Source organism: Oreochromis aureus, linkage group 22 (assembly GCF_013358895.1).
Source record: "Oreochromis aureus strain Israel breed Guangdong linkage group 22, ZZ_aureus, whole genome shotgun sequence".
Taxonomy (NCBI): Eukaryota; Metazoa; Chordata; class Actinopteri; order Cichliformes; family Cichlidae; genus Oreochromis; species Oreochromis aureus.
In genome coordinates, this window is record NC_052962.1 from 28,264,469 (window position 1) to 28,515,396 (window position 250,928).

The 250,928-nt window shown below is 40.6% G+C and overlaps 9 protein-coding genes across 21 annotated transcripts in view; 2 read left to right on the forward strand and 7 right to left on the reverse strand.

Moving 5' to 3' along the window:
* Window positions 1-9,135: 9,135 nt before the first annotated feature.
* On the forward strand, window positions 9,136-56,749 carry nfatc1 (nuclear factor of activated T cells 1). The gene is made up of 10 exons (XM_031733615.2): window positions 9,136-9,565; window positions 10,983-12,030; window positions 12,343-12,502; window positions 17,578-17,780; window positions 19,825-19,997; window positions 22,152-22,292; window positions 32,858-32,913; window positions 36,159-36,291; window positions 40,312-40,920; window positions 53,843-56,749. Exons 1-10 carry the CDS (start codon window positions 9,547-9,549, stop codon window positions 53,896-53,898), a joined length of 2,598 nt encoding a protein of 865 aa, XP_031589475.1. The 5' UTR covers window positions 9,136-9,546; the 3' UTR covers window positions 53,899-56,749.
* A 7,367-nt stretch (window positions 56,750-64,116) lies between these two features.
* si:ch73-196l6.5 (riboflavin transporter 2) lies at window positions 64,117-69,038 on the reverse strand. The gene is made up of 4 exons (XM_031733255.2): window positions 68,959-69,038; window positions 65,692-66,717; window positions 65,242-65,365; window positions 64,117-65,107 (listed from the first exon to the last, which is right to left on the reverse strand). Exons 2-4 carry the CDS (start codon window positions 66,699-66,701, stop codon window positions 64,898-64,900), a joined length of 1,344 nt encoding a protein of 447 aa, XP_031589115.1. The 5' UTR covers window positions 66,702-66,717; window positions 68,959-69,038; the 3' UTR covers window positions 64,117-64,897.
* Window positions 69,039-70,642: 1,604 nt separating this feature from the next.
* On the reverse strand, window positions 70,643-77,898 carry slc52a2 (solute carrier family 52 member 2). Of its 2 annotated transcripts, XM_031733603.2 has the most exons (5): window positions 77,656-77,898; window positions 74,102-74,966; window positions 73,895-74,018; window positions 71,776-72,012; window positions 70,643-71,681 (listed from the first exon to the last, which is right to left on the reverse strand). In XM_031733603.2, the coding sequence occupies exons 1-4, from the start codon at window positions 77,783-77,785 to the stop codon at window positions 71,803-71,805; spliced, it is 1,329 nt and encodes a 442-aa protein (XP_031589463.1). In that variant the 5' UTR covers window positions 77,786-77,898; the 3' UTR covers window positions 70,643-71,681; window positions 71,776-71,802. The 2 variants fall into 2 exon arrangements, with proteins under 2 accessions (XP_031589463.1, XP_031589458.1); XM_031733598.2 differs by having other exon boundaries at window positions 70,643-72,012; window positions 77,656-77,897.
* Window positions 77,899-78,923: 1,025 nt separating this feature from the next.
* Window positions 78,924-85,082, reverse strand: LOC116315314. Of its 3 annotated transcripts, none has more exons than XM_031733586.2 (3): window positions 84,976-85,082; window positions 81,903-81,969; window positions 78,924-81,747 (listed from the first exon to the last, which is right to left on the reverse strand). In XM_031733586.2, the coding sequence occupies exons 1-3, from the start codon at window positions 85,027-85,029 to the stop codon at window positions 79,187-79,189; spliced, it is 2,682 nt and encodes an 893-aa protein (XP_031589446.2). In that variant the 5' UTR covers window positions 85,030-85,082; the 3' UTR covers window positions 78,924-79,186. The 3 variants fall into 3 exon arrangements, with proteins under 3 accessions (XP_031589446.2, XP_039461980.1, XP_039461981.1); XM_039606046.1 differs by having other exon boundaries at window positions 81,903-82,027; window positions 84,976-85,079; XM_039606047.1 differs by having other exon boundaries at window positions 84,883-84,992.
* A 384-nt stretch (window positions 85,083-85,466) lies between these two features.
* Window positions 85,467-94,140, forward strand: fbxl6 (F-box and leucine-rich repeat protein 6). 3 transcript variants are annotated; one of them, XM_039606048.1, is made up of 11 exons: window positions 85,467-85,570; window positions 85,649-85,787; window positions 87,102-87,701; window positions 88,324-88,482; window positions 88,571-88,634; window positions 89,320-89,451; window positions 89,939-90,046; window positions 90,151-90,264; window positions 91,894-92,125; window positions 92,342-92,582; window positions 92,711-94,140. In XM_039606048.1, exons 3-11 carry the CDS (start codon window positions 87,184-87,186, stop codon window positions 92,838-92,840), a joined length of 1,698 nt encoding a protein of 565 aa, XP_039461982.1. In that variant the 5' UTR covers window positions 85,467-85,570; window positions 85,649-85,787; window positions 87,102-87,183; the 3' UTR covers window positions 92,841-94,140. The 3 variants fall into 3 exon arrangements, with proteins under 3 accessions (XP_039461982.1, XP_031589424.1, XP_039461983.1); XM_031733564.2 differs by lacking the exon at window positions 85,649-85,787; XM_039606049.1 differs by lacking the exons at window positions 85,467-85,570; window positions 85,649-85,787 and having other exon boundaries at window positions 87,080-87,701.
* Window positions 93,491-110,888, reverse strand: eppk1 (epiplakin 1). The gene is made up of 3 exons (XM_039606045.1): window positions 110,784-110,888; window positions 107,535-107,654; window positions 93,491-107,083 (listed from the first exon to the last, which is right to left on the reverse strand). The coding sequence occupies exon 3, from the start codon at window positions 107,067-107,069 to the stop codon at window positions 94,242-94,244; it is 12,828 nt and encodes a 4,275-aa protein (XP_039461979.1). The 5' UTR covers window positions 107,070-107,083; window positions 107,535-107,654; window positions 110,784-110,888; the 3' UTR covers window positions 93,491-94,241.
* Window positions 110,889-133,002: 22,114 nt separating this feature from the next.
* On the reverse strand, window positions 133,003-136,159 carry LOC116315304 (doublesex and mab-3 related transcription factor 1-like). The gene is made up of 3 exons (XM_031733575.2): window positions 135,079-136,159; window positions 133,515-133,702; window positions 133,003-133,381 (listed from the first exon to the last, which is right to left on the reverse strand). The coding sequence occupies exons 1-3, from the start codon at window positions 135,512-135,514 to the stop codon at window positions 133,235-133,237; spliced, it is 771 nt and encodes a 256-aa protein (XP_031589435.2). The 5' UTR covers window positions 135,515-136,159; the 3' UTR covers window positions 133,003-133,234.
* Window positions 136,160-138,021: 1,862 nt separating this feature from the next.
* On the reverse strand, window positions 138,022-243,308 carry pleca (plectin a). 8 transcript variants are annotated; one of them, XM_039606038.1, is made up of 35 exons: window positions 243,250-243,308; window positions 238,179-238,383; window positions 175,762-175,823; window positions 172,188-172,277; window positions 169,668-169,745; window positions 169,496-169,588; window positions 164,553-164,719; window positions 161,719-161,834; window positions 161,270-161,376; window positions 160,817-160,936; window positions 160,613-160,708; window positions 159,956-160,083; window positions 159,276-159,369; window positions 159,027-159,181; window positions 158,503-158,869; window positions 157,919-157,996; window positions 157,582-157,743; window positions 157,378-157,482; window positions 157,180-157,275; window positions 156,898-157,023; window positions 156,563-156,715; window positions 156,207-156,361; window positions 155,996-156,122; window positions 155,232-155,415; window positions 155,033-155,053; window positions 154,316-154,473; window positions 154,048-154,226; window positions 153,822-153,960; window positions 153,378-153,734; window positions 153,082-153,165; window positions 152,887-152,991; window positions 152,185-152,283; window positions 146,789-150,136; window positions 138,908-145,848; window positions 138,022-138,814 (listed from the first exon to the last, which is right to left on the reverse strand). In XM_039606038.1, the coding sequence occupies exons 2-34, from the start codon at window positions 238,378-238,380 to the stop codon at window positions 139,651-139,653; spliced, it is 13,749 nt and encodes a 4,582-aa protein (XP_039461972.1). In that variant the 5' UTR covers window positions 238,381-238,383; window positions 243,250-243,308; the 3' UTR covers window positions 138,022-138,814; window positions 138,908-139,650. The 8 variants fall into 8 exon arrangements, with proteins under 8 accessions (XP_039461972.1, XP_039461976.1, XP_039461977.1 ...); XM_039606042.1 differs by lacking the exons at window positions 238,179-238,383; window positions 243,250-243,308 and adding an exon at window positions 227,436-227,711; XM_039606043.1 differs by lacking the exons at window positions 238,179-238,383; window positions 243,250-243,308 and adding an exon at window positions 209,909-210,040.
* Window positions 243,309-248,390: 5,082 nt separating this feature from the next.
* Window positions 248,391-250,928, reverse strand: part of eif3eb (eukaryotic translation initiation factor 3, subunit E, b) — a 9,921-nt gene continuing 7,383 nt past the window's right edge. Inside the window, exons 10-13 of the mRNA XM_031733539.2 lie at window positions 250,185-250,294; window positions 249,756-249,858; window positions 249,443-249,577; window positions 248,391-248,733 (exon numbers count right to left, since the gene is read on the reverse strand). Coding sequence (XP_031589399.1) covers window positions 248,695-248,733; window positions 249,443-249,577; window positions 249,756-249,858; window positions 250,185-250,294 — 387 coding nt within the window. The 3' untranslated portion in view covers window positions 248,391-248,694. The remainder of the gene's footprint in view (window positions 248,734-249,442; window positions 249,578-249,755; window positions 249,859-250,184; window positions 250,295-250,928) is intronic.

The following is a 250,928-nucleotide window of genomic DNA, read 5'->3' on the forward strand; positions in this document are numbered from 1 at the left end:
GTGAGAAGGAAGAACTCCCTTTATAACAGGAAGAACCAGGCTCAAGGAGAGGCAGCCAATCACCAATACGGGTTGGTTGAGAGGCAGGAAAAAAAGAGTGGAAGGAGTCATACAGAGAAAATCTCATCATTAACACTTTAAAGATGATCTGTTATCTCCATATCAGCGCTGCTTTTGTATCTTTGGGCTCTTGGGCTAGATTAGTACACTGGGCCTTAGTGTAGGCTCTCAGACAACTTTCCTTTGATTGGCTGCCCCGTACAAAGAGAAGGTTTAAACAGCATGGCTGCTCATTTACAAAGTCACTGCTCGTTGACATCACTCAGACTCAAGAGTAGAAAAAAAACTGTGCAAAACTGACTTTTTAGATCTGTCTGAGCTTAAAGATTTGACTCACATACGCTCACCTTGTTATGCAAAACTTTGGCCATTGTTTGACATGAGTGTCCAACATTTTAAATTTATGTATGACAGACAATAAGGGAAAGCTCACACATCAGGTGGTATCACACCTCCATACACACACTGTTTTGCTGTTAAATGATGCACTGACATCAGGTGGCATTTCATCTGCGTTCAACCTTCAAACACCAGCTCAAATATTCAGCTGGAATTTCAGCGAAACTCTGAGTTTTCAGATGTCAAGATGTGAGATACACCAGCTGGTGTTTTAACTGTTGTTCACTCCTTAAATACCAACAGTGGTCACGCTGAGTTTGTGCTATTCAAACAGTTTAACTTTCATGCAAACTGATGTGTTAAATGATTTTTTTCAGAGCTCACTCACTAACACTAGAATAAAATGGCTGCTTTGACTCCGGCTCTTTTATAAACCATCTCTGTTGTAAATATTTCACAATATTTTAAACCCTTCAACTATTTCTGGCACTTCAGCTCCACCTTAAATTTGAGTTTCTGTCATTATTTGCTGATCAGCTTAAATTTCACGTGATTTATTTCCATCTCTGGCTTCAGCCAACATTTCATCTTTCCTCTTCCTCTTCTGTGAATGCCAATTCAGTTTTATTTACATAGTGCCAGTTCATGACAACAGTTCCCATAAGGTCATTTAAAATATAAGGTAAAGATCATACAATAGCTCCATGCATTCTTCAACTATTTTCATTACTTATATACAAACTGTGAGTGCCAGAACCTGCAGTGTTTAAACTTTACATTGTAATTAATTATATTATTTAAAACCGCTACTAGAGATACTCAAACCCATTTAGAGTTTCATCATCAGCTAGCATTTAAAATGCTTTAACTCTATTTGTGACCTTAAAGAAACAATATTGACTTTATATGCTAGTTTTTGGTGGGAGCAAGTGCAGCATTTCTTCATGTATTTATTGGAGATTCTACGAACAAATTATTACCACCTATATGCACAACTCATTTAATCAAAGGTGCACAACATTTCAGTCAAGCTGAGGTCTGAACTTTGACTGGATCATTGCAACATATTGATTCTTTTCTTTTTCTGCCATTCTGTTGATTTGCTGTTGTGCTTGAGATTATTGACCTGCTGCATGACCAGTTTCAGCTGAGCTTCAGTTCTTGGATAGGTGGTCTCACATTTGAGTTTAAAATACTTTGATGCAAACATTTTCCAAACGTAAGCAGGGTTGCCAGGTTTGTTTTGTTTTTTTAGAGCAAGCCTTTCAAATAAGCCATGCTTGTTCAGTCTTTTTCCAATTGTGTTGTCATGAACTTTAACATTTAACATGCTAACTGCCCCCCTTAGTGTCTGAGATGTAGCTCTCTGGGGTTTTTTTTTTTGCAATTTCTCTGAGTGACTTTGGACTGAATTTGCCGGGACATCCGGGAAGATTGGCAGATGTTTTCCACGTGTAAATAATCTTCCTCACTGCAGAATGATGGATGTCAGACTGTTTGGAAATGGCCTTATAATCCTTCCCAGATTGATGGGCAGCAACAAGTACTTCTGTATGATCATTGCTAATGTTATTCCTCCTTGGCACCTGAATGCTCCAGCAAACTGCCAAAACGTCTGCTTTTATAGAGGCGCTCGCACTTGCTGATGATCAGTTAAGTGCATTTGATTAGCAGCACCTGGCTGCTACTTGCCCTCTTAATTCTTATGGAAGCAGTAAGGTCGTACTTAAGTTTTCACTTAGACTTTCTGTGATAATCATAATGAATACAGTATCTACTTTTAATACTTTTTGTACTGCTCCATTTTTTTTTTCATGTACCGTAAAAATAAAAACTTGTTTCTTGTGATGAGAGCACAGAAATGCTTTGAGGTTGTTGCACTAACTGAAGATTTTGCAGACCACAATCATCCGAGTGCAAACTTCCTCTTGAGCCAATAAGCTTCTTCTCCTTCCCTCCTCGGTTTGTACCACAGTAACAAACTAGTCTGTTGGTAACCACACTCCCCTGCAGTTACACTATCGCCATTCTTCACTTATGTAAATGACCTTCAGACACGGTGTCCCTGCGACCATGACCAACAGTTAAGAGACAGTAACCTGCTGTGTGCCTCAGGGAGCTGTTGCTCAATCCGTGTTGTGCCTGAGCCTCATGCCAGCTCTGGGACCGTTAGAGAGAGAGAGAGGGAGAACGAACCTCCCGGCCTTCTGCTGCAAACGCTCCCTCAGCTCTGAAAACTCCTCCCTCGCATGTAACTAAGCAACAAGCCTTCAAAACAGGAAACAGAGCAGGGGATTCCGTCACGGCGGTCGAGAAAAAAGGAGAACATTGACGGGAGACAGGAAGTCTGACTGTAAGAAAGAGCGGGCATGGTGGTGGGGTGTGGTGAGGGGTCACCACTCCTCTGACAGGGTGAATGTTTAACCTCCCCCGAGACAAAATAACAAAGTTTTTATGGTCCAAAAACTCCAAAAATGTTTCTTTTTTTACTCCCTTATAGCTCAAGCGGGTGATAATGAGTACAGGGTTCACTCAGTACCAATGATTCAACCAGGTGGGGAGACATCTGGCTTCCAATGCTTCATTCTTAAGCAGTTATAAAGCAGAATTGTTCATAGAGTGTTTTCGTGGTGATATAATACTTTTACACTCTCACATTTGTGTTTGATCTCAGCTCTGAATACCTTTCTTTTCATCGCTCTCGTGTCTTTTCAGGCCACTGTAAAGCTGCGCCAGTACCAGATTACTTCATGTCCCTTGAAACCAGTTTTCTGGTCACAGTCTGAACTCAACTCTTGGTCACAGGGACTATTTTTAATGTTTTATTATTCTACATCAAGAAACACTTTATAAAACAGCAGTTATGAGAGCACATATGGTGACAGGGGTGTGTGAGGAAGCTCAAAAACACAAAGACCTACAGTATTAATTTTTCACTTTCCTTCCAAATTATTTTTCCAAAACAAACAGGTGATTGAGCAGTGGGAAAGCTGGTATTTTGGGCCAGTTGTTTCTCGGTTTATGTATAACTTACAATGCCGCCCAATGTTCCATCATGTTTTTGTTCAGACCCAAATAAAGCCGGGCTCTGGATTTTGAGGGTTAGAACTGTGGAAAGAAAATCCAGTCGAGGTCTTTTCCACCTCGCTGTGTCCAAACCACGTCATACCAGGCAGAGCACTCGCAAAAATTTGGCAGCGGCCGCACACGGGATGGCAGATGACAAAAATCTGTGGGTTTGTGATAGGGAGACCACCCCCAACCCCCTGATCGGATTTACCCCTCCCTCTTAGACCCTTAAAATGATATACCACATGAAACTCTGGGAAAAGCAGCTCGGCAGCGCTCCCAGCAGGGAACACAGTGAGACGTGGGGTCAAACATGTATTTAAAAGTTTCCTGGACACAAACATGATTTACAGCCTGATTAAATTAGCAATGTGATTGTGTCACTCATTAGCCGAGAGATTGCACCATAAAGAAAATGTTCAGCGCGCTGCTTTGTGTTTGTGTTTGTGCTGTCCAAACGAAGTCACGCTGCTGGCTCACAGCGAAGGTCACACAACCGTGCAGTGCGAAGGCCTCCCTTTAACTGCACTTTAAATCCAGGGATTCAAACCTGCTGCAGTCATGTTGTGATTTCACATGTACGCCACCTTAAGACTTTTAACTGGCTGGATGCTCTTTGGCAAACAACTCAAGTGTGCCACAGGGACTGTTCCCTTGTTACAAGATGTTCATTTGGGATTAAAGAGGCAGTTTGAGCCAGCTGCTTGCTGCCAATCTTTATTGCCCAACAAGTGCCCTGTGTTTTACTGCTCTCAACCCTCAATATGCTACTGTATTGCAAAGTCAATCTTTACATTATATAGCAGCTTAACTGCAGCTGAATATCTGTTTTTAACCCACCTACTGTGTTTTCCTTTCTTATGTTGCTGCAGTCAGCGTCAGTGCATTGTGACACAGCTAATGAGTGTGGTTAATGAAACACCCGTACACCTTAGATAAATGATGGACACAGACACGGTCACATGACCCACTGGTTTTTGACCTCCTGGATTGTAAGATTTTGGCTGTTGGCATGATGTTTTTGTTAGTTTGTTTCTAGCCTGAAGTAACCATGTTTGGTTGTGTGGGTGGATGGTTGATGGGTGGATCCTGAGTTATGCATTCATCGACAGTTTGTTAGTGCAGCTGAGCACACATCAAGACATATCATTGATCAGATAATTACATTTAAAAAAGCTACTAAAGGTAAAGTCAGCAGGTCTAAATTGGTGATTTGAATTGTCTGAGTAGATAATAGGGCAATCCACAAATAGTGTTAATCGGTGTGGTTAGTTTTATGGGTGATTTACAAAAGTTGTGCTGTTTTCCAAACGCAGTTTAGAGCTCAAGTTCATTTCAACATCAAGCGTAAAAAATAAGACGTGCTTTTTTTTCCAGCGTTAAATATCGATGTAATTAACAGCAGATTGCGTGTTGGAAGCATTGGTGCATCAACTCCCAGAAATACATATGCAACAGGTTCAGTCGCTCTGAGTTTCCTCCTCTTACATATAATCTTATTGCTGCGCTCTCTTTGTAAACACCAAAAGTGCTCTTTTTACGGCAAAACCCAGTTTGGTCTGCGTTAGCAAATCTGGCCATATGTTGACACCACGGTTATTATAGTTAAAAACTAAATGTGAAAAGAAAAAGTAAAAATAAAAACTAGACTTTTGAAGAAAAATAAAAACTAATTGAAATTAGGAATTATCCTTAATTTTAGAGTTTGTTAGTTTGGTAAAAATATTTTCATCAAAAATTGCTTCATGAGACTTTGATAGATGCATTTATTTAAACCAGTAAGACCTGTACTGATTTTCACAACTGGAATCACAACAACAGTAATAATAACATTAATAATAACAATAATAATAATAATAATAATAATAATAATAATAATAATAATAATGTGGTTAGATTCCTAATAATTTCACAACAGGTTTTTAACATGGGAGTCTATTGGGACTGACCCTGCTGGAGCTAGCCTCAAGTGGCCATTTGAGGAACTGCACTCATAGGCCCCTCTATGTTGGTTCCATTAATTTTTTTAGCCTGGGGGTTGCTGCTTGGTTCTGCTTTACCAGTAAGGCCTTCACCATTACACTAAACTAACTCATAGTAAAGAAAAAATGTTGGATGAGTATGTCTGCATATCACAGCAATAATCTAAGCATTGCCAATGGCTGCAGAAATGCATGAATCCATACTTAAAAGTAATGTAAGACTTGAGATTTTGACAGTCACAAGGAGCACATGAGCAGACACCCACCTTAAATATAAAATTTTGTCCAAATGCCAGAAAGGAAGCTCCACCTTAAATCAGAGAACTTGAAAAGGGCTTCAGAGGAACAAATGCCTTGTCATAATAAAAAAAACCAAACTTGCCAGCAGAGATTTTATTTAGAATCAGTTCTGTGTTTTTTTTTTTACAAATGTTTCAAATCCCAAGATCTGATGTGGACTTTGATGGTGTCTTAACGTATTTGAAGCTTAATTCGGAGCCATCCCATAGAGCTAAAACAGCTCTATGGGTCCATCCGGTCAACATATGTTGTGTCACTTTGCATCAATAGTGACAAGTAACTTTGCTGCTACAAAGCAGTTCTTCTGTTTGCCATGCTCTGCCTACGTTATCAGGGCAGGATGTTACCGTTGTTTCTCATTATCTGCTGTATTCTTTTTTCAGTTGTGGCTTTGGACCCATCCGGCCTTTAGTGGCCTGTTACTAAGGCTGGTCCACAAACCAACAACAGGCATCGCTGGAAAAACTACGAGCCCCAGCACCTCACTGACGTAGAAGAGTCCACGAGTCAATCAGCAGCAGAGCTATTTATTAACTGCGGAGTGGTGGAAGTGTTTACTGCAGCACATGTTTCAGTTACACATAGTTGTGGAGTGGCAACCCGGCCCCCCTTTTTTGCCCCAGTTCGCCCCCCCACAGCCCCACGAGAGCTTTCCATGAGGTCAAAGAAACGAGTGGGGCTCTTTAAATGACTGGAGAGCCACCGAGCCACGTCCCCGTGATGAAACAGACGGCTAGGGTTTCACAAGTGCCGTCACTCCCGCAGATATTCTGGTGAGGAGAGAAAGCTTGGCCAAAATGAGATCCCAGTGGGTGAGGAGAGAATATTGCTTTGGATGTGGGGGCATGCATGCCATGATGTTGCATAATGGAGATAAATGTGGATTAAGAGTTGATTTCTAAAACTGTCTCTCTAACAGCCAGTCGCACAAAGTCCCACAAAGTGCAGGGAAGGAGTCGTGCTGTGAGGAAAATTGTGCATGATGTAGTTTGCACCTTGACACAGATAAAGTAATGGGTGCGGAACACGCACACAGAAGTAGTGGAGTTTGCACCTTCTGCATTTAATTTAGGAAATGAGCTGCTAAATATATTAATTGGCCTATTTTTATTCTAAATATTTCTCTCTGGTGAAATTGAGGCTTTTTACTCCCACTGGTGTTAGTCAGCTCAGTTAGTCCAGACCAACATATCTAAACAGTTGTCAAATGGATTTCTATCGAATGCTCATGTTTCTCACAGGATGAAACCTGTTGACTCTGTTGATCCTCTGACATTTCCCGCAGTACTGTCATGCGATTACCATATCAGAGTTTTTCCTGGCTTAGAGCAGGCCTTTAGACAGGCGGCTGTGTACGCATGTTAGTACAAACAGTCCATGTACAGTAAAGGCAGCAAGTTTGTGTTGCCTTGTCTGACAGGAAACCATGCTTTAGTTCTCAACATCGGATAAACAAACTCATTTTAGCAAAAACTAGGGGGGAGTCTTTTTTTTTTATTTCAGTGGTGGGATTTTCCTTTAGAACAGGCTAAAACCTTTGTGGTTTTGAGTGAAATGTCATGACTATTGTCATGAAATCTGAGTGGTAAATATTCAGACAATGCTTTGGTGAAATCTCTATTCTTTTTAAAAGAGATTTCCACTCTGAGGAGATTCTGCAGGATGGCAATATTTAAAATTTTCATCTTTGCAGTCAGAAAAAGCAAAAAGCAAATATCAAACGAAGTTATCTGATACCAGAGTTGCTACTGGGATCAGTTACCATATCTAACTGTGTATTTAAAATGCTTTGTCTCCCAAATTTTGAAACCAATTGCCTTATTTATGTTAATACAGTATATTTGTGAACAAACTTGCTGCAGTTTTGCTCTTGCACACAGGACTAAAGGGTAGAATCAGTCTGATAGAACAATGTCTTGAATGCAAAAAGCATTCTGCAAAAGTCCCCTTTTCTAGATACCAACGTATTAGATGTGTTACTCGTCGTCGTGGTGAGAAATCTTTCAGCAAAGCACACTCCAGGATTACCTGAGAGATGGGTAAAGTGTTCCTGGAAAGATAATACTTCATACACTCGAGTTAAAATGAAAAGATAAGAGTGACCTTTAAATAAAGGTGCACCATAACACGTCCAAACTGAGAGTGGCCTTAGCCTGACACCACCAGTATCACACCAAACAGGGCCTGCTGATATGATTCTGTAAAGTAGCTTCCCACCTCCAGGGATGGACAGACCGTTACAGAGCCTCATGTGACTGTTGTCATCACAGAAACCTCGGGCCTGCTGCCAGCTGCTGCAAGGTCCAGACCTTCCAAAGATAGCAACAACCCAGCCTGCAAGTGCTGAGGATAGGGAAGCCGAATAAGTCTACACCAACCACGGAGCGGCCTGTGGAAAACTCTATGAAGATTCTCAGTTCAGCGTGTCAAATGACTGGGTATAGCACTTGATTTTTATATAGTGCTCCTATGCAAGTCCTATGCAAACACATAATTATATGTGTTTGTGCCCCGCAGACCTGCATTCTGTCAGGGAGGGGGAAATGGAAAAACAATTATTTGCCTTTGCAATAACTTCAAAAACCCACGAGAGGCCTAAACAAGATCTCAAGGAATTCTCATGCTTTATATGTTGGTCATGAAACAGCACAAGGTGGTCACTATATGTTCTTGCATGTACCAGCTCACCTGTTCTGCTGCTTCTGCAGCTGCATCTGAAATTTCACAAGCAGGCAGCCTTTAACTTAACATCCTACGCTAACCAGATGATGAATGGCTCTTTCAGGGTGAAAATGGCAGCAGTTTAATGTAAAATGCTCGTGAGGATTAGACTGCACATAAATCTTGATTTAGGAGATTCCATGTGCGGTGTCTTACAGCAGCGCTGATCACTCCTTTGAAAGTGACGCCAAGGGGAACAGATTCAGCAGATAAAGTGGGTGGAAACTGCAGATTAACGCTGTTCATGCTCATTTAATCAGTAATAGATGATGAGGGCACAGTTTGAGTTGCACGTTTTCTTTTAAGATCTGTTACCTTAACAGTTCATAGCGTGTTGTGCTGTGCTGTGTCATTCCAACTCACGTTATTCCACTGTTTATATTCAACAGGATGTTCGCCCTGGCTCATATTGTGCAGGATTAGCTTTTGCATTGGATGTTTTATTCCAATCGCTCGGAGCTCGGCAGTTTGGCGTGGCTTGTTTTACTCTCTCGGATCTTTCGAGGTTCTCTGCCAGCTTCTCTAATTGGCCTCTTTTGCCTCTGGAAACCCCCAGTGAGAGAGAGGATCTCCGCTGGACCCGTGCGGTGGTCGGACGCTCAGATGCGTCAGAGCGAAGGAAGGGCGGCGCGTCGGTGCTGAGGTGATCCCCAGCTTTAAAAGCGCACAAGTTCTCTGTGCGCCGAAGCAGTGCGTCACGGAGACCCAGCAGAGGCAGGATCCCCCAACAAAGAGTCAGATATCTCAGCACAGCGACGAAGATAGCCTTTCTTAGCGCAAACGTCTGCATCCCAGTCATGACCTTATTCCACGTGTTTTAACATTTCGTCGCTTATTTTTCTTCCCCACACTTTGAATGCATTTCCCCCCCTCCTGTATCTGAAAGAATAGAGAACCATCGTTTTTCCCTTCCACCGAAATAATTTGTGATTTCTGATCGTGGTGAAACAGCGAGAGAGGATCCTGAGCAACAGCTGGGGGAATTTATCCGCTCCACTATATGGATAAGGAATCGTATCCGCCTGCAGCTGTACTCAGAGTTTGATCTCAGAAGTTGCTCTGCTCAAAGGGGAAAATGAAATCTGCTGAAGAGGGTGAGTTTGACTTTTTGTCTAGGCTTCCCTATCAGAGTGTTTAGTTTATTTTTTATTTATTTATTTTAATCACAGCGAGGTGCGGCTATTAACGTGGCATTTTTTTTTTTTTAGCTTCTTGTCAGTGCCTGACACTTTACACCCGCATGCGATACATTAAACTGGGATGTGTTGTTGAACAGTGGGTCTTATCTACACTATCTCGGTATATTGTAGTTAATTACAGTATTAAAGCAGCGGTGTAGCTATTTAGTGAGTGCCCCTCCCTGCTGATTTGGACGAGGTGGGCGTGGTTCTGTTGCTGTGAATCTCTCATGACTAAAAAGTGCGCCCAATAATGTTAGTCGTTGAGGACTGACAGGGCATTGTGGGTAACAGTGTGCGAGTGCTTCAGAGGACAGTATTGAGTAGAGTCGTTTGATGGTGCAGCTCACCCCCCCCCTCAAGGCAAACTGTCAGGATGTCAGCTAATTTTAGAAAACAGACACTTCAGTGCTACTGTATCACTTACCACAAGCAGGATTTTAAATGCAGGCATAATTTTCTTTTATTACAAGGAGTCATATGGTGCTGCATTGATGTCATAGTCTTTATGGCGGGGCCCCTAATTCTCTCTAATTTACAGCAGACAGGAGCTGTGGTGACTGCATATGTCTGTCTGCAGCCGCCGTCTCCATGTGTATCAATGTGCCCTGCTGTGGTCACACTCAGCCGGCTTCATGCACCATATAACCACAACTGCCTTTCCCATGTCAACCCCCCCAGTCCTCTGCACCTAATTGTGACCTCAGCCATCACCACAGATGGGCAGAGTTTCATGTGTCCCAGCGGGAGCACTGGCACAACACCACGAGCTTCCCCTGGCTGGGTACAGCGTGCACCTTTACGGCATGCAAATAAACGAGTCATGTCCCTCCTGTGTTTATTTTCGATGGCTGCTAGAACATGAAACGGGCCAACAAAAGCATCAGTGTGTTTTCATAATGTTACAGTTTATGGGCACCGTGTGCATTAAGTGGTATAAATCTGGCAAACGTGGAGTGGAAAAATATTACCTGGTTTTGCCTTTGGTTATTTTTAGACCGGAGTTATTTTTGGCTCCTTTATTCGGGTTTCCCACCCAATTTGCTTTGTACAATTTGGGCCATTCAGAAAGAGTTTGTATCACTGGCCTCACTGGCATGTTTTGAGATCCCTTTCAGATGAGGCGATACCTTTTCAACTTGCATACCTTCTGCCTCAGGAAATGGTCAAGGCCAGATCCAGTAGGCAAGCTGTTCTTTTGCCATTACAGCCAACGCCTCTGCAACAGCTCTCATAAGACTTAACTTTGGCATCGGTCTCCCTCACAGTGAGTGCAGCCAGTGAATGTGTGTTTGATTATCATGGTAACAAACTCAATCTGTTTGCTTTCCAGATGCATATGGCTACACGCCAAACGTCAGTCTCTCTCTCCCACTGGGCAACCCTTGTCTTTCCTCCCAGTACCACAGCCTGCAGTCCAGCCCTGCCATATCTGTCTCTGTCACCGAGCCTCACAGTTATGACTCCCAGGATGACATGAGAGCGGCCGGCTACTTTTCATCCACAAGTATCCGCCCAAACGGAGCCCCGACCTTGGAGAGCCCTCGTATCGAGATCACAGCGTACGGTCAGTTTCCTGAGGATGAGGTGGAGGAAAGCAACCTTCCTGTTGCTAAGCGAGTCAACTCCATAGTGACACTGACCATCCCTAGTGCAGATGGCTATCGTGACCCCAGCTGCCTGAGTCCGGCCAGCAGCGTCTCATCACGTAGCAACCTGTCCGATGCATCCTCCTATGAGTCAAGCTTCTCCTACAATTACGACAACTCACCCCAGAACTCCCCCTGGCAGTCTCCCTCTGTGTCCCCCAAGGGCTCCACCCTCACCCTCCCCAGCGACGGCTGCGCCTCCGGTGGCTCTCCTCGTCACTCCCCCTCCACGTCCCCTCGCACGAGCATAACGGACGACACCTGGATGGGACAGCGCGGCTCCAGGCCCAATTCCCCTTGTGGTGCAAAGAGGAAGTACAGCTTAAATGGCAGCGGAGTGCCACAAAAGCACTTCCCTTATTCACCCAACCACTCCCCAGGTCTGTCCCCACAGACATCTCCTCGCCTCAGTGTCACAGAGGAGACCTGGCTGCCAAACACCAACCAGTACACCAACTCAGCCATCCTGGCAGCCATCAATGCCTTGACCACAGATGGACTGACTGACCTCGGAGAGGGAATCCCCATGAAGGCCCGAAAAACCAGCCTGGAGCCCAGTCCCACCATCAGCCTGAAGGTGGAGCCTAGAGGTGAGGAGCTGAGCCCTGGGGAGCTGTGTCAGGATGAGCACCCAGCAAATCGCATGTCCCTGAAGAAGGAGGGCTACTGTGGTGGGTTTCTGGATGTACCACAACACCCATATTCCTGGTCAAAGCCAAAACAGTATGTCAGGTAAGGAAGGTGGTTTACTCAAGCATGAAAAAATGCAATTAAATGTAAAATTCTTTTAGTATTTCTGGCATTTGATCAGTTGTGTTGTTCAAAGACCGTTATTCTTTCACTATGCCTGGAACTGGAGTGAATTTTGAGTAAGGATTAGTGTGTTTAAGTATCTTTAAGCTACCGGCTTTGTCACATGCTCTGGCGTATCACAGTGTCCACATTCTGCACATTCTACCTTGATAAGCCCATCTAAAATAAGCCCTCCACTCCTCTTGTTAAGGTGACATGTTGAACATGTTTTTTTTTTTTTTTCCTCTGCAGCCCATCTTTGCCAGCTCTCGACTGGCAGCTGCCATCCAGCTCCGGGCCGTACAGCCTGCAGATCGAAGTGCAGCCCAAGTCCCACCACCGAGCCCATTATGAGACAGAGGGCAGCAGGGGAGCGGTGAAGGCTCTGGCGGGAGGACACCCAGTCATTCAGGTCTGCTAGAACCAGTGCTTCTTATTTGTATTTTGACTTGCAATGACTTTATATGAAGAATAATGTTTTTCCTTTGTGGGACTGTCTCATATGAGCATTTTAATAAGCAACACAATCTAGAATTTCACAAGAAAGGGGCTTAAAAAAACAAAGCGATTCTCATTTATCATCTCGTGACTGGGCCCGAAGCTTCGGTTTCCTGCGGTAATCGGAGCAACACATGGTTCGGCCATTAGGCTCATTTTCACTCCGGCTCCTTACCTCGTCACTTCTCACCTCAACACCTCCCTCCTCTTGTCTTTTACCTCATGTGTTAAAAAAGATTAGAGCGACATGTGTTTCATGACCTGCCTCTTATGTTATTTAAAGATGTCACATTTCTGAATGGAATACCATAGGTATGCTATTAGACAGACCAGTCCACTCAGTCAGTCAGTTCCTGTCCAGACGAGGGTGACTCAGATTTTTCCATTGCGTTTTCAAGTGCAACGCAGACAGTTACGAACTAATGTAGCATGGCCAGTAAGAGCTTAGTCATGAGCTTTAACCACAGTAGCTGTGGTGGTCGAGTCCAAGAAGAAAAAATGTGGACATCTGCAGATGTTTTGGTTATAAACCCATCTGGTCCCCCAACCATTACGCCACACCGCTGACCTCAGTGTTTGAATAAATAAAGGGTCTGCAGAGAGGCGTTAGACAAAGCGAGTGGTAAGGAGTTCTGTTGGTTTTATTAACACCTTCTGGCTTTTTATTAACACGTTACAAAAAGTCAACAAATTTACTAGACACTCTTGTGTTTTTCCTTCGCTTTTGCTAAAATATTTTTTTAAACTAAGCAGTTTTCCATGTTTCTTCGGGCATCGGGGAATTCTTGCATTGCTAAAGAGTGATTTTAATGTACCCAGTTTGTGAACTGCTGTTTTGAAGCCCTGACTTTGGTATTTGGGGCATTGTTTTCTTGTTTTTTGTTTGTTTTGTTGTGATGAAGACATGCCCATGTTTAGATTAGTTGTCAGGGAGTGCTAACTACTACCTTGGTTAGCAAGGTGCATCTGTATTTCACTGGGATAGAATTAGATGCAGACTTTGGCATGAAAGTTTACTTCCCTCACAAACTGACTCTGACGCCTTCGTCTGTTTTAATCCAACCAAATACTGAACAATATGATACCGTGCCCATTACTCAAAGCAGCCTTTACTAACACGTAACATTGATACAATTTAAACTGGTTATAAAAAATCCCCTGGCTCCAAACTTGGGCATTTAATCAAGTAGGTATTAACTCACCAGCCTCAAGTGGTCATTAGAAGAACTGCAGTTTTTGATATTTCAAATTTACTTGGATTTTTCTGCCCCTGTGGTTGCTGCTTGGTTTCATGTCCATGCCACATGTTCATTCTCCACACATTTGGACTTAAGTGTATTAAAGTGAGTGATAATAAAATAAGCTGGACTGGATATAACTATATGATCTAAAGTTTGATTTTGTATCATGAAAGGAAAAGAACCAGCAGCATGCTAGTCAAAGAGCCCTTAAATCTACTGAACAAAGAGCTTATACAACTGTGTATTTATCTGAGAGAGAATTTGGCATTTTTGTTGAGTGCACAAACTGCGCAATAGTGACAAAAAGTCTGTCAACACAAGTTAAAACTCTTGACCTTTGAGTGCGTCATGAATGAGGAGGAGCAGCTCATAGCTGTGGCTAGTGATGGTGAGGATGGAGGAGCACCAGGAAACAAAACACATATACTCAATTTTAGGATGTTTTTTTTTTTTTTCCTGTTCCTAATTTTGCAGTTTAAAAAGTTTGCCTGTGATTGATTTCGTGTAACTAATTGCAAACAGCATTCGTCACAGTTGGTATTAAAAATAGGATGTAGTGACGTCTTTTTTCCTGGAGTGATCTTACTAAAAGGTTAAAAGTAATAGTGTTTGAATGGAAGTCCTCTGTTTGTTGGACAGAAATATTATATTTGTTTGCAGCGTTGGAATAGAAAAATCTGGAAAGCAAAACACGTTGTATTAGCCTTAGTGTCGCAACTACAGCCGCACATCTGTGTGAGGCTCACCATGAGAAGGTGCTAATGATTTAATGACAGGGGTCTGGGTTCACCTCAACTGAAATAGAGAGTGTGTGTTCTCTTTAAACCTCCCCCCCAACTTTTTCTGCCAGCTACCACCCCAACCACACAGACTTCCCTTTGTTTAGGAAAGTTCCTCTCTGTACGGCTGACATCATCGCGCCCTGCGTCCTGCGGAGGCGGCAGCAAGCTAAACCACACACGTTTCTGGCAGGCTGTGATGGAGATATTGGAGGGAGCCTCAGACAAGGCAGCTCCATCTCTGCGACTTCCTGATTACATGGTGCGCGCAGCCTCTGCCGCGGACGCTGGCTGACGAAGCCTCTGCGGCTCGTCCCGTCGCTTTTCTGACTCAAACCCTGCCCAGACTTTACAGAGTTTATTCTGGAAGGTCCTGTTCAGTGTGGTACACGTTTTCTCCACCTCTAGCATCAGCACAGTTAAGCTGGCTGTTTTCTGTTCTTTTTCAATGCCATCACCGCTGCCTGCCTCAACCACACCCGCCCTTGCACCAGCAGCAGACTGAAGTATGCCCCTCTGAAGTGCTGCGTCCAGTCCTCACCGCAGCTTATGCTCAGGGTTTCAAGCTGTACTTTGGTGGAGAGGAAATGCTCTGTATTCATGTCTGTGAGGTCCTCTTTTTCACCCTGTCTGAAGTAAGCTTTTATGATCTGACCAAAAAGTACCCAACATGCTCTTTTGAAGTATGTTTTTGTAGATTTAGATGCTGTTATTTTGGCGTCATGTGCTTTTTCTTGGCCTGTGTAATTAGCAAATGCCGTGTGCGACATACTGGGTTATCTCCCTTTGAAAATAAAGATGGAGGATTCCCTTTTATCACCATTTTAGAGCTGCTGGGGCATCACAGGAATGGAAAGGAAGCGCTGGTCGCCCTCACCCGGCCGGAGTCTCGGCATTCCTCTTGTGGGTGATAATGTGAACTGGGGAGGCTTTGCTGCTTCACCAGCGTCAAACTGCCAGAGTGAAAGAGCAGTGGATTTACATGAAGCTGTATCTCAGTGATTTTAATTGCATCAACAAATCATAACTGTTGTCTGCTTGAATTGCTTTGTAAAAACATATGATTCAGATCACGGAGCAGAAAAACTAAAAGGGAAAGGTTTCTTAATTTCATGATTGCTGCTTGTGTCTTAAAATGATGGATGATGATGCTGACATAAATTACGAGCATTTCTAAATGGATGCTTTGTGAAGGTTTGGAAGCAAAGAAACCCAAAACAGCTGAAAGCAGTCAGATGATATTATCAAGTTTGATTATTTCTATTTGTCTAGACTTTGTTGCTGATAATAATTCAAAGCAGATAATCAGTAATCTGTAAGTAATTACAGTTTGAGAGTAACTAACCTCGCGAGCAGACTACCTCACTTCATCACACTCCTTCCTGCTGCCTGAATAAACAGCATTGCTAGGCAGCAACCCATTTCCTTACACAAATATACGGGGCTTTCGCAGGCTCTTAACCCTGACAGGGATCCTCCTCCAAATCACATGTTATGCCTCCCCAGTCTGAGGCTTTCACTCTCATTGTGGGCGCTGCTCGCCTCGAGTGCTCCCCTTATGTAAGTGAAAAGTGCGGTCTTCATTTCAACATTTCCACACTGATTGTTTCAGCCGACACTCTTTTCCAAAGTGCCTTATAATTAGTCGGGGTTGAGTGTCGGCCTCTATTACGCTTTGACGGGTCTGTGGATGACGATGTGCGCATAGTGCTCGTTTTATAACACTTTGCTCGCAGACTCAGACCAGTTTGACTCTTAGAAGCTCTTAATCAGTCAAGATAAAGTGCTGTTCTGCGTGATAGCATGCAATAAAGTCTACTTAGTTAAACTGTATTTTTGAATACATTTGAATGCTAATAGCCCATAGAGAGAGGGAAAAAAACGTCCCAATACTTGACCCTGAATGGCCAACACTAATTCAAACCTGATAACTGGAGGCATTTCAAGTGAAGCAGAATTGCTTAATGTAATTTAAAAGATGGAAAAACTTTAAGACTGTTTAGCCAAACAGGAGCAAGTTCAGCTGGGATGTTTTGGTTAAAGATGGAGGAAATTTAAGAGCCTAAAAAATTACGGATTGGAAAAAAAAGGGCACCTTTTTTTAAAAAGTTCATTTTTATATTAATAAACATGTTGATGTTTGCTGAAACATATTAATCATGGTTTAAAAATAAAAAAATGTTGCTTTTCTCTGTTTAGTTTCCTCAGTTTAATTGACAGTGGTGTAAAATGTCGTGGCCCACTCATATTTACTTAGATGTAAACATAAAACGAATGTTAAATATTCTGCTGTAATTCTTCTGCCGTCGCACTGTATGGATAACATACATAACTCTCTGACAGGGTGTCAATAGTAGCCGCTGTTCTCAAATTTCAGCCTGCGGGTTTGGGCCTCATGCCTGCACTCTGCAGTCTGGGAGGTTGAGGTCATCCTGGCAGGAGGCCTCTTGTCAGGCAACACCTATGAAGGTCTGGGATTACTTTAGATGCTCTGGGACGAGCCCACCAACTGTAGCAAGCAGCGCTGCCGCGCCGCCTCCGTTACGCCTGCAATCGTTTTGCTGATAAACATCAGAGCAGAGTCAATTCCGAGAGTTTAACTTGACCCTGATTGTCCCTGCTTGGCTCTAAACGGCTCGACCTTGACTTTTCCAAAACACTGCCTCAGTCTTGTCACAAGGCGAGCATGGTGCTCACAACTCACAAAGCTGCAGACTGTAGGTGTATTTCACCGCTCTTTGGCCCCATGAGATTGAGCCACTGTTGGATCAACGTCTTGGCAGACCTGACATGAACTCGCAGAGGAAGTGGACACAGGCTGTTGGTAGTAAATTAAAGATGAAAAGGGTGACGATTACACGGTCCTAAAAGGCTACTTTGTTGGAAAGCCTGACCTCTGAAAAACCTGCGTTTCGTTCTGACAGTTTGTAAGCTTGACCGCACATGTCTGTCGTTTCTTTGTCTCTTAGCTTCACGGCTACATGGAGAGCGAACCCCTGACTTTGCAGCTGTTCATCGGCACAGCTGATGACAGGCTGCTGAGGCCACACGCCTTCTACCAGGTCCACCGCATCACAGGCAAGACGGTGTCCACCCCGAGCCACGAGGCCATGCATAACAACACCAAGGTTCTGGAGATCCCACTGCTACCAGAGAACAACATGCGGGCCATGTGAGTATCGCCAGACTAAAAAAATGGCTCAAGACTTGACTTGGACATCCAGTCTCAAATTGTTTAAGAACTGGCGTGCACTGGAATGACTGTGATTTTCCCTGAAGCACTGGTTTTTAACTGGGATGAATCTGATTGGCAGTGAAACCTTTTAAAGAGTCATTTGAGACAATAGCAATGCCAGTCTCAAGTCATTAACCAAGAAAGCACATTTTGTACAAGTCCATGTCACGTTTGTTCACTGACAGGAAATCCAAGTGAAATCTTCTGTCCCTTGAGAAATGTCCATGTAAAGCTTTAAGTCCTTCAAGAAGAGTCGTGCCATGTTTTGAGTCAGCTGAAACAAGTCCAAGTCAAATCTTTTAATTGTCCACGAGCAAGCTGCAAGTTAAGAGTGGACCATTTCATCAATGTTCCTTCAAAGCTCTCGCAATCAAGTCCTTTGACTTGTTCGATTTTACTTTCAAGTTAAAATTCGACTTGAATATTTTAACGTTTAAATCTTAGATTTTACAGCAAATACACAATGAGTCCAAAAGACTTGAAATAATAATTCTTGCTATGATGGAGTTCAGTGCAGCCAGTAAACACCAGCTGCTGTGGTAGCTGTAAAAATGCATCTTCACTGTTATCATATTGAAGGGATACTAAAATCAAGGGAATTTATTTCAACAGAGGCATCAGTCTGGTCTGGTGAGAGGGGAATTTTACTCCTCTCGGGCTTCTAAAGCCTCATCAAAGCATGTTAGATTGCTGCTTTTGATTTATCTGTGCATGTCTTTGAGCTTGCATGTCTCCTTTAGGGCTTTAGTTTTGCTCTTGAAGTGTTACTCTCTGCACACAGACGGGTGGCTTTTCCCATTTTATGAGCTTCAGAGATCAGATTACTGGGAAGGCTTGGGGCTGCTAACAGGGGACCCGGGGTCTCTGTCTGTGCTGCAGGTAGTAACATCCTGCTACCATCAGCACTTTCCCTGCTTTTTAATGGATGTAACACATAAGCTCCACTTATACAACGACTTCACCTCGGGGTTTGGTTTCTTCACAGTACTGACAGAGTACGCGAAGGGTTTTGTGGTGGATTTGACATGTGCTCCAGTCCAGTGTGACGTGTATATGTTTCATAATGCGGTATAGGATACAGGCGTTATTATATCCCTGGAATAGTTAATCATGATGATTTAGGAGGAAAAGTTTCAAATTAAATTGTTAAGCAACACCAACGCAGATTTGTTTTTTGCTGCTAATGAAGCCACAAGAGTCGAGTTGGTATGAATTCAATTAACTCTTCATAAATTAGTGCCTTAAAAGAAAAAAAGTGTCTTTTTTTGTCCTCTTCTTCTAAAAAAAAATGAAAAAAACCCCCAAAACTCACTGATGAGATCCCTCAGTATGTGATTTTTTTTTTTTTTGCAGTCAGTCTGTTTGTGTAGGCAGAGAGCAGAACAGCTGGGGTCCTTAGCATCAACACCTGATTACTTCACCAGCGAAGCAGACCCTGGTGTCTGCCCAGAAGAATGTAAGGGAGTGTCCGAGTGTGTGTAAAAGTTGACATTAAGTAGGCTTTGAGGAATGCGGCATCAAGTAGCAGAGCGATGGAAAAGCCAGAAACCGTTTGGAAAGGCCTGAGGTACTGAAGTATGAAAAAGTTAGAGGAGTTCAGTGAAGAAGGGGGGGGGGGGCTTATTAAGTGTCCGATGAAGACTTTGACTCCTCAAAATACATCTTATAGCCAATTCCTGGTGGTGAGATTTGTGCAGGGGTAACAATATTTGGATTATAACAAACAGATTCATGAAAAATTGAATGCTTCCAGGCTTTTTTCTCCTGTAGAGCTTCAGTTTTACCCCAGAGCAGGTCCACTGAGGTGTAAAAGCTCTGCTGGGAGTGGTGATGTTAATCTTCTGTTGACAGCCTTCTTCAGGGCTACAGTGATGAAGTCCAGAGTGAAAGTCTTTGCTACATAAATCCTGATTAAGTGTGAGATTATATATGTCATAAACGGACCCAGCAGACTCTTTGTCTTGTGTCTTTGCAAACACAGAATCGACTGCGCGGGAATCTTGAAGCTGCGTAACTCGGACATAGAGCTGAGGAAAGGGGAGACCGACATCGGACGCAAGAACACGCGCGTGCGGATGGTGTTCAGGGTTCACATCAACCAAGCCACGGGGAGAACGGTGTCTTTGCAGGTGGCATCAAACCCCATCGAGTGCTGTAAGTACATCGACTCATATTTGTTCTGCTTTGAAAATGCCAAACTTGAACTCATCAGCCTCCTACAGTCGTTTAAAAGGCTCGATTAGCGTGGACACGGGTAAGAGTGTAAGATAGTGTCACTGATCCCAGCAGGGAAACTCATTCTGTGCATTTAATAGACTCTTAAGTATTACGAGCAATGAGCATCCACCATGATGCATCACTTCCATTTGTAATTTGCTGAAAAGTCATTTTGTTAATACTGGTTCATTTGAAGACTTTATCCCAACTGAGCACCGAATTCTAACAAAAAGAAGTAAATAAAGAAAATAGACTACAGTCTCCAGAGGTTTCCTTCTAACTGTGACTGGCTACTGGCTCACAGGTATGGTGTAAGAATCTCCTCACATACCTGCAGTGTAACAAGACATCTAAACAAGCTTGACCTTCAGAATAAAGGCACTATAAAATCAGTGATTTTTTTTAATTTCTTGAAAAATTATCTGGATTATGTGATAAATATAACGATAACAATTAGACCAGTTATTTGTTTAAGTTCCTTTGATAGGCAAATTCACCTAACAAGTTTGTGATGGCAGGAGAAATCATAGGGAACTCATACAGCCTAGCACCCTTTTACCGCAAGGCACAGTGCTAACCACTGAGCCTTGTGCTGCCTTAATGGCTGTCACACCCCTCTAAAGGGTCAGAAGTATCCACTATATTTAACTTAATCAGTGTGAGACAACTCTTCCATGTGAATGGGTGCTTTGTACCAGACGAATATCTCAACATTTATTGGATAGACAGACACTCACACAGCTGCTGACGGGGCCGCAGACAGGCTTGTTTTTGTGAAATACTGTATCGTGTTCCAGTTTTAGGCTTTTAATAATTTCTCAAATCAAATGGAGTGAGATTAGAAAGACAACAAAAGTCCATGTGACTGGTGGTTGTAAGTGGATGCCGCTCGATTTAAAAAGATCACAAGACCGAAGGACTGGGCTGTAGATTAATCAGAAACGATGAGAACTGATTAATCCTTAATTGATTAACCAAATTGACGTAAGCTTCTCAAATCTGAAAAGTTCAGTTTTTTCTTTCCAAATCAAATTTCGTTGTCTGTTTCTCGACCAGATCAAAGAATATTAATAAGCAACATCAAAATTATGAAAGAAGAGAACAGCTGTAGATTCGCTGATAAAGATAAAAGAAAAAGATGCAACCATGTAACGGGAGCCACTGGATGCGGTTCATGTGATAGTGAACTACACTTTAATGTAATAGTATTAACCCTGTAAAAGCTTTTTAAGCCTGGCTCGATAAACCCCATTGACTGTGCTGCACTGGAGTTGACCTTTCAATGGACCGGGCTAAATTCAGGCAGATCAGCCACTTCATGTGGTTCTGGCACCGAGGGCTGCCACACAGATTAAGTCTTATGAGGTAAATGAAAGACAGTAGTTAAACCATGAGCTCAACCCCTTGAAATAGACCATTGTTAGTTTTTGAACGACTGCCACAAAGCAATTGTTTTTGACCAAAATTCGCCTGGTGTGTGAGCGAGGCTGAAAATGACACACAGGCGAAGACAAGCAGAGAGATGTGGGAGAGATTGATCGTTTCCAAAGACAGAGAATTAGAGTTTTATCAAAATCAGAAAACAGCAGCATCAAATTACAAAAAGATGATTCTCATGTGAGGCAAATATTCAGCCTCTGTTTATGTATCCAGGTCAATCAGAATGAAATTACTGGGGCTAAACTTGGCTAAGACATCAGCTTTACATCTAGCTGAAGACAGAACAAGGTTTGCGAGTATTTTGTGGCGTGTGATAGATCGTTTTGGAGGGGGAAAAAATAAAGGCAAACAAGGAATGAGAAAGACAGGCCAAAAGGTAAGAGTGAGGCGTAAGAAGGATCAGGAGAGGAAATATTTGAGAGGAAACATCCTCTATAATTTAAGGGAAACACAAATAAACACAACATGAAGCCTCTCTATGCTTACTGCCAAACAGGGATCTTAATTTTAACATGGAGAAGTTGAGGTTTACAGCTCTGTGAAAGCTGTCTAGGTAGTGATTCAGTCTCGGTCTGGATGCTCAGGTCTGCATGGGGAGTGGGTGTGTATTAGCAGAGCGATGAGGCCCGGTTTGTTTTTTCCCTCCCACAGCTCAGAGATCAGCCCAAGAGCTGCCGCTGGTGGATAAGCAGAGCCTGGAGACGTGTCCCGCCCCCGGAGGGGAGAGGATGCTCCTCGATGGACACAACTTCCAGCATGACTCCAAGGTGGTGTTCGTGGAAAAGGCTCAAGGTAAAGCCGGAGGAGATTTGGGAGTTTGCGCTGTTTCATCTCAGTGCAGCAGTGTGTGTATGTGAGTGCGTGCGTGTGTGAGTGTGTGTCTCCCTTTCTCTGCTGTTGGAGAAACCCCAGGACTGCTCCTCCCCTCCCAGCTCCTCTTCTCCCCCCGCCGCCAAAATATCCTCCATTCTGCCAGAGTGCCACATGTGGTGCACATTAATGCGCTGTATTTTTAACCCAGCAGATTTACTTTTGCAGAAGTTTCCATTGCCTGTTCAGCAGAGGAATGGATCACAAATGCAGCATGTGTTGCGTATGTGTGTGCGTGCGCATGTAGGTGGGTGGCTGTGCACGTGGTGTGGACACTTTTGTGTATGTGTGTGTGTGTGTGTGTGTGTGCGCGCGCCTTGCGTCAGTATTTGTTTCTCTTTTTCTTACGTTAAGCCGTTTTGGTTTGGAGGGAGCGGGGACTGCTCCCAGATGTTGATACGACAAGGTTTACAAACAGCAATTTCCTTGATTAGCTTTAGCAAAGCAACGTGAGGTACAGTTTGGGCCAAGGCTGAGCAATGTAAACACGTGTGATCCTATCAGGACGGTGACTCATTCAAAAAAAAAAAGAAAGGAAGCCTTTTCATTGTTCCACCTGTGGAAGAAGGAATTCAAGGCTGCCCGGGCACACAGGCAGCCTGCCTCCAGCACTGTACGATGGAGTAGTGAGATTGTTTATTAACACTAGAAAGAAGAATCTTTTTCCTCTCTGCGCAAACTCTTTGTTTAACTCTAATCTCATGAGGTGAAAAGGGCAGATCAGAGGCAGAACTAATGTCATGTGATGAATTAGAGCTGACACCAGAACCATTTTTTGGAGCACGACATGAAGCTCTGGGCTGAACAGAAAAATATGCAATATCCACTTTGTAATAAACTAAAGTCAGCCTTGGAGTCTCATAGGAATTGTCCTGACACCTATACTTTTCATGTTATACACGCTTCCCCTGTATAATGTCATTAAAAATAACAGTGGATACGTTTTCATTGTTATGCAGATGATACCTAGCTATATTTATTAATGAGACCTGATAACACAAATAAGTTTGTGCATGTCTTGAAGACATAAAGGTTTGTAATAACCCCAAACAACCTCATAAACATGGTGTCCTACTGTTGTGAAGAACCTAGGACTTGTTTTTCACCACGATATATGTTTCTATGCGGACATTAAACTAATATTTAGGACAGCTTCATTTCATCTACTAAAATAGAAACATCCTCTGCCATGCTGTCATGTTGAAAAACCAATTCATGCAATTTTCTATTTCTAGACTAAACTGTTGTAATTCATTAATATCAGGCCAAAAAACCTTCAGTTGATTAAAAGCCTGCAGTTAGAATACTAAGAAGAACTAGAAAATAAAGTTCATAGTGCTCCCATATTAGCTTCTCTTCACTCGCTCATTGTTAAAACCAGAACTGAATTTATGTGCAGTTTGTCGCAGAGTGTGTTGCTAGCTAAAGGTCCAGCTCCTGTATTTCACAGGGAGAGAAGGGAAAGAGAGCTAACTTCACTCAGAGATGGAGAAAGATAAGAGCAGAGCTATCAGTTGACACGTCTTTGAACATCTTGTAGGCACATTTTCTTTAAGCTGCTTAATCCTGCTTCTAGTTGATTCTGCCTCTGCAAGCTGCTTCACAACCCACCTCTTTGTTTCAGTGCTATGCTTGACTGAGTGAGTGTCATCCTTGTTATCGCTGATGTCTGTTCTGTTGTGTACCGAGCTTTCACTCCCTGCCTCATGCTTTCCATATATTCACATGGAAAAGATGGATGTCCCCAAATACAATAATACCACAAAATATACATTACTGTAGATGGAAATCATCCTTTGTGTAAAGTGATACTGTCAAACTTTCTTCCTTTATCTCACATTTCAAATTTATAGCCGTCGTGTATTAAATTAATTTAAAAAATATAGCTTGTTGAGTAGTTAGGTAAACCACATTGCACGTAGATATGAAATGTGGTTGAAAGCTTCAGACACAAGTGTGAAAGTGCTGTCAAACTACTGTCTACTACCAAACTGCCTTTTTCATCGACACCAATTATCTCTATAAATGTAACCTTTTTAGCTCTGCCTCCTGGTGTTTCATCCAATCAGTGTGTCCTGCTTAGCAAACCACATATTTTTGACCCTAAATAGAGCAAAGCATTAGTTCGAACAAGCCGTGAAATCAGCCTCAGCTGTAAACTCGCCAGATGAGCTGCTCCACAGTAGCTCATCGTCCAGTTGATATTGAACTGGTATTTAAGATAAACTTCAGAGTGGACTATTTTATCTGCTTTAACCTGCCTTCAGTTGCTGGACATCTATAAGCAACTTGGCAACCCATCTCCAGCCCAGCTCTTCCTTCCCATGCTGTCTCTGACTCATTAAATGCATGTGTCATCTCTGATGCCTGCTCTGCTTTGAATGGCTGGTTTGCTGCTGTTTCTGCTGCCTCCTGTTTTCCATGTATGAAAGAGCAGGAAGATGCAGTGACCACGCCTTATGCTTTCCACGTATCCCCTCGAAAGGGCGGAGAGGTCCCAGAACAGTACCATGTTGCTGAATATAAATTAATAACAATTTGGCTGAAGCGGATCTGACTGAATTGTGTGTTTCTGTTTGACCCAAACTCTGAGCTCATTGTAAATACATTCATCTGGTTCATTTACAAAGGAAACAAAACAGAAACATCCAACATGTTTGGGTCTTTAGCTGCTCTGGTTCTCCTTGAGCTTTGAATCTGGCCGTCTTTAGGGCCTCGTGGACTGATGCTTATGGGTGTGCTCCCTTGTTTTTGATGAGGGTTTCCCTGCGTCTGGCACCAGCATCAGATTCCTGGGCAATCCTACCATGGAAACACCCTTGAGCCAGGCTTCCACAACACTGCCCCCCCCTCCACTTCCCTCCATCCTTCCACCTCCTTATCCAAGCTGCTTCTTTGCCACCAGCTCTCAGTTCATTAACTCTATGAGCTGCGGGCTCCCTGTGGATCAAACTGGCTCTTCTTTACAGCTGCTCTCTTTATAAACACACAGATAAATAGAAACAGTAGACTAGTAGAGACGTCATTACTCTCAGGGGTGAAATGGCATCACCGATATAATAAGATACTAACCAATAAGGCTAAGGACTAAAGGCTCAAATCTGCATATTTAAAAAAATATACAACTCATCTCTGTTTTCAAATCTTCATGTAGAACATGTACGCTCTGGAAAAGTTAGACTTTTATTGTTTTTTTACTCGTGCCAAAGCGGAGCTCTGAGAAACCATTTAACAATCAAACTCATAAATCTGGAGTGGTGGATTTTGTTGCCATAAAGGGCTTAAGCATTTATTTTTACCAATGGACAATTTTCCTGCAAATCTTCCAATAAAGCGCTCTCACAAAATAACTTTCACAAAGCTGCGGTAACAGAACATGCGGACGCTGACAGATGCAAATATTCCTGAGAGTTGTGTATTTGCATCCGTCCTGTACTTACAAGTGAATCCGTCTGTGTGTGTGTTTTAGTCAGAGTTTCCCCTGCAATTATAGCCAGGATGAGTGACCCTGCCTTGAGATGCCAACTTGCTAAAAAAAAAATCAATTTGTTTTGGTTTGTGTTTTAGTGTCCAATGGATTTTTTTCCCTCTTGCGGTAAATAATGAGGTTCTGGGGAAACTTCTGGAGTGTGAACGTGACAAGAGAGGGTGACCTTGAGACCTCGTGTTTTTCGTGCATGTGCAGTTTCATATTCATGTTTTTCAGTTTGTTTTTGTTGCTGCCCGTGACTCACGCTCATGAAGGAAATCCCTGTTTCCCATAGAGACCTGCACGCTCTGTCACCTGCTCTTTAACACACAGTCTGAAAACACAAACTGGCTTTGCTTTATCTTGCCTGCATGTCCCGCCTTTAGCAGAAATGGCCAAGATAACATCGGTTCAGCTGCCACTCGTGACTACAGCCAATCAGTCATAAGAGATTACTGTATGGCTTTGGTGCTGCAGACATCAGCCTGTAATCTAAACCTAACTCGATCTCACCTTGCTTTCATTTGCAAAATTACTGCCCAGGAGATGCTTTCTGTGATAAGTCGCAGCCACTCCATGTGGGAAATTAGGCCCTGCTGTCCTCTAGTCACCTCTTTGTGTTGATTAGTACTGGAAGACTTCATTTGTTGTCAGCAGGAGTATAAACTGTACCATGGTTATTTAAAAAAATAGATATGTACCGATAAAAGTAGACATATTATGTTCCGTATATGCTGTTGTAGTGGTGGATGCTTATGTTAAACGTGGGCAAACGCAGACATATTGGAGTCAGCGTATGTACAAATTTTCCCTGTGAAACAAGGCTTCGGGTTTCAGGCTACTCTAAAAGCTTTGGCTCGGACAGATTTTTCTACTCTTGGCTCTGGATGATGTCAAAGAGAGCCGATATCTCTAATGTGGTTTTGTCAGAAGCTCCACCCGCCTGTGCTCAAAACTTCTGTTTGTGAAGGGCTGCTAATCAGAACATTGGATACCCTTAAAGAAGAAAGCTATCTTTAAGGGCGATGATCTGAGGCTCTGCACCGAAGCCCAGCTAAAGATAAACAAGGATTATTCTGAGCTGTGACTCAAAGAAAATGGAGCTAGAAGTGAGCATCGCAGGTCCGATATAAGGTTACAAAATGTGACAAGTTTGTCGTTAAGTTATAAGATGTTTCATAACCTTACCGCATAATCTCATAACCAGCCAGGAACTTTCTCTCTCTCTCTTAAACCTTCATGTTTAATCTCAACCGGTCATTGGAGATACGCCCTTCTGCTGAACATTTCTTCCTCTTAACCCTTTATTGGACGGGGAACCATATATGTTACCTTATTGCATCAGAACAATAAAAAAGAAAATAGAAAAAGTCACTAAAGTTAAAGATAAGTTCTCCACTAGCATGCTAGGGTTGAGTATTTGAATTTGAATGAGAAATGCTGTTGCTGTCTCTTCTCTTTTAATGTTTGGGATCCTGCGATGTGGATACTTACCCCCCTTTATGACCAAGTTCTAAGTTTTGTTGTAGTCTTGTTTTTGTTGTTGCTGTTCTTGTTTTGGTTTAAGAAGCTGGTTTGATTTTATTCTCCCAACTGTTTTTTTAAAAATCTGTTTTAATCATGCTTGGACTATATGACTAACATGATAAACAAACCTCTCAGACCCACTTACTAGTTTCCAGCTGCATCACATGGTCTTCATTTAGTAAATGGTGTTGACTAATGGAGCTAAAAAAAGGATCTTCTTGGGGTTTTTTCTGTCTTCAATATTAGATTGTAGCGAGGCCTGCTGCGTCACCTGGATGCTGACATTTTCCACCCAAATTTGATGATAACTGTATAGTTCAGAAAGCGTCCATTTGGAACGATAACAACTGGGCTGTTTCACAACAGTGCAGTTATCTGAAATTAATGCACACCGCTGATTACTTTCACCGGGTCCCTCTTTTTATTTGCTGCAGTATTTTTAATCAAGTGTGGTTCTGCACAGTGTTTCCCTTCAATGATTGATAATAGCGAGAGATCCTGGAGGAAATCCTTTCAGAGGAAAAACCCCAAATGAAAAGAGCACTTTCACATCTGGCCTGGTATTCTGGAGAGCTGCCTGGTCGGCTGCAATCAGCATCGCTGCGAATAACAATTTCCCTGATCCATCAAACCTACAGCTATGTTTTCCTTGAACCATCTTCCTCACCCGTCCCTCTTTCTGTGAGCCGACCAGTTGGAGCTCCGAGCAGGTAGAAAAGCCGAGCTTTCCTTGTCTTACGGGAACACCCAAACAATTTTGTCTAATCGTTCTTGGTCAGAGCAGCAAGTAAGACGAGCTGAAAATTGAACTTGACCGTGCTGCGTTGCTGTGAGATGGTTTCTAAAATTACCGGTAGAAAACAGCAGACAGCCATCCTTCTTTAAACTAATGAGAGCTGTGAGCGAGATGACAGTAGCGTAATGACAGTAATGTGCCAGCGGGGCGAATGAGTTTGTTTTAACTTGCACACTGTGGCGGCTCTGTTAGCTGTGCTATCTTTTGAGCAGTGGTTTGGTTTGGAGGGAGGGTTCCTTTGCTTTGGTGGTACGCATGGTCGGCGCACTTCACTTTCATTACATTAACAGAACAATGGCTCTTCAGTGGTTTGGCTGCTTCGGACACTTTTGAGAACAATGGCTATTTTTCATAAACAAATCAATTACAGTCACATAAACAGATGAGATGATGTTTTCATAAATTATAGGGTATGATTTCTTAAAAAAGAATGAAAAGCCAGCCTTTTTGAGAAACTCCAGAGATTGATTTCTCTATGAAACGGGTGACGTTGTGTAGTGGCAGGCGCCGCTGTAGCTTTAAGTGGTGCTCTTGAGGGCTGGATGTCAGTATCTGCTGCCATTTATCAGATTTGAGCTCGCCTCAGTGTGCAAGCAGCTTCCAAAATCCAAATGTTTTCAGGGTGGTAAGGAAGAGGTCTCAGTCGTCAGTCAGAGGACAAGGGAACTCTTTCACTGTGCCACATGGACTTGGGTAGAGCATGTGTTTATATTTACTGTACGTTATGAGGGCTTGGGCACATGCCACCCCGCTGTTTCACTCTGGGCACCAAAGTTTTACTCCACCCAGCCTCAATTAAGACACACAAGGAGCTGTTTGAATCTCTTTCTAAACACAACATGACAAATAACTGTATTGTATATTGTTTGATCCCCCTCGGCTGCCATGACTCTGTGCAGCACACCACCGCTGTGTCATTGACTGCTCTGTGTTATGTCTGCTCTGAGAAAGTAATGATTTGTGTAGACCATTGCTAACAAAATGTGAATTGTACAACTTCTGAGAGGCTGGGACGGTGCCAAGGCCGGTGGAGCTTGGGCGTTGTGAGAGCTGGAAGAGGGGTGCTGGGTTTATATGGTCGAGGTGGTTTTAGGCTGAGTTGTTTAACTTAGATAATATTGGATATTATCCAGCACAGTGGGCCAGAGAGTTAGAAACCAAATTGTGCTCGCTGAAATTTGGTGGGAGGGGAGCTGGAGAGAAACTGCTGCTGAAGTTTTTCATTGGATCGGTGCAGGCTTTGCGCAGATGTTGCCCTATAACTCTGGAACATTCTGCGGTTATCAATTACATTCTGTGGTTATCAATTATCCGGTACAGTCTTTTCAAACAAAGGCATCCCACGCATTCAACTTTTCAAAGCTCTTTCTCTCTCTTTTTTTTTTTTAGCTCCTGAGAAGTTTCCTGGCAGTAGGTAGCTGGGCACCGAGAACAAATTGCTCAATTCAAATTTTCTATCTCTGTGATGATGTGAAAAATGATGTGTGTGAGTCAGAGAGAGAAGGGCAAAAGCAGACGGGGAGAAACAGACAGAGACGTTGAGGGAGATCTAAAAAACATGTTCATCTCCTGTGGATTGACACTGACTGGAAAGGCTTCCTTCTGGAGAGCTTCCTGAAGTGAGGAGACAGAGTGGAGTTGAGGAAAGACAGACAAACGCGCAGATTTTAGTGTTAGTCATGTTAACTATTTTTAAAGTTAGTCAGCGCTGCTTACGTAAAGATATTCTTTTCACTGAGAACTTCCTGCATGACAAGCTGTTTTTCTTCTCTTTTCTGTTTATAGGGAGGTTTCTTTGCCATATTGTTTATAAATCTTATGTTTGAATCATAATACCACGCACCAATCTGTGTGTGTGTGTGTGCACTTCACATAACTCTGCACCTTGCATCTGTACCAGATTATCTTGAAGCTTGCAGAATGCTGCTTACATTTATTATCTCTGAGATTTCATTTTGTTTTTTAGAATCAAAGTAGAACATTTATGCTTCCCTTCATTTCTCTCATACCTGTATCTTTACAGTGGCGAATGCTCACATTGAACATATCCAAAGTTGAATAATTAACTAACTCTATGTAGAAGTAATCCCCTTGAGGCAAAAGCTAAAGCTTCGTTTCAGACAGTCTTTCTTACTTTTGGATCTTTATGATGTCAGTAACACACAGCTCGGGCTGTGAGCACAGTGGCCCCGCCCACAACTCTTTTGAGGGGCAACCAATCAGAAGAAAGTTATTTTAAAGGGAGATGAGCTAACACATGTTGTTTCAGACAGAGGATGAGGGGAGGCCCAGTTAGAGATGATTGATGATTATTTTGAACTGTGAATCATGCAAAGCATCTCTAGTAGAGTCCAAGAAGAAAAATGTGGAGCCAGACATGAACATAATGAGCGTCCACTTTAAGACTGAAAAATTTAGGTAATGAAAAATTTATGTCATAAGCTGTCACTTTTTTCTCAGAAGTTTCATAGTGTTCCTGTCAGTAAGTCATAAATATTTCACGTAGGAGGTTGTCGTATACTCCCCTTCTGTCTTCCTCTCATACCTTCATGTTTCATCTAGACCGGTCACGAGGATGAAGATTTGAATGATGAAGTTTTTTTTTTTCGTTTTGTTTTTTTGTATAAGTGCTTACTTATACTAATTATTGTATTGTGGGCTTTCTTTCTATGATAATGTAATATTTACTAGTTTTTAAAGTACTAAAGAGACCTTGTAGGGAAAACTGACTTGAAATTGAATTAAAATATTTTTTTACCAGTGAAAAAAGACAAACATACAACAAGTAACAGCAAGGTTTTATGATATATGTTGAGTTGCATGCGCTGCTAGAAGAGACGTATTAAGTGTCATCTGGAAGACAAGTCGAACCTGTTGATGTATCTGCAGAGTTCACAGGCTGCATTGCATTGCTTCCTTTTTTTCTTTTCTGGTTTGCAGCTCGTCAGAAATGTTCTTTCCATCCCTTTGAAGTCATTTCAACCACTTACATTTACATGTGTATATTGACTGCAGCATAAACATTATGCATTATTAAGCACTGTGTGGCTAATGGCAGCAGAAACCATGTCAGATGTTTGATATTTAGCAGAAATAAAAAGGGCTCTTTTAAATGTCTAACAGAGCAGGCTTACAAAGAAAACTTTGCTCTAATAGCTCGGCCCGAGTTCCACAGTCTTACTTACAGCAGGTGCACTGAAAAATTGACTAAATTAGTACAAGCAGAGCCTGTATTGTAAAAACAGTATTTGAGACGGGCTTCTGATTGTTGAGGAGTTTGAAAATATGTCTCCAGAAGTGACAGCTCAGCTCTCAGTTGAGCCCCTCTCAGGTTTCCCTCAAGTTATTACTAAAGTGACAGCGCGCTCTATCTCAGCCTTTTTTGTTGGTTTTTCTTGGATGATAGTCTGTCTGTTTTATATGAAGGAGTTCTGTGGAAACATTAGGTAAAAAAAAGACTTTTATTTTGTGTTTAGAGTTAAAGTTGAAATAATGAGCGTAAACTTGACACTCGAAGATTCAAATCGTCTGAGAGGAATTTGTAGCCCTATTACTCATTCGAAACGAATGTTATCGCTTCTTCCTGGAGAGCAGCAACCCTGAAACTCTAATCCTAAGTGCCAGGCATGTGCAGAAGCTATAAGAAAAATGAAAGTGAGATCAAACAGAGCAGAGGTCTCCAGCTCTCCAGTCAGTGCCAAGCTGCACCTCCTCCATCTGTGCCACCTCACAACTCCCGTCTACTCAAACACCGAGCGTCCCGTCCGTCTCCACTGAGCTGTCTGCTCCATTCAAACGCTCCACTTGTCAAACTGCAGGCATCATGTTGAGCGATACTGAGTCAATTTTCTTCAACAAATTTGGCCATGGTTGACTTTTTCTTTCTTTTAAAGTGCAGTTTTCAATTTCACAGCCCTTTAATGTCAATTTAGAGCCTTGTTAATGAGTCAGGGGTCTAAAGAAATCACAGTGGTTTCCCTCTGTGTCTAATAAATTGGTTGAAAAATATAGTTTTACTCACACCTCATTGGGCAAAATGACAAATCAAACCCGAGCTTTTTTTAGCAGGCCTGTGTTTCCAGCAGTTCACATGATGCCTCGTTTTATTGCCTGATGGGAAAACCTTTTTTATTGTGGCAACTAAACAGAAGAAAAAGCACATTACCAGAAAAGAAGAGAAAAAAGTACCAGTACCGTTTAACAATCATTATATGGGGATAGCAGAAAGATTCCTATGAGAACAGAAGAAATGAGAGGTTTGAAAGTCGAGGCGAGTTGTCAGTTTCCAGTCGCCGCGCATTAACGAGCCAACCAGCTGCTCGAGCATGTTGGGATTCCACACAGCGATGAAGTCAAGCTTTCTCTCATCCACCAAAGATGTCGCTCATCTCTTTGGTATGACTGCTTTTCTTTTTTTTTCAGGATTGCATCAGATTTCTCTCTGTGCGATTTTGCTGTCTCGAAGTCTGTCCCCGGTTTGTTAGACCGAGGATATGAGCTCATGAGCCGTGGGTCAGACAGTGTGACGTTCGTGATATCCTCCGCTCTCCGGAGCTGTTTTATACATCACTGATGTAACCGATAATAATAACAACAGTCATTGCATTTCTTCATTTCTGCTGGGAGCCAAGTAGGTGGGTTATTTTCTGAACCGTCGTTGCTAAGTCTTTCTCTCTTTCCTGTCCTTTCTTTTAGACGGTCACCACATCTGGGAGACTGAGGCCAAGGTTGAGAGAGACGCCTCGAAGCCTGTAAGTGATACATGTGACACAGTGATCGTGACAAAGCTGATCTCATTTCAGGATTAAAGCGCTGTGTAAAGAGCAGCTGTTCCCAATCATTTATCTGAACTCGATGCCAAAATGTTTAGTCTTCGCATCTGAAAAACAAACTAACGTCTAAATTAAGAGAGCCGAGAGCGACTGGAGCCCCACTCAGTGTGATGAGGAACAACCTGCCTTAACAACAACAACGCATTTGTTTTTTTATTGAATCACATATCTGCTGTAAATTTATACATAATCAGATGGGAAGCTCAAGAAGACGTTAAAATTTGTAAACTATTCTAGTCATTCATCTACTAGCTTAGCATAAACCTGTAAGGAAAGGCAAAATAACCCAGCTCCTTAGCTAATACTGCAAAAATAATGTGTGTTCATTATTCAGCTGTTATGCTTTTTATATCTGATCTCTTATTTATTTACAAGCAATATTTTACAGTGCTGGAAGAAGTGCTGGAGTGCACTTACCAAACACTTCCTGATGGTTGTACTGGACACACTTTTGCCTTCACAACTGCCTTAATTCCTCAGTTTTTCATAGTATAGATTCAACAAGGGGCTGAAAACATTCCTCATGTATTCTTGGTCCATATTGGCACGACAGCATCACATTCATGGCATGACTCTGTTGTTCCATCTCGTCCCAAGGGTGCTCTGTTGGATTGAGATCTGCTGACTGTGGAGGCCATTTGAGTGCAGTAAACTCAATGTCATGTTCAAGACACCAGTTTGAGATTATTTGAGTTTTGTGACATGGTTTGTTATCCTGCTCAAAGCAGCCATCAGAAGTTGGATACACTGTGGTCGTAAAAAGATTGACATGGCCAGCAACAATGTTCAGGTGTTTATACAACACTCCCAAAGTGTGTCAAGAAAACTTCCCCCACATCATTACAGCAGCCTGATGATTGTTACCAGACAGGGTGGATCCGTGCTTTCTTGTTGCTGATGCCAGGTGTGATGAGTCCATGTGAAGTGCAGCCTTGGCTTCCTATTCTTAGCTGACAGGAGTGGCAGCCGGTGTGGTCTTCTTCTGCTGTAGCCCATCTGCTGCAAGGTTTCGATGTGTTTTGCATTCAGAGATGATCTTCTGCTTACTTTGGTTGTAACAAGTGGTTATTTTGCCTTCCTGATATCTCAAAGCAGTCTGGCAATTCTCCTCTGACTTCTGGCATCAACCAGAAGGCATTTTTTCACCCAGAGAACTGCTGCTCATTAGATATTGCCTGCTTTTCAAGCCATTCTCAGCACTAGATGCAGTAGATCAGCAGTTTCTCAAATGGCACCAACAATGATGCGATGTTCAGAGTCACCTAAATCACCTTTTTGATGCTCAGTTTGAACCTCAGCAGATCACCTTGACCATGTCTACACATCTATTTGAGCTGGTGGCATGTGATTGGCTGATTAAGGTGTACCTAATGAAGTATCAATTCCAGTGTTGCCTTTTGTTGTGAATCACTGAACAAAACAACCCTAATTGCGACTGTAATAACAGCGCTGATTTCCTCAGCCCAGGACAGAAGCTTCAGTGTTGTGTTTGAAATGTGTGGAAAAGGTGTTCAAAAGTTCAGCCCTCCACCTGTGGGAGTTTGAGCCTGGCAGCGTATCCTGTCTTGCGCTCAGACAGCTGAGGGAAAGAGAGAGCCAGAGACGTGGTGGGAGTCTGGGAGATAGACGAGGGGATTAGAGCGTGTATAAATGTGAAGCTCTGCACCTGCTCCCAGTGTCTTCCCTCTGCAAAACACAGACACACACTCACTAAGAGTGACTGCTGGGGCACATCTGTCTGCTTGAATAGACAAAGGGCCTCCCTCTCTCCGTCCCTCCCCTCTCAGCCCAGTCTGCTGGATTGGTCCCATTTCAAACACTGACGCTGCTTTGGCCAAGTTTAATCTCAGACCAAACAACAAATCCAGAATACGTCACCTGAACAGACTGACCTGCCCCAATGAGCACAGATCTGGGAAGACGAGGGATGATTACGTTTTCTTTTTAAGAATTACTTATAATTAGATACAGATTTCTCATATAAACCTAGATAGATGGTCTTGACGCACTCACTTAGAGAGTCCAAAAATGCTCCTCTATGCTCGATTTGTCACATTTTTTCTTCCCACTGTTTGCATGATAGGACCAGTTTTATTATATTAAACCTCCCAGACCTTTTTTGAGATTTTCTTTTGCTTTTTTTGTTTGTTTTAACTTAATTTGCAATTTTATGATGTAACACACAATATGCAGGCATAAAACTTTCAGAAATATCTGAATGACTTCAATTACATGTGACACCAGTGAAATCCTGCAAACACAGCTGCCTAACCGGGACACAGTTTACACAGTCCAAATGAGGAACCCTTTCCTGAAATTTAATTGCTATTTCTCTGAAGGGCCGATGGATTTCAGGGAGTAAGAAAAGTAGAAAAGCCTCATCTGGCTCCACTTAGCTTTACAGTTGTAGTGATTTAATATAACGTGTGTCAACTCTCACCTGTACATGTCAGGCCCGGCCGTCCTCCGAAGCTCAGTTTTGCAGACGGATGACTTCCTCCCTGACTACTGAGCAGCGCCTCCAACACACTCGGTCATATATATTCCCACACACATGCACAGAAACACACACGTGGGGCTCATGTGTCCACAGGCTGAACCCAGGAGTGTGGTCACTTCTGGCCTTCACTCTCAGCAGGAAGCTCTGCTGGGGAAATAAACTATCTGGACACTCCCAGGTTCAATTTATTCACTTTGACTGAGTTATTCATTGTGCAAACAACCAGAGCTCCCTCTAACCTTACTTCATGGCCTCTTTGTGGCTTTCGGATGACAACCAGATTTTTACATTGTATCTGCCGCCCCTTAAATTTAAGCTACGATATAGTGGAATGGACTGCAGCCTGGATTTTGTGTTCCCATTTCCCCCTTCTAATGGCCAACAGGGGGTGACACACATGTTGCCAAAATAATCAGATTGTGTAGAGGTCAGGGTTTACACGTGATTGACAAATTGGCACAGACGGGTATGTAGTGTCCTCAGTTTCTTTGTCACAACTACCTCTTCAAGATGACAAACAAGAGGAGTAAAGCCATAGTGACTACTTCCTCCTTTTATACGTACTAATTAAGAAGTTCAAGTGCAAATCCAAAGCTATAAGCTAATTAAATGGATATTTAAGTAGATGGTGTGTTTTAATGACAGAACTATATCTGTGTTGCAGAATTCGCTTCTTGTTGAAATCCCTCCCTACCGAAACCAAAGACTGTCCACTCCTGTCCACGTGAACTTCTACATCTGCAACGGCAAGAGGAAAAGAAGCCAGTACCAGCGCTTCACCTACGTCCCTGCCACTGGTAAACTTTTCTTCATAGTTTGCTATTTACAGGTTTAGTCACCACTGTCCTTAACAAGATGTTAAACTCCTTTCATATGTCTGCTGTTACAGTGAGTCCATAGTGTGGTGGCTTACACATTTGTTTAGCACACAAAAAGTTCTCTGGTTCAGTTATAGGGGGAGCCCCAAATCCCTGTGGGCCTTTAACAGCCAAATCAAGCCACCTACATATATGCTCTTACAGTGGGGATGCAAAATGGTCTGTCAGTCTATGTTCACTCTTAGCCAAAAGCTTTGTTTCAAGTTGTCTTTTTCTACTCCTGAATCTAGTTGTGAGCACACAAGCCCCACCCACCTGCTGTCAATGTTTAGATGGGCAGCCAATCAGAAGAAAGTCACTTAAAACATTGATCTCAAAGCTTTTCTGGACCCACACCACACTTTTTTTAGTCAATTACTAACCATCATAAGTGTGAGCACCACAACATTAGAAAAAATGTTAAGTGTTTTTTTGATTCATTAAACATGTTTTTTTGTAGTGGCTCTAGACCTCACAAATGAGATCCAAATTATAAGAACTACCATCTTAAAGGGAGGGGGAAGGGATCTAAAGCAACTTATTTTAGCCTGAACATGAACTCTGGATGAATTTATTTTGAATCAGCAAAATATTCTCTGTGAATGGACATTAGCGTAGTGGATCCACTTTATGTTGTAACTTCTTTTTCAGCAAATTTTGATGTGATAAAACTACAAAAAAGGGAAAATTTAGTGTGAATAAGGTAAAAACTGTCTTCAGATATATGTTAAGCTGGGGGTCAATAGTACCATTCACCATCATGTTTTAATAATCATTTTAAAAAAACAGCTGCTCTCATTATCGTTTAGTGTAGAGTTGAGTTTTTGCTAATTTAACAAAACAGTCCCGTCAGCTTGAAACCCAAATAGTCAAACCATTTTGGTCACAAAGTAAAATAAAATATATATAACCCTCTATTAATCTCCAGCCTTTTGGTTAATTTTTTGTTTTTGACTTTTTTGTCATCATGCCAGCCCCTCACTACTCTGTCTGCTCTTTTCCTTCCACATCCCAGACTAATTAGAAACATTTTCGCTGGGATTTTACTTCTGAAGACGAGAACAAACAGTTTGTATTCCCCCCTTGTCTGGTGGTTTGCTAGGGAGGAACAAAGCAACACTATTATTCCTCCATTGTAAAAAGAAATCCATAAAATCTGTTCTTTTCCATACCTGTTGCTGCATGAATGCTGAGGCAACTGGACACACGAGGGTGGGGAAAGGGGCATGGGAAAAACATGTTATTTGAATAGAGAGCCTTTTGCCAAGCTAAATATAAACATTGACCCACCAACTGAAATGTAAAAACCACTGCTAATTGCACTCCAGGCTTGGAGTGAAAATCCAGTGGGTGGTTCAAAGCTGCGATTCAGCTGAACTGGCCCGGCCCTGTACGTGGGCGACGGAGTGCCCCGCCGTGAAAGTGGAGCATTGTCCTCGGGCTGCAGAGTGTAAGGGAGTGGACAGACTGTGGGACAGCCAGTGTGGTCAGTGTCTCCTAGAAGGTGAAAGCTTTTAAGGCAACAAGCCAGCAGGCTGAACAATATAATCTGCCAGTCTTCTAGAAAGGGAGAAAATCATTGAGAAAGTTTAAACAAATGGACAGACTGAGTAAAAACACAGCTGGAAAAAATGATCAAGGCCTCAGTTCCTCAATGAGATGTCTGGACAGAATGCAGTCATTTCCCAATCTTTTCAGCCTGATGGTTAATTGAAAATAATACAAAGACAACCTTTCAGATGTTGAGGCTCAACTGTTTTATTGTTTGCTAAAAAAATACTCATTTTGAATTTGATTGCAGCAATTTGTTTAACAAAAGGAGGACCGAGGGAGGTCGTTGCTGGACTTTTGAAAGTAAACGTTCCCCATTTTTACTAAATATGGGATTTTCGCCTCAGGTGTTTTCTTTGTCATTCTTTTTTGTTTCATAAAGCTCCAAATGCCAAACCGGGACTGGATGACGACCAGTTTAGCACCCGCACTCTTTTGCTATGGAGTTGTGCCATTGTAACGTGAGCAGGCTGACAGTTAAATGATGTAGCATTAATGAAGCCTTCACAGATGTGCGAATAAGATGGACCCCCGATGTCATCACTGATCCTTGAAGGGTGTGGTGTCAGTGATTTCCAAAAACAACTTAAGATTTTGAAGTTTTCCCCTTCATCCAAGTCCATCTAAAAAGAGAAGGCAGCAGCATTTATGGATCTTTTTTATATCTGTTCTTCACATCTGACCTGAATATCACAACCATTCAGTATTTGGCTTTTGGCCTCGTCCAGATCATTTGATGTTAATATGAACGTGGATGATGAAAGGTTTAGATTGAGAAACTTATTCTCATGTAGTTTTTCACAGTATCTATTTTTTGAAAACTGTTTTTAGACATAACTAACCTGTTGTGGGCTGTGTAGAGCTTTTTTTAGCATTACAACGCTTTTCCAGTCTTTTGTCGTCCCCCAACATTTTTAAATGCATTGCTGACGTCACATTCAAACTTGCGCACCTATTTTGAATCACATTTCTAAATTTGATGCGTTTAAGCTAAATAATCAATTAAAGAAATCTGTAAATCATTTCGTTATGCTTTGATTTACGTTCTACGCGGCGCCTCAGGTTTTTTGCTTCTGTTTTGAAGAAATCACATCTGTACCTTTTTCTCTTTTTTTCATCAACAGCAGGTGTTTCAACAGCTCACACAAAAACAACAGATTTATTTTGGGACACGTAGTACACATGGTTGATCTTCTCACTCCGGAAACCCAAGGGCAGGCTCTCTTTTCTGGCAAAACAAACTATTTGCACTTCTTCTGCACCCTTCTTTGCACATGCATGCATCTACCCTCCACAAGCAGGCAGACGCACTTCCTCCAAACAGACCCAAAATAGGGGTGCGTTTGCTATTTTAGTCGTGCGGTTTGTGTAACTATCTCATTGCAGTTCCTCTTTTACAGTTGTTGACAGGCGAGGCTTCACCAGGCATGACACGTCCTAGTTTCACTCCTTTTAATCTAATTAGCCTTTTTATTTAGCTCGGGAACTCCCTCTATGATTAAAAATATCTTTTTAAAGAGACATCCCCGAGAAAGATGCAGAATAACATAAAATCAGCAGACAGTCGGCAAATCAAACAAGTGTGACAAGAATAAGGAGAATAAAGCATGGGTTATTAAGTATTTCAGCTTCTATTTCAAGCACATGCTTCATATTATGATCTAAAATATGCTCGGCAGAAAAAAAGTAGAAGAAATAGATCCAGTTTGGTGATGCAGTGATGCAGTTCAGGGTCAGAGCTGTGCTGTCGTGTGCTTGTAACCGCACTGAAACGCTTGTTATATAAGATTGATGTGGTGTCATTGGCTGCAGCTGATTGATGGCCCGCATTTTGAAACTTGGTGTCCAACATGTTTCGCTGCGAAATCTGGACGGATGGCCAAGATGACAGCGACTGAAAACAAGACGTGGCTCATTTGAACTCAACGTCCTCGCTCACGCTATCGGCGCAATCCTCCGACACCCCAAAGACCCAATTTCATCTGTTTGTGTTCAGTTAAACTCTTGCTTTGTCTCGCTGAGGAGGCAGTCATTTTCTTTGAAATTACTGAACCCTGCTGAGCACGAAGCTGCTGCTGCAGCAACATATTTCATATCGCACATGTACTGTAGTGGATATTAGCACCAGAACAGGATCCAAAGAAAACAGGGCTTTTATTATAGAAGCAGCCAGATTTTTCTCGTGTTGATGACTCATCCCTTTTTTACTGCTTTTTTCTACTTTTGTGAATGTTTTCTGTTGGGTGGGGGAGCTCAGGCCCTAACACAGAGACTCATTGATGAGAGTGTTTGTTTGGCAGTGTGTATCCTAGCCACAAACCCACTCACTAACTCACTCGCTCACTCACACTTGTAGGATGGTTGGAATATGTGTTTACTCATTTAGCTTTTCCTTCTGTTTTCCTTCAGTTCCAACAATAAAGACGGAGCCTCGCGATGACTATGATGCTCCTCTGATGTGCACCCAACATGGCCCTTTACTCCCAAAGCCATACTACCCCTCACAAGTCATGGCCCCGATGATGACCTCTGACCTCAGGCCATGTGTTGTTGGCGGGCCTTATTCAGCCAGCCAGCAGAAACTTGCAGCCAAGCCCTCCTCCTCCTCACCTCCGAGCACCAGCCCTAAACAGCACGATCTCCCATCCTCACCCTTCTCAAAATGCCTCCCTGCGGGCCCGGCCGTCCAACAGCCGGGCTCGCAGTCCCCGATCCCGCACGTCTCCATCATTCAGGAGACTCCCGGGCGCTACCAGCCACCCAACCTCTACCCTCCCAGCAGCTGCTCCTCCTCTCCAACCTCGCAGGCCTCCACCCCGACTGACGCCCCCTTTTCTCCAACCCACTGCATGACACCAGCGCAGCCGGTGAGCGGCAGCACAAGCCCAGCCGCTCAGCAGCACCCCAAAGTGCCAGAGAGGGGTCGCTCTTCCCTGCAGGAGGATGGCAGTCCCTCGGCACTTGCTGTCAGCATCAAACAAGAACCACAAGAGCTGGACCAGATGTACCTTGATGATGGTGAGACTTTTTTTACTTTTACAAGACAGAATTTAAATGCTTCTAATCCACTGCATGGAAAAAATTATAGAGCGAAATCCCCATCGAGCCCCCTAATTGATGAAACAATACGGTTTTTATTACCCTCCAGCACAAAATGACCGTAATATATCTCCAGGCGCTGATAGCATTTTTGATTATCATATGACTCACTTATCACTTTTGCCAGGAAATTTTGGGCCATCAAATCACAATTTAAAATTTTTTCCTCTTTTTTTGTGTGGAAATCCTCTGACTCATAGTCATTTAAAAGAACAGTTAGACATTTGTGGAAAATGTTTGTTTGCTTTGTTGCTGAGACTTAAGAGATAAGATTGATCTCATTTGTCTTTGTTAAATACAAAGTCATAGCAAGTGGAGGATTTAGGGTTTTATCATAGTAAGGAGAGGGGAAGAGTGGGAAACTACTAGCCTGGAAACCTGGAAGCACAAAATCCTCCAACCTTCATTATCTAAAGTGCACTGACTACACCTTCTTTGTCTTATAGTTTGTTGAAATAAAACGTTTGCGCTTCAGTAATAAAACTTGTAGTGTAGCGCTACACCCAAGATCCAGAATGTGTTTCAAAAAATGAATGGTAGTATCTATGTGTTAATTAGAGCTTTTCAGACTCAGATCTACATGCCTAAGATGTATGCAGTCAAAAATATGTGTAACAACCAGCAATATGTGTGTGTGTGTGCTCGTTTAGCTTTGCTTTTATTCTATTAGCTACAGTCACACTAGCAAAAACTGTGGTTGAAACCGCAACGCGATCAAAATTATAGTGACCATGTGCAATCAACTTGTAATGGCCCTGCTTGAAGTGGTCAGGGATGGGGAACTGGTCTGAGATGACTCCCAGTCAATTTCCCTCTTCAAAGCAGCATTGGTGCATCAGAACAGCGATAAAATGGGGATAAATTGGCAATAAGGCGGCGACAGTCTGCTTCAATCAGTTTTTTAATTAACAGGGTCAAGTTGGCACTTACGTGCAATCTGTTTGCGATTAACTGTGGTAAATTTCAAAGCTGTTGCAACACTGCCAAGGTGGCAGTTCCCTAATACTTTAAGTGTCGCTGGAGTCTTCACGTCTTCATGTCATCAGATCTTTGTCTTCTCCATGCACCTTGCCAGAAAAATTTGTTGCAGACTGAGGAGAATCCAAATATCAGGCATGACTCTCTCAGTAACAACCTGGGCCTGATCCAAATGAGGCACATTTATAAACTCGTAAACAAACAGATGCTGTAAGTTAATTTCATTAATGACCAGCACTCTACCAGCAGCTCACAAATGAGGGAGTGAATGTTGTACTCACTGTAAGCGCAGGTTTTACTCATGTTTTTCTCTTTGACAAGAGTGAGGCTGAAGAATGAATGTTTATGATATAAGGCTGAAATCTTCTGTTAGAAATAGTTGGAGGCCATGTGAGGTCCTGAGAACTGAGACTCAGGTGGAGATAAAGTGCTTTATTACAAAGCCTTAATATGTTACGCATACGTTCGCTGGTTATGCATCTGCTAGTGTAGCTGCTGTCACTGGCCGATGGAGAGGTGCAGCCCCACCCCTGAATGAAAAGCTCAACCGTAACCTCACCGCCGCATCACATTTAGAGCAACTTAAAACATGTTACAGAGCCGAGTGATTTTCACATATTTGTTAGGTCTAAAAGTCAGAAAGTCTGCTGCTGATTTCAGTAAATGGAACAAGATGCCTCCTTTCCTGTACAGGGTAAACAGAAACAAATCCCTCATCAAAGCAAACCGTTTTCTGAGGAATTTTCTCAGTGTAATATTTCGTAAACTGGCAGCATTTTGTGCTGTTGCATTTTGACATTATTTCATATTAAATATTTAGGTTAAGTGGCATAGTTCAGCAGTAGATGGGAGGTTTAATTCAGCTTTTAACTTTGAGTTTTTGAAGAGGAAACTGTGAGACTGGGAATATTGTGCATATTAATTTAACTAACTTAGCACACTGTAACATTCAGACAATAATTTAACACAGATCAATTAATAACAGTGTTTTTTCTTACATCTGTAATACCGCCTATCAAGTAAAGTAAGAGAAAGAAACATGAACGCTGCTGTGTGTGCGCACTGCTAAAAAAAGGCGTGCACGGATCTCAGTGTGGAAACCTCCTCTGTTCAGTATAAAAAGGAAAACCAGATGTATCCTTGTTCCTGCCTCCTTCCAATGCTCCGTTAAGTTCAGCTCAGTTCTGCTCTATTTCAGTAAAATCCCAGCATTAGTGCAGAGCAGGAATACGTGTGCCTCGGCTCTAAACACTCCGAGTCAGCACTGAGTAAAGAGTTTTGGAGCTGCGCTCACAACTTTGAACCATCCAGCCGTGTCAATTACGTCCTTGTTCTGATAACATCTCCCTCTTTTATTCCAAATAAATAACCACCGGTAACTCTCACACACATATCGGGGGCAAAATAAAGCCTGCTTTTCAGTGTTAAATTTAGCACAATTTACAGTAAATTTCCCGCCACTAACCTTAGTAACTTTCATTACCTTGTGTCCTCACTTGGAGAAATAAATGATGGAGCAGAGCAGTTTCTCACAGCCGCAGATTGACTCCGACTGAGTCAGTGAGTTGGCATTTTGTCTGCCATTTATAGAGTAGATGGCGATTAATTGCAGACCTTTGCCTGCATTTGATTGCAGTGGGAATGAGTCAGAGGGAGACAGGTTGCCTCCCTCCACACAACCTTGCATGCAATCGCCTTGTGACAAAACAATTGGTCAACCAGAGGACAAGGATGCTGCACGCTTAATCTCTGGGCGACCAGTTTGTCACTGCAGCCATTTCCAATCAGTCCCACATGATTGGAAGCATTTTATTTTATTTATTTTTATTTGTTTATTTTTATTATTTTTATTTTGCTGACCTGTTTTTCCTCTAGTGTGACTGGGGCCTTAGCTTAGCTGCAGAGAAGGTAGAAGTCATACCAGAAAAAGAATGTTTTTGCAGTGAAGTGAAACAGTGTTAAAAATAATGATAATGATCAAAAGCAGAACATTGTTAGTGCTTTTCTTAATCTTTGATGGATTTTTTATGCTTCTTCCTCTTCATGGTTAACTATATTGATCTCTATTTAAGCCAAATCTGCATTTGATGGTCTACACACGGCTGACTTACAAGAACGTCTCTGTTAGCCTCTGAGTTGCTTGAATTCCTATAATCCCTTATTTCTCAGCCAAAGAGCTTTGCAACAGACAAAATCAGGACAAAAATCTTGTATTATTAGTTCACATCACAGTAAAAATGCACTTAAGCCTTATTGGCACGTGACCTCTATAACCACGTTTCTGTTACACAAGCTTAATTTTGTAATGTGCTCTGAACTCCGTTGAACTGGAAGTCCCCACTTATCTGGGAGTATATTCAGAGTGACATTCTTACATTCATTTACTTAACCGATTAGCCAACTTTTGGTGGGAGGGGTTTGAGTTTATCACAGCTGACATAGGGTACAACCCAGGCAGGTTGTTAGTCCATCACAGGACACGTCTACCCTAGAGGAAATCCATACAGCCACACAGAAAGGCAATAGAGCTGTCCACTGCAGCAGCGTGGTACTGCATGCAAGCACTGACCTGCACTGACTTCTCACATGGCGTAAAACTGCACTTTGTCAATCCTCAGTACACCCCAAAAACATCCACCAATGGCCCCAAAGATACATTTAGCCAAACCCAGCTATTTTTCTTTGGATAATCAGTACAAAACTGAAGTTTTTATATCCACTACAAAACATCCTGCTTATATGTCTACAAAAAGAAAGGAAATCCAAATTTCAGATCCACGTATCAGTGTCGAAATTATGAGAGAAATATTTAAATTCTCGCTTTGGGCAGTATTTCCGCACTGTTACAGCTTGTGTCAGTTACAGCCTGCTGAAGGAGTGGATGGCAGTGGGAGTGACGAGACGGTGTGCCAAGATGTTTATCACTGCTGTTGCAATGCTTTAAAGTGTTTCTTTCTTCGCTGCCTAAGCTCTGGTGGTCTAGAATTTGATGTAATTGACTTTAAACACAGAATAAGATGATTGGGCTCAAACCTCACTGAAAAAATAAATGCCCTTTTTGCATCGCCCTTTATTTATGTCACAGAAGGCAGGATTTTAGTAGCACTAACTCTATGATCTCACTGCTCTGGCCCTCTGTGCTCACCACTGAGGTTTTGGGGGCTTTGTGCTCTGCATTGTGGTGATTGGAAATAAATTGGATAAGTGATCTTCCTCGGGGCAGAAAAAACCCCAGTCTGTGGCTGTGTGTAAGGTCCACGGCGGAAAGAGTTCAGTAGATGAAGAAACACTAACCAACAGCTATCAGCAGACGGAGCAGCGCAGCTTTGATCCATCACCAGAGCCCCCGCTGAATCGTCTGGCCGAGCTTTGTGATGATGGAGAGTGAGATGCTGTTGTTGGGCCTCAGACTCCGGCACTCAGACTGTTCTCATGCCACTTCCTCCGAACAGTCTGGATAAATACATTAACACTTCTTTACCCTGTCTGCGGTAATATTTGGCAGGCTGGAGCTCCAGATTTGATTTGTTAATGTGCTTTTTTCAGGTTCTAACGTTCCAACCAGGTGTAGTTAATGAAATCAAAGTATTTAACTACGCCATCACAACCATAATGGATATTCCTGAAGGGTTGGCATCCTCATTAGACTTGTTTTCGCTGGCAAATTGAGGGAAATTTTGCTAAACATTCCTTCGTTATTGTGGCTTCTCACTTCATTAAACCTTTGGCATGGTTTGATACAGCTTTACGGCCTCGCTCAGGTGTGATGTCGAGCGTGCTTGTTAAACCACAGACATCCATATCTGAGGCTTTTTTGCTCATACAGAGTCCTTTCTGAAATATGATTGCGGGTAGATTTTATTTTTTTTAGTATATAACGATCTGCACGTTATTCCTTGAAGCCAACGAGTAATCTTTGCCCAATTTGATTTAATTTCACAGAAATTTAAACACTTATCCTGTTAAACAGCCACAGTATGCTTCATTTTTAACTGAAAGTGGCACAGGTGGTTTTCGTCTCCCTCTTCCAGTGGTACAGTTTTTGTCTTATTATCCGTGTTTGCACAGCCTCTAATATTCATCAGGACCCCCCTCTGCTGCGCATTTTTTCACACCGTCCCCCGAGAGGCCACAAACATGTCTGTTCGTGGAAAGTCTGACTCGCGTAGTCTGGAGCCAGATGTACAGTGTAGGCTGCAGGGTGCTGCTGAGGCTGAGGGAGATGGAGGTCTGCCACGCTGCTATAAAACTTGCTGACTGGAGAGGTTTGCATGCTTCCCTTTAGCTCAGAATGAGTCTGGATGAGGTGGCGAAAGCCATACGTTATACTGCACAGTAGTGTGTCCAACACTTTTGTCAGTGGTGAGGTAACACGAGCAAAGCATTTGAGCCCGATGTGAGCCAGCGCATTATGAAATGCTTTTTTATGGCGTGTTGTGGCTTGTTAGATGTCAGAAATGTACAATTGATGACCAGAGATTTAGACTATCAGAGGAAAAGTATTTTGGAATAAATCTGTGAGTCATACCTGACTCTGTTAAATCACTCTGATTTTATACAGTAAAAGGCACTTTTACACATTTTATTATGTTTAGAAGGAATTGTTAGCTTTCTTTTTATTTGTTTGTGCTCTATTCACCAATATTCACATCTGCCATGTGTTACTCATTGCTCATTTACTGGTGCATCATTAAACTCAATAAAAAGCACACACAAAAATATGTTGTAATGCAGTGGAAAAGTCCTAGGTAAAGATTTATCTTAATAAAAATGTAAAGTTTGGTGCAGCGGTTAATACTGTCGCCTGCAAAACTGCACCTTTCGTCGTTGTGTGGAGTGGGTGCCCTGGTGTCCTTCTGCAGTCCAGAAACAGTTTATTAGATTACCAGGTGATTCTATGCACTGAAGACCTGCCTGAGGTGATGGAGACGAGTGAAAATAGATGGAAAATGTTCAAGTTTTGTAGAGACTACTTTACGAATTTGGTAGTTGTAGTTGAAGAGGCGGTGGTGGCCTTTATGGTCTAAAAAGTTGCTGGGAATCAGTGTGTGTGACAGAAGAAGCATTGAATCTACAGTGTGAAAGACACTGGATTTACATATGTGTCCTTTGGTAAGTGTGGCTTTTAGGTTAAAGCACAGTTTGAATGCAGTCTATTTGCTGCTGTAATTGCTTTTTCTCTCCTTGGCCTAAGTTATAGTGAAAGATGAATCCAACCTTTTTTCCGTCTCAAAGCGTGTGCAGAGACAAACTAACATTTATTGATCGGCACTAAATGCAAAGTGCAGCTGAGGTTTAGAGGAATGTTATTAGTTTTACAGCTACTTGGATTTAGATACCAGACAAACGAATCTTTGTGACTTTGCTGGATCACCATGTTATTAAAATTCATCCTGATAGCATCCATCTCCTCCTTCCTGAGACATTTTCACTAAAAAACCAAAATATCAACCTCACGGTGACACTAGATAAAAAGTCAGGCCGTCACCGGAGTCTGTTAGACTCATCCTCCGAGGGCCATAACTGCCTGCAAAAAATCTAAAGGCGATCTGTCCAAGAGCTCTTGAGATATTTCAGTCTGGACAGACCGACAGAGCGGCTCTGGCGTCCTCCGAGGCTGCTGCTGGCATGGCTAAAGACGATTCCACATTTGAACTAACAACATTTGGAGAAAATGTCGACAACCAAAATTTGACAAAGGTTATAAATACAGGATCACGGTTTCTTCTCCCTTTCTGTAATTCTATTTTATTTAGACATAAAAAGTTTCCAGTAATCTATTGTTCAGACATTTTTAAATAATACCTGAGTTTAAAAGAAAAACTTGGCTGAATCTGTGGTGAACTACAGAACCGCTCTGTGGGACTGACTTGCAGTAACCCAGTAGGAGCCTCATAATGTGGGCCAAGAACATCTTGTGGCTTGTGGCCTGGATTTGACGTGGCAGTAAACTGGGGGAGGGTTCGTGGTGTTTTCTGCCCCCCAGCTTTTTTCTCTCATTGTATCAGCGCAACTCTCCCAGCTGACGTATTCCCTTCGTTCAGCGAGGCTGCTGGATATCTCGCTGCCGGATCGGCTCGTCTGTAGCCTTGTATTATTACAGGCTGGTCGTGTTGGCAGCTTCCAACCTTTAATGAGGCAAACAGCGCTGTCCTGCTAATTGTTTGGGAGTTCCTTGGGGTTTCCTGGTTGGAGAGCCGGGCTATATCAGTCCGATCCAGCTGCAGTCAGCCACCATGGGAGAGGAAACCAGTTCCTGGATTACTTCATATCAAACCCCAGCATCCACGCTCTACAGCAGATGTAACGCTTGACAAAGATTGCCTCAGTACCTTCTGTTAAATCATATTCATATTGATGATTATCTTTCAGTTTGGGTTAGATGCATGAACACGCTGGTAAAAGTATGCATTATTTAAAATAAACTCCTGATCTTTATCAAAAGATTAAGTTGTTGTCATGTGAAAATTAGAAAAATGAAAACTTGAGCAATTCAGTGAACACTGAACCAAAGCAGCATCTGCTGATAATGAACATGTGATAAGACTGAAAGCCTCAGAGCAGCTACTGAACAGAGCTCGTGTTTATTTTAGAGCCCGCCCAAAACTCCAAGTTGTGGCCGATGCTAGTGCCTATATTGATTTTTGGAGCCTAAAAATGATCTGTCAATATGTCAGCTGCTATTCTTTTTAGACACTCGAGCTGGGCCTGCTGTTGTCAGTTAGTCAGAGCATGTTTTGGCATTGCACTTTGTTAGGAGCCAGACACTCCTCTCCACAGCTCCTCCTTCAGCTGCTACAGGGAAAATCGAGGCCTTTCAAAGTCAGTTGGCAGACATAATCCGTCCATCGTGTCCTGGATTTGTCTTGGGCTCGTCTCCTAGTTGGAGAATCCCAAAACATGTCACCTAGGAGGCGTCCAGGATTCATCCGAGTCAGATGCTTGAACCACCTCAACTTACTCTGTTAGAGAAAAACCCCTCGTGAATGAATGAAGTCCTTTGTGGGTGACCCTAGTCACTCTTAGTCGCTCATTTCAGCTGCTCCTTAATCACTCTTGGGGTCTATTCATACACTATTCACAGTTTAAGGGCATAGGTGAGGGAAGAATAAACACAGATCACCTTTACCACAATGGTAAAGGTGACCAAACCATCAGTTTGTGTCCCCCCACCTTACAAAGAAAACCCTAAGATACTTGAAATCCATTCAATGCAGAGCAGCAAATTGACCTTTTCCATCCGAGAAAACTTATAACATATAACCTGCAGTCAATGCACTGATGAGTATATGCCTATACTGCTACAGGCTATCATTAATAGACCAACATATCAAATATATCAACCGCTATAATGCTTCAATTCAATTTCTTTGATTTCTTCCACAAAAATCTTGTTTAGCAACCTCCCTTTCCAGATTATGGCGTAAAAACAAATTTAGTTCCCTCAAAGTTTTGATCAAAACCACATATTTATTTCCTTTTGTGAAATAAAATAAGGGCAGATGTTACTATGCGTGTCTGTGTGTTTGTGGACTTGTTTGAAGCGTCTCTGTCGCTCAGCTCTCTTAAGCAAATCAATGTGACCCACATGACACAGATGTCACACTAGTGCTGGGCCTATTTTTAGAACTTTGTTGTAAACACACTTAGAGATCGATAGATTGACCTCATTTTTTCTTTCAATTAGACCCTCCACATCAAATGTGACACCACAACGAAAAGTAGGCCATGGTAACAGGCACATAAACAGTACATGCCGTGGCCTCACTGAGGCAAAAGATAAATTTTTACTGCCTTCTCTTCCTTTGTTTCATATCAGAATAAACTGAATTATGTCTTTTTTACCGTTTCAGTCTCATGTGAAAGCCATTGAGCCAGATGTGGCGCATGATGATGCATAAGAAAAATATCTGCACGGCATAATTCATCCATGATTTGGATAGTTACTGGACAGGTGATGACATGATGTGGAGGCCTGACGATGTCTTGATGTCCTAAATTTACAGCCGGCGGCCTGGCTCGACGTGCGCGTTGAGAAGTCGGTGTAATAACGTGCCCCTGAGGCCTGAACTCGGCTGTTATATCCTTCCACCTCCAGATGCACAGAAGGTCAAAGCCAGATCAAATAGAGGAGAGGAGGTCAGTCGGTTCAGTCGGGCCAGGAGAGCACACATGGCGGTGGAGCGACAGACTGTAGGAGGGCGGAGATGAGGTTTGGGAGTTTATTTCTTCAGGTTCAAGTATGTCTTCTGGTAACACCAGTCTCACATTCGCATGAGTGGTGGCAGTACGCTGTCCTGGTGACGCACGTCAAAAGCGTCTCGCCTTACCATATGCACACGAGAACAGACCGTTCTGATTCTACTGTTACAACAACAGAGTTGAACCTGAAGCTAAATTCTGGAGAGTTTAGATTGCGTGCAGCCAAGTCAAGCCTCCTTCAAGACGATTTCATGGCCTCAGCTGCAAGATGGAGGCCACTGCACAAGAAGTCACTGCCGGTTTGCACTGATGAAACATTAGAGGCTTTGCAACGAATTTCAAATGAAGCACGAATAAAAGTAGCTGATGATTAGCTGTAGGTTAATTTTCCAGTCTTTTTCCTACTTTTGCTGAGGAGATCAACTTGTCAATGTTGTTTAAGCACCAAAACTGTGCTGCTATTATTGCACAATGTTTGGCTTTGTCATTGATTTAAACTGTTGCTGCTGCAGTCATAATTTTCACGATGCCAAGCAGGTCTGACAAATTGTTCAATTTTCAAGGATAAGTAGAAAATCCTTAAATTTGAAAAGTTGTAGTCAGCAATATTCTGAGTGAAGAAAAATGCCTTGATTTATTATTTGAACCTCATCAGGTCATCCTGACCACACGCCTAAATGCACTGAGTTCACTTTCTGTTTGACTGGCTGATTAGTTATTTGTGTTAATGAGCAGCAGAACAGATGTTCTTAATAAAGTGTGTGTATTTTCATTTTTTATGGATCAGCTAATTCATTAACTGGCAAATCATTTCAGCCCCGTTCATCAGCATGCAGCTAAAACCTAAAAGGTTCCTTTGCAGCCTTCTGTTTGTCTGTTTGGTGCAAAAGTGAAAGAATAGATCAAATACCTTAAAGGCAAATGTATGGTTTGGCAGCAAAATATTCATAATAATGAGTAAGAAGAGGAAATGTGAAGATTTTACCTCTAATTTTACATTTTAATGCTGCCGGGGAGGTTTGTCCTCCCCGTTTTGTTGACAGGAAGCGATTTAAAGCACCTGCTGCCTTGCCTCCTTGCCTCCTTGCCTTTCCCCGACTCTGTTTCTTATGAGGACACATTGCTGTGAATCTCAGCCTCATATTTGCATAATAGCTTCAGTGTGTCCATGTGTTTCTGTGGTACGGGCAGGAGTTACCGCTGCTGTACTGTAGATATCAAACATGCCAAACAGATCTCATTGTTCCTTTATTAATCGCAGTCCGTCAGCGAGCCAAGCACATTTACTTCATGTCTAGACGAGCGTAACGTATCTCTCTGTAATTGTAAACAGCTTTGGTGAGAATTTAGATGATTTTGGCGTTTTGATACGAAAGTTTTGCATCCACACATTTAGGTGATTATGACACACTTTTATTATTTTGTTTTTCACCATGACAGCCTCCCACGCACACTGATTCCTTTTTGGTGTGTGTGTGGGTGTGTGTGTATGCTGACATTGTGCAACACATGCAACCCATTATATTTTTGTGATAGGAAGTGTGGGGTATTTCTGGTAGGAAGTGTCCGTGCCAGTGCTGGGTCACTGAGGAAAGAGCTGCTCTGTTGCCTGCAATGAAAATAGATGTTTTTAAGAAGGAAAAAAAAAACATCTTCCATTGTGTGTGTGTGGGGGGGGGCCTCAGGTTTCCAGGCTACTCTTCAAGCGACCAGCCAGACAGAGGGAATTCCTCTCTCAGCCCTCTGGCTTGGTTTCTTGAGGCCAGATCCAGGGGTGTTCCCCTTCCCCTCTCACATTTCTCATCATTATGAGAGGGGAGCGGACGGGGGCTTAACCTAGATACTGGGTTAAACAGTAAACAGCAGACTAATGAGGGAGAAACTGACTTCCAAGTAATAAATGTGTTTACATTCGCAGTTTAAAGAACAGTAAAAATCAAGACGGACGAAAAACAACACAATCAATTATAGTAACCAAAAATGACAGATTTGTGAGTCCCCCCGTTGTCGGTGCATTGATATGCACGTATAGGTTTTTCTTGTGTAGCAGCTACAGTCAATCAGACTGTGTAGCTGCTCTTTGAACACGCCACACCATCTGTACACAGCTGATAAAAACAGATAAACAAGTGCACCTGGAGGCAGCAGGATGTTGCATCATCTCTCCTGATAAAAAATGCCTGGGGACCTCCAGTGTAAAGTGATTCTATTAGACTGACTCAGAGGAAATAACAGGTTCTGTATGGCTCAGAGGATTTTTGCTCACACTGGCAGAAATAGCACCTTATAGATGTACTAACAAGTGTATAATAGCCTTGTGCAATGAGAAAAGCAAAGTTTTACTAAGCACATTTACTTTTTCTGGGCTCTCTATTTGTCCTTATAAGGGCATCATTTTTAAAAATGCATATATTTGATAAACCCAACAGCTAAGACCAAGACTCTAAAAAACTTTATTAAAACCTTCATTTTTTTCATAAAGCTTATAGATAGGGCTGGAAAAGGTGACCCTGAAGCTTTGCTCGTAGACTGCTGGAGAGCTTCGTGTTATGTACTGAGCATTTCTTCTCCTCTCGCCTCCTCCTCCTTTCGCTCCCCAGGTGTTTATATGTCACTGCTGCATGTGTTTTTCCTGTCTCCCTGTGCTCTTTATTTTCTTCCTAACAGAAAAAAACCTCCTGCAGACCCAGGCTCAGGGAGGTGCCTCTTTGAGCCTGGGAGGCGTCTCCTAGTGCCGCTTAAAGGAGATCATCTGATTGTAGGGGGTTTTCTCCGTTACTGCGTACCTTCTTACGTTGCAGTAGAATGCACCTTTAGGAGGCTGTTGTTGTGATGTGGCACAATATAAATACATTTGAATTGAACTGAGATGAATGAAAACTCTGTGTGTGTTTGATGTGTGAAGTATCAGCTCAAGTTATAAAATGTCAGTGTTTGTTTTTGTGTGATTGCCGAAACTATTTCAGGCTCATCTTATGCAAACTTGCTGCAAGAATTAAATGAACATTAGAAATTCAAAAGTAACAATAAAAATACAAGACGGACACTTGTAATGAAGCCTTAATAAAGTTTTGATTGGCCGTGTCTTGGAAGCGCAAGCTCAGGTTGGATTTTGTTTAAATGTGTCCAAATCCTTACTGGAGCATTAAGATGGAGCTGCACTCTCATTAACGTCACGTGAGGAGGTTTGGTGAGACAATCACGAGGCAATCTTTGGCAGTGATCCTTGATGCACTGGATGTGGCAATATTAGCAGCCAAGAACTAATTTCTGTGTTTTAAAGAGTTTATCAGGTTTATTTGTGAATGTTTATCAGTCGACATTTTTATGCTGAACTTTACTGCACTTTTTTTAACACTGTTTTTCTTGGTTTTTACTTGCTGGTTAAATCAATGCACTATAACCTCTTTGTTAGATTCAGGTTCAGAATAATTCCCTTCAGGAGCAGTAACCCTGCCAAATTTACACTATGTGGATAAAGGTGACACACTGCCCACTTTGATGAAAACACTCCGAGACAAAACTGTGAAAAAAACATTGCATCAGTGTTTCAAGTTCGGACTGAATAAGAAGTGAAAAGGAGACTTAGAAAGGGCCTTTTTAGGTATTTTGGATGAAACCTAAAATACTGATCGTCCTTTTCTCTCTTTTCCTTTTGCAGTAAACGAGATCATCAGGAACGACCTGTCGAGCATCTCCGTCCACAGCCACGCGTAGTTTCCCGTCACCATCAAAAGTGACAGGAAATTTTCTTAAAAAGGGAAGCACCAAATGAATTTGACACTATGCTCCACATGTTTGGACTAAGGCATGCAGGAAGCAGCAAAAGGAAACGCAAGGAGAACAATTCTAAATGTATTGTCCAGATGACCAGGGTCCAACGTGTGCCTTGTTTTTCATATATAATAACGTTACATAGAAACTATCCAAGGTATAGATTACATGACTGACATGTAAGTTAAGTATGTAGCAACCAAACCTGCCATTTCCAGCCTTTACAAGAAAGTGTGCTTTTAGAGGACCAAGATTTGCTTTGTTGTTGTTGTTTTCTTTGTTTTTTTGTTGTTTTGGGGTTTTTGTTTGTATGGCTGCGGTTTGTAAATGAGTCGGCGCCCATGAGTTATGTCATTTGTATATAAATTTGGATGTGTAGTGCTCCAGTTTGCATATCTGGCTTTACAGAGAAACCATTTAAAAGACAAGTGCCTTTTTGACTGGAAGCAAAAAGACATGGCCTTGGCTTCACATATTCAACCTCAAAATTTCAAATTAAATATATTTTAGGGGCAACTTAACTTACATTTTCCTGAACAGTGGATACTGTGGGTAAAAGTGACAATTAAGGGATTATGGCGAATGCAAGAAGATAGAGTACTGTAACAGTGTAACTTGCATGTAGTCAGCAAACTATGTTGTCTGTTATACTGTGATGTCTGTCTGGAGTTCAGCCTTTCATTTTGGAAATGGAAAGTTGGGTTTTTCCCCATCATCATACTGTTCAGACATAATTTGCTTGCAGAGAACCAACAACAAGCACTTATCCACTAAACTAGTGGCATTTCCTGTCAATGTTTCATTAATGCAGGGGTGGAGCCAAAGGTGAAGCCAACCAGGACTTCGAAAAACTATAAAAAGATGGCACTAGCGACATAGTCCAGGATGAACTGAAGCTGTATCCCAAAAATGAAAGTTTGTGGGGTAAAAGCTTTTCCTGACAGACTATAGATGTAGTTCAGTTTGTACGCTGTAGTTAAATGCCTTTCTGTGTGTCAGCACCATCTGCAACATTATGGCAACTGCTGTTTTGATTTCAGCCATGAAGTTGGCAGCAGCAGCGTCCTGACTTAAATCCTTAACAGACACCTAGCAAATGGCTAGTGTTTTGGGCAAAATTAGTTTCCTTTCAGAAAAACCTAAAAGCGTGAGTGTCATTTTATTTCAATTTGGGCATACACCTTATGCACAAAAGCACCGGACGACCTACACATTACACTTACAGGAGCGGCTCAGCCATTAAAACCCACATCACGAAACTCCTGGTGCACAGCTCTGCAGTTATACAGTCAGCAGAGCGTTGGCGACTTGTACCCAGAAGGCACGGCAAACCTGCTCTGTAGCTTCGCGTTGTCTGACACACCTCCACTTTGTAGTAATAACACTTATAGTTGATCGTGGAGGGAAGAAAGCAACTGACTTGTTTGTAACAGTGGCATCTCCTTACAGTACCACACTCAAATTCAGTGAGCTCTTTAGAACATCGCATTCATTCACAAATGTTTGCAAAGGCAGACTGCATGGCTAGGTGCTTAATTTTATACACCTGTGGCAATGAGACTGAAAACACCTGAAAGATTGAGAGCTGTGTCCCAATACTTTCATCCATTATCGGTACTGTATCAGTAAAAAGCAAAGTAAAAATGGGGGTTTTGTTTAAAAAGCTTGTATAAATAATTATCTTAGCAGTCCATTGAATCCTAATCATTGATGACTATCAGTTGCAAGCCCGGCTGAAATCCAGTTTTTGTGCAGTAGCATTAATAGGAAGTGGAATGCTTCTCTTTGAATGGCTCTCAGCTCGTTTAAGAGGGATGCAAATGATCACAGAACTGGAGTTACGTTTAGTAACCTCTATTTTTCTAGCAGAACTTTTTTTGTAAACCTTTTGTTACGACCGTGAACATTTTAACAGCTCATCCATCAGTTGACAGTGTAATTATCTTATGAACTTTAGCTTCAATTTAGCAACATAGGACTTTCTAATTGTAACTGAGTGTTAAATGAGCCCCCATAATGTGCTACTACATGCCTGCATAAGCAAATGATAAGTGACACAAAAAAATGCTAAGCTGGAAAAATAAATAGTCATCTGTTTCTTTGGCACCCCTGTGTAAATAATGGTTTCAGCCTGGCCACCCCATAAACTTGTCTGGCTCAGCCACTGCATTAAGTTGACAAGTCATTTCTAAAAAATGTTCAGACGTTCCCCCAACTCAGCCGTTAACTGCTTTTTACACCTTTTTTTAGTCGTTTTTAATAAAAAAGAATACTTACAGACTTGAAAAGTAAGAAGTAAACTGTTGGCTGCAGTAATACTGGTTCGACTTTTTAAAAAAATCATCTCAGTTTTGATGAAGCTTGACTTTTATTACTCCCTGGAAGCTATGCAACATGCAGGTAGCATTAAACTCTGAGAGAATGTAAACATTCACCGTCATATCTCTAATCCAAAGATTACTTTGCAGCGGTGAACAGCAATACGAATATACACGTTTTTGTTTTTGTATTTTCATATTTATTCTCTTAGCATGAGCTCAACGTTTATTCGCGTTTATCATACAGCTTGTTTTAGACGGTTGCATACTGCATACTGTGGTTTACCTGCTAATTTGTCAGCGCTCGCACACTTGTTCCTAGTTTTATATGTATTTATGAGTCTTAATCTGTGTAACTGAAGAGCATGAGAGAAGCCATACTGAAATGTTTCAGAGGAGGAGGTTACTCTTAGTAACTCGTAACTCTCCTTTGTCATATTTTGTGTACTTGTCAATAAATATGCCTTCATCTCTTTGATCTGCGTTGTCTCAGTTTTACTGTAGGAATGAAATCAGCAGTTTTATATGTACATTCTGTGTGTTGTCACAACAGGAGGTAATTTGTGTCATCGCCTTAGGTTAGAAAAAAGACTAAAAAAATAATTAATTTACATACTGGTAATATGGTAATGTTAATGAACCAAAAGTTCCCTCTATTCAGAATGTATAACCTATCTGGTATTAATACATTTATTATTAATCCTTAATTAATGTTTCAAAGAGCATGGAGAGTGGTTTTTTTAGGTTTCACAGCACACAATATCCTCTCCTCTTTTACCAAAGATATGAAAACATAAGAGCCAGCTGTTGGGATTCATTCGATAACCGTGCATAATTATTACAACCATTAAACCATGCCTTGTCAATCCGTGGATTCATAGCAGTGGTAGGAAACCTTGAAGTTCTCCACGTGTTTCCCACATTTGTCCCTGTTTTGCTGTATTTTTGCAGAGCAGAAGTTGCATCTCCACCTTTCCTGTCCTCTTATGTTGGCTTCTTTTGTGACTTCTTGATTAAGTCCAGACACAGACCGCTGTGATCCTTTTACCAGTGCCGCTGAAGCTGCTGTAAGAAGGTGGTGACGCTTTTTGCATGCAAGGAGTCACAAAAGCCTTCAGGATAAATGTCTCGCTTGCTGGCTCGGAGTTATCTACGTGGGAGGGGCTGTAATCAGAGTTTCCTTGCTCTGAAACATCCTCTAAATCGTGAGAAGATCATGTTAGGCTCCACTTGTGTTGCTCTCATCACGGTTTGTGCATAAAGATCAACCTCAGCTGATATTTGCTTTAAAGCACTGGGTCGAATGCTGTTGTTGAAGGTAACTAGGTCATGTCAGTCATGTTCCAGGTTACACATCATATACAAATCAGGTTCCAAGAGTGTAGTCGTTTACATATGTTATGAATGAACTGAAATGAATGGAGGGCAAAGGGTGCCTTTTATTATGGTAAAAGTAAAATATGAACTCTAAAGAAAATTGCTCAGTAAAAATATCTGTCAAGAAAAAATTAGACTTCTCAAAGCTTGATACATTGCATGTGTGTTTTTTCTAAGTCAGAATTAAATTTAAGGAGTGAAATAGTGAGTGACAGTGTTTATAAGTTCTTTATACTGAGTCTTACTATAGTTGTCAGTGTGTTTATTTTATGCGTTCGTGATAAACACACACTTATATATAAATTGGGGCGTTCGTGATTCAAACGTGTACTTTTGCCAACTCGCAGTATTTTTTATTGTATTTATTTTAGTTCTAACAACCAAATGCAGTGTTTATTTTACATACTGAATCCAAAATTCAGGGGGGGGGAAGTGTTTGTAGTGTGGGGTGGATGCCCGGATGATTCTAGCCCTCAGTGAGTTAACATTTAGACCTTGGCTTCTTAAGTTATGAGAGTGCCAGTTTAGGAAGCCAACGTATGACTGAGGACCTTTTTTTGTTATTTTACAAGGAAAATGTTCCAGATTAATGTCTGCATCATCGATGTAGTGGTTCATAGCTGTTTAACCATTTTTGCGGTGGCATTTCTTGCCAACAGATGTATTCATCAGTGTTAGGAAGGTTATAAGGACTATAAAGGTCAAGGTGAAAATAAAGAGAAAAGCTCCTTTCTCCTTTGGGCGAACTTTGAGAAACCTGACCATTGACTGTATAAAAAGGTGGATGCTGTGAAGTCATTACTTTGTCCATTTTGAAGTTTGAACTTTAAGTTTATAACTGATGTATCTTCATTTATCTTCATTTTCTTGATCCACAAGTGACCATGACTGTATCTCTGTATCATCTACTTAAGTTACTTCATGTTCACTTGTACGCTATGTACATTATATATGTAATTTGGTGTGTGAAATTCAACACACAAACATATTTGCACCATTTGACTGTGACTGTTGTGCTAGCTGCTGAATTCTTCAACTGTAAAAACCAAAATTCAGTATTCAGTAACTTTAACAACATCACAACACAACTGTGTAGCTTGAACAAGCTCTATAGCTAGCTGCTGCTGACATCATTTACAGTACTAAAGATGAATGGAGCTTTGGTGTCTAAAAGTACCCAAAACCCACATTTTTAATGGCCATCAGGGGCAATCCAATGTGGCTGCAAAAAGACTTATAGTCCTATATATGTCTATGGGAAAACTGCCCACTGCCCTGAGGCCAGCAAGCACTTTCCCGATGAGTTTATGGACTAGCTTCAAGACAGTGAATAAAACAATAAGTCCCTTTTGTGAATTATGGTGATTCTAAGTGTCAACAATGAGGATTATCCACAGCTAACAACCTGTTCATATATGGTTTCACAGTCAATGCCACCTTCACTGATGACATCCAGTTTTGAAATGCAGATACTGATGTTATGGTGGCTGTGACCATCTTTTATGTGTCTTTTGTGATGGCTCAAAATGAACCAGTGCTTCCTTTCTTCCCACTACCTAGCCAAGACGGTGAAATACACAGTGTTCCTCATTTTTTTCACATGTACACAATAAAAGAACAAATCATGTTGTGAATGGAAGTGTGCGAGTGTGGTATTTTTGTGGAGGCAGAAGAGACGCCAGAAAGAAATTACCCCCTAACTTTAGTAAGCTTGGTTAGCGATGCACATTAACAGATACCTGCAAAGTAATGGGGACATAAAATACTAGAATAACCATCCAAACATGATTTCGCCTGATATGGGAACAGCGATGTTAAAATCACAGTGGCTACATCTCTCATATAGGCTACATTTATCACACTAACAGAGAAACGTCATTAATATAAAGTGACATGATATAACCAGAAAAAAGAGGATATCAACAGAGGGAAAGAAAAATATTGATACTTTTTACAACAAATAAATGTTCTTGGAATTATCAGAGCTCTTACATGAAAGCAGAAATCAATCCTGCAACCATTAACTCCCTGACTCGTCCAGTGTTAACCAGTATCTGCTCTTCATTAACAAATGTGTTTGATTGGAGCTAAAAATAAACAAATAAATAACATAACCATTCATTTCCACAGCTGAAACATTTGTGATGCAGCAACATAAAATGTATATTCAGAAAGAAAAATAAAAGTACTGTTCTGAGTCTTGTGTGATAACCTGTGTGCTCCTTATAGTTCTTTCACTGCAGCAGGCGGAGGATTTCTTTCTCAGTTATGGTCCACACTGACGCCTTGTGGTCTGTGGGATTTCTGCTTTGCCTAACACAATACATCTCAGCGCTCAGCTGCTGGTTTCTTTACATTTGTTTTTCCTTTATATTTGAGAATGTCACAGCCTGTAATGTCACAAACATCCTTCACACTCTGCCAGTAGGAAAATCAGGACGTGTTTTGCTTGGCTGCCTTTAACCCACTTGTCGGCTTTTAGGGAAATCAGGTGTCATTTGTACTGTGTGCGCTGTAAAGTCTGTCATTTTTGTTGGCCTTCAAGCAGCAGCTTTACACACCTGGTAAGCACAGACTTTGAGTTTCAGTGTTATTTTGTTGTCTGATTATATTCATAAATGTCATCTCATGTCATGTCTGTTGTCGTCTTCTTATTTAAGCCTTATTTTTAAAGAAAAAGTTAATAATACACAGATTTTTAACTTCTTTTTGAAGTTCAAAGTCAATGAATAAAGTTGCATATGTTTTTTTTATTTCCTGGTACGACAACTAAGTTGAAACTGATGATGATTAAAACACATTTTATTGTACAGTAGGCATTTCTGTATTTATATAAAACCCTAGCATTTATATTACAACATATACACTTATTGGTCTCTTTATTAGGTACACCTGTTTAACTGTTCTTTGACGCAGATATCTAATCAGCCAATCACATGCCAGCAACTTGTCGAAATGATCAAGACCATCCGCTGAAGTTGAGAAGAAAGGTGATTTAAATGACTCTGAATGATGTATGGTTGTTGGTGCCAGACACGCTGGTCTGCTGGTCTTTCCCCATGAACATTTCTGGAATTTACAGAGAATGGTTTGAAAATAATAATAATAATAATAATAATAATAATAAACTTTATTTATAAAGCACACTTAAAACCAAGAGTATGCCAAGGTGCTTAACAAGTAACATAGAGAATAAAAGGAAGATAATAGAAAAAGGACCAAAGCAAGTACTAGGTATGCAAACAGATAGCTCCCACTGATACATAGGAAAGCAGCAGATATAGAACAAACCAGGAATTAAATGAGCATAAAAGTGCATAATACAAATCATAAAAGAAATGTTAACTAGAGGGAAAGGCAAGACTGAATAAGTGGGTTTTTAGTCGTGATTTAAACAGTGCAATAGAATCAGAGGTGCGGATATCAAGAAGGGTATTCCACAGTACCGGGGCAGCCAGAGCAAACGCACGGTCACCCCGAGACTTCAGCCCAGATCTAGGTTGCGTCAGAAGTAGTTGAGTGGCAGATCTAAGTGTTCTAGCAGGAGTATGTGGCTTGAGAAGTTCACTAAGATAACTCGGTGCTAATTTATTAATAGTTTTGAACGTAAGGAGTAATATTGAAAATGAAAAGATATGCCTTGTTATAATAATTAAGGCAGTGCTAAAGGGAAGGAGAAGAGGGAGGAGGTTTCAACTGCATAGTGTGCTTAATAGTGTTTGGTGAGTGGATATGTAAAACATTTGAATCTTTAAACCTCTTTTGGCAGCTTTTCACTGATTTTTCTTCTCTCTGTTTTGAACTACAGTCTGGTAAGATGGAGAATTTATCCAGCAATGCCACGTTCAACTCCAGCAAAGCTGACCAATGTGTTTTTGCACCAACTCACATAGCAATTCTCTCACTGATTGACATCTTTACTTTTATCATCGGGGAAGCAGTGGCAGGAAAACTGCTGTGGATCATCTTCACATCCAAAAAGGCTATAGATATCCTTAATTGTAATTTAGCTCTCTTCCACACTGTGCATTATTTTACATCCTTTGTTCATTTAATTTTCCTGTTTTTGCTGCCACAGTACCAGATAACACTACTCAAGGTTTTGCTTACCTACACACAAACAGGAGGCGCATCAAGTTTGGTTTTCATATGCATGGAGAGATACATTGCTGTGGTTTACCCCACATCTTACCATCTGCTGAATAAATACAAATTCAGGGAGATGTGTGCTCTGACAGTCTGGCTCCTTACTGCAGTTGCTGTTTTCATAAGTAATCTAGTTAATATCCCCTCTCGGACAGATGTGGTATTAAGAGCTATCCCACGTTTTCTGATGTTACTCAGTTGCGCAGTGATGATCTACTTCAACAGAAACATCTTGATAACGCTCATGAAATCAGCACCAGAAAAAGATGAGCTGCATCCTGCCAAGAAAAGAGCCTTCCTAACCATTCGAGCTACCACATTCATCAACTTGTCATGTTATATTCCAACAACCATATTGCAAATGTTCATCTATCTGCATCAACCTGCATATGACTGTTCACTAATACCTCTGTGTATGACATTATTGTCTATTGCAAGTCTCGGACATCCATTGTTTTACCTGTCAACCCAAAGGAAGCTGCGTCTCTGCTTAAAGAGAGAAATGAAAGCCAGATGACTGTCTATCAGTCCATTCTGGTCATTTAAACTCAAGTTAAGGGCATTTAGATAGATTGATAGACAGGTAGATGTATGGGAGGGAGATAGGTATAACAGTAAAGATGCAAGGAGCAGAAACAGTGAAAGTAGATACATTTAAATACCTGAGGTCAACCATCCAAAGCAATGGGCACTAGAGGGATGAAGATGGGAGTGCAGGCAGCGTGGAGTGGGTGGAAATGGGTGTTAGATATGAAAGAGGAATCTTTCAAGAGTGAAAGAGGTTTAAAAGATAGATGTCAGACCTGCTATGGTTTGGTTTACAGGAGTAAGCAGAATGGAAAAGATTAATAATTATTTCAGAGGGACAACTCAGTTTGAGTGCTTTGGAGACAATCTATCTATCTATCTATCTATCTATCTATCTATCTATCTATCTATCTATCTATCTATCTATCTATCTATCTATCTATCTATCTATCTATCTATCTATCTATCTATCTATCTATCTATCTATCTATCTATCTATCTATCTACCTAGATTCAGTGCAATGAAAAAGGACATAGAGAAGGCTGTTACAGAGGAGGATGCTAAGGATAGAGTAAGATGAAGGCAGAGGTTACCTAAAGCAAGGCAAGGAGCTGTAAGAAATATTCTCAGCTCCTTATTTAGAAATGTCTTTCTGTTAGCAAATGCAGAGATTTGTTTTCAATAGGAGGCCTTCTTTAAACTATTTAATGAACTGTGTGCTGTTTAATTGTTTTTTATATATTAATACACAATACACCGTGTGGGGTAAAATATTTTGTCTGTTAGTAACACAGGATGAATTTCAGAGTTGCTGTTCACCATAAATGTTCTTTTTTTGATTTGATTATGTCACAGCCTGATCTGTACTAATACTCACCTGTGTTGCTGACTTTGACAAGTAGAGAGGGAACGCTGAATGATCAGATTTCAGTACTCGCTATATTCATAAATGACTTTGTTCAGTTGTATAATATTTAATAGAACAGAAGTAATATTGTGCTGTTCCTGTACATTCACATGAAAATGGCCACAAGAAACTGTGTTGAGAGTCCTTCTGCTTTGCTTGCTGTTTTGATAATATCATGTAAATTTAGAGGAGCCGATATTTAAGTGTAGGTTGTCAGAATCATGTTGTATTTATAAGTTGTGTACTAAAATTAAATAAAAATCAGTTCATGTGCAGGTTGCTGAGAAAAGAGGTGAAAGCAAAGTTTTTTTAAAAAAGAAATTGTTGCTTTAATGTAATAATTATATGTTATTTATGTAATATTGTACACGGCATGACTAAAAAATGTTATTAAAAACCAATAAAAATATTACATTGCTTAATCATTACAGTAGTCACTACAATAAAACCACAAACTGAAGCAGTAAATGTGCTTCCATCTCTCTGGGACTAACTTTACTCCGTTAATTACACAGCAGCAGTTCTATTGGCGCTCTGCTCCTGCAAAAAAAACCCTCCTTCATTGTTAAAAGTAGTTTATAACTGGCAAGACTGAATGGTTTACAGCTGTTTGGCTCTGTCCTGTAACTCCTCCCTGTCCTCCTCAGAGCCGAGCCCCACACATTTCTGCTTCATAATAAACGCTGGTATTTTGATGAAACAGAGCAGAACTTCATGTGGAGAGTCAGAGGGGGAAAACAGGAGGATCCCAAACACCTACAATAGATGCATTTTGTTTCAGAGACAGCTAAGTTGGCTTTTACAGCCAGCCAGTGGATTTGCAGTGTTTTTGGTTTTGACCCACAAAAAATCGGTGTACAATAAGAAATTCTCAGTGTTTCTTGTTTCAGCACTTCCCACACATTTTATTTGACTTCTTTCTCGTGTCACAGCGCTCACATGCAAAATTGAAATGTCTCTCGAAATGCTGCTGGTAATAGAGCTGTGTCAGTGTGATAGATTGTCTGTGGGTTACGGTATCTAACAAGTACCTGATCATACGTCATCTGCATGATGTTTCTACACAGCATTCAGATCAGCTGTTACAGTACACACCGACAGGACCACACAGGCCCAGCAGTTTGTAGCAGAAGAGTTCACCGAGATGGTTCGGAGATAAGTAGCTCACACATCAGGTCTGCTGGCTTTTGGCTGCTAATTTGCGCTGCAGTCGGCAAAATAATGGTTATTATTTAAATTAGTGCATGGATCACCTGCTGAACACCCGTACGCACTTCTGTGTGATTGTGGCTAAGTTGCCCCATTTAATATGGCTCAAAGTTTGTTATTATCCCCACTTTTAAACATCATTTATAGCGCACTGCTCATGCTCCAGAACAGTGAAAATCCCAAAACTGTTATCAGACAGAAGATCAGCCGAACTAACTGAAATAAGATTCTGGCATTCAGACTAACTCAGACTAACTAGCTCTGTTGACCTGTCCCACGTGACCTAAAGCTGTTCAAATTACATAAATGAACATCATACTTATCTGGATCAATACATGCATACATGTACTCGTTGGATAGCAAAAGCAGGAATATATAAACTGATTTTCCTCATTTCACTCACAAACATGCGAGTCATTACTGAGTCTGTTTCCAGTGTCTTCTTTGTGACTTCATTCAGGAGCATTTTGTGTTGCACGGGTCTCCGGATGAAAAGTAGTCGTACACACTGACCAGAGGAAACATGGTCACAGCTCCCAGCAGAGAGCCCAGCTGCACTACAGCTCCACACCACACGAGGGCGCTGTGGCCTTCATCACGAAGGATCACCCCAATTATCACCTTCACATAAGACAGCGTGAGAATAAAGAGGACCCAGGCCAACACCTGAGGAAGAGAAGTAGGTGAGTGCTGCTGTGTATAAGCTTTTCTGCTTAGCACAAGGTAAAGAAGTGCAACTTGTCTCCCAGCAGGAAACACTGTTAATCGTTTAAGTAACAGAAGTCTACCAGTGCACTCACAATGATAACACCACCTGAAGTATCATTAACCAGCAGTGGGCATGGACTCAGCACTGCCATGATCATTATATAAACTCCAACTCCAGTGCCAATCACTGTGAGGGCTCCCATGAAAAGCAGGGATCTGTGAAATGAAACAAATTACATCACGACTGCAGTTACAGATGCTCTAAGGTTGATATAATGTGGCACAAACATGTGAAACTGTGGGGGAGGGGCTAAATGAACTATAAAGGAATTTGACATTAGTTGTGCTTAAACAGAGAAAACGCTAAGTAGCATTAGAAAAATATAAAAGTGTCTACTGTAATAGCGTTTAAGCAAGTTTTATTCAAACATTTTCTTTTTCCATTATTTTTGCATTAAAAACTATGGAGAATATGAAAGAGTGCTGAAAGTTTATTATTATTTTAGCATTTACCTTGTTAAAATTGCCAATGGCACACTTACCTGATTGGTAAGAACATGGCGATGAAGCATGCCAGAGGGTTGGACAACGCAGCTAAACTGGCCGACAGGTGGTAGGCGTTGTTCCCGTATGGCATGCACGAGTAGGACTGCACCGAGGGAAGAACCGTGTTGCTCAGAGCGTTCACCCAGGCCAGAATCCCAAAGATATAAAACACCTCCATCCAGCTGTAAGAGCCGGTGCCAAAGCTGCTTCTGGGCTTCTGGTTTTCTGGTCTGAAAGGATCCATCATCGGCTTCTGCTCGACCAACTCCCTGTTTTTTGTTTTTTGTTTCACTCCGTTGGTGTATTTGCTGTTTGGCTGCTCCCTGGCCACAGATGGATGGTAGTTCAGGAGCAGGAAAGCCCCCAGGCACACCAGCATCATGGCGCTGAGGAAGAAGAAAAACACCTCAGTCGAGAAGTTTGCAGGCTGATACTGGGCCTGGAGGTCAGAGGTCACTGAACCGTTGGGAATGTTGAGGGTGTAGTTCACAGACTGTGTGCTGTTTATGCAGTGGACGAGCCCTACACCTTGGATTAAAGCCACAAGAGACGGCAGCAGGCCACTCACACCCTCCCCGATGTAGTAGGTGGTCAGATACTGAGACTTGAGACGCATCATGAAGGGCAGGAAGGTGACGGAGGAAGTGCAGTCAACAGCAGCGAGGAAGAAAGTTAAAACAAGGAGAGGCACGCTGCGAGCCACACCTGCTACAACCACAGTCTCCTTCCAGAAGAATCCCAGCAGGAAAGTTGCTACAGTGCCCAGGCCGATGATCACATATATGACAGCTGTCTCGTTCAGAGCACCTGGTCGGAAACGATGCATCAGAGTGACGAAGAGAGGCCCGATGTTGGCCATCTGGATGATGACTGAGAGGTAGGAGGGCAGGTACCAAGCCTCCGGGATCTGGGGGACAATCAGAGGCAGCTCCACCCACAGACCATTGATGGAGACCCAGGAGCCCATACCGAACAAACATGCCAACAGGTGAGTGAGAAGGGACATGTTGCCAGGTGGGTTTCTAGAATGAGACAAACAAGATGTTTAAAGTAGACCTTACTTATTTTATCTATAATGAAATCTCATATTAAACAATAAAATTTGTTGACACAGAACATTAGCTGTTGTGTTTCATTCTAGCTTATTTAACTAATAGACCTCAAATCTAAACTGCTGCCTTTTCTATCCACGCTCTTAAAGGTTTTCTGGGTTCAGCACCTAGAATTCCGAAATGATGTAAGGATATCTGTAATCACTCATATTATAAATTATATAGATACCATATAATATATGTATAGATGATTTACTCTACACAGGGAACATTATTAATGAAAAAAACATAATAAAATCAGGAAGGAACATCTCAAAAACTGCATTTACCATAGTGGACACCTCAGCCTAGCTCAGAATTGTCCCCATATACTCTAATGTTAAACTATAGTTCTTATACAGTGTCATGCAGTATTGTGCAAAAGTTGTGCTTGAAAAATGGGCAAAGGTGGACTGATCATCTAATTGCTCTTTGGTACCATAATGCTATTTTGTCTCTGTTGTGTTGTTGATATATTTCATAGATTCAAGTAAAGAAACGAGAACAAATGATGTGTTTTTGCGATAGCCTGCTAGTAACAAAGTGCCTAAAGATACAAGCTAAAAATGGTTCTTTGCTAACTTGGCTGTGTTGCAAAGCCAAATCACTGGTTCATCCTTTGATGTTTGTTTTTTTTAATGCATGAATGCGTCATAGGTCTAGGACTGTACTGAAGATTAGTGAAAAACCAGCCAATGTCCAGAGAAAAAGACCTGCAGAAAATTTGGAGAATTATTGCTCAAGACCACAAGTCTGACTGCTTGGAAGCAAAATGCAGAGAAATGACCCAAGACTTCTTTTTTTTTAAGACACTGATTTTGGCCTCTGTGGGTTATTTTCCTCTTCATAACAACTATAACAGTGGTGATTTTTTAATAACCTATTTATTTGAATATTGATGAAGTCTGAAACTGGGACCTTTGCTTTCTTGAGTGTATTGCACTCATTGAGCTGGACCCCTTGAATGTGTTTGTGCCTTTTAGAACATTTTTCATTAAGTTAATATAATATGGACTAATACATGTATGCTTTTTTAGTCTTGTATTTTAGTTTGTTACTTAGCACTAATTAGCAGGCTTCTGTGGCCTGTGATGCACCCTCATGGATAAACCCCTGCCTTACATTTAAAGATGCAAATGCCTCCCTCAGCATAACAGAGTACACTACAGTCTTACTGTAAATGTCATATATTTGCTTTTATTTGTCGCCTGGCTTTGTGAAAAAGAGGTTTTACTGTTTTTCACAGGCAAGCTTTAAGGTGTTGAGGTTCATAAACTAAATGCATTTGAACTCAGTTGTGCAGATGATGTCTAAAACCATCAGAGGCGATTATTAGTTCATTATATGGTGGGGACAAAAAGTTTAACCATAAAGTATTAAGACTTGGTTTGAGGTTATGATTAGGATCAAACTTGGCAAGCAGTGGTTCCAGTTAAAGTAATGCATGGCCTTTTATGTTTATTTGACTGTTCCGATAGCTCTCATGGAGAAAATACTTTATTGGCTTAGATGTGTCATTCCATCTGCAAAGAACTGGAAATAATTAAACTGAATAAAACCATAAGATTCCAGATCTGATAATGTGTCACCATCATGAAGCATCCCAGTAAAGGTCCAGCACTTAACTACTGGGCTAATGTTTACTCCTATTTTAAGGATCTTATCTTTTCATTGCTGTGCTATAAGCCATTGTTTTATTCAGACAGTCACTTCTGTGAGATGGAACAAGTTACATGCAAAGTGCAGCGTATAAGAAGATGTTTTAATAGTCTGGCTTAAATCTGAGTCAGATATGAAACATACAGCAAAGAAAACACGACCACCTACCGCACTGTGATCTATTACATAACCTGAGAAAACATCTGACCAGTGCATTGTTTATTTAAACAGAAACTTCATGCAGTGGAGACACTGATCAAAGAAACTGTAAAATAATAGTTTGAAACCACTGCTAAGTGCTACAACAGACAGTCCTCCAAGTCCCTGAATTTGTTCCTTTACCTCATGAACAGATTTTTTTTTAAAGTCAAATAGTCTCAAAATAAACTATTCTGAATAAATGGCTATGTGTATAATACAAAATAAATAAATTAAATTAAATTATGTTTTTTAAAACAATTTTTACATACTTTCAACATTAAAATCCGAATATATATCGCTGCAGATACTCACAGGCAGTTTGGTGGAGTTGTTTGAAGAACTCTGCAGACACAAAGAAAAGGAGAAGCCAAAGTCCTGCTCAGTAAACTGTGTGTGTGCGTGTGTGTGCGCCAAAGGATTAAATCCTGCTTGGGGCGGGTGGGTGTGTGAGCATGTAACCAACCATGACACACGTTGGGTTAACTGATCATTGTCCTAAATTTACATATCTTCACTGTCAGGGCTTTTGCATCATCACATGTTAGGATTTTAAGTCACAGCAACTGTTTCTTTTGCCTTGAAGCAATCATTGATTCGGCACTCAAGAATCTACAGAATTCATTAATTCTGCTTAAGGGGATCATGGGAGCGGAGGGGAAAATGGGTGTTTACGCGGCTGAGTTACAAAAACTGCTTGAAAAACGAGTGTTGTAACTTTATGTAATAAGGCGGTATTTGCTAATTTTATTCATCAGCTGATTTTCTGATATTAATTTAAAGCCGGGGTTCTCAAAGTGGGGCCCACGAGAAAAAGGTGGCCCATGGCAACACTTTATGTGGTCTTTGGGAAAAGCAAGGGAAGAATGCACTCTACTGTACACTCATTTCATTTATCTACAAGTCATGCATTACAAAGGGCTGGAGGATGAGAAGGGAGCCTTTAAACCCTGCTTTAAAGGAACCGCTTTACATTTGCACACACCAACGTGAATGCCTCTCATCCTTCAGCTGTTAAAACCACAATCTGGCTTTTTTAGTAGCTTCAGGTTTATTTCACATTTTGAAATGAAATCATTTCAGTGGTTAGTATTGTTACTGTTCTAATTTTTCCCAAGCAGCTGGTGGTGGCATCAACAGGAGTTGAATTAGATAAATTATTAAAGGTGGATGGCCAGACGATAGTTAGAAGCTGCGTGTGAATTAAGTGCGTGACAGGTTCATGAATTGACACTGGATGGATATGTCCAAACCTGGTGGGGAAAAGGGATAATCCCTCCACACCACTGCAGCAGTTTACTGACCAAAGGAGCAAAATGCAACATTGTATAACTGGACACCTGATTTACTGAATTTGACCAACGTACTTTCTTTATTTGGCAAAGTGAATGTGGATAAAAGCTCAAAGCCATCAGCTGTGTGCCTATAAAATATGGAAATAAATTTCAAGTCACTTTAGTATTCTTACATTGTTAAAATAAATGTTTCATTGCAGTTATCCAGTGTTCTACTTTACAGTCTGTTTTGTATTTTTGTTTTCACTGCTGTTCTGTAAGTATCTGCGGACAGGATGGCGGCTTCCACAGGCGAGCGCTGCAAATCTGTAGCAGCCAAAGAGGTTACACACCTTTTCACACACACACACACACACACACACACACACACACACACACACACACACACACACACACACACATTTTTCCCTTGGCAACTGGTGATTGTCTCAAACCCTGTGTGACTGAAGCCTAATGTTAGCTACTGTCTCTACAACTATGCCAGATGTGCAAATTATTTTAGAAATGATGTTTATATATGGCACAAAGACATTTAACATTTTAAAAGTTGACTGCTTCATAGTCACACAACATATGAGTGTAGATGACTTATGTTTAAAAAAAAAAAACCCTTTCCAGAATAAACTGCAAGCTCAAAAATACAAAACACAAAAACCAAACTGTCCTCAATACTGATATTTTAAAACAACAAAGAGCAGTTTTACCCATGAACAGTTTTATTCATAACATTGTTATACAAGACAATGTAAAAAGAAGAATAAAACAAGATCCATGAATTACATAAATGGCAAATTCAATCCATTTGAAATTACCAAATAACATTTCATTGGTATTAAAACAAAAGCCCAGAATTACATCGAAATCCTCAAGGCAGCTTAACAGATGTTCTTCCTGTGTAAGCTGAAGAGTTTAATAAAGCTGATGCGGTGTAGCAGCATGGTTAGTAAAATGACATTAACTGCATGTCAAAGACGCAAAATCATTAGTTTAAGGACTTAGAAAAAAAAATTCCTTATTCACTGATTAGTGACTGTCAGGCATGTATCGTTCCCTTAAGATAACATTATCCCAAATGTCAAACTTAAATCTAAAGAAAACTTTCCATCCATTTCTTCCACTTATCCAGGGCCAGTTTGCAGAGGCAGCCGCCTAAGCAGAGAAGCCCAGACCTCCCTCTCCCCAGTCGCCGCCTCCAGCTTGCCCAGGAGAACACCAAGGTGTTCCCAGTTCCCACAGTGGATCTGACTGCAAAAACTTACTTCAATATAAATTCTACCATTTTCATGAGGAGCTTAACAGAAAATCACAATCTGTTTAAAAAAAATCAATTCATGGCATAAAAAGGAGGTAGCAAAACATCTGAATATAAAATAAAAAATGAATGCTGCCTTTCTACAGTGAAAGACTGTAGTTATTGAATCATTCGGTTCAGGATCAGTACATGAGGACGAACAAGTTAGCCGTTGTGTCTGAGTGCAAAAACCTTTCACATGATACTTGTGATGGGAAAAGTCCATCAGCAGCTCCTCTGCTGCGATAAACAACCTGAACTACAAAGGTTCATTATAAAAAACACAAAGCACTTTAGAGGTTTTACAGCATCATATGCATTTTACGTCCCCCATGGCCAATCCTGCAACACAATGCTCCCATTATTGGGGAATGTTTTTACTTCCACAGACTTGAGACCTCTGAATCAGGAGAGGTTGCCTCATGTGAGGCATGATCCTCAAGAAGAAGTAGCTGCAAGAAATACACATTACATCTTTCAGGAACCACAAAAACAGAATTCATTTGGCCATTTCCCATGTGGAAGGAACGAGAGGTGTGCGCTTACAGAAAAACTGCACTGATTTCACTCCTGCTAACTGCATTCTTGGACACATTCTTGGCCTCTGGTGAACACGTTGTAGATGTTCACCAGAGGAAACATGACGAGAGCTCCTATAAGAGAGCCGGCCTGGATGGAGATGCCACACCACAGCAGGGCGGCGTGACCCGCCTCGTGAAGCAACGTACCGATCACCACCTTCAGATAGGAAAAGGCACCAGTGAAAATAATCCAGGAGATGACCTGTAGGGGGCACAAATGGGCAGGTGAAATCAGTGAAGGATATTAGCAGATTTAAAAACAGAAGAAAACGTGATGGGACTGAGGGAGTGTGGGCCTCTAAAGATCTGTTGTAACTCCTATACACTCCTGTCTACAATTCTGTCTGCTTATAAAGGCATTTGGATTCATTTTCAGAGGTAAAGTTGTACCAATGTACTGCTTTGCTTCATAAATTACACTGACTGAGGAACTGGGTGCACGTGAGTGTAATTTACACTCCTATAATCACCGATCGGCACATCAATAGAACCTGCTCCAAGTATCATTACTGAGCAAGCAACAAGATTTCACTGATTGTGAGGTTTTATGACACTAAAGCAGCTAGCAGGCTATATTTAAAGCTCACTATAAAGATGGGCTGTTATTCTCAGGAAGCTGTCATTAGTAGACTTCTTAATTACGACTATTAAAGGTCGAAAAAGTATTCAGTACAAGTTCAGGGGTAAAATTTAAAACAATTTTTATACAAGATGTATCACAGCAAAACATGCAATGTGATGACTATGTATAGGAAAAATGTTTAAATAAATAAAAACATGCAGAAATGTTAAATATGAAGTGAAAAAAATCTCTTGGGATTTTTGATTCTTAAACACAAAGACAACTGATCATTCTGTACTAAATAATGCAGGTCTGCAACCAAAAAACTGCATAAGATTTTTGCCTGTTTCTTATAGATTTTCACTGAAACCAGGAAAAATATCTTTAAAATTCCATCACGTCAGTTTTTTAGTTTAATTATGTGTACAATTTCCCTTTTTAAACTGAAATCTGGTGTCTTATACTTGAGTCAAAAAAACATATCCAATAATGATTTCTTACATTAATTTAATATTTCTAAGCGTGAGACTCAAGAGAAATGCAAGTAGAAAATGTGAGGAATTGAGGGGGGTCAGTAGGAGGGGGAGGGTACGGTGGGTTTGGCGGTGTGAGGAGCTCAGATGATCACGTCCCAACAGGTTTATTTTGTTCATAGCGAAAGGTAAGAAATCTCAGAAAAATTATGCATGGTTAATTTTAATAAAATATTGATTTTTTTCATCGCTGTTGTGCTTTTTTAATGTAAACTCCTCATGTTTTGCAAAACTGTACATGATAGAGGGAAGTGGAGATCATTTTTGGATTCAGCACCATAAAAAAACATAAAATTTAACAAAAATATCCCATGCAGCTGAAATTTTTTATTATTTTTTTTGCAGACCTGCATAATCAAAGGCTCTATGAAGGCACTCTTTAACCTTAATATTTCTAGTTCCTAGTTTGCTCTGATGTAGCGGTTTGTACATTCACCTAAAAAGGAAAAGATCCTCAGGGAGGAGACACAAATCCCTTTGAGGATTGAATCAGAAAGGGCTTGATGACATTCCCTAAAAATACTAGTATAAATGTGGGAATTCGTTTTCTTTCTTTATATAAAATCAGCTTTATTTTTATTTATCATGCCCATTTAGAAATATTTATCCATTGTTTTTATACTATAGATATTAACTAATTTTATTTAAATGTTAAGCTTAAAAATAGTAATTTTGATTCATTTATTTATGTTTAAATAAATAACTCAAATTGCTCAAGTTTACAGCTCCTAACTGAGAACCACAGCCTACGTAAGGAGCCAAGATGGCCACCACTTCCAGAGGATCGTTCCCTTCCCCATCACCCAACCAACATTTGTTGTATCTATAAACAGCTTTGTTTGCCAGATTATTTCTGCTGAAATAATAAACACAACATCTACTCTTTGTTCAAAGTTGTGTTTGTGGCTGCGTACGACATTTTCAGGATGTGTCTCAGCCTCCTTGACGGGATGTAACACCCCAGCCCAGAAATAAATGAGCCCACTCACCACTAAAGCCACACCAGCATGGCTTCCTAGGAGCGGCGGGCAGGGGCTGAGGGCTGCTAACGCCATGAGATAAGCAGCAAATACGCCACCCACCAAAGCCAAAAATCCCAGAGGTGTAGAGGATCTGCAAGAGACAAGTTTTCATGAGAAGAAGTCTAAATATAACAATGAAATCTCACAAATAAGTCTTTATTTCTGTGTTCTCACCTGAGGACAACGAACATGGCCAGAAAACACGCTACGGGATTCGCTATGTTTCCAAGGACCACAGAGAGGTGGAAGGTCATGGTGCCATAGGGCAGGCAGGAGAAGCTCTGCACAGATGGGAGGACTCCATTGGTGAGGGCGTTGGAGATGGCGAGCAGCACAAGCAGGAAGATGTTTCGTGGTGTCCAAAATGTCTGAGCCGGTGGCTGTTCCTCCACCTGCACCTGCTCCTCAGACACTGGCGTCCCTCCGTTGTACAGCCGGTGCGTCTCTTCTTCATCCTTTGCTGCTGCACCACTGTCAGACTCCTGCGGTGGCGGTGGCAGTGAACCCTGCTGTGACTCTGACGGTCTTCGCGTCAAAGCCAGGAAACTCAGAGCAGAGATCGACAGCATCACAAACAAGAACCAGAAGAAATTCTGGGCGGGAAAGTTCTCTTTTAAATACTCTGGTTGCACTGTGCTGTTCACAGTTTTACACTCCAGCTTGCCAACACCTTGTCCCAACGCCACAATACAAGGGAACAAGGCGCTGAAACCCTGACCAATGAAGAAAGTGCGGATATACTGAGGTGGGTACCGGAACATGAAAGGCAGAAAGGTCACGTTGGACGTACAGCAAACAAACGATAACACAAAAGTCAAGACCAGGAATGGTACGGATCTCTGCTCTCCTGCCACCGTGACAGTGTGGCACCAGAAGATGGCCAGAAAAGCGGACGCCACCACTGCCAGTATCTGGATGCAGTGGATGGCGAGGCGTTCGTTTAAGCGCCCAGGAGCACAGTGGTGTGTGATGGTCACTGCTATTGGTCCCAGGTTCCCAAATGCTATAAGCACTGAGAGGTAAGCAGGCAGGTTCCAGCCTAAAGGAGAAGCAAAACAAACAAGTTAAAGTACTAAGATCTCAATAAGAACACATTTTTACAATTTGGTTTAATAAATGTGTTTTGATTCTTTTGAATTCATATTTGTGTTCTTTTAAAAAAAAATAAGGACATCACATTATTCTGCTGATCTTAAGGTGCTTTTTAAAAACAATTTTGTGCATGTATGTTTCTATTAAACGATGCTAATCTGTTTTTATTGCATCGAGAGTTATTTTGTTATAGAGTAATGCTGTGACCTACTCCCCGAGTACACAGTAAGTTCAGCATTGTGAGTTTGCTGCCCTCATCAGGCAGTAAACTCATAATAAAATAACTGGTATTCACTATGCGTTTGTTTGTGGTTTCTTGTTAACGAAAAGGTGTCCTTTGGATAACCACAAAGACATTGAATGCCTATAAACAACAAACCTCTGACCAGTGAAAAGTGGACAAGTGTAAGTAAGCTGGATATGAGCCAGTCTGACAGAATATTAGCCACTTTCAAACATAACGGCAACACAGGAAATTCGTAGTTTGCGTTTTTTGGTTTGTTTTTTCAGATTGGCCCCAATATGTGTCAAACAGAGGAATGCATTTGTGAAAATTTTACCCAAGTGATGATTGAGAACTTTGAGTTTTAGATCAAGATGACACTTAGGCTGTAATAAAGTTTAGTTATAACTAATATGCAGCTGTGTAACATTTATTAAAAACCGCGGTTATGTTCACACCTCAGTTTTGACTTTGAGTGGATGAATAATTAAACAATTTGTTTAAAAAAAACTAAACAAACATAGACCTGGTCTCTTGATCATTACTGGGTCATAAAACTCCTACAAATATGCCATGCACCCACTCAAGTTTTCCTATAAATATCACCCCACGATGAAGCACTTAATTATGACAGTATATCGTTGGGCTAATATACTGATATTATACATTCACCAGTCACTTCACCATGCAAGTACTGGGTTGGATCCCTTACTGCCCTTAGAATTCATGCATGCTGGAAACATTTCTCACAGAGTTTTGGTCCATATTGACATGATAGGATCACACAGCTAATGCAGATTTGTCAGCTGCACATCCTTGACGAGAATCTCCACCACATCCCAGATGGACTCTCTTGCACTGGGATCTGGTGACTGGAGGCCATTAGAGTACAGTGAACTCACTGTCATGTTCAAGTAAACAGTTTGAGATCATTTGAGCACTGTGACATGACGCATGACTCGTCAGAAGATGGGTATACTGTGGTCATAAAGTGATGGACACAGTGAGCAGCAATACTGAGACTGTGGCATTTAAATGATGCTCAGTTGGTACTAAGAGACCCAAACTTTGCCAAGTAAATATCCCCAACCTTATTACACCAGCAGCCTCATTGATGCAAGGCAGAATGGATCCATGCTTTCATGTTTTTACACCTAAGTCGGACCCTATCTTTCAGATGCAGCAGAAATTGAGACTCATCAGATGAAGAAACATTTTCCAATCTTCTGTTGTCCAGTTTTTTTTGACCCTATGTGAATTGTAGACTATTCCCAGACAACAGGAGTATCATCCAATGTTGTTTTGGCTGCTGTAGCTCACCTGCTTCAAGGTTTAAAGTGTTGTGCGGCTGCTGAGCTACACAGTGGACAGCTTTTCACTTTTGAACCATTCTCTGGAAACTCCAGAGATGTTCATGGGGAGACTTCCAGTAGATAAGCAGTTTCAATTCAGTGACACCAACAAAGGCACTTAAATCATCTTTTTTTCCTCCATTCTGATTCTCAGTTTGAACTTCAACATCACTTTTACCATGTTTACATACCTGAATCCAATGAGTTGTTGCTATGTGGCTGGCAGCTGAACAGGTGTACCTAACAAAGTAACCACTGAGTGTACATAGGTAAATGAGTAAATCTATAGGCACCATTTGGTTTGCACCAGGCAATGTGGAAAAATAGTAAAGTATGCAAAATTGCAGTTATAAGTAAACAAACATCTAAATATATACAACGTGGCTTCAGAAAAATAATGGAATAATAAAGCTTACCTTTCAATCTATTACTATTTTATTATTTACCTGACAAACGTATAAAGAAGCAATTTGGTAAAACATAGTTAAAATGTGCAGAGTAATCTCTAAACTTGTAACTGTGCACGGCCACAGCTGTTGTACAGATCATCTGTTATAGTTATTTTTCAATTTTGGTGGTGAAAAGTTCCAAAAAAATCAAATTATAGAGACCATGGAGTAAATGTCGGGCCTCAGAAATAATAGTTTAAATGTATAACACTGAAGCATTTCAATGTTAATGCAGGAGTTATAACTACATAACATTGGATATAACGGCCTATAAAATATACTGGAGATAATGATGACAGGTTTAGCAGTTTAGTATGTGAAGTCTAAACCTGCACATTAACAACAGCTCAGGAACAAATTAAGTAAGAGCGCGATCTCTTAAAACGCTCGAAAACACAACTACATTTGAACGCTACACCTAACCAATTTTGAATGCAAAGACTGATAATGTAACAATTGGTTTGAACTAGCTGTTATTGTTCACCACCGCCTCCAGAGCCTATATAATAAAACCAATGAACTCAAATAACGTGTAAACGCTGTGAGGGATTAGTAGGGGAAAGGTCAGAGCGGGGAAGCGTGGGGTTGTTGGTGGAGCTTCCTACAACCTACCTTCGGGCAGCACGCCGACAATCACCGGGAGCTCGACCCACAGACTGTTGACAGAAATCCAGGAACCCATGGCGAACAGAGCCATGAGCCCGTGGCTCACCGCGGCGCTATTCCACCACCCGCCGGACATGGTCGCGTTTAGTCCGGCTAATTCAACAGAGAAACGCTAGTAAAACGCTCAGCTTGTGTCCAACGTGTTCCTCCATACGTCCCTATCTGGGACTCGAAACAGAGGACGCTTACGCAAAGTTCCTCCCCTTCGGCTGCCTTCGGGGCCGCTCGGAACTTTAATAATCAGTTTAAATTTTTTCATTTCGGCTTTTACGTGTTTCAATTTTGCATTTTTTCAAATTAAGCAAAGCACACATTACACACTAGGTTCGCCGCCAAGTTGTATCGTGAATTGTAAAGGCGGTTTATGACCTCTAAGTCATTTTTAATTACCGCACTCTGGTATGCTGCCATTTCCTACAGCACCGCGTGTTTTCCCTATTCTTACAGTGGTTCTCTGACACATACAAGCTCCTGCTTTTAAAGCAGCGTTTAATATAACACATTTGGAGCGTATTCATACGCGATAAGGAATTCTCTACATTCCGACAACAGTGAAGGCACCATCTTGAACAGCCTTGGAGTTCTCTCATTTGCGATCCAGCGGGCAACTCACAGACGGCTCATTGTAAACAACTGTTACCTTTAAAATAATTAAAGGGGGGTTACTTGTTTTTTTGTGGCAAGTTAACACTGATTGTTGCTTAAATTGCGACACTATCTCCCTCTACTTTAACAGCTAATTAGATTCATTACAGCCAAACAATGGGCTTTGCTGCTCTTCTCTAGCATTTTAATAATTAAAAAAAAGAGAGAAGATCCCAATACTATGACTTTCGATACAGCAATGCCACTGCCACCCTGTTTTTTTGTGTGTGTGGTGTTTATTTAGCTTTAAATAATTTAGATTTATTTAACCCTTTATGTTGTTTTGTGTTCTGAGTTTAAGGTTAAAACAATAAATACAATGATTTTGTTTATAGTGAATTCAGAAAATGGATCCAGCAGACCCAAACACCACACAAGGGTTAAAGGACAAGGGGGCGCAAGACTTTATGATCATGAACTCATTGATACTGCTGATTAACTCACTCACACTGAGGCTTGTGATACAACCACAAATGCCCTTCAGATCTGACAAACACAAGGTCATCAACAACAACATCCAGACATTTTGTCGTTTGGTTGATAAGTTAAGTAAAATAACTTGACAGTGGTCAATTTTACATCTTTTATGTGAGGATTAGTTACAAACTGATCCGACATTATCACAAAAAAAATACTTATAAAAATATCCAGTCTTTCCAACTAATAATAATAATACAATACATAATAATACATTATGTGCTAAGTCTGCTGAAAGGTTGAGGTTAGTGTATGCATTTTTGCTTAGTCCGAAGCCATGCAGTCACATGAGGAAGTCACATGATAAGATTTCATCCTCTTGACCGCTTCTCTACGTGTCATACAGTTAAAGCACTCATGTGCCGCTGCTGCTTTGACTTGGACCGGTCGCAGCTTCCGTCATGTCCTGGAGCACCGGCTTCTTTTTTGTCTTTCTAGGCGCCAAAACGATAGAGTAGCCAGGCTTTACGCGCGGAAGTGCAAGCTTCAGCTTCAGTGCCATTTGTGTGCTGTTGTGGAAAACCATATCCAGGTGAGAGTTTGCGTTGTTCAGAATCATTTTCTGATACACGATCTCGCAGCGCAGCGCCTCCCGTTTCTCAGCTCGGGATTTTCCATCGAAACGCAGCATCATTTTATCGACATCCTGCTGAGTTTTGCATGGCCCTCCGTTTCTATTCACTTGAGCTATTATGTAATCCCTGTCCATGTTCTCCTCTATCTCCTCATACACCTTTATTGCCTTTTCTATTTTGCTGGCATAACCTTTTCTCATCTGTGGACTGCGGGTTTCTTTTGAGGTGCTCCTTCTAACTTCCAAAATGGAAGAGTCAGAGTCATCAGAGCTCTCGTCAGATGAAGCAGACTGACAGTATTTGTCTTCTTGGGAGCTGCCTGATGACAAGTTCTCGTCTACAGAGTACTTTGATGACTTCTCAGGCCTTTTCCTCTTGTAGGGGTATGTGTGGCCAAAGGGGTACTCCGCCATCAAAACAGAGAACGTGCAACTGACCAACTGCAAGCTCAAATTGGTGGAAGGAATCTGGGAAAATTTTCCTCCTGGCAGAAAATCCTTGAGGTGTTCTTCAGTGACTGAAGCAATCACTTTTATCGTCCTCTTCAAGCAAGCTCTGATCAGATCTCGATTCGTGTGCCACTGACCACAGTAGTGAAACACTCCGTCAAAGGTTTTCTCTTGCAGTGGGTACTGCAGAAAGACATCCGTGGCCTCCTCTGGTTCCAGCAGAGTTGAAGGATCTTTGGACCAATCGAGAAACTTTTGGTAGAGATAGAGTAAGTACTGGCTGTAGAGTGCGTACTCTCCTCCACTCTTCAGAAGCTGCCAGTAAGGACCGAGGATTTTGCAGTACACAATTCCCAGAACACATACGAGGTTCTGAATCACAGGGTCGTTCGCATCTGCGGCAACACTCTCCAGAATAATGTTCGGGCATTTATCGTTGTTCAGCGACAGCAAATCTGAGAAGAAGAGAGCGATCTCTTTGTGATGGTGAATAAGACCCGCAGCAGCTTCAAAGTAGGTATTGAATCTGTTTGACTGATTTACCGCAAGTCTGGAGGGATTATTCTTTTCCTCACAGAAAGCCACCCAGTACTTCCTGTAGTTTTTCTTCTCAGGGGTGCGAGGGCTTAGGATATCACAAGCCATGTGAATGTAGCGTGAGGTGGCGCTTTCTGGAAAATTGACAAAGTTCTTGAATTTAGGGAGTTTATCACGGCCTAGTTTCTCTCCCGCTGACTCAATGATCTCCTTTTCAAAGTCAAATATGTGCTGTTCAACTACATCGTGCACATCAACGAGGAAATTGGCGTTGTAGTTTAGAAACATGACAGGAGAGACAAGGGAAATGTGTTCATGCATTGCCTCAAGCTTCTTCTCAAACATTGCCATTGCTGGATTGTCTTTGAATGTCAGAGCGTACTGATTTTTAAGGAGATCCAGGGAAACCTGCTTGCACACTTCCGTTTTCCCGCTGTACACACTGGACAGTTTATGGACAGTCAGCATTGCGATGTCAAGCACAGTCATAGACTCTGCTGTGTTACCCGAGGTTTCGTCTCCACTGTTGGAAACATCCATATCCTCATAATTTCTATGTACAGCAGCATGATCGTTTTGTCCTCTTATTTCATCTCTGTCCATCTCAGGCCCCTCACTTTCCATGATTTCAAAAATCTCGACTTCCTCTTTGATTATAACTTTTTCATAATCTATGCTTTCATCTCTTCTCATGCGTTTCTTTACAATAAGCTTTGGCTCTTTTATCTGAACCAGTTCAAACGGACTTTGAAGCATACTTTCAACCAATGCATTCCTCCTGTTACTTCTTGTTTCTGAATTGCAGCAAAACGCCTTTAACTTTTTTATTTTGGCTTTGAGGACTTGATATGCCTTTTGAACATTGCCATTCTTACAGTACTGTGAGTTGAAGTTTCTAAGCCAGCTTACTAGAACAATTGGGGAAATTTTCTCCCTGCTCACAAAGTTGCTCAGTTCAAGAATCAAGCCGTTTGTGACTTCGATCGACTTTGCCCGATCTGAAAAATCCCTCATTTCCAAAAGATCTTGCCGCTCGACTCCAATGCTATCACATATTGGTCCAACAAAATTAAAATTGACATCTGATTCCAGGAAGACCAGCCTTGCATCATATCCAAGACTCAGTGTTGTGGCAATGCCTCTTTCAATCAAACGGCGAAAATCTGCTGACTGATGTGCGGGGAAGATCCTCTTGAGCCAATCCACAATGGCGATCCACGGAAAATTATTGTCCTCTCTCAGAAGTCCTACTTGGATCATAAGTCTGTTCTTGCAGGGGCCCTTTTCAAGCTCTAATTCTTCTCCTGATTGAGGACCAATGAAGTCTGCAACGAGCTTCCAGTAGTACTCATCTCCTGAAAAATAGAAATCAAAGTAATTACAAACGTAATCCTTTATGAAGAGGTAAGGCTTTTTAAATGAACTGGTATTAGGCACAGTCACTATGTGAAGGTTTATCAGCAAAAGTGACAAGTAAGTAGCTGTTTACTTGCAATGCATTCAGACTTACTTAGATTGGCTTCAGTCACAGCTGCTTTCCCACAAAGAGAAAAATCTTGACCCTCCTCCATTGTGTGCTGTTTTAAAAGAGACAGAGATGAAATTCTTCAGTCCTCAGCCTACAGAAGACAAAAACTGGATGGATAATGCGTGACAAATCAGCATGATTAAGATCTGACAGACCAAACAAAATAACAGTGGACGAGAACATTTACCTGCTTTTACAATGACAAATTTGTCCTAAATTTGTATGAAGATGAACGGGTGAAACTAAACAGTTAAAGCTGTAGCTGATATTTCAAAATGTTATGATCTTAATAATAATTTTTGCTGTTTTTCTTGCACATTTTTTTATCTTCCCCTACTAAAACTCATAAAGAGTAATAGTACTAATACATCACAGTGAGAAAAAGTGCATCATGGCACAAACAACAAGTAACAACCATTTCCTTATCGCGTCATGTCATTTTATTTTATTATTTTATTTTCATAAAATGTTTTGGATCCTGACCACTTCTAATTTCTCTGAAAAAAATCACATTAGGGTTAAAAATTTCAGGTCCCTACTGTCATTAGTTTTCATCTTTTCAGAGGGAATTTGAAATTTCACTATCTGGAAAACTACTTGAGCACGGTCCATTAAACAATTAGGGTACTATGGCTCAACACCACTACCTTCATCCATTAAAATACTTTTTTCAGAAAACAATTTTTTCAGAAGGGACCTGAAATTTGACATAACTCTCATAAAGATGAAAATATTTGGCCTGAGTTTTTTCAGACAAATGTGAGACTTTGCTTTAAGCATCTGCAAAGAAACAACCCTGACACTCTGTATTCCCTAAAAAAGAAAACAAGTTGTTTATATTTTATTCTCATTATAATAAAACTTCATGTTACTAAATTGAATCTTTTCAGTTAATCAATCAGACTAATTACTAACAATCTGACTTTCAAACAAAACACATTAAATTTTTGTTTTTACAAAATTACATTTTCACACAGAGAAACAGTTTACTTTTCACTTGTAAGAATTGCATATATCAGCAACTACATTTCTAATATGTCTGTATTTTATCAAGCATATGCACAGTTCATGTGTTCATCTGTGATTCAATCCCCCACCCTCCCATCTCTTTGTATGTTGTCTCAGCCAGACTTTCCTGTAATTTTTAAAGCTCTCTCAAAGTGTTTCTTTGGACACTGGGAGCGTTTTCATCCATTTCTGTACCACTTTCAGAGTATTTTTGTTTGTGGAGTTTTTAAGCCATTTAGCTTAATTATTGAATTATTTGAGTATAAAAACAAACCTAAGTCAAGTGATGACAGCATTGTGTTTATACATATCAGACTACTTATTAGCAGCCTGTCACAAAACACATTATGTGTTGTCATTTAGTTTTAGTTTGTTTGAGCTTATGAAAAATGCCAATGATAGGACAGTCTGATAGACATATAATAGTATTTTTGAATGAACAAGGTGATTCCCAAAGACCTGTTGTCCAAACATATATGCTGAGATATAGTATATGTCAGCATGGTGTGCGGTGTGTCTTTAATAAATCTGAGGAAGCTGGATCTTGTCAAAATGATAGAATGCACACAGATTTTTACCACAATGCAATACAATTTGGAAAGCATCTGATTTACTACAACTTCATTTTTCAGCATGACAATGATCCCAAAGATCCCTGTCAATGTAGTAAAAGCACACCTGGATAGAAAAGCACACAACTGAACACTATCAATCACAGGCTGACCTCAACATCACTGAAGCAGTGTGGGATGATATTGGCAGAGAACGGAACAAAGAGCAAGCAACTTCCAAAGAAAAGCTTTGAATGCCCTTCAAGAAGCCTGGAGAAGATTTCTTAAAGAAATGACAATAAAGCATGTCTAAAACAATCAAGGCTGCATTGAAGAATATAGATGGTCCTATCAAACATTGACTTTCAAACTTGTTAGAATTGTAGAAACTCAGTTTTTACCTTGTATATTACATTTCCACATATGTTTATATATGTTACAGTGATTTGTTGTATCCATTACCCATTTTTCTAAATATAGCTGGTACTAGTAAAAAAATGTAATGTTACAAAAGTGTGTGACATATATTCTAATTAGTCAAACTTCCAAAAAGACATATTCATAGTTTAATTTTTAGTTCTCAAATAACATTTAATGATCTACAGTAAACACTGTTTTCAGGAGCAACTTAAGTGATCATCATAATTATTTTTAAGTGATTAAAACTGAATTAAAGAGAACTACAACTAGTCTAAAGTAGGTAACAAACATGTAAATTATAAAACAAAAATATTAAGTCTAAATGCCTGCAATGGTGTTTGAATACATGTCAGTTATAAGTTTTTGAATAGCTATTAAACTTATGCAAAGACAAACTTATTAATAACATGTTGACAAATTAAAAAAAAAAAGATCTCTGGGTATCTAATTATAGATGTTACTTATCAAAGTGAATTTCTAAAAAGTTGGTCTGTAATTATAACTAGTCAAAAAATGGATGAATAAATAAAATTACGATATCTATGGCTGTGAAATACTACGGGGGTGCATGTCATAGCAGATCAAAAGTACAAAACAACAACAAAACATTCTGCAGAAATAATATATTTAAGTACACTTGTATGACGAACATGTACATCACATACTAATTTATCTTGTGAGAAGGGCTAAGCTATGTAAAGAATCCTTATTGGATACTATGTGTGTTTTATTATCAGTAAACATGCATAATTAATTCCTAACATGTATAAATACATAGAAATATGTGACTATTCCTGTGATTTAATGGCGTTATAAGCAGGTTTTTCAGAAAAAAAGGATTGTAGCTACATCTCTAAGTGAATGCTAATGCTGGACTAAATCTACATGCTAATGCTAGCCTTCTGAGCAACATGCTACTATTAGCACCTACTTTACTAGCACAAAATTAAACATGCAAAAGTGCTATAATCCGTGATTAATACCTGACCAGAAAGATGTGCTGGGTTCTGTAGCGTTCCCAAATAATTTGAACTGTATGCGCTGTAAATTTATGATTTAGTAGTACAAGTTCTTACCCAGAAACAAAAACACCAGGCGCCTGGGACACGCTCCCTCTCAGAATACACCATGAAGGGGTGGAGACCGTGCGCTGCAACGATTGGCTGGTTTTACAGAAGGCGGGCATTTGTCGAGGTCTCAACGAATCATTGCTGCGAAACGGCCGTGAAGCCCCACAGAAGAAGAAACTGGGAACGACAGATTTTCAACTTTAACTGTGTTGTTGGTTAACGTGTTATCCTACAGGATGTTAGTTTTTATCGAAAAGACTGCACTTTTATATATTTATTGTTAAATTGCGTGTTTCTATGCAAATGAATGATTTTAAATTTTTATTTATTTTTTCATAATGAGTAGGTGGATTTTTTTAAATGCTCTCAGTTTTGTGAGAAATGCAACTCTAAAAGTAAATAAATGATTTAAAGTTTTTTAAAAAAAAATATTTATATTTAGTCTGCGTGGAATTGCAGCTGAATGTATTATAACGACGGTAATATTTTGTTACTTGAAGACATCTAATAAAGTTTTTTGTTAAAAAAAAAAACCCCAACAATGCGAAGTGCATTATGGGTCCACTTACTGCAGTTGTCTTCATGATCTAGCGGCCGGCAGGTAATGTAAAACACCAATTTATAAATGTATTGTTTTAAAAAGCATTTCTGTTAATAACATTTGTTTAATTATCGACAGGCTCTGATAATGTTTACTGCCGCCGTCGCAACGATTTCCATGCCGTATTTTGTCATATTATGCTCCAGGGCGATTTGTGGGAAGTAGCTCAGTTAACTGGTGCCAGGTAGCGTTAGCTAACTCTCTAAACAATGGCCAGGTAGGTAAGAGCTTAGTAATAATAAAATGTTAATATATTGCGTTTGTAAAGTATTTGATCGTCATTTCTCGTACTTCACATAAAGTCGTTGGTAGAGCCGTCTTCTGTTTGCAAACAATGAACATGCGCGCGCAGCTTTGAAGTGGAAAACGGCTTGTTAGCAAACGTGGACAACAAATTTCTGGCTCATATCTTTACATAAAGGGAATCAGCAAAACTACAAATGCATTCAGTAAAATCCACAACAGCCTCTTTCAGGATGCAGTTGCTGTACTCCACATTGAAACCCCAAACAATAGAAAACAGGGACAAATTAAATAAATTACAGTTCTGCAGCGAAATATTGGATCCTTGGCTTCATGTGGCTGTAACAACTCGACATTGTTATAGATGTGGTCATGCAGAAGTCTCCGTGGACTGTGATATTTGCAGAGGACAATGTGAGATGTAGTGAAGGTAGGTAGAAGGTGTAAGTGAGTTTGGAGAGGTGGAGGTATGCTCTTAAGAGAAGAAAAATGAAAGTCAGTAGAAGCGAGACATATCCACGTTTGTGAATGAGATGGAGACTGGTGTGATAGAGAAGCTGCAAGGCATACAGTTAGTGATAGTTTAAATACCTGGGGTCAATCATCCGAAGGACAGTGCACAAGAGAGATGAAGAAGATGGAGTGGGTGGAGACGGGGTGATTTGTGACAGAAGCATAGCAGCAAGACTTAAATGGAAGGTTTACAAGATGGTAGTGAGACCTGCTAGGATTTATAGAGGAAAACGACACATTTTCACACCAAATCTCTTTCCCAATCTACTGACATTCCCAAGCTCTTCAAGAAAGACTTTTATCAACACACCTGTTCAACTCTGAGCATGCCAACTGTGTAGTTATTCTAACTTTTACTTTAGTGAGATTACCTATTGTGAATAGTTACAAATGTTCTGTATAAGGAACAATTTTCCCTTTTAATTTCTGTGTATAAAAACTCCTCATTACTTATTTGCAGATAAAGACGTGGTGCAGGATGTTTTGCATCTGTACAGCTGAGTGTGAATTTTGTGCCTAAATATTGGGAGTCATGAATAATCAATTCTTAAGTAATCTGTATATTTATGTGCAGTCTACAATATGCAAATAGGAATGTCAATTTAAAGTCATGTTGCTACATCCTCGTTTACTTTATCTAACCATAATTTAGACGTGACTTTTACAGTTTTGTTTTTATGACCACTTTGCTCACTTTGCTATGTGCATTTTATTTTATCCCCAGTGGAGATCAGATTACTCTCACAGACTTATCTTGATCTGCCTCTCATTCCAGACATTAACACCTATGAGGCTACCATGCTGATATTTAGTTTTCCTGGATTTAATCTCACTGTAAATTCAAGATAGCAGCAACTATGGATGCATCTGAAGCAGAAGCCTCAACACAGAATCAGGGAAAAGAGGAAGGTGCATCATCAGGTCAAGGAGATGCTGGAGCAAAACCAAAAAAGGCATCTTTGAAAAGAGCTGCAGATGCGAAAGCAAAAAAGAAGCACAAAAAGGCTCGAGTGTCCAGACCTGCCCAGCCTGGTTATACTGTCCATCAAGGGGAAGATATGCTTCTCGTTATATCGAGTTCCACCTCTCAGTATGACGGGTCAGTGTGGACTCTTAAAAAAAAGAAGGGAAGCAAAAAGAAGAAGTTGGCAAAAGGAAAAGGAAAAGCCAGTCAGGTTAAGAAAAAGAAGACAGTCAATGCCAAGCCCAAACTGGAAAGTAAACCAGTTATTGAAAAAGAAGAAAAAGTCGCAAATTTGTTTCTAACTCAGGAAGAAGACGACCACAGATGGGGCCAAAGCCTGCCTGAGGAGGTGCTAATTAATATTTTTCAGATTGTGGTCATTCAAGAGGGAGCAGTGCCCTTTTTATGCAGGTATTGTGTCGTACATGTGATTTATTTTTAAATAAACTTATGAGATTAAGACTGAAATATTGCATACACTATTTTAATCAAAACCATTTCAAGCAAGTTAATCATCTTTCACTTACTTCAATACCTTGGAAATCAATCTCATAACTTGAAGTCTGAATCTCTGTACATAACCTTTATTATTATTATTATTATTATCATTAAGACTTTAAACTATTTAATTTTATGTATAACATTTAGGAAAACTGAAAAAACTCCCTTCACAGAAATTTCTTTACATATGTGATTGAACAGTTTAAAGCATTCACAAGCAGGTACTCATATTTAAAAAGCTGAGTTGACTAAACTGAAGCTGTGTTGGATATGCATTTTTTCAGCTCTACTCAGGGAAGTAAAAGTCAAAGAATCCATCTTCTTCCATTTAATTCAATTCACAAATGATAGGGTGAGAGGCAGGGCATACCCTAGAAGTGTCAATAGTGTGTCACTGGGCTAACATATAGAGACGTTCAGTGTGAGGAAGCCAGCATACCGACTCAGAGAACCCAGAAAGGAGCTTCTCGAATTGAAGTGACAGTCCTAAGTACCGCACCGCTTAATTCTTCCTGGTGTGTTTTCGGTGTAGGGTGGGGAGAGTTTGTCGTCTGTGGAACGCCGCTGCCTCCAGTCCGATCCTGTGGCGCAGAGTGACTGTCGGTCACTGCTGGATTGCACCAGGGAGGAGCCAGCTACCAAAAACTGAGAAGAAGATTAAGGACACTTTGGACTGGCTGGCACAGAGCAGGTTTGTACTTTATTTAGTTTTTTGCTTAACTCTTATATATTTAAAATATTATTCATGTAAACGAATTCTAAACTGAGTTGTTTTCTAGATTCTCTCAGCTGCAAGACTTTTCTCTGTGTCACTGGACAAAGAACGTTGACTATGCATTAGAGGTAAGTCATCGAGAATTAAACATTATTTGCAAGATCTTCTCATCTGAAATGATTAGTACATTCATACACATACAAATCCACAAACAAGCTCTCCTCACACAAGTTCAAAGAAAAGATACAAGTTTTCTTGGCAACTGTTTTGATAATCATTGATTATTTTTCTTTACTTAGTAATTGCTGGTTTCAGCCTCTCAAGCTTAGAGAGTGTAAAGTTAAAGAATATTTCTGGTGTCTGTTGGAGGCAATTTGAAGTTACTCGCTTTGGCTTTTATATTTTATAGTGAACATAATGATGAAAACCTGTAGTTAAAAATGAACTAAAAGATCCATCATTAAATATAATGTGATCCCATAAGCCCCATATCCCAAGAGGACAAATTTCTATTTCATTTTTTTTTGTCCAGAGAGTATTTTTGATTTTCCAGCATATTGATCTGGTACATTAAAAAATTACACCGGTTGCGAATATTTTCTTCCCAGCCTGACAAGACCAGGCAAAATTTAACAAGCCTGAATACAAAATAAGTCTTAACCTGAAAACTCACCTCATCGCACTGGTGTTTGTTCATTTTGGATCCTGCTCATACATAAATTACAGTTCACTTAAAAACAATACATAAATATTTGAATTAAATTTTGGTTTATGTAATACTTAATATGTGACTTTTTTTGAAATCATCATCAGGTTGTGTCGCAGTACTGCCTTCATCTTTGCTCCCTCAAGCTTTCTCAGTGCACAGGAGTGACAGCGGCGGCCTTCCGCAGCCTCGGTCTGCACAGCCGCTCCCTGCACAGCTTAAATCTCCAGCATTCAGAGGTACGTGGACCTGTGTAGAGATTTTCTAATAGAAGCCATGCAAAGATCTTTTGCTTTATTTGAGCTTCACTGTGTAATGAGGTTACACAGTGCAATGAATGTGCAGTGTTTTACAGTACAGGGAAAGTTTCTCTATGCTTGCTCTAAATTTAAAGTGTAACTTATGAAAGTAATTCATATAATATTAGTTACATAATTAGATTTTTCAGTGAAGGATGTTCAGTTAAGCACTTTAGGATAAACAGATATCAACGATGAAAAATATGTTGACTGTTTTTACTTGTCTTGTATTTATCTGTATGATCTTTAATGAATATTTCCTCATTTTTCATCCACTTTAGTTTTTTACAAAAAGCCTTTATATTGACAATAGAAACACTTAGAATTTGGTGATATATCACCTGTAGCCAGCATTTAAAAGAGGACTTTTTTCATCCAGGCACGATTGCATGTAGAGAATTTGCAGGATAACTTGCTTTTGCTGTAGTTCCAGGTTGAAGGACTCATTGAGTATCTTGAAAACCATGGGAGCCAGATCAGGCAAATATTGTTCACTCATGGACTAAAGAATGACAGACTTCTGGCTGCAATCACTGTAAGACTTTTGTCTTCTTGTTTGTGAAACACATGGTACACAAAGTCAGTGCTGCTGGACAAATGAACTTAACAAATGCAGAGCATTGCTGTTTGTTTTTCCAGCGGGGATGCTGTCCCGATTTGGAGATGCTGGAGGTCAACACCAAGCTTGACAGTAAAGACTGTGAACTTCCTGTTTGCATCCAAGCACTACAGGTGGCATGCCCTAAACTCAAGGTAAAACAAAGATCTTCTTTGTTTCAAAGTGATTACATTAGCTTTTTGATATAGCTGCTGAAAATGTATACATTAAAGTTGAAACTCTTAATCAAGAAGATCAAGGAAAGCAGACGTTTTATTGATTATTGTTTGATTGTTTAATGTTAATATTAGGGGTGCAACAATACATGTATCGATATTGAACTGTTCGATACAGTGCTTTTGGTTCGGTACGCATATGTATCGAACAATACAAAAAATTTTATTTATTTTATCAACTTTTCTTTTGACGATGCTGTCTGTGTTGAGCACTCAGTGGATCTGCATTCGACTACTCCGCCTAGGCTGCACTGTCGAGTGCAGATCCACTGAACGCAGCGCAAGCTAGCAAGACAGAAGCTAAGCTCGTTGCAACATGGCAACTGCCTCAACGCTACCCGAAATTGAACCTCCCCCACCCTCTTTCAGATCTGGCCTTTGGAACTATTTTGGTTTTCATGTGAAGTATGACCCTGATGGTAACCGCGTCATGGGCAAAAATTAAAACAGTATGTCGGATGTGCCACGCAATGCTCAATTGGTGGGAACTAGTGCGTTAGCGCAGTTAGCTTGTTAACGTCTTGACGCCGTCCAGCTCCACGCACGGGGCGATCCGCGGTAACTTGTTAACGGAGATTTGCCGCGTTATGTTGTTAACGGAGATTTGTCTCGTTATGGCGTTAATGTCATTTTAACGAGATTAACGCTGACAGCACTAGTGGGAACACAACGAATATGACTGCACATTTACGCTGACATCATCCTAGTGCAAAGACAAGTGGAAGCAGACAAAAACAACAAGCACGAATGCTACAAACTTTACCTGAGTCATTTAGACAGCCGTTAGCACATGATTGTCCTTATGTGACCTGATATGTTTAATGTGCTGCTGAGAATATACCCCAGAAGAAGCGTATAGTATAGCTTTTATTTTGGAAAGAGCCATTTCTCTGTAATAAACTCTCTTTTCCAAAGATGAGTGATTTCTCGATCAGATAGATTTATTTTTCTCGATTTTTTTTTTTATTATTTTGTTGTTTCAGCAACATTAAATTTAAAAACTGTACTTTTGAGTTAAAATATATATTTATAATTTTAATAAATGACAAATTAAAAAGGCATGAACATTTTTTTTGTATCGAAAAAATATCGAACTGTGACACCAAAGTATCGAACCGAACCGAACCGTGAATTTTGTGTATCGTTGCACCCCTAGTTAATATTTAAATTCCAGCTTTTCAAAGACTTTTTGGATCTCTTGGTTCTTGACTGCTGGTTGAAAAAACAAAAACAAGATGTTTGAAAATGTTATCACGAACCCTGGTTGTATATAATTAGATTTTTTTTGTATTTTTTGAAATGCTACAGAACAGTTACTTAAGTGAACATGTTCTGTGGAATTCCTGCTCCACCTTTTATTCTTGGACTCTACTAGAATGACTTTATGTCATTGACAGTCTAAAGTAATTCTTATTCCTCTTATACTTGGCTACTGTGCAGCATTTATGTGACAGAAAATAAGGAAAAGCCCAAGTAGCACTAAAGCCAGTAGCTGTAGCTTCTTATCTACTGATACAGTTTGCACTTTGCTATGCATTACTTGTTCAGACCTTCCGGATGCTCAACGTCCGACCTCTTCATAAGACAATGCGTACCGGTGTCGACTCAACATTGGGCTTCCCATTACTGGAGGAGCTTTGTATCGCAACCACATCTTTTTCCTACTTGACCGACAGGGATTTGAGGGACATTCTCTTCGATTCCACCAAACTGCGAGTGCTGGACCTGCGAGGCTGTTCTCGAATCACAGCGTCTGGTCTTGCAGCTTTACCCTGTCTTGGTATGTTCGTCAGAAAATTAATGCTTTTTGCTTTATGTCACCAATACTGAGAAGCTCAGTTTGGCCTTTTCAGAATTAATCCATGATGACCTGGAAGTCGGAGTCAGGAAAATGTTTAGACTGTACACAAAATGTATCAGAATTATTTGAAGAATTCACATTTTAAAACCATTTCAAACATTAATTTGCTTTATGTTACTATCTTGTATTTGGCAGAGCTTGAGTGTTTGTTCTGGGGACAATATTTCAGCAGCCATGTTGGGTTGTCATCGCTTAAGAAAGGACTTCACACGTTGACCCAAAAATGGAGTCGAACTTTGCAACAGCTGGACATTGCATATCAGCTCTTCACTGAGGAAGACTTGGAGTTAGCAATGAGTTACCTTTGTCAAGCTGAGGCAGACACACTGCGCTCACTAAACTTGAGTGGGACCAGAATTACACCACGTGCACTCAGGTAGTTAGTTTGTACTTTCCTCAATAGCTCTACCAATCCTAAATAACTTCTTTATGAGACAAAGTGCAAGCAAAAAGAACCAAGAATTAGTCAGCCGTTCCCATTCACATCTGTGCTTTGTTTTGCAGGCCAGTCATTGGACAAATGACTGCTCTAGACTACCTCAACCTTTCGTCCTGCCGCTATCTTCCAAGAGGAGTGAAGAGGATTTATCGTGGCCAAGAAGACATCCGCCAGCTGCTGGACAAACTGGAGTAGCTCTCACATTCATGTAGTTCCAGAAATCAGAAACCAAATTTACAAGGCAGACTTGAATATCTTAATGCAGACCTCTTTGTGGATTATATTGTCTAATTGATGTGGATATTTTGCCCTCAGGATTTTTTGGTAGACATTTTTTCTGTCTGTTACCATGTTTGAATGCAAAAAGCAGTAGTTTGGAAAAAGAAAAGAAAAACTACTGTATTAATGTCAGGTGGGTTGTTTTTTGTTTGTTTTAAACAATGACCAACTCACACTATGTGTGACACCTAGTACTGTAAATAGATCATCCTATTTGTAAAACTAAATATTCATTTCTGTTATTCCTGCCTCTTTTTGTACACTTTTTTAACAATCATAACAATCGTGTCAAAAAATAAAATCGCTTTTTGATCAAAAATAAATGTTCAACATGTCACGATAAAATTAGGGTTGTATTTGTCTTTATTTCCACTAGAGAGTGCTGTCCTCTCAAGATAAATTTTATCTACTGGGACTGGTCATACTGGATTCATACCTTGCTTGTAGCAACATGTTTAAATATAGCAAATACATGTAAACGAATGAATGGATATAAGTGCGTATATGATTGTTCCAAAAATGTAAACATGTTCCAACAAGAGTGTTTGATAATAAAAGACACAATATAGTGTTCATAACTCACTTGTTTATTGGTTCAAATGGCAAAGTAAGCAAAAAACTGAGAAAAAAAGACAGCAAAAGTATATTACATGTACCCACATTCAACCTTTGCCCAAATGTGAAACAGCACTGCCCATTTAGGTAAATTAAGACTGAGTCTGGCTCAGCTAAAACTACTTACAAGAGCGTAAAAAAGAAACTCAAATCTCCAACAGAAACAGGAAAAACGGTAAACCATAGAAACAACATTAAAAATCCAAAATGTTAAAAAAACAAAGACATGGGGGAACTTCTGGCAACATTTGCTATGTGTTTTGATGTATATAAAACAGAGGGTTTTAAATGATTTTTCACCTTTATTAAGTGCAAATTGAATATAAATGCTGACATTAGGTTATATTTGGTTTTCAGTGGTTTTTGACACATTTTTCGGTTTATATCTTTGGAATAAAAATGTATACATTCCAGCTGAGTATGTCAATACTATGACCTCATTCTACAATAAAACCAATTCTTAAATTTTCTTTAGTAATGAACTAGGTTTTCAACAAAACAAACCTTCCAACATTGTACAATAAAAGCAATTAAGCAAAGGTGTTGTGTAATCAATCTAATGGCTTGTTTTTTAGTTATGATAAGATTACACTATGTTTTCTCCACATATCTTTCAGTAGAACTTGCAAAGTATTTTGTAATCAAGAATGAAGTTATTATTTTATGTTGTACTCAGTTAATACAGTAAAATTGAAATAGCGTTCACTTCTGCAGTGGGAGTAAACTGAGGCCTGTAATGGGATCTGTAATACACCTCTCAACCAACTGGAGATATGTGAGGTTCTCTTGAGTGTTGGGGTCAAAGAAGCCCTTAGTGTCATCATCAGGATCAGATAAAATCTGGTTCATTTCTTCATCGAAGTAACCTCTTTCGTATGCTACCTGTACAGGCACTCTGTGACTGTGCACCGGGTCAATTATGCCTCCAGTTGCAATTTGAGCTTCAAGCAGACGAATTCCATGATCTTTCACAATTAGATCTTTTTTCAAGGCCTGGAACAAAGAAATTGTTTCTCCAGTATAAGGATCTTTGTACCCTGTCACTGCCCTTTCTGCTGAGATCAGTTTGTTTTTCCACGCTTTGCCAATAACTCCTTGAGCCACAGCTTCCTCTACAGAAAGCTTTTTGTTCTTGATTGGGTCAATGATAAAGCCTGTGGCAGCTTGGGCCTCCAGCAGAACCAGAGAGGTACCAGGAGCGAGCAGACCTTTGCTTTTTGCTTCATAGATACTCATTGTCTTTTTGGTGGACTGGAGATACACTCCTGCAATGCTGTTGGTCCCCTCAAGGTACTTGCGCACTGAGTCCATTTCACTTACTTCTGTTACTGTAACTTTTCCAGCACTAAGATCCTTGTAGAGTTTCTCATCAATAATTTTGGACTGAAGCAGCTCAGTAGCAGAGACATCCTTTCTGATTCCATGGAACTTTTCAACTTCAGTAGTCTCTGTGATTGTTGTGGTGATGGTACTTTCTGTTGTGCTACTGTCCACTTTAGTTTCTGGTGGTTGGGACATGACGATTGATGAAGATGATGAAGTTGTGTCTTGTGTATGCTGCCCAATGATTGTCAGGATGATTTCCAAAAGGCGCTCTATTGTGATTGAGCCAGCCTTGTACTGTTGGACAAGGTCTCTCCGCTTCTCCTCAGTGATATATTTGGAGTACAGCAGATCCCACAGAGACACTGTTTGTCCTCTGTATTTTCCTCCAGCTTTGGTTGTTATTGTAGACTTCAGAATAAGTTTAGTTGCTTCATCGACAAAGAAGTAATACTCTCCTTTCTTGACAATGACAAGTAAACTGAGGCCTGTGATGGGATCTGTAATACACCTCTCAACCAACTGGAGATATGTGAGGTTCTCCTGAGTGTTGGGGTCAAAGAAGCCCTTGGTGTCATCATCAGGATCAGATAAAATCTGGTTCATTTCTTCATCAAAGTAACCTCTTTCATATGCTACCTGTACAGGCACTCTGTGACTGTGCACCGGGTCAATTATGCCTCCAGTTGCAATTTGAGCTTCAAGCAGACGAATTCCATGCTCTTTCACAATTAGATCTTTTTTCAAGGCCTGGAACAAAGAAATTGTTTGTCCAGTATAAGGATCTTTGTACCCTGTCACTGCCCTTTCTGCCGAGATCAGTTTGTTTTTCCACTCTTTGCCAATAACTCCTTGAGCCACAGCTTCCTCTACAGAAAGTTTGTTCTTGTTGATTGGGTCAATTACAAAGCCTGTGGCAGCTTGGGCTTCCAGCAGAACCAGAGAGGTACCAGGAGTCAACAGACCTTTGCTTTTTGCTTCATAGATAGTCAAGGTCTCTTGAGTGGACTGAAGATAAACTCCTGCAATGCTGTTGGTCCCCTCAAGGTACTTGCGCACTGAGTCCATTTCACTTACTTCTGTTACTGTAACTTTTCCAGCACTAAGATCCTTGTAGAGTTTCTCATCAATGATTTTGGACTGAAGCAGCTCAGTAGCAGAGACATCCTTTCTGATTCCATGGAACTTTTCAACTTCAGTAGTCTCTGTGATTGTTGTGGTGATGGTGGTAGTTTCTGTTGTGTTACTGTCTGCTTTAGTTTCTGGTGGTTGGGACATGACGATTGTTGAAGATGATGAAGTTGTGTCTTGTGTATGCTGCTCAATGATTGTCAGGATGATTTCCAAAAAGCGCTCTATTGTGATTGTGCCAGCCTTGTACTGTTGGACAAGGTCTCTCCGCTTCTCCTCGGTGATATACTTGGAGTACAGCAGATCCCACAGAGACACTGTTTGTCCTCTGTATTTTCCTCCAGCTCTGGTTGTTGTTTTAGACTTCAGAATAAGTTTAGTTGCCTCATCCACAAAGAAGTAAAACTCTCCCTTTTTGACAATGACAAGTAAACTGAGGCCTGTAATGGGATCTGTAATACACCTCTCAACCAACTGGAGATATGTGAGGTTCTCCTGAGTGTTGGGGTCAAAGAAGCCCTTGGTGTCATCATCAGGATCAGATAAAATCTGGTTCATTTCTTCATCAAAGTAACCTCTTTCATATGCTACCTGTACAGGTACTCTGTGACTGTACACCGGGTCAATTATGCCTCCAGTTGCAATTTGAGCTTCAAGCAGACGAATTCCATGATCTTTCACAATTAGATCTTTTTTCAAGGCCTGGAACAAAGAAATTGTTTGCCCAGTGTATGGATCTTTGTACCCTGTCACTGCCCTTTCTGCCGAGATCAGTTTGTTTTTCCACTCTTTCCCAACCACTCTTTCATCCACAGCTTCCTCTACAGAAAGCTTTTTGTTTTTTACTGGGTCAATGACAAAGCCTGTGGCAGCTTGGGCCTCCAGCAGAACCAGAGAGGTACCAGGAGTGAGCAGACCTTTGCTTTTTGCTTCATAGATGCTCATTGTCTTTTTGGTGGACTGGAGATACACTCCTGCAATGCTGTTGGTCCCCTCAAGGTACTTGCGCACTGAGTCCATTTCACTTACTTCTGTTACTGTAACTTTTCCAGCACTAAGATCCTTGTAGAGTTTCTCATCAATGATTTTGGACTCAAGCAGCTCAGTTACAGAGACATCCTTTCTGATTCCATGGAACTTTTCAACTTCAGTAGTCTCTGTGATTGTTGTGGTGATGGTACTTTCTGTTGTGCTACTGTCCACTTTAGTTTCTGGTGGTTGGGACATGACGATTGATGAAGATGATGAAGTTGTGTCTTGTGTATGCTGCTCAATGATTGTCAGGATGATTTCCAAAAAGCGCTCTATTGTGATTGAGCCAGCCTTGTACTGTTGGACAAGGTTTCTCCGCTTCTCCTCAGTGATATATTTGGAGTACAGCAGATCCCACAGAGACACTGTTTGTCCTCTGTATTTTCCTCCAGCTTTGGTTGTTATTGTAGACTTCAGAATTAGTTTAGTTGCTTCATCGACAAAGAAGTAATACTCTCCTTTCTTGACAATGACAAGTAAACTGAGGCCTGTGATGGGATCTGTAATACACCTCTCAACCAACTGGAGATATGTGAGGTTCTCCTGAGTGTTGGGGTCAAAGAAGCCCTTGGTGTCATCATCAGGATCAGATAAAATCTGGTTCATTTCTTCATCAAAGTAACCTCTTTCATATGCTACCTGTACAGGCACTCTGTGACTGTGCACCGGGTCAATTATGCCTCCAGTTGCAATTTGAGCTTCAAGCAGACGAATTCCATGATCTTTCACAATTAAATCTTTTTTCAAGGCCTGGAACAAAGAAATTGTTTGTCCAGTATAAGGATCTTTGTACCCTGTCACTGCCCTTTCTGCTGAGATCAGTTTGTTTTTCCACTCTTTCCCAATAACTCCTTGAGCCACAGCTTCCTCTACAGAAAGCTTTTTGTTCTTGATTGGGTCAATGATAAAGCCTGTGGCAGCTTGGGCTTCCAGCAGAACCAGAGAGGTACCAGGAGTGAGCAGACCTTTGCTTTTAGCTTCATAGATGCTCATTGTCTTTTTGGTGGACTGGAGATACACTCCTGCAATGCTGTTGGTCCCCTCAAGGTACTTGCGCACTGAGTCCATTTCACTTACTTCTGTCACTGTAACTTTTCCAGCACTAAGTTCCTTGTAGAGTTTCTCATCAATGATTTTGGACTCAAGCAGCTCAGTTACAGAGACATCCTTTCTGATTCCATGGAACTTTTCAACTTCAGTAGTCTCTGTGATTGTTGTGGTGATGGTACTTTCTGTTGTGCTACTGTCCACTTTAGTTTCTGGTGGTTGGGACATGACGATTGATGAAGATGATGAAGTTGTGTCTTGTGTATGCTGCTCAATGATTGTCAGGATGATTTCCAAAAGGCGCTCTATTGTGATTGAGCCGGCCTTGTACTGTTGAACAAGGGCTCTCCGCTTCTCCTCAGTGATATATTTGGAGTACAGCAGATCCCACAGAGACACTGTTTGTCCTTTGTATTTTCCTCCAGCTTTGGTTGTTATTGTAGACTTCAGAATTAGTTTAGTTGCTTCATCGACAAAGAAGTAATACTCTCCTTTCTTGACAATGACAAGTAAACTGAGGCCTGTGATGGGATCTGTAATACACCTCTCAACCAACTGGAGATATGTGAGGTTCTCCTGAGTGTTGGGGTCAAAGAAGCCCTTGGTGTCATCATCAGGATCAGATAAAATCTGGTTCATTTCTTCATCAAAGTAACCTCTTTCATATGCTACCTGTACAGGCACTCTGTGACTGTGCACCGGGTCAATTATGCCTCCAGTTGCAATTTGAGCTTCAAGCAGACGAATTCCATGATCTTTCACAATTAGATCTTTTTTCAAGGCCTGGAACAAAGAAATTGTTTGTCCAGTATAAGGATCTTTGTACCCTGTCACTGCCCTTTCTGCTGAAATTAATTTTTTTTCCCAGTCTTTGCCTATAACTCCTTGGGCCACAGCTTCCTCTACAGAAAGCTTTTTGTTGTTGATTGGGTCAATGATAAAGCCTGTGGCAGCTTGGGCCTCCAGCAGAACCAGAGAGGTACCAGGAGTCAACAGACCTTTGCTTTTTGCTTCATAGATAGTCAAGGTCTCTTGAGTGGACTGAAGATAAACTCCTGCAATGCTGTTGGTCCCCTCAAGGTACTTGCGCACTGAGTCCATTTCACTTACTTCTGTTACTGTAACTTTTCCAGCACTAAGATCTTTGTAGAGTTTCTCATCAATGATTTTGGACTCAAGCAGCTCAGTTACAGAGACATCCTTTCTGATTCCATGGAACTTTTCAACTTCAGTAGTCTCTGTGATTGTTGTGGTGATGGTACTTTCTGTTGTGCTACTGTCCACTTTAGTTTCTGGTGGTTGGGACATGACGATTGATGAAGATGATGAAGTTGTGTCTTGTGTATGCTGCTCAATGATTGTCAGGATGATTTCCAAAAAGCGCTCTATTGTGATTGAGCCAGCCTTGTACTGTTGGACAAGGTCTCTCCGCTTCTCCTCAGTGATATATTTGGAGTACAGCAGATCCCACAGAGACACTGTTTGTCCTCTGTATTTTCCTCCAGCTTTGGTTGTTATTGTAGACTTCAGAATAAGTTTAGTTGCTTCATCGACAAAGAAGTAATACTCTCCTTTCTTGACAATGACAAGTAAACTGAGGCCTGTAATGGGATCTGTAATACACCTCTCAACCAACTGGAGATATGTGAGGTTCTCCTGAGTGTTGGGGTCAAAGAAGCCCTTGGTGTCATCATCAGGATCAGATAAAATCTGGTTCATTTCTTCATCAAAGTAACCTCTTTCATATGCTACCTGTACAGGCACTCTGTGACTGTGCACCGGGTCAATTATGCCTCCAGTTGCAATTTGAGCTTCAAGCAGACGAATTCCATGATCTTTCACAATTAGATCTTTTTTCAAGGCCTGGAACAAAGAAATTGTTTGTCCAGTATAAGGATCTTTGTACCCTGTCACTGCCCTTTCTGCCGAGATCAGTTTGTTTTTCCACTCTTTGCCAATAACTCCTAGAGCCACAGCTTCCTCTACAGAAAGCTTTTTGTTGTTGATTGGGTCAATTACAAAGCCTGTAGCAGCTTGGGCTTCCAACAGAACCAGAGAGGTACCAGGAGTGAGCAGACCTTTGCTTTTTGCTTCATAGATACTCATTGTCTTTTTGGTGGACTGGAGATACACTCCTGCAATGCTGTTGGTCCCCTCAAGGTATTTGCGCACTGAGTCCATTTCACTTACTTCTGTTACTGTAACTTTTCCAGCACTAAGATCCTTGTAGAGTTTCTCATCAATGATTTTGGACTCAAGCAGCTCAGTTACAGAGACATCCTTTCTGATTCCATGGAACTTTTCAACTTCAGTAGTCTCTGTGATTGTTGTGGTGATGGTACTTTCTGTTGTGCTACTGTCCACTTTAGTTTCTGGTGGTTGGGACATGACGATTGATGAAGATGATGAAGTTGTGTCTTGTGTATGCTGCTCAATGATTGTCAGGATGATTTCCAAAAAGCGCTCTATTGTGATTGAGCCAGCCTTGTACTGTTGGACAAGGTTTCTCCGCTTCTCCTCAGTGATATATTTGGAGTACAGCAGATCCCACAGAGACACTGTTTGTCCTCTGTATTTTCCTCCAGCTTTGGTTGTTATTGTAGACTTCAGAATTAGTTTAGTTGCTTCATCGACAAAGAAGTAATACTCTCCTTTCTTGACAATGACAAGTAAACTGAGGCCTGTGATGGGATCTGTAATACACCTCTCAACCAACTGGAGATATGTGAGGTTCTCCTGAGTGTTGGGGTCAAAGAAGCCCTTGGTGTCATCATCAGGATCAGATAAAATCTGGTTCATTTCTTCATCAAAGTAACCTCTTTCATATGCTACCTGTACAGGCACTCTGTGACTGTGCACCGGGTCAATTATGCCTCCAGTTGCAATTTGAGCTTCAAGCAGACGAATTCCATGATCTTTCACAATTAGATCTTTTTTCAAGGCCTGGAACAAAGAAATTGTTTCTCCAGTATAAGGATCTTTGTACCCTGTCACTGCCCTTTCTGCTGAAATTAATTTTTTTTCCCAGTCTTTGCCAATAACTCCTTGGGCCACAGCTTCCTCTACAGAAAGCTTTTTGTTGTTGATTGGGTCAATGATAAAGCCTGTGGCAGCTTGGGCCTCCAGCAGAACCAGAGAGGTACCAGGAGTCAACAGACCTTTGCTTTTTGCTTCATAGATAGTCAAGGTCTCTTGAGTGGACTGAAGATAAACTCCTGCAATGCTGTTGGTCCCCTCAAGGTACTTGCGCACTGAGTCCATTTCACTTACTTCTGTTACTGTAACTTTTCCAGCACTAAGATCCTTGTAGAGTTTCTCATCAATGATTTTGGACTCAAGCAGCTCAGTTACAGAGACATCCTTTCTGATTCCATGGAACTTTTCAACTTCAGTAGTCTCTGTGATTGTTGTGGTGATGGTACTTTCTGTTGTGCTACTGTCCACTTTAGTTTCTGGTGGTTGGGACATGACGATTGATGAAGATGATGAAGTTGTGTCTTGTGTATGCTGCTCAATGATTGTCAGGATGATTTCCAAAAAGCGCTCTATTGTGATTGAGCCAGCCTTGTACTGTTGGACAAGGTCTCTCCGCTTCTCCTCAGTGATATATTTGGAGTACAGCAGATCCCACAGAGACACAGTTTGTCCTCTGTATTTTCCTCCAGCTCTGGTTGTTATTGTAGACTTCAGAATTAGTTTAGTTGCCTCATCAACAAAGAAATAATACTCTCCTTTCTTGACAATAGACAGAAAGTTTAGCTCTGTATTTGGATCTCTGAAGCACCTCTCAATCAGCTGGAGATATGTGAGGTTCTCTTGAGTGTTGGGGTCAAAGAAGCCCTTGGTGTCATCATCAGGATCAGATAAAATCTGGTTCATTTCTTCATCAAAGTAACCTCTCTGATATGCCACCTGTATGGGTACTCGATGGCTATGGACTGGATCAATTATGCCTCCAGTTGCAATCTGAGCTTCAAGGAGACGGATGCCATGATCTTTCACAATTAGATCTTTTTTCAAGGCCTGGAACAGAGAAATTGTTTCTCCAGTGTAAGGATCTTTGTACCCTGTCACTGCCCTTTCTGCTGAAAGCAGTTTTCTTTCCCACTCTTTGCCAACCACCCCTTGAGCCACAGCTTCCTCTACAGAAAGCTTTTTGTTGTTGATTGGGTCAATTACAAAGCCTGTGGCAGCTTGGGCTTCCAACAGAACCAGAGAGGTACCAGGAGTGAGCAGACCTTTGCTTTTTGCTTCATAGATGCTCATCACCTTTTTTGTGGACTCAACTCTTACACCTGCTATACAGTTTGTAGCTCCAAGATACTTTTGAATTGATTCCATTTTGACAACATTTTCTTCAGTTACTTCACCTTGTATAATTTGGGTGAAAAGGTCCTTTGAGATAATCTTTGACTCAAATAATTCACTGGCTGAGACTTGTTTTCGTAATCCTTTGAACTTTCTTTCCTTGGATGATACCTCTGTAATTATAATTGTGAGTATTTCAATCATCTCCTCAATTTTGGTCACTCCTGTCCGGTATTGCTGTATAAGCTGCTCCCTTTTTTGTTCTGATATGTATTCAGATAACAGTACTTCCCACAGTGTGACCGTTTTGTTTTTAAATTTTCCTACATTCAAGGTCATCTTTTTGTTTTTCAGTGCAAGTTCAATTTGCTCATCTGTGTGAAACTCTTTTTCTTCATGCAGCGGTAGGAGAAGTAGCCCAGTTTTAGCATCTTTCTCACATTTATTCATCAACTGACCATATGACAGCTTTTCATTGGTATTTGGGTCAAAGAATCCTTTTGCATCATCTTTGGGGTTCAACAGAATTTTGTGAGTTTCTTCATCCAGACATCCCTTTTTGATAGCAATATGAATTGGCAGTCTGTGACTTTGATTTGGGTCAATAATTCCTCCTGTTGCTATCTGCACATCAAGAATCCGAAGGCCATAGCTTCTTTCTCTCAGCTTTTTTTGCATGGCTTCAAACAGTGATATTGTCACATCTGTATATGGATCTTTATACCCAGTGACAGCTCTTTCAGCTGAAAGAAGTTGCTCACGTACATCTGGCCCAATCACTCTCTCTTTTACAGCCTCTTCCACAGCATAGAACTCGTTTTTGAGGGGATCAGTGATCCATCCTGTTGCAGCTTGAGCTTCAAGTAGTAGAAGTGCAATGCCAGGTGTCAAGAGGCCTTCATTTTTTGCTTCATATATGCTCATCACTTTCTGGGATGGATAAACCTTAACTCCAGCAATGCTTCCAGTTCCTTTCAGGTATCTTCTCACGGGTTCACCTTGTGTTATTGTTTCTAAGGTGAGGTTTCCTTCTTTCACCTGTTTGAATGTTTCTGCATCAATGATTTCAGAATCCAGTAGTTGTTTTGCAGTGACATGCTTTCTCAGACCCATTATCATTTGGGGAGTTTCAGTCTTCTCCAGTTTTTCTATTGTGGTAATCACTAATGTGATTATGGTTTGGACACTAATCTGCCTTGTTCTGTATTTTTCAATCAATTCAAGTCGCTGATCCTCAGTGAAGTAGCCAGAGTGAATCAGGTCCCACAGTGTAACTGATTTTCCAGAATAGTGTCCTACAGATATGCTGACACTTGTCTTTTCAAAGTCTTCCTTAATCTCCGTGTCAGTATAAATCTTTTGCTTTGTTGCTGTAGCTTTTGGTGTGTCATTCAGTGGCAGGAGAAACAGTCCAGTTTCCTTATCTTTCACACATCTGCCCAACATCTCCATGTATGTCAGATTTTCTTTTGTCTTTGGGTCAAAAAAGCCCTTTGTGTCATCACTTGGGTCTGTTAGGATTTGATTAAGTTCTTCATCAAAATATCCCTTCTTGTATGCAACTTCAAGGGGTAAGTGGAGACACTTTAAGGGATCGATGATACCACCTGTAGCAATCTGGGCCTCAAGTAAACGAATGCCATGCTGCTTGACAATAAGATCTTTTTTCAATGCTTGGAAGAGAGAGATCTTCTGACCTGTGTATGGATCTTTGTAACCAGTGACAGCTCTCTCTGCAGACAAAAGTTTTTCATACATTTGTGGACTAATCAACTTTTCTTTGAGAGCTTGTTCAACTGTAAGTTTTTTGTTATTCAAAGGATCAACAACAAATCCTGTAGCTGCTTGTGCTTCGAGGAGGCAAAGGGCAGTGCCAGGTGCAAGAATGCCAATTCTCTGTGCCTCATGAATGCTTATTTTTTTATTTGAGGGTTGCAGTATCAACCCAGCTACACAACTTTTTCCTTGTAGGTAGGCTCTCACACTGTCCATTTTCATCACATCAGTGCTGTTCATGTTTCCAGCAAGCAAACTGTTGTAGGTGTTTTCATCCACAATTTCTAGATCCAAAAGGTCCACAGCAGAGACTTCTCCTCTGAGACCTTCAAACTTCAGTCCTTCTTGCTGTCGTATCTCCTTACTCTCAATGATCTCTACAATGGTCTCAGTGAGTTGCTGAATTGTGATTTTCTTTGACCTGAAGAGCTTGAAAAACTCCTGTCGTTTGTCTTCAGAAAGATATTCTGAGTTGATAAGATCCCACAGTGTTGTGTGTTTGCCCTTGAACCTACCGTACTTGACAGTAACTATTGTTGTTTTGAACAATTCTCTGATGTTGTCATCTATCTTTATTTTGTTGCTCTTGCCTTTGAGAGGTAAGAGGCACAGGCCTGTACTAGGATCTGTTACACATCTGGCCATGAGCTGCAAGTATGTCAGGTTCTCGTGGGTGTTGGGGTCAAAGAATCCCTTGGTGTCATCACTTGGATCATCCAGGATCTGATTCATTTCTTCATTAAAGTACCCCTTCTTATAGGCCACATGGACAGGTATGCGATGGCTGTTCACTGGGTCGATGATCCCACCAGTGGCAATCTGTGCCTCCAGGAGCCTAATGCCATGGTCTTTTAGGATCAGGTCTTTTTGCATTGCTTGGAACAAAGAAATTATTTCTCCAGTGTATGGATCTTTGTATCCAGTAACTGCTTTCTCTGCCGATCGCAGCTTTTGACACACATCAGGCCCCACAATCTTTGCTTTGACAGCTTCATCCACTGAAAACTTTCTATTTCCAATAGGGTCAATAATGAACCCTGTTGCTGCCTGTGCCTCCAGTAGAATCAGAGCAGTTCCTGGCATCAGCTTTCCTTTCTGTTTGGCCTGGTAGATGGTCATGATTTGAGAATCAGGAAGCATAATACCTGCAATGCTGTCTTTCCCTTTTAAGTACACATTTACATTTTCATCTTCAATGACTTCCTGCACAGATTTCTTTCCCTTCTTGAGGTCCTCTAAGACCTCCTGACTAATGATATCTGCTTCCACAAGCTGCTTGGCTGTAACAGTGTCTCTGATGCCTTCAAAGACGACGTCAGTTGTTTTCACTGACTTTTCTATCACTTCCAGGACTGTTGTAATGATCATCTTGATGGTAATCTTCCCCTCTCTGTATTTTTTAAAGATGTCTTGCCTCTGGTTTTCATCAAAGTATTCTGACATCAGCAGTTCCCACAGAGATACTGTCATTCCCGCATATTTGCCATATGTCACTTTCACTTTCTCTGCCTTGAAAGCCGTTTTAGTTTGGTAGTCAATGAAACTGAAATTTACCCTGTCTGATTTATCACGTAAAGGGAGGAGGCACAGTCCAGTAGTAGGATCGGTGACACACCTTTCCATCAACTGAAGATAGGTTAGATTTTCTTCTGTGTTTGGATCAAAAAAGCCTTTTGTGTCATCTCCTGAATCCTCCAATATGGCATTCATTTGTTCATCAAAATAACCTCTCTTGAAGGCCACTTCTGTAGGAAGTCTATGACTGTTGATTGGATCAATTATTCCACCTGTAGCAATTTGTGCTTCAAGCAGGCGGATTCCATGTTCTTTGACAATGAGGTCTTTTGAGAGTGCTTGAAACAGGGAGATAGTTTCACTGGTGTATGGGTCTTTGTATCCGGTCACTGCTCGCTCAGCAGAACGCAGCTTTGCGTGATATTCTGGGCCAACAAGTTTGTTTTTGACAGCTTCATCCACAGTGTACTTCTTATTTTCTACAGGATCAATCATGAATCCAGTAGCAGCTTGTGCCTCCAGGAGAACAAGCGATGTCCCAGGCATCAGTATGCCTTGCTTCATGGCTTTATAAATGCTCATTCTCTGATTGGTTGAGAGTATAGCAATGCCTGCAATGCTGCCTTTGCCTTCCAGGTATTCTTTCACTGTTTCAATCAACATCACATCCTGTGTTGTGGTTTTCCCCTTCTGCAGGTCATCATATGTTTCTTTGTCAATGATCTTTGATTCAAGGAGCTGGGTGGAGGAAATGCCTTTGCGCAGACCTTTGAAGGTGATGCAGACAGGAAGAAGCAACAGGCCTGTATCGGGCTCCACAATGCATTGCTCTTGGAGGCTTCTGTAGTTAAGATTTTGTTGCAAAGTTGGATGATAAAACACTTTGAGCTCTGACATCTGGTCCTTCAGCAAATCTTTTTGATAGTAGCCCTTCTGAATTGCAGAGTCAACTGAAATATATGTCTTATCGACAGGATCAAACAGGCCTTTTGTGGCTATCTGTGCTTCCAGCAGCCTCAATCCATAATCTTTTGGAACTAAATCTTTTTGCATAGCTTGGAATACAGATATCATTTGGTTGGTGTAGGGGTCTACATACCCAGTGATTGCTTTCCCTGCTTTAAGGAGTTTCTCTTTCATCTCTGATCCAACTATTCCCTCTTTAACAGCATCCTCTACAGGAAGCTTTCGGTTGTTTATTGGGTCTACAATACCTACTGTGGCAGCTTGTGCTTCAAGCAGAGCCAGTGCTGTTCCTGGCTTAAGCATACGCTTCTTCATGGCTTCATATATGGTTATCTTTGTCTTTGTCTTTTCCAGAAATATACCAGCCACAGGTTCATGGACTTTTGTGCAGCCATTTTGCTTCGCATCGCCATCCTTAAGGTTGGAGTCCATCTTGACCTAAAGGGCTGTGTTAAAACAGAAACGGTTACAGAGCTTGTTTTGTATGTGGTATCTTATGATTCATAAGTAATAGTAAAGCACAGATCTGAGACACATTTGGACACACTGCAGTTAAACTAGATTATGCTGGCCTGATTATAAAATACACATGTATTGATTTGGATGGACAAAATAACTTGGCAGGTTTTTATACAGTTATTTCTCATACACAAATTATTCAGACTGAATAGACATTGCAGATTGCAATGACAAATTGTATTTAAGTCTGGCTCCTAGAGGGGTTTTTTTAAGAAAGTAAAATAAACACATTATAGTATCCAGCATAACTCTGACTCCTTAAATAACTTAATAACTAGTCTGGAGCAATTGAAATACAAATACATGGTAATTGATTTTGTTTCCATTAATTGTACTGTAAGTTTTGGAATTTATTATCTTCCAACTGTAATATCAAACCTTTCAATTTCCTTTTTGAGTACGTGGACAGCCTTGGATGCTTCCTGTTGTTCCAAAATCCAAGATCCAACACCAGTGGCTTCCTGATTTTTATGATCTCAGAGCTTTGAAACTCCGTCCCTGGAGAGATAAGGTGGTCGTAATAAGTTTGAGCTTAAATTTTATTTGTTTATGATTTGATATTGAAACTATTTTATGCCATTTCGCATGAAGTTTCTAAATCACATATGGGTAAAATACACACCATTTCATCACTGACCTAGAATGTAGGTAAAATGTTAAAATGTCCATACAGCATTTAGAGTTTTTTTTTCTACTATGTTATTAACACTTGCTGTTACCATGACAATGATCAAAGTCTGTATGGCTCCTTTACAAACAGCTACTTTCCTTCACAGATGTCCCAGATGCCGATGTGGGCAAGTTTGTACTGCAGAAATACTGTTTTGGTTTTGTTTTTTCTAATAGTTTTTCTTATCATTTCATCATGCCCTGCACAGATTCAAGAACAAAAAAACTATTAATTACGTGTCAGTGTCTGAGCACTTTTCACACACATCCCCCATTTGCTTTTGGCAGTAATAGCAGTGTGTCAAACTGGAACAGCCACATGCCCTGTTTTGTAATAACATGCAAGGGAAAAAACAACAACTGCAAATACAAGAGTTCATGTCTATTGCAATCCTGTGCACCAAAGTCTAAATTTGCAGAGCTTTATAAACTTGTGGCTGAGTTTTGTTTGCTTGTTAGACCCTCACTTTTTATGTCTAGCCATAAAAAGCCACAAAAGAGCTAAATTCACGACGGCATTAAAATATCAGCTTCAAGAAAAAAAAAATATTTGACTTTTTAAAAAATTTAATCAATTTGCACTCCAATCCAATATGATTTAAAGCTTATGAAGAGCTTTTTGTTTAGAAATTCTACAACTTAACCCAAATTTATACACATCCACTTGTACTTAAGGTACTAAATTTAACATCTAAAAACAGGGAATAATAAAAGCAAATGCATAATCTTTAAGCATATTCTTTATATGGTGCATGAGAAGTTACTGTACTGAAAAGGCTTTGCAAAGATCACATCTCAGTTAATTATTGTTACAGTTAGTAATTACTATCACAAAAAAATGTAGTGATTTCACAATTTTCTGAGAACCAGTGGGTCTTTCAACCTTGTGGGGATTGGTAACTGTCACAAATTATGTCATGACACTTGTAGGAGTCAACACAATAAGGCTCAGAAAAACAGGGTGTGAACTGAAACTCAGCCAAGCTACTCAGAAACATGTTAAGTGTTAAGTCACAGATAGAGCTCTACTGTGTGCATGATTGTTTTCATATGTTTACTGTGATAAACTTTAACAGACGTTTAGGCTGTGTGAGCTGCACTACCTGAGATGTGTATTAAGCAGCTGTTATTGATAATGTGGCAGAAAGATGCATAGATAAGCAAAGTAACACAAACAGATGTGGATGTGAAGTCCGCATAACTTTCTATTTGTACAAGAGCAGCAGGTCTGTGGCAGTTCAGTATCTCTACCTGCAAGTGCTCAATTTACATCTCGTGTTTGTCACCCACTTTGTAAATATTTGAATGTTTTTGAAGCTTTCAAGCATTCACTTTACATTTATGGCACCATGTGAATTTGCTTGTCATATCATAAAGGCAAATACACTTCCTGCACAAAGTTAAAGAGTTACCCAACTGTGCTAACACCGCTTCACTGTTTAACGGACAGGGAAGCACTGTCCATTATATGCAGGAGCAAATATACAAGAAATTTATTTTAAAAACTACATTTTGCTTCCATTTTCACCTTTACAAGATCTCTAAGCACAACTAACTGTATATTCAGTGGCCTCTTTATTAGGTATCATCTGTCACATATGTGCATTTACTCATAAAGTTACATTTTAGTGAACTTCATGTGTAATAAAATTATCCACTACTCTTAGTTACAGTTTATCTTACTCAGACTTGGTGTGCAGAGGTGTGTCTGGGCTATATTGAGGCCACCAGCATACATGACACACCCCTGAACACAACCGAGTCCAGCAAACAACTCTATAACCTCAGTGCTAAAACACATAATTGACTTCACAGTTGTGTGATGGTGTTAAGGAGAACTGATTAGAGGCATCAAAAATGTAGACCTAAAGTCAAAAGAGCATTCGGTTACATTAGATTATCTAGTAGTACTGTATAAAAGGAACCACTTTTGGGGCTCTGATTAAAATATAATGTTGTATTGATGTTGTTTATTCTTCTTGGTCCATTAAAAATCAGAAAACAGTAAAAAGGGTCTTTGTATCACTAAATGATGTCTGTTTTTAAATCTTATTTTGTCAGATTAACAGTTCAAAACTGTTATTTGGAGTTAAAATGGTCACTTGTGAATCTCTTATATTAGAGGAGCAAAAACAGTTGAGTAATAACTGACATAAAATAGCACCAGTTTAGTAAGAAAGTGGACCAAAGATTTCCCAAGGAATACATACATATATAAATAATCACATGACATGAATGAGTTATGATGTTTCTAACTGTAAATCTTTAGGTTGAGCCAAGGATCGGTCTGAATGACAAGATGTTGGCATTGATAACCAGCAAACCTAGTATACTTTTATGGAGAATCAGTCAAGCAGTTTTAAGATTGACACCTAACTGCAAATTACTCACAACTTTCTCTCACTTGTGGGCTACATATTCTGTAGCAACAAGCCCAGTTACATCATATGTACACTTCAGCCTTTGTTGTGCATTTTTGATGCCACCCCAGCAATAAAATACAAGTTATTGGCTAGGAATGAATGAGACAATATAGTATCACTGATGCAGGTGTTGCACAACAGTTTTTGGAGCTGTAACTGCGGAAAATCCTGGAGTCATTGTGTAAATAGATCCAAGGGTGATGTCAGCACAGTGTTTAGACTTGTTGAAAGCCTCATTAGCAACGTACGGGCATATTTATTTTACCAGCGGCGGTCAAAGGTGATCAGTGAGGAATTTGTGCATTCCCTTTTTATCTCAGGGTGTTGGCTAAGAGCACAGGATAGAGACACTTTCTGTTTCCTCTCATTTTGCTTTGGCAACACAGTCTCACTCCTACTTTCTGAGGAAACGACTGTCTATATATGGTTCTAGTTTTATCTAAATGCCAGTCAAAGAAAAGTTTTTTTCTTTAGAAAAAAACAACCAAAGAAACTACTGTTTTACACAACCAAACTAAAAAAAAATTGCTCTTACCCAAGTGTGCTTGGATGATATCCCAGCTCTGTACTGGCGAGCTTTCAGCTTCAGCTGGTATGAAAGACACCACAACCCTGAAGTGCTCCCAGCATCTCAGAAGTGTTCACTCCTCACTGGTCAGATATAAGGCAGGCCCAGCTAAGCCCCTCCCCTATTGAGGTTCAGCCTCCTCGCCTTGGGCTGTGAGAGTGAGACAGCCGGAGATCCTTTGCACTGAGCTCAGGATGCCAGGAATTCCTGCAGACTTCCTCGGAGCATGTCTATTGTGCTCTAAAACAATAAGGGCAAGCAAATTGATTCTTCCTAACTGTACAAAAGGTAGGGAGATTTATTAAAGTTATGCATAAGATAAAGTAAGCTTTGTTGACTGTACAAATTCTTAAGTGTTGTGAAGATTCTTCACAAGGGTCTCATTCACTTTTTTTGTCCTTTACTAATGTATAGTCAATATTTTTTACTTTTCACAATGTGTAAACTTGACTGGGTGCGAATCTTTCTTATCAAGCCAGCCAGGTTGTGACATGCAGAGCCGGATGCCCTCTGATTACACCGAGCTTTGTCCTTGTATTACAGCTTCCCTCAGGTTTGGCAGGTTTTCAAGTGTGGAAAGCAGAAACCCGACAGGTGTGATTGGCTTTTCTGTCTTACTAACAAAAAAAAGTGTGTCACAAAACAGACTGTACGGAAAACACCTGTTGTTTGTTGTAAACCAGATGCAAAGACATTAGTCACATAAAAATGATAACGTCAATATCTTATGACTAACACGTTTGTGGAAACTGTCTGAAAACCTTGTGATAAATCAAATTCCACAAATGTATGTAAGAACATGTTATGGGTAAGTAAATGGGTTTGGTTGACAATTTTTATAAGCAAGCTCCAAAATGATTTCATAAATTAGGAAACTCCATGTCCCGTTTTATGGGCATTTTAAAGAAGGTTGTTGTTAAAACTACAGTGTTGGCCTGTTTATACTTTAACCATATCTATATCCTAAAAAAAACCCCAAATACACACAGCTTAGCTTCTACACGAGAAAATATTGCATATCTTTTAAAGGGACGGAACATTGTGTGCAAAGATTCACATGTAGTTACCAATTAATGTCAGATGAGTATACAAGGAAGCTGTATGGATTTTTCAGGCCAACAAAAACCTGACAAACAGACAACAAAGATTAAAATGAAATGTTTTCAGTGTTGTCACATTTATCACTGTCCTTGTCGAGTGGCAAAAGTCAGGTGTGGCAGGGTCAAGTTTCTCAAGATCAAGATGTGTCAAAAATATGCAAGATTACAGACTCCCTCTGCGTGACTTGAAATCTCAGACACTGACAGTGTCGTAGAACAAATTGGAATTTCTGCCGTAGGCTAAGAGAGAGATCAGTACATAATAATAGCTTTGCTTTGCTGACATTGAGATTGGCAAAGAATCACAGTTATATCAACAAGACTGTGCATGAAACTTGGTTTGTGAGCCAGGGACACCCAATTATTAAAATGTCATTCATAATTAGTCAGAACAATTTACTGAAATTACAAAATAGATTTATTTAACTTTGTTCAAGCAACATAATGTTTGTAAAGGATTCAAAGCAAATACAAATTAGTGAATAACATATCTGGAAAAAAAAAAAAAACACAGTGAATTTAACCAAAACTCTACAGATGTTTCTTAGGATGTACCTTTTAAATATTTTCTGTCACAGACCAAAATAGTCACTCGCTGGCCGCTTTATTAGGAACACCTTTGCTAGTACCATATATGATTTGAATTTGAATTTTCTATGCTCTCCGCGCGCTGACCTCCGGCTCTGGCTGAGCAGGTGGGTGAGCTGTTGGTAGACCCAGTGGTTGCTCCGTGGCCCTCCTGTGGGGAGCAGGAACAGGCGCAGGCCCCAGCCGGGTACCAGCCGGTCCGACCCAAGGAGTGGAGATGGGTGCGGTGGCAGGCTGCGTCCTGGCTGGTCACAACCTGGGGGCCGGAACGGTCCGGATATCGGCCACTCCCATGCATTCGAGGAATGCCGGTGGGGGCAGCGGCGATGTTCGCCAGGACTGGATCTAAGCCGCCAGACTTGCGATCCTCTACGTCCGGTGTTCTGACAAACCATCCTACTTTGGCAAAACGTCCTACCGTAAGTAGTTTATGCACATTTCTGCTGTCACAGAGTAATTCCAGCACAAATTTAAGTAGGTATGACGGTTTGCCACTTAACTTTGCCCATCAGAGTATTCTTGTAGCTCATATTCATAAAGGCAGGATGGTTTGCCACTTCATTTTACCCGTTAAAGTATGGTTGTAGGTGACATTCACAAAGGTAGGACGGTTTGCCACTTAATTTCATGTTGCGCACATGCGCAGAAACAACGGGTAGGATGGCTTGTCAGGTAGGATAGATTCCCAGAACACCGGCGCTTAACTAGGCCCTCCAGTTGTTCCTGCCGGTGCCGCAACACTGCCGCCTGCTCCTGCTGTGTGGCCACCATCTCGGCCACCGTTTGGGTCAGCTCCTTCCCCGGCTGGCCCAGTCGCAGGTCTGCTGTGTCCCCATCCTGGGTTTCGGCACCACTGTAACAAACCCACAGCAGACCAGGGTGCACGTTCATGCTTTGCAGCATCTCTTTATGGTTGCTTGTTCACCAGAGATGGGCAGTAACGCGTTACTTGTAACGCGTTACTGTAATCTGATTACTTTTTTCAAGTAACGAGTAATGTAAGGGATTACTATTGCAAAAACGGTAATTAGATTACCGTTACTTTTCACGTAGGAACGCTGCGTTACTGCGTTACTAAAACCGTGATTTTTGCGAGAATGTCTCATGACAGTGACGCGTGGCGAGTGCGACGTTCGTGACAACAGCTGTGTGCAGATCATAATATATCGAGTGTGGGACAGAGTGTAGCATGCAGCGTTTAAAGCGTGGAAGTACTGACCTTATTTTGAGTTTGATTCCATAAAAGTGACAAAAACATTAGTGTCCGTTGTGCGTGGAAGAAAACTTCTTTTTACAGCGAAAAAACCCCTAAACTTCCAAGCAAGCACCGAGTGTACTACGACGTAATGTGAAATTCACAGAGAAACTCGCGGATTCTTCCACTGACCGCTGCAGCACACCTGCACCAGGGTAAACCTCCGCCTACCCTAGTCCTGCTTTACAGGTGAAAATAGAGCAACAGGACCGCTAGTCTTTGATTTTATTTATTTTCTGCTGTGTTTTACTTGCATCTATTTGAAAGAGTGAGTGTAAACACAAAAAATATTTTATTTTATGTGCTGGAATGTGCAGAAAATAGGTTTAAATGTTAAACAAATTTCTTCCAGTCAGAGAATGTTGCATATAATTTAATTTTGCTTGATGCATAAAGTTAAAAGATTAAAACTAATAAAACAAGTTTTAAAAGAGACTTTTCCATTTGATTACATTTTGTATGATGAATTATGCAGAAAAAGTAGAATTGGGCTGAAAGATCTATCGCTTTATCACCTATTCAGGTTGTAAATCGTGTTTTTAAAAAGTAACTAAGTAACTAAGTAACTAAGTAATTGATTACTTTTGAAAATAAGTAATCAGTAAAGTAACGGGATTACTTTTTGGGGGAAGTAATCAGTAATTAGTAACTGATTACTTTTTTCAAGTAACTTGACCAACACTGTTGTTCACACACTGTTGGCTGCAGCTCTCTCTCATTGCCAGCCACACACACTGACAACAACCCCCTACTGCAGGACCCAGTACCATGTTTAAGTCGGCGGGGCATGATTGTGAATGCCTTCCCTGCACGGCACCGCAAGCCACGCCCCGCCACAGCCATATATTCCTAACACTATTACACCAAAACCAGCAGCCTGAAGGAAAACCTACAAAGTGAGAAATGCACAGACAGAGAATGCCAAATAAACAAGGATTTAAAGACCAAAACCAAAGAAGACAGGGTCCAACACATGGGAGGGACAATGAGAGGTAAATAAGGTTAAACAATGTGGAGCATTAAGCGATAAAGAGATATGTATCCCTCAGACATTTAATAAGTCATAACAAGCAACCAAAATGACACAAAAGAGTAAATCTTGAGCTGGTGAGGAGAAACAATCCAATTTTAGTTCCAGAGTTGATTTGTGTCAGGTGAATGTGTGAGTAGGCAACTATTTAAAAAAACTTTTATCTTTATATATAAAATTATGTCAATGTTGTTTTAACAGCTTATTTCTGTCATCTTGGCTTTCAGAGTAATATGTCATTTATGTTGCATGATTATGAAATGATTAGAAACATCTGCATAATAAATGGACTGACATTTATATAGAACTTTTCTACTCTAACTAAGCACTCAATGTACTACTCCAACTCTCTTTAACCCTTTTTAACCCATTTATACAAGCATACGTCTCACGGTATACCTTGTCTAACAGTCACACTGCAATGGAAACATCGGGGGCAACTCAGGGTTCAGTATCTTACCCCAAAATACTTTGACATGAAGACTGGAGCAGTTGGGAAGCAAACCACCAAACTTCTGATAGCCAGATGGTTCACTTATTCTAACCCTAAGCCACCGCCGCCCCATGCCCATATGTTTTCATAAAGATTATTTTTTTCACAGCTCTGTGGAAGGGCTGACTTTCACTTTTATTGTTTACCTGCTAAAATCCTTCAAGCTTCCACTTAATTGCAAAGCACGGGTCTAGGCATGTTGCTAGAAAGCCAACCAGGTATTACTAGAGAAAATTGGTGAGTGCCTCCCATCTGATCACCTCAAGATCTGAGGTTATTGAGGCGATCTGACTCTGCCGTCTCAAACTGGCCGATAACTAAAAAAGTATTAAAAGTAAGTATGCAATCTGGCCCTTTACTGTAATATATCATATATATTACACGATCGTTACTGCTGCTATTATTCAGTGATCCAGCAGTGATTTTAACTACTTAGTGTACTGTTGTGCATTTAATCTGTAACAGTTACTTGTGTAAGATTATTTAAAGTGTTGATGGGAAATTTCTCATCCATAAGATGTGCGATAAGAATAAATGCATGTTCCTCTTCTATTATCAGAAAATGCACAAAAGGCTTCAACACTGTATTTACTGTGCTTATGAATACTTAGCAATGCAATCTACAAGTGTAAACATATTGTTACGACCCGGCTCATAGCCGCAACATAAAAGAAGATGGATACCGGATTGTGGGATGAGAAGAGGCTTTATCTTAAACTGGACAACCAGGTTGGCTAAAAAATGGCTGGTGCCACTAAGGCAAACACAACAAAAGAGAGGGACAAAATGGTGAACGGAGAACTAAACTACACTGGGAAAACTAAACTACTGACCCTGAACAGAAACACAAACCTGAACACGAATAACAGCGAGCAGAAAACAGATGACGATTGGGCAGCAGGGAAACACACGGATGAGACACGGTGGATACACAGACGGACCAGCCAACTACAAAGACAGAGGACGCGACTTAAATACACACAGGGAAACACAGGGAGATTACACACAGGTGGGGAACACAGCTGGGAATAATCAACAAGACGAGACAGAGGTAAAACTGAACACACTCACATGAGACGCAGACCTTCACAATAAAACAGGAAACGAGAACAAATCCTTAAACATAACATAAAACAAAACACTGACAACATTAAATCATAACAATATTGACAGATGCATGATGTTTCCCACACTAACCGTTTAAAGATGTGCATAATTTCCAGCATTTCAGGAGTGAGGAAAACTCAGCTTTCTAACAAGAAAAAAAATCACCTATTAAACTTTACATGTGCCTTTATAAAGTTCGGATGAGCAACACTGCAACTGGAGAACCTTGTCACAAGTATATGTTACATACTTCCTCAGAATTTTACTGATAGAGATTCTAAATTCTGCAGGTCAGATTCAGGCTGCTGGATTAGCATCAATTCAATATGTGGCTGAGGTCCATAGTGTTGTGGACAATAAGGCGGGATTAACAAACAAAAGATAGCTGAAAACATCTTGCAATATTACAGGGAGAACCACCAGGAAAATGGGAATAATGTGACGGGGTTACTTCAGGAAAACGGTAAAACACAAAGGGCAAAAACAGGACATAAACACTGACCACAGACAAGGAAGAGAAAAGACAATACAGGAAACCATGACGCATACACTGATTGACCTTCTGGATAACTGGATAATGGTAACTGACATTGCTTTCTCAGCAAGATTACCACAGCCAGTCATTGTTATTTAAAAAAACTACCTACCTTGTTCTTACTCCATATCCTCTTTGACCTCACTGACTGGAAGGTCACTGACCTAATCAGGTCACTGAATCTAAATCAGTAATTTTCCAGTTTCACTTTTCCTTTTTTCATTAAAAAATTGCCTCAAATTTACACATGGAACCAGGTGTCATGTGGATAAAGTGACAATTTATCTTATTACTTTGCCTCATGTGAAATGTTTGGGTATTTTTGATGTCCAAGCATGAAGAGGAACACATCTTCCTAAATAGCTGTACTTTTTTTTTTTTCAAACAATCCAGAGGTTGATGGTTCAAATTCTGCCCCTGCTTTATGTTGCCTGGTCATCCTGCTGATGCTGTGAGAAATCTGCATGTCCATCTGTTTTGTTCTTCACCATCTCAATAACCACTCCATAAAACGATTCTTTGAAGTATTGGAAAGATTTTGGTTGTAAAATATTAACAGCCATCTCTAGCATGGTTTAAAGATATTAATGGATCAAGCTTTAAATTATACTTATATATATGCACTTATATAGCACTTTTCTACTCAAAGCACTATTAAAAGCCTCATTCATCCAAGCGTGCGCACACATTCACGTTTGCACTTTTTATTATTTAAAGCACCCTGTCTAACATTTACACTCACAGTCTGATGGATGCATCGGGGGAAGGCTTGCGGTTCATTATCTTGCCCAAGGATAGTCATGCAGACGGAGTAGCGGGAAGCAACCCCACAAAATTTATCTTTGGCAAATGACCCACTCCCCCTCATCAGCCAAAGCCACCTATAGGCAAAAGGTTTTCATAATGATTGATTTTTTTTACAGCTCTGTAAATTTGACAACAGAGGAATTTCACTTTTATTGATTACCTGGTAAAATCCTGCAAGCTTCCACATAATGTAGGCGGATTATTCCAGAGAAAATTTAAAAATTCCTTCCACCTCCCACCAGATCAGTTGCAAGGGAGCAAATGTTTTTATTACATAATCACAACTGTAATAGCTTTAGCATATTTAATGAAGATAAAAAAATTTGCATTATAATATGAAAGTGGTGTGGGTTACAGACCCCTGTGTTTATGGGGTGGGGTGTTTTAAGGTGTCTAATCTTTTTTCATACATGTTTAAGCTTGGGGAAGTTCCTAAATACAGGAGCCAGATTTTAAGCAACAATAAAATGGGATTTATCATACTTTTTAAATCTTCAGCAGTTTATTGCAGGAGTGTCAAACGTATGGCCCGCAGGCTGGATATAATTGTATGAGCGATAATTTCATCTCCCATACATTATATCAGTTATTAATGGCATGCGGGCATGTTGGAGCTAAATCTTCAGCCCTGCTGGGAATCCATGCAGGCAGGGGTGGGACTTTATTTTGATAGGCGCACCATCAAAAGGAAGGAAGGGGGCAGATCTTCCAAAGACAGCAGGTGTGTGGTACAGGCCAGGTACACAGAGAGACGGGGAGTCGGATTTAAATGCAAGTGTGTTGGGAAAAATTGAGAAAAAGCATAAAATGAGCAGCATCACTTTCAATGATATTGAAGTGCTGAGTGAAGAATTTATGAAATTAGGAGCTGGCTAAAGTGATACCTCTTTTTATTTTCAGCAGTTTACCGTTGTGGGGGATAAAAGGTTTTAATTTTGTTCAGGCCTTAAACCTCACATGTGTTCTCAATTGATAAAGAATAAAAATAAGGCTGAATCTGAGTATCATCAGTTTAACTTCAAATTCATCTCCACTACACTGATGTAGCCTAACTCTGACCATGAAACCACAGCCACTGTGCAGAAATCACACACTCTTTTTATTTAAATCCATCACAGTACAGCAAACTAACCTGTTTATCCTGCACTAACCTGCAGAGGATTTTCACGCAACCTTTAAATAACACAGTTAGCGTTTCACAACATGAAAAAACATAATGTCACATGTAGAGACCCAATATCTGATTTAAAACCTGAGGACTTACATGTGAGGTTTAAATTTCCAGTTTATCAAACAACACTAAACAGCCCTTACCTTTAAATCTAACCGCTCCTCTTCCTCTCCTGTCCTGTTTCTTATGTTTCTCCATCTCTGAGTGAAGTTAGCTCTCTTTCTTTTCTCTCCCTGTGAAATACGACAGGGCTAGCAACACACTGTGAGACAGACTGTAGACACAAACGGTTTGTGTGTTTGCTGATGTTTGTTGAGCTCATAGAAACGTTGCATTTGAAATTAAACAACTGGAGCTTTCAGTGCTTGTTTGAGAATCAGTGTTAAATCCCTTCGGTGTCAGTTTGTACTGTTGGCCTGTTTGTGAAAAACACTGATGATTCATAATCTTAATATCCAACTCTTATCTCCTTATCAGGAAAATAATTGTCCAGGAACCTTCAGGAAGCCTAGATGGATATCTTTTTACTCCCATCTGAAACTACTGTAAGGTACCATGTAATCTCATAGATGGTGACTGCCAATTTTCAACAAAACTCTGATTGTTGTGGATTCCTGGGACTACCTGGATGGATTGAAAAAATGTTCCACTAATGTTGCTCTGTTGCAATCAGAATCACTGGCTGAAATATATCAGATGTTGACTCCTCTTACTTGCATCTTTTTATAGGAATCAGACAGTCCAGAGCGGGCCTTGGTATATAGTATTTGGTACATGCCTTTGGTATGTGAGTCATTTGTTCAACCACAAGCGCTATACGGGAACGCCGCACACATATTTTTAATGGTTAATACGAGGCTTTATTTCTACCTGGTTTATTTCCAGTTACAGGATTTAGTGATTAATGAAGTGTAATTAAGATTATGCAATGAATGAATATTTCAAAGATTACATTTTGCCGATGTTTAAGTAAATGACTCTCCAACATTAAATATCGTTACCACATGTTTTGTTCCATTTTAGCTAGTTTTAAAACACCGATCTGAGCTGCAAATTGGAAGCATCAATTAGCATTCTGTTTTGCTGAACCTAGAGGATCCTCTCCATGTTTTACTTTGGAGCTAATCACATAATCCAAAGATCAGTCCAGCCCATGCTTTTGTGGCAGCTAAAGTGACTTGCTCTCCTGTGCCAAATGTGCATTTTTTACACTTATCAACCGTTATCATCATGTTCAGTGTTGCGTGGTAAAACCTGGGTGTGGTGATCACACACCTCTGAAGATAGGATGTGTGAAAATGAGCATGAAAAAGGAACTTTGGTTTACGTACGGGAACACAGCTTTGTATGAAAAGAGATTAGACTGATTCATCCTTAAAACATCACATGGACAGGGTTTGACATTAATCGAACTATAGTCAGCATCTAATCTGAAACACTAGGAGACGTGGGCAAGCTGAAACTGAGCTGGCATAACGAGCCAGTGAGGCAATGAAGGAACAGTTGAGATAGAAATGTCAACTAAGTTTTATTTGAATTAGTCACTAAAGTTACAAAATAGCCTCACCTAACTAATGACTTTAACTGCAACTTTATGCAAGACGTGCATAAAATGAATAGTTAGGTGTGGTGTCTTAAAAAATAATCCTGCATAGTGAGAACATTTGAAAGAAGAGGGCGTCATTTATTTTACAAAAATGTTGGCTGGATGAAAGAATCTGGACAACCTGCGTGAGGTGGAGGTGTGCAGGAGCAAAATTGAAGACCAGTTGATGGAACTTAAAAAACTGGGACTAAGGGCTGATTGGCTAGGAGAACAAGGGGCAGGTAAAATACTGCAGACAAACAAACACAAACAAGAGATTTTGGATGAGGTGAATTTGATAATGGTGGAAGTGATGAAGATAAAGCAGTAGCAACACCGAGAGCCATGAAAGCACCATAAGAGAACAAAGTCCTTGTTGAACTTGTGCAAAAACTTCATTAAAATCTTCCAGGAAAGCTTTTTAAGGAACACTGAATACTGAGTATACTAAGACTTATAGTTTGATTTACATTTCTCCTGGATAAGCTACAGCTGTTTGCAAAACAGAAAATGAAAATGGCTCTATTTAAGTATTGCAGCGTTTATTATAACCTTATTTAGTGTAGTTCCAACAGCACCCCCCCCCACTCAATGTGCAATATCACTGATCACACTGCACCTCTCAATGCACCTGCTAGTTAGATGGCATGTATGTGTATGTATATAGATGTAAGCGTGTATGTGGAAATATGTGTGTGTATGTATGTACGGATGCATATATGTATGTATGTGCGTGTATGTTTGCAGGTGTATGTATGACTTTTACATATCTTTCTTGTGTAAATGTAAATTTGTCTGTTATTGTGTAAATACTTACGCTATTGTGTCCTCCACACACATGGAGAGATGCCAAACTGCCTTTCATTGTTCTTGTAACAGTGACAATAAAAAGCTATTCTATTCTATTCTATACTTTCAATAAATTAAAACCACATGCACACAATGTGATGCTACAATACACATACCACTATACCCACCATAGCGCGCCACCTAGATCAAAAATGCCTGTGGCCTAAGATTTTGACAAGTCTCTACATGTCAGGTTTTGTCAAATAATTAGAGGTTTCGATTTTGACACATTAAATTCCTGTTTGTCCACAGAGGAAGTAATAATCTGGCACTAATATTTCATAACTCCATAAAAGGTGTGTGTTTCACATGTGCTGTACTATGACCAACTGTTTTAAAGAAACCAATAAAGAACAAAACTTTCAAGTTGTAAACAAAGTGTCTTTATCTAAATTTATATCGTTTCATGTCAGTCACTTTATGTTACACCAGTACAGCTTTGTTTCTAAATTGCAAATGGTTTTTATCTTGCCAAACACCGAGACACACTTCTACTGAATTGTAAAACACAAATCTGGGCATGTCGGATGGTCTTGAACCAAAATGAATACACCTGTCTAGATACTAACAAAGCAAAATGTCGCTGTTGTTCAACTAAAAGCCATTCTCTCTATTCTGAACACAGTTCTACACATACTTCACTACTAAAGATATTTGGTACTTTGTTCTGGCTGTGTGGGAAAATCCCAGTACGTCAGCAGTGTCTGGAATAATCACACCAGCCCCTCTGACATCAACAAACCTGTCACATTCAGTCATCTTTCTTCCTTGATTCTGATTTTCTGTTTAAACTACACAGTAGTTGGTGCTATGTCCACAGATTATATATATTTTCTTTCTTTCTTTTCTGGTGCACATTTGATTTGACTGACTATGTGTTGATAAATGTGGGAAAAAGTCCTGAATGTTGGAGTGTATTTTGCACAGGTGAGTGTGTGTTGTGAAAACTGCCCTAACTGTTTTGAGAACTGAATCAAGAGTAGTGAAAAGGATTTTTCTGCTGTGAGAATTAGGAAAATGTGACCGTTACTGGGAGTATTTTTTGGCATCCAGTTTCACTTACTGTTGCTCACATAAGGCAGTAAAGTTTATCTTAAAACTAACAGCACTAATATGCCCATTAATCACACTTAACAGAGTTATGGAAGTCTTTTGAAGTCTCTAAATGAAACTATAATTATCAGCTAAAATCATATTATTCTGTGCTACACTTGATGTAACCTAACTCTGACCGTGAAACCACAGCCTTTGTGCACCAGTCACAGTGTGTGACTGACACACTTTGTGACTGACACTTTGTGACCAACAAAAAAAACATTTAAAGAATAAACAAAATATTTTTTGTGTCTATTTCTAAATCCATCACAATACAGCAAAGTAACCTGTTTATCCTGCACTAAACCACAAAGTATTTTCATACAACCTTTAAATAACACGGTTGCTATACCTCGGTTTCATTTGCTGCATGTTTCACAATTTGAACAAACATAATGTCATGTGAGCAAAAACATGAGGACTTACATGTGAGCTTTAAATTTTCAGTTTATTAAATACCACTTAGCCGTACTTACCTTTAAATATTCTTCCAATGTAGTTGAAATGGAAATTTGAATGAGCAGCTGACAAAGCTGAACAAACTGTGTGGTGCTTTTATGTTGTAACATACCATAGCTCAGGGGATTGGGAAGCTCATCTGCTCTTTCTGTCCTGGTCGTTGTGTCCTTGGGCAAGACACTTTACCCTACCGCCTACTGGTGTTGGCCAGAGGGGCCGATGGCGCGATATGGCAGCTTCTGTCAGTCTGCCCCAGGGCAGCTGTGGCTACAACTGTAGCTTGCCTCCACCAGTGTGTGAGAGTGAATGAATAGTGGAATTGTAAAGAGCTTTGGGTGCCTAGAAACGCGCTATATAAATGCAATCCATTCTAATGGAACAAAATCTCTGGAATATATTTCTATTTTTGGAAAATAGTAATAATAATAAACTAAAGGCTGTATCAAATAGAGTTAAACTACTACTTGAACTTACAAAACAGTTAACTAGTGTAAATATTGATATTTACACTAATATTGATATTGCCTTAAAATTATGACAGCATCATTTTAAAAAAAGAGCTTCTGCTGCAAGTGTACAGATGCATGACGACAGCTCTTAGTGTGCCCGCCTTTTAAAAAGCCCACATCTAAGCCCACAGTATTTAATTGTTATTTTTAGTATTGACAGAATTAAAATCTCATTTTGAACGTCACTTCTGTCTTTCTTTGCTCCCTTATCTGATAAGGAACTTGTCTTTTTGCTCCCCTTTGTTAACAGTCCTGCAGGATATTGCTCAACTTTTTCCTTATGTGCTTGAAACTAAAGGACTAGGCCAGGAATGTTTTTTCAACAGTGTTTTCATTGTTTGTTCATGTCAGCACCACACCCAGCTCGTTCTGCTCCAGCAGCCCCCAAATGCCTCTCGTCATTAATACCTGTCCACTTTTGTGCAGAAGCATTCAAAAATAACTGAGACTGTTTTTCTTCTGATTATTTCCATTCAGGGGTTTCCCTTTGCTGATCATGCTTATATTCAAAATATATATATATATATATTATCCAAAAACCACAGCTCCTCACTGGAACCCACTCCTCTGAGCTCAGTTCAGATGATACTGTTTCAGAAATATTCCACCCCAAAAATCCAAAGTTTATATCATAAGGAGATAGAAAACACACAAGCACTCATGTAAACACTCACTGAAATCACACATTTTCTAAAGCCATACCTGCTTGTAAGAGTGCAGTGGTGTTATCTCAAAGACAACAAGGCAAGCCGTGCTCTGACTGGACTTGATGATTGAAATATTTGAGCATGATTGTTGCAAAAGTTTGGTGGCATTCTTTTTGCTGTAGGGTGAGAAGTGACAGTGTTCCACACTTTACTTTTTAACTGATAAGCACTCATGTAACCATGCTCTTGCACTCAAAATAAAGAAGCTTTTTAACTCTCCAAAAATGTGCAAATGCTTTCAAAAATAAAGACTTCTGTCCACGCAGACCATCAGTCATATGACAGGACACTTTATTAGCCTTTACCTTCAGAACTCCTTCAGTTCTTCATGGCATGGATTCAACAAGGTACTGGAAATAGTTTTGGTCCATAGTGACTTGATAGCATGGCCCAGTTTCTGCAGATTTCTATGCTGCACATTCAGTCCCTTTGTCATGTGCAAGAAACCAGTTTTGATAATTCTCAGCAAGTATAGGCAGCCCAACATCACCAGCCTAAACTGTTAATACAAGGTGAGATCCACGCTTTCATGGAGCGGCCGGTGGCTACAGAGCATGACAGCTGAAGTTTGTCACTGAGCTACATTATTAGCCAACGTGTTCTCACACCATGGTGTCACATAACTGGAGCCTTACACATCTGCCTAGTTTGTCGCTAAAGGTAATTTTTAGTTTCAAAGGCAGGATTTTCTATGAGAGATTCCTAGAAAAACTTTAAAGTGTGGCATGTTCTGCAACCCACATCCACACTTGAAGGGTTTTATTACCTCTCGTCTTATCTCAGGCACGCCCAGCTCCTCTTCACATACATCAGCTGGCAACAAAAGCCCCAACAGCTCATCGGCATCTCAAAAATGCTCACCTGTCGAGGAATATGTTTACATTCAAGGTTTAAACCTACATTTATTATTCGAATGTTTCAACTAAGTGCAGAATCAGGCAACTAGTGAAAGTATGCTGCAATTTTACACCATTAACATGCAAGAAGTTACAATAGCCGCTCTGGCTGTCTATAGAAACTCGTAAAGTGTAATCAAAAGTTTCACATAGTCCCGGTGCAAACACTCGGACATCATGGATCTGAAATGGAAACATATATGATACAATAATCCTTTACTTTAAGTACAGTCTTTCAACATTTTGGGACAGCAAGATGATAGGTACATACTGCAGACAGAAAAAGAAGTAGTCTGGCACATTAGCCTCATTAAAAGCCAGAACAACTTGTTTTACATTTTGTTTTCTCAAGGCAAAATAACACACTGTCACAACAGAGATTTAAAAGGTGCTGGTAGATAGATATTGGTGCCCCCCGAGGCACAGCCGGGCACAGTTCCCGCTCGTTATTATTATCTACAGGGAGTGCAGAATTATTAGGCAAGTTGTATTTTTGAGGAATAATTTTATTATTGAACAACAACCATGTTCTCAATGAACCCAAAAAACTCATTAATGTCAAAGCTGAATGTTTTTGGAAGTAGTTTTTAGTTTGTTTTTAGTTTTAGCTATTTTAGGGGGATATCTGTGTGTGCAGGTGACTATTACTGTGCATAATTATTAGGCAACATAACAAAACACAAATATATACCCATTTCAATTATTTATTTTTACCAGTGAAACCAATATAACATCTCCACATTCACAAATATACATTTCTGACATTCAAAAACAAAACAAAAACAAATCAGCGACCAATATAGCCACCTTTCTTTGCAAGGACACTCAAAAGCCTGCCATCCATGGATTCTGTCAGTGTTTTGATCTGTTCACCATCAACATTGCGTGCAGCAGCAACCACAGCCTCCCAGACACTGTTCAGAGAGGTGTACTGTTTTCCCTCCTTGTAAATCTCACATTTGATGATGGACCACAGGTTCTCAATGGGGTTCAGATCAGGTGAACAAGGAGGCCATGTCATTAGTTTTTCCTTCTTTTATACCCTTTCTTGCCAGCCACGCTGTGGAGTACTTGGACGCGTGTGATGGAGCATTGTCCTGCATGAAAATCATGTTTTTCTTGAAGGATGCAGACTTCTTCCTGTACCACTGCTTGAAGAAGGTGTCTTCCAGAAACTGGCAGTAGGACTGGGAGTTGAGCTTGACTCCATCCTCAACCCGAAAAAGGCCCCACAAGCTCATCTTTGATGATACCAGCCCAAACCAGTACTCCACCTCCACCTTGCTGGCGCCTGAGTCGGACTGGAGCTCTCTGCCCTTTACCAATCCAGCCACGGGCCCATCCATCTGGCCCATCAAGACTCACTCTCATTTCATCAGTCCATAAAACCTTAGAAAAATCAGTCTTGAGATATTTCTTGGCCCAGTCTTGACATTTCAGCTTGTGTGTCTTGTTCAGTGGTGGTCGTCTTTCAGCCTTTCTTACCTTGGCCATGTCTCTGAGTATTGCACACCTTGTGCTTTTGGGCACTCCAGTGATGTTGCAGCTCTGAAATATGGCCAAACTGGCGGCAAGTGGCATCTTGGCAGCTGCACGCTTGACTTTTCTCAGTTCATGGGCAGTTATTTTGCGCCTTGGTTTTTCCACACGCTTCTTGCGACCCTGTTGACTATTTTGAATGAAACGCTTGATTGTTCGATGATCACGCTTCAGAAGCTTTGCAATTTTAAGACTGCTGCATCCCTCTGCAAGATATCTCACTATTTTTGACTTTTCTGAGCCTGTCAAGTCCTTCTTTTGACCCATTTAGCCAAAGGAAAGGAAGTTGCCTAATAATTATGCACACCTGATATAGGGTGTTGATGTCATTAGACCACACCCCTTCTTATTACAGAGATGCACATCACCTAATATGCTTAATTGGTAGTAGGCTTTCGAGCCTATACAGCTTGGAGTAAGACAACATGCATGAAGAGGATGATGTGGACAAAATACTCATTTGCCTAATAATTCTGCACTCCCTGTACTTATCTACTCTCTGATCTCCGCAGTTTTCTCAAAATTTCAAAGTATTCCTTTATTTCAACATAATAACAGATTAGAAAATCATAAATTTTGATCATATCATCGTCAATCCTTACACCAACCTTTGTCTGCATAAGTGTGATTGTTTATTTAGAAGGTGAGACCAAAGCAGCAACAAGGTAGAACAGCTAAGAGGAACATAATCTGTCACATGTCCACAGTTCAGGTTATTTTAAAGGTCTTGGGACACAATATGCTTTTGTTTTTACTTCTCAGTGTTTCTCTTGCAGAGCTGACAGCTACAATAAATCTTTAACTGTCTATGCTGTGGGAGAATTTACTGTAGACATGTTTTATGAGCGTGTCATGGGTGGTGCCAGCAGTCTTATTGTGCAGAGCAAGAAGAGTATCTGCTGACAAACTGCGATAAAGTAAAACTTGAAGTGAATACAGGTAATTACATTTTATGCTTCTTTATACTTCATTTCCAGTGAAAGAGGTTTTTTTCAGCCACTTAGCGACGCACAGATCAGCTACTGGCTCACAAAGATGCTTGTGTAAAATAAACTGTAATTCTATCTTGAGTTATGCTTTAAAAGTTCACCAGCTTATTGAAAACGCTGCAGGAAATCTGTTGCACAAGTAGAATAACGCGTGTCAGAATAATTAAGCATAATCAGACTACTCTTTTTTTAAGTTATTGAAACTCACGTTGAACTTTAGTATTAAATAACACAACTGAATCCCTCCCACATCTGTACAGAGAAGCTCTCAGATTGACATGTGGAAAATTAACTTTTATCAATCATCAACTCAGAAGGTCTCGCTACATGAGGCGCCCTGTGCCTGGGAAACGGTCCAACCATTCTTCCCAAGAAAATTTGCATATCTTATCAGGTTCCTTGGAAGAGACTAGAGTGATAATTACCACACCTAATCAATTTTTATAGTTGTGATAGCTGTCAGTTTGTTTAAAACAATTAAAGTGGTTTGATCTCTGTAATAAAAAACAATAATTGCCAGAGCAATTATTGTTTTTAGACATTCTTTAGCACATCCAATAAATGTTTGTAGTCATCCCAACGGGCCACATTCCATTAACAGCAGCACTTAGTGTCAACGGTCACATACAGCCCGCAGGGTTACTGTCGTCATGGCTGAGAAACACATGTTGATTTTGAAAGACATTAAATAAAAATAATATCTGTACAAAGTACTTAAGCTCATAGATGTCATTTCTTATTTTTGTATCCTAAATTACCCACCAGGTGTGGTCTCCTTCCCACTGTTATAATTTGAATTTTAGAGGAAACCAGTTCTTGTGAAAGTCTTTTGTCAGCAGTGATGCGATGGTATCTGTTATCTCTGAATCAGACACAATCGTTCAAAGCAGCTTAAAAAGGTGAAGCACAGCCAAACATTAAAGCTGTTATCTCTGCATCTGCTGTCACTACCGCAACACATTCTTATTCAGGGTGGAGATTCTGAGGAATAATAAAAGCCTTTCACTCTTACTGGCAGTGATTCTTGTGTTCACATGCTCTTTTTAGGTTTCTTTTTCAAGTCATTTTTGAGTTGCAGAGGATGCTTTCTGTGATGATGGATGAAATTGTGTTGTATAACATAAAAATTTGATTTTGCATGCAAAAATTGAAGCCAGTTGTCTGAATACACAAAGAGCAGAGAGTCTGAGAATGACAGCACAGGTCAGCCTGGACACGGAGGAGGACTGTACTGTACTGTAGTGGCACAAATAGAAATGACTGTGACTTATTTCGGAGATATTATTTTCCCCGCACTGTGCCATTGCACTACATCTTAGGGTTCTCCTTTCAGCCTTGACTGTAGCCACTGTTGGTGATCTTTGATGTGTTTTTTTCCCCTCACTACATCCAGCAGAACTCTGTATTTGCTCCTTTTCCTCTTCACATTTTTGACCAGTCAGCATTCAGTCTACTCGTGCTGTCACACAATTCCTTCCTCTGTGCATCCAAAGGGCTTGCAAAAAAGCAACAAAAACACTGAAGTAGGAACATAAATCGTCCATTCATTGCACGAGTTAAAAGAGATGCAAACTCTGCATTAGAACACCCAACTTTTAAACCCTTATTTCATGTCATGTTGTTGATGCATGATGTCAGTGTTTTCTTTTTGCTCCAGTTTGGGGTGGCAAAACAATAAATAAATAAATAAATGGTTTGAGTTAGGAAATCCTTATGATTTGTTCTCTTAACAATGTCTGAACAATGCTCAATTTTGGAGATTACAAAGGTGCCAAGTTTGGTCCATTTAAAACTGAAAGCACCACTACACAATTACATGCACTCGCTAAAAGGGCTGCTGAAGATCATTATCTTTAAAACTCGTTGTAAGTCACAAGTTCCACAAGCAGAGTTTCTAACTGGTTTTGTTTGGGGCAGTGGAACAGTCTTGCAAGAAAATGCATTGTTAGGCATCAGTGCAAACTGTGCAACTCTGCGGGGAAACAGACTTTACAAGAAAACTCAACTGGGACCGTTAACATACAGCAGTAACTTTTAACAGTTAAATACTGCAAGACTAAAACAATGCATGATGCATCGGGTGAATAATGCGTACTTTTGCATTTCATAAAGTGCATTTTTGCAGACAGAAATAAAGAAAAATATAGACTGAGTGATTTTCCATTGCTGATTTTTGGTTTCAAAAGCTTCACCTCTGCAGTTTGCAGCATAACAGAAGCTTAAGCTTTCGATAAAACAAGTTCATCTAAGCTGCTTATGTGTTCACTGTAACTGACGCCAACCTTACATAACTGGATAACTCAGGAGAGTCTGTGAGGTTATGAATTTTCCTCGGGACTGTGTGTAGGCGGCAGCTGGAAACTTTTTACCAGCCATTATAAAGTGAATTCTGGAAGCATACTGCATGATATAAATATCAACCCAGCCTTGGTTTAGCTGTTTTTCTTTTTCACTTTTTAGACTAAAACCTACCTAACATCAGACGTCTCTGACCTTTTTCTATCAAGCATACTGAGTTTTTCACCAGGAATCTGAACATGTTTGAATTGGAATAATTCAACACAAGATCAAAAGATTCACAGTTGGTGCTTTTTCAGTTACCTGGAGACTCCACAGTGTTGAAAGTAAATACACTTGCTTGTTCTTTGTTGCTGACATTCAATGTGATGTTTAATAATAATAATAATAATGTATACTTTATTGATCCCCGTGGGGAAATTCCTCTCTGCATTTAACCCATTCACTCAGTGAAGCAGCGGTATGCAGGGACGGTACCTTGCTCAGGGGTACCTCAGGGTAGCCGTTCAGTGGATTCGAACCCCCGACCTTCCGATCATGGGGCCACCACTCTACCTATCCTTGCCCCTTAAAAGTGCATAACCTGCAGACAATGGTGACAAAAACAATATTTAAAGGTCTAAAGGCATGTGAGGCAAGTTTTATGCTGAAGAAGAATTGCGTGTTGGTAGTGTTGACCTAAAGAACCTGTTCTGCAGATCTGCAGTCATGCAAGTAAGGCTGTTAACTCACTTTATTTAATCTGTAATGACTGATTTCAGTTTGTTTCTTTGTCCCTGTGAATTTTTCTTTAAAACCTTTAATCCTTCTAATCTCTGACACTTTGTGAACAGTGGAGCAAATCTGAAGTCCAGATGTAAACTCAGATTTTATATTTCAGAACCCTCCCTTAGTTACGCTTCCTGGCTGCTGGGAGCTTCTCGTGTTTATATGGGTTTATACACTGCTCTGCATTTAATCATTAGTTACTGTTAACTTTTCCACAGTGTGTCCTTTGTCCCATCTAGCTCCCCTTACCTCCATCCACTCATAGCAGCTGCCTGGTTCTGTCTGACATTTCTTCCTGTTAAAAGGGAGTTTTTCCTTCCCACTGTCACCAGGTGCGTGTTCATCTGATTGTTGCAGTTTTCTCTCTATTATTGTCTTTACCTTACAACATAAAACCCTTGGGGTGACTGTGATTGTGATTAGGCACTAAGTAAATAAAATTGAATTTATTATTGAGAAGAGAAAAGCAGCACTACCCAAAACTTTTAAAAGCAATGCTTTCAGCCCAGGTGATAGGCCTTCTCCCTCCTTAAGAAAGACTACCTTAAAAGAACTCACTGGGCGCCTGGATCAGCTTTTACTGGCTGTAATGAGTAACATTAGGTTGGCTTTCATTTGCTATTTTTGGAGTATTTGAAGCACCTCTGTGTGCTTTCCTTGTATTTATACATGCAAACAAAATCACAGGAGCTCATTGCTCTTATGATGAGTTGGCCTTATAATCCTGTTCTCTTAAATACTTGGAGCAGAATTTGTTTTCACCCCCAAATGTTTAAATTTCATGCATCTTTATTATTTTATTTAAAATTAAGGCATTCATTAACAACAAACAATCTATAGAAATTATAATATCCTCCTGAGAAGAAGCCTATTCATTTATGTCCTTTCTAATGGACATTTGTTTTTGGTCTGTATCTTTTGACTTATTTGAGCCACCTTACTAAGTCCTGATGTAATAAAGAGAGGACACCCTGGGCTTTCCCCACTGACATCCCCCATGTGTTTGGGTGGCCTCTATTACCGCCAAAGAGGAAGGAAATCACAAAAAAGTTAAGTGGGAAGATTTTCTCCTTTCCTCGGCTCTCAGGAGGTTATAATAAAAGGGCTGTAAATGATTCCAGTTCTGACTGAAGACCTTCCTGTAAGTCCAAAGGGACAAAACAGGAAAAAAGCAAGAAAAAAACAGCAAGGATGCAGAGAGAAAGTGGAGAAAGGACGAATAAAGAAGAATGTCGTCTGTTATTCATCTGTATTCTCAGGAATTCAGGCAATCCCCGGCCTCCTGAGTCCTGCACTTAGGGACTTGGTTTGAAGTTGCTCATGCAAACATGAATCAATCTGATGAAAATCTCACCAGCATGGCGAAACCACAGCACGCCTCCTCCTGGAATTCTTTAGAAAGCTTCAAGATGCTAAACATATCAGCATGAAGGAGTGGAAGGGTCAGTGAATACCCAGAGACAGCCAAGAGAGCATAAAGTGCTTAATAGGTTACTCCCTTTAGTACCAGAGATGATTTAATGCTGGACCACTCATGCATCTGCCTATTTACAGTGCGCTATAGCTATTTCAAGACATTTCTCCAGCAAGTGTAATAAACGACACTAATGCTTTTGGCTCCTCTTTCAATGTAACACAAAAAATGAGGAAAAATGTGGGCGCATTCTTGGTTTTTTGCTGAGCGTGAAGAGACTCAAACTGTACAGCAGGGCCCTCTAGTGGGCTGCAGAGCTACTGCAGGTAGATTGGTGCATGTTTGGAATTGTGTTGGTAAGTTTGACTTCAAAAACACAGAAAAAAAACTTCCCTTCTTTCTTCACAGTCACTGGATAAAAGTCAGACTTTACAAAGCGCCGGCCCTGCAGGTAGTGAATATTGGTTATGCACTTTTGATTTGGTTTGAAGTAGGTGTGTCGAACATGAGACATAGGGGCCAGAACTACTACCAAAATGTCCAATATCACCCGATGGTTTGGTGAGAACTGCAGTGAATATCTTCAGTTTTCTAATAAACTGCACTGCTGTTCCTGTATTACTACACAGCTGCAAAAATGAACCCATGGTCCAAGTATTTTTGACCTTTACAAATCAAATGAATTATATACAATAAAAATAATATTATTTAATTTGAATAACTCACATATAACTGTTTAATTTGAACAACTGAGCTATAACTTGACCACGTGTGGCCACTTAACTGGAGTCAGTTTGACACCCCTGGATTAGAGTGAAAGTGTGTCTGCTCCCCCTTGTGGACAACTTGCAGAATTCAGGGGCTAATTCAAAGTGCTCGGAAACAACAACAAAAAAAACCCAAACAAACAAAAAACAACTACCAAACAATATGGCTCAGTTACAAAACAAACTAAAAATAAAATTAAAAAAATAAAGGAAATGCTACATAGATATGTTGACACATACTTTATTGAAAATTTAAACAACAGTAAATATTTTTTTAAAAATAAAAATCCTAATAAAACATTTAACAACTGATTTTGAAAATCCAGAAAATAAAACAGATGTGTAACCTTTAAATTTTCAACAATTCAACAACAATTCAAGACCCTAAACTTGAATTGGAACAAAGGAACAAGAAACACAATAACTTAATAAGAGGGAAAACATATATACATATTTTTTATGATTCATTCCCCTCATCAACTTGCTGAGCAGCTTCCTGCTCAGTGGCTCTGGGTGCAGGAGGTGGTGGGTGCTGCCTTGACACTAGCTCTTCCTTAAAAGTCTCAGGCAGTGGCTGATGGGTAAAGAAGGCTCCCCTGCAGTCCTGACAGAGATACAAGCATATTTATTGCATTACACATCTCTGACTAAACAATATTAACGAAAAATTTCGAAGATCATTACAGCCATTTTTTTCAGCACATCTTTCATGTAGTGTAGTAGAAACAGTGGCTTACAGCTGGAGGTCCAGGCTGTAGCGGAGGAGGGTAAAGGTACCCAACAGGTACAGGGGGCAGCCACATGTTGGGCAGGAACTGATGAGATGGAGAGGAAATGCTGCTGGGGAGATAGCCTGGCATGCTAACTGGAAAGTGAACAAGAGGCAGACGTGCCATCTGCCCGAATTCACTGAAAAAAGGTGAATCTGGAAGGAAAGACAAAGCATTATAAGCTACTGTACATTTAAACACACAGATTCTTACTCAACTCTTACTCAGACTCAACACTGAAGACATTTTTAAGTTACTTCTGAGTTAGTCTAAAATTTGAGTTATTAAGTGTATTTTTTTTTAATTCAGTGGCAGAAACAAGCTTCCATACCACACCCATAATTATCCATCAAGATGAAAATACACTCTAAAACACACAGAATTTAAAAAATCAGATGAAATGAGATAAACAAGATATTATTTATTTACCCCAGGAAATTCCTAAAAATAATTAGAATAGCCCAATAAATACAATAAATATTATAAATAAATAAAATAAATACAATATAACAAGACAAAGAAGGTTAGTAAGATAAAAAAAAAATCAGACAAAATTAGATGCACAGTGAAAAAGAAAAAAGATTAATTTGCATGGATGTACACCCACATCAATGATTATGCAAATATTAACAAATACAGTTTATGAATGTAGCTTAAACTATTTTATTATATAGTTTATTGGTATATATAATGAAACAATAACACGAATTTTACTATTAAATATTGTAAAAATATGTGCACTGAATCTTTCATCAAGTGGGTGCACCTCCGGCTCAAGTTGTTAAACTTTGTGACAAGAATAATCAGCAAAGACCATAAACAAAATTATCATTAGTATTACTTTTATACTTTAAATAAGTCACAGTAAAATCTTAAATGTCTCACTTTGTATGCATTAGAATATCAGTGCTCCATTAAGTTTAAACCTGCTAACTTTAGCCCCTCTTCATGTCCTAAAGATATTAAATTTGTCAAAAGACAAGTCAAACTATTCTCTCACACTTTTTTCTCTTTTTTTGTGCATGTATTTAATTCAGAAGCATGATTTTAAATGCATATGTAAAAGCATTAAAAACAAATAATAATTTTTAAAAAACAAACAAACAATCAACTGAAATCCTATGAAGGACATAAGAATGTCAGATTATTATTTCAAAATAAAATAAATTACTAATTCAAATTTCTGAGAAAATAACTACAAATTGAAATAATAACCTTAAAATTTGAGCTATTAAGCAATTAAGAAATTTTAATAGCTATATAGTAACCGGACAGTTGGCTTAATTCTGCCAGTCAAAAGTTTGTATTTATTGGCGGAAACAAGCTCCCATACAAATGTATATGTATGCTAATACGGGAGAGAGAAAAAGATGTCAGTTTAGTTTTATAATTTTTTGCTAATTCGTTTGTCGGTGTTTAGATGTCTGCTTATATTAACGACTTTCCCACTTCATGTTAATTCAGTCCGTTGAGCTCAACGTTTCATATTTCATAATTAACAGTATTAGCTTAGTGAGAGGTGTAAAGTTACCACTAGCCGACGGCAGGACATCCCTGCTGTCGCGACAGCCGGATTCGGGCTGTCCTCCCGCCTCAGGCCTACTCCTAGGGTCGGCGGGTGAGCTCCTCTCCGGGCCTCCTCCGGGTGGCGGGCACATCGGTTCAGATGTGGATGGAGCACCCCCATCTGGGTTCGAGGTCCCAAAAGCCTTTTCCCCCCGCTCGTTAACCCTTCTGGCTCCGGGTCGAGGCTCTTTCATGGCTCTTTTCATTTCCCTCTGTAGGGCGGCGATCTTCGTCCTCTCCATTATCAGGTAGCACTTCCAGCACTGGCACTTCAAGAAAGGGCAGACTTTTGTGTGGCCCTTCTTCGGGACGATAATCCCGTGGTGTCGGCACCGGGCGCATTTTGGCTTCCCTGCGTAGTCGTTTGTCCCTGCTGAGTCTTTAGGTAAAGACATGGACATTTCATTAACCGTGGTGTCCGCACTAAATCAACCAAATGGGCCCACTCGTGTGACCCAACGTGAACTATGTTTTTTTTTTGTTTTTTTTTTAGAAAAAGAAGAAGAAGAGAGAGAGAGAGAGAGAGAGATAGGCCTACAGAGGAAAAAGTATCATTTTCAAGTCTGGGAAACCTGTCACTCTCATTGTCCCACGGGCAGTGAGCCAATCACGTGCTGATTTTCTCAATTTGCCTTTTGATTGGTCAGAGCAGAGCAATTGCTTGGTCAGACCAGGCTGCTAATGTCAGGTCACTCAGGGGCAAAAATGTTTCTCATTACATCTTAGAACGAACTGTACATTTCAGACAATTTTTTATAAGTAATGATAAACCTACAGCAAAATGTTATTTGTACAGTATGACTGTCATTCATATAATTTCGTTAGTTTGAGGGTAAGTTTTGCAAAACCTCACCAAAACCTTGGACTTTTTTATTAATCCACCCAGTGCAGGTGTCAGCTGCGAATTTTTTTTTTTTTTTTTTTTTCATTGTGCTGTGCAGTTATAACACTTGCTTCAGTAACTGGGTCTCTTCTGCTGATTGCAGTGAAAGCCTGCACAATCTTGTATCAGCCTCCATAACATGTAAATTTAAGGGCCTCGCAGCGCTATATAAATAAAACTGACAGCAGGTTTTTCCGACTGTCTTGTTTTAAACAATGCATATGATGAAAGTGACATGAGGTAGTTTTGAGAGGCAAAAGATGTGGTGCTGGTTTGCATAAAGCATTTCAAGAACTAGACTTGGTGCTTTGCAATTTTTTAAGGATAATTTGGGGAACGAACCAAAGAGACCAAGAAAAAGTGAATACGTGCACTTTTATTTAAGGTATTTTTTTTTTTTTAAATTATTTGCAGTTTTTTCAAGGAGGAGCAAATTAACAGATCCTTGTTATCCTTTAAATAGAAATATGATATATAGCCTACTTATGTAAATTAAATCCTATTTAAGAAATTGATTTATTACAGTGTAATTGCAGTTGGGAGCCTCTTTGAGGGCAGCACAAATGTTTGAGGAGAAACTATAAGATGTTGAAATCAAATAGTTGAATACCTCTTATCTCTTACTGCCCATCAAAAACAAACAAACAAAAAACATGTAAGCAAATTTTTACACACAATAAATATTTTCAAGCACAGCCTGAGGGTTAACATTTAAGACAGAGACAAAAAATTTTAGATAATTTTTTTTGAAGAGATACTGTTTGTATGAATTATTTCATTTTCATGTTAATTTCCTGGCTCAGAATTGGTCTTTTTTCTTTTACTACATTATAATAAAAATGTCCCATGAATTTGAGTACATGAAAAAAAATCTGTTTTTTAAAAAAAGATCACCATGAACAGACCCAAAGTCCTGAAAGCCCTCAACCTTACCATGATCCGGCCCCCAGCTCAAGAAATGGGAAAGCGACAGATCTATATTTTTTAGATCTGAATAGCTCTTTTCCTGCTACTTATTAACAACTGCCTCATTTATGTTTGTTGTAACTAAAGTTTTTTGTTTTATTTACATCACAAAAAAATTAAGCTGTAGCTGAAGGACATCAAACGTGCCTCTGACAAAACAATCCACACATGAGGAAGATTAAATCAAACATACCTTTAACCTTAGATTTAAATGCACGACAGAAGAAGAAAAATTAAATATAGTAAACCTCTCATGTTAGCCCAGCACCAGATGAGCTCTTATCATAAGCACTGACTTGACACTGAAATGTTATCACACTACTGGATAATAATGCAATTTTTGTACAAAATTGTAATTTTGGCATGTTTAATTTTTTCCGGACAATTCCAAAGATTAACCCTCCCTCCCTCTGTAACTGATACACATTTCAATCCAGTTGCAGATCAAGCATATGAATAAAATTTAAATGAATTTGGTTTAAATTATGTTTTTTTTTTCTCAATACTTTTTTTTTTTTATTATTTCAATCTATAAGGGGATCAAGTTTGGCCATCGATGCATTACATCCATGCTGACCACCTACTTAAATTCATCAAAATCAAGATAATGTGGCAGCTTTTAGACATTGAAAACATACTTTTTGTATGTGTATCACAGCCTAATTCAGAGTTTAGGCTGCACATTTTTTACAGTCACTTACATCAATGCTAAAATGAAAAATATTTTTAAAGATGCTTTTCATTTCTAAATTCCTGTAGTTTATTTTTAATTGAAGCCACTGGAGATGGGCAAAAGAGCTGTTTGCTCTCAGCAGCTCTCTTTACCAACGCAAGACATCTTTAACTTTCTCCACTGTCACATAAAGACTACAAATAAAAATAAAGTTTAATTATAGGATTAAACTGATAAACCCCCTGTAAACTAGTCTATATCGATGTACTTAAAAAATGAGACCATGCGCCGACATTTTTAATCAGTGCATGTGTTGCTCATAGTTGACTGAAAACTGCTAAATATTCTGCACTAAGTACCAGCATTGCAATGAATACACTTGAGAAAACATTTCATTTTCCTGTTTATTTACACAGGGTGGGTGTTACATTAAAATTCCTCATCACCATTTTTATTATAAATACACCATTTTAAACAAGGCTCGACAACCCTCAGTAAAATACATCCTTCAAACCTTTCAAAATATAACAAAACAAAACGCTTTAATGGATACAGATGGATTTCATTTTTGCACCTTTTAAATGTTAGTAATTCATGCACGTTTAGAGTATGAAAATAAAATGATACAGATCCATTGTGTTTACAAAGGAGATTTAACTGAAAACAGCTATACGTAGTGTAAAATACAAATACTGGGTCTGGTGCAAAGCTTAAAGGTCTTTCTCAAAGAAATGCTAACTCATGGCTTATAGCAACTGCGCTCTCTATAATCATCAGTATGTTACAGACATTATTTGCCTTTGAAGGGGGGAAAATACTTGAAGTATTTGTGACATACTGGAACAGACTGTAAAAAGGCTTACCTGATAACACACTATTTATTAAATTATAGATAGCACTGCTTTTTCAGTCAGTTTACAGCATGAAACGTCTCCTAACACTCATCAACCCAGTAAAGTGTTAAACAGTATTTTGCAGGCACTTACAAAGCATGGTTTAGGCCTTTAAATGAGTTCAAGGTTGGATGCAAGTTTCAAAATGGTCCACTGTTAAAACAAACTGATAATATATTATATGCGCAAATGTGTTTCAGTGCTGTTGCATAAAATTCTTGATTACAGTGAAGGTCAAAGTCCAAATTACACCATGGGTCTCTGGAAGACATCTGAGCAAGGTGAACTGTGAAGCAGAAGAATTCCACACAAACATCAGACTTCCCTGAATTACAAAATCACAAAATGTAAAGTAATCAAATCATAAATGTCTACCTACCTTTTAAAGTGTCCAGAAAGGCTGGAATTTAATTGTGTTGGTCTTGAAGTTTGATGTGTAAAGTCCAGAAGTTTCTGAAGGTGTTAATGGTCATATTAAGCTACATTATCGTTTCATTTGTGGAAACTTGCTCTTGGAAGTCCAGGTTTTAAGACAAATGGGAATGGAGAAGACTTCAGATACGGGTAGAGTCTATACGGCAGTGTTGCCCAGGAGAGAAAAGATCTTGAAGCTTGGCATATCCTTAAAGCAGTTTTATTAATCCTCAGGAGACTCAATATTCTGCTCTGCAGAGTTGCTTTTTATCTTTCTTTAGATAAAATTTTCAGAAATATACACATGTACAGGAATTTGAGTTTTTACATCCAATTTGGTTCTAACAGTTTAAGCTAAGGGTCATGAACACTTTTGGTTACAGTGTAACACAGTATTTCATTTAAGTGTTTTTGGAACAGTAAATGCTTATGATGTTAAACTTAAAAAATATCATGTACACTTGAAACATCTGTGATAGATACTGAAAATAATGAGCGGTTGCTAGCTGCTTACAGTACATAATCAGAAAGTCTGATGAGATAGCATGAACACTAAATGTAAATGTGACATATACAATAAACAAAATTATTCAATTTGAAAGTTATGTAACAGCCCCATGCAGAGCAGAATAAAGGTAGTCTTTATTCCACTGAGAGTTAGGCATCTGGTGAGCATTGTGGCTTTATAGCACATCCTTCCCTTACAGATCAGTATCTGCGGCCATAGCTTGGGGAACTGTAGGAAGAAGAAGAGAAGGTTGTTGTGAAGCTTGATCCTGTAGCATCCATGCTGCCTCTTCTGGAGCCTGACCTGGAACCAGTTCTAGAGCCAGACCGTGAACCAGTAGCAGAGCCAGACCCACTGATGCTATAGGGACTGTAAAGGCCTTTGCTTGACTGAGATGAGGCTTCAAGTAGTCGCAGACCAGTTCCCTCCTCTGTCATGCTCCTTTCAATTGCATCCTTGTAGGAGATCTTCAGCTTGGTTTTAGGGCACGTGAGGTATTTTGAATATGCACTAACGTCTCGTAACTTCTGTGCAGTGCGTGCATCTAAGGTGCCCTTTCTCACGGCCTCATCTATGGAGACTCTGCCTGTAGCATCCGGTTCAATCAATCCACCGGTGAGATACTGGACCTCTAGGAACCGTTGTCCGGCCTCATAGTACAGCCAGCCTTTCTTTAGAGCTTGGGCTGCTGACATTTTGGTTTTAGTCCTTGGATCTTCAAATCCATTGTACGCCTTCTGAGCTAAACTGATACGGTCCACCATAATTTTATCCACAAGCCCTTTATTCATTGCATCTGCAACTGAGAATTTCTCTCCAGTGTTTGGGTCGATGATGCCTCCTGTGCAGGCCTGAGCTTCCAGCAGCCTTTGACCTGTTATATTATCAACAAGGTTTCTGTGAATGGCCTCTGTGACAGACACCTTCTCTAATGTCTCTGTGTCTAAAATACCAGCTATAGGGCCAGTTTCCTCTGTTGGGTCACTCCATGTGGTTGCTGGTGTTTTTATGGAAGGTATTGGGCTCATGGGGTAGGAAGAAGAGGAGCCAAAGGAGGATGAGCGTGATCTGCTTCCGCTCATATTTCCAGACAGCATGTCTGCAAATTCTGTGATGGACAGCATTCCTGATCGATACTGATCCAGAGCCGACTTATCAATCAAGCCCCTTGAAATTGCATCATCGATATCATACTGTCGACCAGACCTCCTATCAATGATCATGGATTTCACAACTCCGTCAGATGAAGTGATAGTAATTTCCTCCCATTCACACTCCTGCTCTGCAAGTTCTAGATAAGTCTGGTGGTCAATAAGTCCTTTCTGATACGCTTCATACACAGACATCTCTTTGCCAGACTCTGGATCGACGATGACAACCCTTCGTTTGCGAACAGAAGATTTGGACGATGTCTTTCTCTCACGTTTCTTTTCTTTCAGTAGCAGAAGAGCAAGGCCAGTCTCTGGGTCTATCATACATCTCTCCATCAGCTGCAGGTAGGTGAGGTTTTCCTCAGTGTTGGGGTCAAAGAAGCCCTTTGTGTCATCAGAAGGGTCAGTGAGGATAGCATTCATTTCTTCATCAAAGAGGCCACGTTCATAGGCTGTTTCTACTGGCAATCGGAGACTCTCCTGTGGATCAATTATTCCACCAGTAGCGATCTGAGCCTCCAGCAGACGAATGCCATGGTCTTTCAGAATGAGTCCCTTTTTCATTGCCTGGAAAAGAGAGATAACCTTGCCAGAATAAGGGTCTTTGTAGCCTGTCACAGCTCGCTCAGCTGAGAGGAGTTTGTCTTTAAACTCTGGGCCAACAACACCCATTTTAACAGCTTCAGTGACATTTAGTTTTAGGTTCTTAATTGGATCAATTACATAACCGGTGGCAGCTTGAGCCTCAAGAAGCTCAAAGGCAGTCCCTGGTCTGATCATGTTTTTCTTCATTGCTTGGTAAATTGATAAACGGTCTTTGCTTGATTCTACATACACGCCAGCAATACAGCTGGTCCCCTCAAGGTACTTCTTCACATCCCTGCTGACCTCCTCCACTGTGATGATCCCCTCAGTGAGATCACTGTATGTCTTTTGGTTGATAATCTGCGACCGGAGCAGCTCATCCACAGTGATTTGTTTTCTGAGACCCTTAAAGAGAAGCCTTCTGTCTGCCAGTGAAAGCAGCCGCAAACCACTTTCTTTATCCACTCTGCATCTTTTCAGTAGCTGGGCATAGGACTGTTTCTCATCTGTTGTTGGATCAGTATAACCTCGCACATCCGCAGCAGGCTCAGTTATTCTCTCAAGTGTCTCCTTGTTGATGTATCCACGCTGCATGGCAACATCTATGGGGAGATGGAAGTAGTATTCAGGATCCATCAGTCCTCCAGTGGCATTCTGGGCCTCCAAAAGCCTTAAGGCATAGTCCTCAGGTATGAGGTCTTTTTTCATTGCCTGAAAGAGAGAAATCACTTTTCCAGTGTATGGATCCTTGTAACCTGTAACTGCTCTCTCAGCAGAGAGAAGTTTATCATGGAGTTCAGGACCTACAAGCCCCTTACGTACAGCTTCATCAACTGTTAGAAGTTCGTCTTTAACTGGATCAATCATGAATCCTGTTGCAGCTTGGGCCTCAAGGAGATTCAAAGCGACTTCGGGCTTAATCTGTCCATTCTTCATAGCCTGGTAAATGCTGATCTTTGGAGGACTGTCTGACATAATTCCAGCAATACAACCAGTGCCAAAGAGGTACTGCTTTACTGATGGCATTTCCATTACTTCCCGAATATTCATCTTTTCTTGTTTCAGAAGGTTGTATGTGTGCAAGTCAATAATTCGGGCATTGTACAGCTCATCAATCGTAACCCTTCTTCTGATTACATCACAGGACATACTCTGCTCAGACTTTAGTGTCTCCCTTTGTTCAATTATTTCAATGATGACAATTAGCATTCTTTCTCTTGTGATTTGCCCCAGGCGATACTGCTCCATGAGGCGGCGCCTCTCTTCTGCTGGAAGCAAATTTGAGTTCATGACTTCCCAAATGGTCGTACTCTTTCCTGCAAAACTCTTGAGTGGGATGTCAATTTGAGTATTAGCTAGATCTGTTTGGGCTTGCTCCTCTGAGTACTGGTAAGACTTCTCAACAGGAGCAGGAGCTTCAACCTTTGACAGAGGGAGGTAGCACAGACCAGTGTTGGGATCTCTCTTGCATTTCTCCAGCAGCTCCTTGTAGGTCACTCTTTTATTGGTGTTGGGATTAGTGAAGCCCTTAACATCACCTGTGGGTTCACTAAAAGATTTAGCCATTTGTTTGCTGAAGTAGCCCCGCTGAATGGCCACATCATTGGGAACACGATGGCTGCTAACTGGATCAATTATCCCTCCGGTAGCAAACTGAGCTTCAAGAAGAGGAATAGCATGCTCCCTCAGTACAAGCTCTTTCTTCATGGCTTGCAACAGAGAAATTTTATTGCCTGTATATGGATCTTTATATCCTGTCACTGCTTTTTCTGCTGAGAGGAGTTTCTCGTGAAGCTCTGGACCAACGACTCCAGCTTTCACAGCATCATCCACAGAGTATTTCAGGTTTTTGACTGGATCTGTTATGAAACCAGTTCCTGCTTGGACCTCAAGTAATGTGAGCCCAGTGCTCTGTTGCAAAATACCTTTTTTTATTGCTTGATAGATGCTCAACTTTTCATCAGAATCTCCCATTGTGATACCATCAATGCGGTCTGTGCCCCGCAGGTACTTCCTGACTTTATCAGTTTCACTGACTTCTTTGGGTGTCTTTTTACCATTTTGGAGTTGCTCAAATGTAGCCTTATCAATGATGTTGGAATCAAGTAATGAACTGGCAGTGACTGGTGCTCTTAAGCCTTCAAAGCAGGCCTCTTCTTTTGTTTTGTCTTCTTTTTCATCAACCATTGTTATCACAATCTTTATCAGCTTTTCAATTGTCACATAACCCATTCTGTACTGGCGAATCAGTTCTATCCTTTGTTCCTCAGTGATGTATTCAGAGTGTATGATTTCCCAGATTGTGACTTTCCTCCCTTTGAAAGGTCCATACTCCAGTTCCATGGTGGCTTGGTTCAAAGCTTCCTTTGTTTTAGCTTCTGTAATCTGTTTGTCTTCCTTTGGCTTTGGAGCCTTCTTTGAGAGAGAGAGCATTGGAAGTCCAGTTTCTTTGTCTATGACACATTTATTCAAGAGCTGAGCATAAGTTGCATCCTCTTGTGAGTTGGGATCATAGAAGACCTTTGTCTCATCTGTGTTTGTGTTCAAGGTCTTGGCGATTTCCTCATCAAAATACCCACGCTTGCAGGCGATTTCATGTGGGATGCGATAGCTTTTGATGGGGTCAATAATTCCACCTGTTGAAAGTTGTGCTTCTAGCAGACGGATGCCATGTTCTCTCTTGATAAGGCCTTTATTCATGGCTTCAAAGAGAGATACATTTTTTCCTGTGTATGGATCTCTGTAGCCACTGATAGCTCTCTCTGCTGACAGAAGACGCTCATGCAGCTCTGGGCCAACAAGACTCGACTTAACAGCTTCATCAACGGGGACTCTTTCATTTTTTACAGGATCAATTATAAACCCTGTTGCTGCTTGAGCTTCAAGAAGATTCAAGGCTGTCTCTGGAGAAAGTAATTCTTTTTTCATAGCTTGATAGAAAGGCATTTTCTCCTTGGTTGGTTCATAGAACAGTCCAGCAATGCTGGGTGTCCCATTCAGTGCCTTCTTCACAGGATCCATCTCAGAGATCTCTTTAACTGTTATCTTTCCATTACTCAACTTGTTGAACACATCTTTGTTTATAACCTTGGACTCTAGCAGTTCATTGGCTGAGACTGGAGCCCTCAAGCCATTGAACACATTTTCATTGTTCTTCTCCTTGTCTTCCACAACAGTGATGACAATTTTGATGATCTTTTCCACTGTGATCTTGCCAGTCTTGTACTGTCGGATCAGCTCTCTTCTTTGTTCTTCTGTGAAATATTCTGAATTTATCACTTCCCAAATGGTGACAGTTTTTCCTTTGAACTTTCCAAAAGGAACATCAACATTTGATTTACTGAATATGTCTTTAGTCTCCACATCTGTGTATGTTCTCTCTGTTTGAGCTGCTTTCTCTGTCACTGGTAATATCAGCAGGCCAGTCTCTGTATCCTTATTGCATTTTTCCAGTAACTGTTTATAAGTGAGTTGCTCCTGTGTGCTTGGGTCAATGAATAACTTGCAGTCATCGCTGGGATCGCTGAGTTTTTTGTTGATGTCTGCATCAAACTGACCCTGCTTGCAGGCTGTTTGAAGGGGAACTCTGTGGCTGTTGATGGGGTCAATAATGCCACCAGTTGCAAGCTGTACATCCAGGAATTTGGTGGCCTGCTCCTTCTCAATAAGTCCCTTCTTCATGGCCTCAAAAAGAGAGATTTTGGCTCCAGTAAAAGGATCTTTAAAACCAGTGGCTGCCCGCTCTGCAGAAAGCATCTTGTCATGAAGTTCAGGGCCAATTAACTCCTCCTTAACAGCCTCATCTACAGAGAGAAGCTTGTTTTTCACTGGATCAACAATGAAGCCTGATGCTGCTTGAGCTTCCAGGAGCATTGTAGCAGTGTTTGGAGTAATCTTCTTCTCTGTCATAGCCTGATAGATACTCATTTGTTCTTTGGAAGGAGTCAGGATGCCTCCAACACAGCTCTCTCCCTTAAGATATGCTTTTAGCTTCTCTGTTTTTCCGAGTTCTTGTACAGAAACTTTGCCCTTTTTCAATTTATCAAACTCCTTCTTGGTCAGGACACCAACTTCATGAAGCCTTTCAGCAGGAACCTTCTCTCTTATTCCGTCAAATGCTAACATTGATTCTCCATCTTTCTTCAGCCCATCCTCAACAGAGCCATTGAAAACTTTCTTTGTTGTTCCTACCATTGTCATAGCAACGAGCTGGTCCTCTGGGACCTCATCGGTCTGAACTTCAATTTCCTTTGTTGTTGATGAACCCTGCTTTGAAGCAACCTCAAGATTCTGAAGTCTCTCTCTGAGCTTTTTGTTCTCCTCTTCCAAAAGTTTTTCTTGTTCAATCCTTTTCTTTTCTAGCACGTCCAATTCTCTCTCTCTGTTTTTCATCTCTGCTTCAGCCTCCTTTTGTTTCTTTACAGCTTCATCCATAATGGCCTGAAGTTTCTTCCTTTCCTCGTCCATTAGCTTACGCTGACGTTCTTGTTCATCTTTAAGAGCCTTGGCCTTGTTTACTTCATCCTCAAACTGCTTTTCAAGCTTCTTTTTCTCATCTTCAACAGCCTTTTCTCTTTTCAACAGCACCTCCTTCTCAGTGAGGAAAGACTGCTGAAGTATGGCTTTCTGCTGCTCAATTTGCGCTTGTTGGGCATTTTCCATCTGTTAGGAAAAACATAGTTTTTTAAAACGGCAGTAAACTGTTAGTGAAATATCACTCATCAATAAATGCATCTTAGATATTGGAAGAAATAACTCAGTATATCTATATATTTAAAATATCAATAACACTTTCATGTCTATATGAAGCTACAGTTAGCAGTTAGTAAACTTAGCTTAGTATCTAGACTGGGTACTGCTAATGTAGCTTTGCCCAATAAAAACAAAATTTAGCCCCTTAAAAAAAATTACATAACATATTAAATGGTAAATGGCCTGTATTTATATAGCGCTTTACTAGTCCCTAAGGACCCCAAAGCGCTTTACACAACCAGTCATGCACCCATTCACACACACATTCACACACTGGTGATGGCAAGCTACATTGTAGCCACAGCTGCCCTGGGGCGCACTGACAGAGGCGAGGCTGCCGGACACTGGCGCCACCGGGCCCTCTGACCACCACCAGTAGGCAACGGGTGAAGTGTCTTGCCCAAGGACACAACGACCGAGACTGTCCAAGCCGGGGCTCAAACCGGCAACCTTCCGATTACAAGGCGAACTCCCAACTCTTGAGCCACGATATTAAATATAATTTAGTTAAAATAGTGACAATGAGAAAATGCATTGCTCCTGGCCAAATAACAGCTAACATGCTAACCTAACTGTCACCAAGCTTTTGCTTTACATTTAGCACCTAGAACATCAGTGCTCCTGTTGTTAAACACTCTGCAATTATATAAATTGAACTATTTATAATATATATCTATATATATCTATATATAGATATATACACACATATATTGTACTACTACTATATCTTTCTGTAATGTATTTAAGCATGCTAACACAAACACTCTACTGTCACTTACATGTTTAACAGGACAATATTAACTATAAGAGTCTTTAAACTGAATAACAGTGTTAATACAGGCCACAATACCTCTTTAGATTTCTTCTGAAGCTCCTCTGCATCCTTTTTCAGTTTCTCTTTCTCCTTTTCAAGGTCTGCTAGGGCTTTCTTCAGGTCATCAGCTTCTCTCGTGCTCTGTAGCCTCTGTGTCTCCAACTTCTGCACAACGATTTCTGTCGTTTGTTTTTCAGTCTCTTGGAGACGAGTTTTTGCTTCGTCGGCTTGCTTCTTGAATTTCTTTGCCTCCGTTTCAGCTTTAGCTTGAGCATCGCTGAGCTCTTTCACTTTCACTTTCAGTTTCTCTGCTTCAGCTGCAACTTCAAATTGCCTCTTTCGTTCGGCTTCCAGGGATTTCTGGAAATCCTCTGTCTCCTTATCAAGGCGCTGTTGGATCTGTTGTTTGTCCTCCAAAAGTTTTTTAGCTTTTTCCTGTGCCTGGTCCTTCTGTTTCTGGAGCTCCTCTGCTTCAGCTTTTAGTTTCGTAGCCTCTTGGATGGCCTGCATTTTCTCTTTTAGCATTTTCTCTGCAAGTGCCCTCTGTTCAGCCAAGTCAGATTCAGCAATCTGCCTTTGTCTGGCAGCTTCTTCAGCTTCCACGCTGAGTCTAGCAGCTTCCTCTGCAAGGCTCTTCATTTTCTCTGCTTCCTCTGCAAGTAATTTCTGTGTACTGTCTTTGTCCTTCTTCATCAGGCGCCGGTTTTCTTCCTCAATTTTGAGCTTAAGCTTCAGGAGCTCTTCCATCTGGATCTTAACTTTCGACAACTCATCCTCCACCTGTGCCTTTTGCTTGACAGCGTCATTTACTTCACCTTTAACTCGCTGAAGCTCTTCATCCAACACCTTCTTCTGCTTATCAGTTTCATCCAGCTGAAGTTTAACCAGTGTCAGTTCCTTCTCCACCTGCGACTTCTGTGTAAGTGCTTGTTCCGCCTCTTTTTTGTGCTTGGCCATCTCTGCATCAGCCTGCTGCTTCTGCTTTAGGGCTGCTTGCTCAGCTGCAGCTCGCTTAGAGGCCTCTTCCTCTGCTTCTTTTCTCAGTTTCTCTGCATCCTTCTGAGCTTTGGCCTGTTTAGCGGCTTCTTCTTCTGCAGCTTTCTTCAGCTTTTCAGCTTCTTCTGCTTTTTGGCGGAGCAAGGCAGCCTCTTTCTCAGCTTTCTCTTTGGCTTTCTCAGCAGCTTCTGCAAGTTTCTTAGCATTTTTGAATTCGTCTTTAAGCTTCTCCTGAGCAAGGCTATCTTCTTTATTCTTACTGAGAACATCTTGAGTTTTCTGCTCTGCGGCACTGCATTTTTGTGCTGCCTCTTTGGCTACAATGACCTGCTTTTCTGCCTCTTTCTCAGCTTGCTCTTTCTGCTTATTTGCCTCTTCGGCTTTCTTTTTGAGGCGTTCGACTTCCTCCTGAGCAGCTTTGCATTGACGAGCTGCCTCCTCTTCGGCTGCAGTTATCCTCTTCACCTTCTCCTCAGCCTCTTTCCTCTTCTTCTCTTCCTCTGCAGCAAGCTTTTTTAGTTTGTCTGCCTCTTTTTCAGCCTTAAGTTTGCTCTTCTCAGTCTCATCTGCAATATCCTTCAGTTTCTTTAATTCACCCTCTAGATCTGACTTCTCTTTTGAGGCTTTCTCAAAGTTGATTCTGATGATATGAATCTCCTCTTCGACCACCTTCTTTTGCCTCAAAGTTTCTTCCACAATAGTTTTTTGTCTCTCCAGCTCAGAGTCAGATGAGCTCTTAAGGTGTGTGATTTTCTCCTCAATCTCTTGCTTATGCTGAGCAGCTTGGTCCTCCAGCAGCTTTCTTTGATAGGCTTCCTCCTCAGCTTTTCTCTTTAGTCTTTCATTCTCTGCTTCTTTAGCTTTGAGGGCGATCTCCGCTTCAGTCTTTAGCAGAGTTGCCTCATTGATAGCAGCCAGTTTTTCCTTAAGGATTTTTTCCGCCTCAGCTCTTTGCTGGGCTGCCTCGTCCTCTGCAGTCTGCCTCTGCTTCTTCGCCTCTTCGGCGACTGATCTCAGTCTAGCAGCTTCCTCAGCCAGTTGTTTCATTTTCTGCGCTTCAGACTCAAGAAGCTGTTTGCTCTTTTCTGTGTTTGACAGTGTCACCTTCTCAGCTTGAATCTTCATCTGTAGCAGAGCGTCCATTTCACTTCTGACTTTAGCCAGTTCGTCTTCGAGCTGTTTTCTCTGTTTTTCTGCAGCATTCACCTCGTTCTTCAGACGCTGGAGCTCACTATCCAACAGGCCCCTCTGCTGCTCAGCATGTTCAAAGTCAGCCTTTAAGCGTATGCATTCTTGCTCTGCAGACAGTTTTTGTTGGGCTATCTGTTCAGCAAATTTCCTCTGTTTTTCCAGCTCCATTTCTGCATTCTCCTTCTGTTTAAGTGCAGCCTCTTCAGCTTTAGCCCTTTTCTTGGCATCTCGCTCGGCTTCAACCTTCTGCCTCTCTGCTTCCTCTTGAGCCTGACTCTTCTTTTGAGCTTCCTCCTCAGCTTGTAGCCTCAAGCGGAGAGCTTCATTGGCTTTCTGTCTCCATGTTTCCAGCTCTTTCTCTGCTTGCTCCCTGGCTTTGTTAGCTTCCTCTTGTTGTTTCCTGAGTTTTTCGGCTTCCTCCTGTAGCTGAAGAACAGTTCCCTGCTCTTTCTTGAGAGATTCTTCCAGTTTTGTTGCCTGTTCATTGAATGACATAGCTTTGGTTTGCAACTGCGTGGCAGCAGTCTTCTGTGCCACCTCTTCTACAACTTTAATCTGCCTCAGTTTTTCCTCCTCAGCCTGTTTCATGCGCCTCTCTGCCTCTTCGGCTTGTAGTTTAAATTTCTGCAGGTCATCCAGTGCTTTCTGCTTTTGTTTGGCTGCCTCTTTCTCGGCTTCAGATTTACGCTTTAGCTCATCTTCAGCATTTTTCTTTTTCTGAGTCTCCTCAGTCACCTGTTTGCGAAGCCTTTCCGCCTCGTCTTGAGCAGCCTTCCTGTGCTTCTCAGCTTCAGCAGCTTTGTCTCTGAGCTGCTGTAACTCAGTCTCAGCTGTGCTCTTCTGTTTCATTGTTGCCTCCAACTGAATCCTAATTATGTGGATTTCTTCCTCGATCTTGGTACGACTGATGAGCGCCTCTTCCAGCTGCTGATTCTTGGACTTGATCTCCTGCTCTGACAGACTCTTCAGCTGATGCAGCTCCTGCTGAATGTTTTGCTTCTGTTTTTCAGCATCCACTGCAACGTCTTGTCTCTTATTGGCCTCTTCCTTCATCTTTAATTTCAGCTCCTCTGCCTCTTTCTCTGCTTTGGCCACAGACTTGGCGTGAGCTTCAGCCAACTGTTTCTGCTTATCTAATTCCGCCTGCATCTCTGCCATACGTTTCCTCTCCTCTTCTTTAACTTTTTCAGAAGCTTTCTGCATTAATAAAAGCAAAGGAGTGAAGGGAGCTGCATGTTAGAGGTTTTAGATCATAAAATACAACAATAGGCATAGTTATGACTCAATATACACAACACAGATTTTTAACTGGAGAGATAATTCTGCATTGGGAAATGCTTTTCACGTTCATTTAACGTATGGCACACAATGTATGACACTTTCACAACACCGGACAACACTACACGTTGCTCTCATGCATAATCAGTGTAAAAAGTCTGGTAATATTATACAGTACTTTATATTATGGAGTTGGTAAAAACAACTGCAAATTCTGTTTACAAGTGAACTCATCACAGTGTTAATATTTTGAAGGCGTGGAGGTTTTGTTGCTGGTGATGTATTTTAGTGAAAAACTTTGATATGTAATCACTAGGATTTAATTCAGTCACAATTTTATACATTTCTCTCTACCACTCATTGATTTTCTTAACATAAATAGGTTTTATTGAAAAGTGTAAAATAACAAGAAAAAAAACCAAGCAAATAATAAATAATTAGCAGCATGCAAAAAGTGCCGAGTGCAGATTAAATAATCCCAAACATATATATTTTTGCAGCAATCAGAATGAAAAGAAACATAATATCATCGGTAAGAAGAAGAAGAGCATAGTGATGCAGCAAACACAGCATGACTTCATGTAACATTTAACACAGCAAGCTTGGATTTAAATGCACGTGACATGACACAAATCCAAGATCCCTCAAGTCTGAGATGAGTTCTACTGTTACATAAGAAGGTATTGTTGTGGTGACTGATACCTACAAGGAAGGTTCAACACTTTAGAAACCTGTCACATTGACCTTTAAACTGACGTCTGGTTTAGGGAGCAGCTGATTTCTTTTGTAACATTTTATTTGCTAGAGGAAATCATTAGAAGCAATCACTCAACTGTCATTTATCAAGCTCCCTTGTTCATAAGGGGCTGCCACAGCAGCAAGCTGTGTGTGTTTGATTTGGCAGATTTATCGGGCACAACAAGTAGTAAAAAAAGACACACACACGCACACACACACACACACACACACACACACAAAAAAAAACATCGACTGGCTTTGCTGCCTGTTTTTCTCTTTAAAACTAATCTTTGAGTTTTGGACGTGTGAAAACACCGCTCCCATTCAGGGATTTTAAAAATCTACAGACTAATCAGAATGTGAAATCTTAATTTGTTGTGGTGCTAAACAGTACCGTCAACAATCAGCTACATTATAATTTGATTTATTAAGACAAGAGAAACAATTACAATAGCTTGCACATCTCATTAAATGACAATATCTAGACTTCCAAAACCATCTTACAGTAAGCTGATGCTCAGCCAGGGAAACTGAAATTCTTAAGTTATTACTGAACTGAGAACACCGTCAATAATGAAAGATTTCTAAATATGTGTGAACCTTCCCTTCACTACAGACACGAATCTGACGTGGAGACGAATGAAATGGGCCAGAGGATTGTTTTTAAATACCTGGTGCTTTGGGGTTAATTCATCTCTTAAGCACGTGATTAATACTCATCATGACAAAGCACTGGCGAGCAGGTCAAAAGGATCAAACAAAACAGAAAGTTAGAAAGGAAGAAAAAAGGAGGGGAAGCAAAGGTAAATTTAAAAATAATGCATCTGAGAAGGTAGGGAGCCTGAAGCCTTTACACTACGAGTGTGGGTGATTTCAGCAAGAAATGAAGAAGTGATCATCAAATTTAAATTGTTGGAAAAGCAGTTGAGCAGTTTGAAAATGTGACTGAATTCAGGGCCATACAACAGTCATGTTTACAGATCGTGTGAAATGATTTGACTAAATACACATAGTGTCGGGGAATGAGAGACATATACCGTAGTGGGGATGTGATGTGCGGTAACAGTAGGATGAAATTGTTTGCTTCACCACTGTACGCCTAAAATTATGTCTGCACTCTTGGTAACAGACTCAAAATTTTGATGCTATTTGATGGAAAATGGTTTCCCATACATTACATTAGTGAGGACTTAACTGCACTGTTGTGTCTACTGAGTGTGCACACTTACCTCTTCTTCCTCCAGGCGGCGCTGTGTGTCTGTGATGAATTTGATGTACTGACTGGTGAGAGTCAACAGCTCACTGTAGCGTGTTCTCAGCGTAACATACTGAAAAAAAACAAAGTAAAACTCACTTCACCAAATCGAATGAATGATTATTCTTTTTTTAGTCATATATCTTCATATATGATGCTTTCCTCTTGACTTTTAGTGTGAGGAGAAAGCAGAATATATTCCCAAAATGCCAAAATGGGCATAGGTGACAATTTCGGTATAATCATTGACTTAGATTCATGTTTAAAGAACAAATATGCCTGATTTAAATGCAGCTTTAACAGTCTTCTTCAACATAAATAAATACAAGCAGCTCATAGATCTTTATTGAAGCTGCGTTTAGTTTCCCTTCTGTTAGTTTCCATCATGTTCTGCTGAGATTTGCACAGATTTTTCCCTGCTGGCGACCTTAATGTTGGCAGCAAAACACAGTGACAGGTTAACCATCATGAAAGCTTCCCCTGCTTCCTTCACAGCCAGACTGTTCAAAAACTGTTGGTCCCGCTGTGTCTGACTGTTGAAAGCTAGAGCCAATCAAAACGTGTCCCAATATGTTGGACGAGGAATAAGAAATAAACACGCTGTTCAGTCCACATAAAGTGGAACACCTGGTCGACCTACCGCTGGCAGCTCAACAGCTGTGTTTGTAAGCCCTACCTCCTGAATGATATTATCAGATGCACACTCCATTTTGGGCTTTTTCAGAGGAGATGCTATGGGATCCTGGAGGGCTTTGTATGTCAAAATCTGGAACTCGTAGTCCTGAAAACAAGAAGGAGGGGAAAAAAATTAATGTCAAGTTAAGCAGCAAAGATTCATTTTTTGAAAAAGCTGAAAATTTTCAGTATTTACTTTGACTGAGTCGATATAAGCCTTTGCATTTTTCTGGCAATTTTCAATCTCCTCCTTGTTTTTCTCAATTTCTCCCAGGAGTTTCTGTAAATATGATTTAAAACAGAGAATATATCATGATTAGAAACTATTTCAGGGCATACTTCACAAACCAAGCATGATTCACACCGGGGGAGTCAAAAATTTAAGTGGAGTGAATTTTTAATTTTCTTTGGTGACACCCCAGTGAACACCAGAGGGCATGACGACTCCTCTACGCTTTGCCCCACACAACTTATTCTTTCCCTTTACAATACCTTCTCCTGTGCCAGCTGCTCCCTGAGAGCCTTGCTGTCCCCGATTGGCACAGCCTGAATTTTCTCCTGCCTCTGCTTCGCTTCTTCGAGCCAGCGGATGAGCCACTCGTAACTTTCACGGTAGGAGTTCATGTTGCGCCCCAGGAGGCCGAGCTCCCGCTGCCTCAGGTCCATCTGTGCAAACACAGCTTGCCACCGCTCCAGGAGGCTGCTGACCAGCTGACGGTAATGCTCCAGATCAGCATCGCGCTCGCTGTGAATCCTCGTCATTTTGTCGTTAATAGCCGTCGCCCTCCTAAGCTCGTCCTGCAGGCGGTCGAATATCACCTGGTCGGCCTCTGCTTCGGCACGCATGGACTGCACAGAGAAAACAGCAAAGTTACCACAAAAATGAAGCAGTCTGACACAGAAACAAATCTGGAAAATGCAGAAACATCTTGATACCTTCAGCTGACTGCGCTGATCCTCCACTTCCTTCTCATCACCAGGAACTTTACTGACGTTGCGCAGACGAGTCTCGTAACTCTTCAGTGCGTCTTCTGCATCTTTAGTGTTTCTGATCACGACATCAATCGTCTTCAGCCTGAAAACAAGATGTCTGCACTTTAGGAACAGCAAAAAAACCCACAAACACATAGCTGTGGCTTAAAATCCATCAGTAAGTTCTCACTTGTCCAGGTAGACTGAGGAGAGGCCGTAAACATGATCCATCTTCTTCAGAGTCATGTCCAGTTCAGAGCGCAGCACCGGGGCGGAGCTGGACTGCTGAGGAGAAGCCAGAACCTCCTCTGTCTTTTCAGCAATGGAGCTCAAGTCGTTCTTCAAGCCTTCCAGCTCAGACTGCACTTTCTGTTACAAACAAACAGGAAGATGACTTGCTAGAAGACCACTTATTGTTTACTCATATTTATTTCTGCATTCATCTTTGTGTTTTGCACCATTTGCTCTGCAGTCTTCAGGGCGCAGGCTTTCAGTGGTTCCTTGTCGACAGGCTGGCGGAGACGCGTCACCGTTCGAGTCTCGCAGCCTTCCAGCCTCAGCCGAAGGTCCTTGATCTTCGTCAGGTAGGTTTTGCACACAGTCTCGTCTTGCTCTCCTAGTTGGAACAACACATATTGGATTTTATATGTATTTAAAAGATATAAGCAATTTAAGAATTTGAACTAACTGTAAGAGGTGCAGTATTAGTTTCAGGATCCTAAAAGTTAAAACAGTTATTTCACAGAATTGCCTGTGATTCTCTGGATGGTTAAATTTTGGTTAACTAATTTAATCTCCTAAGAATCAAAAAATTCTGAATTCTCAAAAACTCATTAATCTCATTAAGCTAGATTAGAATTTTCCATGATCTCCAAACTGAATGTACTTCTTCATGCATTGGATATATTTCATACGTGTTAATTTGATCAATTAAGTGCTTTTTCCATTCGTTGATTAATAGTGGGAATCAGCTGCCATTAAAATCCATGCACAGAGACAGGAATGCACTGATAAGTGATGTTAGGAGGGTTTCCAAAATCTATGAGGATGATTAGGTTGATTGAGGTGAATCATGAAATGAAACATGACAGAACAACAGCTCTCAGTGCACACACACTGTTCAGCCAGTCAAAAGCTCCCAGCGCACATCGGCCACTTTAATGGAAACACCTTACCTGCTCTGGGTGGCACATAGTCTGAAATGTGAATGCAACAGTCAACTTACGCACAAATGATGACTGAAATACAACTCGTGCAAATGAGAAATGATAAAAAAAATTATATGTAAACAGAACACAGATATGAAAATGTTTCAGGAAATGCAGAGATGATAAAAGAAACTGCAGTGATGTTTCAGAAAGAAACGGCACAAACCTTGCTCTGCAGAGCTGACCATTGTGTTGTAGTGCTGGTTGGCTAGGTTGTAGTTGGACTCCACCTGCATACGATCCTCGGCCCCAAACATCTGGGAGTCCTGGCTGTCTCTCAGGAAGTCCTGATAGTGCTGCTCCAGGTTCCTCAGTGCTAGTCGGTACTCCTCCACCCTCAGGGTCTTAAACTACAGTGGTAACAAAGATGGTGGCTGATAGCAAACATTATGAAAACAACAGTTCAGTAGACAGCTGTGCCTGTATGTGCAGTGCCCAGAGAGTGCTTTTTTTTTTTAAATCAATCACAAGCCAAATAAAAATAATGTTTCATAATGTTTTTGAAGAAAAATCAATTTATCTTAACAACAAATCTGCACATGCATAATCTTTACCTATCAATATTTTGGGGTGAAGTTTTTATGAACTCTTTTTACAGTAAATTGCTATACTAGAGAATAACTAATGTGTACTGTTCTGTTCAGCAGATCTACTGACAGGATCTTGAGTTACCCAGATATCCTTCCACATATCTTCAGATACATCTAGACATAGTTCGCCCTTCCATGTCTGCATAACATGTGCAGCCGAGTAATCTTTGAAGCTTTGCAGTCTATTATTAGCCCCATTAGAGTTTTTCTGCCTCACAGGCAATAATCTAATGTTATTGTAACATGAGGTAAAATGCACCCCAACAGCAGTCATTTCAGCCCTGCTTTCATTTATACCACCAAAAACTAGTTTCCAAAAGATTTCATATTGTGTTGTTACCATGCTGATGTTCCAGCTTTTAATGATGTGGATGTCTCTCATCAGGTACTGCCAGGACAGCAGGCTCTTCATGTCCACAAACAGTGTCTGCCACATGTTCTGCAGCCTCTGGAGGTTTCCGTCCAGCCTGAAGAAGGTGAGGTGGAGGTTAGTCTCCAGCGTGTGGTTGTGTGCATGCGTTAGAAATTCAGCCGGGTGTTCTTTGACTCACCCGGCAACACTGTTCACAGCGTCCCTGTTGGTGGGTGGAACCAGGAAGCAGATAGATGGGACAGACGCCTCGTTGCCTTTGTCATTCAGCACCTTCCACTTGTAGGGCTGCGAGTTATTCAGCAGAGTGCATTCATCGCCTCTGTGGACTGTGATCTGGAAGAAGATGAAAACAGCAGCTTACAACTGGCTGGCCAACAGACAGCGTCTGTTTTTGCATATTCTAGATTTCACTGTATATTTTTTTTATGTTATGTCCTTTCAGCTTAATAGAAGTCAACCAAAGCAGGACACAAGTTGAAACTCAATTAAGAATTTCACACTCACCATAAACAACTTAGGAAGTCTATGGCTTACCTCCATCTGCTTGAAGTCACAAACAGCCTGGACGGGCAGCTTTCCCTTTATCAGAGTAGCAGGGTTACGTGGTTTCAGCTGGACGATGGTCTTGGCTCTCCGCTTCAGGCCTTCCAGGTGAGTTTTGAACTCATTCAGTTGCTCTTTCTCATCCTGGGAAGAGCATATAAAATTCTCAAACTCTAATTCAATAATTCGAAGACATGCAGCCTAAAACGAAGCTCCCACAAACAGAAGAGTAAACATTTCATGCTGCTTTAACGGTGTGGATTTGTTTGCCAGTTCACAGTTTCTGGATGAGCTTAAAGGAGCAAAACACTGGTGAATAAACCCACAGCTGCATCCTGGAGCAGATCTTCCAGCCGTGTGACCGTGATGGAGCGGTCGCAGGTGTACTTCCTCTTCATAGTGTCTTGGATCTTTTTAATCTTCTCCTCTGCCTCCTTCACGTCAGAGAAAAACTGGATCAAGAGAAAAGTAGATCATTTAAGCTGCAGTGGTTTAAAACACATTAAAAACCTGCAAAAAGGGACAGATTTAGTGACGGCCAGCTAACTCGCCAGACATGTGGAGAGCAGTCTGTAAGTGTGGATACCTTGTCATGCTGATAACAATACCTGATAGTAGGCAGTGTTTTCTTTCAGGTGGGTTTCAATGCAGCAGCACAGCTGGAGGATCCAACTCCACTGAGTCTGCAGGGCTGCAGTGAAGGCCTGAGGAGGTGGAAGGATGTAAGGGGAGAGAAGAAGAAGCACATATGAGAAGAAAATAATCATTTAAATTTAAAGTTCAACAACATGTGCTCAGCGTCCCACCTCGATGGTCTTCTTGGCTGGGTGTCCGTCCTTCAGCAGTTTGTCTCCTGTGGCCTGGACACCGTTCACTTTCTTCTCCCGGAGCTCCAACTCTCTCATCAAACCCTGCTCCACAGAAACAACAACCAATCATATCAGTATCATCATCGTCATCATCATAACAAGAAATGCGAAACCCACAAGAACATCTCAGTATCACTGTACCGAGTAGTTTTCTTTCTTGGCTGCCATGTTGGTGTTTCGCTCGCTCCAGTCGTAGTTCACCTCCTCTTCCTCTTTCTCATTCAGCCACATCAGCTCTTTGGTTGCTGCAGTGACAAAGGCATGAAGCTGGTCCATGTAGCGCAGGCGAGCCTTTGAGGAGTTCTACAGTAATGGTGACACGTTATGAAACATTTTTGGAGGGTTAGGAAGAAAACTGGATGGTATTTAAAACATCAATTTTCAGGATGTTTCTGAACTTCAATGAAAACAACTCTCGAGTTTGACTTCTCTACAAGACAACAGGCTTTTTCAATTTTAGTGACTTGTTTGTATTTACCAGGAGCTTGCCGTATTGTAGCTCCAGTTTTCCCAGATAGTCACGGTAAGCAGCTTTGCTGGCAGGTGAAATCTGACTCTGGAACAGATGAGAGACGCATTAGAAAGAGATCGTTAAGAAGAACTACTGACTAGATATCAGTCTGTTCAACAATTTCCACAGAAAGTCCACATTTCAGTCCATAACTACCCAACACTATTTTTGCTTGTGGCTCATTTGTGAAACATAAGGCTTCCAGGCTAAATCCACCTCTTTGCAAAATCTCATTAGGTTCTTGGTTAATTCTGTAGTCTGCAGAGTGACTTACGCACATGCCAAATTAAATGCTGTTACACTGGACACTTGGTATTTTGCAGTGTTGCCCTTAGTGGAACTGGATTCAACACCCTGTTCATAATCAGATAGTTTCAGTTGACTTTACTGATTTGTTTACACAAATTGCCGGAAAAATCTAGGATGTGTGCGGCGATTCAGAGGTGGACACTAAGCTAACGCTCTACTGCCAAATACCAATTTTCCTCCTGAGATTAAATCTCTCTCTGCACCATCTACAACACTGTCGCGGATACTTGGTGCCAGCATACCTCATCAGCCTTGGCTCTGTCTATCTTGGAGCGGAACTCCTCCACACACTGATGGAGGCCTCGTTGGCTGCCCAGCTGGGACTCCACGCTGGGAAGGTCAGATCCCCACTGCCCTTCGTCCACACGTCGCTGGTTTTCCTCCACCCAGCTCAGCAGATCCTGGATGTAGCGCAGCGTGACTTCATCCAGCTCGGGCCGCACCCTCACGGCGGCCTGCTGCAGGACCTGGGCGGTGTGGACCTGGGTCGTGTGGACTTGGGTCACGGGGATCTGCGTCATGGGGATCTGTGTGATGGTCACACCTGACTTGAGGCGCAGGTTGTACTCGCTGCGGAGGTTTACAAGCCGCTCATGGAGGCGATAAACTCTAAAGACAGAAACGTGATTAAAAAAAAGTTCATCGATTTAAAATGTAAAGTTCTAAGATTCACCAGTTTGACATTTAAAGTAATTAGAAAGGAAAAAATTGACTAATTGCATAGATTAAATCCCATGATGTCTGCAGAGCTTGATTTCTTTTGCACCTGCGATACATTTGTTCAGCTTGAAGGTGGCGTCCATCTTTTAGCAGCTGAACGTCATTGAAGAGGAGGCGGATCATCCCTTCTGCTTTTTCCAGATCTGCCTCCATCTCTGCTGTGTGCTGTGCAGGTTTCCCTGAGCTCATCAGCCTCACATCCTTCAACAGACAAAGTTTCACATCTCTTTATTTTACTGCAAATAATTTGCACATAAATGCTTTTATTGGCTGTCCTTAAGAGTTTGTGTCTCACCGTCTGCAGCAGAGTCTCCACCTGGTTGAGCTGCTCCTCGCACACCCCTGACTCCATCTGGACCTTGCTGACAACCCTCTGAAGTCGCTCCAGCCTGCAGGGAAGATGAAAGGTCAGAGGTCAGAAAAGAATTTAAACAGTGTAGACTGACAAGCAGTCATTTCCCTACAGGATACTTTCTCTTCTTTCTCAAAAGTAAAAATGTTAATAATAATTTAAAAAAAAAAAAAAAACTTTGAAAGGATATATTAAAGCACTCACTCCGTCTTCTGGCGGAATAAATACTTTAACGCATATCCCTGATGCATGAAAGCCATGTTGTTGCTCCTTTTTGAGCTGTGTGTGCCCAGCAATGCAGAGATGATCTGAAACAACTAAACTAGAAGCTGTGCCCTCCCTTCCTTGTGATTAGACAACAACTTTATGAGAGACTATTTAGTCTAAGGCTATTGCCATGGAGACGACACAGCCATCATGTGTTTGCCCTAATATGATCTGTACTTACTAATCTACAAAGCCGACTCAGTTTAACTTTATTGCCAAAGTGGACGTTATCATTAGGAGATGAGTCATGCTCGTGGTCAAACTGTAACAGTTTCCTCATGCTTTGTGGTTTTGCTGCCGTTTTGTGCTTTGGCAACACAGCGCATGTGATGAGGTTTGGATCGCAGCCTGGTTACCTCTCAAATTCAGTCCTGAGGAGACGCTCTCTCTCCAGGATGGCGACATGCAGACGACCCCATTCCTTCTCCACATCTAAAGGGTGGTAACCTGGCGGCACTTTGACCTGACCAGCCTGAACCGCACCCTGCGAAAAATAACAAACAACGTATAAAACCACGTAAGATAATATCTGTGATCATTTAAGGCCTCAAATTCTGCTCAGTCTCAGATTATTTGTCTTAAGCAATAATTCTGTGCTCCAGGGAAAAAATAAACACTTAAAAACCTGGGTCTAATTTATTGATGGTGGGAAAATTTTCCTTAAAAGATTTTCAGACTGAAGGGGTACACTCAGTGGGCCGTGGACATAGCAGTATTTGGAAAGATGTCCTTTAATTTATGTATTTTTTAGTGACTTTTGTAAGCATGGAAAAATAGGTGGGATTTTAGTTTAGTATTGCAAATAAATGGATACAATTTTCTATTTGTTTTGCACTTTGCTTTTGCAAATCTATCTTCTTTCTATCTGTCGTTTACAAATACAGAAATGTGTTTGGAACCAAGACTATTTGTGTATGTGCTGCAGTTTGGTGGGATAACCGTTTAAAATATTAGCCTTTCATCCCTTCATATTTTTTGTGACTGCTGATTTTTGTTCTGCTGGGAAATCTCACCTCAAAAGACTTGAAGATGTGTTTGGAGCGGTTCTTGTCTGCCTCTTTGGCAGGAAGCTCCGTTTCCTTGAACTTCAGAAACTGACGCCAAAGAACCTGCAGATGATAAATGTAAATAACAAAAGAACAAAAAACATGTTGATCATCAGCTACTTGATCTGTGTCACACTGATTCTTTCAGATTGTAGGACGCGATCTCGTCACCTCAATCTCTTCGTAGCTGGTGGGGAACTTCCTCTCCTCAAAAACGAGGATGTGGTGTCTGATCCACTGCAGCAGCATGGTGACCAGCTCATAGTACTCCTGCCAACGCAGCTCCAGCTCCTGAAGCACAGATGTTCAAAATAATTACATGCTGATGTTTTCCAGATTGTCCAGTGATTTTTTTTGTAAGTGCTAAATTTCTCAGGCTGCAACTTCAAAACTAACAGGATGATCATATCTATGTATTTTACATATAAACAATAATAATAACAATAATAATAAGTAAATGCAAGCTTATAATGACTATAATGCAAGCTCAGGGCATTTACATAAGAATAACTCTTAATACTGCATTTATATTTTGCATTTTACTGCTGCAGATGAAAGGCGGCACCCGAGATGTTGCCTCTGCTGCTGAATGATTAATCAGTGATGATAAAAAGGTGGGCTCACATTGGCTTTGACACCATCCTGGACGTCTGGTACCCTGGGCATGGCATCATACAGAGAGGACACATATGTGATGATGGATTTCTCATCTGGATGGGGCACATCGACATCTGTACAGAGCAACAAAGACGGAAAAAAACTATCATGTTTCAGGGAAATGAAAAAGATGGATGAGTGGTGACTTGAAGTTCCTTAGCTACCAACTTGAATACCAAGTCTATTTATGGGACTTCTGAAATATTAAAACACAAAAACACTCACTCATGTATTCATTCCCCTTTTGCAGCATATAAATATCAAACTATTAACAGCTAATATGTAGATTTCCACTCGTACAGCAGTGCAGGCAGGAGAATTAAAGGAAAGGGAAAACGCTTTGCCTACAATTAAAAGTGACTAAACCCATGCTTAAGTATTCCCTAAACTAAATGTTTGAGGGCGACTGTGCTCACCTTCGGGGTCCAGCAGTCTGGTGACGCCCAGCTCTCTCTCTGCCACGCTGAAGGCCTGCTCCAGGTTCTCCTGGTTGGACTGTCGGTACACTTGACTCATATCGATCAGAGAGGGCCTGCAGGCAGCAGTCAGACAGGAAGAACAGTGAGCGGAACCAGGGCAATACACTTTATTATTCCTGATCCAGATTTGATTTAAATGATAGATGACAGCAAGAAAATATAAGGCTAAATTAACAAGGTTGGGCTTAATTTGAGTGTTAAATTATAAAAATTGCCCTAAAATATGCAAAAATATCAGTTTTCAGTATAAATATAAGCAAAAATGCTTCTGAAAACTATTTAATAATCACATTTTTTCATGAACACACTAATTGATATATAATCTCTGAAGCTCTATTGATAGGTTAAGATTATACAGGTTACATATTTCATGAGTCAAGTTGCTGGAGGCTAGCTGGTCACGTCTAGTATCTCTATTACAATATGAAGGGCAGGCAAAGACAAGACTTCTACCACAGTGAAGATTAAAATTAAACAACACAGTTTTTTCTCTGAGTGCACTTTGCCAGGAAGTTTGCCACAATGTAATAACATGCGGGAACAAGCTCAGAGCATCTTAAGGGATTAAAATCTGAAAAACTTCAGAGAGAAAGGTTACACAAGGACAGAATATCCAGTAAATGCTCCATACACTTCCACAACTCTCTGTATGTAGTACTCCTTTTGGGGTTCTCTGTCACCATAGCGCCCCTGTCTGTAGGAGTGTCTTTCTCTGCTCAGGTGCATGATGTGACGCTCTGATCCTAGCTCCTGCTCCTCGCTCTGGGAGCCTCGACTGCAGCGGCCACATAAGCTGCGTGAGCTTTGACCCGAGTCAAATGAGGTCTCGGTGGGAACATCCTCACAGAACATGATCACCCGCTCATCCAGGTCACTGACGGAGCCCAACGTGCTGCTGGAGGCGCTGTTCAGACGCCTCTTCGAGTGGAACTTTCTCTTCAGGCTGTGCATCGTACTAAGAGCCAAGTTTCCAAGCTTTGATTTTGCAAAAGCAGAAGCTAATTAAAAAAAACCCAAAACGTGACGCAATGGAAACCAGTTAGAAATTCCAGTCTTGCCGCTTCCTGCTGGGATTAGTTATTGTCCGTTTTCTTATTTGTTTTTGTAGAGTCCTCACTGCAGTCCTCTGCACATCCTTCTCTTCCTCTACCAAGAAAGAAACTGTGGCAGAGGAGTTCGAGTGCTAGCGTTTTGCTGTAACCTGCCAAGCCTCCACCTCCAGGGCAGCCTTTTTTCCTCAATTTAATATGATACACCCGTTCTGTCTCTTATTTCACAGAATAATGCCAGCTCAAGCCGACTTTCTAATAGTGCGCTGCTTTGTCTGCCATGTGCTGCAGGAGCTGGTGGTTTGTGCAAACAGAATCAAAGTGGCACTCCACCCAAAGTACATGTTTCGAGCGTATAGTCACCTCCTTTGGGTTTGATGGGTGGCTGTTAAACACCAGTTTCCTTACTGACAGGACAATGGCAGCTGTAGTACACTTAAAGTCATGACACTTCTTATGGTGACAGTTTTGAACAGCAGCAAAGGGTTTGTTTTGTTCTATTTTTTAGTCATACATACAACAAAATAAAGCATTTCCATCCAAATTACTTTCTATTTAACCTTATTTTGATGAACCAGAGATTGTTTGGGACATATTGAACAGCAGAAAATCTGATTAAGCTTCTTTGGGAGTGATGTTACATCCAATAAAAACTACTGCAAGCCACAATTATATCCTTTTATATAAGTCTTTTCTACTCTTACAGACACTTAAATAGCTTTGCACAAGCTGACCACAGATGGTTTTTAAAGCATCCTCTTATGCCTGCAGTACAGCGTCTGACACATTTTACCCTAAACTATCCTATTTAAAAGCTGTTTATTGTGCCTGAAAGTAAGATTTAGTGTTTTTAAAAGCATGTACTGTACAAGTGTTAATTACTGTATTTAATCACCAACTGTTAAGGTATCTGTCAACACAAATTCTTCAGTTCTGACTCAAGCACAAGAAAATAAAAGCAAATAAAAGAAAAGTAAAGATATCATAACAGAATATCTAAAGAGACTGTATATTACTGCTTCAGTTATTGTACCTTCTTCACAGCAAGGCACGCACAGGTGGACTTAATAAGAGCTCACGAGTTAAATTAAGTGTCCCAGTAAATCACAGCATTGAAGAAGCAAACACAAAAGCAGGAGTCATGAATGTACCTGTGCTTTTCCTGCTACAACATGCCAAATCTGTGTTCTTGACCTCAGATAAAGTTAAATGAAAGGTCAAACGAGCAATGAAATTATACTAATAAAGTTACAGTGTGCTGAAAATCATTCATTTAGATGTAACGCATAAATGTTAAATACTGGAGTTTAAGGAAATGTTTTTAGTTACAAAATATCTCAATGCAGAATGAATGAACTAAATAATGAATGAAGTCTCCCTTGACTTTTCTCTTAATGTTTGATTTATAGTAACTGTTCCATATTTTTGTCCTGACAAGTCCAGCATGGCACGAATGCCAAATTCAAATATGAATTTAGGATTGCTCCCTGGACCTACGCCGATAAATAAAAGAAGAAACAACAACGTGAAATATGCAAAAGGTTAAACATGTGTAAAATTCTTGCCTGCGGTGTTACAAGATCCCCAAGTCCAGGCAAGTCTTTCCAACTAGAAAATGTGTCTGTGAGGCTTGAAAAACACCTCTGTGCTACAAATGTGCATGATTTCTATTCGTGCAAGGCTGAGTTATAATCAAAACACCTCACTGAGGATGCTGCTCACCTGTGTTTGTGTATGATGGCGTTGAACAGCTTGCCATCCCTCCAGCTGCCGGTGAAGTTGTCGCAGCGCAGGCCCTGGTATCCCTCCACCATCCTCTGAGACCACAGCAGCAGCTTCTCTTTGGCCGTCATGTCGTCCGACTGACCGTTCACCTGAATATCTGAGATCTGGAGGGTGAAGACGGGCAAATAGTCAGTCATACGAACTACAGAGATCTCCTTTCATATCTGTTAGACAACTTTCTCCCATTAAATTCTTGCACAAAGGTGGTATTAGCTAGTACACTACCATTTTTTTCCTGTTCTTGTTTCCTTTAAAGAAATCGGTAGAGATGCAACACTATATAATAGAAATTTTAAAAGGTGATATTTATTAAGATGTCTCCTTTTCCTGGAAGACCTGGAGGTGGTGGCTGATAAGATTTACTCTCATTTCTCTGCTTAGACTTCTATGCTTACAACCCGAACACGGAGTAAGCGGCAGAGAATGGATGGATGGGATGATTATTATTTTTCAACTTGTCTTATGAGTTTCACATTTAAAGATTAACTAAGACTGAAATGCTAATTGGAGGGCAGAGTAAAACTTTCCCTGCTCATTTCTTCCAGATTTGAGATGAGTCACATTTTAAACCTCAAATGTTACACGGCACTTTTACTCGGAGAGCTCATGACATCCATTAAGCTCGCTCTTTGGAGAATGCTTTTTAATTATACGAGCAGAAAACAGTAATTTTAGAGCGAAATTGTTTATGAGCGACTGAGCTGATGATCTTTTAAAGTTACAGTGTTGTTGTTCCAAACAAAACTTTACAATAAATGCCTCAGTAGCCGTAAACTAAAGTTGGACCGTGCAGCAGAAACACCACAGGAAACTTTTTTTTAAGAGCTGCGAGGCTAAGCTATGAGTCACACGAGCATGCTACTAACATTTCCCACAGCAAAATGGTTGATCTTCATAAAAGAAGAGAAAGGACAGAATAGACCACAGTTTAGTGTTTCAGCTTTTGAACTACTGGACATGAATTTTACTGCTCACATTTTAAAGCTGTTTGACAGAGTGTGACCATTAGCATGAATCCATCACCCAGTAGTTTCCCAGTGTGGTACAAATGGTGCTTTTGAATGTTTTTGGTATTTGCTTGCCTGCTTCACGTACCAGATGGGCGGAGGTCTCACCTAAACTACGCACATGCTGTAACAATTAAAGGAAATCTTTTGGAAAACTCTTTTTGCCTCTTTTGTCAATGCAGAAAAACCCACCTGCTGCACGATTTAACAAAACATCAGCGAGTTTTAGTTGTCTCTATATTAGAACCTTCTGATTTTTAACAACAATAAGACCTAGAAAACATTTGAAAGTATGATAAGTCTACTATATTTTAGTTACTGATGATGCATTAAGCTTTAATCAATCAGGTGGAGTCATATATGTGCACTTCTGATATTTTCAATAGTAAAAATACTAATCTAATCTACTAATGTTAGTTTTATGGATTCATTTGTCATGTAGGCTTTTTTAAATGATTTTATTGTAATTGTTGGTAATTATTCCACAACTAGGAATCTTGTTCTGACTATTTTTCAGATGTTTCTGTCATTTTAAATATTTTGAATGATTTTGTACATATTATTTAAAATATTTATCATCCACAAATCTGGCGTTTGATCAGATTTTGCATTAAACAGAAGCTCATAAGAACTAAAGGATGAATAAACAGGCTGAATATGACAATTTTACTGTAATCTGATGTTGATCAAAGTATTACGGAGTCACCAGTTCATCCATATTTGGTGTCAGAATGACACACCTTAAGTTTTTAAATGCAATGTACATTTTTTACATAAAAATTAAAATCATAATGCCGTTACAACATTTCAGGATATCATAAAGTAAGCGTTCCTGTATGACCTTGCTTGGTTGTTTTAGTCGCTAGAATCATTTGGGAATCATTTGGTTGATTTAGGGTTAAGTGACTTCCACCGCTCTAAAATTTCATGGTGTATAAGTGGAACGAGCGCAGCTTCGCCGCCACCACAATCCGTTTCCAGTGTTTTGGGGAAGGCTGATGAGTCACAGCAGAAGTAATAATTTTACTTACATTTTTTTGACAGGAAAGGGTGGAGAATGGAAAAAGAAGGCATTTCTTCCTTATGTTATTTTTCCTTGACGAGGGAAGCCCCTGTGCTACAACGTGGGCATAAAATGACTCAGACGGCGGGTGGAAACTGGACCTCCACCCTCGCTGCCTCTCTTTTTAAAACGTTCCTCTTTCTCTGTCACGAAGCCGGACCATTATTTTTTTATTAATAGACAAATCACCTGTGTGCATTAGTCAGCTGTGAGCTGCACCTGGGGACCTCAGAGGAAATTCACCATTGTTTTTAATAACAGCATGTGCTGAAACCAAAATTCTGGATTTGTTTTGATGAAATAATGTCTGCTAGAAGACTTTTTTTCTTTACTACTTTACAGCAAAGAGAATATTCAACCTTTTATGCACTGATTAGCAGTGAGTGACCATTTTTGTTTCCCCCACTGCAAAGCTTGTGAGTGAGGCCTGAGCTTCCACGTCTCCTGCCAGCTTTCTCATGGGAATCACTGAGTCATACTGAGGGACACAGAAACTGATCCCACATGCACATCTCAACATCACAGTCATTACAGCATCAAAGAAAGTACTCCCACTCTTTTCTCCCAGATCAGGAAGACAGCTGCCTGTCGACTGATTCTTCCAATGTGGCGTGTGTTGCTATAGGCAGTATAAGCAATTTTATACTGTTTATGTTATGAAATAGGAAGTGAAACCTCTATATTTAGTTTGGTGGAAACCTATATAGCTATAAAAATGCCCGTGAAATTCATTGGCATTTTTATATCTTTTGCCAAACGTCTAATAACCTCCATTTGGAAACGATTGGCTGGTGGACTTCACTTTACTGTAACTGCTGTGTCAACATCAGCCTTCACTGATTCCCAAAAAGGGAACAGCACTTTAAATTTCCTTACCACAAAAACAGAAGCAAAATAATTACATAGAAGCATAAAACGCATGTTACTCGTCCAGTGGAATAATCTGATCTATTAAGTGTGCAGTTTAAAAGTAAAACACATCACAGCTCAGGAGATATGACTCAGCTGCCCCCATCAGGCATCAGTCAGTTCATGCTTAATACATGCTGAGAACTCGGAGTTTCAGCAAAGCCAGGGCACTTACAAAATCCTGACTGTAAAGCTACAGAACAGTGCGACACCATCAATACCAACAAACAGCTGCTTTGTATCAGCTAAACCAGGAAACTCGACTCAACTGTATTTATGCACAAATGCAACAGTACAGATAAAGTTTCAACCATGCACTAGTAAATATGTCGTTGTCTTATTAAGTTGCTGGTAAATGTACTTAATGTTTTTCTTGGTTAACTGTATTCTTAATTTAAGTAAAGCCTGTCACAATAATACAAATCTACAAAACTGACGAAACTTGTGATATTTAATTATGACTTATCTAAAAACTGTGCATCAATAATTCTAAATAATTCTGTAATTTATATAAAAGTATAATTATGGCTCTTATTGTAACCTCATTGCAACTAAGAAAAAGTAAAATAAAATCATGATTGCATTTCTTTTTAATTCGATGACTGATTCCAAGCAGTTGAGGTGGCCAAATGGTTGCCCAGTTGCCTCCACCTCTGGCAACTACTGGGCTGGAAGCAATCAGTCTCAGACAGATTGATCAAAGTTAGCAATTAGTTGCTGTCTAATTTATAAACTCATCACGATGTCATTGCAATGCAATCAATCCGAGTCAGTCTGTGCCAATGAGTGCAACAGTTCTGACACATCTCTCTGCAACAGGAAACTCAAATCAACTGGTTGCCAACTGGTTGCATCATGATAATATTTCTATACAAAATGCAAGGTTGCTGTCATTTTGCAGCTAAATTGCCGCTCTGCAGTCACTTTAAAAGACGGCAGCTGTCTGGGGTTGGTTGCAGACCTGTCTTTGAAGGCAACGAGACTGCAAGTTCATTACACATGGAAACAGTAATTTTTGTCATGCAAACCATGTTGCTTCCCTAATGTTCCAGTATTGTTAGACAGGAGTCACATTTAAGAAATTCAGGCTCTCACTTTGAATACTGTGCAGTCGTGCAGAATCCAACTGAACTGTATGTCTGCTGCTTTGCTTCGCTACTTGTGCTAAAAAATTCGAGAAAGTTTTGAACTAAAGTGTTTATTTGAAATGCTCAAGTGCTGTTACAGAGACAAGCCATACTAAAATAGCCTTAGATAACAGGAAGGCTTCTTTGTGCAGTTCATCACTGAAATAGGAGAAGCTAATAGTAAATGTGGTCTCTAATCCCATTGTTGGTTATTAGCCAAATTAATAACAGGTAGCATAGACACGCTAACAGCTAATCAGTTGCTGGTCGCTGTTGACAGTCATGCTGACAATGATAAATCATTAATACCTTTCCAAAGAACAACCAAGCGCAATTATTCATGAATTTGAGTGAAGGCATTATTGCTAATAATTATCATTAAGTCCTTTAACCACCACATTTATGGTATCATAGCAGCCTCAGCATGAAGTAGCATGTTTGTTCAGACCTGCTGTGGAACGAGTCAGAGCTGTGGTTTGTAAATAAAGTTTTAATGAGGAACAAAAAAACTTAATTTTGGGATGATAATTATCTTTACCCATTTATCTAATTTACATTTTTTTAATTAGATTTGGCCTGTGACTCTATAGGTGTCACTTGTGTTCCATATACAGTAAAAACTGCAGTTCTCTCTACTTTCATTGAGTTAAGGTTGGTTTTGTTAACTTGAGATTGCCCAGAAGCATTACACAGTGACTGCCAATTGCTTCTAGATTAGCTTTACTGCCATACAGTAATTTACAGCAAAATGACTTATGAGTGTCCTTACGCTACCTGGAAGTGAAGGATGATGGTCCATATCAAGCCAAGGGTCAGCTTGGGGTTTCCATCTGCAATGTCATCATTCCTGATGTTGACCAGTTTGACCTGAAAAGGTGTGGACAAAAATATTTTTCCTGTGCAATAAAATAAAACACAATATAAAATTCTTGTTTTTCTTAACTACCTGTCTGTGTTTGAGAAAGTCCAGGGCGATCTGGACATTCTGCAGCTTGTGGAAGCGCATACGGCCTTTCTCCCGAGGCTGTAAGAGACCAGATGAGACCAAACATGAAGAGAAGGGAACACTTTAGGTCAGCAAACAGCAAAGCCCCATGACTGAGGAACAGGTGTTTCAGGCTCCAGTAACACAAAGATCCATTCTCTACTGTACATATTTTCACAGTCATGGCCTTGAAAACTTAAATTTAAAAGAAAGCAAATTTGAAGTGTGATTCAAATTCTGCGTGTTTGTGATCAAAGCGTTCAGAGCTGACCCTACAAGACCCTGAAGTGCATCAGAGATCCAGCCAAGATGTCTGCAGGTGAAAGCATGATAATGAATGATAAACATTCTCAGTGATTCTCCCAATCATCAGTCACAACTCTTCTTTTTTTCCAAGACCTTTCAAACACTGCTCCCTGGATAATGGATTATTACACTTTGCCCCAAGTCAACTGATGACTGATAAACGTTGCTTTTCTGTTTTTAGCTGCAGTGCAATCCAGTCGAGCAGATTCCATAAGGTTCAAGAACGCTTAAGCCTTAGAAATTATAGGAGTGGCGACCCTGACATGCACTCGTGCTCCAAGTTCTAAGCTGCAGAATTAGGTTGTAGTGACAAAACTTTGGACTTTGATTTCACTACAGTGTAAGAAACCTCCATTTGAAACTGATAATAATAAACAGCTATTAAAAGGACAAGGACAATCAACTACAAATAAGTATTATAACAGAAGATAGAAATTCATACTCTCTATCCTGGAAATCTCCCAAGTCAATCAACCTTTATATAACAGGAATGTCTAGCAATGTTTTCAAAATCAATCCTCATTGCACAAGCACATGCAATGACTGCTGCTGATATATTCAGGCATTGCCAATTGATATAATTGTGCTGTAAAATCAAACCCAGACCACAAACCATGTTTGTCAAATACTTTCATTCTCTAAATGAAAAGTTTGGTTTTGTACACTTCTGTAATCTGTGATGTACAGTTTCTCAGATCTACATGGCACAATCATAAAGTTGCAAGACTCCAACCATAAAAAACAACTTAACAACGTAATTTTTTTTATTACATCTGAACAAATCCTGTCCTTTACCATTTATGTTAACAGTTATTTTTTAAGAGTTATAGCAGACTCCAATAAGTCTGAACACAGTTCAGTCACAGTTCAGGTTATTTGGACATCTTCGGGTTTTAATGTCGAACTTCTGACACAAGAAGAACTTGTGGTGCAGAGCCCAGTGGAAAAATTAAAAGAAAAGCTGAGCTTCTTTCATAATCCACAATGTTCATACTTGGAAATCGTGCATTCTTTTCCTGAAAACTTGCTTTGGGTCTTTGTATCTGAGACCAGACATGACATGAAAAGTCTAAACATACTGACACACTGAGGTCTTTGGGGAAACCACTGATGCACAAATGCAAGCAGTTACAATGTAGTTCCCACGGATGAAGTGATCTAAAAGTGGCATCCATGCTGGAAGTGATCCAGAGGTGCACCAGGAGAAGATCTTGAAGGGGAGACTCGACCATTTAAATCAGGCATGTTTCTTAATTTTTACGGGTGGAGTCTTATGATACAGCCCTTTAACAAAATAAGCACATAAAGCTATATTAAGAAAAAAAAAACTGTACATTTTTCTAGGTTATTCTTTTCTATTCTTAAAGAATGCTAACTTTAATGGTCATTTATGAAAACGCTAAAATAGTTACTACAAATATTCTGAATAAAGCCACCAATTTAACCACGTTTCCTATCATGGCTCCTGAACCTCCCAACTCACTGACAAAATGAAAGAGGACAATGTTGACACAGAAAGGGACAATACACAGGGAGTGTGACCATCATCATGCACAACCCAGCAGCCACCTGGGGTGGTGACACATGCTACGCCCGCGGAGGCGGCCAGCCACAGTCCAGGCGCCACTCACCAACCGCACGTTCCTCACAACGTCACGTTCCCTCGGCTACCACAGCAAGAGCATCGCAAGAGAGGAAGGCAGAGGCAAAGGGGGAAAGGTCAGGGCAAAGGTCAGCAAATAGGAATTAGACAAAGGAAAAACCAGGGATCAAACAAGTCAGTGCAGAGAGGTTAAACGATGGAAGCAAAGAATGAAATTAGTGTTTTAAGGTTACATCACCAGAAGGTGTGTTCCCAAAAAGACTAGTGCTAAGGTAAGTAAAGTAAAAGAGTGTGCACAGCCTCAGCATGTACTGAAATGTCCAAAAATCTCTAAAGAATTAAAGTCAACACATGCAGAGGTGGAAAGAAGAAATCCAGAGTAATATCTGCCTTATAAACATTTAAAGCGGTTGAATTAACAATGAGTAGACTGGACAGTAGAACAAAGATTACAGCAAATAAACTGAGTAGGACAGTAGAGCTGGGATGATAAGAAATGCCTAGACAGGACAAGGGGTTACAGAAGAAGCACAAATTCTATTATCAGAAGTGAAATACCACCAAAAGCTCACCAGAGTCTCTCCAGAGAGCACCTCCAACAGGGAGATGAGGTTGTGTCCATCTCTGAGGTCCTCGTACAGGTCAGTGATGTGTCGCTGGGCCTGGGAAGAAAGGGAAGAGACCCGTTTTGTCAGTATTGATGCATACAGGGACATTATTTTTAATTCAGACTCCCATGATGTCAGCACCAGTGCTGACTCACTGCACACGACACAAACAGTTGCTGAGAGTTCCTCAGAGTTCACAACAGACAACAAAATGTAACTTTATAACTCACAAATCTCATCTACAAAAAAAATTAAGATAAAAAGAAAAACGTGAGTACACAACAGTGGGGGACTGATTTTACCCTCTGCCTTCTGCAGCAGCAATATGCTCTGGCTTTTTAAGGATTTCACCCCTTTTATTACCTGTCACAGTATCAAAAGGGGTGCTCCTTACTATTATTTGTAGTTACACTTTTGAGCTGTTGTAGCCGAAGAACATGCAGACACATGCTGCACTGCAGAAAATGTTCCAAAAGCAGATAGAAAAGAGCTGAAGTCAGCGAGGGGAAAGATCAGAGGTTAGCAGTAAAAGAGGGTGGATGAAAGGGAGAGAGGGCGAGGGAGGGTAAAAATGTCAACACAAACATGCAGGGAGGAACAAATGTGTGTGTGTCCACTCAGCTCTCTGCTCACAGACAGCACCTACCTCTGCCTTCCAGTGCTGGTGGGAAAGAACAGGAGGACAGGGTGAAGGATGGAAAGAAGAAAGAGTTTGATGTGAGAAGATGTAAAACTTAAAAGGACAGTGGGAACAGTGAGACAGATGGTGTGATTTGATGGATAAACAAGGACAGTCAGCTGCTTTCCATTTCAAATTCTTTAATTTGATTCCTTCTGTCTTTCAAACTAAAGAAACATGTGCATGTCTCTGTATTAATTTTATGTATATAAATGTACTTTAGTTCTCTATGATCTGCTCTGGTTTCAGTGGGTTTGACCGAGCTAAAAAGGATTTATAAAACACAGAACAGCATCTGTTTTTCATTCCTCACAATCTGAAGTGAAGTGTAAAACATGCTACAGTAGATGGCACTTATCAGACAGCTGACCGTGAGACTTACGGGCCTCATAGTTTAATCTCATGACTCTGTTGTGACCATGAGTCCAAAGTGACTCGAGGGCCAGATTGCCTGAAGTCTTTTGGACCTAAATCAGAGGGATTACCCGAGAAATAAACAGTGACTATCGACAAAGCCTGGGAGTCATCTCGGACAGAGCCCCGTGTCACAGGATGCACATGGACGACGGCAGACATTCCTCGCTCTTTAACACGCTTCACTTCCCGTGTTAAAACAAAGATTCATCAACATGAAAGTGTTGTAGAGACGCAACAAGGTCCAGCTGACACTGCCCAGATAGGACTGTTGTTTTTCTTTCTTTTCCTAATAGGTGGTTCAATTTTAAATTAAATATTAAAAATAACTTGTCTAATACAACCTGATCAAAAGTAACTTTCTTCTGTTAGGCTGGTCTTTGCAAACAGAAGGTGTGAGCCTCAGGTGGGCGGGGCCGCAGGCACACAGATGATCATATAAGGATAGGAGCTCTTATTAACATCAAAAGGAGCCAAGAGTAGAAAAATGCTTAAAGCTGAGTGTTTACAGCAGTCTTGGGTCTGAGCTTTTGACTCACGCTGACTTCATTATTTAAATCTTTGACCATGTTTATACATCAACTATTTAAAAAATAATTATGAGACAGAACAAATCTGCTTATAGAAATATAACATCTGCTATTACTAGGAACCTGAGATTCCAACATACAAAGTTAGTGTTTTATTTCTTTATTTTTTTCCTGTTGTCATAACAACGTGACATATGACAAGTTTTTTGTTTTTTTTAAAGGATTCTTATAAGAAATCCCTGCCTTCTTCACTTATGAGTAACACAGTGACTCATAAAATGACTCAAATGTAAGAATTTCCTGTCGTACGTCACAGATGTGAAAATTCGATTTTGACTTTCCTTAGGTTTTGGACTGTCGCTCGGCATAAACTAACAAACTAAAACCACCCATGAAAGGCATTTCATTACAAGTAATCTTTACGTTTTAAGGCAAAAATGAGCAAAAACACAACCTGACCCACTAACATACTACACGAGCCAGAGTAATTTCAAATTCATCTGATTTTTAATTACTACATAAAAGATCAGGTGACCCTGAGCCATCCCTCAGTTATGCTGCTCTAGGCTCAGGCAGCAAGTGGACTTCCCATGATGCACTGAGCATTTCTGTCAAGGTTTTTACCTACCACTGCTGCCTCGCATTAGACTGTGTCTTCTCTCACTTTCAGTGTGTGTTTTTTCATATCTTTCTAAGCTCTCCTTTTTCTTTTCGGTCACAGCAGATGGCTGCTCCTCCCAGAACCTGGCTCTGGACTGTTTTTTCCTTCCAACATCACTTAGTGCTGCTCATAGGGGCCTTGTCTGATTATAAAGGTTTTCTCCAATACTGTAGGGTCATTACCTTCCAGCATAAAACACCTAGAGACGTTGTTGTATTTGGCTAAATCTAAATTGAAGTGAACTGAGACTCAGGGCTTCTATATCTTGCTAATCATTTGATTATCCTCTGAATTACACAGAGAACCACAAGTTCCCAGAACTGAAAATATCTATTAGATATTAAATTACTCATTGTCAGACCATCAGTGCAAAACTAAGATATGTTCAATTTATGATGACTGTAAAATTTATGAGCAGCAAATCAGATTTAAGAGGCTGAAACCAGTTATTATCTTGGTGTTATGCTTAATAAATCAGTTTAATTATTGCTATTATGAAAACTGTTGTGATAGCTCCTAAAAATAATTCTTACTGTAACAGGACTTTGCTCCCCACCTAGTTAGAAGCATTTCCTTTTAAGGGTAAGGGTCAGAACATTTGTTGAGAGTTGTTTCAGACGTATTTAACACTGATCGCCTCACAGTGAATCAAATACTAATTCAACGTGGCGTCCTGGAGCTTCCTGTCCCCCTGCACAGCCCCGATGAGCCGCTCCGACCATCTGGATTCCAGATGTGTAACCTGACCGAGCCCAGCCAACGATACCGCTCTTCCCGAGCGCCAAGCTAAAGTGAGGCCAGGTGCGTGTGACTCACCCCCTCACATGCATACAGTTAACGGAAAGAGCGCGGTTGCTATTGTATCTGTTGTTCACCTTTTCCAAAGCTTTTAAAAGGAGGTGTGGAGAATCAAAATCTGATTTAGTTTTAGATTCTCTTCCCAGTTTGATCTTCAGGTAATGTTTCCCAGCAGTGAGATCAGATAGCTCCGCATCTCCTAAGAAAACGTTTTTGTGTAATTTAAGTTATTATAACCAGATGGGATATGAAAGAAAGTCCAGGTTTTTGGTGTTATTTGACGACAGCAGGAGACCTTTTTACCTACCATCGAGAATTACAGTTGAGTTATAAACTCCACATGACATAAAGTTAACATTTTAATAGGTTTTTGGAGATTTTTAATCTATCTGAGAGTAAAGTTGCTGTGAAATGTATGTGTTTTCATGGGTGAGGGTTGTTTGAAGCAGAACTTACCTTCACAAGGTGCTTGTTGACCCATTTTGTGAAGGTCTTTTTCTGAACTCTGTCCCGTTCATCTGTGGAAACACAGCAAATATACACTCTGTTTAATTAATGGTGTTAATTTAAGAGATTTTGCATTTTTAACAACACTCGGTAATCGTGTATTACAAACTCAATGGTCCAGACTTAAGGCAAACAAACCATAAGCACAATGTTATTTTTAATTATTAAAAAACCCCCAAACAGAAATCTTGTATTTGGCTTTTCCAAAACAAACTACTTTATGACTGTCTAACCTGCCAGCAGACAGGCTTGCATGCTAGCTTAATGGCAGATAACCACTTTAAATATCATACTCATCAAAGGCTAGTTTCCTTGAATAACAGAGCAGACACGGGAACTACATCCATATAAAGCTTGAGAAGTATGAAACACTGATTCCCAAACTTCCTGGGCTGTGACTTCTGCACAGGAACCCAAGCCTTCTTGTTTCCCATAGTCACATGTTGCGTGTAGCACTACGCACCATCTACATATAGCCACCATCTAACCCATAGGCCAGGATATATGATGGCTGAAACTAAATATAGTTTGTGTTTATTGGGCTTAAACAGCCATTATGGCCCTGCTTCTGATTAAAACCTCCAGCAAAACTCTTTCAAATCTTTTTTATCTGTTTTTTCCCCCAGAGACACAAACAGTGTGAGAAATATTTCTTTTGCCCAGGGACAGAACCAAAAGTCACATGTGACTTTGACTCAGACACGGACATCTGATGCCCAATAGGGACAAAACATCACAGAGGACTTGCTGTAGGTTACCCGCTCTGATGGTGGCATCAACAAAACAAAGACTTTCCTACTTATCAGGAGAACTTTGAATAAATTATCTCTGGCATCCTCTGGAGCAACATGTTTCAGCCTGCAATGCTGTTGCTGTTTTTCTTTAGAATTTCATAATCAGATTGTTCCCAACAAGCCTATTACATACCAGCAGGCATCAAACATATACTATGAAATGTTTTTCCTAAATTTTATCACCCAGGCAGCCACTTGAAGAGATAACCATTAAACGTACACTTCACCTCTTCAGTGCAGTGCTTCAATTAGTGATGGTGGTGCTTGTCAAATACAGAGCAGTTCAACAAAACAAATGTTTAATGTTCAAATGTTTTTTTCTCATCAGTGACATGCTGAAAAGAAGTTTATCTGCTCTGTGATCAAAGCTAACAGAAGTGATCAGATGAAGAGGGAACCAAAGAAGAGGACATCCCGTGGCACCAACGCCCAAATCACGGTGGCTTTATGTCCATGACTCACAGGCACACTCACGCATGAGGCGGTCTCAACAGAGAAGTGAAATAAACCTCAAAAGCAGAGAGATAAGTTCTGCTTTTTCACTGGTTTTGATTTCGGGCTTTTCATATATGGCTTTGCAAACAGGTTGGACACGTGTTACGAAACATAAAAGATGCGTTTCTGCACAAATGAAATGTAGCAGCTCAGGATACTTCTGTTTCTCAGGTCGGCTGAAAGCAGCACTAAAAATTCCTAAAATAACCAGGCTGAATACATCACACTGAAACACAAGATCTACTGATCTCTCTGACTAATAATGCGTTTGCTTGGCTGTGTTTTGTAGCCTGAGGCTGCGGATTTAGCCCGGATTTATATTTTCACGCTGTGACAAAGAAAAGGTGCAAGGTATCAGATCACCTGAAAAACCGTGTGCATGGATGAGTCACATTGTCAAATCCTGCAACTGGGATGATGAATGTTATTACACGGACTTGTTGCAATGCTCAAAATAGGGTTCTCTCTTTCTTCTAAAGAATTTCAGTGGCTCTGTCACTTCAAACGTCTGTTTAACAGAAAACATTTTGTCTGTGATGCAAAACATCAAATTACGATTTCACATTTAAAACAAAACAGATTTCTTCTGTCTCACAGGAAGGTTCACCAGTAAAAATAAAAAAGGAAAAGATGTGACACAAAAAGGGGTGTGGCCCATTTGTTAAAAGAGAGGCTCCAGACTCGACTCTTTGCAAATTCAGACATCCAGACACAACTTTTGGACTTTTAAGTAACACATGAAACAACAAAGCCAAGCCAAGAGCTGACATACAGACTGAACCATTTTTAAACCAAAGAATGCAACTGCAGAAAAACACAAAGCTCTAAAATGCAGCACTGCTGGAACAAACTCTACCTTTTCTGTGGTCCATGGCCCTGAGCACCCCCTGGTAGTAGGGCTCCTCTGTGAACACCCCATCACTACCCATACTATCAGAGGAGTAGGCTCTGAATCTCTGCTCCATCGCCATGCTGTCAGCTATCAAAACCACACGGAAGCCTCTGCAGGTTCAGAGGCGATGATGTTGTGTACTTCTACTTTTTCTTATTGCCTGAAACACTGCTTCTCACTGAGGGCTCCTGGAGTTAAGTGGGAGTGTTCAAGCCACCGATTCAGTTCCTGAACTTGCTCCCTTTCTTCTCCCTATCTCCATTTGCTTTCTCTGACATTCAACGCCGCATTTTTTTTTCACCACCTCTTGCAAAATGCCTGCCTGCAGGCAGCAATGTCAGAGACATTCACCACAGAGAGGTCTGCGGGGAAGATTCTCCTCCTGGTTCAGCCCTGTTATCTACACCCAGACCCCACCCATGAAAAAACCCTCACACAGCATCCACCCAAACCAGAGCTCAGACCTCAATTTACATTATTCTTTGCACTTTTAATTTTATTTTCTGTTTAATTTGAGGACGAAAAATACAGTTTAAGAATCCCACTGGTCTTGTAGCTACAGCTAACTATTGCACTAAGATTCATTTTCACAAAGACCCCACAGATCACTAATCCAGAACAGGAGACATTCCCTCATTTAGACTAAGCTGTACAGAAACGGACCACTGAAGCTTGTTAACCCCAACTGAACTCCACTGCTCAAGCTAGCGGTGCCTCTGACCAACCAGCATGTGGTCAGAAGCAGAGTGGCGGGACATACCACAACGCCACAAAGCATCAATGGAAAAACTTGTCCCGAGCACACAGCCGAAGCCAGGAGGCATCAGAAAGAACGTCCTCAGCCATTTCCCAAAACAGTACAATCACAAGAAAACCTCGAGCATGAAAGCTCCTCCGCCATCAGGAGATAATTAAGGAATAAAAGGCACCGAGGGAGCCGTCTTCAGGATACAATTCAGCACCAGAAAGAATAATGAGAACAAACTGCAGGACTTCAGTTTTATTTGAAGCGTTTGATTTAGACTATTTTTCCTTGGATGGACCTCCAATACCCTGTCGTGCCAGTTCAATACCACAAACCAAAAAAAAAGAAAAAAGAAAAAAAGAGGGTGGGGTGGAGGGGGTGGACAAGCAGCAGACAGTAGAAAATTATGCGAGACACAAAGCAGCTATTGTGGCTCCGCATGGATAGACTGAACAGTGTGTGCACATGACAACAATCATTTCCATCTTCTTCATGCAAATAACTTCTGTCAAACATCCCTGAAAAACTGGGTGCAGAATTAGTTTTTCCATTTGGCTCCAGGTGCTCGCAAATAGCACCTCCACAGTAAAATACCTTCAACACCTTTCACCCTGCAAAACATCAATTTTAAGTGCAGTTACTGACATAACACTGTAAAGAAAAGGAATTTTTTTGGATGCCTATAAAGGGAGGTGACTTGTTGGGACCTGAGGCGTGAAAGCTTCCTTGACTGCACCTTCAGACTTTAAACAGACCCTGAACGCCGACAGGCTACAAACAAAAGCAAAGACTCTACAGAAACGCTAAAATTAGCTAAACATAATTTGTGCAAAATGGCTTTTGATCGACACTAAAATCTGTGGATTATAGTTTTCAATTTCAAATGCGAAGAGTATTTGTCTGCAGGCTTAAGAACTGAAAACCGCAAGTCTTCACTTCCAGTTTCCAAACTTGCTAAACTGTATTTATTTTAAGACGAATGAAAGCACTGGAAGCTAAATTTGTGCTTCTTTGAACAAATCTTGTTGCAACCAAACTTGGAATTGAATTAATTAGATTTGTTCATTTAAAGCTCAGTTTGCTATAATGCTTAAAAGGTGGCAAAGAGATATAAGCGCTTTTTTGCACCTCAGTTCTAAGACTGTAAAACAGTTGTGTTATCAGCCAGTATCTAAATGACGCTCTTGGTGCACACAGAGCAGTACTGTGTGGATATTCCTTCTTTCCCTGTGCTTGATAACACACAGTGATAATCCTGAGCCGTGAGAGCTGATAGGAGTTTTAAGGTGACAGTTCAGTGCGTTAAGTCTGTAAATTCCTGCTGAGGGCGAGCCGACCCTCCTCACAGACAGGGAGAGCCGCCTCTCTCCCAAAACAATTTAAAAAATAAAATAAAAAACACACCCCTATTCGTGTTTTTTGCAAGAGACAGCACGCGATGTCAGTCCCACTGAGGACAGGAATGTTAATCAACATCTTTTATCATCTGGTTCGCAGGTCCCGTTAGGGTTCATGATGGTATGAATGCTGGATGACTTACGAAGAAACTCTGCCAAAGTGAAGAATGGAAGCCCCAGGGCATGGTGGGGCAGATCCAACCCGGAGCTGACAATGACAAGTGCACGAAAGCATGCACATGTCAGAGAAGAAGACAGGGTAGTGTCTGCTATTATACCTGAACGGAATCAATTCCTTTAAAAAAAGCAAACACAGCTGGAAAAATAACTTAACCCCAAAGGCGACAGAGGGATATGTCCTGACCACCACTGTAATTTAAAGCTGCATTTAAACTTGCTCATATTATATTTCAGCATCACTTTTGCAATATCAGTATCACTTGCAAGCACTTTGTGCACAAAAACATGCGTAATTAGCCACACATGGTGTTTACAATCTTGCGGTTACGAAAAGATGAGAACTGGATAATTGTTGGATTTATGATCTTCATATGTGAATACTGCTGCTCAGCACAGTTTGTCTCCCCCTTCTGGTTGAACGGCTACAGCACAAAACATGGGAAACTGAATATTTAAAGTCATAATCCATTTTAATGTCACAACAACTAGTAGCTCCAATCATCCCTGTGCTGAGCTCCTAAAGAGACCTGAGACTACTGTTAAGAAAGCTCAAGGTCACTTGGGGCCCTGCAGTGTTTACATATGTCACTGGGCAAATGATTTTTATGTGTGGGAAAAGTGTGTTGTGTACATGGTTGCTGTGACAACATAGTAAAAACACACAGAAGCTGAGAGTCCATCAGAACACTGTTTTGGCCCAGAAGATCTGGGGAAACACCCGAGCGCAGGGGGAAAGTGGATTTCTGCTGAGAACTGAAAATACCAAAGTCCATAAAACACATCACACATTCACAGGGTGTTATCAGAGGGTAAACACAAACACCAGGTACAGTTTCCATTCCTGTAGAACATTCAGGGTGAGCCGGAGAGTGACAAATTAACTGTGTACTGAGTCACTCAGTCGTTTTTCTATTTAAATGTCAAGACAAATGATCGCGTCAAGAAGCTGCATACAGGGACACGAAGTAACCTCGTTATCGTAAAATCAAACTTTCCTCAGATAACAGCCCAGTGGAGACATTTGAAAAGAGCCAAAGGTGAGACATTTAAAGGGCTTAAAAATTAAGATTTAAGAAGCTGGAAGCTGACAGGGTTTTTAGTTATTTTTTACCTAAAAATGCTTAAACAAACGATTTATCATCCAAAATTAACTTTCTGTTGACGAACTGATTTACAGTTTATCATCTGCTCAGTGGGAAAGTAATTAATTATCAGACTGCCATCACTGATGTTACTAATAAACAACATTGTCCAAGTTTTGATTTCTGTAAATGTCTAAAACACCATTTATATATTTATTTAATTTGAACAGGGATGCAGATATCAGCAGTGCTGCCTGTACACAGCAGCAAACAGGATGGTATTTACCATGGCACAAGCCGGTGTTTATCTGTGTCACATCAATTTTGTGGTGCCTAAATGACTTAAAGCTGATTATCTCAGGCTGAGGTTTGTTTTCTATATGTGGGAAATAAATCACAATAAAAACAAAATAATTAAAAATATGAGGACAGTAACTGGTTTTCAGTCAGATCGTGTTTTAAGCATCTCTCATTTCAATCATCTAGTTCTGGACCTCCACTGTTTTGGCCCTCAGGGCTTGCTGTATCGTGGGTGGAGGAACGGAAAAGGTTAACATTACCACCATCAGCACCCCAGCAGCCCCTCCCAAGCAGAGCCGCCTCCTATTACAGTCACAGAGCGATGGATAGAGCGGCGCAGTGATCGGACCTACCTGCGCAACACATTCGGCTGTACAGATGAGACCCCACTTCGCTGCAGTTCATTTCATGGATGTAATTAGTCCGTCGATAAAGAAATCCCCGCTCCAGCCCGCCGTACCAGGACGGCCGGGCAGCCTGCGCTGTATCGTCCACTTCGGCCATCCCGGTTTGTTTGTGCCGCGCGTAAACGCGGAGCGCGCTGGACTTTCTCGAAAACGCCCCCCTCACTCGCGGGTTTCTCGCGTGTGTAGTACCAGCCCTCAAAACTTCGCTCTGTACGCTATGAGAGCCACATGGAGGAGAAAAAACAGGGTCGAGTCAGATTGCAGACTCTTTGTCACAAGCCCAGCCCACTCGTTTTGTTTAGCGAGAAGAAGTGGAGAGCTGCCGGCTGCTCCATCCTCCTCCGATCCGTCAGACGACTTGTGCCATTGGGGCGCGCCGCAGAGAGACACTGCACACCGCGTCCTTATTTTAGCACGCGTGATAACTGTACCTTTCACAAGATTGCATAACATACACCCCCGACAGCCCCATAAATGCAAAGCAGAAACAGGAATGACTTCTGGGAAGGCGCGAAACTTGCATGCGGTGACAGACGGTTCTGTGCATTGTCTCGCAGTGGCTGTTCACAGGAGGGCAGAGCGCACATTACCCCCGGTAATAAATCACCACATTCCCTCTACATCCATAACAGCTGGGCCTCATAATTATATCCCCGACAGAGGAGGCTCATTTTCTCTCTGTTTTTGCGCAACTTTAAGAAATACTTCACATAACTGAAAAGGTGCTGCCTCCTCGTTAATCCGCATGTGACAGAATACAACTGCCATGACCGTGAATTAATTAATTAATGAAGCAGTTATATTTCTTTTAATTGGGGTGGGTGGGGGAGGTTTAAGGTACAATCTGGCTACAGAACTTCAGATTAAGCAATAAAATAATACCATTAGTAACTCACGGGATTAACTAGTGATGTGTCTACAGATAACAGACAGAGTTTTAAACTTTTTCCTTAGGCACTTTGTTACTAGTAGCCTGAGTGAGCTTGGCTTATCTTCATAGTGACCAGTGTGAATGTAAGTTAAAAAAAAAAAAAAACCTGAAGGAACTGGACAAATGGAGGACAAAAGAAGAAGCGGCAAACATAAAAAAAATCTACATACAGAATCTGAAACAGTATCTGGAAAAAAGGAAACATTAGCAAAGACCTGAGAGATGCATCTGGACTTCAACTGATCCAACTATTGTTCAGTGAAGCTCATCAGAAATGTTCTCAGTGAATGGTGGCTGTCAGGAAGCCATTCTTAAGGGGGGGGGGGGGGGGCTGATATATGCCAAATTATTATTTCTAAATTATTTTTATTATTATTTACATTACTCAAGAACCAGACTGAAAATCAGTGGCAACAGGTCCGGAAGAGGTCAGGAGAGCAGTGCAACAGTGAGTGTCTGTTGTAAAACTAAAACATGGTGGAGGCTCTGTCATGGTTAGGTGGTGTTGTGTGCTGTCTGGGATCTTTTCGAAACTGACAGAATTATGAATGCAGAAAAATGCCATCAGCTTTTAATGCACCGTGCAGTGATTGGCTGTGGCTTCATTTTTCATCATAACGATGATGCCAATGCAGCAACAGCCTAGATAGAAAAAACAGTCGAGGACAGAGATGAGGATAAGAACCAAGGCCCTCCCTCAGCGTAGACCCATGCTGTACTGTATGTTGCGTATGACAGTCAATGAACCCAGCTACTATTGAGGTTTACCACTAATGTGTTTTATGTTAGGTTGGGTATTGTGTAGGGCATGTGGGGACACGCTGGGTGTGCATTGTTTATTGTTTTTGTGTCCTGTAGTAACAGAATGTTTTCTCATTTTTCAGTTATTGCCCAGCGGGGCGTCCTCTCTCCTCAGTCTGTTATTACCACCACAGTGAAAGGAGACAGGAAAGTGAGTCACGGCTGAACACCACGAGACCAAATCTGAAACCGATCCTACGCTGTGCTGTCTGTGGCGTGCGGTTTAGCTGACACGGCTGCCAGTCTGAGTCTTCCATTAATACTGGTGCAGATTTGGGTGTGGTTTCCTAAATGGATTAGACAATATTGTTAAGGACTTTTATTGTGATGGGAATGCAGTTTCCTAATCTTAAGTCTTAAAAAGACCTTTGCACAAAACAATTAGAGGAAATCTCAAAGTTAAAAAAACGCAGTCAAATATAACAGGGAAGGGCATTAAATGATCATAAGAGCAGATCAAAATGAGCAGGAGCCTCTAATGAAGCAGGACTTAGATTCTTCTAAAGTCCTGAGGATCTAAATGATCGTTTGTTATGACTGTATCTAGGATACGCAGGCCACCGTCCTCAGTGTCGTGTTTACTACCATTAGTCAGTCACCATCTGTGGCACGGAGCTTTTTTTAAACCTGGCTCTGGGTAAAGTCCCTTTTACCTACTTCCACCTTCCCCCTGTGACAAAGGCACCTTGGTGTTCCAGCAAACTACAGTTCCACTTACACAAGTGGACTCGGGTTGTGTCCTTAAATCGAAATGTTTGACTTGTGCTGAATCTGTAATGTAAACAATGAACAGACAGCCTGATATTGATCTCGACGCCGCCAGAAAGATGCTATAAAGAGGGAATATGACCACACCTGATGTGCAGCTCTTACTGTCTGCACTGCGGCAAGAACAGAACTGAAAGCAGATCTCCCCAAATGCAAAGCACCTTGATATCGACAGGAGCTAGTGATGATACATGGCCTAGTTTTGCAATGCAGTGTTGGCACACGATTTACCAGTCAAACGGCACTTCCTGGCAACCTTTGATCGTGGCTTCAGTTGCGTGCAATTTACAGACCACACGCATTCGAGTCACGCAGACAGAGGGAGAGGAGGATAAATGTGTTGTTAATTTCTCCTGTTTTGCTTGTGTTCTGATCATATTTTGGATATTAAAGGTACTTTTCCTTTTTGGGGAAAAACGTTTCAGAATTCTTTGAAAGTCATTCATCTGCTCACAACAATGTGAGGAATGTTGTGAAAACTGCTCTTATCTCCTCAAGGCGTGTCTTCCTCCACCCAACTACAACCTGATTGTGTAGTTTACAGCTGAGAGCACAGGTCAGATAAGAATACAGTAGTGCTCTAATTTAGCTTTACCAGCCAGTATTTCAAAATGTTACAGTTTTGTTTTTTAAAATGTATTTCGGTCAGAGAGTTTTAATGTAATTCAAGGCTATTTTATGTGCTTTATGCAAACAAATTATCCAGCAAATGTGCACGGTTGTTTTAAAGTGCCTGGTGCCAAACGTGACAAACAGGTTTCTCATTTGAGAGACAAAACAATATGAAAAAAACAATTGTTCTCTCTTTTACCTGCAGACTGTCAGTCAAGAATTCTTTAAACCACTTCAGGGTGTGTCACCTGCAGGGGTGTGTTTGACAACCACCATAGTGTTAAGCTGTGTCAACAGTAACGTGGGCCTTGCTGAGGAGTGTGTCATGACGTTAAAGAGTATGTAAGTAACCTTCAGGCTGCATAGTTTAGTTGAACATCGTGTAACTCTTCTCCTATGCTTGCAGCAAGATAGGTTAACCATATCCTTTTGTTAACCAAACAACGACAGCATGCCAAGATGAAACAGGTTGAACCAGCATATTAACAATACAGCAGCCTCCACAACTGGGGTAGGTCTGAAAAGTGGAGAGATTAAAGTCATATCAAGTCACCTCAAGAGAGCTACACACACAGATCTTTAGCCAGATCTTAACCAAGATGAAAAAAATGATGGAATAGTTTTCAGAAGGGAAAAACTGCAACATGGGAGCAAAGCCTAAGCTGAGGAGTGCCCGTCAGAGCTCTGACTAAGCCGAAACCCCATTCTCCACAAGAATACTCCAGCTACTCGGACGTCATCACCCTCCAGCCAGCATTTACAGGGTTAATCGCAACATCTCCATAGCACAGGAAACCGAGATGTGTGAGGGGAAAAAAAGGAGGGGGGGGAGTGAGGAAGAGAGAGAAAGGAGCGTGTGCCACAAAAACACAGAGGACGAGAGAGAGGAGAGACGACAGAGCAGGACTGCCGGCAACAAACTGTCTGCAAAGGAAAATCTTTCATCTGCCGATCTCGCCGTCGGCTCTCCCTGCGCAAGCCTTGAAGCGATGAGTTTTTCGAGCTTTTCTTACCTTGCTTCTTGCGTACTCTCCACTGCCAGAAAACGATCAAGGTAACGATGTGGCCCACAGCCACCAGGGCTGGGAACACATTTCCAGGGGGGCTTGCCGGCATCGGGCCTGGTACAAAGTGGAGAGTCCCAGGCTCTGAAAGGTGGGAGGGTTGGGGAGGGTAGCGGGGGGGGGAGTTGGAAGGTAAGGTGGAGGGGGGGAGTGAAGGGGAGGAGTAGGGGGGCGTCTAGGGGTGTGGTGCCATCCCGGACTTTAAAACGAGCGCTGCAGCCAAGTTGTCCGCGACTTTTACAAGACACAAGACCGAAAGAGCACCCCTCCCTCTCCTCTCTGCTCTGTGACTCAGTCCTCTGGCAGAAGTGGCTGATCTCTCTCACTCCTGCACTCTTTCCCTCCCCCTTTTTTCTCTGCACTTTTACAATTCCTCTCACTGTTTCTCATATATTCACGTTTAAGTCATTTAAAGTTGCACTTCTTTTAAAAGTAAAAGTAAAAGCTGTAACTCTGGCAGCACGAGCAGCTTTTGGAGCCCTGACGCTGTTAAAAATAAGTTTTGTCCTCTTCCACAGATCAAGTAACTCCACTGGTTTTGCCCTACAGAAACTTGCTCTCTGCTTTCCTTGCCAGCTGCAGACTATCTGCAGGAGTTAATAATATATGAGGCTGTTTTGTGTGACAAGCACACACACAGAGCACGCTCAGTCAGGTCAGCCTTGATAAGAGGCAAACTAAGGGACATCCACTGTGAGCTGGAGTCAAAGTTTCCAACTGATTCACTCCATAAGTTTTCTTTTACCGACTGAAGCCCATTTTCCATCGCGGTTTACGAGTCACAGACAGTCGCAGGCCAACCCCTTCCGCCTTTTCCAAATATTTATACTGAAGCCATGCCTCCCAATTTTATTTTCCCTCATCACATAATCACCCGCTCCCTATCAATTCATTCTCCTTATGTAACTTCACAATGTTCCCCGTAACTCTAATAGCTTCCTTATGCTTGGACAGCCCGACCAGTGTGTATAAGCTTCCCAGAGCCTGATTAAACTGGATCCTGTTTTACAACCAACCGTTTCAGCATCTCTGAACTGCCAGCTGCATTGTTAGCCTCTAAATCCTGAAGTGCTTTTCATTTTTCTCCATCTTACCCTGGCTCTGTTGTTAAAACAGAGAAAAGCCTCGAGGGAAGATGTCCTCTCAAACCAGACTGAATGCCTTCTAAGGACGGCGCTTTAAGCTCAATCATTTTCAAACCTGTCAATCAGCTTTATTAAAACAGTTCTATGTCACCAAATGATCACAAAGAAATTCCTCTGTGGGAGCTTCTCCTCACCAGCCTAACTCGAAACACGGGGTTGTGAAACACTAACTGCACCTGCAGAAATACGCACACATCACCTGTTTGCATCACTGTTTAAAAAAATAAAATATTGCTCGAGGCAAAACAGCATCGCTGCCAAGGTCTCTGTTGTCAGAACAAATGAAAAGAGTATTAGCTGTGGTGCAGAAACCCAACACCAAGATGAGTGTCGCCCTCACACATTTACAGCAACGCAATGCCACACACCAACAGCCACCATAGAGAAAGCAAAAATAGTCGAGACAGCCTCGACCTCGTGCTGTCTTCAGCGTGAGCACTGTGTCAATCTATATAAAGAAGGGAATACAGAATAGTCTTACACAATGTAGGTCGCACTAACTTACAAAAAAAAGATGCTATGTATAGGCACAAAGACCAGAAGCTGATTCAGAAGCAAAAGTGTAGAAGAAAAAGATCATCGTAAGTGGGCGTTGTTAGTCTGAAGTGCTGGCAGTTGATTTGGGGAGAGACCTTATATGATCCTTGTTTGAAAATGTCAACCAAATCCCCAAAGCCTTAGAAACTGGCACCGCAATTTGGCAATTAGTTACAGTGAGGATTGAGCAAAGGGAATAAATCCAGGGGAGCAGTAGAGACGTCTGGAATAAATTCATTTCACCACTCCTTCATGGGAGGAGCCAGCCCACTCCCCCTCTTCTCACATGGTATGCACTCGCTCAATGATTCCCATATTGTGATACACATTCTACATACTCCCGCATAAGCAATATAACCAAAATCCACAAAGTTACACACTTAATTAATTCAGAAGTTCTTAGAATTTCACTTAAAAAGCCTCCGATATTAATGCTGAACTCGCATAACAGCGTAGGTAAGATTAGCGAAGCAATGTGAGGAATGTGAGAGATGTTTTTAATCTAAAGTACTGATACTGGGAGTGGCAGTGTCCTCAGATGGCAAGCATAATTCAATAAATTATCCTCAGCATAGTTTATTCTTGATCTGGTATCTTTAAGTTCACTGATAAAGTGTCTAAAAAAAGATTCCGGTAAAAATAAAACCTACCGTTAGGAGGTCCTGGGCAGAAGCAACAGCACAACTCCATCTTCTCTCAGCGTCTTCACAACTTTTAGAGAAAATGCAGAACTGCCAAGGAGTCAGAGCTGACCTCATGACATTATGTTCTGATAAAAACGAGGGGGGGCGTGCAGAAAAAGCACAAAAAAAAAGGAAAGAGAGTGAGCGCGCGAGAGAAAAGCGGAGGCACAGCTGGGAAGTAAAACTACACAGCGTTGCGAGTTTGATTTAATTTGTGAGGCTTTCCTCAGTGGAAACAGCATCTCATGCGTGGTGGTTTCTGCGAGCGCCGCTGGATGGAATCCATGTGCAAGGCTTCAGAAAGACTCCCAGGGACACATTCACATTTTTTCTTACAGGATTTAGACAAAGAACGGAAAACGTGACTTTTGCCAGCTATAACAAAGGCGGCTCTGTGAAAGCCATTAAAAAAAAAGATTTATTGGAGACAGTGCAATTATGCAGCTCGGCTTTGTTTGGTCACAGATGGAACATTTTAATCTGATCAGACAAAAACTCCTACACAGGTTGGACATATTAGCTCAGTTCTTGGACAATATTATCAGACCTATCATGTAGTTGTGTAGAATTGTGATATAAGATGTTGTTCGTATACTATTTAAAGTGCTGCCCAACTGATAAAGTCAATGAAATAAATGTTTATAATACATCAGATATAAATAGCACTGAAAAAAGTGTAAAGTGTCACAAGTCTGTTTGTCTTTTATTAAGACAAAAATGCAAAAAAATAAAAATAAAAAAAAAATCACCAGCTCTCATTTTTTCTCCTTTTAGGGCTTCAATATAATTAAAAGTTGATTATCTTTAATTCTAGGCTGCTTTTCAAACTACATTTTCACTTTTTCTTAACTTTTTTTGATTGAATAATGTGGCCAAAACTAATCAATAAAGATATGGATCATTAGTTACAGCCCAACAGATAAAGAATGCAAAAGTGCATTTTAAGATATGTTATCTATTCAGCTGTCCATTACTCCCGAGCCCTCCCAGGTCTGCCTCTTTTTCACGGTGACCATTTTGTGCAGGGGAGAGAGGTGAAGCAGCCAGTCAGGGGCCATCCTGTGGCCCACACCCCTCTGGATTTTACACCAGGAAACTTGATCCCAGACGCAGCCAGCAGGGAGCGTGGGAGGCGTCTAACTCAAGGTCTTCAATGTTAAAGTTATGAACTATAATAAATTTTACTCCTAATCTTTAAAAAAAACACATTAGTTCTTTTAGGATCAAAATAAACTAGACAGTAGACATGCAATTGTTTTTTTAAGAAAACAATCTTAACAACTTCTTAAACACTGTGTTTAAGATTGTGTACTTAATCCCAGACACAATGGCCAGTATTCAGCTGTTATCTGATCTACGGCAGCGAGACACACCCTAACCTGCTTCATCCTCTTTGGTCCACTAGATAACCGGAGACTGGCCATAAAGTATTTCTGTGCTGACACCTTTTGGTAAGAAGACAGAACTGTTCCAACAATAAAGACTTCCTACCTTGGCCGTGTTGAATTAGAGCCTCCATAAAGTCTCTAGAAAAATTCATTTCCACCGTAGCCAAAACAGGTTTCTTGATGATTTTTCTTTCTTACTGTATTATATGAAAAATGCAGCACACACTAGATTAGGAGTCAGCAGGTTACACACTGTGTTCTGCTGTGGCTAACCCACTCAAATACAGTATGGTCTTTTTAAATGTTGGAGTTCATGTTCATTGCAGGCTGGGCTAAGTGGAGGTTAGATGAAAGGTGGCAAATGCCACACACTCTGTGTTTTGGACTGCTTTGCTGCTTCGCCCTTTTTTGTGGGGGCACAGACAGGAAAAGCTGAGTGTGGTTTAATGGCACACACATTTTTCCAGTCTCTGCTGAGTCATATATCAGCCCCGACAATGGAACGCTCTCAGGCGGATGTCATATTGAAAAGGTAGAGCCAGGGAATTCAGTATGTGGATTTGCAGAAGCATTTATCATAATTGAAATCTTTTATAAGTCTTTATGCGCTTTATTATCTTGTCTGGGGGCCGTGTGAAATGTTCTGTGAGATGAAGAGAGATGGACACACGAGTGCATGCAGCTGCAGAACAGCAGATGCCAGAATTAATGAATCAGCCACATCGATGTAGCGCACGCAGCAGCACAAATGTTTGCATGGATTTAATACTGAATACTGTATTTAGACACCTGTAGATACCCCGCGACACATTTGCCAGAGTTTAAGTTAAGAAAGAAGAAGATTTGACCATATAACACTCACACAGAGGTAACTACAGTATCTGCCTCCTGGTTAGACTTACAGTTTATCTGAATTTTTTAATGCCTGTTGAGACGATGCAGACATCTCTCTGGTCTGGAAGCTCAATATCTCTCAGACATGTTAGTAAACTATGGGCTGACAGGTTCTCCCACCAATACCAGAGAAACCTCTTTGATCTTTTAGGCTTCAAAAATACAAAAATAAATAAGTAAAAGAAATTAAAAGATTCTTGTTTGGTTGTGTTTCTCAGTCATGTAGTTGCTGGTCTTAATTATAATTTTAACTGAGTTCTGATTGTTTTACTTAATTTAATTTGTTGGTTTTCTCAAATTGTTAGTTTATTTTTACATGTTTTTAAACACATTTTTAATTTAATAATTATCTTTTTAAATTTCTATTTCTTTAATGAATTAAAATGATCAACTTTATCCCTTTTACCATGTAATTGTTGCCTTTTTGTTTGTTTCATTAGTTGTAAAATCTTTTCATTAATTCAGGAGCTTTTGTCTGTCTTTCAGTTTAGTTTTGATCTCTCTATTGTTGTGCTGCAGTTTGTACCTGCTGTGCTACATAAACATAATTTTGCTACCTTAGTAATAATAAGACGTTAATTAAATATTCATTGAATTAATGGGTAGTTGATGCTGTTCTCCTTGGGGAACTGAACACACTGTTTTTCGTTTGAGTATAGATGAAAACCACAGCAGAAAAAAACTGCCTGTTCTGCTGAATATACAACCGTAATAATCTGCTTGACAGATGCACTTTGAACATGTAGATGGTTCATATCTTATCTTTGCTTTTTGCTTGTTTTTAACCCTCGAAACATCTCAAAAAGAGAGTTATATGTTCTCTCAGTTAAGATGACTAGCAGAGGTAAAGCATCACAGGCCACATAAAACGCATGATCTACAAGGTGTCTCAGTAATCAATGTTGGATAAAAGTCGTATTATTTTCTTATTCGTTATAAATTCTTAATGTTTCTACAGTTCAAGTTTTAGTTACTGTGAGTCCAGTAAGCAGATGTGTGACAGTAAATGAAATGAAGGCTAATGCATTTTAAAAATATAACTGTACCCTCACTAACATATAGTAAGCAAACATGTGCATGATTCACATTTAGACAAAGCTTGTCTGTGTAAGTAGGCCACTGGTTGGCACAATCTGCATCTGTAAAATGACACTTAATTGACAGTCTGTTGTTATTTAGCTATATGAAAAATGACAGGACCATTATTTGTATCAATAAGAGACGAGATTAAATTATCTCTGCTTCATCCACATAAACAGAGCCAGCGGCCATAGCAACACCAAGATAGCCTTTACTGCAAATGAAAGAGGAAGAAACAGGAGGAGGAGTTAGAAGAAGCTCAAACCTTCAGGGAAGTCAGGCCCGGTCTTCTGAGCATCTTTACCTTTTTCAGGTTCTTCTGTGAGAGTGGTACAGTCTACCTGAAGCAGAGGGATCTTCAGAACTGGGTAAACTGGTGGGACTATAGGGACGGGACGGTCTGCTTTAGTGGCTGCAGTGGAGGAGGCTCCAGATGCATCATGAGAAATCAGGACTTCTGCAGAAACTATTGTCTCACTGTCTTTTTCATTCTCTGTATCTGTAATGTCAGAATCCATTGTTTTTTCCTCTGGAACATTTTGCAGAGATTTGTAAGTGTCACACTCGGATGTTTCACTTTTATCCGCAGGGCTGTAAACTTCAACCGTCACATGTTCCATCTCCTCAACATCACCTGACAACTTCTTGTGGGATTCTTCTGTCACAACTTCAGCAGAAGATCCAAATGGAGCTGAGATGATCACCTCATGGAGAAGGTCTTCATCCTTCTCTTCATCATCAATAAGCTCTTCCATCAAAGGGACTGTCTGGGGGTCTGATACCATTTGTAAACCACATTCACTCGCAGGTATCTCTTCTTCAAGTACCCCCAAGAACAGATAGTTGGTCTCTCTTCTCATCTCATCTAGGATCAGTTCTTTTACAGGTTCCTCAGTTGTGGTCTTCTGCACCTTCATGGTGGCCATAGCAACACTTCCAGACTCCTTATAACCTGTTTGTGGTTCAGCACATGTGTTCTTAAACGATTCCTGCAGGACCTCTGTTACTGGAACACCAGGAACCTTTTGAACTGTCTGGATTTCTTTTGGAAACTTTGTCACAATTGAAGGAGAATGAAAACCTGGCTTGGCCTCCTCGACTGAGTAATGAACTCTGGTGGCTTTGCCCTCATGGTGGAGAACAGAAGCATTGAAAACTTTACTGTGACCTTCTTCTTTGCAGAGGTCTTTGTTCACCTTGAACAAGGTAGTGTTTTGATCTCTAGGCTGACCAACTGACAACTGGAAGGACCCTCTGAAGGTTTTTGGAAGTCTGTCAGGTTGTTCTTCTTCAACTCTCTTGTGACGGTAAACGTGCCTGTCCGTAACACCCTCTTGGGTTTTTCCTTTGGCCTTCAGTTCTGAAATGGAAGATCTCGGGCCTTTCACTTTTTGGACTCGAGCAGAAGATCCAGGGCGACAAATGCGATGAAGGGTTCTAGGCATGATTTCTGGAGGCAGGTGCAGGTAATCTCGCAGGTACCCAATTCCTTCATTGGTGAGATAATAATAGGCATGTTTCCAGGCAAAAGTCTCCCTGACGTAGCCTTTAGTTTTGAGAGAGCCCACGGCACGGATCACCTTTAGGTTATTCACCCCATTGAGATCAGGATGCATGGACTGTGGCCGCCTGTCCTTCTTAACCACAATGACGCCATCTTTGAAGAGAAGCTCGTAGATTGCTTTCAGATTGGCTAATGGCATTACCATTCCAGCCACCATTGTGTCTTCCTTTGTGTTCTTTGAGATCCTCAAGGAATTCCTTCTTCAGATACTATAAGCACTTCAATGCGCAGTATTTGCATGGAGAAACATATCACAAAGAAGACCTGTTAAAAATTCTTAATTCTACATTATTTTGGATTCACTTTGATGAAGCATTTATCTACCCAGTTGTCATCATGAGTCAGCATGAAGAAACAGCGATGCTCAGAACCCCTCCTACCTTCTCAGTCCCCAGTCGAAACAGAAACAGTGTAGATGAGAGGCGAGAGGGAAGAGAGGAGGAGAATCTAAAGGGGTGTGCGCACACAGGATGCAAACAGAAACCAAAAGGATCCAAACAGAGCCGAGAAAAGGAGGTTTGGACCTTGTGTGGGTAGTGGGGAGTGCCGCTGCTACAAAACCCCTGCTACCTTAGCCAGCTTTCAACACAAAGTGCAAAAACAGTGTGGTTTTTATATATTAAAACAGCAATCAATTCATTCTTTCTTTGCTAAATATTCCCTCAAAATCTATGCACAAATCAGACAGTAAATGACAATATATAATCATGAAATAAATATTTAAAATGCAAGATATTATTCATGTCTAGTTACTCAACATGAACCAGTTGCAGTGCTATTAGTTATTTCATATATGAGCTGATGGTGTAGAAAACTGTGCATCACACACAAATTCACCATCACTGGGTCGTCATCTTAATCCTTCCTCACCAGCCTCAGATGAGAACAACAGCAAGAGTTTACCAACAGCACTGCAGACATAAACAATAAAAATAGTATGAGCTTCTTCAAGTTTTTGTAAAGTCACTGCAAGACTTACTGAATCTCTTAATAATGCAGGATTGGAGACACTGTAATGAGCTAGTGGTAAGCTGACTACAGTCCAAACAAAGCTTGGCAATAACTAAAGAATTAAAACCAAAAAAGCCAGACATTACAATCTGCTTTTTAGCATACCTCAGAGTCATTTGGACAAATAACTGCAGTGAAAAATTTTCAGTAAAAGGATGGTGATTTAAAATGTGCAGCACTCTAATGCGACAGCATCAGATACAGACATGTAAGAAGTAATATACCTGAAATAACATACAACAATTCATCGGTGATGGGTAGTAATCCAATCATCTGTAAGACAGACACACTGCAGAATAGCACATATACTGTGTTACGTGCATGAATGAAATGAGACTTTAACATTCAAACAGATGTGTAGATAACAGGAAAAAACAAGCTGACAGCTAAAACGTCTGATATGGGGCAGGGATGACAATGCTGTGCAAAACAGGGACAGCTGTGGCGAATCATCGGCATGTGTTTTTAATGGCAAGAGGTTTTGAAAATGTCACTTTGACAAAATACAAGGTTCCAGAATGAAAAGCTCTCTTTGTATTCTAAACTACTGAATTTGCCCAATATAATATACAGTCATAGTCACTAATGTTTTCCAAAGGTTCTTCAGTGCTATTCAAAGACACCAAACCTAAAGGTCAAACACTAAGTACAAATAATCTTTGGTCTCCATGCTTTCCTTTCCTCACTCATAGCCCACATCTCCCACCAGCCAATTCTGCAAACCTAAATGGAAAAGCCATCAAGTCGTGGATTTCCCCATAAGAAAAGACAATTGTGCCTGTGTTTAGGTCCATGTTACTCAACCTCCTCTGAGACCAAATGAGACCGAACAGCAGTAATAAGAGTCCAGGGTAACAACAGCTGCCAGTGGAGCTAAAAATACAAACAGGAGGTTTGGAAAAAGTCTGCAGGAGATGGTGATTTTCCCTAATTCTTCCTAATTTTCCCTCTTCTCTCTGACAGCTGCAACATTTACGAGTCATTTAATAATAATGAATATAGGAGCACACCTCTGCTGATCACATTAAAATCTCTGAACAGAAAACCTATTAGGGTGAAGTGTCGAAATAACTACAGAGATTCAAGCTTTTTAATTATTTTTCCAAACAATCAATTTTATAATCTGCTTTATGAAAATCAGCTTTTGCCTGTTTATGTCAAACCCATTTGTCAAGAAAATTGATTGCAAACAGATTCCTGCTCTACTGGGAGCAATGTTTCATAAGAAGTCGCCTGGAGTAAGAGCATGCAGCAGAGGGAAGATGACTCCCTCTAGCAGGTCTGGGGCAAACAGTATTAAGCTCTTTCAACATTATGCAGTCACATAAACACTGCCACCAATAAATCAGAATTCTGGAGATGGAAATAACCCCGCCCTTTTGGGGCATGGCAACAATCAGCGCAAATAACGTTTGCGCCAGATGAGGCTCCGCTGCGGATCATACCCGGCAAATGATCTCCTGCCAGTTCCATCGTATTTCGATAGGCTGTCATAGAACTAGAAATGATATACTGAAGCGTTAAGTGAAGATGTCTGGAAGAATGAATCACAATCTTTTTGCTAGCACAGATAAATTCTTGCTGCATGGCACAGCTGGTAAGAACTCTTCTGGTAAAAGAAAACAGGCCTCTCACAGCGCAAGAATTTAGTGGTCTTGGGATTCATCAAAAAAAACTTGAGGACTGTGTTGGTTCACTGGATGCAGAGACTTATTCGCCATGTGCTCTCCATTACCTGTCCGTGGCTCTATATCAAACATACCAGCGGCAAGAATAGAGTTTTTGTTTGGTTTTCACTCGATGGAGTGAAGTGAAGCTGTCTGCACCTGCGTCACACCTCTAAAAGCTTCAGTTATAGCCTTTCTTAAATGCAATCTAGAGATTGATGATCTCTAGTCAATCTTATTAAAAAAACAACCTGATGGGAAAAATTACAAAAAATATGCATCCTAAACCTTTGTCTGGATATAAATAATGTAGATGTTTATTGTTGCTCTCTCCAAGTCATGATGAAAGCTCATTGCCATGGTGGCGATGGCCGAGGTCGGGGGAATGAAGACAACTCAAAGTGACACTGGGTGCTTTAAAATAAACCCATTCAACTCTACTGGCAGATAAATGCTCTCCGCATTCCAGTGCGTACTTTATAGCGAGTCGTTTAAGCTGTATGGTTGTCTTCCAAGTCGTTAAAATCAAGTCTGCATTTTGACATTTGGTAATGGAGCAGTGGGAAACTGCTGGGAGGACTATTGCTGAAACAGTTCACACACATGTGTGGTGATAAATTCTGCAACTATTGCACTTAAAACATGCTCCTGACACGCTGCTCAGTTAAGAGTCCTGAGGACATTCTGCTAACTGAACTGTCTGCAGTGCAATGAAGGCCAAATTCCTCTGGATAATGTATGCATTAAAGGCGTCGTCTGTCTTATTCTCTGTTCCATCTGTGCTTCTGGAGTTACTTACATCTGTCCACCTCATGTAAAACGAATTTAAAAATCTTTTAGTGATTTAAAAGGCAGATTTTTTCCCAAGGCAGATGGATACAGTGTCAAAAACGGCCAACTTTTAGCAGAATGGCTCATGGACTTAAAATTTTCTGGAAACTTCATATAATGGAACCTTTATATGGACATCTCTCCACTTACACATCTGCCCACTCACAAATATGAGTGAAAAACAGAGAACACACACAAGAAAGTAAGTGTACCTAAAATTAAACTAAACAGAGTGATAAGATAAGCATTGCCAACAAAGCCTGTAGCAGTTTCATACTGATTTTACAGCTGGAATCTCTACAAAGCATAGAAAGTATTAGGTTTAGTTTAGTATGGTTTAGTTTAAATGTATTTGAATAAGGAAACTTAAATCTCATCAGAAAAAAGATGAATTGCACCCGATTAAGCTACAAATGTTGATCAAAAAAGCAAATTCAAAAAGAAATATTATACAAATACAAATCCAGTTGGTTATTCAATATATTGCTTTTTGATTATGTATTTAATTAAAAAATCCCATATAAAGCAAAAATACAGCTAGAAGTTTTTTTTAGGAACTGATGGATGGTTGATGTTGACAAATCTGATTTTAACATCATGGAAGTATATGCTAGTTACCCGGGCAGCATCATTAGAAAAAGCACATAGGAGAAAGCAGAATTCCTCATAAGCTTTTTTATCAGTGCTCAACAAGGAGTTAATTAATTTCATATGGAGCCATGTCTCTGCTGCAGTAACAAGTCCCTGTTAAGCTGAATAAACACTGTGTGATTTGGGCCTGTCCCAGAAGAAAAACAACCAAAGTGAAAGAATGAAGCTATAAATGGAGCTCCAAAACACTGGCAGGTCAAAGCTGCCCACTGCAATGAAAATTGTTTTAATCAAAGGAGAAAGAGAGAGCTGCTTGTGGCAGCAGGAGTTTGTTTGTATGAAGTGTCTTTATGCTGTTATCATGACAGCAGCATGAAGGATGTAGCCTGTAAACAAACAGCAGAGGAAACACAGCCTTGTGTCACAGCCTGTGAGTCATTGCACCATCTAAATATACTGAACTTGTCCCATGTTTATTAGATACGTGTATTAGATACATGTTGCAGAGCGTGGGTTTGAAGTAAATTTAGACATGATTGGGTTGTTGCTCACCACTGTCCACTTTTCTGTTCTCTTAGCTAATAAAAGGCCTAAAATGCCACCTAAAAGAGAGAAAGCTACATTTTCACAGCTTTTAGACACCCTTAAATGTGTATGATTACTTGATTTACGCCCACCTGGGACTGACACTAATTATATATCTCTGTAAATGAGCAGACAGCTAAGTTGAGGGCAGCCAACAAGGCTATTCAAGATTTCCTGACTTCACACCTTAATAACGTCAAACTGTCCTTGAGTGAGATGCTGCAGCATCCTGTTCTACTGCAGAAGAGGGACAAACAAGAGGAAGATCACTGACACTCAAACAGGTCTGCAGGCTGATGAGTGGTATCAGGGTATTTCAAGCATTTAATGGTTATTGGAAACTACTGACTGTGCAGAGCTGTGGCAGACTTGTAACATGTTAGCTTTACTTGGCTAGGCCTTATTTTTTTCCTGAGCTAATTTTGATAGCTGTAGCCTTCACTAGCTTTATGTTTCTCATGTTTGATCAGTAGCATCTAATCTCTAATCTGCACAAACTTTATCTGACCAAAGCCTGAGAGCAGAACACTATTGTGTTGTTGCTGGTGTTTGTTTTAGCAAAAAACTTGTCAGTGCTGATAGTAGCATGCTTTATCCTACCATGCACAGGTAAATGTGGATAAATATGTAATTAAGACAAGAAACAGTTACATAAACTATGTGAGTTTTAGAAAAATGTAGCAACTAGTCAAATATTTGAAAAGCACCGCCAAGTGTAAGGTTGTACATTTATCACTGATTAACACAAAATGGATAACAGCTTCACATTATTCTCACATCTTATTTAGTTCTGCATCAATGCATTATTTTTCATTTGGCTTTAAAGGATCAGTGTCATGCCAAACCTATTAGACTACAGGTTTTTGCTGGTAATGCACAAACCACTATAAATACTGTTCACAGCATAAAAGCTTTGGATCACAAGCCATCTGAAAAAAAAATGGCTGACGCTGTTAGAAACTAATGGACCTCTGAGCCAGTCTGAGGCAACACAGGGAGGAATGAAGCAGCAAAGGTGGTTTGAAAAATCCTGAACCTAAAATGGACGACTTGGAAAGTAGAAAATGGATGAGCGCCAGACTTTGCCAAATCAGATAGGAGCATCATATGATTAAGAGGAACCACAGCGTAGCAACGGAAATGTGAAAGTGTGTGTGTGTGTGTGTGTGACTGACCACTGCAATGAGTCATCAAAACCCATGGCAGGGCGTGGCTGGCCAGGAATGCCTGCAGCCACAGTAACATGACGCACCAAAGAAATATGAGTACATAGAGTACAAGGCCAGAACAGTGGTCAGAGGCAATAGCATCGCTACTGGCAACAATAAAAAACAGACACACTCGTCCAGATGCTGAGAGCTTCTCCTGCTCACCACACAACCTGATCCAAAAGTTTCAGGTGATAAAAACATCAAAAGAAACTCTGGTTTTGACATTATTTTGGAGTTGCTCCGTTACCATGCACGCACACACCAACCAAGAAACTCAACTTGAGCATTTCAAAGGAATACTCCCCTAAAATATAACCTGTTGCTGAGGTCTGGTGTTCACTATATCCCACAGGCTCCGTTTGCCTCCAACATGGATCGACGGACCTCCCCATAACCCTGGATCACCACTGAATATCATTTTAATTGATTTACTGTCGAGGAAGGAACTGTTCAAAACATACTGAACATACCGATCAAGGTTACTGCGTAATAGCTGTGAGAGAAGTTTAATTCTCTGGTATTCTTTTTTTTGCCTTGATACTGGCTCACCACTGGAATCCACTTTAACCGCTGAGAATCCCAGCTGATTATACACAGATCACCCACAAGTTCTCAGGAAAAGGGAGTAAACAAACACTCCTCACCAGTTATAATTAGGGGACAGTGTACCGATCAAACTCTTCAGGCACATCTCAAACAATTAATTATGTTGGTTTTTTAAGTAATGTATTAATTGTATATTTTCACCTGTATAGATTTATCTGATCTGCATTGGGACTACAGATCTAAATTATCAGCTCTGATTAAATGTGGTATGTTTGCATTTTATATTTATGTCCATCATTTTGACTGTCCTTGTTAAAGAAACAATAAATACTGTGCAGGACCCCCTTGTGCAATCAAAGAGCTGGACACAGATCTGATGTTTTGCAGAGTGGGGTCTCTAAGTATCGGGTTTGCTCTTGGATGAAAATCTGGAGGGTGTGAAGGCAGCATCAACACTGTGCTCTTTGTTGTACTCCTCAAGCTCTTCCTGAGCTGTTTTTAGGGTGTGGTCGGGAGCATTGTTCTGTCGAGCAGCCGTTTTTAGGAGTCTGCACCAGTTTTCAGCAGGATGACATGCAAGGTGCTTGATCGTGACAAAAATTATAATTAAAAGAAAGGTCAAATGTGTCTTTTAATTACATAAAGTTTCATGAACATGAATTAAATAAGTGTGATAAGATATTTAATATATTTAAAAATATCTTATTTTAACAGTCCGTGAAAGCTAAAATTAACTGAACCTAAAATTTAATTAACACCATCCCTGGTATTATATGTCAAAGCACTGCATTTCTTTGAGACAATGGCTCTTTTGAATCTGCAGTGTTGTGGTTGACTGATGTAGTTGCTTTTCTTCACAATGAAAGGGCTTCGTAATTTTAAAAGAGCTAAATTACGCCAACAAAACCACAAAGATTAAATTAATCAAGTTGCAAATAGTTCAAATGTGGCTGACTTGCATTTATTCTCTTTTTATGATAAAAATCATTCCAGATTATTTTAATCCTTAATTTACACAGCCCTGCATAAAAACATGGAGATTAAACATGTGAGTGAGAGGAACGTTTAATCTCATTTAAAGTGTGCTTTAAAAGTTAAATTAAACACGTAGAATATCCAGCAACCAAGACCATTGGGTATATTTATGTCTTCATCGAGAAGGGTGGAGACATTGGACATTATGTTGAAGGAGACAACACGACGAGATGAGGAGCAGAAACACTAAAATTCCTTGAATTGTGCTCACATAACTGGATGTGGAAAAACCCTTTCCTCAAGTCCCAGGACTACGAAGCAAAATCAGTGTTAGACTCTGAGATTTCTTCAGCCATGTTGGAAGTACTGTTGTTGCTTCTGGTTTTCAGGGAAGGGTACTGAGCAATAACGGGACGGCTGATATTAAAATGCAAACAGTTTTTGAAAATGATCAAATTGAGGGCCGAGTTAAGGGGTTGAAGTGTTAAATCAGCGAGATTTCGTGACAGTGTGCTATGTTAATTATGTATATTTTGCTCTCTAAACAAAGACTTAGATGATTTTCTTTGGTGCACTGAGTAAATTCACCAAAACATTTTTCAGTGTGCATATCAACACCAAAGAAGTCATTGGACCATGTCCAGTATAAACCCAGGTGTGCCGATTTCCACTGGCCTCTATGTTGACACCGGCACACAGTCACGCTTCACTGAGTTTCTCTCCACGGAGGCTGCAGGGCTTCAATCAGACAGCTCCTGTGTTTCTTATTGTTGGAAATTCAGTCATGACTTATTAAAAGACCCTTATTCTCAAACTTCTCAGACAGGTCCAACTAACTACCAGCTGAAGAAGTCCAAAAATGCAGTCACTGTGGGGATGTTACCCACCAAGGTGATTTATGGTAATGGGTGATAGATCCACTATGGTCCCACAACGGTGTTTTGTTTACTACCAAATGAGCAAGAAGAAAAGTTAAAAGCACTTTGACAAGACATCGCTCTCAGAAAAGCCCCTGAAGCCACTTGTCAGCATGATGTGTGTTCAGTGCCATTAGAGGAGTCCTATAAATCAGCTCGGCCTCCTCGTAAACTCAGCCCTGACATGGGGTGACTGGGGCTTCACCTCCACTCTGTCCAGATCCCGTCCACATTCTCACCTCCTCAGGTCTTTTCTAGATCACGCCCAGACTGTCACTCCCACGAGAGAAAAAAATAAGCATGATAGTAACTGTTATCTGCTTCATAGAAAGTGGCAATGAAGGGGTCTCACAGGGCTTTTCATACAGCAGGGCGCCTTGCTGGCTGTTGCCGGCTGTTTTGCCTGCGGTGAGGGTTGGCGGACAAACAGCCTCGGCAGCTTTTATAACGTCGTCTCATGCCAGGCAACTTCTGGAAACGGCACCAAGCTCGAGGGCTTTAAAACTTACAATTACTGACAAAGTTAAATGTCAGTGGGAGGGATATGATTTCGCCCTGATCCTTGAATACAGCCCACTCTTACACTTGCAAAATATAGTGTGTGCATGTATATAAGGAAAGAAATTCAAGGAGTAGTAATTTATGCTCTTGTAACTTGAATATATTTACATTTGGGAATTGCTTGTTGACCAAAACCAAGAAAATGACCCAAGAAATATCGGAATATTAAAATAATTGAGAGATGCAAATTGAGATTGAGACAAGATACAAGACAGAGATATAAAAGTGCAAAAGGAAAGCGAGACATGGCCTCAAGCTGCAGATCCAGTTTACTCACTTGGCTTGGCATCAGAAGAAAGAGTACAGGAGACACGATGGCAAACAGCCTGCAGCTCTTCGTGCCACAAACAATAACAGCACTGTTGTGCCAGTGACTATTATACCAAATAAAAAGCAGCATTCACTTGAAGACTGTCACACACAAAGGAATGAGGAATGAACAGTGGCATACTGTGCCGAAATACAAAACTTGCTTGTCTGATTATGCCACTGCATTAACAGAAATGAAAAGATACTTCACAGTAAGAAACAAGGAAAGAAAGATCAGGCGTCAGTTTGATCTGCTGCACAAGCAGGAGGCGCTCACCCGTCCTGTGACACCTGACAGCCTCGTATTGTCACCTGGGAGCCCACAAAGTTACAAAAGGCAGGAGCAGCAACTTACCTAGAAAGAGAGAAAAAAGCAAAAAAACAAAAACACAGTTAGAGAAATTGAACTTTCCTCCAAAGCAAACTCTCTCCCATTTCTAAAATCCAATCCTTTATATTTTTTATTACAATTTAAATCTTAAGAGTCAACAAACAAGTCAATATCTTATGGAGCTACAGGAGAACGTGCTTCAGGGAGAGACTGATTCTGCTTGTCTGCACATTAAAGAGAAATAAAATTCACTCAATCTCATAGCAATAACTATGTTAACAACAGATGTCTCAATAGCCTCATTAAGGCCGCAGCATCTGCACTAACAGTGCCCCCTCCTGGCCACTTTAGGGAAAGAAACTTAGCAGCGTGAACCCTCCGTCTTACAAGTGGCACAGGAGTCACCTCGTTTCAATTTCCCTGCTGAATCCCGTTTCCCTGACAAAACAAAGCATAAAGAATGTAATTATGCTCCACTGAGAGCGGGATTACAGGAAGGATTGGATGATTAGACAGGATGTGTGGCAAATTATGGAGGCAGTTGCTCTTCTGAATTACAGGAAACCCAAGGTTAATGGGATTAAGCAATCTCATCAGCCAACTTAGGGGGGCACTCGCGGGGACCGTTTCCAGAGTTATAAACCAGCATGACTGACAGCCTCGCTGACAGCTCCAGCACTCTTCAGTACACAGGACCCCATTAGGGGGCTACACTGCCTCTGTTTAATTGCACTAATGTGGGTCAGCTAATGTTTCTAACTGGAACTATTTGTTATTTAAGAAAAGCTGAAATTTGGGTGATTACATTTTATAATAGCTGAACAATTTTGAGATTTGTGTTCATGTTGTGATTAATTTTTTTCTGTCACGTGTGCTGATGTTTAAAGATCATTCAGATAAAACGTGAATTGGAAATAGTAGTTTTTGTTTGTGTTCCAGTCATTAATCCAGTCATCAACTGTTTGTTTTTGACCTCTATAGAAAAGCGAGATGTAAATCAAAACCACAGCACAAAAAACGGATCGTGGTTCCACAGACCTGTGATACAAAATCACCTGTAACTAAGTATTGTTGTATTGTATTGCTGGATTTATCAGAGCTTTTTCACTAAAAAATAGGTGCTGTTGAAATTTCTGTCAATGAACGAAAACATTAAACTTGTAGGCTGCCAATCCAAAACAATGAGCTGAAGGACACCGTTTCTGGGAACAGCTAGTGATTTAGCCTGGGGGGGATTTACAGTAGATGTATGTAGATGACTGGTATATCCAGTGTATTTGATATACAGGAAAAGACATCCTTTCTTTACAGTCCAAATACATCTAATTTTATTTTTTATTAACTGCCCAAAGTTAAATTAGCTCCAAACAGTAGCTGATAGTTTTAAGTTGGCATTTTGGCTGATGTGTAGATTTTTCTGACAAAAGAAAGCAGAAAACCTTAAGTACAAATTCTGTATCCTCACATATGTTTAGCTAATCTCAAAGATTTCATGTTTTATATATGTCTGTGCACAGAGTGTAGGGGGAAATGCTTTGTGCAACAAGCCTAGTCTTCACATCTGCAGTGAATCATAACTCTGGCTGCAGAGAGAGAAACCTTAAATATAGTTATCCACTAATTCCTGCAGCTCAGATATCAGCTGAAGCATTTTAGAGCTACTGAGACTAAGACCAAGAGATATGAACCCTCTATCCATAAAACATAGACAGGATGTGTGCAGAAACAAAAATACACGTGAATAAATGAAGCTGTATAGAAACCTGGATGTAAACTTATGAGTAACTAATATTTGAAACAGCGTTCCTTCTCTTCTCTGTCGTTGACAGCCCCTCATTTATACCCTTCACAAAAAGTGCAGTAGCAAGAGGAAATCTGTGATCTGTTGCTGGACTCATATCTGCAGATATGAAACAGAGCATGACCGAAGATACACATGCACGGGAAACTGTAGGAAAATGAGTAAGCAAATCAAAGAGGAATACTTCTTCATCCCTGAATTACAGATTCCTATCTAAACCATATAGGTCTTTAATAACAACTCGATGATGACGTTATTTTACTTGACAAATTTGGCCAAAGAGAGCCCACGTACTGTTTATTTACTGAACTGGATGTGGTAATCAGGTCTGAAAATCAAGGCATCGGAAGTAGGGGGCATTTTAACCTCACAAAATCAGATCTGTTCACCGAAGCACAGCCCACTTTTTAATCTAATCAAACTATCCAACACAAATCTATTTATTCCAGCTGTTAAATATGTCCCTATTGTATGTTCTACTGTCTTACTGAAGCTACAGTCGCTTAAATTGTCAACACAATGTCACCGAGCATCTTATCTGACCATACATGGCACCTCCTGTATGTCTCTGTTCTCGTTAGTCACAAAGATCTACACTCAGGCTTTTAATCTGCTGATGAGATCAGCCGCAGGTCTAACTGGCAAACAGGCTTTCAGCTGCTGGTCTTTCAGCCCTTTGTACATAAAGTAAATAACTCTTTACAGAGTAAAAACAATGGCTGACGCTGACTGCCTGCTACTGTTATTGTAAATGGAAAAAAGGGGATTTAACTAGAAAAATCCAGCAAAGACCATGTGCATCATGTGGCCCACAACACTGGTGCCAGCCTGATGTAACAATTAGTCAGTGGCACCATTTCCTGATTCATGGTGCAGCAATTTCAGTGCATTTACGCGCTGGACAATTAGTCTTTACAGAGAAAGCTGTGGGAAATTAGCACGTTTGTTTCTGTGTTAAAAACCACACAAATAGTCAATGAAATGGAAAAGTAGGCAGCAGATTAATCATAAACGCTGCAGCTATGCATGAAATGAACATGCATCTGAACAGCATTGCATTTGAGGATTATTTCTGTCATAATCAGGAATTAAGGCTTCACCATGTTTAGATATTTCTTTACATTAATATTAAGAACATTCTTATTTCCCAAATATGGTCAGATTTACTTATGAGCAAACATGTGGGCTTTTGGGGCACTTTTTTGACACTTATGCATTATGTTCATATATCATCATCGGCAGTGTGAGATCTCTGAAGGATTGCTGTGCTGTCGGCACTGGTGGGTGTTGTGTTATGTGTTTCGCATGGCTACAGCAATAAGTTTGCGGTGGCGAAGGGACGGGCCAGGAATAAATCTAACAGGGTCAAGAAAAGAAGCGGTTGCCTTGCTGCTTTTAGTTTACAAATAGTGCTACCCTGGTCTCATTGCAATGAAGGAACATTTCTGCAGCCCAGCCTGTAGCTGCTGGGATATAGTCACACTACATGGATATATGCTGGAGTTATTATGGGGCATCAACAAACTGTCCTTCCATGCTCTGTTAGTACGTTGAATTGGTTTTTTAAATACTTATTTTAAAGGAGTTAATGAATATCACCTGTCGGTCCTCATGGTGCATTGATAAGGGACACACCCACAAATGTGGGTGAACATCAGTTTCTTTCTGTTGCTACGGAACATTAGAAGTAAAATTCATTCATTGTGAGCGCTGACACTGCATTAGACAGTTTTAAAGTTTTTAAGGAGTCAGCGCACATCACAGTGCAGCTCAGCACACCTGCTTTTTTGCCAAGTAAACTGCAAATTATATACAAAAGGACAGTGCTTAAGAAATTTATTAGACGACCACTATACTGTTATTTCATTGGCACCTGTAACCCCGAAGCCAGGTTTTATGTTTCTGTTATGGTAAATCCACCACTATGCACAAGACATTTAATTAAAATAATGTTTTTAATGCTAACGTATAATTACTGTTGTCATCCAGGAATTTTCAAGTTGACTGTTTTAGCAAAAAAAGAAGAAAAAACCTGTAAAGCAGATTTTTTTTTAATTAACATGCCAAATTACATGTTCTTTGTTTTTATGAGAGTTGGTCTTATACATTGTTTAAGCACTGGATCTCCAAATGTTTCCTTGTATTCTTGTGTGCTGTTTGTAGCCCTTTTCCTTGGTAGATTAATAACGGTCACCTGATTCATTACAAACAGGAAAGCACATGATCTGTTTAAATTCATTTAGAAAGGAAACATCTGCATAGACATCATAAGATCTTGATGCTATCTTCAACATCAAGAGGAACAAAAAGCAACGTTTCTGGTGAAGGTTTTTGCCAACCTCCAGTGTGTTTGCATGCGCGGTGGTCAAACCACGTATTCAACTCAACTGATAAGTATTTCTGATGGCACTATTTAAAAAACATCCTCACTTTGTCATGATTTCCCCAATACCCCAAAATGCATTTTAACACTAATCTATATAAAACACATTTATTTCTTTAATGTAAAAATATAACAATCCATTTCATTATATAAACCTGCTTAAAATATTGAAATACCTCTACGAAAGGTAGGGACCTGTCAAATGACCTGCTTCACCTTTTTTGCCTGCAACACAATACCACAAGAGGTCAAGTACTTTGACTCCTGCACCAAACTCCTTTTAACTGGATATCCTGCAGACCTGTGCTGCTGAAAAGCACAGCCATCTTTCTTTCACCAGCACGTATCCTTCAGAAAGCATCATTCATAACAGAAAACCTGCTGACAAGGGTTTGAGAAACGCTGGGGTAGAAAAAGTGCTGAAAGTCACAGACAGCTTAAGAATTGAAAAGTAAAGTAAAGGAGAATGTCTTCACTCTGGTTATTTTCTATTTTGACTGAAACAAAAAGTAACACTTTATTTAGTGTGGTGAGCCTTACAGGAAACTGTTTTATAAGAGAGCAAAATGATACAAAGAGAATACTTAAGAAAAAAAAACAGGTAGTGAAAAGCAGAGATTTCAGTGAATGCACCTTAATGTAACTTGTTTTTAGAACTTTTCTTCAACCGAGAGCAACATAAGCCTGAAATGAGCCCTAAATAATTGGGTCAAGACTGAGAATCGGCTTGTAGAAAGCAGTAAAGCAGACAGGAAAAAAATATGCTAATTTCTATAATAGTTGCTATGCACCTCTCAAGACATACAGCAGATCACCAGCAGGCTCCTGACTCTGTACCAAGTATCTAAGAATAGGTGACACAAAGAGACAATGGGAGTGATGGTCCTGCAATGATGACATGCTTACAAATGAACTCAGTCTGACTGAGTAAGCAGCGGTGTTCGACATATTAAGTAACTCCATTGGGAGCGCTCAGTGAAGCGAAGAGCCTTTGTCTCCACAGCCCTGGGGAACACATTCTCAGCCTATCCAAATGGGCAGGACTCCTTCAGATCCCTCTCCAGGATCATTTAAATGCCTCCGCTGCCTGGAAAACTTTTCCAAAGCGTTACCACATTTTGCCAGAATACTGCAGACAAACCACAGCTCCACACGGACACCAGCATTAGAAAAAGCTGCAACAGTCTGGTTGTTCTCTCCTCAAATTAGGGGCTTTCTGTCTCTCTAAATATAAATATATTTGTCTCTTACATGAAGTAGGCAACAATATCCATGCCATGAACAAATGTGCATTCATTTAAATGCATAAATCATGAAACCGCAGCTAAACCTTAACAAGGTCTTTATTTCTCTAATTTTCTAAACTATTGATTTGAACGATACCTAAATTTAAATATCAGTGCTAAAGCTACAACTCTTTCATTTTCCCTTGTAACACAGGATCAGCAGGTAGCATCATATGTTTGATTTGATAGATGAAATCTGAGAGAAATATTCACTTGTTATTATTTTTTTAAGTTTTCAAGTGTTAAAGCCATTTGAGTTCTGTAGCATTTTCACAAGAAATCTGCCTGCCTTCTAAAATTAGTATATTTATTAGATAAATCGGGAACTATTCATCAAAAAATAAACCTAGGAACCTTTTAAAGGTTGATTTTGATACCCTTCATTTATAGGATAAGACATTTCATTTTAATCCCAAAAGCCATAAAATTCCCATGTTACAGAAGCCAAAACTAATAATCACAATCTGTAACAGAACTGCTTAAAAAGTAGGAATATCTTTATGCATTATATCCAATATGACAAAATATTAAACATAAGGTTAAAACTGCACAAAAGAAAAGTAATAGAGCTCATGAAAATATTTAAAAAATCTAAATCTTCAAAATGGAGGATAGTGTTAAAATGACACTTTGCAGTACTGTATTTATGACTTCTGTGACACTGAAGTGCAGCTGAGTGAGACACTTAAAAAGAGAAGGTGGGTGGAGCAAACTCTGATGATGTAAGCACTAATTATAAGCAAACACCGAAGCACGCTGCAGCCAAACAAGCAGCAGACAGAACACAGACTACGGCTACAAGTGTGTGATCGGCTCTGTCTCTGCACCATCGCCGGTCCCATCTCAGGACTCACGCTTAGCCATAATTCCTGCTGTTACCACGGCGATGCAGCAGCCGCTCTGCATCAGGCGTTGAGTTCTGCATCTCCCGGCGCAGACGCATTCAATGTGCCGCATGCAGCAGCAGCAGCACCAGCCTCCCTCAGCATCTCACACACCCACCCACCCAGGCTCATAAAAGACACCGCCTCACAGTGACCCCTGCTCCAACCCCTGTGGTCACGCCTGGACATCAAAGGGGAAGAAAAGCTTTTCACTTCACTTATCCGCAAAAACGAGGCAGGAGAACAGGGGACTATAATTCCCCCATTTAACTCCCAGAAACACTCACGACTGAACTTTTTCTTTAGCCTGCATCTATACAAATGAGGAAGTCCTGACCAGAGAAGGATTGTGGGAAAACAAGGCGGTCCTGAAAGCATATGATGGTGATGACAAGTCAGGAAGTTAAAAAAAAAAAAAGAAATTATGGAATAAAGTCAGGAGTGGTACCTTTGAGAGAGCTGATCTCATGCTGGATAGACCTTCCAGGATCCATGCTCACGGCTGCTGAGTCTCCAAACAGCAGAGTTTGAGCCCTGCAATGTCAGCTCAGCACTGAAGCACCACGCTGGAGGATGTAAACGTCCCTCAGCTAACGGCAGCCTGTTTCTACCACTCTCTGCCTCCCTCCCTCCCTCTCTCTCTCTGCTCCCACAGGACTTGGCAGCTCAGTGTTTTTGTTCTCTCTCTCTCGCTCTCTCTCTCTCTCTGCCCACTTGCACACACAAACCCTGTCAGCAAAGAAATTGTGAAAGAGGAAAGCACACCTCCCTCTTTTCCAGCTCCTACCCCTCCCTCTTGCTGTTCCTTCTCATCCTTGTGGTGTTTCACAGGGAGGTGCCTCAACCAGTCATCCTCCACCATCACATCACTAGCACGCATGCAGCTGGTGTCGAGCAGCAGTGCAGAGCGTTTTTGATTCCGAGTCGTGAGTGATAGGAGGGAAGATATAACCTTTCAATGAAGGTCAAATCCCCTGCAAAGATATCTAGACTCTAAAATTAAGATAAACTTGACAAAGAGTCACTGTCTTGTTCATTTTTGCACTGAAACATTAACAATGACTCGGCATCTCCCACTAAAGTATTCCACTACAGTCCCTCTATTTTTCAGGAAAGGTACTGCAGAGGGGACCTCAGGGTGCTTTGGATGACAGAGCAGTTTGTAGGAAACTGAATTTTGGAGGCTTAATAAAATGCACTCATGCATCTTTTTAAGCGCTGCCATGATTAAACTCTGCAGAGGTCACAGTAATGAAAGCACTGCTGAAGTCATTAATCAAAGCCACAAAACAAACTAAGATCACATCATTTCATCTCATGGATTAACAGCCATACTCACCATTCAGTCTTATCATCAGATAAAGCATAAGAAAGTTCCTGTCAATGAACCAACAATCGAAGGGCTTACATTATCAGAGCCTTGACAGAAATATTTTAGAAGATGACAGCAAGGTTATGTTGACTTTGACTCAGCAGTCTCCTCAAGCCTCCGGTGACCGGCTGACATCGCTGCATTGTGCCTGAAGTCAGCAACAGCAAAAATGCTTTTTGCTTAAGCACGAATAAACCGACAGAGGATTGACGAGCGATCAGCATAACACACGGCTACTGTATGAAGAATCTGTGAATTTTTATAAAAGCACAGGAAACTTTCTTGCTTCAGATTCCAGCAGATGCATGCAACTAAATAAAGAACAATTCTAGTTGTTCAAAAAGATTTTATTTGTACTCAAAAACACATAGCAGGTGATAGGACATGCATCACACCAGAGTAACTGCACTATAATCAAGTGAGACTATTCAAGCAAAGCACAAAAAGTTTATTTTTTGAATTGTAATTGCCAGACATCGAAAATGGATCTACTAAATGCAACTCTATGAGCCAAAACATGACTGCGTGGCTTTTTCTTTGAGCCTGCCCCATCTAGTGGCTGGAGTGGATGGGGTAAGTAGAGGTGATGATACCTGCAGGGTTTGTTTGAACTTCTGGAAACTGTATTTCAAAACTATTTGAAATAAATTGTGCTCAGATGTGAGGAGTCAGACATTTGCTGAGCTGCAATAGACAGTTCTCAGAAAAACATGAAAAAAGGGAACATTATGGCAAGACATAAAAAAAGATGATGAGAAAAATCTCATTTTCTGAGTCATGAGTGGAAACAGTGCTGCTCTCTGCTACTGACGTGTCAAAGCATTATGACAGTTGACAGGTAAAGATTACGAGGAGAGCCGGCTTAGCTACAGGTGAAACTCATGAGTCACCGAAACACAATGTTACAAGAACCTCGTCTAAACCTGAGAGTCTCCCTTAAAGGAGAAATATGCTTTACAATGTAATGAGTCAGCACAGACAACGTTTTGGTAATAGGCTTATGAGACCTAAGTTAAACTAATCCTTTGCAACCAGTCAGATTAAGTTGCATCATAATCAAATAAGGAAGAGTAGGTTACTTCTATCTAACTCACGGGAAAGGTTCAGTCTCAGAGTCTGCTTTTTTTTTCCCCTGCTAAGAGTTTTTTTTTCTTCCTAATTAATCGTTCAGTGGCCAGACTACTTAAAAGCACCTGTTACAAGCCAAAGGACAAGCTTTTAAGGTTCTCAGTGTTGCAGGTCTAAAAAGCTCTCCTGATCCATGATGCACACATCTGACAGCTGCTTTCAATTAAAAAAGACAAATAGCAGAAATGTTTCAAACTGCCTGCAAACCGAGCACTGACAATAAATCATCTTTAAAGAATTTTGACATGTAACAAAACAAGGTTTTTTTATGAGGTATATGGAAGCATCAATCACTGGGGACAAATATCTTCAAACCCTGTAGAAACAAACATCTCTGAGCTCACATGTAGACAGACGGGAATAAAAATAGGCTGAATATTCTCTGGAAAAAAAGAAGCTGCTGCTGCCGTGGATGTTTTCTCACTGAGCCACTTTACAAAAGGTGTATTTTCTCTCCTAACAGAGAGCTGCTGAATTCAACAGCTAGTCTCTGACCTTAAACTCTTTCACACGGATGCTTCAGTTGTTCAAGTGTGAGAAAAAAAATGCCAAAGACACTACCACTGTAGAGCACCTACATGACAAATAGTATCATGATGTTGGCACATTTTAGCAAAGCGCAGGCCGCAATCATGGAGGAGGTTATGTAGGGAGGATGTAATGACCACTTCTACAATCAATAAAAAAATCAATGGCTCATCACAGATCCAGTTACAATAGCAGCAAAGAGATAAGCAAGAAGCCAAGAAGCAAGGGCTAACTGGGAGAACCTGGAAGAGATTAAGTCTTTAAATGATGACAGCAAATCCTACAATCATACAGTTTGTGATAGATTAACAAACAAGACCAAACGCTAATTTTTAGATTTGAGTAATCCCCAAATCTGCCCTGTTTATTACTCCCTCTAGAGTACAAGAAAACTATCACAAAAAACAAAATTCTCATCCAAATTACATTTATTTATAGTTCCATGTTTCATTTTTTTACCATAAAAAGTCCCCAAAACAACACAAAGGTCACATGTAGCAACTCAGGCTTAAGCGCTTTACTGGTAGTGTCTTACTTTCACCCTGATGTCCTTGGGGACAATATCCCAACCAGTCGCAGCAGCCTGGTTCTGCCGGAGGTTTCTTCCTGTTAAAAGGGAGTTTTTCCTTCCCACTCTCTCCAAAGTGCTTGCTCACAGAGGGTCATATGACTGCTGGGTTTTTCTCTGTATGTATTATTCAAAGGTCTCCCTTACACGATAAAGTGCCTTGAGACGACTGTTGCTGTGATTTGGCGCTGTATAAAGACAGTGCACATCACACTAAAACATACCATGTCAGTGAGGCAGGACAAACGACTGGAGCTGGTCTGCCAAAATCAAGCAACGAGTGTTAGAAACTGCAGTTCTTCTAGTGGCCACTTGAGGCCGGCCCAAAGAGCGAGTCAAACTCGATCACTTCCCATGCTGAAATCTTCAACTTTACATCAGTTCTATTTGCCTGAAGAAAAAATATATAAAAGAAAGGCTACTTGAATTCTACAAATATTCCAATGTGCTGAGATGCATTTATGTTTTTCTTAAAATCAAGACATCAAGTCTGACAGATGGATAAACGGAGGAATGAAAAAAACAACCAAGTAATTTGACTAATAAACAGGCCAACTCACTCACACTCATGTTGGTCCAAACCACTCATTATTTTAATCCAGTGATGCAAACCCTGACTGCTCTTTGCTCCTCAAACAGACACATATATCTGAACTTTCAGAAGTTAGACTATTAAATCAGATGATGCATGCATGTGACTCTAGAACAAGCAAACCTGTTTAATCTAATGACTCAGTCACTAAAACTGCGGCATTCCCCCTCGTCTTAGTGCTTTGTGAAAGTATGTTAAGAAACACGGCTTAACAACCGCGAGCTGTCTCAGATCTGCAGAACAGAGTAGAGCAAAGGACTTCACTAAGCTGGGAGGAAATTAAACCAGTGGTTACGACAAACAGCAAACACCACGTGTGTCAAAATAAACACCCATCCCCAAATTTGGGCCTGTTTAAATGCTCATGCAGCCCATATATCACTGAATGTTAAAAATAAGGCCCACCCAGTCGTAGCGTTGGTCTGTAAAGTGTTGCGAGCGCCAAACTAAACAGATGCACCTCCACACGCATATTTCCTTACAGGAATCAAAAAAAAGCAAATCGGTTTCTAAAGGCTGATTTCAACAGCTGTGAGAGACTGAGTAACCTACATCATTACAAAGCCTCAAAAAGCAAGCTCGTGTTCATGTCAGCAAAAAATGGCCTTTGTGTTATCTATTTTTTTTACTTTAATGCATCATACCTACATTTTGGGGGATTTGCAGTAAGTTCCACTACCACATCAGACACTTCCACACAATCCAGCAGACGCTCCTGCTATCCTTGTTTCTAATCCACTGAACTTTCGAAGTGGGCAAAGATTTTCCCTGAAGGAATGTTTGGTTTCCAGGTGCCTCTTAAGCTCACTTGGCATCATGCTGACATTAGTTAACTGTCCCCAGCGAATGCACTCGGGCTGAAGGATGATGACTTCCCGCAGCGATTTCTAAAGATTGCTTTTTCAGTGGTTTTGTGGAACTTCAAAGATATTTTCTTGTTGTTTGTTTTTTAATGCAAGCTTCTACTTTCAGCTAGGTGAGAGTTGTAGACAGATGTGCAAGAACAAAAAATGTAAGACTTTGCATTTACATCTGGATACGTCTGGTTTTACGAAACGGTCCATAGTACCAGTATCTGTCATAATCAGGCTTGTGTTATGGTTTGTTGTTAGTTGGCTGCAGGGTAACCTTCTTGTTGAACCGTAAAGAGAACATTATAAAGGTTAATAAAGTTTAGCGGTTGACTGGTTAAGGGCTTTATGGGCCTGGCTTGGACATGATTCTCATTTCTCACGATGGCCCATCAAGGAATTGAGTTTGCCATCTCTGCAATACACATGAAACCTGAAAAACCAGCTTTATAAAAACTCTAACAAAAGAAGTAAAATGAAAGGAACAGGTTTATTTCTCTACATGATGTGTATGTACCTTTCACGGGGTGCATTAATAAAAACATCTGGTATTAAAGTGGACAATCTAGGCTCAGAAATAATTCATTTTATTTAGATTTCTGGATTTTAGTGAAGAGTTTTGGCCATGTTAAGGCTAGATATTCACTCCTACGGAAATATTAATGTGCATGAACTTTTAATCACAAAGGAACCTCGCCTTGATGAGGAGCACTGGCAGTAATAAGCATTTTCTGAACACCTACACACTAATGCTTTGAGATGTGTGGAAAAAGGTTAGTGTTCAAAACCAAAACTTGCACACCACCTTAGGAATTTCCTAGCAGGCGCTGGAGCCAATAACAAAGAAACATAACTCAGTGATTTGTTTTTTGATTAACTGTCAACTTTCTCCTTTTCAACTGTGACTATTTTGGGGGATTTCATTCCTGAAGTTTACTCTAAAAAACAGCACAGTCCCACACAGTTATAACTATTGTTTCCTTGCATATTTGAGGAGTCAGAGAAAATTCAATTTCCCAGCTAAACGTCATTGTGAGATATATTAAGCCCCCTGGCTCCACACCAGTTTGAATGATATTTCTGTTTCCAAGCAGCGGTGCCAAAGCTCAGCCAAAGCTTCCAGTCCCTTTTAATCCCAGGTGGAAGACCCGATACACCCCCTCCACCCCTCTGTGGGATGTGGCTCTTCCCACTATGGAAGTTCAGCCATTAGAAGCTGGAGTGTCACCAACATTCTCTGGGCTTCAGGGTGGGGCGTGCGGAGGAGTAGGTGGTGATACCCCCACATCGGTTCCTGTCTAGATCCACTGGTGATATTAAACTCTCTGTGCAGTTGTTGGAGTTCATCTGAACTCAAACAAACAAGTCGAGAATTCAACAGCTAAAAATAATCTCTTTACTACTGGCACTCCCTGATTATCTCACACATAAAAAGAGCCAGTTTTAACATCAACAGCTGGTGGATGTCATCCTGTTTATATCATGGCCACTTGGTGACAAATTTCCCGATATTAACAGAATTAAAAAAAAAACATCAACATCGACTGGTTTGTGGACTCCTGTTGAGTTTGCTGTCAACATGAACTCAGCGATGGGTGAAAATGACTGAAAGTCGAGGACACGGCAAAAGCATGTAGTGCTTTAGCATTTATCTTGTACTAAAAGGAACACATCTAAGAAACCCGACCGAAAGTAAAGTCATCAAAAAAATGTTTACGATTATTTTCTTTGACTTGATCAGAGGAGTCGCCCTCTACTGGTCATAAGAAAGAATGCAAGTTTAAGATTTAAAAAGTAAATACAGAAATCCTTTAAAGTTACACTCTATGTAAAAGATTAATGTGTGTATTTGCATAAAATCTATGCAAAACTTCACTATGTTAACATTTACATTCTAAAGTGAGACTCTCATGTTGACGGTTTGACGCCACAACCATACACCAAACCTTCAAATATTGGCCAAGTGCTATTTTCAATGCATTTAACTGCATTTTATGCTTCCAGTCATTTATGCAACTATTTCGTTTTGGGGCTTTTTGGTCTTCACAGCAATAGAATTATTACATTATATCGAATTTTGGTTACACAATTTAAGCCTCACAGAAGCTCCCAGGAAAGGAAAAGAAAGCAACCACAGAGGAATCTGTGTGTGTGTGTGTGTGTGTGTGTGTGTGTGTGTGTGTGTTCTATGAGGCTTTGTCTAAAGTCCTTTCAGAGAGGAGAAAAGGAGCACTTTTCAGGAGGACCACAACACCAGAGGAATTCACAGAATGTGTCATGATGACAAATGTTTTAAGGCTTGTTGTCTTTCAGATCTGCACTCTGAAAGAGACGCATTGAGGATGTCTGTTTTCCTTTTGGGTGTCTCTGATAGAGATCCACCAGAGTCAGGACACCCAGAAGTAGTTTATTTACGCTGAACAACGTATCCATTGTGTGTGAATATAAGTGACAAGATCACTAACATGTTCTCAAACACTCATCGAGCTTTTAACTTCTGCAGTATCTTTCACCAGGAAATTAATACGCTACTTTTTGCAGTCACTGCGTTTTAAATTCTTCCAATGCTGCAAAGCACTAGAAAATAAATAACTTGCGTAGTAACTTATGAGATGAGCTCATTCTGTTTCACCTCTAAAAATGAGACGAGGTGAGACAGAAATCAATATAAATGTTATTGTTGAATCACCGCTCCAGACAAACTGCTCATAGCCTCGTTAGTATTAAAAAATAAAAGAAGACAGAAGTTGCAGACTTCAAGGGTCGGGATGTGTGAAAAAAGCAGCAGCAGTGATTTTCAAACCCTGCAGAAAAACAGTGAGAATGCCAGTCAGCTCCCTACTGGCATTCCTGGCATTAGTCGGGATTACTGCAGCATGCCACAAACGGGATGTTAGCACCATTGTTCAGCGACCCGGGACAAACATCAGGCTGGGATCTCTGTGCTTCCTGATTCAAAGGTTAGACTAAGAGATGAGCAGAAGTATTCAGGTAAGGTGGGATGTGCTGCACAAATACAATGTCCTTATCAGGGAGATGAAAGAAGTAATTGTAATATTATTAATGAAGACGTACTCATACTGAACAAGCTAATTATATGAAAAACTTAAGAGTACATCCTGTCTCACGATCCTGGCTTTCAGTGCTGACGAGTTTTAGTTCTTGTGATTTCAGTGAGTTTTTGTTGTTCCTTCTTGTGTTTCTATTTTATCCATCTCTGCCTCTCCCTGTCTCGCCTATGCAGTAGTGCCTTTTGTCTTCCTTAGTTCTACTTCTAGTTTTGGTTTTGGAAGTACATCTTATTTTATCTTCATGCTGAGAGCTTCTAAATGGCGTTTTATATTAAACAGCTTGACATGAGAACTGTATCCTGTTTTTCATCTAACTATAAGCAGCAGAAAAACCAAAGAGATCTTTATTCCAAAATACAGACCTTTTCCTTTAATCAGTCAATGAAATGGATTTGTGGATACAGAACTTTGTGCTGTAGTATGCTGCAACTACAAATCATATCACGTGGTGTGGAACTATATTTTAATCTATTTTTGTAAGCACTTACAATCTTTTATAGCTCGACTGTGCAGAGCGCTCAAGACGGATAAAATGACAGTTTGTATACGACTGTATCCTGGAGACTGAAATCTCCCTGCGAACAGAATGATTTTTCCTCCAGTGACATCATCCTCTCAGACAGATTAGAAAGACATCTTTCTGTGTGTCACTGCTATCACTCAATAACCCACCGGACACACTGTACGAAACCTGTGCTTTAGAGCACTGTGGGGAAGTAAACAGTGACATCATCCTATTCAGTGACCTGAGGTTGAGGATTATTGATCGATTCTTTTCCTCTCTCTCTCTGTCTTTTGGCCTTAAAACTGACAGTAAACAGTTAAAGCAGCTGTGCGGTTAGAGTGGCAAGAGAAGTGAATAATAGCTGTCCAGCCCTCAGCTGTGTTGTTTGAGTTTTATCAACTAATATGTTAATTTGATCAAACATCCAATCAGCTGCAGCAACGTCTGTAAGTGAAAAGTTTAGACAATGTAGAGGTGCCCAAAACTGCAGTTCCTCTATTGACCACTTGGTACTCCAAAAGCAAGTCAGTCCCCATGTTTAAAGACTAATAAACAAAACATAAAAATTAAAAATAAAATTGAAAACAAAAACAAAACAAAACTAACTGCATAACAACTCCATAGAAAGCTGGAAAACCAGTTGATTTTAGCAGAAAGCTAAACCAGTGCCACAAAAATATTTTGTGATGTTTAGTGTTTGGATCATTTTTAATAGAATTCTCTAACAAATCTGGTTTGGTGTGTAAAGAAAAATTGGAAAAAACAAAACAAAACTGTTCAAGATCCCTGTACTCTAGTTTTGGTGTGTCAGACTCAAGTATGTTAACAGGTACCTGTATTTGTGCCATGCATCCATAAAACCTATACACACCTGGTAACCACGCTTGCTACTCATCACTCCGCCCAATGGTCCAAATATATTCAGTTATTTTTAAACTTTTTTAAAAACAGAAATTGCCAAAATATAAGTCTATGCATAAAGATTTATTCTTTTTTGTGCAATAAATAAATAAATAAATAAAATATCAAGACAATTACATGTGGCTGAGAGCTCCACAGACATCTGGTGTAATCTAACTGAATACACAGTATTACAAAAATACTGGTGACTGCCAGTGCTACCCCTCAGCCTCCTAGCAGATGAACGTATGGTATAAATTTAAATCCTGGTGACTTCCTTTTTGCATTATTGCATCCACAGATGTTTAATAGACGCACCAACAAATTCACCTCATTCTCGAGGTATTGCATTCACAAACTAGGGTGTCCATGCTGCTTGTCTGTCCACCTGGTAGGGTGACAACAATAATCCAAACTGCAATGCTTTAAAACTAATTTCCTAACCTCCTGACCCTCTGTACTGTGCAAAAGTCTTGCTTAAGTAATAGTTCTTCAGGCTTTTTGAAGGTCTTTCAAAGTTTTTCTCTGGACACTGGCTGCTTTTTCAATAATTTTCAGTCCAAGTCTTATAGCTGACTATTTTCAGAGCAACGTTTTTTTGGTTGTTTATTTGTTGCCCACTTAACACTGCGGCTGTGACAATAAAAATATAATATTTCTGATCTAGTTTAAGACTAAAAGAAATTTCATACATTGAACATTTTGCAGTGTGGTTACATAACTAACGTCAGCTGTTATTGACTCCATGGATTTGGGAGGGCACTAATCCTCTGCTCCAATACAAATCCCATCTCAATTACAGCGGCTCTCACCAGCAAACTTTGCCAGGCTGAGTTCACTTCATGGCGGTTCACAGTCAGGATTTCCATTCCCCCGCAGACTTAAAGCAGTTCCACAAAAGAAACCAGAGACACAAACCAATTACATCTATATGCCATTTATCATCAGAAAGGATTTGGACTACGTGAAAGAATGTGAGGGCATCTATTGGATAAAGCGGCATGACCAACACAGAATCAGCCAGATGACTAGTCTTACTGCAGGAACTGAAAGGTTTCTGGAAATCACAGCAGACTGGGTGATATCCTCTAAGATTTCAAAGCGCTGTACCTAATCCAGAAATAAGACGTTTCTGAGGTTGTTGTTGGCTTTAGAATATGTTTAACAAGTTGAACGGCCTTATGAACATCAGAAAGAAGAACTTGGTGTGGCTAAGGTTAGATTTCAGATAATTTTACATATAATAACTCAGATAATTACACAGCTTGTGCCTGATCTACCGCTTTAGATCAGGCACAAGCCTAAATCTGCAAAAGTACACTAGTTGAAGATCGACCACACACAAAATACATTCTGTAACTGAAATGATTCACTGAATATAATTCTTAAAATTAGTATTTTGACAACTTAGGTTTGGGTCCTTTTACCTAAAGATACTTATAATCGCAAAGAATTGTAACTCCTGAGTGAGGAATTCCTCCAGACTCTCGAATGGTCTGAGAGTCTGGAGACAAGATCAGCCCCTGGTGGGTTTTGTCATTGGGCTTGAGGCGGTACTGAGCAGTTTTTGCAGAGTGGTGATGTGTGTCGGTCTTGGCCTGCAGCCACGTTTAAAAAGATAATACATATCAAACCCACATTCGTATCAGTGCCAGGAAAGAAGGTTTTCCATGAGAAGATTGCATGGTAACAAGATGATTTTCACTTTGTATGTGTGGGATTTTGTTGTTGTTGCTGATTTACATGCTTAATGTGCAGCAGTCTGCACAGAATATGTTTAAAGGTGAATAGAGGTGACAGAGGTTAAAGGTGAGATTTGAGTCCTCTGCAAAGCTATAAAAGTGCTATACAAGAATCAGTCCATTTACCATGTTTAAGCAGAACATACGGACTAAAAGGTCACCTTATAAACTCAAGTGAATTAGCAGACAGACAGGTGAGAATAGCCTACTGCAGCTTCTGAGTCCTCACTAATCTACCAGATACTGAGCCATGCTGTTAGCACAGTGGGATGGAGTGTAGGTGTGAACATATGTGGGAATAATGTATGAGTATGTCCTCTGTCAGAGGACAGCAGCTCTCAGGCGATACATGTGCCCCTTTATTTCTCCTGTAACTTTTCATGCCTGCAGAAAAGATTTATAAATTTGTGTGTTTTTAAGAGGAGTGTTATCTGATGACTTGACAGTTTTCTCCGTGATTATTTTCAGGCTTTCAGCTGATGGTGTCGATAGTCTTGACAGGCAGAAACTCAAAGAAGAAGGCTTCTGATCATGCATGCAGAATCCAAATTCAATTCCATGACTTCAACTTCTGCTATGCTGCAGAGCAGAGTAACTATCCGTGCATGAAAGTGCTAGAAGGCACAACTAGACTTCCATTAAGTGATCTAAAAACAGCACTTGAAACTATCCAAACATGCACAAGGAGATGGTCTTGAACATGAGACCCACCACATTTAAATTGGACATTGGTTTTGAACTTTTTGAAAAGACGTCATTCATCCAACAGCTACAGCCTGATTCATTTGTCTGTTTGGCCTTGAACTGTGGATTGTTAATTAGGAATGTGTTGTAATTACACGTAATTACCAGTTAGAGACCAGTTAGAATGTCTGCAGATGTTCAAAAGTGCTCAACAGATCAGGATTAGGAGTTTTTACACTTTGGAGGCTCACATCAATAAATTAGCTGGACATGCATGGACATGAAAATCAAAACAAATGTAAAAATTGTAATGATAATTTGAAATATATATAAATAATTATAAATAAAGTATGGGGTTTTTTTGTAGAACTTTATAGACGTTAATGGATTATTCAGGAAAAACAAAAGAGGTGTTGTCGACTTGGCACATATTAAATGACAGAAGAGGAATATTTTTCCTATTTTACAACCTGGACACATCTGTGTGTATGTGTGATCACGCGTCCATAACTTAAGCACTATTACTATTTTTGAACGTGAGGTCAAGTTGCATGAAACCTTATCTGAGGCAAGTACTGGAACTGAGCGGAGGCTTCCTCTGCGGGTGCTCAAGCTCGACAGTGATTCACAAGACAAATTTATCGCAGCCCTTTTATAAGTAAACTCTGTTAGTATTTACACACAGAAGCTCGCAATGTTGACTCTTTTAAGTGTGTTTAAGAATGGGGAGTGGGACAAAATCCACCTCGCAGGCAGGATTAAATCCCAGACCAACACTTTACAGAACAAACACAAAGATCACATCAGCACAAACAGCTATGGCCATGTGACACCTGTCACAGTTCACCTGTAAGCTAAAAGGAGCAAAACAAAGTATTTTTACTAAGTATTATTCCAGTTTTCTTGTTAACATATATTCAGTGTTTCCCACACATAATACCACCTGACAATTATATTTGCTGACTACATTTCATCTGAGAGAATTCCACCACTATTAGTATAATAATGGAAAACGCTCTTGAAAATTCTGAAAATGTAGTCGTTGCTAACTCGCTTTCCTGTCTCATGTTATTATATACTTACTGACATTATTTAGCTACTTCCCCCAGAGAGGATTGTGCCCCGTGGTCAGACTTATTATAACTCCATCACCTTGGACTATAGCTAATATAGCTCTCACTCCTGAGATCTATTCTAACCAGAACCTGCAGAACATAGATGAACTGATCCTGGAGCAAGGCAGCAGAGCATAACTTAGACTACTAACACTGGCTACAGTCCATTATGGTGAAGTTAGAGTTCATCCTTAGGATGAGAAGTAGCTGATTATATTGCTCAGTTATTTAATGGTCACTTGGAAGCTTAAACTCTTTAAGCTTTACTAGAATGGTGTTTTAGAAACATTGTTCCTTCTGCGACTTGGTTGAAAAGATGAATATTAAGCAAAAGTTAGAGCGATTCCTTTTTTCTGACATGTGGCTACAAAACTATCAGCCAACCTCGTAAGAATGAGTATTTGAGGTGAAGATAACCCAACAAGGTCAGGGTCACTGGAGTCATTAGTAAGTGCAGGTAATTGTGCTGTATCTGAGGGACTCATTAGGCTTCTCCAACCTTCAATGTTACAACGTCAGCATTTTAGATTATCCAAGAAATTCCAACACTGCAGCCAACCATCTATAATGGAATAATCTCAGGAGTTTTGTCCAACGCACGTAAAATGTGACTGGAATAAGTTACCGCGACCTTAATAACAAACTCCTCATTGAGTTAAATGCCAGAAGTTATTTAGCTTGTCTTTCAACCAGAATAATGCCAAGACTGACAGAGTAAACTCCAGGGATACATTTGCAGCGCGTATTTAAAGCAGGGCTGCATGTTTTACACTAATAGATCTGATCTGTTGCTATTCTGACACACAGCTTCACCCAGGCAGGCTTCATCACTCCCATAGGAAGCTGCATTTCACCTGTTGCAATAACTTATACAAATGTATAAGCCAGCTCACGCCAGAGTAATAATCATCCCTAATCATGTGATACCATGCGCACGAATGCTGCCAAGAGTAACAGTCCATTCTCCCACTGCTACATGCAATCTGTGCATGATGGACACTATCAGGATCGGATCTCTCCCACCTGTGTTGTGAATTTTGAACTGGTGTCAACACAGACTAAAAATAGAGTAGTGTACCAATCCCAGTCAAGTATAAATTCATGGTTGTATCAATAATTCCACCTGCTTATAGGACTAATTGCGTAGCTTCATCTTAAGGTGATTCATGACCAGCTTAAATTCTCTAATCCAGCTTCATATCAAAGTTTTTCTTCCAACACTCAACTTTTCTTCTGCTTCTTTTAAAGTGACAGGAACACTGCTTTATCTAGGCCATATTTGAATTATTCAGCTCACACACAGAGCTGCACACACATGCACCAGCTCAACACACAGCTTTACAGAAGGGGCTGACATCTCATGACAAACCCCGACACCCTACTTTTCGCTCAAAGCTCAGATCATCTGAAACCACAGGTAAGGGCTGATAAAAACATTTGTTATCTCCCATCTCCTCTTCTTTAAGGAGATGTGTTCTATTTATTCCAAGTGTACAATTATCTAAAACAAACAGCATCCGGTTAAAAACCAACAATAAGAAAGAGTAACAGGAAGTCTGATCTTGGCAGAGAGACTGGAGGTTATGAAAGGGGCGTGGAGCACCAGACTGGTGCCAGAGAGGCACAGCAGGAACACTGCCCACAGTGACATGCACAGTAGGCAACCACATGGGAAGAAAATTACTAGACTGATGCGACTGGATGGAACTGCTTGGTTCCCAGCATACCAAGGCCCAGAGAAGACTAGCAGTGACAGTTTGCTGTAACTGGGATTTCAGGCCCACACTTATGGGTTCTGTTTTTATCTCCAACACATGTTAATCATTCATTCTGCTAATTATCCATTGTGCCTCTCAACAATTATCCTTTTATAACAGTGGAGTTGTACACAGTGTGGGACTCATACAAACTCATTTGAGGCTCTAGAAAAAGAGATGTTTCCTCACTGATGTGTGACATGGTTGACAAGTGTAAAATGACAGCACAGCTGCTCCTGCCAGCCTGTGTCCTGAGCTAGATTACCTGCAGATGTCAATGTAAATCACCTGCCTTTGTGGGTGACACATGCAGGTGAGAGACAGCTGATCAAAAACTGGACATCATAATATCTTTGTGATGATCTACATACATCTGAATTAATCCATAAATCATATCCATACAATAAGAAAACAAGACGAGATAACCCTGGATTAATTAATCCAGGGTTATCCATCATACTTGGAGCTAAAATCAATGCATTTGCAAACCATCAGCTTGACACACATTGAAAACGACATGTAGACCCAATCTCAGATTCATGCATAAGCACAGGAATAAATATATATAAATATGAGATGTCACATTTATATAATGATCTGATTCCACTTCTGCTACATGATAACTGATGCAGATATTTTCAAAATGTTGTCATTAGAAACATGGCTTGTATCGGTCACACTGTCTCCATCACTTATTGGCTAATAAGATGAAGTTTTCCAGTGGCACCGGCCAATATTTTTCTACAGTGTCACATCACATATTTTGTGCAGTTAAAACTTTCCAAGGCAGTGAGCTTCCACAATTAGTGCATCCTTATAGTCATTATAGGCCTCAAGGATACACTTAATGCTGTTAGATGAAACTGCGCTAAATTTAAACAACTTTCTTTTGACATAATTTTTAAGGTTAACCAGTCAAGCGCACCAGTGTCACATTTCACAACTATGTTTCATATGTATGCAAACTGGGAGAACATGGCCTGAAAGCTGGTTTCAACTGCACTGAGGTGATTGTCTTCCAGGTTTTGCAATGGTCAAATTCAGAATCATGAACGAAGTAAACAAATGAGGTGCAGGTGCATCTTCAACTCGTCTTGACTTCCTGTTTCTATCAACTCTGCAATTCACTGCAACGGCCTTGCTTAGAGTTCTCAATGACCTACTTGTAAGCACCGACTCTGGATGCTCTGTGGTCCTGGTTTTATTGGACCTTTCCTCTGCTTTTGATATGGTTGATCATAACATTCTTCTACTAAGACTTGAGCACACCGTGGGTATAAGAGGCACTGCCCTCAACTGGTTTAAATCTTATCTCGCTGACAGGTCTTTTTCGGTTAATTTGGGCAACTTCTCATCTTCCTCGGTACCTGTACGCTGTGGTGTGCCTCAAGGATCTGTATTAGGCCCTATTCTCTTTTCGCTATATCTGCTCCCTCTTGGAGCAATTTTTGAGAAGTATAATATTGCCTTTCATTGCTATGCTGATGATATACAGATTTATTTTGAGATTACTGATGATCTTGCTATGTCTTTTCACTATTTTCGTGAATGCATGTGTGAGGTTAAAGATTGGTTCAAGAGTAATTCTCTTGTCCTGAACGAAAAGAAAACGGAGATCGTGGTGTTCGATAGTAAAATCCCCCGCGACCAACTGTGTGCTGCTCTGATGCCTTTTGCTAGCTCTCCTTCTGATTATGCCAGTAATTTGGGCATACTACTGGATAGCTCGCTTAAATTTGACAAGCAAGTGTCTGCTGTTGTGAGGTCTAGTTTTAATCAGCTGCGCCTCATTTCTAAGGCTAAGCGCTACATTCCGCACAATGACCTGGAAAAACTCATTCACGCATTCGTGACTTCCAGGTTGGACTACTGCAACTCTCTTTACATTGGCCTTTCCTCCACCCTTCTCGTTAGATTGCAGACTGTCCAGAATGCAGCGGCACGCCTTTTGACAGGTAGCAGGAAGTTTTCTTCCATCACTCCTGTTCTTGCTGGCTTGCACTGGCTTCCAATTAAATACCGTATTCAATTTAAAATATTACTTTTCACCTACAAAACCATTAATAATTTGGTGCCGAGCTACCTCAATGAGCTTCTCAGGTTACACACTCCTGTCAGAGCACTTAGATCTGCTACCCAAATTCTTCTGGAGCAACCTCGTTCTCGGCTGAAGTCTCGCGGTGACCGCGCGTTTGCTGTAGCTGCCCCGGTCTTATGGAACAACCTTCCTGTGTCTATCCGGGCGTCTGACTCTATGCCACTGTTTAAATCACGGCTGAAGACTTATTTGTTTAATCTTGCCTTTCCACCTAGTTAACACTTGGTGTGCGTTGGTACATTTTTATCCGTTATGCTTGTGAACTACTTTTATATCTTATGATTGTCAAGGTTTTATAATTGATACGTGCCAGGTCCTTTCTCCTTTCCCTCCCATCTCCCTTTTCCTATTTTATTTTTGTTAAGCACCTTGGTATATCCTTGGGTTTTTTAGTGTGCTTTATAAATAAAGTTTATTATTATTATTATTATTCTTTCTGAAACAAAAATAAAAACACTCTCAAGTAGGCTTTTACCCACATGCTGCATAACTGGAAACATGTTGTTCTCATACGCCACCATGTTGGCTGGCAGCTCTTATCATTCTCGTTGCATTGTTGGACCTGTGCCATTCAACCAAAGGCCAAATGTCTCACCTCTCTGTGCCCACGCTGCCCACCGATTCCCCTGTATGCAAAGACAGCAGCCAAGTCTGAGAAGGACACAAAGCATGCAGAACAGGACTCCTCTTTGTTTTATCGATGCAGCTGTTCTGTTACTGCACCTGTAGAAGTGCACCACTTAACCATGTTCTCAGTGTTGATCTGTCTGCAATACAGGGGGTTAACTACAACAACAAAGACATCACTGGCAGAGCTGACAAAAGTACCAATCCACATGCCCATGCCATTGCTATCATAGAAACACGGCTCACAGAAAGACCCCCGTGAAACATCAATGAAAATCAATATGGAATCAATTAAAAGTAATACGCTGGCCAAGGCTTAACAAGTATACTCACTGAGGCATGCACTCACTCTACACACCCACCTCCCATTCAAACATGCTTTCAACATGTTATCATTTGAGTTGAAACTACAAAAAGAAAACAGGAGGTGTTGTTACCTTTATATTTCTCCCTGACGTTTTCATAGGCTTGAACATAGTCTTGCTCCTCTGGCAGTCGCTGACCTGGGTCAAACATGGGCATGGACATGGCTTGGCTGATACTTTGTCAGGGTTAGGGCACCTTTCTCTCTTCAAACTTTCCTTTTAACTTTCCCCTGGCAGTGTGAACCCCTCTTTGAATCTGTGTGTCCTCAGTGCTGATAAAAGCCCTCCTGGCTATCTGTCCACCTATATTTCTGTCCCCACCTTCTTCCTCACCCACACTCAGCCACAGTATTCCCTCTCTGAACTGTACATATCATTCCAGACCACCACCACTCCTCTCCTCAGCTTGAGAAATACCCACACACACTTATATCAGACCCTCCTCTTAAAGGCACAGAGGCAAACACAAGCCACAAAGATAGGTACCAGCTGAGACACAGCTACACACACACAGACACACCGTGCATGCCAACTCCACCCCTTATAGACACAGCTACCTCGATGAAAAAACAAGTGACGGAGCTGCGTGGGGTTATTTGAGTTCCTGCTGTTGGAGAAACTGGGGCAAGGCGCAGCAAGTGGCTTCTGTAATATTTACAGCTTTAAAAAGAACTCCCATCACACTTACACGGTTCTTCTCAAAGTCACGTCATATTCCCAAAACTGAATGACGGCATAAGTGTTAGGGGACCACACCTCTTCAGCACAGAACACTGGATCAGAGCTGGGTAGCTGAAAGCAAACAACAGCTATAACTTTAAATACAGACTTTCTAATAATCTTCAGGTACAGTATAAACGACTCCTACTGAAGAACAAGAAAAGTGAAATGACACAAAATACTGGCACAAACATCACTGTATTCGATTTTATTTCATAAACACACATGATTAAAAACACACGTCCACCTTATTTGATGAACATGGAAAACACTATTCTACTAACCCTAAATCACTTTTATCCTATATTAACATACAGTATTTTTCAGACCATAAGGCGCACTGGATTATAAAGCCCACTGTCGATGAACAGGTCTGTTTTCATACATAAGGCGTACCGGATTATGAGGCGCATTAAGGGAAACAAAACAGTCTGTTGAATTCTCTCGCAGCTGCTCTATTCCCGTGTTGTTGCAGTATATTAATGACTAACCTCGTATTGTGGATGGATTATCTCAGTTGTTCTCCTGACTGAAGTTTGGTCCGTTTACAGCATCCTGCCATGCAATTGCATTTGTCCCTAACCATTGCAAACCCTCATGTTAACTTTTATGGAGTGGAAAAGAGTTAGCGAGCTAACTTCCTGCTAACGTCTAACTCTGTTAAACTAAAATTCTGTTTTCATGGACGCCTGGATGTTAAACTTAATTGTTACACCTGGTAAAGCAGCAACACTGATCATTTTATTAAAGATAAATTAATTTAGACAGTTTTTAACTTTCAGTGATGCCTCAGTGTTCGTTTGACTTTGGGACCTGAAGCGGACGGAGTTTTGGACCCAGATTACTCCGCGAGGCTCCTGACTACAGTAGCCGTAATGCTCTGACAATCCATCAAGTGATGCGGCTTCGTATCTTACCAAAGTCGTACTAAAACGTTTTTGACAGATTTTTGAGCGCCGTGTACCACATAAAATCGGTTCGAGGTCAATAAGCACAACCAGAATTCATACATAAGGTGCACCGGATTATAAGGTGCACTCCTGATTTTTGAGAAAATTAAAGGATTTTAAGTGTGCCTTATAGTGCAGAAAATAAGGTATATCTTATATGGATTCTTGTTTATGGACTTAACATTAGTTTATACCAACTTTCAAAATCGACAGTGCTGCTTTTACCTCAATATTTATATAAAGTTTGAATTTAGGGGTGTTAGGGTTGAAAAACAAACGAAAAACAAAAAAAAGTGAAATGGGAAGTGTTTTTTTAGTCACACCGCTGCGTTAAAATTTATCTGGTCTATGTAAAAAGCATAATTTTTCCTCACATCCACATGGTGACTGTCTGCTCACTGTTGGTGTCCAATGGCCGTCTGATTTACAGGTCACTTTTTAAAGTTGTTCGTTAGTTGTTTTTGTGAGCCCTGTGATAGATGGGCAACCTGCCTAAAAGAACCCACCTCTCGCCCTGTTACAGGTAAGATAAACTCCCTCTGGTGCAATAGGGCGAGAGGGAGAGAAACTCCAGCCCCACGCCATAATCGTAAATCAGACAAGTGTCTAAGAGAATAGATAGCTGGTTTAATGAAAACCAAACACAGCATCTCAACACAAAACCTCACACCAATTGTCAGCACGGTGGTGATGATGTAGATTTGTTCTGGAGCCACAGGACTTGTACAACATGCAGCCATTAAGTCAACCATGAACTCCTCTGTATAGCAAAGTACTCAAGAGTCAAATGTGAGGCTGTCTGACAGTTAAAGTTTGGCTTAAATTGGGTCACGGAGCTGAACAATGACCCCAGCAGCAAATGAACTGAAGCACCTCTATCAAAAGGAGATGGCCAGAGATTCCTCCACAATGATGGAAGAGACTGAGAAAGTCACACATAAAATGATTACTTCAAGTTATTAATGCTAAGGGCGATTCTCCAAGTTACTGAATTCGTGACTGTTTTTTCCTGTGAAAACTCTTCTTCACGTGAATGTATGCTTATACATGATGTATACATGAAGTGTTCACAAACCTATGAAAATGATAGGTACACCTGTGCAACTAATGTAAAATGCTTAGAGTCCTACTTAAGGCATGGTATCATTTTTCATCAATCTTAAATTCCCTTCATTCATTCAGTTATAAAGAAGTAAAAGTAAAGCTCAGATATTTAAAGTAACATTCATATGAATTAACAAGTACAATTGAGGGCAAAACACAGGACTAGCAAGTATCCCTCTTCTTAGGCCGTAAAGTTTATTGCAGCATCAAGACAATAGTAAAGAGACCTACTGTTTTATTCAAATTAGTTACAGACTCTCATGGATGAAGCAGTGACAATAGTAAGAAATGATGCCAAGAAAAACCCTGACAGCAGTTGGACCTTCCTACAAGGAAGTGGTGCTTGGAAGAAGCACTGAGAACTTGTCTCTGAAACAAAAACTGGAAAAGTTCAGAGGAAATTTACTTTGGATCCGTCAGAGTGTTTCTTTCTAAAAAGCTGCATTTCCCCAGTGAAAACAGCCCAGTGTTGAAAAGGGAAGAATTTCAGTGGTGTTTCTTATTTTGAGATGTTTAAAGTTATCAAATTATCCTCAGTAACATGCAGCAAGTTGGTCACACATATGTCTGCTGATAGTTAAAAACACACTGATGTTTATGTTTCCTTTGTCACTGCCATATTTAAATTAAATATACCCATAATTAGAAAACAGAGCAGATCGAATTAAATATATGCACAATATAATATCCTGGCTGCAAATAACTTTAGGTCTATTGTGAAATACACACACTAGCCACTTTGTTAGGTACACCTGTTGAACTGGTTGTTCATGTAAATATCTAATCAGCCAATTTTATGGTAGCAACTCACTGCATTTACTCATGTAGACGTGGTTTAAGACAACCAAGAGTCATTAAAGGGAAAGAAAGGTGCATTAAGTGATTTTTTAAAAATAAATTTCATATAAACAGCATGAAAGAATGGATCTATCCTGCCATTAAACCAGTAGTTTAGACTGGTAGTAGTGTTGTAATGGAGTGGGGGATATTTTCTTTTCACACTGTGGGCCTCTTAGGGTGTTTTTAAGCCTATAGTTGGTTCACTCTGGTCCGAATCAGTTGATGAGTTTGTAAACTTGCAGCTTTTTCCTGTGGTTTGGTTTGTTTTCACACAGAGAAAAGGTGAACGCCATGTGAACCAAAATGTGCTACTACAAACCTCATGAGAATATTAAGTCTGCTCATTGGAGAGATGTGTCTGGGGCAGAAGCAGCAAAAGTAAATACAGGAAGAAGGTGCTTTGTTCTGGACTTCAAACAAAACAGAAAACAGAGAATTTCTGTCCATTTCACTGCTTGTTGCCAGTCCCTACAGACCTCTGTGCATCTATAGTACCTTTCTGTATTGAGAATACAAAGTATACATGGCTATGGGATGTTTTTTTATCTGAAATTAACATACACATAGTAGCTGGTGTGGCTCGGGGTCAGATCACATTGACACCATAAATGAACCACTCCAGAGTTTGTTTGGAACCATACAGAGACCATAGTCTCCAAAGGGTCTTGGTACGTTTGTTTTGTTCCACACCTGATTACTGCGTTCACACATGCACAAATGAATCACCTCAAGTTGGAAAACAAACCCGAGTTTGATTTAAACAGACTAAACACTGCAGGTTGATACGAACACACTTAGTATCAACTGAGCATCATTTAAAAGCCACAGCCAGTCTGACTGCATGGGTACACTGAGAGCTACATCCAGCAGGATAACGCGCCATGTCACAGAAGTCAAATCATCTCAAACTGGCTTCTTGAATATGACAATGAGGTCATTGTAACAGCCTCCACTGCACTTAAATGGCCTCAAAGTCACCAGATTGCAATCCAATAGAGCATCTTTGTGATGTGAGGGAACGTGAAACTTGGACAGGCAGCCAACAAATCTGCAGCAACAGTTTGATGGTATCGTTGCAATATGTACCAAAATCTGAGTATTACTTCCAGCATTTTGTTGAATCTATGCCACACAAATGTCCATCAGTATATTTAGGAAAAAGTTGCCATAATATTAGGATAAAGTTCTGTAAATAACTGCTGTGAAGTTACAGCTCTCTGTGCTAAATATTTGTAATTTCACAGTAAAATGTTAGTACAATAGAAAATTTACCATGTCAAAAACGAAAGAAAAGAAAGAAAATACTATATAAACACAGTAAAAGAGGTGGTGCCACTGTCACTGTTTAGATGTAAGATAATAAGGCAGATATCCTGGCAGCCTGAGCACATACAGCTGGGCGTTTGTGTTTACTCAGCTATCGGAAAAATTTGCAGAGTTTCATCAACAAGAGACAGCAAATTGCAAAATCCTTCTTGATAAATCCTTGACATTAGGAATGTGGAAAAATATTTCAGCACTCCGAGTCACTGGAATCATCAGTTACCGCGTGGCACCAACCACCAGCGGTGCGTCTCGACCTGTGAGTTATGAACTGAAAGTGAGTAACAGGAACTCTAATGAGTTCCAGCAGCAACATCATTATGAACTGAGGTTTTCTTTAAAAAAAATATATCAACAGAGCAGCGACTGTTTGCAGTCCAACATCTGTGTTTAGTCAGACAGTTAACACTTCAGATCCAACAGAGCAGGCGATGTGATCAGAAAGCTTTATTATAGTGCTGACATGAAATTTAAAGACTTGTTTAAAAATAATTAAACAATTACGGTTCAGATCTAGTAAAGGTAAAGGTGGAGAAACTCAAAACACATCAGCAGAAAGTCAAAGAAGTCACTGTCACTGAAGAGCAAAGACGATCTGACAAACAGCCTCCGAGTTCAACTCCAACCACAACATCCATCACAGCATAGCCTGAAGATATCTCTAAAAACAAGCTGAGGACGTACAGTTTGCTTGCCTCCTCTATTTCCTCCATTCAGCAGAACGATGTGGTGTTTTAATACTGACGGCTTGTGGGATTTTTCAATTGTGCACTCAATCCCCATGAGTGTATAAAAAAAACATCCCACTGTTTTCTCATCACTGGCCACCGGATGGTGTCTCTCAGAGAATATTTTTTTTCACTTTTGTCTCTCTGTCTGCTTCTCTGGCTCGAGTGTCAGGACTGTAGTGCAAGCCAGGCCTCCCACACATCGCCAAACTAAAGCCTCCCTGCCCCAGTGGTGGCACTAATTTATGTTCTCTGCAAAAATAAAAGAAAACACATCTAAGGAGTGATACAACGCCACCCCTCACTATTCATTGACTGTTTTTGTGTGTATTTACTGATTTGTGTTGGTGCGACTTTGCCTGGTTACTTGCTTACCGGTTGGTAGCATGAATGTTAATTAGAGGTTGAAAATGTAGTGGCCGCTGGGATAATGAGCTCCCTGGTAACACATTACTATTAAAATGTCACTGTGACAAACAGTGAGCCTCTTTAGCCTCTATTTGGGCTCCACAGCCGCAAAATCCATGACAAAATTACCTTTCAGCTTATGCTGCCCTTATGACAAGGCAGATTTTAGTAAGCACCCAAACACAGTAAATAATGTGAGCTGGGATCAGCTCCAGCCCTCAAGTGACCCTCTAAAAGGATTAAGCAGGGGCACTGCTAATGGGGAGATAGATGGAAAGGAACCAGTGGGAAAAAAAGAACTGACAGTAAAGGTAGAGCACAATAAGAGTCCCAAACTCTGAAAGTGGAGAAAGTTAAGCAAAGTAAGTAAGGCTTGCATCAATCAAATAAAGTGAAAAAAGATCACAAGTCAATAAAACTCAAAGTTGGTCTCTTTAGTTATGAATAAATCTAATAAATATTAACACACACAGCATTGCTTTACTTGTTTAGTCATTTATCCCTTGTTATTTCCTTGTTTGCCAAGGCTTAGTAGGCTTAGTATTACTTCAACTGTCAATTTAATAAATTACTACTGAGCACACACGTTCTTCTGTAGGTACATGCTGAAAAGAATGACCAGGAAGTAGTCAAATGTCAGATTTGAGAGCAGCAATACAATCTAAGGAGGATGAGAAAGATGCAGGCATGATGCACTGCATTTTATCTTTGGATACTGTCCTCTAGTGACCACCATAGTACACTGCACACACCACCATTCTAGTTTATTATCATGAGTCTGATATCTGACATCAGCATTGTATACCTGTAGCTGGATACACTGGAAACACTCTGGCATTTCTTATTTTGAAAAGACAGATGTATGAAAGAGGAAACCTTGGTCAGGGTCCCAGAAATATCTTTAAAAACAGTAACGCTGCTGAAAGTGAAGACAGAAAAGGATCTGCAGGTCAATATCCTGACAGACACTGGAAAAAATACCACACTGAAAGAACTGCTAAATAATTTATCTCCTGCATAGCAGACTCTAAACTCAGTGTTTCATGAAAATCAAGAAGGAACTATTGTGTGACATTTCAGGGCTTATGTGATACACTTTTCAGGGCTAACTGAATATCGGATGTCTGTGCAACAGACTTTTCTTTACTTGTACCTTAACATCAGTATTAAGTTAACAGGATTTTGAGTTTGTCACAGACAGACCAAGAAAAAAAAACACCCATGTTTTTGTTGGTTCTCACAGCTGTGTTCAAAGTAACACTACAGCAAAGGCACATTAAAGAGTCTAAGTTTTTCTAAGGTAACTAAAAAGTATTAATATAGCACCTTTCAAAATAAAAAAACAAAGTGCTTCACACCAACGTGACAGACAAAAATTTACCCTAAGGCAAGTTTAAAGGGAAGGTTTTTAGGTGTTGATACACAGCCAGCAGGCCCTGGTCATGTGACCTTAGGGACCCACTGATGTAAGTCAGGTTGTATCCATGCGGTCCTCTAAAAGTCACAACCAGAATCTTAAAGTAGACCCTCGAGTTAAAGGGGAGTCAGTGCAACAGAATTACATTTTCAAGCCTGAAAAAGTTCAAGAACCATTCATCTTGTGTTAGTACATAATGGTATTATCCATGTATTAGTATAATTAATAGGGAAAATGTTTAAATAATGTTTAAATATACATTTAAAAGATACTTATTTAAGATCCTAAACATCACAGTTCAAAAAGGAATTCAGGAAAAAATTCACAAAATGCCCACAAAAACCTGACGAGTTACTTTAACACGAAGGGAAAAAACATTATTTCCCACATTGGAACCAACATGGGAAAAAACTCCGAATGAGAATCCCAGAATTCCGAAACTTTCAAGTTATAAAAAGGATTTTAAATCAACTAGAGCTTCTACAGCTACTAATTACATCTACTTTTGTGTGTTTGTTTCATCATTCATCACCATAGCAACCACTAGTCTCAAAGCCAAAACTTACATAATTTAAATGTCTTTTTTTAGACAAAAGTCAAAAACCCAAAGATTTTCTGTTACTTATCATTAACCATAAATGTTCACAAAAATAAAAAGCTCAACAACTTATTGACTGTTTTTTCCACTGTAAATGCCAACTTTTACCACTGATAATTCTCGATGGTTAATGAGTGGCTAGTAGTCGTTATCTGTTAATGTTTGGAGGATGGTACTGAGACCTGCTATGAAGTATGGTTTAAAGGCAGTGATACAACCAACAAGACAGAAGGGAGAGCTGAAGATGCTAAGATTCATTGGGAGTGATCAGGACTGACAAGATTACAAATGAGTACATCAGAGGGACAGAAGAAGAAGAAGCAGCTATGATTTAACACTCGGTGACCTTTCTGTGTTTTGTGGGCCTGACTGCATTGATATTCTAGTAATCTGTGATAATGAACTTTGAAGCCATTCATAATAATAACTGAAATATCACTGTTACTAATGATTACGGTCTGTTGTGAGCCATTATATGATAACATACAACATCCTGAACCAGAGTCATAAACGAAAGTCTGGTGAACTTAGTTTGCTTTATTTTCAACTGAGCTTAATTATGTTGTCTCATCATCATCACTCTGTAGTGATGTCTTTAAACTAAAGTGTTATAATAATAATGTACACTTTATTGATCCCCGCGGGGAAATTTTTCTCTGCATTTAACCCACTCAGTGAAGCAGTGGGCAGCCACCAGTGCAGCGCCCAGGGAGCAGTGTGTGGGGGATGGTACCTTGCTCAGGGATACCTCAGGGTAGCCGTTCAGGGGATTCGAACCCCTGACCTTCCGATCATGGGGCAACCGCTTTGCCTACTGAGCTATCCCTGCCCGATTATCCGATTAGGTATATCAGTAAACTACAAAATGTTGATACAGTCTTACTGACACCATATTCAGCATTATCCGACACAGTCTGCCCCTCAGACTGTCTGCAGCTTGATAGCAAATGGTCACGCCTCCATTCACTGTGAGATAAAGCAATCATCTCACAAGGCTAATGACTCGGACTGAGTCAGGGCTATTATGGCAGCGATCCAGTGGGACAATATTCATACAGTCACACTTATCTAATGCACTTCATCTGATTCTGGTATCTGCTTCACAATGACAAACATTTTAGTCAATGTTCTGCTTAGAAATAAATTTACTCTATTGTCCTTAAACTGCAGCACACCAGCAAGCTCTGCAGAAGTGCGCGGACATACAAATGTACTGCTGCTGTTATGTGTGCAGAGACAATAACACCCAGTCACACTGCAGTACCCCACCCCACCAAATCAATATTAGAGACAACTAGGGAGGGGGGAAGATGAGGTTGGGTTTCTGTCCGTGGTCCAAAGAGACTATCTGAACTAAACACCCACCACTGAACATGCTGAGGCAGCAAGTTGCTTCATCAGATCCCTGCCTCAGTGCACAGATGAGAGTTAACAGAGGTGGAGAACCTGGAGAAGCTCTAGAGGATAAAGAACCCCCCGGGATATATGAATGAGCATAATGAGAGATGCTGCTACTTTTCTGTTATTATACAGTGAACCTCTGTCAACTGCAAAACCTCTGCCAGAGTACAGTATGTATGAATATTGGGAGAGTCCAAAAGGAGGGTTTTTTTTCTATTTTGTTTCCTTAAGTACTTAAAAAAAAAGATGCAGCAAGATTTGCAAGACAATCCACCTTTCTTCAAGCTACGTGTTTGTAGCTATACCAGTCGGTACAGCCCAACAAAAGGGACAAAAAAGGTGGCAGCTACTGGCATGTTACAGGTGCAATGGTAGATCATCCAATCAACTGCCAAGTGAGAGCAGCAATGTCAGTAGGAATAATCACTGCCTGCTTGCTTTTTAAAGCTCCTCAGACTGATTCATGTTTTTGACAAAAACAAGTTCAGTAACTGGTGGACAGAGGTTCAGTAATTTCATTGGTTGAACCCTAATCCCAAACAGTCTTGAACTGCAATTTGTAACAGCAGTCCTTTGTGCACAACGCCACATGTATGAACCCATTCCCTAGGTACTTCAGGTTCTGGTTAGAGTGGCTCTCAAGGTTTCATAGCTACAGTCCCAGACATTGGAGGTGCACTATATCTGAACAAGGGGACAAGTCCCTTTTATAGAATAACACCAACCTGGAAAGCAAACCATCTGGTAGGAAAACACTGAACAGGATGGGCCAGGATTGGCTGATTAGAAGCAAGTGGACTTTTACAATAAAATTGAGGAGGCTTGTGCAATAGTAAACTGACTGCGAATGCTATAACTTTCTAGCGGTTATGGCACAATATGTGCAGCAGATGATAATGACTGAGTGAGTCTAAGTAGTGAGCTTTACTGTAATCCAAGGACTATGAAAACTAAACACAGTACATGGAGAACATATTATTCTTGTGGGACAGAAGCCGTAAAGCAAAGGCTTTCAGTTAGCAATTCTTACAAGGAAAATCATTCAAATTGACTGTGCAAAAGTCCTAACACAGACACACATCCAGGTAATACCTGAAAAACATAAATCATAACTTTCACCATGGTCTAATCAACAGCATGAAAAATGTGAAGACATAAACCAACAAAAGAAACTTGAACTTCTGGGATGTGGATTTCCTTAAGCAGTGCTATACCCTGGCGTTAGAAACTCTACAGCAGCAGTTAAAAAATAGTGTAGAGAACTTTACCAGATCGTCTACAGATATAAACCACTGAGGGTCTTCTACCTACCCATGAACATCTTACCTGCAATGCGGAAGACGGCCCTCTCTGCTGGGTCCAGAACATCTCCAGAGGCTGACTTGGAGCGCTTGATCCGCTGGTGTTTGGGCAGGTTCCAGGGCAGGGTGTCTCCGGGAGATGGCGAGCAGCTGACTGAACTCCGATCGCTGGAGCTCTCCTCCGATGCAGCCCTGACCAGAGGCCTCCTCTTGGGCTTCTCCTCCATAGCCTGAAAGGACACGGTGACCAGAAAAATATAAAAACGTAAATTCAAAACAAAAACTAAGACAGTTCTGTTTCTTATTATATATATTTTTTTGTTTGTTTGTTTTGTATTTTAGTAGTCACAGATGACAGTCTGAATTACTCCTAGCTAAAGCCCAATGTGAGTGCTAATTAATACTGTCAGGTTACTTTTGTGGGCCTGCCAGCATCTACTAGCATGATTTTCTGTGACACCATATCTCCTGGTGGCCGGATAAATAACACCTTAAAGTCCAGTCGTGGTAAAAATCTTTTGGTGAATTTCTTCCATGCGAGAAAGACTGAACACCTGGTCAGTTGTTTCTTGAAACGCTAATATTTCACTGGGTTACAAGTAGCTAAAATCTGCCTTAAAGGGACAGTCTCGTTTCAACATGGTTAAAATCCAAAACATATAAATGTCTGTTTCCCCCCAATTATCTATATATCAAAATCTCATATTTACGCAGAGACTTAATGCCCAAGGTGACGGCAATCAACTTTCAATAAAAAACAAATAAATAAATACATGAAATCACAGTACAATTGTGGTATTGAATTAATGCCCTACTTTGGAGAGTCTATTTTTAGACCTTGCGTGTAGTAGCCAGGGCAAACACTCAGTGCTGCAGCCCAGTGCTCAGACTGCTGTGGGAAAGAGAAGGAGGATTTTTTACAGGGCAGGTGCTGCTGATGCACTGTGCAACGTTACCATGCTACCAGCCTTATTTCAGCTGAGTCACCATCCAGGATGCAGGAGGCTCTCCACAGGGGCGCTGGCTACACCACCACCGCTCTCTGATTGGATGAGAGCAGACAGGACCAAACCCCCAGGAGTAACATCTCCAGGGCTTCAGACACAGCTCATATTCAGGGTATAATTTACCTAAAGGCTATTTCTGGCTACTTACTGTTTCCTGGTATAATTGCAGTTCTGCAACACTATAGCACTGATTATTTTATTTTTTGTGCAATTAAACCGTTACATAATTAAAGCGGTTTGTTTCAGAGCAGGCTTCTCAAAACACGGCCTACAGACCAACAGCAGCTCTAGGCTTATTTTTTCTGTGTCCTGCAGGCAAATCGGGAAAAGACAGCATTCCTGAACATTTATTTCAACCACTTCATGTTATATTATGATATAACAACTCAAAATGAGACAATTCAACTCTTCTGTTCCACACATTAGAAAAATAAACATGCAAATCAACCCCAAAAGAGGGGTGGCAGTGCTAGGTGGGAAACCTGCAGAACACAAAAGAAAAAAATTAATTACTCACACACTGTGGGGCAGTTTTATCTGCTTTTTGCACCACAAATAATGTGGTTAAAACTTGTTACTTTTCAGGAAATAGTGCATGCATAACCTATTCTAGACAACTTACCAGACTAAACATTGTTATCATGTTAAGAAGGTTTAAAAATCTATTAAACTACTATAAAGAATATAATTACCAACATGAACACTACTCATAAATCACACATGACAAACACTGAAAATATTAATGAGCACATTTTTCATGTGCAATCCTCAATCATGTCTTGGCTCCTTAATACTGGCACATTTTAAGATAAACAAAAACCTACTTCAGGATCAAATGAAGTGAAACTGAACATCTGTATGTGGCAGCTGTTACTATATGGAGGCACATCAGTATTCAACCACTTGTGTGGTTTCTTATTTAGGAACACTTTTAACAGATTAAGATTATTTTATCACACCATACCTCAATGTGCCTCTGAAAGTAGAGCAGTAACGCATTATGCTTTCCTGTGGCAGTTCATTGACTGGTCTAAATGGAACATTGGAACATTGATTGGTCCAAATGGAAATTTCGCCAATATTTGACCAGTACCAGTCAACTAATAATGGTCTTTGGGTTCAGCTTGGGATCTAGGAACTAGGGTCTTTCATGGACAACAAAGGGCATTATATAACTACATCAAGAAGACTGCAGATTGGGCTGTTTCAAAGGTTACAGGAAGTCACGTTAAAAATTCATAGTTTCTAAAACAGTGCCCACGCATAGCAGAGAGGGAGACCTCAGCACTGGCCAGAGGCATCAAAAGATGAGAAGAGTCTGAAGAGTCCTTTCGTCAGCCAGGCACCAAAGTTTAAGCCTCGTTATGTCATCTGTGATCATCTCTCTGAATTAATTATTACTCTACTACAAATGATCTATCAGATCAGATCAGATGTAGAGCATATAACCATCATCTACAGCTCTTATCACTTCTGTACTTATGTCTCCAACCTATTCCTATTCATAGTGCATATGCTTTCTTGTATGGCCTTGCTCCAAGCAGCTGAAAGCATCATGGTGATCCGTAGTTACCAGGCAACTCTGCAGAGCATTAGAGAGCATGCTCCATCCAGGTCCTGGAAATCAAAGAAAATGAAGTAGTGTGTATAGGAATGCCCAGACTCTGACAGTGGCTCAGTCGAGCTGACAAACTCCCCTCTTCGTTCTTTCCCAAACTGTAAACAACCGATGGACTTCAGCGGGACTGGATTTGTTGATAATCACTTTTCAGACAAAGCTGTCAAGTCTGGATTCTTCCCAGAAAACTTGAGCACAACAAGGATCGTAGATGTTCAAGCTCGCTGTGCTCCGCCACACCTGTAATGAGGCTGAGCCGCAGAGAGGACACGGAGGGGTGGGTGCACCTGCCGTTTAACGGGTTAGAGTGAAGGTTATGACGCGAACAGCATCGCTCATACTACCATGATAGGTCGGGTTTTATTTTATGACCTCTAGGCTTTGAAATGCACTAAATCGTGTGATCATCGGTGTCGACGATGCGGCAAAACATGAAAAATGAATAATCTGTATTCCTCGTTTACTCACGCACAAAATATCCAGGATGGCTGTTGGTTTGGTCCCAGGTACACAACCGCAAAACACGGCTCTGCAGTCGTTCCGTCGGCGGATTCGTTCAGATTTAACCTGCTCAAACTTCGAAAGCCATCATCATCCTCATCCGCAGCGAGAGTCGCGCCTGCGTCCTGCAGTTTCTTGGCTGTGGGATGCTCAGACGCTCAGACCTGGACTGATCAGGGCTGCAGGACGAGAGGAGGAACCAGCTCCCTCAGCCTGCAGGCAGCATGCCTCGAGCTCTGCTCGCGCGACGACACCGGCGAAGTTGTCACTGAACAACGGGCACGTTGGAGATGAGGAGGCAGATCTGATTGCGCATGTGAAAACTGAGCTCAGGTTGATAGCGGGGAGGCTGTCGGTTCGCTACGCGTTACACCCTCCACGCTGACTTTTAGTTGTGGTAATGCGGGCAAGCTCATGTGGAGCCTATGAAGGAAATATGTGACTCAAACTGAGGTTCTGAGCGGGTTCGGGTTGGGTGAAGCAATATGAGTCAAAAAGAAACTACACACATCATTTTGTGACTCCCTTTCAGTCTGAGAGTTCTGCACTTTCCCCCAAACTTCACAGGAAATCCTTTATAATGGTGTTATTACTCAGGACGCAACGCCAGTGCTGAGCTCGGCACTTGTATGTCACGTGGAAACAGCTGTAGTGTGCTTTGATTTTAAACACCAGAGTGTGTAGCTTACAAAACTACTGTTAAGACAAAGTTTTAAAAACTGAAAGAGATTTTAATAATATTTTACAGTTAAATGAGGTTAAATGTTCGCTTGCTCCTGCGTGCACTTGCAGGTTTTCTCCGGGTATTCCTGATGCCCCACCTGGCGCCCTATCATAGCTGGGATAGGCTCCAGCCTCCCCGCTACACTGTTGGATAAGATGTTAAGAAAGTGGATGAATTAGTAAGGGTATTCCAGCTGGCATCTGACAAGAGCCCTCAACAGTGAGGCAACAAAGTGTCTCCATGACACCGGAGGACTCCCGAAACAGGCCATGAAATGTTGTAGAAGTTCCTGGAAAGACGGTGTAATTGGACCCGGTGTTTAGTCTACGTGTCTAAAAACTAAAAGGCCAAACAAGAACACTCTCTCACAATGAATGATTTTTAATTGTTGGTAATTGATTTAGCACTTAGTAACAGTCCAAGATATTTAAAATTGTTTTATTTAATGACCTCTGCCTGCACTTTGCACTTTGATTAAAATCCCATTAATGTGTAAAATTGCTTAATTTCATTTCCCTTTGCTTTGTTTACTCTGTCATGTTTTTCAGGTTTCTTTTTTGCTCCAAATGAGACCAACTTGTACTGACTCACATTAAAAACTGCCCTGCTGAGCCATTACATAATCACAACAGTGACTGATGAATGGCAGATTGCTTGTTTGTGTGGCACTACTATATTATTAGTCTCCCACTAGTAGAATGAATTACCGAGGACTCAGACCGGCGGGGTGGGAGTGACGTGCTGGCTCCGTCCCACACAGAGCCCCTTCTTGTATTCACAAATGATGCATGTCACCAGTCCGGAATACCAGCGTCTGAGCCAACTTTGTACCCATTGTGCTGAAGATTTAATCTGATCAACTGAGTGCTTCACAGAGCCGGAGAGCTCTGAGTGAGAGATGCTCCAGGTCATGTTGGAATTACTTTGGCGAATCATTTTTTGCACGTACAGCATGTCAGAACCACGTCAGCCCAATCAGTGGGAAACAAGAGCTTCGAGGAATTCTGGGAAATAAGTCGTAGAACTACTGCAGTTATTGCAGGTTTTGGAAAACCAGGTAAACATAGATGTAATCTAAAAGAGAGCAAACCTCGAATTTTAAGCTTAGCCTTAAAAATTAGCCTTAACTAAGACAGAAAAGTGGAGCATTTTCATACTTTTTAGGATCCTGAAGTGTGCCATTAAACCAAAGAAAGTAGAGAAAGTGGTTCTGAAAAGGCAGGAAACCCGTCCTATGACTCCTCACCTTCTGCGTTGCCACTGTAGTCACAGTTTCCACCCCAGATTTAGGAGGTCGCTTCTTCCTCTTCCTCACTGCAGGGCATGGTGGCTCCTGTCCAACGGCTACAGACTCCTTTGCCACAACTTCCTCTGGCTGGACAGAAGCAGATTTCTCTGCCTTTTCTTTTGCCCTTTTCTTCTTCTAAAATAAGACGTAAAATAAGATGATGTTTAATTGTTTATCATTGTTTGGCTGAGATAAAAACCAGTATTTAATCAAGTATTAAGAGGTCCCTTTCTAACATATTCAGGATAGAGTTTGTGTGCTGCTTCAGATATATCCAACATGGAACAAAGTTCAGGTTTTACTTCCAATCAGGGCTCATTTTTAAAGTTCACTCTCCAATTACAGATCTCAGCAATGGAAAACAGATGGTCTCGATATCTGGCACGCACTGACGACTGGGCCAGACAAAGACTTTATTTTAGACACTCATTAAGACTAGCGCTGTCAGGTAAACAAACAAGGTTTTCTTTTTCCTGCTGCTGGAATTTCCTGACGTGAAATAAAGCTGCAACATCATAATTTGTTTAACCCAAGTGGAAGAACATCCATTAGTGAATAGACGTACTTTTGGAGTAGACAGGATTAATTCTGAACATCCTTCATCACGTCGCTGTATAGTCTTCTTTAGAGATGAATCTTATCTCATCTTACAGCACTCATCGGTTTTGCAATATTTTAGGAAGGGAAATTGTGCAGATTTAACCGCAGAAATTATGTTTGACATTTGCATCGTCTAAAACAAACAAGACTTTGTTCACTATTAGAAGATCATCTGTAACCATAATGAAACTATTTAAATGTTGGAAATGTAAATGTAAAGTCACTCAGCTCTGCTGTAACCTCTGCACCACCAGCAGATGCAGGTCATGAGTGGGAGTTGTAATGGCCCTCATTCTCATGGCCTCCTAATGTGTTTTGAAAAATGCAACTGTATTACATAAATCTTGGTTGGATCCCTCTCCACACGTGTCCACTAGTGTATCTGGTCATTATGCTTTCGCAAACAGAGACCAGCAGATAACTGACAGTAACTCCACCACAGTGCCGGGTTATGTGCAGCTCTGCTTTACATAGAGAGACCTCACATGTCTCTTTGTCCATCCACTTGCTACTGCAGAAGAATATGGACCTTTGCTGGCTTGTCAGTGCCATTCAGACAAAGGACTTCACTCATGGAGCCATTTCAGAGAGGCCCTCCAGATTATCACTCACAATGACTACACAGTGCTTCTCTACTGTGTGACAACACTCATTCTGCCTGTGCCAAAACACACTGACGGAGGCCAGCAGATCTCTCAGCAGATCACAAGGCCACTTGCAGTCCACTTAGTAATGGCATCGCAGTGTGACAAGCTTCAGCTGCCAAGAGGTTAGAATACAAAACGTAGAGAGCAAGGACTGCAGAATACATTTATTGGATGTATAACACGTGAACAGCACCGATGTTGCATATTAGCTGCAGCTTCAGTGGCGTATGCAACGCTTTTAAGTAATCACTGAGTTAGGACAGTGACTTTTTTGTGCTTTAGAAAGTGCCAGCTCTGCTTGTAATTAAAGACATTCTCTTACTCACACTGCAAACATTAAGTGCATCAATTGCCCTTATTACTCAGACAGAATACCAAATGCTAAAAATGTATTCACTGTTGGATGAATCACTGATGAATCACGTTGTTGACATTAAGCTACAAAACCTTTTGAACCCTAAATGCAGTGATGCTCTGAGTTGCTCCACCACATTGGTTGAGGCTGAATCACACAGCTATGACATGCAGTGGGACTGAGGTCCAGGTCATGTTTCCCAGAGGATGCACGTGTGGTTTTGAGTAGAACAATTCAACAACTGATCATTATCAAATCTGACTCAGACATTTTTTTTCCCCACTCAAGATGAAGTTCGAGAACTTTCAGCTTCAAATGTAACCTGCATTTACTGTTAATTAGTACAAGTAACATTCTAAATGAAGTTAGTAAACATGCAAAAGCTTGATGCACTGCTGTCATTACAGCATACATAATCTCACAATGGCTACATGTCTTTATGAGTATTTCATCAGATTTAAAGGACATATATTAGAACCATAATCTTCAGGGAGTTGACTCACTTTAAGTGCTATTTTTAACATCAGCAGATTTGCCAGTGTATTTCAGAACAAACAGAGGTGTAATTAAAAAGCATTAAAATGCATCCTTAAGTTAGTGTTTTGCACACTTGTTCTCTGGAGCAGAAATATAGTTAATTTGACCAATTACACATGTTTATCTTGCTACTATGTGTCAAAAGGGCTGCTGTGAAAAAAAATAAGTATCAAAGCTTTTTAATTATTCATTCTTTGAATAAGACTACTGAAAATGAATGATGAAGCTGAGTTATATTGACATTAACCATCCCAGAGGCCAGACACATTGGCCCCAATCTGAGCTACTTTTGGCATTTACAGCTTAGTCACTGCCCATGGAAATGTTATGTGGGACAGACATGATCCAAATGCACCTAACATTTGGCCCATATAAGGTGGACCTGTGGCAGAGTTACAGCAGTCAGACTCAACCTGAATTAATGCTGCGAGTCAAGGCCAAATGCAATCCATGGAAACTGTAGATGTGGGCCTCGTTTGGGTCTTATTGGGGGTTGTTATCGTTAGGTTTAATTGACCGTGTGAAATATTTTGACGACATCTTTATGTTAAAAAAATACATGAGAAAATCTTATGGCAGATTTATGGCACATTAGACATAAAACACTAAAGCTGGAAGTTTTCCCAGACAATTTCCATAATGCTGCAAATTATATTTGACGTATGCCTGTCATGGATCGGTACACTGATGAACTTGTCAAGCTCGCTGGTCTTGTCAGTTTTTCTCATCAGCAAGGGAGTTGTGATAAAGTACAAGTGAACGAGGACCCCTGAAGTCTAAGGGAGACATTACAGGCTGACACATTTGTGAATAGATAATGAAAGCAGGGTGTTCTGAGAAAACTGCTGTGATTGAAGAGCCCGGGAGCTACTGAGAAAAATAAAGAACAACGCACAGTCACTCTTACGAGAGATTTTCTCACCTGAGTCGGCGCTTTAGATTTGGAGGGCTTTGCCATCGCTGTTTGGAGAAAGAATACACATCTGTTACATGCACAGCTGATAAGCAAAGTTTACTATGATGTTTCAGTTAAGCTCCATGGTGAGATGGAACTAGTTTAAAGAATCTGAATATGAGACGATAAAAATAACCTGCGACTGCTCATGGTGGTCACAAGGTGCTTGCAGTGACATGCATGTTACCATGACTCCGCAAATCACGTCAGCTGTGTGTTGACCCGTCATCACATCATGTCAAATTTATAACATATCATTAAGCTCACATTACGGCCTGTACAACATTAAAATGTAGTTTTATGTGCTTGGTAAAATGGAAAATTACGTCTGTGGTGGATAAATTCCTCTTTTTTTAAAAAGAAAAATTGTACTTTTCACTATGAAAGACCCATTGTATCCCCTCACATGGGTAACAGCACATAAAACTGGTAATAAGAACTGCTCCAACCACAAAAAAAGAGCTAGAGCCAACACGAGCTGGCAGTTTCTGGAAAATGTGGATCCTCCCGTCTTGGAAAGGAAACACTGACAATTTACAATTACCGGACTTTGAGGGGGAAAAATGCGTTTCCACTGAGAGAATAGTAAAAGCGAGCCTGACTTGAACTTAAGAGTCACAGTAAGCAGCCATGTCAGTTGTAAACCTATCACAGGCCTCCACACACTCACAGAGGGTGAAGGGGTGGGGATCAAGGGCCCACCTACCTGCCAGGTACCTCTCCAAAGAGGGCGATGAGCTGTGGTTCCAGCTGTAGCAGCAGAAGGACAAGAACCAGATGAGGAGGGTAGCCAGTACCAGACCTAGGACCCAGAGGAGCCGGGCCACAGCTGGGTTACTGGCAGCCCAGGTTGTCAAGATATCCATGCTGAAGGCTGCTGATCACACTGATTGCCACCAAAAGAGCCTAACTATCTATGCAGTCTAAATCCAGCAGAGTGTGACAGCAGCAAAGCTCATGAGTGTGCTGCAATGGGCCAGTTTGTGTCCTCTCGGGGCAGCCACAGTGCCTACAGCAGCAGCAGCAGCAAACACAGATGGATACCAGCTGTTCCACAAGGAGCCGGCTCAGACCTCAGCCCACGTCAGCTCTGTGTGTGTGTTAGCTTGTGTCTGTTGTGTTTTACTGAGTCCTGGAAAAGTGTGAGAGTGTGTGTGGGTAAGAAAAACAGTTTGGAGGAGTGGCTAAGAGCAGCAGCAGCAGCTAGCTTCACTGTGAGCCACTCCCAAGCTGAACATGAGAAGGAATCCTCACACAAAGTGACTGAAACATTGAGGGTCGACTGAGAAATGCACTCGAGGTGGTTTCACGTTTTTCCTTGAATACCTGCCAGCTGAAACTTGTGTAATTACAGGGTAGAGTCACATTCTGACACTAGACGGTGTTATAAAGGTGATCTTGTGCTGCAGCTGCACTTCCATTTCTTCACACAGCATCTAACCTGCACAGTAAGACCCAGATTATCTTTCACCGACAGTAACAAAGCAAGAAGACACGACACAGATTAATTAAATAGAACCAGTCACCCAACCAGTTTTAAATAAACCCACTTCCTTAAATAGAAGTTTCTATAGTAAAGTACTGAAGACTGGTTTTACAGGGCATTTACACACCGCAAATATTTACTGAGGATGTGCTACCTTGAAGCAGTCATTACTGTGTCATTCAATCTTTAGAAAAAGGTGCGGTTCAACAATAACTGCACGAGCAGAAACAAACAACTCCGCATGTTAGGATTAATAGAAACACACGACCTGAAAATGATCCAAGGCTGCACCTGACGCTTAACCTTATGAGAGATTTTCCTCTAACAGTTAATGTTTGTAAAAGTTACAAGTTTCATTCATTTGTCATCAAATCACAGAAACTCAAAGTTAAAGTCATTGCAGTCTTACAGATGTGCAGCTTTTGAAATGTTACCACTATCTGCAGATCTGCAGGCATCAAACGAAAAGTAAACCAACTGTGCCATCTAGTGGCTGAAAGAAGACGTAAGACATATCAATAAAGGGGGCCAGAAATCTTTAATGTAAACTGTCATGTAGGTTTTTAGATGATTACTTTCAGAGTCCAGGGAAATAAGCTTCATCTTAAAAAATAAAAAATAAAAAAAATCTACTGATAGCAGATTATAAATAGGTTATCATGTAACATCTTGAGTGTCAATAAGCTGCCTTGCCTCATTGCTTTTATTGTTCAATGACAGGCAGTTAAATAAAAACGGAGGATAAACTGACAAATCTATCAATAAAAATCTTCAATATCCCGAGAGGCTTCCGAGTCTTCCTGATGCTCATTTCAGCTCATGCTCAGTAGAAGCCGGAGTCCTGAGCAGCCCAGTTTGGTGTCTGAGGAAATGACACAAAAACAAACATCAAAAAGAGAACAAACACAAAGGGCTACTTTGTGCAGGTAACAAGAAATTTGTTCCAAATTAGGAACCATCATAATAAAAACACCTGCCAGCTATTCTGTCAAACTGACTGACAGCTGGGGAAAAAGGTTCACATTAAAATAATAAAATCTTACAAAAACTACTGAAGAACTGCAAAACTGAGAAAAGAAAAGAAAACCAGGAGTCATGATTATAACGAACTGAGACAAATAAAATGAGATATTCGCTCCTGTTTTTCCACATTTATCCATCAGAGGGCAGTAGCACGAAGGAAAAGCGTCTGACACATGATTATAGCAGGTGAGACACATTTGTATCTTTAAATGTAAAAACAAAGGTTTGCATTTTAAACTGTTTTAATTAACTTGTCCAAAATGTATAGATTTTTTTAAAATGAAATAACAGACGAGTGCTTACTGTTATCCTCCACAGATAAAAATCCTGCAGTATTCACTCAGGCTTGAATAAAATACTGAATAAAAATGGTGGTTATGGCTGCCGTGGTTACAATCAAATGCTGTCATGTTTGCAAAAAATTTAGTTGTGAACTTTGTTGGATCAAACAGAAATGCTTCACTGTGATGTTCATTTTGTCTTCCAGCAACGACAAACACAACCAATGGGTGACATCTTTTAATCCCTGTGCAAAGTCCTCAGATTACCTCGTTCCTGTTGCTGTGTGCCAGCCTTTTCTCAATGTTCATCGCCAACATCTGGCTGCGGAAGGACAAGCTCTTGGTCTTCTCGATCACCTGTTGGTACGGCGACACTGCGTTGTTGCCCATCACGACGTGACCCTGAGAAACACTCGCAGGAATTAATATTTCCCCCCTCAAGCACTGATTTTAAAGTACTTCAAAAAATAGCGCTCTGACAAGCAAATAAATACACAGTGTTACTACTCAAATCAGCAGTCATGGCTGTTTACGCTCAGTGATTTGAAGCTCATCTGGATCACTGAATGCAGAGCCTCACCAGTTTTGAGTCGATCTTGGCATCAAGTCTGGCGTTACGGATGAGGTTGACGATCCACCTCTCCGCCTCCTCAGGCGTCATGTTGAGTTTGTCTGCCAGCATGCTGGGAGGAGAGAGTGAAAGAGGACGAGGCGTTTCATTTCAGTAAATATCCTCTGGTTAAATCCAAAAGTCTCCATAGTTTGCTTTTAACAGTTTATTCGTGAATATACTTTAAAAGAACAAGGACACAAGGTTACAAAAAAACAAAGTAAATAAATATGGGAGCACAGAGGTCAAACAAGTTCAGAATATGAATCAACTGGACACAAAAAGTTTACAGATCTTGTTGGGTTTTTAAAAAAAACCCAAAAACATACACTTCCCTCTAAAAGCAATTATAATTTCAGAAATAAAGACACTGCATAAAGTTTTAAAACCCAGACATACTTGATGCTGATGCACTGATGAATGCGGCAAAAGGTTTCAAAGATGAAGAGTCGGGCATTCTCGATGAAGTCCTCCAGACAAGCCACCAGAAAGAAGTCGTTCACAAGAACCTGACAGGGACAAAAAGACCATAGAGTGGTGAGCATCCATCATTTTATACGTAGCAGTAACATAAAGAAAAGTATATCGGAGTAGAGGTGTAGGGGGTAGAGGGTACCTCCCAAACAAACAGTAGAAGACCGAATGTTCTACAAATTAGTAATTTTTAGTTCCACTCTGCCAAATACAGGGTTTGCTTTTCAGTAAACACATGCAAGGAAATAACTACATTTCTGCCCCGAAAGATTACAACCCTCACCCTGCAGTGCTGAAAAGGTGCGTATCTTCAGAGCATAATAATACCACCACATGGCAGCCACACATGATGTGCAGGCAAATATTTTCTGTGGTTTAGATCTTCAGCTACTGGTTATTCAAACCTGCATATTAAAATATCTCAGTGAAAACCATCCAAGTAACGATGCAGCACACATTTCTAGAGAGGCTTTTTTTGTATAATCACACAGAACTGTCAGAACTCGCAGCTGAAGTAGGTAATGCTTTTATATTTACAGCAGACAGCAATGGATGGCACAGCCCTTGGTTTTCCTCACGTTTGTGGGAGTGAGCCTCAAACCAAAATCAGGACCTTGCTAGTGGGCGATGCCCACCATCTGTTAAAAATAAATCAAAATACCGGTGCTA

Coding starts and splice junctions, on each gene's coding strand:
- fbxl6 (XM_039606048.1), top strand. CDS start 87,184: ATGGATGCATCTGAAGCAGAAGCCTCAACACAGAATCAGGGAAAAGAG. Junction 87,702..88,323: donor GCAGTGCCCTTTTTATGCAG/GTATTGTGTCGT, acceptor TTTTCGGTGTAG/GGTGGGGAGAGTTTGTCGTC. Junction 88,483..88,570: donor GACTGGCTGGCACAGAGCAG/GTTTGTACTTTA, acceptor GTTGTTTTCTAG/ATTCTCTCAGCTGCAAGACT.
- nfatc1 (XM_031733615.2), top strand. Junction 22,293..32,857: donor GTTCGTGGAAAAGGCTCAAG/GTAAAGCCGGAG, acceptor CCTTTCTTTTAG/ACGGTCACCACATCTGGGAG. Junction 32,914..36,158: donor AGAGAGACGCCTCGAAGCCT/GTAAGTGATACA, acceptor TCTGTGTTGCAG/AATTCGCTTCTTGTTGAAAT.
- LOC116315314 (XM_031733586.2), bottom strand. CDS start 85,029: ATGGTGTATTCTGAGAGGGAGCGTGTCCCAGGCGCCTGGTGTTTTTGT. Junction 81,970..84,975: donor CCTGGTGTTTTTGTTTCTGG/GTAAGAACTTGT, acceptor CTTTTAAAACAG/CACACAATGGAGGAGGGTCA. Junction 81,748..81,902: donor TGTGACTGAAGCCAATCTAA/GTAAGTCTGAAT, acceptor TCTATTTTTCAG/GAGATGAGTACTACTGGAAG.
- LOC116315304 (XM_031733575.2), bottom strand. CDS start 135,514: ATGTCCATGTCTTTACCTAAAGACTCAGCAGGGACAAACGACTACGCA. Junction 133,703..135,078: donor TGTCCTGCCGTCGGCTAGTG/GTAACTTTACAC, acceptor CTTTCCTTCCAG/ATTCACCTTTTTTCAGTGAA. Junction 133,382..133,514: donor TACAGCCTGGACCTCCAGCT/GTAAGCCACTGT, acceptor TATCTCTGTCAG/GACTGCAGGGGAGCCTTCTT.
- si:ch73-196l6.5 (XM_031733255.2), bottom strand. CDS start 66,701: ATGTCCCTTCTCACTCACCTGTTGGCATGTTTGTTCGGTATGGGCTCC. Junction 65,366..65,691: donor GCCATGTTCTTACCAATCAG/GTAAGTGTGCCA, acceptor TTCATTTCACAG/ATCCCTGCTTTTCATGGGAG. Junction 65,108..65,241: donor CTTCAGGTGGTGTTATCATT/GTGAGTGCACTG, acceptor TCTCTTCCTCAG/GTGTTGGCCTGGGTCCTCTT.
- pleca (XM_039606038.1), bottom strand. CDS start 238,380: ATGGAGGAGAAGCCCAAGAGGAGGCCTCTGGTCAGGGCTGCATCGGAG. Junction 161,377..161,718: donor CAGACTGCTGGACCCCGAAG/GTGAGCACAGTC, acceptor TGCTCTGTACAG/ATGTCGATGTGCCCCATCCA. Junction 153,166..153,377: donor AGCAGCTGGCACAGGAGAAG/GTATTGTAAAGG, acceptor TCATATTTACAG/AAACTCCTGGGAGAAATTGA.
- eppk1 (XM_039606045.1), bottom strand. CDS start 107,069: ATGGACTCCAACCTTAAGGATGGCGATGCGAAGCAAAATGGCTGCACA.
- slc52a2 (XM_031733603.2), bottom strand. CDS start 77,785: ATGTCCGGCGGGTGGTGGAATAGCGCCGCGGTGAGCCACGGGCTCATG. Junction 74,967..77,655: donor TGTCGGCGTGCTGCCCGAAG/GTAGGTTGTAGG, acceptor CTTCTCCTTTAG/GCTGGAACCTGCCTGCTTAC. Junction 72,013..73,894: donor ATGCTGGTGTGGCTTTAGTG/GTGAGTGGGCTC, acceptor TGCCCCCTACAG/GTCATCTCCTGGATTATTTT.